Source organism: Aquila chrysaetos, chromosome 21, assembly GCF_900496995.4.
Source record: "Aquila chrysaetos chrysaetos chromosome 21, bAquChr1.4, whole genome shotgun sequence".
NCBI lineage: Eukaryota > Metazoa > Chordata > Aves > Accipitriformes > Accipitridae > Aquila > Aquila chrysaetos.
Window position 1 is genome coordinate 9188618 of NC_044024.1, and position 284230 is coordinate 9472847.

Here is a 284230-nt window from a genome sequence, read left to right on the forward strand (position 1 = left end):
ATCAGTGAAGAGAAAAAAAATCCATTGACTTTAATAAGCTTTGTATCAGGGAATTGCCTGGTGATTTATGCAAAACATAATAATTAAATTTTCTTCTAATAAAATAAGTTAATAAAAATGTGTACAGGTAAAATATGTAGTTACCACACTTTTGTTTGTGTATAAATGCTACTCCGAGATTTGCAGGGCAGAGTTAAATTGCTGTGCTAGCAGAGCAGGATTAGACAATGAAAACGGTCAGATACTACTTGTAAGCAAAAGTGAAATCAACTGATTCTTCTCATTGCTTCTTAGAGACATTCAAAAAAAGTAAGCAAAAAAGCAAAAACATATTTGGAGAAAAAAACTGCAGTTCAAAAGGCTGTAGCTTTAACAGTCTACATTTAAGGAAAGTGGAGAAGTATTTTCTTTTTAATATTATTTTAAATTGTGTAATTTAACAATTAAACTGATTGTGAGAATTTATTTGTGGGGAACGATGCTAAGAGTACTGATACATTTTGTGCTGTAACTCTTGGTCATCTCTGCAGAAATATGTAAAATAATCACTTTGGAAAAAGACAAACTGTCCTGAAAGCAATACTTTTTAAGTTGCTAATGCATGTGATCTTTTTAACGATTATTTTTGGTTGTAGATTTTATAGTGAGAATACGTGATACGATACTTCTAAAACTGATTATGCAAAAGCTGGAAGAAGCAGCACAACAAAAGCCCGCAGCCTAACAGGCATGCTAAAAAATTCGTCAAAAGCCCAAACCTACAAGTGACCTCTTGAGCCCTGAGGCACCTCATGCAGCCTACAACGGTTTGAAGACAAACTGTACTTACTCCTGGTCATGTTTTCAAACAGTTTGTGAAGTGATTTAATGTATTTCCTACAAAACAGAGAATAAATTTATGTGGAATTCTGTGTAATCTTGTAACAAAAAGTAAGAAAAGTGAAAGAATTGAAACACTGTTAAAGGTTGATGTATTTTTTCACATTTAATCAAAACTTGATGTTAACAGAGGTCAAAAGGAGATTGCAAACGCAGACAAATCTCAAGGGAAAACTTGATGTTAGAATTCATATTATTCTCACTGAATCTTCAGTCTTCAAAAAGTTTTGTGCTTTCTGGTTAGTACAGAGAGGAACTATTTACCTTCTAGGCAGGCAAAGCACCATCACAAAATGCAGTGATGCCACAAGCTATAGCAGTCATTGACATTTTTTAAAGCAGCACTCATCAGGAGGAACATAAGAGATTAGGATCTATCTAAATGAGTAATTTAGAAAGGAAAGGAAAAGTCAAGCTAAATCAAAATAAACAAAATAGAAATGCATATTGTTTTAATGCTTTACATTACAATACGTGTAAGGTACGATATCTCTGATACGTTAAATTATACAGAGGTTCATGTGGAAAATCCTGCTTCAGAATCTGAATTTCAGTTTTACATGGGAATGTGTGGTAAATTAAAATATATATATACTGAGCGTACTCTTGTAATTTGCCTTTAAACCTTTTATCTTCCAAATTTCACAGTTTTTTTAAGCAGAACAGCCAAAATTTAATGCAGAGGTACATGGCAGAAAATATACTTTAAATCACTGAACAGAGATCTTTTTGCTGCCTTTTTATACGAAATTCTGGGTCCATTATAACAAAAGGATGCACTTTGCACGACCTTGAGAGCCTGTGACCATTGGGAAATCAAAAGGGTAGTGACACTAAGGAAAACTATTGTCCAGAAAAATAAGCCTCTCCAAGGGGCACCAAGAATCCACAATAAAATCCCTGTTTCCAAGAAAATTCAGGCATTTCCATCAAAAAAGACTGGTAAGATAAATAGAATGTCCTCATAAGCCACAGATTCTTAATAATACAAAATGTCTAAGTCCATGGTAAACAAAGCCCCAACGAAAACTAACATCTACTAACTCAGGCTTCTCAAGACCTAGGTCATGACCCAGCGCCTTGTCACAAGGTACCTCAAAAGCATTTCTGAGCTGGAATTGCACGGAGTTTGTTTTGCATAACTTATATTTCAGTTAGAGTTGCACTCCTGTGCAGAGTTCATAAAACTGCTACAACTGCCTTCTTGCTGACAGATATGATTTCAGTGTTAATAATTATTGCTGCTGTTATCTTTTTAGCATTTCAGTTTATATGAGAACACAGGCTGATCTGAAAGAAACCCCAGCATGCTAGTTGCTTTCTTGCTGTCTGCCCTTAAATTTTGTGCATTTTTGGGTTTTTTCCCAAGTTTTTCAACTAATCTATTTTGAAATTTTAGAAATTAAAAGTAGATGCATTTTGCTATACATTTTGCATTTTGCTTTGTAATTCTGTATTAAGACTCTTAAGTTTTCAATTACTTCTTTTGGACTTGATTGTCTTCAGTTTCTTCTAATGATTGCATGGGATAAAAATTATCTGCAATAGATTCAAATATCAGAATGCAGTATTTTGTGAAAAATAAGTGTGGCTATGACAACGAAGTAATTTGCAGAATGTCTGTTTTTAGATTGAGTCCTGCCTGTAGTACTGAACTCACCTTTTTCTATCTCAGTCCTGTAGGAGGCAGAAGTCAACAAATCTTTCACCATTTTACGTGGCACGAAGGCATTTTTGTTATCGAATGCCATGGTTTTGCTAGTCAGTGCTGGCAAGAATTAATTGAACAGAGGAAGTTACACATATCAATATTTTTAGTTGATACCTGCTTTCTAAAGTCTCATCCTGCAAATATTTACATGCACAAGTAACTTTACTCACATAAATAAAGCTACTTGCATGTTTAGGTATTTGCAGAACTGGCCTATAATTTCCATGAAAATCTAAAGAAAATAATGTATGATTTTTCTCGAAGGGTTAACTAAAGGCATATGTATTAGGCAAACTTGGGAACTAGATGACTTATTTATTAACTCAGTTTAGTATAAATTCTTAAGAGTTACTGCCTCCAAGAATTTCTGCACATTGGCTGTAATTTTAACTTTTATCCTTGCAAAAAAAAGGTGGGGAACATTATTAAACTTACAATGTTATGAGTTTGTTTCAAGAGCTGAATCACAATAATCTGAATGTTTTCACTCATTTTTGCAAAGCTGACAACTCTGCAATGTAAACTGCAAATTTGCCTCAGCTGGTTGCATATGGCTCATGTTTAACCAGAAAATAATTTAATGTAATGAGCTGCACAGTAAACCATTCTTAAACATGAACGGAACTTGGTGTCTTGAGGTACACGATTTGCATGAAAAACTACCTTTCATCCACATCAATTCCACGCTCTATTTGGATTAATGAAATTACACCGCAGAAGCATTGCTTTTAAAATAGACTTAGTAGCTTCATTTATACAGTAGGAGTAAATTTACGCAAACGTGGGGAAGGGGGTGTCTTTCCAAAGCCGACAACTTTAAGTTCTAGAAAAGGGCTATGCCAGGAGGGATGATTTTTGGCAAACGGAGCTGCTCCCTAGAAGGCAAAGGCGAGCTAGCACGGGCAGGACAGAGGGCACTGCATCTGCCTGCGTACCGCCCTGGCTGGAAGCCAATCTTATTAGCTATGCAGAGGAGCTTTTGCTGCGGTGCCAGATCCTGGACTGCCATCGGATCCTGGACTGACTGGCTGCCATCGGATCCTGGACCGAGTGGCTGCCATCGGATCCCGGACTGCCATCGCCGCCGCCGAGATGCTGCTGCACAGCTCCGGCCGCTTCCCCGGCGCCGGGGCTCCAGGCTGGGGGGGTCGTTTCAGCCTCTGGCTTCACCCCGAATGCCCCTCTCTCTCCCTCTGTTATGAAAGCAGGTGGATATTATTCAGGGTTTGGGGATGCTTTGCTTTTCTTTCTTAGCGCTGTACTTCAACCTGTTTGCAGCTTGGGGGCAGAGCCACACTGGCTGGTGCTGGCAGCAGGGAAAAGCCGCTTTGTGGAGGTTTTCGCAGCTGGGACAGGTTCTGGAGGGACAATTCCACTCCCTTTCCTCGGTTAGACATTTAGTTACCGCGCTCTGACGCAGAAAGGAGCTTCCCTCCTAGAAAGGAAAGTATTTTTGCCCCCCCCCCCCCCCCATCTTTGCATCTTTGTATGCAAAGTCTAGTCTGTATCCATCCTCAGCCTTACTTCCAGGCTGGGCTGGATCTGTGGACTTTGTTATTCAAAGAAAGCACATTTTCCACTATGCTGAGATAAATTACATGTTCTTCCTTGTGCTAAGGTTTGTTTACCTCCTGTCATGTTTTTCTTTTCCAGCAGAACATTTTGAGCTTCGAATAACAGGATCATCCTTTAAGTATGCATCTCCAAAAATGTGTTAAACTACTGTTAATGTATTTTATCTTCTTAGCAGGGACCTGGAGCATGCACAACACATGCACTGGAAAAAAGCGTTGCCTCGGGATGAGAGGTGAGATTCTGTGTTATGCCTCTAGCCATAGCTCTGGGAACATATAGCAGGTTTAAGCTGTTTTTATGCCCTTCTAATCCTGAGCTGCTCTGCAGGCTGGAGTAGACATCCCAGTGTTTAGTCAGCCTGAGGTCTCAATGCGTTTTAACAGTGAACTCAGCTCTTCCCTGAATTTCCAAAATGCTACTGCGAGAGGCAACAGCCTCTCTGAGAAATACCTTCTGGTGCTGCCCAGCTCCTGCACAAGTGTTTGGAAGGGAAATCACTGAAGGGAAACTTTGACAAGCTGCATAACAAAATGCCTCCCCCAAATGGATGTAAAAACTACTTCACACTGCCCTGCTCTGAGGAGCTCATCCTAATTGACAGGATCTTGAATTTAATGGCTACACACGCTGATTTCTGTCTAGGACATCTGCTCCCATGCAGTCGATGCTCTTGAAGATGTGCTGATCATCATCAGTGCTCTTGAAGAACAATCTGAAGTTGCACAGAAGAGGGCCTCAGGGATGCTCCAGGTGCTGGTGGGACCTCACGAAGTAGGAGCGTCCTGCCAATTGCAGGTGGTTTATAAAGCCTGCCCTGCATCTACACAAGTCTTGTACGTTTAACGGGCAACCCGAGAGCTTCTGTCTGCAACGTGCTCATGTTTCTTCTGCAAAAAAGAGAAGAATCCTAGCGTTTCCTATGCATGCAACTGTAGGAATTCAACGTCGGAAAAAAAGTACCAGCTGTTTTTTTGGCTGTGCCTGATGATACAGTGCGTGTGTACACCGCCAGTTTTCTTAGATGACAAATACCCATACCTCTGCCTCCTTTTAGAGGCTACCTCTCAGAAACAATTCTCAAAATTTAGTATCTGCTTGACCCCCCTAGAGTGTATACAAGCTGATCAACAGGGGAAAGGTAAATGTGTTCCTTTACCCAAGAAGGAACATTTGGACAGAGAGCAACATACAGACCAAGTGACACAATGGAAACATGAGGACAAGCTCTGGATCTCTGGGTCTTCTCATCAGGTCCTTACATCAAACATTGATAGTACCTGCAGATTGCAGAGAAAAATGTAGGCAATACTCTACTGCATCCTACAGTAACAGAGTTCAACAAAATATGAATTTTATGTGTAACCTGTAGTCAAACAGTAATTTATTGACTCATTTCTAAAATGTCACATGGTGTAAAGGAAGTATATTTTGGAAGGAGATGTCTCATCTAGAAATGACTTGAGCAGATTCTTAAGTTTACGCACAGTGAAGACGTTTAAACAAGTCCTGTTTTGTTCCACTGACTTGAAGGAGAAGTTAGGTGTGCACACAAAGGTCTGTGCAGGACTGGGACCGAAGGCTTCCCTGCCCTTGCACGTATGGGCTGGGCTGAATAACCAGCGGGACCGCTCGTGTGCCAGTTACCCAGCATGTGTATGAAACGTTTGTAGGATCAGATTCACGGTGTAGCCTGCCTTTGCAACTTGTTTTGATGGAAAGATTACTGCTCCTCAAGCCAGAGCTTTCATGGTTTGCAAACTTAAACACCCCTCATTTAAGCTATTTACGCAGATTTAAGGGCCTAAGCACATATTTAGATATGTGGCTCATCAAAAAATCAAGATTTACACAAAATCTAGACAGCTCACAACGTATTCTGATTGCCAGCTGTGGAGAAATAAAATTTATTAAGCAATTTTACAAAAGGGGAAGTTGTGTACTGTTACAAAATAGAAAACTGTACTTCATGTTTAATATGAAGGGATGTATGCACGCATTAAAATGTCACGTTATATACACAAATAAGAAAACTCACTGAAATACCAGTAATATTTGGTAAAATTGGAAACGTCTCTGTGGGAAGGATATGCACATTTCGACTGAAATGAAGCAGAGAAATTGTAATGCAACAAAAACCTTCTGATGAGACAGGCAAATCTCAAACCACAGAGACTTTAATGAAGTCATTTGGGCAGGTATAAGCCATGATCTTATCAAAATGGCAGAAGGATGCATATTGTGTCTGAAGATGTGTTTAACAAGACTAAACCTACCTAGAGAATCTGAAAAATATATGGCCAGCTTGGCTACACTTTCAAAACTCTGTCTTCAAAGAATTTATTTTGACATGGGAAAAATGCAAACCCTGTTACTGACCAAGTTAATATGGGAAGCGTTTCTAATAGAGCAGTTCAGCATTATATAGGGCCCTATCCTGTGAACACAAGATGGGTCATTTAGTCATGCAAGTAACCGCCTTTTCAATTAGACAACTTATACCCAGATTTCAGGATTTAACCCACCTGAAACCAGAAGGAAATAGATGAAGAACTCAGTACTGTGAAGGGATGAGTTCATCTGGCTTCCCATGATGTTAATGAAAGTGGAAGCAACTCACAGAATCAAAACCTATAGAAATTGCATCAATGAGCTGCACAGAAATTGAATTTCAGCCTGCTAGAAAATAATATAAATACAAAACAAATGAAAAGTATTAGAAAGCTAAACGCAGAATTTAGCATATTTACATAGCTGCCAAACTACGAAAATAAATACAAGGCAGAGCTTTCATTCTTTACATTTACATTTTGTTTTAACAACATGTTTATAATAAATTGTCAAAGAGCTCTTAAAAAGACAGGTTTGAGACATTAGTATGCGGCAGTCCTTTACAGCCTATCAGAGATACAGCAAATGTTACATTATTTATCACAGCAATCAATATTATAATAAAAAAAAAGAAAAATTAGACACGAAGTCCATGCCAATGGTATGCATTTGTTTCTCATTTTACATGTAGAATGGTCTTATTTAGGAGAGGGTTTAGTGTTTTTATAAGTATATTTCACATAACAAAAATGCAGAGTAACATATCTTATCTGTATCTTATTTTTCTGTATGAAATAGTTTTACAAATAAATAGAATTGAAAAGGTGAATGCCAGTTTTAAGTCTGTTTTACTAATACAATGACAAAAGTGTGAAATCTTTTGTAATAAAACCTCTATTATCAGTCATTTTTCACAGAGAAGTGCAAATATGTAAAGACTATTCAGAAAACTAATCCTGAGTTAAATTTTTCATTGACATTGATGAAAAATTTGAATTGTAATCTCAAAGTACTTATTTTATTCTGTCCTCACAAGAGGAAAATAATTTTCATTCTACATCTTTTTCAGCTGAATGCTTTAAAACAAAGACAGTTTAACAAGTAATCCACAGTTATATGAAAAATCCAAAGTGTGCAGAAGACAAATAAAGACAGATCTTTAAGGAACTCCACTCCTGCAAAGATTTACCACAGTTGTGACTGTGCGAGCATTCACAGAAAAAGTTAGCAGCCTCTGTAGGATCAGGAGAGTAACTCTGTAGCTAACGATTAAAGTATTTTCTCTTAAATATTCCTTTGCATTTTTTTTGTTTCTTTTTAAGATGACCTGATATCTCTAAAACTTTTCTTCCAAAAGTATAAAATATGATGTCTGAAAAACTCCAGACCTGCCTATAAAATGGGGTTTGGACGCTGATTTCATGCTGCTGTTCTGCAAGTTTAGTAGAAGACCTTCTTAAGACTTTCAACTATTCCCAGAATTTTGAGAAGTAAGTTAGATTTTATTAATCTGACAGAAATCTCTCCATAGTGCAACCGATATGCATATTTGGATAGTTTTTTGAAAAATAATTTCTGTTTCACAAGGATACATGCCTCTTACTTGTTTCTGATTTTCATTTCTTTTATGCATCTGGATAGTTCAGCACAATTCACTGTGCTTTCTTCAGCATGAAAAAGGTCAGACAATAGTTCTGATTCTTGAAGGAAACAGAAGTGGAGGAGACAGTCCAAGGCAATCCTTGAACATAGTTGTTAGAGTATGAATGAATCAGTAACCAAGAAGAGATAGAACAGAATTATTTGCAGCACTGAGAAGAAAAGTGCAAGGAAGGAAACAGAAATACCTTCCCAGCATGTATGCACGCAGACAATTCCGTTACAGAAGAAAAATACCCACATTTCTGTGTATCTGGTATAAGAAAAGAGTGAGCTATATAAGTGCACAATAAATTCTGAAAGTGATTTTCAGGAAAATACATATTTTTTTTGTATCTCTGTGTAGGGATCGCACCTCACTTAGTCTTCCTATGGTCCTCCTAACCTGGAACAAAACTTTACCACAGTTAGTAAGTAATGTGTTTTACAAGCACCACCTTACGATCTATAAATCACGTGCGTTTGAAAAGGCCGTCATCACAGCGCAAAACTCTCTGCCTAGCTAACATGGCAGATGAATGCTTTAGCTAGACAACACCCTTTAAAATATTAAGAAATGTTCTGGCGCTTTTTTCTTTGACCATTACTTTTTTTAGCAACTGATGTATTTGCAGACCCCAAGACTCCCTTCCAAGATACACAAAAATACAAGTCAAAGGTCAGCAGGAGGATGTAAAAATACCATTTAATCTTATCTGTGCAACACTTCATGTAGACATTTCACCATCTTCAGGCTCTCTTTGTTGAAAGACTAATTTATTTCTGAACCGACAGAAAAGAGATAATCAATTTGCAGCACGGATTGAGTAAAAGCTGCTACACTTAGACATAACTTTATTCATACGTAAGATTTGAATAACACTTATGATACAACTTTTCATATTAAATAATAAAAAAATCAAGGCAAAGCACCTGACTCTTTTCTTATACAAAGAAGAACGTTTTCTAGACCGTGTCACATTTACTGCTTCTGTGCTACCAGTTTTAAAAAGTTTTGTTTTGCAGAGTTAGACATGAAGTATCTTTAACTACCCTGTTGTGCATTTATGAGCTACTGGGACACTTTTGTATTTTTCATTACTGCGTCAATTCACTATTCCATTTCTGCAGGGGCATTGATAATAAATTTACACACCCATGTTAAATTATTGACTTTAATGTTGAGCATTTTGCTCTCTTTTCACCTTCACGGCTCAGGACCTCAGAAAGCTACTTTGCCTAATCAGGAGAAGATTTAAATTTTGAATTTTACTGCGTCCTCCATTACAGAAAGTCTCCCCGCAGCTCCAAATCAGGAGTCAGTAAATTCGATACCTATCCCAGACGCTACAACATAAAAGTTTGCAAAGAGCAACCCGGCCGAGCATTCCCATTGATAATGAAGAAACAAATTGCAGTTTCTGGAACAAATAATAAGACGGCCTCCGAAATAGGTCTGCCTGCGGAGAGCCCTCCCGTCTTGCTCCGGGAGCGCTTTGATATGGTCCCTTTGTTTTAGGCCTCACACACGCACGCACACGCACGCACGCGGGGAGGAAAGTAGGGAAGCTCGGCAAAACTCACCCTTCAAACCCGAAAGAAATTGGCCGCAGAATTTTAAAAAAGAAATTAAACAGTAGTAAATACAGGCGGGACAAAAGCCCTTTTCTCGTTGTGTAACGAACGTAATACTGATAGATTACTCCCTGGTTTCCATGGGGACCTTTTTGTTCTAACTTCAGATACCGATGATTAGGGTTAAATGAGGCACCTCATATTTTTTCGCTGAACGGAACGGAGTGGCCGGGGTTGGGGGGAAGAAGGGCAAAAGCGTTCATTATCGATAGATTTTATTTATTTATTTTTTTACAGCGAAAAAGATGATTACTTCTAATCCTTGAGGAACGGTGGCTGCTGGCAGGGCACAATTAGCACATTTTTAGCATTCCTGTGAGGGCCGACCGCCAAGGCAGGCCGACCGTGCTCCCCCGGCCCGGGCTGGGGTGCGTGTCAGGGCCGGGGGTCCCCAACGCCGCTCAGTCTCTGGCGAGACCCCTCGGGGTGCACCTCGGGGGGGGGTTCAGGGGTAGCGGGACCCTTTGGGGTGCACCTCGGGGGGGAGTTCAGGGCTAGCGAGACCCCTCGGGGTGCACCTCAGATGGAGTTCAGGGGTAGCGGGACCCCTTGGGGTGCACCTCGGGGGGGATCAGGGGTAGCGGGACCCCTCGGGGTGCACCTCGGGGGGGTTCAGGGGTAGGAAGGAGATGGAGGGCGGGAGGGGGGAGCCGCCTGCGGCGGGGTGGCACCGCGGGCCGGGCCTGCTGCCGCGTAGGCCAAGCTAGGCCGGGCCAGGCCCAGCGCCGCACGACTTGGGGGCTTTTCGCCCCAAAATGGCCGCAAGTTTCCACCCGCCGCCGCACCGGGGGTCCCGAGCGACTGTGGCCACGCGTGGCCGCGGCGGGGGCTGCGCGGTGGCCGCGGTGGTTTGCGTTTCCACGAGGGGAAGGGAGCGGAGTGCCCGCACGGCCCCCCGCCGTCCCAGGGCCCCCTCGGGGTGCCTGGCGGCCCGACCCCGGCCGGCAGCACCCGCCCGCCGTGCCAGGCATGGGGCGGCCGCGACGCCCCCCGCAAGCCCCCCGCTCTCCTCGTCCCCAAAAACCTCGGCGGGCGGGCAGCCGGCCCGCTCCCCCCCCCCCCCCGCCCCGGTCTCCCAGCCTTTCCCCGAGGTCTCCGGCCTTCGCCATCCTCCCCGGGCGGGAGGAAGAGGAGGCCGGGGCGGCGGTGGCTGCCATTGGCCGGGGAGCTGCGGCTGCAGCTGCAGGACACAATTAATTATGCTAATGGCGTGGGGAGCGGATGTACTTTTTTCCCCCCTTTATTCCTCTCTCTTTTTTTGGCTGGTCGGTGCGGGAAGGAGACGCCCTGGGCTGGGATCACATGATATTGTCTTCGCGCCACTTTCGTAAAACCCTTTTTATTCCAGGGCTTTGCTCGGGCTCAAAGGTAACGTGTTTATCTTTCCATTTTCTTGCCCTTTCCTTCGCGCTTCTTTTTTTTTGTTTCCCTCCCCAAAAGCCGGCGCGAGCCCGAGGGTGCTCCCCGCGTCTGCACGCTTTTTTATTATTTTATTTATTTTAGTTTTTTTTTTTTAAGTTTTTTTTTTTTTTTTAATCGCTTCCCCCCTCCTCCCCGCGCGCGGCTCCCGCGACCCGCCGGCTTGCGCCGCAATCTCTGCCGGGCGGTACCGGGATTGCCCGGGGGGGCTGGGCTGGGGGACGGCGGAACCGGGCGGGCAACCCCCGACCCCCGTTCCCGGTGGCGGCAGCGCTTTACCGGGGCGCGGGCGGCCGCCACCCACCTGTAGGAGTGCGCGGGGGCTCGACCTGCCTCCCGCGTGGGCCCGCGGCTCCCACGCTACGGCCCGACAACCCCCCCCCCCCCCCCCAGCGCACCGGCCCGGCCCCCCGCGCCCCGAGGCCGGTGCCCCCCCCCGTCCCTCCCTCCCCTCTCCGCGCCCGTGGCCGGCGGCTCCCGCGGCACCAACAATGGACGGGGCCGCGGCGGGAGGCCGAAACTTGGGGCTCCCCGGCCGGCCGCTGTGGTGCGGGGTGTCGAAGTAGGGGGGGAGGGGGGAGCAGTACGCAGGGTACCCCCCCCCCCTTCCCCCCGTTACGGTTCTCCCGCGCCCGGCGTGGGGGGGTGGGGTCGCGCGCGCCGCCCCCGCGTGGCCGGTGCGTGGGGGGAGGGGGGCGCGGGCGGGCGGCGAGCACATGGCGGCGGCGGCGGCGGCGGGGCGCATGCGCGGGGCGCGGGGCGCGCTGGGGTTTGTAGTGCGGGGCCGGCCGGGAGGCGGCGCGCGGGTGCGCGCGCGCTCCCTCGCTCGCTCGCTGGCGCGCGGAGGGGGCGGGCGGGAGCCGGACCACGCGCTCGGGAGAAGCCGCCGTCGGGGCGCCGCGCTCCGCGCTCGCCGGGCCGCCCCCGCCGGCCCCTCAGGCAAGACCGGGGGTGGCGGCGCGGGCGGGGGTCGGGGAGGGAGGGAGGCGGGGGGGAAGGAGAGGGGGAGGGGGGCTGCGAAGGCCGGGGCGGGGGGGGGGGGGGGGAGACGGGGAACGGCGGCGGGAGGCAGCGGGGCTGCCCCCGTCGGGCCGGGACAAAGGGGCCGCCCGCGGCCGTTGCGGAGCCGCCCTCGGCGCGACTTATCGCCGGGCTCGCTGCTCGCCCTCCCCGGGGGTGAGGCGGGCGGCGGGGGTGGGGGTGGGGGGGTGGTCGGGCCTCTGCTGGTGGCGGGGCGGGGGGGGGGGGGGGCGGGCGGGCGGCTTGGCGCGTTTTTGGGGCTTTGAATGGAGGACTGCATTTCCCACCGTGCTTTGTTCCTGCGCTTTAATCGCCGCCGCGGCGGCAGCGCGCGCCCCCCCGGACGGGGCGGGCAGCACGTGGCGGGGCACCCCCGCACCCCCTCCGGGACCGGGGCTGGGGGGGGGGGGGGGGTGGGGGGCGCGGGGGGGGGGGGGGGGGCGAGCCCGGCCGGTGCCAGCCCGCACCGAACTCTCCGGTGCTCAGCGCCGGCCGGTGCCTGCGGGGATGCTCCGGTTGCAGCCCCGGGGGTGGCGGCGGGGGCGCGGTGCACGTGGCGAGCGCGGCCGAGTAATCCCCCTGCCCGCTCCCCCGAGCAGATGGTCAGTGCGGGGGAGATAACGGCGGGCTGCGCCGCCCCGGGGGGAGATAATGCCCCGGCGGGAGTGGGGGCCCTCCCCTAGCAGAGCCCCCCCCCCCCCGCCATAAACTCCCGGAGCGGCTCAACTTCTGCAAGAGCTGCTTGGGGTGTGCGGGAAGGGGGGGGGGGGGGACCGCCACCCCGGGCATCCCCAGCAAAAGCCTCCCCACCCTCCGCAGGTTTGTAACGCCCGGTCTTGACAGCGTGGCTCCGGAGGGAAATTTAAATTCGTTAATATATGTATATATATCTTTTTTTTTTTTTTTTTTTCCCCTCCTGCAAGGAGGGTCCGTCGCTTTTGTGCTGCTGTGCAGTTAACGGCATCATCTGGAGTACAGATACTCCATTATCTGGTGTGGAGGGTGCGGGATCATGTGTCAGAACTTTTCTTACGCTACTGGGGGGGGGGGAATGTTTGGTGGTTGGGTGATGCAAGATACTCAGTAAAGCTCCAGGAGAAAGGTCAAGTAAAATGTCTCGCATGCTGTAGTAACGCACCAAACCCATGAGAGCAGGAAACCGGGATGTTTTGATACCTGTTAGAGTGCTTTTTAACTGCCACTAAAAACTGGAGGAAACCATTTTCACCTTAATTTAAGTGAAAATTAGCTGCAAACTCTTCCTTGTTTGGTGTGCTCTCGGTTAAACTGCCTTCTCAAAACTCCGAACCCATTTCTGCCTCTGTACTTTAATAAGAAAGCCTCTGCTAGATTGAGTAGCAAATCCATATCTGTGTTATGCAACATTAATGTTAGTCTTCTCTCTTGGCAGGTACTGTTGGCTCCTGTGCTTCAGTCAAGACGCTTCTGTGATGCTTTAGCTGTGCTGAAACAAGAAGACCATTTAAGTAGAAGAGTTTCTATCTGGTGATGGGCCTTGAGTTGTGCAAAAGTGCTTACAGTGCAGGTAGAGTTTAGGATCTACTGCAGTATAAGCACTTCTGGCATTACTGTGGCGATTCAGTGACGGTAGCAGGGCACGGATGTAACCAGGATTGTTGTTTTGCTGCGTTAGAGCTACGTTACAAATGGTTCTTGTGTTAAGGTGCATCTAGTGCAGTTAGTGAAGTAGCGTAGAATCTACTGCCCTAAATGCTCCTTCTGGCACAAGCTGCTGCCTGCGCGTCCAAAAAACCCGCATCCATCTGGCTTTAGCTCAGCACTTACAATTTTAGTTAAAGCGTTTTTTCACTGAAGGCAATTGCTCGGGAAGTAGTTTTGTCCTAGCAGTATCAAAGTGCTCATAGTGCAGGTAGCTTTGAATTGGACCTACTGTAATGTGGGCACTTACAGTACTGCTAGATAAAGTGCATCCTAGCTAGTGGCAGTTTCTGGAGAAGATGGTGCTGATTACAGTCAGTTTTGCAGGTTTGCATCCCAGCTTACTAAAATTGCTGTGCAAATCCATGCAAAACTGACTGTGGTGGTGGTGAATCTGTGGTGAATAATGGGTTTTGAAGCTTTCCCCCCCCGCTTCTTCCATGGAAGATCTGAAGATGCCTTGCGCTGGTTTCTCCATGGGTGGGGATTTGTTGCATTACTTGTAGCTATATGTAGAGTATTGCACTTGTCCCGGCCTGTGGAGGAAAGGAGGACTTGTCTTCAGGCTGCACTGCTCCAAATTTGCCAGTATGGTAAGCTTTGTTTTGCTGTTGTCGGGTGGATCACGATGCAATTTTGATTAGTTTAGTAGGAGAAAAATTGCACGGTATCCATCTGTAAACCGCAAGACCTTCATCGCTGACAACATAGCTTTTGTCAGTAATCAATTCTCACAGCAGAGTCTGTAGTAATGTGTATAATGGCTTGCTGGTGACTCCGCAGCTTGAAGGGATGGGAAGAAAGAAAACTTCTCCAGACGCTAAGGTTTGTCTACCATTTAAAAAGACAAAAAGTGAAAAACAAGACCAAAAAAACCCAACCTGGAACATTTGCAGTGGCCTGGGGAAGGATGGTTTGGGAGTTTGTTTCTGTAATAACATGTAAATGGCTGTGGTGGACTTACCAATAAAAAGATTTTAAAATAAACCTTGTGTTTAATAATGTATCTCGCTAAAGTGTGGTTGCAGTAGACAAGTAGGAAAAATACAGGAGACCCTTTCTTGCTGGGTTGTGGGTTGCAGCCTTGTCCTGCCTCCTCCAGCAACCCTCCTCCCCCTCGATTTTGAAGAAGGTGGATCTGCTGCAAACCTCTTGCTGCTGCTACTTCAAGGAGGCTCTGTGCTGGGAAGGGGAATGATTCTCCCCCAGGCCAGGAGAAGGACGTCCTCAAGTGATAGTGCTTGACGCTTGCCCTTAAGCAATAGTCGCGCTCCCTTTTTTTTTTTTGCTCTTTGACTCCCTGAGCCTTGAAGTTGGGAGTGGAGCTGCAGCTTGTCTTGAACTGCTGCCCCTGGGAGTGGGGAGACCTTGGTTTGTCCCAGCTTCAGAGGCTGGTGAAGTGGTGTGACCCGCTCTGCTGTGGGAGCAGGGGCTGGAGCTGAGGCTCCGCTGCACAAGCTGAACGTAGCAGCTTGAAATTTTGTGCTCTGCTGCTGGGAGAGTCTCTGTGCTGGTAGAGCGAGCGATGGGGTCTGGATGCTGTTGGGCAAAAGAGGGACCTGAACCCAAGCTGCGTGTTGGGGGTGTGCAAGCGATGACGTACTTGGGGAGAGCTGTGTTGCTGAGACTGCTACTGCATTGCTGTAGTGTGTAAAATGTTTGGGGGTATTTTTGGGGTGGCCTACCTGCTCAGGGGAACCTCTGAGTGTCTTGGGGAGAGGGTTGCTTGGATGCTCAGGCTTCAGCTGGGTTTTTTTTTCTAGTCTGCCCTCTTAAAACTGTATGGTTACGTGCACTTTATGTGGCAGAGCCGTTTAGAGACTTGCTCCAGAACTGCAGCTCGTGGTTGCTGCAGTTGCCTCAGTACAAATAGATGTGGTCCGGTTAAGCAGGCAGCACCAGCGAGTTTACAAGACCATCTTTCCCCCAGCTAAAATATTTTGAGATCTAAAAGGATCATTTTGCTGGTCTGGCTTACAGTGGCCAATGCAGCTGGGCTGATACCGTGGTGGGTTTCTGATGCAATCCTGTCCCTGGGGTCCTGTGCCCAGACCTGGTCCAGGGAGTGGTTGTGCACAGCAGGGAAGAAACTGCCAAGCAGAGCACTCCTTGCTTAGCCCCAGCGCAACTGCAGAGCTCCTGCGAGGGCTTCCCTGCACTTGGTGGCTCTGGATGATTTTCTACCCCAGAATCTAATCTGAGGCTGAGTTGTAATCTTTCTTGGGTTTTAGAGAGCTGTAATCTGGACTTCAAATCCCTGCGCAAACAAAAGGCAAAGATGTTTCCTAAGTGTAGAGCCCTTCTGGCTGTGCCACTTGTTGACAGTGAGGAAAAATGGGTTGGAGTGTGTGCTAATTGTGATTTACTGTAGTGCATCGTACCCCAACCAAGTGGAAGGCATCACGCTCTGTTCACGCTGGGAATGAAACCCAAGTTTGCTACCGTGCTAATGTGCTCTTGGGAGACGCTCCAAGCCTGGCTTTGTATTGCTAATACCGGAGCTGTACCCAGCTCTTGCACGGGGTCTTGCTGGTGTTTTTTGGGTGAACCAGGCTTGTGTTGATGGGGTGGGTGCTGGAGGGGATTCGGTGCCACCGGCGGGTGCGCTCAGCACAGCCAGTGTTTGGTGTGAGGTGCTGGTGTGGTCAGCCAGGATGTCTCGCTAGCGAGGGCTTCTGAGCACTGTGGTAGGGCCAGAGCTTGAGACGGGCACCCCAAAACCATCCCACCCAGGCTGAGCTGTTAGCAGGTGACCAGTAGCTTCTGTGGTAAGAGGGGCGTGTGTTCGAGTTACCTGGGTGAGGGGGATTGTTGTTGTTGTCTGATCCTGCGAGTGAAAGCTATCTATTAACAGCGTAGGTGTTTGCTGTTCTGGTGAGTATCTACACAATCTGTTCCGAGTGACAAGCCTGCGGTTTGCAATTCAGGTGGTTTGCATGGAATTTACTGACTTCGCTCAAAGCGCTGAAATTTGGAAGCGAGCTGAACATTCCTGCAGTTGTAAACCAGCTAAGGCATCGGGAGGAAGCAGGATCCTCTGCTCTCTTGGGAGCAGCTTCTGCAAACCCGTGCCCTGTGTGTGCTTCCTACATGGATAGTAAGTTGGTTTTATTGTCAGGCTCCCATATTCAAGTGCAGTGGGGCCGGTGGTGCATCTCCAGGACTTGCGTGCCGTTTTTCTCCAGGGTGCTGGTGACATGGCGAGGAGGGGCTACCTCTCAGGGTATCAGCATTGCAGGATTTGGAAGTCAAACCTGCTCCTGTTACCGCCTTAGCGTGTCTCTAAGGCTGATGAGGAGGAGTATGGTGTAATTAGAGGCTGCAGAGGCTTCATGCAAAGGCAGAGCGTGCTGGTTCTGAACTCTCATTCACTGTGCACCTCCCACCGAGGTGTCCATCTCGTCTGTGAGCTCTGCTGTCCTTTCCTCTCTTACACCTGAGGTTGAGCTACTGGCTCGCCTGGATTGCAGAAACCCCTTTCTGGGCAGGTCACCCCTGGCTCACCCAGCCTGGCTTGCAGCTGTGTCAAACCTACAAACCTGTTTTACACTGCTCGGATCCCTGTGTCATGACTTATGTTTTCAAAGGTTTAAAAATGCTGAACCTGACTTTTGAAGTAACAAATGACCCATCTTTATACTAGCAGCACTGTGCAGAATTGCCTTGTCTTAAGCCCAGAACATCACTTTGGGAGATTTTTGCAGGAGATCCCCTTGCTTTCTGAGGTTTTGGATGCCCCGTATAATCAGGTGGAGCCCCAGGAAGACAAAAAAAGCTCAGAAAAACCCCACAAACAAACCCAACCCCAAAGCAAACCAGCCCGAGAATGGTGGTTTTGGGTATCTATCTTGGATATCTGAACTCTGTGAAGCTGGATGCAGAGATGGGGCATGCAGAGCTCTGCTGTGGGGTGTCCGCCTGCGGAGTAGGGCTGTGTTTCGGGAGCTGTGGAGCTTGTCTCCAGCTCCCTGCGAGGGAGGAATCCGCAGGATCTTGGGCTTTTCTGAGGTACCTTTTGACTTGCCCTCACCTTGCCTTTGGAGGAGCTGAAGCCGGGCAGGTTCCCCCATCTGTCTCGGGATCCTCTCCGCAGCCCCTTCTCCCATGGGAAGCACCAGGAGCGCAGGGGTGGGTGTTCAGGCGCGGCATTAACACTTCGCTACAGCAAAGAAGGAAAGGGGTGAAGTCTCCCCGGCCACACGTGTGCTGCTGCTATCGCTGTGCCGGTGCAGGGCTTGCTGTGCTGCTTTTTAAACAAGGAGAGGGGGTTTTTTATCCATGAGAAGTGTTGCAGCCGTGTGGCTGTTGGACATCGGTGCCGAGGGGCTGAGGCTGTTCCAGGAGCTGTCGCAGCAGCTATTTCTGGGAGTGGGACGTCAGAAAGGAGTCGGCACCAGTAATTTTTTACTGGAAGTATATAAATAGGTACGAGCACACGGAGACGTAAGGGCTTCTCGTGGAAAGAGACAACTCTTGTTCTGGAAACTTCAGAGGTCTTCTAACATCGGAGTGCCTAGGCTATTTTTACAGAGTGGGAATATTTCATATTATTTCAGTCTCCTTCCTGCTGCACAACACTTTCTGTTATTTAATATGCGTGCAGTTATCCCCAGCTGTAATCAGTGTTTATCTCGCAGAGCATCCAGTGGGTACTTTCCTTTTCTCTTGAAAGAAACTTGTTAAAATAATTCTTAATACTTCTGAACTATCATTTCTTTTTAAAGTGTCTTCTGCTCTTGGTGGTCTTCAGGGTGTTTTTTTATAGCACGTTCATGTCTAAATCAGTGCACTAAGCCCAGGTAAGCATTTCTAACTGGGGTGTCTTTCACAGCACACAGCCTCAGTGCTCGCTGCCCTTCATCTCCGGTTGCTCCCAGGTTACTTTGTCCAAAGTAATTACAGTGTGTGTCCATAAAATCTGGGTTTCATTTCCATATGCTATTAGGTTTAAACCATAGCTGGCAGGAAGGTGTAAGTATTTCTAATTTGCTTATCTTGGTCACTGTACCAAGTGTTGTCCAGATCCAAACCAGCTCTCAACCTGGACCCGCTGGCTGAGAAAGCGATTACGTATTGCATCTGTCCTCTGTCTCCTCCCCGGCTGCACTTCTCTCCCATATTAAATCTCCTGCGATGATACACCAGAATAACATGCCTCATTCTCTTTGACTTTTTACATCTACCTATTGATTTAAGTTACTGTACTTCTGCAGTCACTATGCCGGCTGCTGCAGCCAGATCAGAAATCACCAGTGATTTGGCTAATTACCTTTCCCATTGGAAATGTTGCTTGTAAAGGTTATGTTTCATTTGCCAAAGGATTTTATAAAATGTAGGGAATTGCAGCACTGAACCAAAGGAGAAATCACCAATTTCTCCAATATTTTTACATATGCCAATTTCACCAATATTTTTACATATTTCATATATTTTTATATATATGTATATTAAAAATCATATAGAAGAGGAAATTACCGTTTTGTTACTCTGGTGATACAGAACTGGAGTAGAGTGATTTTTTTAATTTTTTTTTATTTGAAATGGGCTTATTGGTGCAAAGTACCATTCTTGTACTGTTCTCTGCTGGTGGAGGCACCACACCTGGTTTCCCGGTAGGTACCCTGCAGCAATAGCAAATGGCTGGCAGGACAGATTGAAAGCTTGAAAGAAGTAAGAAATCTCTTGGGACTTCAAAGGCCACACTTTGTCTGCCAGCCTGCCCGCTCACAGCTTCACTGCAGCAATGAAAAGAAAATTAAGATCTTCCTGCCCTAAAAACACAGCCCCCCCTTCCCTCCTCCAAAGCTGGACCACTCCTCCGTGTTCGTTAACAGCAAAGCCGAAAGCGCTCGTTCCTTCCCGTACCCAGCAGCAGTGCAGATGCTTGTTAGTGCTTTAACAAGCACAATTTTTCAAAGTAGCACCGAGTCCGCAATGTCCACTTGTATCAATTTTTAGTGGTCCGAGATGGGCACTTAAATCCCTGAAAGTGGCTTGAAAATCCCAGCCCGTATCCCTGAGCTGAGGTGAGCTATTGGTAGTGGTGATGGGCCTTCAGCTGCAAACTGATACTGCTTGTAGCTGTGTTTTCAGCTTTCCGGCTGGGACGTGGGAGGAATTGGGGACTGATGGGGAAGCGCTGTCCCAGGAGACGGGAGGTTCGTCCTGCCGGTGCTCCCTGGACATTGCGATTCTCTCAGGGAGGTTGCAGGACTGGCCGACTGGCTTCTCTCTTTCTTTTTAGTTTTCCTCTTCTTTTTTGTTATTAAAAAGGGTCTTTTGCATGGACAGAAGTTTTCTGGTTTGACTGATGAAAAATCTGGGTTTGCATTGATATGGAGTAAAAAGGTTACAGAAAGATGGGAAAAGAATTCAGTCTTTGCTCTCTCTCTTGGCTTATGCAAAACCCCAAATCCTTGTTTTGCTCAAAGAAGGAGCAATTTCTACTAAAACAAAATGTTTATGATGATGAAGAAAACCTTATAAATCAGCCCTATAGCTGAAGAATGCCACATCTGAGCCTTATCCTTCGGTCCAAGAGCAGCATATGACAGAGCTTAATTGATTGATTAAAAATGTTTTAGTTCTGTTTATCATGATACAGCATAGAGAGGAGTGCGAGATGGCTACTCACCTTCTGTTTCGGGAAGACTTCATGGTAAGTGCTTTATCTGCAGTAAAAGCCATGGTTAGTTTTGAAGAAAATAAATTTAAAACTAACAGAGCTAGGACTGTATCCGCAGAGTGTGGTTCTTCCACCAACGAGCCTGTGTGCGAACAGCAGGGATGGGAAGGAGTGTTGCTTGCCATTGCCACCTACCTGTGCAATTTTATTAGTACAGTAAATGTAGCAAAATACAGTTGCATTAACTCCAATGGTTGCATTGCCACAGCTCTGCTGATGGGCCGTTCCCGAGGCAGCAGTGTGGTAAACAGACCTGCTCAGAATTATTTTTATATACCCAAAATCTCTTTTACCCAGTTACGCCTCACTCTCCAACTAAAACATGGGCCTGGCTTGTTTTAGGAGGTGATGACAAGCAGATAAAATGGAATTAGAGCCTCTGCTCGAGTGCGGGCAGGGCTGCAGTGCTGGCTTTATTAGTTTCTCACTTGGGCAGTTTGTGTTGCAATGCTGATGCTCCAGCTGCTGGAAGGGTGTCGGCGGGAGATGGGCATTAGCAGGTCTCTGAACTCCTCAGATGCGGACTTAGACCTGTGCGAGCATCCTGCTCTGTGGACTTAAACCCACTCGTGCAGCCGCTCTGCCCGAGGTGCCCACAGAAAGCGTTGCCCGTTGGTGGAAAGCGTTGCCCATCGGACCTGCTGCTGCGAAAAACCGGGGTAGAAAGTGGGTGTTAGGGTGAAACTCTGCTGCTGCTGCTTTTTCAGGCTGTAAAAAATACATGAGCGCCATCTAGACTAATGCCATTTATTGCATTTCCCCCCTCATTTTCTAATGGGCTGTCACAAGTCAGCGTCCCGGCGGAGGCTTCGAAGCTGCACGAGTGAGACGGGGACGAGTTGGTGCTCGGCTGTGCCGACTGCAATCAAGGAGCTTTGCAAAGAGGAGGGTTAAACGAAGGGGTTTGGAAAAAGCGAGAAGATGCCTCCCCTGCGGCTCTGCGTCAGCCCGCGGTGCTCGGCCGGGCACCAGCCTGTCCCCTAGCATGGCTCGGAGGGACGGCGCGAGCCTCGGGGACCCTCCTGTCTTCACGGAAACTGGTCCTGGGGTTAGAAACTTGGGACCTGTGTTGGGCAGGATTGGCCTCGCTTCAGCTTCCTGCTGTGGGATCCTATTCTGCTTTTTCCGTGCTGTTAGGAAGATATTGGCGGTCAGAACGAGATCCACTTTGTTTGTGTCCCATCAGAAGCCGGGGATGCCGGCATCACGGATGCACAGGCTGTCACTGCGACGTGCAGGTATGTTATCTCGCTGGGTTTTGGGCTCCTACAAGCGCCAAGCAGGAACCACTGTGATGTGTCCTGTTTGCACGTCGAGGAATCAGGTTTGAGCCGTGAGCTGCAGCCACATATGGGTGCTCGTGTCAGGGCTGGCTACGGGCCCTCTTGTTCCTGGCCCTGCAGCATCGCCTGCTGCCTGTTGAGTTACTGGCCCGGCTGTCAAAATGCAGCCGGCATGCCCTGCTCCTCGATGCAGCTTGGTCTTGCATCACGGCTGGTTTTTCAGTGCTGATTTGGAAGGTTCATGCACATCACTGATTTAAAAAAAAAAAGAGTTGGTTGGGTGGGGAAGATACAGCTTTCTTGGATCTGTTACTCAGCCTGGTTTTACTTATTCTGGATCGTGTTGATTCTGGGTAAAGGTTTTATTGCCCGTCACGATAAGCTGAGGCTTCTCCCAGAGGCTGCCCAGAAACCCCTGTACGCGGTGTGAGTGTGATTGCCTTTCTGAGCCTAGTCTGCACCCTCACGGGAGGTGTTATCGGAGCTATTCAAGAAAAACTACTTACTGTTCTGCCCATAAACTGAATGCAGATGGGACTTTTCCTCATTTCAGATGCTGGAGCTGCAGCACTCTGACTCTGCTGAGGGCTTGCCTTGACCTTGTGCAGCCTTCCCCCATGCTGTGGGGACCAGCTCAGCGGTGGGAGCAGGTGCTGCAGCCCCGCTATATCGTATATATCATATACATATTGTATACATATCATATGTATTGTATATGCTACAGCAGGCACCCATGGGCTCTGTCGGGGCACTTGCCTGTGGCTATCTGGGAATTACCAGGCCAGCAAGAGGAGTGGGTGCTGCACAGGTGGGAAGGGAAATAGGCACAAAAATGACTGAGGAAAAGCTGTGTGCGACAGGTGAGGGACTGAGCTGTGAGAGATTTTCTCCGAAGGGCTCCTGGTCCCCTCCCCGGCACAGTTGCTGGACAGTTTTAGTCCAAAATCTTCAGCCTCCTGGTTTTCCATTCGCCACATGAGGGCAGGCTGTTTCTTAATAAAATACAGGGAGAAATCTCCAGCTCACACAGCTGATAAAATCTCCAGCCCAAGCCTCCCTCTTACTCGGGGAGGGCTGGGCACTGCAGCCCTGTCCAGGTTTCAGCCCCCCCAGTCCAAGGGGGCTGTGGCGGATGAGGACGAACGTGTCCGTAGCCTGTGTGTGCAAAGCCCACCCGACCATTATAATCACCCAGGCCCAAGGGAACCGCTCCAGCATTTGCTTTAACTATCTCACTGCTTCGTTATTCCTCTGGGCAAACTTCGTTTACTCTAATGGCATTAGCTCTGCATAATAAAATGTCTTTTCTCATCATGCTGCTGCTTGCTGGCCGCAGGTTAGCGGCGTTTGCTCTCCCTGGCACCTGCATCCCCCCGAGTGCAGGGATGCTCTTGGCAGCATCACGGTGCTGTCACGCAGCCCCACGGGGATTTATCACCGCGGTCTCACCCGACTTCATGGCTTCTGCCTGCTGGCCTCTCTGTAAGTTAATACAGCTTGCAGTGATTTGCAAGAGGACAGAGTTAACTGGAGTTTGTCTGATAGTTGTTAATGCTGCTTCTGACTCTCATTTATTCCTCTCCTTAACTCTCTTTTTTTTGGATGGAAATGTAGCAGCAAATGCCCAGTGGGAATATATGGCTTTAAGAAAAAAAGCAATATGGATTTGTCAGTGTAGCAGATAATACTTGTGGTTTTATGACTCATGGACTTAAAACCAAAGCAAGGACACTTGGGGTGTCCAAGGGGGATACTGAAGGCTTTGTGGTGGGTGCCCTGGGCAGGAGTGAGAGTGGGGCAGAGGCAGCCCCACGAGTGGCTCCAAAGAAAGTCCTCTGAGATGTTCCTCTCCAAAACCCTCTTCAGGTGCACTAACAAAATGCTTTGCTTTCACAGACAGCGTGAGCGGGCAGGCTGCAATTTATGTGTCCAAGGAAATCCTCCTGCTCGCAATCCAGTGTTAGAGTAGCAAATGTCCGTTAACACGTTATTAGAAGTGACAGAACAGCAAGAAATGAGGATAAAGCCCAAGCCCATGGTGGAGCGATGTGATTGCTGGTGGGGAAAAGCCTACCAGATATTATTAATCTTAAAATGTCAGAAATGTCATAGTGACTGCAATAAAACACAAGTGTCTATCAGTTATCTTGGGAACAATTCAGTCAGGAGATGTGATGATGAGGAAACCCCCTCAGTGTGGGTATGTCCTGCTCACCAAGGGCTCCAATAAATCTGTTGCCTTTTGCAGGTTTTTCAAAACTTCACTTGAAAAAAAAAAAAAAAAATTACCCCCCCAAGGTGGCTGCTGGGGGAAGTGTCTAAGAAGATGTTGGTGTTTGGAGCCCTGGCCGTCCTTCGCTATGAGTGAGTTCGTGCCATCCTGCTCCTGCTGCTCGAAACTCCCTTTCTGCCCAAGCCCTGCCTGCCCTCAGGGCTGCACCTGCAGAGCTGCAGGCACTATTGGTTTTAAATCAACGTAGATTGTCCCAGTCAATTCCTCCTAGATATGCTTCTTATTCGCTTACTCTCTCAAATCATTTTTCATGTCCTCCTATGTGTGAAGCATTTGGGAGGACACCTTGGCTCCATTTAAAGGTTTTATTAGTGTCTTCAATCTGGTCGAGCTATTGCAGCTCTGTGGGAGAAATGTGTCCCCCGGCCACAGCTGTATCGTGGGCGGAGGATGGGGCAAGCAAACACAACCTGCACTCCTAACATCCCCTCGCTCTTCCTCATCCTCACTTAACCTGACCTTCTCCAGCCTGGGTCTCTCCGTGGTTATGCCAGCGTGACCGCTGACATGAGCCAAGTAAATCCTGGGATTGAGGCCGCCGGAGCCAGAGGGGATGCTGGTACCGATGGGGAGAGAGCGGCACTGGTGCTGTGCCCTGACCACTGACAACCTTCTTCTCTCCTTCTGCATTTTTTAAAAAAGGCTTATTTTTCTTCTTCCATCCAGAGTGACATAAATAATTGCTGCTGAACTGTTGGGCTTTTACCAGGATAGAAAGAGGTGATTTCTTCGGTCGCTTTGTTCTCACTGTTGTGCGTGATGAGTTGAAGTGCAGAATAGCAGCCGGGGAGAGAGACGGCCAGGCAGGCGATTTCATGACCCCTGCCAGGCCTGGATGCGGCCACTCAGCCCCGGTGGGGACAGAAAAGTTATTTATCTTTGAAAGTGATTGTTCTCCTCTGCTATTGCTCTCCCGCAAATTTACAGGATTTGGAAAAAAACAACCCGTCCATGAGTGTCGTTATCCTGCTAATAATGAGGGGGAAAGAAAAGGTGATGTTCTGCGGGGTGTAATTAGCTGTTGAGATAAAGCCTTGAATCCATTTTGGGTCACCTCCCAGCGTGTCCCTCGGTGGTCCTGGCGCCCAAACTGGGACCTACCAAGGGGTGTGTTAACCTGCAGCTGGTTTGCCACCAGTGACTGCTGGCAGGACTGGAGCTGGCCAAGGAAATTCCTCACCCTTTTTGGCAGGTAATGATAGTAATGGGTTAAAACAGCTCTTCAAACGAAGGCTCCCTCTGTCCCCAAATCCTGGCCACCCCATCACCTAGAAAACATGGAGCACTAATTTGAAAAACTATTTTCAGAGTGAATAAACTCCTTTGCTAAATATGTAATCATGTATCAGCAGGCACAGAAATGAGCTAGTTGGATGAAAAAACCCAGAACTAGTGGGTGTTAGTACCTGGCTTGCAGTCGGTATTGTACTGGTCCCAGAGTTTATGGTATAATAGCAACATTTTCACTGTTTCTTGGGGCTGCTTTCCTGCCGTTCTTTGATGCCACTGCATCAGGGTCTCTGACCTGATGCCAAGCTGAAATCCAAGGAAATCCGGAGCAAATCCCTTTGCAGAGTTGTTTGAGGTTGGTAGAAGTGGAAGAAAGATTTCCAGCAGCTCTGCAGGGAAATCTGGCCCTCTGGCAAAATGCAGGAGCTGAATAGCAACGAGAAAATTCCCACTGACTTCAGCTGGGCCAGGATTTGGGTTGGGGGGAACGGGGTTAAAGGCTCAAAGTGCTGATGCCGAGCCCAGCTCCACCACCCCATTTTCAGCACTGGAGCCTTGAGGACTAACCTCTATTTTAGCAGGGTTTAGCCACGTTGAATCGAACTATTTTGTTGCGTGTCAGGTCTGCTGCCGTGGTTGATGCAGGAGCTGAAGTGCCGTCAGATGCTGCATAGGGCGTTTGAGCCGCTCTCTGGCACAGGTTGTCCTCACTCACAGCCGCTTCCCCCTTCCCGCGGGTTGTAGGCTAACAGGTAACATGCTGCGTTTTCTCCCTCAGCTCCCAGCACAATCAAGAACTTGGGTATGGAAACAGACCTGCCTTTCCTTTTGCTAGTTTGGGAACATTGGTGACCTCTTTGGGTCCCTTTCTGTGGCTCCTGGCGTGTGGTACCAGCCTGACTGTGGGCTGAGCTTAGGATGCTCAGCCTGCTGCCGAGCTTAGGATCTGCTGTGCTGCATGCAATGCTCTGCTGCAGTTCAGTTCACCTTTAAAATACCCGCAATTAAATTTTAAGACTCAGCACTTTTCTGGATCTGACCCCATGATCACAAAAGGCTCCTCCAGAATGGCATAAAATGTCCAAGGAGACAGACCAGCTGACCTAGGCATTTTTCGTTTTTTAATCTGTAGATGCATGACCACAGGGAGGGGAAAACCAGGGCAATTTCTGTATTTATTGCTTTCCAAACAGGCCAGTATTGCTAACATGCTGCCCCTTTGGTGACTGCCTTTAGTGACCATTTTTTAACATTGTCCCATAATGGTTAAATACAGTAACTTCCCTTCAGATCAAAAAATCTATGGCACCGATGTCCTTGAGTACTTCGGGATTTGGCTTGCGTTCAGACCAATTCATAAAACGCAGCGCAAGAACTCACTCAGTGCCAAGTCCGTGGTGCTTCAGCTTGTTTTAGCCAAGACGGGTAGAAGTGATTTCACAAATTCTGTCGATGTCGTGTTGCTCGGGTGAGCTGCTGCCCGAGTTGGTGCCTCTCCGGGTTGTGCAGGGCACGGGGGAGCCCCGGGCACCTCTCGGACAGTCCTGCAAACAGGGTGAGCTGCCCACCCCTGCTCCTGGCTTGGACCGAGTGGTGCGGAAGGGTTTGGGTGTCTTGCCCAAAATGCACCGTTATTTGCTTTTTTTCCAGGCTGTTTTTGGCTGCTGCATTTGCTGTCTGCCTGTGGCTGTTGGCTGCTTGTTGGTGGCATAGAGAAGCCGTGAATGGCAAAGCTCCTGCCGGGATGCCCCTCTGCGTGCTGAGCCTTGGGAAACTCTCGCTTTCCAGCTGCTCTATCAGCTTCTGTGGGTCTCACCTTGTCTCCACCATCATACCCTCGGGACATGGGGAGATGTGTCACTTAGAAGACATCAGACCAAGATCACAACAGGTTTTAGGCTAGGACATCCAGCCTGCTTTGTAATCAGAGGAAGCAAAAGGTGAAATCCTTGAATAAACCTTTGTAAAAGACTTCAGACCTATAATTAAATACCGAGCTAGCCTTGGTTTGTTCTGCTATATCACAGTGAAGCTCGTGCAAGTCATAAGGGGTGGTCTGAGGTCCCCACGGTAGTTACAGACTCCTCCTCTGTAAAGGCTGTGAGGGGTGCATTGATAGACTGTAGCAATGCAGTTGATATAGATAGGGCAATCCCTGAGCTGGCAGGCTGCAGCTATGGGCTCTCCATCCTTGAAATACAGCTGCCCAGAGCAGGGCCTGATCCTGTTGCGCTCCAGCCCAGACAGCTGCTCTCTTCAACTCAAACCATGAAGCTCGGTACGGTTTTGTCCAAGCGCATCATGGTGTGGTGTTACGCTACCACATACTTAAAAGCTGCAAGAGGTGCTAATTTAGTCATTATTCTGTGTTTCCACAACAGATGTTGACATTTCACAATTGTCCCAGAATTAAATGTCAAGTTATTCCTGTTCAAAACTACCATTGAAAAGTTCAGGAATTCCATCTGCAGCTGTATTTATAGCTGACTGCCTGCCTGCAAAGCCAGCATTTCTAAGGTTTGTAGATGGGCTGCAGTGAGTTCATGTGTGTACTAGAGAGCTGCCTAGGTTAACTAATTCCCTTTCCAAACATTTTAACCTATACAAGCAGGGCAGCTGGAGGGGTAGGTTTTCTCTGAAATCAGTAATTATGCACATTGCGGGACCAACTTTTGGATTTGTGCTGTTGTTGCAACTTGGCAAACAGAAGCAGCATTCAAGAGCGAGCTGATGGGGGATGCAAACGATCCGAACAGGACAGATACATGACTAACCTGCAGCAAATCGTAATGCAAAATCCAGCACACAAACACCAGCACAGCTTTTAATTTTGCACTTCTTCTCACTGCTCGTGTTGTTTTAATCTCTAGCTATGCCACTGAAACCACTTTCTGTGCTCTCAGCAGCTATTGAAGCGCTTTGCTTTCAGTTGAGGGGTCAGGTAAATATCCCCATGCATCACCGAGCCAATATGTGTGCCACGTGCTCAGCATGCGCCCTCCGATACCGAGTGCCACAAACCATCTCATCAGATGCAAGCTCTTCTTTGCTCAGGTGCGGAATATTTTTTTCAGAGAGTCTTGCCCTGCTGCCTGGCCGAGGGGTAAATGCTAGTGAGTGATTTGGGGCAGAGATAGAAGGGAGGCGGGATAGAGGGGGTTTCTTCTCATATACAGCCCCCGACCTGCTCTGACCGCTCAGCCCCTGGCCTCACCGTGCTGGTGACGGAGGAGCTACGCTGGGTGGCTTCAGGTGGCCCCAGCGATGGCAAAGCTGCCACGCTCCAGCATTTAGGGGGACCAAAGATCCAGGTGATGTTAATGCTGTGCTCGATGGTTTTAGCTGCTGTGGGGTGTGCATAGCCCATGGTTTGGCAGCCTAAAAGCCAATGTTTTCTGCCAGGGTGATCTGTTTTTTGCATCCTGTGCCTTTCTGGAGAGAACCCCCGGGGGCAGAGGGGCAGGAGAAGCGCGGCCGGAGCCACCGGTTTGCAGGACACGTGCATTGGAGGAAGGAGGGCTGTGTTTTGGAGCATGGGAAACTAAAGGAAGGAATCAGGCAGGCAAAGCCCGTATTCACCATCTTGTAATATCTTCAGATCGAATCCAGATGCCTCCAGACCAATACAGACGGGCAAGGGGCAGAGGCGACGGGAGGCAATTTGGAGCTGTGCTGCACAGGAGAGCAATTGTCCACCCAATGCTTCTGATCTTGGAGATTATGAATTAACGTCTCCCCAGAAAAAGGCCTCAGGTGATTAAAAATACTTCCAGAAAAGAGGCAAACCTCCTCGGCTGGTCTCAGCCCAACAGTGCCATGAAATCAGTTGCAGCTTGGCCAGTTCACGCCCACCATGAACTGGGCTCAGGGGCTGCTTTCTAAATGATAAAGCAGAAAATATCCCTTTTTTTGTGTGTGTGTCAGCTTGCAAAGAGTGTGCTACTTTCAGCTGTACGAGGAATTGTTGAGCTTATCAGTCAGAAGCATAGAGAGTCCCTATTTCTGGAGAGTCTGAAAATGAACAAAGGTGGGTAATAAGAAATAATTTGAGGAGGTTTTATTATTATTACATTTAGTGATAGGGTTGTCTCTTTAATGCTTTATATGTTTTTTCCACACTAGATAGGTGAGCTTATATTACACAGTAAAAAGCTATTAGTTTTCTCAAAAGATTGTCGATTTTCTTTCCAAATTGCTAAATTACATTTTCAATTTTATGGGAATGCTCTTTCATTTGTGCAAAATCCTGTGCTCAGATGGTTAGTCCAACCTCATCATGCAAGACTATTAGGTGAACTAATTGGATCCGTCTTACTCGTACATTTCTATCAGGAAGATCTAATAAATGTGGAAATCCATTTGGAAATGAAGACGGCATCTTCATGTTCTCAGGACCTCGGAGATTTCTGGTGTTGCAGCTGCAGCCTGAGCGCAGCCAGTGGGAATTAGCTGCTTCCCCTTTGGCAGCTTTGTCAAAGCCTTTTTCCAAGGTATGAACCTGACCATCTTCACAATTGTCAGAAGTTGCTAAATGGTGCAGTTTCTCCATGGTATTTAATCGATGCTAATCCCGGGAAGATGTAGGGACATCTCTTGCACGGTCCATTTGGGCTGTCATCGAGGTAGGTGTGAGGGTGACCTCGGCACTGTAATTGCTGATCCTCTTCAGCGTACTTATGAATTTATCTCCTTGCTATCCCAGCAAAGCAGATAAAAACCATTATCCCCATGTTGCAGCTGGAGAGGTGTGGGAGCAAGGCAATGAAGGATCTCCCAAGGTCGGCCGGTCTGAAGGCATTTGAGATGGAGCTACCACACTCTAAATCCCAACGCTTAAATGTTCACCTCTGCTTGCACGTCTCCCCTCTGGTAACACTGCATGGCCAGCGCTTAACATACTTATGCAAGACTATCAGCGACTCCTCTTGTACTGAAGTTTTTCACTTCTAAGGCTCCTGCCTGGATTCAGCCAGGGGTTTGCACACAGGCCTGCTTTTAATGGGATTGCTTTGTAGTTTGGAGTTAAGTCATTTTGTTGAATGGGTTCCAGAAGGTCAGATGCTGCTGGCCAATTTGCAGTGCATTAGTGCTGTGCTCGCGACGGGGCCCAGGACCTCTCTGTGGCAGAATTTCTGTTTAGCACCATGTCCTGCAAGTGAGAATTGGTCTGCGTTCCCTTGGCACTTGGTAATGCCTCGTCTGGCAGAAAGTCTGCAGAACAAAGTGAACCTTTTATGCATTTGCAAGATGCTTGCACTGGCAGAGTATGTTTGTATTGGTTCAATGCTTTGTATCATGCAATGATGAGGTATTTTGCTCTTAAACTGAATGCTCTTTCTTGTTGAATCAGGGTCTTGCTTTCCAGGGGAAGCTAAACAAAAGCCACCCATGCTCACCCTGCGAGTACTAAATACTGGTCACTGACAGCACTGGGATAGTTCAATATAACGCTCGGCAATTCTCATTTGTGAGAGCAGTTTCTAGTGGAGCCAGACCTCTTTCTCCCTAAGATCTTCCTTCTTACTCTTGCCCAGGTCACAAATGAGGACAAATCCCTGAAAGGCCATGCGTAAGACCTGAGCGTTGCTTGCTCCACTCTGCCGAAATCAGCAGGACATTTACTGCTGGCCTCAGAGAAGTTGCAACGAGAGAAAGGGGGGCGCAGGGAGGAAAAATCACTTGGCTTTGAGCATGTATTTTTTGAATTATTCAGTTTCTCCTAAAACAGCCCACTGAATAATACATCACGGTCACTTTTATTTCTAAATGCTTGCACTTAAACTGAGGTTAAAATGAAGTCCTAAAATGCCACTTGCACTCTGGTTCCCCTGGAGATGCCCACCGAGCAGTGCCTTGGTCCCAGCAGCTCTTCTCTCCCGCGGTTTTAGGCTCTGGGTCCTGTGTTTGGGCAGTGCCAGCTGCAAGCGCTGTCCAGTCAGGTCCCCCGTACCTCCTGTACCATGAGACTGATTTTAACAACCCCAAAGCACTAAGAATAGCACGCTCGGGCTTGTTTCTATTTGCTTTCTCCATTGTTGGCCAAGCCCTCCGGAATAAGTTGTCAACAGCTTTATTCTGTCTTCATTAAAGTGGGGTTTTGACCTAATTGCACTAATCCCTGAGTTTATGGAAAACCTTTGGAATGCCCTACACCAGAGTCACAAAATGGAGTGGTATTGGAGCACAGCAACTTCTTCTCCCTTTCTTTCCTCTCCTGTCCCCAAAACGTGCACACATGGAGCGATTTCTGCATTTGAGGAGAACTTCTACTTGAGACACCCATAGCTCAGGTGTGGGTTTTTCAGTCTTACTTAAAGGGCAGGGGGAGTCAGGAGAAACTAGCTCTGCTTCCCACTTACCTGCTTCTCAATTTCTGCTTCATGTTTAATAGTAATAATATAAACAAACCCCCAAAGACCTGTTTGAGAGGCCTGACATTTATGCATTGTGTGCAGGAATGATTTAGCATTTAAAAACAAAATAAATCTCTCTATGTAAGGTGGTTCATTATTCTAACTGATTGGAAATGAGACAAACGTGGATGTCTATTGAGGCTCCTTTTAAAAGAAAACTTCCCTTCTGTCGATATGCTGTCCTCCTCCGCAGAGAGGTGAAGCCTGGCTGAGTGTCCAGCAGGATAATTAGTTGTTGTTTGGGAAATGCCTTGAAATGCACAAGTGTTAAATCTTACTGTTTTTTTATTAGATTGTTTGGCTTGTGCAAGAAGGATGCAATCTTAATAGCAGATGCAAGCGAGGATGCTAATAATGAGAAGCCCAATGCGTGCTGAGCTCCGAGTCCAGCCAGCCAGGAGGAGCGCTCAGATGGCTTCTTGTGTAGCTGCTGCTGGCATCACTTTTGGAACGGTCAGGCCATGAATGCGGCTGAAAAAAACTAACCAGTGCAAGGTCATGGTCTCCCAATGTGGTGGGCTGGAGCAGGGACAACGGACGAGGGAGCTGTGATGGCAAGGGACAGCTTTGCGCAGCTTGTGGGACCCTCGCCTCCTAGGCAGAGAAGGGCTCTGGGACACAGCCAGCCACGCTCGGCACAGACATGATGTCTGCGCTGGGAGACCTGAAGCAGTAAAAGCCCAAACAGGCCAAGAGACCCTCTGGGGAACGGCAGGCGCCTGCAGCAGAGAGGCAGATCGGTGCTGTGCCCCGTTGCGAGCTGAACGTGGAGCTGGTGAATGTCATGCCGCTTCCCCGGCTGCAGAATGAGGCTCACAACAACTCCATGGGTCTGGTGGGAACTTGCAGAAAGCATCTGTAAAAACAGAAGCTCCTTTGGTTTGCAATTTTTTTTTCTCCTTGCCATTGTGTGCAGTGACCTTTCCTTAATGAGAAAGAAGAGAGTGAGAAGCCCGAAAGGGAGGCAGGGGGAGGAAGAAGGCACTGGGGGGGCAGACAGCAAGTAACAGAGATATTGTCCATCCTGCTGCACACTGGCTGAACACTGCGGTAGCCCCGTCGCTGGCCCCAGAGCCACCCTGGGGATGGAGGCTCTTCATGCTGCTTCACACTGCTTTATTCCAAGGTCCCCTCCCTTGCCGGGGCTCGGAGCTCGCTGAGGCTGCTCCAAATCCACTGGCTCCAGCAATGACTCCTGATCAGTGTCAGTGAGGGAGAGGAACGCTGCGTCCCCACAATGTCTTGAATTATTGGGTATAAAAGTTGCCACTAAGTCACCCATCTGCTCTTCTACCCGCAAAGTGGTGTTTGAGGAGCAGTCTAATGCTTCTGATACCTTTGGAAGCGCCTCATTACCATGCGCTTGGAGACAGCTTCTGCAAGAGCCTAGCAGAAATACTCCTCTATTATATCTCTTCACAGAGTTTTTGCATATAATATTAAGCATTAAAATAATTTAATGAGGCATAAATCGAGTTTTACTGGAGTGCCACTGCACAGGAAAAAAGCACTCCTGGAAAGGCACCTGAATACCTGGCCTCCTTTGGAGTGGGAGCAATTTATATATTCAATATAACTTCTGTTGGTTCTGCTGGAAATCCCATCTCAAAGCTTGTGTGCTCTCTGCATCATACAACGGGACTTCATCAGCGTGTGCAGCCACACGACTCTAACTTGGGCTGCTTGGTCTGCAAAGATCCAGTCTTGCTTTGCACTTTGACCGTGCACTGTGCACCACATCGCCTGTTGCTTCAGCTGCTTGCAGAGCTCGCTCTGTGCTGTTGAGCCTGTGCTAGTGCAGGGAATCGGGAGTGCAGCATCTCTCCAGAGTTAAATCCAGAGTGCCTCCTGTGCCTGCACTGAAGCTGTCAGTCTGCTTGCTCTTTGCAGGGCTAGTTCCCAGCAGTGCCCTGTAATTTTACATCCCAGCTCCCCCTGCAAGCGGGATGCCCACGGCCTGAGAGCCCTGGCTTGGTAATTGTCGGCAGCACTTTATTTTCATAGGTGAACACTCTGGGTTGATGCCTTCTGGGCTGTCTCCTGGCATCGTCTCTTCAGTTGATTAATCATTGGGAGATGATAAATGAAAATATCAGCTTGAGAAATGTCTGCCTTGTGCTCCCAGCAGAGGCAGCAGTGCACGGTGAATAGTTTCCTCCCATCTCTTCTGCTTTGAACCCCTCTGTAGAGCTGTGTCTCAGGCAATTCTCCGGCACTCAGGAGCTCTGCTGGTGTTCACTCACTGAGAGCTGGAGAAGAGACGGGCACTGCAGCTCGGGCTGTGGTGAGGAGTGCTACGAGCATCCTTCCTCCCTGACGGCTGTGTCCCGTGACCAGCATGCCCCAAACTCTGGCACACTGTGTGTTTCATCCTTTCACGCTGTGCTTTGGGTCCTCCAGAGATCGGGGGTGCGTGGAGGAGCTTTTGAGCCACACTTGCCATGTCTGTGCATTTTTAGTTTTACAAAGGATGCAAAACTCTCCGGATAACCGGATGGTTAGCTGTATACCTAGCTGCCCCCCTGCAAAACCTGTGTCTTATCCACAGTTAAGAGCTGGTTTGGAAAGGTTTGGGTCTGGCTGAGGTTTTATCCCATGAAATACTCTGCAATTTCAGTAAGTTTTCTCTCCTATAGTGAGAGAGAAGACTTTTCAAACTCTTTGTAAAAAAGGGGGAGATGCCTAGGACTGGAGTGCAGAGATCTTCCAAGGCTCTAGGAGGCATTTCTGATGTGAGTGTGACTGAAACTGGTACATACTTGCAAAAAAGTTCCAGTTCTGAAGTATCTAATTTTTGGACAGGCAAAGTGATTTGTCCATGTGTTCTTGATGTACAGCTCTATTGGCATCTGCAGTGTCTTTAAGCGATGCATCTCTCTGAAGGCTTCACTGCTTCTGCTGCGTGATCTGCTCCCAACAAACTCCAGAGAACTAGTGATTTATCAGCCACTGCTTTTTGGGGTGAGGAAAAGGCTAATGCTTTATGGATCTATCAGCATCCCTATATAGCACACGGAATACAATATCCTGCCGAAGAGGGGAGGGATGGTTGCTACCTGGCAATCCATCATTTCCGCCAGTGCCCCATGGCAAATGCACTTTTCTTTTTTCCATCAGCCAACGCACGAGTACTGTTATACAGCGAAGAGCTTCTCCCTTCTCCTCCTCCACAAATGGTTATGAAACCCTGAAAATGCAGCTTCTGCAGGATGAAGAATAAGATGGAAAGGGTCATTTTGACATGCAGAAGCGGTCATTGCCTGCAGCTCTTGGTTTCAGCAGGACACGTGAGATCTCAAGCGATGCAGCTGGGCCATGGTCAGCACAACGGGATCACAGCAGGGATGAGAAAGCCGGGCCAAACTTGCCCATGTAGGCTGCCAGGCATGTGCTGAAAACATGCAGATGTGTCAACAGATGCTCCAGGCTTTTTATTTTCTCCCCTGCCCCACAGCTATTTCCTCCACTACAGGCATGGCTCAGCTGACCTTGTCCCCGTGGAGCTCATCCGTCCCTTCGATAGTGGAAGAGTAAGTGAAACGTGTTGATAACCTGGTGAGTGTCTACTGGGGAGTACGAATCCCTCTCCTACGTCTCTCCTTGGCATTTTAATTGATTCAGGGTTTTCCCAGTGGAGAGCTTCATAAGAGCATTTGATAAAATCAGCTACACATGATCCTGCCTCTCATTACTTACAGGCTTGAGGCAGGTAGATGATTAAGTGAAATTTTTACGGTGTGAGCAGTTGTAACAAGGGAAATTATCATCCTGGATATGAGACAACGACTTGGCTCTTACTACATCTGCTGGCAGACAACTAACCCAGTGACTTTGCCTCTGATCTTGGAGCAAGTCGTCTGCTTTCTCCTCCAGGACAAACCTATGCTTGCGACCCTCGCACATTAAAAGGACAAGTCACGTGGACACACAGTGCTCAGGAGAATTGCTTCAGACTTTCTTTGGGCTGTTGCAGTCCTGACGGAGGCAAGAGCATCAGCAATTGTCAGCCAGGGAATGCCTCTGCAGGCACGGGGTGGAGAGCGTCCTTTGGGCTCAGGGCCTTACTTCTGACATAACTCCTTGTTGATAAATAAGCTTTATTTTTGCAGGGAGTTATTGTCAAGATAATGACAGATCCCACTGTGAAGACAGATACAGTAAAGAGCAGTAATGTTGTTTTTTAATTTGGTTTGAAATCCTAAAGCACTCCCTTGTCTTTGCAGAGATACCTAAATGCCGCCTATTTGGCGCTGTATGTAATTTGTTGCTATAATGGCGTGCTTGACAGTATCTGTGTACTTACCTGGAACAGTAAAAGCCTCCTGTACTTAAACGAAATACACACAGCACGTTTGAAGATGAACAGAGGAGATGCTTGAATGCCTTTTAGACAACGGTAATTCAGACCATAAACATAATACAGATTGCAATAGTGTATATAAAGGAGTGCTTCAAATACCAACCTTTGTATTCTGCAATTCAGTCCAATTGATTCCTAACCTAAAGCAATACTGTACCCAAAACCCAAACTGTTGCATAAACATAACAAATCCATCACTGAATCAATGAAGGAGACGCAGAAAAGATAAGTTAACCATCCAGTGTGACGCAGCTCACATGAGCTGAAGCACGTGTGACAGTATTTCATGTAAGGAACCAGGAGAAGTGAAAACGCGTAAGTGATGAATCCTCATCCGTATCACTGAGCGCACGCCTGCTCTTCGCTCTGCTGAAATCAGGCACAATTTGCACCGTGGAACACCTGCACCTCTGAGCAAAAAGGAATTTCTGGATTTCTCTGAATTCCTGCAAAGTGGGACTTTTTGCTGCCTGGTAAATGGGAGTTTTGTCAGCCGTGCTTACTAGACACAACAAACAGATAATAAATAGCGCAGCCTGTGGACAGCAACAGGCTCCGACAATCCATTAACCAGCAAGACACGTTGCACATTCCAGCTTATTAGTCTCATATCCATAATATATTTTAACAATCTCTCCCTGGCAGGCATTTTCTTAGAACAAACACACAGGTCGGACTTTCATTTTTCATCCCGCTTCAAAATTTCAGAGTGAAAAAGAGCTGGTAGTGAGGCATTAGCGATAATTTGATCCTGTATTTGCACTGGAAATTTTAAATAGATTTTTTTCCTGCTCTTCTGCTCCCTCATTGTTTTTCTCCGCAGAAGCAGCATCGTGCAGGCTGGGGACGAGCAGCGAGGAGACAGGCTGGGCAAACGCAGTTTTGGCAATTTTTCATACGTGGCCCTTGCTTTTTTAAGTAAAGCCTTCCCTCACCCCGCCCTGCTCGCTTCCCACTTCATACAGCTGCTTGCTGAGCAATGAGCAGTGTGGGCCCCTTCCAGCTGAGCATGCATTGCTGGTATTTAGGGTTTTTTTGCTGGTAGGACGGAGCTGGGCTGTCCTGGTCCCAGCTGGCACCGCAGCGAGGGTCCCCGTGACGCAGGGCCCCGCCAGGCCCGTGGGCTTCAACTCAGCGAGTGAGGGGTTCCCAACAGCTCCGGCTGGAAAACGGTGGAAAAACGGCCTCGGCGGAGCAATACAACCTGCCCACGCGTGGCTGCCGGTTTCCAGCGTCGCTCTTCTGGGGATTTGTCCGGTGCTCGCCCAACGGCACCCCAGACCCACGGGCACCCCTGGGCCCCCTCCGGGACGGGGTTAGCCACGTCTCCGGTGCCGCGCCGGGGACCCCGCGCTCAGCACCGCTCTGCTCTCACCGCCGAGCTCCCAGGTGAGCCCCGCTCCGCCGGCTGGGCGAAGGGCAGCGGGGCTGGGTGTAACTCGGCTCTCCCTCCAACTGGGGACGGCGAAGGCTCGAGAGCCGCGCTGTTTGTTCACGCCGCAGCGCAACGAACTCACGCTACGCGCGTCCGTGCAAACGAGAGACCCACGCACCCTTCAAATCCCGCCTCGGATGCACACGTGGCGCCGCGCGAAACGCCGGGCCGCCTTACGCGGGTGCTACATTGCAGGGACGGCCAACGCGGAAGCGCCGGAGCAACACCCGGCCTGCCCTAAACCCGCAGCCCGGACCCCGCAGACGCGGAGCGGCCCCCGCGAACAACCGCGCACGGGCGCCGGGCTGCAGCCGGGCGCGGGACGCTTGGCGGGGCAGGTGTGGCGCGCGGCGGGGCGGGGCGGGGCAGGGGCGGCGGGGCCAATGAACGCCGGGGCGGTGGCGCGCGCGGGGCAAGTTTGCCGGCGGGGGGGGGGCGGGAGCCAATCAGCTCGCGGGGCCGGCTGGGTGGGGGCCAATGGGAGCGCGGCGTGGGCGGGGCGGGGCGGTGCGCGCGGAGCCGGTCCCGGCGCTCCGGGAGCGCCGCGCGAGGCGCGGGGCCGAGCTCCGCTCCGCTGCGCAGCAGCAGCAGCGCGGTCCCGGTCCCGGTCCCGGTCCCGGTCCCGGCGGGGATGCCTGCCGGCGGGGCGTAGAGGAGCGCCCCGGTGCCCCGGGAGGATGTCGGGGAGCGGCGGAACGCTGCTGCTGCTGCTGCTGCTGGCTGCGCTGCTCGGTGCTCCGGGGGCCGCGCAGCCGGCGGGGGAAGCCGCCTGCCGCCCGGTCCGCGCCGCTTTCCAGGTGCTGCAGCCCGGAGCCAAGTGGGTGCCCGAGAGCCCCGTGCCAGGTGAGACCGCCCGACCCCGTGGCGTCCGGCCTGCCCCCCCCCCCCCCCACCCCCCTTTCCCGGGGCTCGCCGGTGCCCGGTGGCCGCTCGGGTACGGGGCGAAGCGGCTGCTGCGCCCCGAGAGGGGGGCACGGGGGGGACACGGAGGGTGGTTGTGCGGCTGCGGGACGCTGCGGAGCCGGGTGCGGGCAGCCCGCCCTCCCGCCGCCGGCGGGGAGCTGCTCTTCCCGGGGTGCGGGGCTGCCGGTGCTCGGTGACGGTGACCGCCGGGCTCGGCGCTTCGGATGCGGCGGGTGTGCCCCGCTGCATCCAGCCGGGCTAAAACGGAGCCTGCCGCTACGTCCCTGGAATAGAAATCTGGATGAGCGGGTCTTTTATTGCTCTCCTTTTCTTTTGGGGGGTGGGGGGGGGGGTGTCTTTTACCTCGAGGTGGCTCATCTGCAAACTTCTGCTGTCGGGCAGAGCGGGTGTGCTGCCGGCAGAACCAGCCGTCCTCACGCACCTCTCTTGGGTGGGGGGGGGTCTTCTCGTGTCCGGCGTGGGGTGCCCGGCAGCGTCCGTGCCCGCGAGCGGAGGCACCACGCACCCGCCGTGTCTCTGCGGGTCCTGCGTCGACCGGAGCGGTTTTCCCCCACGCACCGTGTGCCAGGCGGCGAGCGGTGCGATGAGCAAAGCCGTCCTGGGAGGGAAATCCCGCTCTGTAAAGAAAACCACTCCGAGAGCGTCCAGACCCTCATCCCCAGCCTGAGCTAAAAGGGCTGCCACAGCTCCAGAAAACGGGGCTGGAAACGGGCAGCGCAGCGTTTTCCGAGCCGCGTGTGCGTGCACCGTGCGGGGTGCGAGGGCCCGGGCGGGAGACTGTTCCGGATCTGGGCGAGGTGTTACTCTGCTGTGCAATTAGCATTACAGGTGGCTGCCTGCGTGGTACCGCACCAAACCTCGCCACCTACGCCCTATGAGGCTCCTTTCAATATATCTGCCTCGTTCCTATTTTAAACCGTAAGTGAAATACTTGCATTCTCTGCCTTTTAAAGGTCCTTTTGCAGCTTTTTGGTAATTAGGGGGTGTCGGCTCCTCCAGGTGGGCGGCTGTGTGCTTGGAGTGTGTGTACACAAATGGATAGGTTTTGATAGCTGCGTTACAGAGCTGCCTGGAGAACTCGGGTGCTGTTGTGTTAGGTTGAATACGCAGCAGCGAACGCCTGCCCTGAAAAGCTTATGATCAAAGTATGAAAAGAAAGAGATAACAGGCAAACGTGACAGGCAGGGGAGGTGCAATGAGATCATCGCCAGCAGTAGCTGCTTTTAATAATGATGTGTTGAGTTACATTTCTCGCATTCAGTGTTGCACAGGCCAGAAATACAAGAGTTGCTTCGGCAATGATCTGCTGCAGCGCAGGAGAGGAAGGGGAGAAGCAGGGTGCCTAGGGCTGGGACTGCAAGGTGTCGTGTCTGCTCGTGCAAATCCCAAATCCTTTGGTCTGTAGGACTGTAGCTTATCAACAGCTGTTACCTGTAGCAGGAGAGTTTAGATGTACACCTTGGTGAGAGAGTACCTCCTTTATCCCTTCCTATCCTTACATCCCCTTCCCATATAATTTTTGACTATTTTCTTAATGCTTCCTTCAGAGTAGCTGCAGGAGCAGCATCTCTTCTCTCTCTATCCCGCAGGGCCTCTATCTCCTGGTCAGTACGGAGGTAGCGCTGGAAATACTTTGCGATGAAATGTTTGCATCGAGAGTTGCAGGGAGGGGAAAGAGCTGCTCTTATCACCACTAGAATGACAAATTCTGTTGTCTGTAATCAAAGAAATGTCGTCTTCCCCTTCTTCTGTGAAAGTTGGTGCAATGTTTGCTTTGATCCCTAGGTAACTTTCTCGGAGTGCCTTCTTACAGCGAGAGGTGCCGGAGGGGTGGGCAGCCGCGGTGCTCCCGGCGGGTCCCTGCGGGCTGTGCTGTGAGTGTTGAGGGGCTGCGGGGGCCTCCATGCCGCAGCGTGGTTGGTCCTTTCCCCAGAAACCGGTGGCATCCTCCATCCCAGCTGCAGGCCACGGTGTGGTGCTGGCTGGGCTGTGATTGCAGCGGCTGCCTTTGCCCAGGCATCTTCCTTTCCCAGCAGGATTCGGGTTGCTGGAGTTGCTCAGTTGTGCTCTTGCCCCCCTGGGAGCCCCAGCTGCATCCCTGATGTTCAGGAGGAGTAAGGAGCCCTTTGCCTCTTCTGCAGAGCCTGTGGGTAGCTGGATCAATATCTCATAACAGGACTGGTGTTTCAAATGAATGCTTCCAGCTTGTTATGATGATAAAGTTCCCACATATCAAATTGAAAGTGGATTTTACATTTGCCTAAGTACATAAACTTGATCATAATTAAGGCAATGACTGCTTGCTTATACCTTGGATCTGGCCCATCTTGCACAACTCTGTGTAGTAATTACACTTCAGAGCTCTCACTTCTCCTAGTAGCAGCTGCATAAATCTCTGTAATAGGGGAACATCACTCAAGGACTATTTTCCAGGCTTCTGTTTATTGCTTTTCTTCCTTTCATACATCTGTCAATTAAAAAAAGTTTTGGAGTTCTCAGCCACAAATCACCACTGAATCAATTCTGAGAACCTTTGCCTATAGATCATATCACCCTGGAGAAACCGATGGTTTAAACAACTTATTTAAAAAGTGGTTTTTTTCTGACACAAACAGAAAACAATGACTTCTGGAAGCCACATTTTGCATTATGAGCAGTTGTGGCTGAAGGCCTAAGCAGAGGAAACGCTGCCGAGTTGCAACACACGCGGGAGAAATGTCCCACGGCTCTGTTTTACTGGATCAGTGGCGCGTGGGCTGGAAGGACATCGCACAGCACTCACCGTAGAGGAGCCCAGCCACACCAGACTGATACTTTTAATTTAAAAAAAAAAAAAAAAAAAAAAAAAAAAAAGGCAATTCTGATAGATGTGAGGGATGTGTCGTGCTGTTTCATGAGTGGTATTAATGTTCTGGGAGTAATTCTAGCTGAAGGCGTGCATCAGGCAGCGAGCAGAAACTTGGTCTCCTCCAGTCCTGCAGCATGGGGACCAGGTTTTTGTAGCTCTGGAACATGTTTTGGCAGGCTTGGAGGTGGGGAGCAGCACGACCTAACTACTGTCAGCTGTGGCTGACTGTTCGGAGAGGTGGGAGGATGTAATTCATGGCAACAGCTCGACTTGAGTGAGATGAGAGGCCTTGTGCTGGAGAGGAGCGAAGGCAGGGTGATGGGAGAGTGCTTTTCATAGGTTTTTCTGAAGTTGAGACTTAATGCCAGCTCGTGAGCCAGCCTGTGGTTCTGTGCTGGGGTAACTTCACGTTCATTAATAACTAAATTCTCTTTTTCTTGTGCTGCCTGTCTTGGTTTTCTTCTTCCTTTTGTCTTTTCCCTGCATAATTTCTCATCTATAAACAGTAACTTGAATTTCCATTTTTCCCGGTCTCTCTTTCTCTCCTCTTTGCCATTTGGATTTCTTTGTGTTCGTGGTGACACTCCAGATAATTGGGCTGGTGCACGTGGGTAGAGGGGATGGCGCGAGTTGTCGCCTTGCCAAGATAGGGAGAGGGGATGGATGTCTCTGTCCCTGGTCGCGTGGAAGCTAAGGAGTATTTTTCTTGGCAGAAATATCTGCTGTTGGGTCTGTTTTCCTCCTGCCATGGTGGAGTGCGGTTTCTAGCTTTTTGTTCATTCTCTTTGATGGCAGGAAATATGGATTCACCCTAAGAAAATTGAGGAGATTAATCTTTTGCTTTTGGAGTCGAGGTGTGAAGCTTTACAACTGAGTGGCTGAGCATGTCAAGCTTTCTTCTCTCTTTTCTTTTCTTCTTTTTGGCAGCTGGTGTGTGCCAACGTGCAGTATAAAAACTGAAAAACCCAACTCTTCCCGCTGGACTTGATGCACCTTTGCTCGTGAGCTGGTTCTCTTTGTACTCCTGCTCTTTTATTCTGTTTTTCCTGAGTGGGACTAATGATACTCCTCCCCGTGCAGCCTTTCCGTTTAGCTTAGCATGGTGGTTTAAGATCTTAGTTTACTAGATAATTGAGTTTTCTGTTCTTAATTATTTCAGGCCTGCAAGTTGCTCTCTTGATAGTTAAGAGAGCAGGAGCAGAACCCTAAAACTTAGTAACCTCCCCAGGCAGTGGTTTTATAGTGAGATCATTAATTTTATTTTTTTTCCCAGGGGTTAATTTTAACAACATCCTGAAGAGCGTTCTTCCCAGTCTTTGGAATGGCTGTAGGATGTGTGCGAGTGAGTGTAACAAACGTGTGTGGTGAGTGGGTGCCCACAAATTAACTCCATATTTTTGATGACGATATTGTTGATACATTTGTTAGGAGGAAACTCTTACTCTGTAAAACCTCTCTATTTTCTCCATAACTACTTCTTTTAAAGGAAGATGCGGTGTTATAGAGCATTATATTTGTGTGGCAATCATCTGGCCAACATTGCAAGACTTGGGGAGGAATCCAGAGTCAGATGGCCTTGTGAAACACAAGATGAAATAGAAAATAAAGGATAATTAAGCAGTAATGAATATCCCATGTAGTACCCATACTGTTCCAAATTTAATCACCTATTGAACGAGGTTGGTTTATAATTTATATCTCTTTAATTAGGTTTTAAAAAGATCAGCACTTAACCTGAGTTCTAAACAGTTGCATTTCCTTTTCCCCCCAAAGGCTGGGCATTAAAAGCCAGTGACAGATGCATGACCCCCTAGTCACATAACATAAAAGAAGGTTTTTAATGAAAAAAAAAAAAAAAAGGTATTGAAATAGCTGGGGAAAATCCACTGTATTTAAAGGTTGAATCACTGCTTTTATCTGTTTAAAGCATGATGTTGACTGCAAAACGATTAGAGAAAGAAAATTAACACTAAGCAGCAGCTTTCTTATGGGCAGTATTAACAAATTGGTGAGCTAAGAGGGTGGGCCGAAGCCCTCTGACATTTCCAGACTGCAGAAGGCGACGGGTGCTGCTGCACGGATTAGCAGAGCCCTCCCGTCGCGTGGGGAGGAGGCTGCAGTAATGTAACATTAAGCAGGGACAGGTTCTTATTTTGGCAATGCCTGGGGTAAATTTGGGGGGAATGTTAATCTGATTTAAGCTGCTGTTGGATCTGGGTGGGCAGGCTTGCGTGCCCCAGTGGAAGGCACGACTCGTCTGCCTGTATCTGATGACAGGGTTGGAGCTATCCTGGGGTGCTTAAAATCAAAATACAAATCTTTGGCCTCGTGAAGGAGTTCACAACTGCCTGCAGATGATCTCAAGGGTTTTTTTGACATTTAATCCACTGAAATTATTTTTACTTCTGCTGTACTAACCACCTATCTGCGGGAATAATTGTACATCAAAGTCAAATTTAGTGCTTTAAATTCACTGCTACCTGGTCTTCAGTAAAAATACCCTGTGTCAGAAGGAGGAAGAGGCAGCGTGCTGCTGAAATTACTGCAGCTGTAGAGATTAGTTCTGTCAGCTAGGAGCGTATGCAAAATTACTGGAGCATTTACACTGCTGTTCCCCAAGATGGCATAAATGGCACAGCACTCTGATGGTGCCTGGCATCCGCGTGTCTATGGAAGGGGCCGCATCCAGCTCCTTCTCACCCATGGGAGTTGGGTGTCGGAGGGTCAGGCTCCCATGCTTAGCATCGCATCAGTGTCACTAATCTTGCAAAGATTGGTGTGTGAGCAACCAAATGCCATTTCATAAAACCGTTGGAGTAATTTGTGGGACACTTTCTTTCCAAAAATGAATTTGTAATGATTTATAGCGAAAGAAGGGGGTTGTTTGCAAGGGCCGAGACTGGCATTACGAGGTGTAATGGTGTGAAACCTTAAGAAAAAGGGGGGTGGGTGGGTTGGGAGATAAAAACAGCCTTAACAGCAAGGGCCATTAGGCAGCGGAATGGGCTTTGCGAGTTGGAGCTATCACTGGAGGTGTTTGTGTTAGATAAAAAGCTTAGAGGGGGTGGATGGGGAGGCAGGGGGTAGGATTTGATGACTCACAGGACCTTTTCCATTGCATTTATGGAACCAGAAACATGTGCAAGTTTAATTCGTGCTAGTGTCTAGTCCGTGGGCTTGCGGTGTGTTTCCAGGCATTCGTGTCTCTGCATCCACCGCGCTTCTGGAGCGTGCATGGTTTGCACAGCTCCGAGCACTTGGGGTGCAGGATCTGGGTCTCTTGGGCGGTGCTGCAGCACGAGCGCAGAAGAGGGTCCTCCAAGCAACGGCATGAATAAACCCCAAACGTATTGGCAGGTCAAAAAGCGCTGTCCCTGTTTTATTGGTGTCTGCTGGGGCGGGGGTCAGCGGGGTGCGTTAGTGGCTCCTGGGGGACGGGGGTCCTGGGCATCAAAACCTCCTTTCCTTACTATTGGGACTTACAGATGGGACTGTTTGGGTCTGCTCGCCATCTGGGAAAGCCATATACAGAAAATAGCTGGCAGATGGGAGTCAGGCCCCCGTTCCCTGGCCCTCTGTGGCAACGCTCTGCGCCAAGAGGGACCTTGTCCCTGGTAGCTGATAAGAGCCTGTCCTGCCTGTATTGACCTGTTGCATTTACCATGATGTTTCTGGTCACCAGTGTTAGTTGAAAACGTTTTAAGCTGTCAGAGTTAATTCCCAGGCTTTTTCCTCCTCCTCCATGATTGCTCTGCTACAGCATCTGTCTCTACTTCACAAAAATAAAAATCCATTGAAGGGGAGAAATTGGCTTAATTGCTAAAAAGAAGGATGGGATGTGAGTAGATGACCTTGCTGCTCCCTATCCCTGGCTTTAACTTGCACAGATCTCTTAATTGCCAACTCTCAGATTTTCTATATTGGTATTTCCATTAATCATGGAAGGCTTTTTTTTTTTTTTAATTTGAAATGTGTCCTAATATGATAAATGTAGGAGGAAATAAGCTTTGTATTAACAAGAAATTTATGGCTGTATTGTAGTGTTAAAGAGACCATGCAAAGCCTTTTTGCGGTGTAAATTGACTTGGATTTGACTTTAAAAAACCTCTTTAACTTGCTGTTACATAACCGCTTCTCTCATTAACACAGTGTCTTGCTGTTACGCAGTTTTATGGTCCCTGTTATTTTTTGGATGTGTGAAATACCTGTCGCTGTGCTCCAGTGGAGTGGGTTAGTTCATGAACTGCTGAGACTCGATCTTCAGATGTCAGTGGTGTTGGTTTTTTGTCAGAGGGCTTGATGAAGGAATTGGTGCTGCGCATCCTGCTTTGCAGAAGGGGAAACTGAGGCAGGGGGTAGAGATGGAGCCGGGATGGTGGTGGGGGTCCAGCCTTGGGCTGGACCTCTTTCTCCACCTTTTCCATGCATTGTTTTGCAGTGACGGCAGGGCTTGCATCGGTTAAAGCTCCTTTCCGCATGTGAAAGGCACGTTGCAGGTGAAGTGTTTCATGTTGTTTTTGCCAGGCTGTGCCAGGGGAAGGGATGGGGCTGGAGGGAGGAAGGTTTCTGCTGTCGCTGCTCCCGAGCCCTGACAGCTGGTTTTCCCTTGGCGGTGTGCATGACTCTTCTTCAGGAGGTACATGATTGAAATGACATTAATATTAATCCTGTTCTTCTAGAGTACACTTACAAAAGTGACTTTTGACACTTTCTAGTAATTAGAGAGAGAGTGGATGAAGTAAAAGACTCTTAAGGAGAGGAGAGGGGAACCTGGAAGGATGCGTAATCCTTACAGAGCAAAGATGTAACTTACCAAAATTGCTTTTAGTGAGGAAAAAAACCTCTACAGCAAACGGGAAGGCAGAGCGAGGGCTGAGGGGTATGTGGAGCCTTCACCTTGTCTGGGCTGTTGGTCGCTGACTTGGGAACTGCTTCCTAATCCTGGTTCTGGGCAGCGCTGAGCCTAACAGGGAGCTGCTCCTGCTCTGGGCATGATGCAGTTTGGGTGGCAGAGACTGAAATGAGAAGTTCTCACTGCTGTCTGGCCCTGGATAGCTGTTTTTAATGGAGTTGTTGCTTACCGTTTGAGTTTCTAACAACAGTATCAGATGAGATGTGTTTTCCACGATGAGGGCTATTTGCTTTGATACGAGCTTGTTGCTCTGCTTGTGTTTGTGGGACCACAGTTTGCTATTAAAAGTTGACTGAGAATGAGACTTTTTGTTGCTGCTACTTCCAGCTCTTCTGTTTCATCTTCTCCGGTTATCTAAACTCAAAAGATGAATTTTTTTTTTTTCCTGGATTTTATTTATCACTTTTTAGCTAACAACGCTTTTCCTAAAATTGTCTACTCCTCCAGGAGTACGAGGTTTGAGAATGTCAAAACCCAAAGTTTAGCATCACTGACCAGTGCTTTGAGTTACAGCTCGAGATGCCAGAGCAAGCGATGTTCCTCTTGTCTTTGTCCCCTGGCTTTTGTACCATTCTGGTGAATGGGTGGAGGTGCTGCCCATGCAGTGGCACGTCTGCTACTGAAAAGGCACTTGCCTTTTGCGGTGCTCAGTGCCTCAGGACCTGTCCCTTTGCAGTGGGACTCACACAAGTGAAGCAATAGACCTTGGGCTTTGCCTGTTGCAATGGAGGAAGCATGGGATGGTGAAAGTGGTAGGAAGACTCAGGAGATAGGTACATTTTAGAAGTCTGCACTAAAAAAAAAAAAAAAAAAAAGTAAATCATTATTGTGCTCTCCTGTTGTTACTGTTATAGCTGTAGATGCAAAAGGATGGAGATCGCAGGCAAATAACACAGTTGTTATTTGTTTTAAGCTATTTTTAAGTCTTTATGCAAATTAAAAGCATATCCTGCGTGCTGAATGATGTGCATTGCTCTATTCATTGTAAATCCACAGCTTCAAATCCTGGCTCCTTTTTCCGCCTCCCACTCCATCTCTTCTGCTGCCTGCAGCTCCTTACCAACGTGCTGGTAGGCATGCAGGAGACAGCAGGGCGATGGTCTGTATCGCTCTGCTCGGCACCAGCACATCAGTGGATGGAGTGTGTGGGAGCTAAAGCAAGCAGCGTGCTGGCAGGCATACATAGCAAGCTCTCGGGGGCTATTGCTCAGCAATCCTGGCTCTGCCTTATCAGTCTTCTCCTTCGGCCAAGCTGCTTCCTCAGGACAAATTCCAGAAATGTCATCAATTTGCCCAAATGGTAATTGCAGCAATACCAATGTATGGAGTTGGTTTCCTCTCCACTCCCAGCAATTCCACATCCTAATGCAAATTTTCTGCCCTTCTTGTGTCTCTCTCCAGGGTCCGATCTGCAAGTATGTGTCCCGAAGGGCTCCACGTGCTGCTCAAGGAAGATGGAGGAGAAGTACCAGGCAGCAGCCCGCCTGAACATGGAGCAGGTCCTGCAGTCTGCCAGCATGGAGCTGAAGTTCCTCGTCATCCAGAACGCCGCCGTCTTCCAAGGTGAGTGCTGGGGGTGGTCCAGGCACACGGCAGGAGGAGGTGCTTCTGCTCCTCTTCCTCAGCACCTGGCAATCAGAAGTGCAGGTGGTTGGAAGCTTTCTGTTCATTTGTTTTCATATGTTTGTGTATGTTATATATGCTTATTTATGATAAATAATACACCTGGTTTGGTATATGGCTGCTCTGCAGGGCTTGTCCTAAATATTCCTATAGCTGAAACAGCAAATGTAAATTTAAAGACTAAACCTCTTCAAGCGCAAATTTAAAAATAAATGAAAAACCCACTTCTCCAAGAATTAAAATATCTGCGCAAGTATCAGTGTCTTGTCTGATTCTGCCAGTCCCCAAAACCAGGTTGCAGCAACATGATCTGGTTGTCACCGCAGTGTAATGCTAGGTAAGCATCTGACTAAAACGTTTGTATTGATTATGGTTATCTACCGCAAAACAAAGTTGGGTATTCCATGTGGAAGTGGGTAGAGGCTGCCTTGTTCACAAGTGTGGTCCCTGGTGCTCGCCGTGGGATATTTGAGTGCTTGGGTAACCTGATGCCCCACTATACGGTGGCAGCTCTCTTCTTTTTCTGATGATAATGTGATATATTGTCTTTTTAGCAAAACTGGTCTTTGACAAATATTTTCTGCTGTGGATACACACTTGCTTGTGTCACTTAAATCCGCAATCTTTTTTTTTAGGGCCTTTACACAAGCAAAACTTACTCCATCCATGGTTACTGTGTGGTGAAATGATTGCTTGTCTGTTGAATGCTCTCCTGTTGAGGTTCCATCACTCTGTATTAATGGCATTTTTGCCTATATTTAAAAAAGAAGGCATGAGCAATCAAGCGTTTTTTCCTTCATGCTGATATTTTTTGCAGAATAATTGATTTACTTTTGTTCATGCCTCACTAACAGCAAGATCTAAAGCCTGCTGAAGCCTGTGAGATCACGGCAAAGCTCTGTTCTGGTCCACAACTGACTGATGAAGTCTAAAGTGTTGTTTTTCTCAATGTGAGATCAAATAAATTGCTGAGGAGGTAACAGCGTATTTTTTTCCCCAATACTTCTTAATGCAGTGACCATTAAGTTCCAATTCTGCTAAACTGAATGGAGTAAAACTAATGAGAGATTGGTTTCCTAGGCATTGGAAATGTGGACTAGCTTCAGAAATAGGGAATAACCTGGCTGGAATACAAAGTGTCTGCCTCCTCCCTCACCATTTGACAAAAACGTTGCAACATCAGAGTTTTTGTGTGTAGGAATGATGCCCTATGTTACTATAGGTTGTGCATAGCATAGCAGAGTCGGGTGCTCTACCTCTGAATTTTCTGCCTCTTCTGGAGAGAGTTGAATCCCTTGCTCTGATCCCGCCCCCCCCCCCCCCTTTTTTTTTAATCATGATTTCCATGCTGGCCATGAGAGAGCCCTTTCCCTGTGCCAGGGTTTTGGAGCGGATATTACTCTGAAAAGCCTTGGTATGCAGAATGCCATTCTTGGTGGTGGGGAAGAAAAGCATTTAATTGAAGAATTCCTTACCGCTTCTGCTTATAAAAAAGCTCATGACTAATTTTAAAGATCTGTTGCAATCCCATTGTGGAAGAGGAATTCCTAGCTGGAACCATTGAGGAGCTCACTTTAATTACCTCGTATAAAGTGTTTTGGACTTGGAAGAGCATTTTATTAGACTTTGAAAATAGTCTACTTCTGTTATCTTTAAATTTAGTCTCAAAGTCTGTAGAACACTTTTTTTAATAGGTGGATCTTTTGATTGCTGCTTGTTTAAGAGTATTTTAATGGCTGCAGTGCCAGAGGCTGTTCCAGCTATAGAAACTGAGCTTGGATCCAACATATGGCAGTCTGATTTCTTGTTTCTTGGCACTGCCGGTGGTAGGGGACAGACTTCTATCTCGGGACATCACTAAGGGAGCTGGCTCTGGGGTGTAGCATCTCAAATCGAACCCCACCAGCGTGCCGTTTGCTTCCTCCCACGCTGCCGAGGTATGAGCTATGAGAGTCGGTTGCAGGTCACAAAACTCGCTGCTGCCCTGGCGCAGCTGGAGGGTGCAGGATGCCCATCGCCGGCGCTGTGCGGGCTGCGTTCAGCCGTAGCGGGGTGCTGGGGCGGTCAGGGAAGAGGCATTCGCGACCGCTGTTGGAGCCCCCGTGGTCCCTGAGCATGTCCTGCGGGTCCTGCTCCCGCGTGCTGTCTCTGCTCGAAGCTGGGCGCGGGTGTCCTGTGGCTTCAAGGATTGGGACCTCGGGAGCGGGATGGCTCAAAGCAGTGCCGGCTCTCGCAGGCGTGCTCTGGCAGGGCAGAAAGCTCTCCGTGCGTGTCTTGCATTGGGCCGGACCCCAGCATCTGCTGGCGATCCTGCACGGAGGATGGGTAATTGCACTGCTCTCTAAAGCAGAGTAATATGTTGGTATGGAAACATATCCTCACCACTCATATTAAAAACACAAACGTCAAATCCTTCAGAGTTAATTTTAATATTTTTAGCCTGGCATCTAAAGGGATTGCTAGTCTGACAAACAAAATCTCACCCAGATGTTATTATTTTGCACCAAATTTAATTTCTTCCTGCTGAAGCTAGAGCAGCATCTCTGCTGATAAAGATCAAGGGAAATTGTCTGGCATTTACAGAAAATCTCATCCAGGCCTATCTGTTACAATGTTCACTTAGCAAAGTTTATTAGATTATTAGTTTTAGACCCTTGGGCTTTTTCTTTAAGAAGGAAAAATCCCAACCAAAAAAATCCTCCCTTCACTAGATTTAAATAGTACAATTAGTTCCTGGTCTTATCTTACAGGCATTTTTTAAAATTATGAAGATGATTTAAGTAGTGATTTAATCCTTTGGAAACTTGCTGCATTTGACAATGTTAAAATGGATTGTAGCTGCCTTGACTGCAGTTAAATCCTACTCTAGGATTTGTTTGAGGGCAGGTTTTTTTGCTTTCATGCGGTGTACCCGTGCTGGTATCTGCCCATGTGTGCACCTCCAGGTTCAGGTTTTCAGCTGACGGCAGCTCCGTTGTGAACCATGCAGCTAGGCTGAACCACATCGCTTCAAAACTTGCTCGTGTGTCTTTTGACATTTAGTATTGCTCTGGGGTTCTCATCCAAACTAACCAGTCAGTTAGTGCAACTAACCCGCTGTGGCAAATGGTGAGAGCCCTGCCTATAGTTTGCTTTCTCCCCTCTCTTTCTCCTGACCTTAGATGTTGTTTTTTTTGGTGGGGGGTTTCTGGCCCTGCCATCACCTAATCTTTTTCTATTAAAACAACCAAAAAAAGCCCTCAACAAATTCTACTGATTTCCTGAATATTAAATCTGAATATGAATAGCTCAGCTTTGTGAAAGGTAAACTTGAACAGGAAAATACTAGGGTTGTTGTTGGTTTTTTTTCCTCCTTCCTCCCACTAAAGAACTCTGTTCCCTGGGGTTGGGTTGTGTGCATGTTCGTCAGTCTGGTGCCTCCTGCTTCCTAAGTTTGGGAATTTGCTTTTGAGTGATCACTTAGTTTCTTGTCCTCCACATTGATGGTGTTGCACTGCGGATAACAGAAAACTAAAGGTTTAGCAGCTGCTCAGATGCAGCTTTCATGGTACACTCCTCCTAGTTCTTTGTCCAAGGGAAAAGGTACTTTTTAAAAAGTAGAGAGACTGCAACACAATTAAGCACAGAAGGGCCCTCCAAGGGAAGAGGAGCATCTGCACCCATTGCTTTGTGTAGGACTTGCCGGTAAGCTTCCCCCTCCGGCAAGGGTGAAGCACAGGAATAGAAGAGCTGACTACTAGGGTCTGCTTCTGCAGGAGTCATGCAGCGTGATCCTGGAGAAAGTTGCTTTCATTATTTTAAGGGATTGCTCAAATAAGCTATCAGCAGGATCTCACATTGCCCTTCTGCAGCCTCTTCTGTTGATGCTAGTCAAATCGTGGCCCCTCTTGGCGTGGTGCAAACGCCAGGGTGCCGGAGCGTGTCGGTGGCTGCTCTGCGATCTCCTGGCAGTGATGGTGAGGTCGCTGGAGCCAGCAGGGTAGCAGTGGTGTAAATCTTGAGATACACCATATGCCTGTTTCTGACCCCGAATCTAGCCGCCCTGCCGCTTGCGTGGGCACGGGGCTTGCTTCCACCCGCTTCCCAAATAGCTCCTGTGGGGCTGCAGGGCTGCTGGGACTTGGTTGGGAATGTGGGGGACGGTGGGAAGGCAGGAGTGCAATTACCCGAACTGGAAAATTGGCTGGGATGCTGCAGTTGAATCCCCCTTGGTAAAAGCCTGTAGGCTTAAATTAAGACCTGATCTGTTCCCTCTCAAAGGCAATGGTATTTAACCTTCTGCAAATGGCAGCTGGAAGACAAAAAGAGCTCTGTTGGGTACCTACGGGGAGTTTGCAGGGGCTATGGAGATGTGAGGGGCTTTTGGGATGTTTCACAGTAGTTTCTGGGAAGACCGTGATAAATTGATACAGATAAACCTGTCTGTACATGTATGTATTCTCTTATTTGTGGGAGAATCCTGTTTCTTCTCTCCGGAGCTGAGCCCTCGGTGGTTCTGGCAGAGCAGGCGGTGTGGGGAGGACGTCGATTCATCTCCCCTTGCGTGCTGCAGTAGGATAAAGGCAGAGCTGTAACTCTTAGTCCTACCAGGCGGCTCTGAAGGCTGTAAATCCTCCATTAGGCATAAATGCAGCCATTTTGGTTATTTATAGTTATTTACACTATCCATTCATATCTGTCAGGAGTGAAGGCGGTTTTGACATTGCAAGCTTCTATCATGTTATCTTTAATCCGTTTAGAGGCACCTAAGCCACAAATATATCAAATAGCCCATCCTAATGTTGGAGTCCTCTAAAGTATGACTGAATTATTTATTTTGTTATGATGAAAATGTCTGGGCTTTATTGGGTTTTCTTTGAAGAACTTGATTCTGCTTGAAGTCTGGAAGATAAAAGATCAGCGATTGTCTCTCCAAGTTTCTTATTCCGAATCCTTCAAGGCTTTTCATTTTTCACGAGCTGCTGTTACTACTTTAGAGTCAAGGTGAGGGAGTTAAGATTTCTTTTTTTCTATTAAAGAGGTTTAAGTATATAAAACCTTTTATTTTTACTAATTATGCCTCGCACGGGTAAATCCAAGATGCATGCAGCATCAATTAGGTGAGAAGAAATGGGCTGCATGGTGGGAGCTATTGCATGTTAATTGCTGAGAAGGGTCCACTGATACCAGCACTGCCCAGCAGAGCTCGTGTCTTACCGTTTGGAATAGTTTAATGCTCCAGCGTCTTTAAGCCAATTAAGTCTGACAATGCAGGAGTGTCTTTCAGGTGTTGGCAGTAGGAGGAGCCTTGGGTGGGCTTCAGCACCGTACCGTTCTGCAGACCGCTGTCACTTAGTGTGGGGAGGAAGGAAGGAAAGTGGGAGGCAATATGGGGCACGTGGGAGAAGTTTCTGCTTGAGAAGTTGGTAACTGTTTCTGAATGTGTAAAGCAGTGGAGGTGAGAGGTGCTGAGAGTCGGGAGGTCCTGGAGTTGAACCAGCCCTGCAGAGGGGAGGTGTGCCCTGAGCACCAGCGGGCCACGGTTGTGGTGTGTGCGTGGGTTCGGGTCTCTAACCAGTGTCCAGGTTTGGATCATCAGCCAGGCTTCTTGCACAGCTTTTCTATGCAGGAGAAAAGTGATTATGGTTAACTGAATAAATGTAAAAAAAAAAGATTCTTAGCGGTAGTCAAATGTGATATGAGTGGGGTGGTCAGCTTAATAGCTGCAGGTGTGTTGTGAAAAGTGCATGTGAAAATGTGAACTCTTGCTTGTGCGCTTGTAAAATATTAAGCTGACATTTTAGAGTGGACTCAAAGAATGAGTTCATTTTTGGAAGAGAATATTAAAACTCTAATTAAACTTTATAAGTAAATAAGCACCACAAATAGATCTCTGTTATCATCTTATAATTCCTGTTCCTAATTAGTCCTCTGCTAACTGAAGTCCTGCTGCATCCTTCTGTGGTGGACCTATCTCCACAGCAGCAGTTCTTCTCTCCAAAAGTTTCTTGTTTTGTTGTTGTTGTTGTTTTAAATTTTTTTATTAATGTGTATTTAAAATAGGAATTGTCTCGCTGGGTCAATTCAGGCTGGTATTCTGCCTTTGGCAGTGGTTCCTGCCAGATGCTTTGGATGCGCAAAGTTTGTAGTGGAAAACTATGGCGATACGTTTCCCAGGTTGATAACGATGTTCTAAACCAATGATTACAGGTAGGTGGGAAGAGCTGTCTGCATAATGAGAGATCTCCGGTTGTCAGAATTGGTCTAGGGAGGTAATGTTTCCTTTCAAATAACCAGAACTTATTGTTCATAAATCACAGTTAATCTGTTTATTACACTAGCATACGAAGCTGGAAGTCTGGAGTGTGCTATAATGCTTAGCTTTAGGAGCAGAGCTGTAATAGTAGCAGCAGTTTCAAATGATTTGAAATTGGGGGATCAGCAAAATGCAGGAGTTTGTAGAGGCTCTGGGCATTAAAAATGACTGCTGAGGATTGATGAGTTTCTTTAACAAATTGTAAAATCCATCATGCAGGAGTTAGGGCATGAAACTGCCCTCCTGAGCCGCATAAACCATGGTTTTGGAAGTATTGCATGACAGTGCACGCTACCGGGAAGGGAGATTTTGAAAGATGTTTGGTTTTGCTTTTGTTTCTTCCTCTTGCTGCCTGGTGTTTCGATGCCAGCACGGCGTCGGCATGCAGCTTGCCAAGCTCTGGGTGTGCTGGATGGGGACTGCTCCCCGGAGGAGCCTCTCAGTGCTCCTTGTGATGCTGAGCCTGAGATATGGGGCTCCCCTCTTGCCTGGGCTCCCTCTCCCCTGCCTCAGTCAATACCAGAGCGGTCACATTTCCCTTGATCTTCCAAAATCCCGGTGCATCTCGGGCAGCTTTGCACAGCCCTTGCTCACAGCTGATGGAGAGCTTGGCACGTGTCTTTGGGGTACCTCCTTGCAGGAGAGAGCTTGTTGGTTTTTGCTGCTGTTTCCCGGCATCCCCATTTGAACTCTGCAGTACACACCCACACCGACGGCCTCGTGCCCCCATCTGCGTTTCCACGCAGAGAGGGTCCCTGTGGGGTCCCCATGTTGGGTATCCATAGGTTGACTGCTGTAGGAAGAACCTGCACTGTGCCCTTTGCAGAGGGCTAGCAGCAACTCCCTGGCACATCTGTGGAGGAGTAAAGTGCGTGGTAGGAGATGTCCCTGGCCCCCCAGCCCCTGCTTTTGGGGTCTTTGTGACTTGAAGGGTGCAGCCGTGGGGAATTGCATGTGTTTGAGATCCCTTCCCCGTGTCCTGACTCTCTTTGTTTTTCCCCTGCAATTAAATACTGCTGACGCCCTTCCACTCATCGGTGAAATGAGGCTTGGAGGTTAATAGGGGGCTTTTTGTAACTGCCTGCATGCTGCTTCAGCAGTTTTTAAACACTGCGCTTGGTGTCTGGGCTTAGGGGTCCCCAGTTCAAAGTGTGCGGAGGAATTCCGGGATACTCGTGGACCTGCCTTCTGCTGCCGGGGTACTGCACCCTGCCAGCTCTGCCACTGCTTTTCTGCTGTGAAAGGGGATGGTGCTCCCCTGCTTCTGAGGGGCGTAGGGGGGCATTGGCCACGGGCCCCCCGGGGCTGCTCCCCGCGCAGGGCTGTGGCAGATGCTGCGCCCACGTCCTCTAGTGTCCGTGGTGCTCTGCCTCCGTAGGAGATGTGGACCTTTCGGACGGTGAGGTGTCTGGGCTGGGTCTCTGCAGGAGCATCGTGGCCTTGCTGAGATGCCTGCGGTGTCTCCGGCAGCTCATCCACGTCCCTGCACTGTGCAGTGTGGTGGTGCTGCCTCTGTCCCATCCGCTCGGAACCCGTGATGGCAGAACACGATCCTCTGCGTTCCCTGTCGGAGCGTGAGTTGTGAGATAACCAGGGAGCGAGGGCTCCTGTGTTCCTTCGAGTCTTCCACTTCAAGTGGGCTGTTTTCTGTAATTACCTTTTGAGCTGCAAGTTATCATCTTTTGATAGTTCAAGTACTAACATTCTTAAAATGCCTCCTAATGCTATAAAGCAGTCAAATTACATCTTTCTAGCTTGCGGTAGGATGATATAAATGTCATGTTACCCTTGAATGTGGTATTTATAGAACTGCTTGGTGCTGTTGAATTTTTTTTTTTGTTTTTCCTTTGTAATTCCGGTACAGAAGTGGGCATGGCGGCATCTTCCATCTCTTGGCCTGAAAGGATAAATAGAGGCGTTCTCATCGTGTAAAGCGTTTAAGATGCAAACGAGCTGGTTTGCGTTTGCTGGGGAGGAAAGGGGGGAAGAAGCCAGTGCCTAGCAATAAAGTCAGGGACTGTCTCTGTAAAGAAAACATTTTGCTAGATTGTCATCTACTTTACTTTTAAAGCAGCAATAAGATATAGCGATAAAATGGCCAATGGCGCCTTTCATCTGAGGGAAATGAACTCTTGCTGAGCCAATTAAACTGTCAATATGCTGTGGTTTCACGTTCCCTTGAGCAGACTGGGTCACCTCAGGTGTGTTACTCACTCTGACTTCACGACTGATGTGAAATCAATTTTAGCAATTTATAATCTTTCATTTTACTGTGAAAGTATATTAATCTGTGAAAAACGCCACTCAAATAGTGAGGGCAGATGAGAGCTTTCTACATGAGTGTGTATAGCTGGCAGTCCCTCTTGGGTTATCTGGTACGTAGAAGCCTGTGTAACTTTTGGACACACCGGAGGCACCGACAATCCAGTCTTCAAGCTTTGGGCTTTATCCTTAAAATGTTCTAAAATCATAGGAGTGTCTTGGTCTAATTTTTCACTACTCAGCTGCAGTAGTTTGAAATTGGCTTTATTCCTTCAGCCCAGAAGAGGCATGCCTTTCCGCATTTTTTCCGATCTCAAGAGCAGCAAAGAAGCGAACATGGCAGACTCATAGTGCGTACTGCTCATTAGCAAATAAAGCAGATGCGTCTAGCACGGATGGTGGAGAGATGCTGAGGGATGTGGGATCTTCCCTGTGTTTTGATTCTGTGGCAACGGTATCTAAATATTTGGGTTTAGGTTTTCCTCCTGCTGCTGTGAAGGGGATGCAGGCTGGACTGCGTCCAGTTCAGACTGATGTGCCTGGGGGAGATGTTACCTGGAAAACCCCTTTCATCCAGTTACACTGGGATGCTGTGCCTGGTGCTGGGTCTACCTGCAGCCCTCAGAACAGAGGTGTCTGTACTGCAAGATGCAGCACCGCTGCTCTGGGGTGACCTCGTTGCTTGCCGTGTTGGACGTTGCTTTAGGGTGGCCTCGTTGCTTGCGGCATGGACGCTGTTCCTTTGAGGTAGGTTTTGTTTTGGCACCTTCTTGGATCTTCTGTTGCTTTATGGGTTGTCGGTGGATGCTTGGCGTACCTCAGAGGGGTCGTGTCCCTGTGGTGGTCCTTTGTCTGCTCTACCAAGCAGAGTGTGCCGAGAGGTCTGCTTTTCTCTGAAGGGCCTTTATGGGTTCAGGCAGCAAGGGTGAGTGCTGACATAGTGTTTATTTTACAAGAGTAGTGAACTGAGCTGTGTTTAAAACATCGCATCTTCCTCTTAAAATGAAATCTCGGCTTCGGGAGCTCTGTCGGCGTTGGAAGATGGTCATGTTGTTGCATAGTAGCCATCGCTCAGCACAGCAAGAGAGGACCCATGTCCCGTTCCCTGCAAATATGCTGAGTTTTGGAGTTGCTGGAAGAGTCTCCAGCCCTGTTTTTGCCATGTAGCCGGTTTGATGGGCCTGTGATGCAGTTTCTCCACCCAAGTCAGCTGTGGCCCTGAGGGGTGATGGAAAGCCTCCTTGCATCAACGGGTAACTTGCCTGACATCAACAGCACTGGAAAAGCTCTGACAGGGAGAAAGCCCTGAGGGTGTGCATGTGTGGGAGAAGACTTGCCTAATGGAGAAGAAATGCCTCAGTTTTAGGTTGCTGAAGGCGCACTGCAGGTCCTCTTTCTGTAAACTTGATTACACAAGCTGCTGGGAACCCAGGGGGTTTTGGCACGGCTGAGTTTCTGGGGTTCGTGGGGGCTCGGCTGCAGTCTGTGGGTGGCCTGGTGCTTCCCAAGGGTTGACCAAAGCTCTTGCTGTGGCTTCCAGGACACCCTTAAACCTCCTGCTTTCCCCCGCAGCAGGGTTGGGTCCCACAGCGAAGCGAAGGGGCGAGTGTGGCGTTGCACGGTGGCAGGAGCAGGCTGGTGACCAGTGGCTAGGGCACGCTGGTTGCTGGTTAAGGTCTTGCAACAGAGCCGAAGCGATAGGATAGCTCTGCCATCTCCCTTGCATGTACCTGGGTTGGGCTACGCAGAGTTTGAAAGCTACAATCTACCACGTGAGAGGCTTGGCTAAAACAACGTGACACCCTGGCTGTACCCTCCAGCCGTCCCTCCGTGGTATTGCCAGCTGGAGCACTTTTTGGGATGAAACATCAGTGTGGGGCCACAAGGTCCTGGGTATGGGAGTCACGTGGGTGTATGAGAAGCTTTGCATTTGGAATTAAAGCTCTTGCACATTGGCTGCAGAGGAATGTGACCCAAGAGCATCTCGGAGACAGATCCCACCGGGTGATGGGAAAGAGCCCCAACTCTTATTGATGTTTGAGAAGGGGTGGCATTTTTGTCACCAGTGCCCAGGGCTGCCAATGCTCTTCCCAGCTGAAAATAGCAATGCAATAGTTACTCTGGTTCTATTGCCTTCTTCGTGGTGGGCCTTTTTTTTTTTTTGTTAAAATCCAATAAGAATATTAAACCCTTCTGGCTTTCTGATAAACATCGGCCTAACAGGTTTTTCTTCTCACAAAGGGAAAACATTTTTGCTCTTAATCTTGATCCAAAAGCTTCAATGATGCTGCAGCTGATCGCTGCTCCCGTGCAACCTGTGTGCTTCTGCGGGTCTTGCGTGGGTAGAGGGCTGGAGTAAAAATCAATTCTTGTTGGCCCACGGTGAATTAAGGAGTTGGTTGCAGCATGCCCGAGAATGTTTTCACCTCTGCTTTACATGGTAGATTAGTTCAAAACTGCTGCAAAATAGAAATTGATGACCAAAGTGATGAAATGACTTGTTTTTTCCACCCTCCTCTCTGCTACTGCTATAGTGCCTGGAAGTGACATTGGTGGGATGGTGATACCTTGACATGCTCAGCTCTTATGCTGAAAAGGCATGGGAAAATACTTCAGGGTGTATTTATGCAATGAGCTAAATGCACAATTCAATGCTGGATTTAGCAGTGGTTAGATTGGTAATTGGTTGATAGATTGGTTGAATCTGTAATTGCTGCGGTGTGTACACCAGCTGGCTTTCTTTGCATGGTTTTGATGTGATGCTGGATTGGGCCCATTTGTCCCATGTAATGCTGGTGGGTCAGTCTCAGGCAACTGGGTTTGCATGTGGCAGTTAGTGCTGCACAGGAGATGAGTGAAAACTCTCATGTGTGGAAGTAAATGCATTTCCATGAAGCAATGCATCTAGGAATCAATGCATCTTCTATGACAGACGAAATATAGGAAGCACTGCATAGTTAATCTGCTAATATTTAAAAAAAAAAAAAAATCTTAACTGGGGAAAAAAAAAAAGCCTGAATGTGTGCTTGGGGGAAAAAAAAAAATCACATAAACCTGTTGGTTAGAAAGTGGAGATTAAAAAAAAGCAACCTTCTGAGACAAGGCAAAACAAACAGCAGTGTAGATCAATTGTAAACAAATTCTGTTGCTGATTAGCTCTTCCCAAATTTGTCATCTTCAAGTCAGAAAACCTATGATTGAGTGGCATGAAGAAGCAATTTTAAAAGCAGTATAGAACAGTGAGGCTGCCTCTAGGATTACAGCTCACAGCTTTGGAATTCACTCTTTTTGAAGGAAATTGGTGAGTAACAGATTGCAGTAATGCAGCATATTTGTATTGGTCAAATTCTTACTATGATTGCAGTGAAAAATGATGTTCCTTTTTTTAGGAAAAGGAAATTAAATTGGCCTGGTAATCCATGTAAGGAGATTGGCTTACAGTAAAAGAGGAGGAAAGAATGTGAAGGCTAATCAGATCAATGCATTCTTTTGGATCATCTCATTAAAAAAATAAAATCAAATTGCTACTGAATTTCCGAGGAATTATATTGAAATGACACACATGCTTTTACTGCCTTTTAATTACAAAATTATTTCAATCTGCTTGAGTCTCCCATGTAAGTGGGCTATCAGCTGTTCTTAAATATTGGCTCATAAATTCCAAATAGTTCTTTAAATGGAAGAAAAGAGTATCCCCGGTCCTTCAGCTGAGTATGCCAGCCCAGATCACGGCAGGGTGAGAGCTACCATTTGTACTCGAGAAATCTTCACTGGCTAATTTAGGTGCACAGCTTCCCTCTGGATGAGGCTTTTAAGATTGTTATTTATGCCGTCGTTTGTCAGGGGAGTGCTTGGTCTCTGATGTCCAGCTGCACAGCCGTGATCAACCTTCTTATGAAACCTTTGGGAATTATTATGTACTTACTGAGAGCTGGATGGAGGTCTTTGAGATGGCCCGAGAAGGATTTTCACATGTGGTATAATGCATTGCCCCCCTCGGCTGGGTAGAAGTTGGGCTAGGATGCACAGCTGGTGAATGGTTCTGCAGCTAAGCCCCCTCTTGTGTAGAAAAGACATTAAAAAAAAATAAATTAAAGTCTTGTCTAAAGAGAAAAATGACCAGGAGAATGCTGAATCTCTTGCACAGCATTACTTATGACTGAAATGTTTGCTGTAAGGAGTTGGCTCCTGCTGTTAGTGCATCAGTAAGAAATGTTGAAAACACATACTAGTTTTTTTTTTTTCTTTTGGCTGAGGGAATAGCAAGAGCCCGGCACTGGATGGTGGTCTTCTGCTCAACGTCTTGTGGAGGGTGATAAATGGTGGTCCTCCCTCTCTTTGCAGAAGAGCTGTATGCGCTGGTTGGAGGAGGAGTAGGTTTGCCCGTCAGGCTGCGTGCAGTGTGCTTCTTGCATGCGGGGCCCCGTGGCCGGCTCTGCAGAAGCACTGCCACGGACGCACGTGAGCAAGATGTGTGTGAGGCTGACCCGCGGCTGCCCCAGGATTAGGCAGCGAGCTGGTTTTTGGTGAGATTAGGGGAAGGGATGGTTACTCTCGCCTGTGGTCCTGCAGGAGGATGGCGTGGCTGCTTGGTGAGCTGTGCGTTGGTCTTCACCCTCTGTAGAGACCAGGGGGACGACAGGAGGAGGATGACTGGCCGCTGGGCTGGTAGGGTGTTGCTGTGGGATGTGCTGGGGGCTGAACACTGGGAGGCTTTGCAGGTGTTTGGTGCATATATGAACAGCCCAGCACCGCTTCTGGGTTCACATCTGCCCAGCTGTGCTGGGTTCCTATGGCAGCTCCCCACCCAGGATGGGACCTATGGTGGGGCTGAGGTGTATCCATCGTCTGTCGGCTGGCGCGGAGGGGAAGGCGGTCATTGCAGTGACCAGGAGGTCACACGCTTACCGCAAGTTGTGTGATGCAGCATTGTAATAAATGAAGAAAGTGCCTGCATTTAAGTGGGTAGTCTTGAAAAGGGGGGCAAGGTCTGCCTTGAAGACCGCTTACGCTGATGTAGCCTTTGTTGTCCTTGGGAATGAGCTTTGTGATTTCTGAAGAAAGATTAAAGGTATGTTTCCATACAGAGTAGCTCTTCTCATCAGTGTTTGCTGAGAGATGGCACTTGCGTGTTGGAATTCGCAGCAGCTTTAAAGCCGGAGGTGATAAGCTGCTTTTTCCCCTCTTGCTTTGTTCATAGGCTGTTTGTTTAGATAACGGCCTGGAAATGATATTAGTAACCCCATACGTCACATTTTGCTGCCAGTGAAGAATAAACAGTGCATTTGACATTTGGGGAAATGGTTCATTTTCTCAGGGATGTGGTTCAGAATCTACTTCTTGAACTAATGGACAGTATAATGCTATTTTTTTTTTTACAGGTTGCATAGATTTTTACCTTGAAGATGCCCTGTAAAGTGCACTGCATTACTACTATTAAATAAAAGCAAATGCTTCACATCAAATGAGAAGGCAGTCTTTGAACTGGTGAGAAGTTGAAAACCATTTATTGCTCTAGCTTGTGATGCTTCACTGTGACATAAGCATGAAAAATAATTAGACTCACTAGTAAGTAAATATTGGATCCTGAAATGCATCTTGAAGATACAGCGCTTAGGAGAAAGTAACCTCTTTAGATGCACATTGATTCTCCTGGATTTGTCTCACACCAACGGCTAGATCACAAAATTGCATTCAGAAAACTATGTCATAAGAACATTGAGGGTGAAAAGTTTATGAAGGTTATGCACAAACCAGGCAATCTCTGCAACCTTAGTTTGGTTTATTGTGTCCTGCGCATTAGAATACAGCCTTTAATTATTGCATCCTGTATTTTTCCACAAGCTTCTTCCCTTGTGTAATGGCACTGAATGGATGTCCCTTAATGAGCCATTTTCTTTCTCCTTGTTGTTTGATGCCTGGTTCTTAATGCTTTCAAATGACACTTAAGGACAGAATTCTTAAAATTTTCAATTGCATGCGAATACTTTATTTTCATGCTGTTTCATGATGTTCAACGCTGAGTAGTGGCATGTTTCTTCCACAGATAGAAAAACTGAAGTTCCGAAGTAGCCTAATTAAGACCTTTTTTGATTGTGTTCACTGCAGCATAGCAATATATATTGAAGATGTAGGCCTTGGGTTTGGGTACAGCCTCTTTGGTTAATGCTGGCTTCGTATACTCTATACCTTTCGACTTTTGGAGCTGGCAAGGCAAGGAGCTGGAGGAGCAGTGTCCAACTTCCAAGTACTTCAACTTTGCCTTTAAGTTAATAAAAAGGAGCAATAATGCACCAAAACTTGGGTTCTCTTTTAAAAAGCAGGAGGTTTCAAGGTTAAAAACAAAAAAAATTTCAACTCCTATTCTCTCCCCCTCCCCTGAAAGCATAAGTGAGTTGGATCTGGGTACATTCTTGCAGATACAGCAAAAAAACCCAAACTCAACTGTACCCCTGGACAGTGACAAAAAAGTTCATGTTTATACAGACTTTCACAAAATCCTGTCAAAAGTCTAGTTCTGTTTCAAAGTCTGGGAAATGCTTCAGCTAATTAAAGAAAAGGTCAGCAGGATTTTTTTACTGTAGGGGGAAAAAAAAAAAAAGATAAATCTTTCTCTTCTGCCTTGTTCTCAGAAGCAGTTGAACCATTTTGGCTGAAATTAAAATTTGCCTGAGGCAGACAAAAGGCATGCGAAGTTGCAGTCCAGATGGTTAGAGCTTGGCAAAATTATAGGTAAGTAGGAATAGGGTCTAAAGATCAGAAGCATTAGGCAACTGTAATATGCAGGGCTACCAGCTCTGCCTATAATCAGTTATAATATTTAATCTAAATGTCTGTTGCAGAAAGCTATTGTGCTGTTCTGAAGTGTGATCATTCATTCAGAGATTTGGAAGGAACTCAAAAGCTGTAGTTAAAGTGAGTTTGCTTGCAGAATGTGAGAGGGTTTCTTATCCTCTGTGTGTGATGTTAGGAATGTGTCGTCTCCTAACAGCTAGAGCTGTGTGAGTAATAGCTGCTGTGGTCATGCAAACCTTCTCAGGTGTACATGTTGCTGTTCTACTCTTCCTGTAATCAGTCTGTGTAATATATGAACAAAACAAATCTTGTCCATAAACAAATCTTTCATAAGTTTGAGTTTATTACTGATTCACTGATGCATTCATAATGAAAATTTTTGTTCTGATCCTGTAAATAGCTACGCCTTTTTTATTCATGTTTGCAAATGCTGCAGGAGTCAGTGTAAGCAAATTAAAGTGTGTGTGGATATTCTTGCATGGAAGGCATTTCAATACCATTTTTTAAACTCTTTGGGGACTAATCCAGCAAGAGAGCTTAGTTTATGGGCTGACAGATGATCACCTGTACAAGGACTTGACTCTAAACATTATGAATGTGCCAGAAAATGTTCAGAGTTCCTTACTGTGCTCAGAGGAGAGGAGGAGAAATGGAATGAGAAGAAACAAAAGATGCAATTTTATCTGTAACAAGAGTTGAGCCTGTTTTGGGTGGCAGGAGCTACAGAGAAGATGCTGCAGTAGCCCCAGTGGAGCTTGATGTCACCCTTTTGTGGATGAAGTGCTGCTCAATTCTGAGTGACTTTGCTGATCATGGTTCATGGGGCAACAAAAAGTGGAAAGGCCACCAGCAAACTGGAGCAAAGCTTCATTTTTAAGTTGTACCAAAACTATGTTTTTTAATTACTCTGGGTTGGAGCTAATCTGCCCTGTTAATACCAGGTTTTGGTACTAAACCCAGCTGTTAGCTACACAAAATGATGAAGTGGGGTGGTGACCTGAGCCCTTAGATCTTTAGGGCTGTAAAACTCTTGTGGAAGTGGGGCTGATACCTTCCATGGCCAATGCCTGTTGTGTCTGAGCCTTTCTGCCAAGGCTGTCCTGAGGAAGCGGAGATATATCTCCTCTTGTGTTTTTGTAGAGGTCTGAAAGTGCACATAACTCACTGTGATATATTGGAAGGCTCCAGGAGGAGTGTTTGTGCATGTACTGGTGCTGAGGTCACAGTAAAACAGTGGCGGCTAAGCTTAAGGGTGAAAGGGGACAGAAGACAGGACTCCTACGGGTTATTTCCGAAGATGACCCCCTGCCTTGTCTTGGGTGACGCACTGAAGGGAAGCTTGAGGGGTCCCTCTGAGAGACAAGTGGAGTCAATATAGCACTTTTCTTCCATCCTCTCTATAGACAATTATAATTTTGGGTTACCACCTCTGCGTGCAGAAGTGTTGGAGAAGGAATTTAAGACTGAGTGGGGACTGAGGATCAAGTCTTGCCTCCCTGCTCTCCTCTGGGCTTTGCATGCCACTTCTCCAGAAGAGCATCCAGCTTTTCCACCCGCTCCCAAGGCAGAGGTACTTGGTTCCATGCTCCCTGTATTTTAAATTTGTTTGCTTTTCTAACCTGCCAGTGGCTTAATATTTAGCTCTCTGGCTCTCCTCCCCTCCTCGGCCATGGTCGCTGTCTCCTCTGCTCCCCGTAGAGCACCCCGTCTCCCTCTCCCAGAGCGAGATGGTTGAGGAGGTCATGCAGTATTAATAGGGAAGCAGATCTCTGATTTTGTTTCTGCTTATGGACTCTGACATTTCTGATGTTTTCTGAAGTGTAAAATGTTTCAGAGAAAACAACAACTTGGCTTTTACTGAAAAATTAATTACGTTGGCACTTTCCCCTTTGCGGTGGGCTTTTGTCAGAGGACAAAGCCACTAGCGTTAGGGGGAAAGGGTGAGATGGTGAAAGGACAGCAGTAACATTAGAGAGAGAAAATCTGCATTAAGGTAAAAAGATCTAATTAAGTGTTGATTATCAGGGAACAATGTAAACTCTTCAGAAGGTGTTACCTTCTGTGCACTTACTGTATAGAGCTAATTTACCCATCCAAGTTTATCTGCTTCATAAATTAGTTTTTCCTCTAATTACAGTTAACAGACAATAACTTTCTCTGTTCTTCAGTGGTGTTCTCTGTTCCTCCACTCCTCTTGATGCAGAGATACACTTTGTACGGCAAAGCACATACTGCTCCTTGCATGCTGCTCTGGGGAGTGTGTGGAGGTACAGGTGGGGAAAACCAGCCAGGTTTTGTGCATGTGTGCACTTCTTAAAGAGTTAGAGATCTAGTAAAAAGTACAAGGGGAGGCAAAATACCAAAGGGCTGTCCTGTTGATCCTTTCTGACCTTTTCAATGTTGATTTTCTTTTTGTCCTTTGAAAGGAAGGGATCATCAGGGAGTCTCAGTTTAGGAATAAGGAAATGATGATGTAGGTTCTTCCTGAAATCTAGGATTTAGGGGCAACTTGTCCACCTGAATGACAATGATGTAGCATTGGCTTATAAATACACACAACAACTGTTTGTACCCAGCCCCTATAAGGGGCAGTGGTGCCCTTGTGTCTGATCGTGCTTCTCTCTGGGGCTTGCAATCCAGGTGTAAAACAGGTGACAGCAGTTGAGTGTGGACAAAAAGGGGATGCAAAGAAAGGGGTGTAATGATGAGCACGTGAAGAGCTGTGGTCTCAGCATCACAACAAAAAAAGGTGGGAAGGAAGAACCTGAAGGCATAGAAATAAGTAGCTTTGCCCATGTTTCTGGTAGCCCTTCAGGTGCAGTGGAGCATGGGACAAAATTAAGTAGTGAGCCAGTATATTCAAAGTTCTATTTTATTTCTTCAAATGGTCTTAAAGAAGAAATGGAGCTAGAATATGGGCTGATAACATGAACGGAAAAAAGGAATAGTTATTGTATTCAGAGTTTGCTTGGCCATTAGTATTCTATTAATTTTTCCCCTGCTTCTAATGATATGAGGAACACTGGATACACTTAAAAGGATGCATGTCATTAAAATGATATCTGACAACGGTTCCTTCACTGCTTATGATGCTTTTGATTGTTAATATAGATAAAATGTAAATGATCAGAATATAAAAAATCCCTTTTGTCTTTCTAATGTTTTCAGCTGCCTATTAAACAAATTATATGGGAAAGTGAGTAGTCTGTTACTTAGTGCAGTGGTGTCACCCAGATACTTTGAAATGCTTAATGGCATAAAATGAAGTGTCCCTGGTTTGTTTATTTTCCTACCAGTAACGACATTTTAGGCTAAGTCATAGTTGCTCCTTCAAAATACAGTTGCCTTGTCTTTACTACATAATCATATTTTTTTTATGCATTATGGTACTGTCTTGCAGAGTATTATGTCAGGTTTTTTATAAGCTTTTAAACCCCTGTAGCTTAGGGGTGGCTGTTCTGTTGGGCTGAATTCTCCTTTACTGTAATGCAACACTGCATAGAAGTGTCCATCTGTTTCTTTATTTCGTTGTGTATGTTTTTCTGTAGTCTAAAAGCATGCAGAGGATGCCATGCGGGAATGGTTTCCTACCCAGGACCTTACAGCATATGCATTTGTGAGGTGTCTGTTGTCCGGCTGTAAGAGGTAAAGGGCAGTAGTTGGTGACTAAATCTGTTTCCAGCCACCTGACTTCTTTTTTCAGTGCTTGCTGCTGCATGAGTCAGTCTGTAGGTTTTGCTTTCTCTGCCTCCTGTAATACCATGGTCTCTCTTAAGTTGCTTAGAGGAGGAGATGACAGCTGTTCATTGACTATAGTAGGGTATAGTAATACGGACTGTAATAGTTGCTGGCCAACCAACACCATGCATATTAATAGCACATATAGGTGCAACTGAACGTTTCTAGCAGCTTTGCCGATGACAGCTGTTCTGCTGAAAAGTCCTCTGAATGAAGGAGGTTTGGACTAGCTTGATTGAGATGTGGTTAGTCACTACAGCTGCAAAAAATGGAAGTGTACATTTATTTGTGCGGCACTGGTCTTGCTCCTAACCAGGTTGCTTTCGTAGGCAGCTTTCATCTTGTTATGCGGAACGTGCTTTGCTCTTGCTTGGGCGTCTTCATAGCAAAAGGTCTGTTCCTTCAGCCACAGAGCTGAAGTGTTTGCTGCCTGGCAGATGTATGCTGTTGTGTACAGTGCTGTCGTGTCACTGGTTGTGTACGGCATGCCCTGACTTCTCCAGCTGAGGATGTGGTCCACAGCTTTATGCAGCACGCAGCTGGTGGCTCGCACAGCCCTGCAAGCAGTGAGGAGACTCGTCCTGGCTTCTGACCTCTGCTAGAGGTACGGTCCGAGTGCCCTTTGGCAGTGGGCTGGGAGCATCTTTCTGCAGTCGCATTGACTGCTCTTCTGCCAGCTGTGTAGTCCTTCTGCGTAACTTCAATAGCAAGGCATCTTGTACCAACCCGTCCTTTCTTCTGTCATCGTATGCAGCTACGGGGCAGCGCTGCGTCCTCCTTCATGCTATTTAACAAACTTCACAAACTCAAACATAATGTTATTACTGTTGCAGAGGCCTGCTAATTAGTTAAAACCAAAGGTTAATGAACTATTACGATAAGGGTTGTGTAATATGATTGCAATAGCTAAATAATTAAAATTTAAAAAAGCAGTTTAACGCATCTTTGATGTGGTGCCTGGGGAGTAGGCAAGAGTCTTGTTTTAATCACTTAATAGCAATTTAACAAGCAAGGCGGTGTAGCAGATTGAGGGGTGTTAGGAAGTGCAGCGTCGATGGAGAATTCAATGAGATTAAAGGACCAGCTCAGTAAACAGGAGCTGGTTAGCACTAGCGGGGGGCTGGAAATCCAGGGAGGTCAGTGCACTTAAACTGCCCAGTGTTGCTTGTACATGGGGCTGCCAAACTGGCTATGTGTAATGGAGAGGGGCTGGCCAAAGACGTGAAAAGTGTGGATTTTCCAGCTGCCTCATGCAGCCCGGCAATAGAGAGCATCCAGCTGCGTGAGGGCTGGTCCAAGACTCTTTCAAGAGAGGGTTTCACTTGAGAGCAGCACATGGCCAACTGCACTTTTGGGGGGAGAAGAACAAGCGGTGGAGGCATAGGGCTGAGTTGAGGGCTTGCCAAAAACCTCTGCCTAGCAGCAGTCCAGAAAGAAAGCACAAAACGCTGCAGCGGTGACTGGGGTCTCCAAAATGGGCTGCTGGGGAGCCTCAGCACCGGGCTGGTGCTTGGTCAGAGACGAGGACAGGGTTGGTCTGTTGTGTCCCCTTGGGCCAGCTGGAGGGGAAGACCCTGTGCAGGTACCTCCGGTGAACGTGGTAGGGGAACGAGCTGTAGCTGAAACTGGGAGCTGTTTGTTTTCCCAGAGCAGTGTGGTAGACCTCAGTCATCCATCTGCTGCTGCTGGTGTTTCACTGCGTCAGGACATTTTATGTGTATTTGTGGCTGCCCTGGGGCACTACCCAGGCTTGTGCTGAGATGGTTGCGTTGCAGGCTACTGGAACGAGTGGTGAAGAGCATGGTGTAGCGAGTAGTAAGGAGGCAGTTTTGAGGTTTTCTTGTACAGAAAAGTGGCAGATTCTTCAAACTTGAAAATGCTGACTTGAAAGGCAGTTCCCTGTCTCTCACAAGGCTAGATTTGCCCTTCTTGATACAGTATTTTCGCATGCAGTTCCCTAAAGCGTGGATGTTTTCTTTAAGGAAAGAGAAATACCATCTGCTGTTGCATCATAAGCAGAGTCTCAGGCAGATATAATTGGTAGCTGTAAGGTCAGACGCTGATGCTGTCTTCTGCTTTCATTTTGGTTCCTTCTTTCAGGAAAACTGCAGAGGTGTCCCTGGGTGCATGGGACAGCTTTTTGCTATTCTCTTTCCATTTTAGTAAGGTTTACATCCAAATGGAGCGAAGCATTTGCCATCCACCCTCCGCAGGCAATAACATTTCACACTTCCAAGCCGGAGTCTTCCTTTGAGAGTTGTAACTGTGCTGGCCTAGATAAACATTAACTGCAAGGATTATCTTTCCTTTAACGTTTAGGGTGCATGGAGCCTGTGGGATCCTGCTTTGTGTTGACACAAGTAAGTGCACAGTTGCAGATGCTCGGAGGAAAGGCTGGTTGTCAGCTGTAGGGGCACGCTGGTTGCTGCTTTGCAGTGGTGGAAACTTTGGGGTGGTCTCTGGCTATTTGCTTAGCAGCTCCCAGCCCTTGGGTGCTTATCTGAAAGCTAAACAGGCATCTCTCCTTGACAGGTCAGTGATGAACACACACTTCTGATTGCCATGTTGAAAAAAGCAATTTTGCATAGTATTCTGTACTGCAAGTCTTTTTTTTTTTTTTTTTTCCTTTCCTGTAAAATGAGGTAAGCAATTGTTCTGTATTGACAGCTGGCTTGTAAATTAGCCACTCACTTGCCAGACAAGGAGAACATGGAAATGCCTTATAAGCACTTTCATGTTTTGTGATTGTTTTAATTGCAGAATATTTAGAACCTCTTTGCATTGGTGCAAAGTAAAATAAAACATGGTCTCTGACAGGTGCCAAGACAGGCGCAGAAGGAACCGCTTCTCTGAGGGTCTGAGGTGTTTGCAGAGAAACTGCTGCAGCCCCCAGGGAAGGCGGAACACTGGCTTTTGGCTGTTAATTTCATTCAAGGTCAGATTATGTTGATCTAAATTGTGCAACTAATTCCATCAACAAGCAAGATTATTTACATAGCAGATGGAATTTAATTTGGGTGCTGCTTCTCCGGCATCTCTCCCTGGTTTTGTATTTAGGTTGCACCTGAAAAAATAAACTGGTGTCCGTGGTCGGAGTGAGTTTATTATGCTTACCTTTCTGGAGAGGTGTTGAGCTGGGTATTTCCCTTATGGCAACTTACTTTTTATTGGTGTTTTTATGGCCCTTGCTGTAGTTGCCATTCATCTTACTTGACTTCAGAGCTGGTCCTCCAGTTGCTCTGTTTCTTTGATGGCAGTGAAAGGAGACAGCTGCTTTTCCATATGTAGAATTGCTTTCTTTCGGTCTCCCTCCCCTGCTCACCAAAGTCCTACCCAGAGTTAATTTTGGTGCCTTTGTAAATATTTTCAATGTATACACAGCAACAGTGGCACTGTGTAGAGAATCCAGGAAAAAATAAATTTGAGAGCTGGACAGAAAAATGCCTCTTGGCTAAAAACATCTGTTTCAGCAAAAAACCAAATGTCACAGCTTCCATTTTTCATAAGCCCAAGCTGTCGTCTTCCAGCTAACGTGACTGAAGACGTCTGTAGGGCTGTCCTTGCCTGGGTGCCTGGTTCATGAACAGAGCTGGGGTTTTCCACGGGCTTTCCTGTGCAATGGAGGGTTTCCGTGGGAAGGGCTGAGCTTTGTGCACGCTTCTCACTTTCCCTTCTTCTTGCTTTATTGCATGATACCCTCTGGAAGCGGGTGTGAATGATAGGATACCTCCGCAGTCAGAGGGTTGCACAGAAATGTCATCCCTCTGACTGTCGTTTCCTCTGAGAGCCAAAGCAGGTGCCAGGACATTGGCTCGAGTTTTAAGGGGAGCATGTGGCTTCGTACAAGAACAGCAGCATGTTAGAGGTGTGCACGTGGCAAAAGTCTGGCTGTCAAAGAGGGGACCTGAAGAGGCATGGGACAGGACTGCATTTGGTGGGGCAGGTGCTGCAGCAGGGGGTCTGCTGGCATGCACGGCCGCCAGGAAAGCTGCTGCTTCCCTGATGTGAGAAAACCGATAGGTTCGCTCTAAAGTCTTAAGCATAATGAGCAAATTGTGCTTTGAGAGTATTTTTTCTCCCCTCTGTGAATATCTCCATCCAGAACTCAGCACCGATCCTGAAAGGGGGTCACTTTTCCCTTCTCTTTTATATTGCTCTGAAATTCAGACTTATTGTGTGGCTTGCGCCCTTGCACTATCGCTCTGCCTGTACATGGCACAAGCATCCCTCTCTGCTGCAACTGGTGTCTGTCTCTTCCTGACAAGATTGGGTCCCTTCTACAACCCGGTGAAATATTAAGTGAAGAATCCTGTAAGTTTTAAAGTTTGTCAGAAACACAGTGCTGTGGTAGGACTAGGGTCTGTGACCAGCTCTTCCATAGTCCTCAGATAAGCTTTCATTAGGAAATGAATGGAGATAACCAGTGTCCTGATAGGATCTGATCTTTCAGTAAAGTAATGACTACAGTGCAGTAGACTTTTTTCCGTTAATAGAAATCTCCTTCATCTTCCTCTTTTTGTGTTTGAGTTAGAACAGCTTGTTTTCTTGGTGCCCCCTCCCCTCCTTCCCCCTCCTTCCCCCAAAAAGGAGAAGAAAGAAATACCCGACAAAATTTTGAGAAGTAATTCAGATTTGTTTCTCAGATCAAGGCATTCCCATCCTTTTGGGTCTGCATTTCAAGACTGCCAAAGTAAAGCGTCACCCTTGGACCAGAGACATGAGGCGGGAGAACTGGCTCCAGGCAATCGGTTTCCCCATGACAAACTGGTCACCTGCCCAAGATTGCATTGCTGGAGCCGCATGGGGTCGGAGAATCGCTGCTCTGTTCCTCGGAGGGCGATGACATTTTCTTGCCTGTTTGGGTTTCCAGGTAGATAAGATGTCAAATGGAACTAAACCAGCATTCTGCTCCTGAGAGTGGGACTGAGATTTTTATCTCACTTGAGACTGTTGCTCTGGTATTGTCTTTCTGCTGGAGCCCTACTAAGTGTTTAATAGGTGCGCTGGCTTCTGAGATTACAAGCACTTTGCCGGAAACTCCATTTTGTATACTGATATCCCCTAAGGGAAAGCAATGCTCAAGTGTTAAGAGACTGGATTCTGTTTCACCCACCTCATATTATTATTATTACAAATCATATTATCTTAATGAAACAGGGATCCATGTATTGGAGAATCTGTTGTGTTGGCAAAAATTAAAGATGCATAGGAATTGTGATCATGTTACAATAATTGCCTCAGTGGTAACATTAATGCTTTTTCACTTCAGTTGCTCCTTGTTGATTGAACAACCCTTTTCTGTAGGCTATAAATCTCAATGGCTCTACTAATAAAGAACTAAATAGTCTAATAATGTTTCCAAACGTAGCATTGCTTCACTGTTTTAGGAGGTGGCAATCTTTTATCCAAACACCAGTCCAATCTAGGAAGTGTGACTGTATCATAGCTATATAGTGACTTACAACAGTGTCTTTGTTACTTAGCTACTTCTATGGGAGACAGGTTCAAAATTTAAAAAGTGGTGTAGTTCCCACTAACAGAGAACTTGTAGTCATTTAAAGAGGGAGGTGAAGAACCCCAGTGAAACATACGTGGTGATGGTGCCCTTCTTGCCATGCGTCCAGTGCAAATAATGAAATGCTGCAGTATAGACATGGCAGGTGTTTGAAACCTGCATTTTTACATTATGACTGAAGTACTGTTTTGTGTCCCCACCAGATCAGGGCTCATCACTCTGTTAGCACAAATGATGCTGCAGGCAGAGGTGCCTGGTTTGGATGCTGGAAAACCAGGGTTTGGGGCAGGGGAGCTCTGGTCATGCAGAGAAGAGAGCTTTTCTCAGTCCTGTGCCTCTCTTCAAAGTACAGAAAACAAAAGCTATCTCCTGAGCAGGCATGCCATCTGCCTGAGCACTCGCTGGAGAGGCTGTAGAGATGTTTTTCTCCAGATTGGTTATTCAAATTGGTGAGAAGAAACATTTAAAAGGTTCTTTGCTTCAGAGCTGCAGTTAAAGATCTTATGAATGGTTTTTCTTGCAGCTATATCCAAAGTAAAGCCCCAAAGTGTTAGATGCTGCTTTTTAGCTGTCACTTGAAGGCATCAAAAAGTGTTTAGTCATTTGGAATTGCTGGGTTTGTCAGTTTGCTGAAGGACAGCTTCTTGGGTAATTGGAGAAATAAGACACGCATACACATAGCTGCTAGTACCATTTATTTTCAAATCCAATTGACATCATAGCCTAGCAGCTCTAAATGTAGCAATATCTATGGGTTTTTTTAGACGATGGTGTTTAAGTCTTGAGCTTAAATGTTTACCAGTCCAGCCACTTACTAGAAATGCAACAGGAGTTCAATCTCTCAGGAAATCAGCAGCAGCTTGCAGTGCTGCTGTTAGAGCTTGGCGTTCGTATGGTGACGAGCACATTGATCCTACAGCACGTGCTCTTTTGCAGATTCAGCAAGACGTTTCTGGTCATGAAGTCACTTTGCTATCTGTGAGTTTAGACTACCATAAATTACTGTTGCTCAATCAAGAAGGCAGTGACCCTAAAGCACAAGCCTCCTGTAGAAAACACCCTGATTTTTTAGCCTGACAAAAAGTGTCTCTTCTGTAGGCAGCTGCTGTCTCTCCTGAAGCTTCATTCTGCAGCTTTTCTTGCACATCCACTGGTCCCCTGGGCTGGGGACTGCAGCTTGTGCAAATCCCCTTCTCCCAGAATCGGTGCTGTACCTGCTGTGGAGCAGAAATCCTGGGTGGGTATGCAAAAACCTGGCTTATGTGGGGACTTTGGTAAACTGAATTATTTTCATACTTTTTTTCATGTGGGATAAAGAGTCAGTCAGGAGCATGGTAGGGAGACTATTTTGAGACCTGCTGAAAGGTGGGCTAAAAGTGGCAGATGCAGAAGAACATTGCGATAATTGTGATATCTTGACAGCACGGTATGCTTTCCTTATGGCAAACAATACTGCAGCTAGTTAATGCTGCTCCTTTCTCTGTGGAGATGGGCCCCAGCTGCACTTTCTTGAACTCTGGTTAATCTGTTAGGTTCCCAGCTCGTTAATGGACTGTGAAGCCCAGCTCCTCAAATTCTTCAAAAGTCTGGGTATGACCTTTTGTGGCTTTTTCTTTGTGCCTCTAGGATGTAGCAGCTTTCCATGCTGTGGCAGACAAGAAGAGAGCCGATGTTTTTCCAGGAAGCTTATCTGCCAGTTTGTAGGCTGCAGAGCACAGGCAGTGGTGAGATTCCCAACTGGACCGACATCTTCCGTGGGCTTAGTGGGATTTTACATGCTCTGAAACATGTTTGTATTGCAGAGACAAAACTCTGGCAATGGACTTAACCCCCCAAGCACGGAGAAGCAGGAGACAGACCAAGTGATGTAAAAGCCTCCCTTTGGAGTGTTTTATTTGCAACCTAATAAGTATTGTGGCAATACAGCGCTTAACTTTTAAGAGATAATGTTAAGCTTCCACAGCCGGGCATTGTGTTGTGAGCAGCTAAGCACAGTGAGCTGTCCTGCCTGCATAATAAGGTTTTCACTGTGATAAGTTTTACTGTATCTTCAGCACAGGCTGGCAGGAGCAGAGAGGTCCCAGGGGGGAGCAGGGCTTGATGAAATCTGTGCTAAGGGGGTGCAAGGCGGCTGGCTGCAAGCAGCAGAAGTCCTGCGGGGGACTCACAAAATTAGCATTTTGTGACCAATGCCTTTATTTTTTTTTTTTTTTTCATAGCTAAGTAAGCTTCTGCTGAAGTATCCTTGAAGGTATCTATATGCCTTTACCTGCTTACAGGTAAGGAGTGCATATATATATGTTAGAGATACCAAACACATCCCTTCGCACTCCTCCTCCCCAGACCGCCTGCAGAAAGTAAGTTAAAGCTTTGCAGATGTACCCAACATTTCCATTCCCTATCAGCAGTACCACTCTGAGCTCTGGAAGCTGAAAACCAGTACCTGGATTAAACGTAGTGGGAAGACAGGGAAGAAGCTTGGCCGGTCTGGCAAGGGCTGTTTACAAAGTGTTGTGACCAACTCCGTCATTCTGAGTGATGCAAAATGCTGACCCAGCTTTGTTAGCTAAAATGCTTTAGGTGGCTTTAATGTTTTCATTGCTTAAATGAGGCGGAGGATATATTTTTTGATGTGTTGGGTTTTTTTTGGGGGGGAGGTGGTGGTAGTTGATAAAGTGCATAGGGAAATAAATTTCTTGTATGTACTTGAAAATCCTTATTTTGTCTGCAACCCACTTATATCTTGGATTTCCTGTCAATTTATATGCCTTCTGATAAATGCCTTCTTTTGGTGTAAAACAACTTGAATATTTAAAACATGGCATTTTGATTAGCTGAACTATAGATTTGCTTTGACGTGTCATTTCTTTTGTTCTAAAATGCCCTGACAGTTCATATCTGTGGCAGCCAAACAAGCAAATTTATGTATGAAGCTATTGTTCATTCCAAAAGAGTCACTGCTAAATGAGGCAGAGTTTAAGCATTTGATTTCCCCCCCTCCTTGCATGATGGGAGGTCCATTTCTCAATAATGAAAACAGTTTTCTTGCAAAATTCAATTAAATGAAATATCAAACATAAATCAGAACTGAGCTCTCATTGAGTTCCCATATGTGCCTATTGCTGCAGTGATAACACTGGAAAAAGCATTCATTCTTCAAACTGTTCTTTTTGTCTCAATATTTTTTTTTGCTGGAGGAAAAGACCCCACATAAAACGACAATGGAAAACAGAGAGGTTTAGTGGGCTGCAAAGCCAGTCTTGATGGTGCTGTGTCTCCCTGGCTAACAGATGCAATATAGGAGGGTGGAGGGATCTGGAGGGGCTTTCTGGTCCCCCTTCTACCTAACAGCAAGCTTAAATTTGCCTCTGTCCTTTCTGCTGGGCGCTTGTCCACTTTGGCTTTCAAACTTGGAGGTGTGGCAGTCTCTCCCAGAGCACAGTGGGGCTCCTATAAGGAGGAAAGATTTTTGGAAAATGCTGTTTTCCTGTCCGCAGGGCTGACTTGGACCACAGTTGTTCTCCATGTGCTGGAGACTCTCATTACAATGTCATGTTCATGCCTTTCTAGGATCTCTAAAATAGCACGTTTTGTTTTGAGACATAATTTCAGGGAAGTGTTAATGCCTTTATTTGAGAGACTGATCCATTTGGATGACATGGGAAAACGTTGGGGCTGTAAAGCCCTCCCTCAAGTCCTGATTTCTGAAAATCTTTGCTGCCTGAGCCAATGTTTTCTTAAAAAGCCTTTTTTTTCTTTTTCTTTTTTTTTTTTTTTAAGTTTAAAAAGGTGCTGGTGAAGCTTTTAGTGTGAAAATACTTTTTTCCCATGTTAGAATAAGATAATATAAATGGCTAACAAGGAAAGGTAGGTTAAAATAATCCAGATATATCTTGGAAAATCTATTTCAATTATGTTCTGTGTGCTTTTAGTGGAGACTATAAATTCTAAAGAATTAAGAGAGCCATAAAGATAAGTGTTATAGGAGAGTACGTCTCACATTTCACCTTCAGAAATTAAAATATTTGCTGTGAAATCAGACGTTATAAGGGTCACTGCATTGCTTGTGGTCATTAACAGCAGGAGGTGACTATTGGAAGAACTAAGGGAAACTACTTCCCATAACATGGAAATTAAATGTGCAATTTACTGAAAAGTTCCCTTCCTGTGAAATGGCTTGCTAATGCCAGGCTGTGTGCTAAAGGGAACTTTGCTGTATATTTCTGATTTGCATACGGACAGACCATCTAAGCTTGTATCTGCCTTGCATGAAATATTGATTAAATTAGCATAACATGAGGTCATTTTTTTGTTTGTCCAGTGTAGCTGGGCAGTAAGGAAGACAAATGGGTTGTAACCAAGATGTTAATGTTTGTAAGTGAGAGTACATAGTAGCTCAGATAACAGGTACTGCTTTACCATACTGTGTACCTGTGTGTGTATTTCCAGGGGTGTATGTCTCTGGTAAATGCTAGCCTGTTGCTGTTTAGATAAAATTTGTATGACAAGTACCAATTACTTTAGACAACTACTGGCATTGCACTCAAAACCACCCCCAGACTTTCACGTAACAATATTTTTCCACCAGAAAGACAGTAAAACCAATGGAGCTGAGCATGCCTGGCCTCTTCCTTGTGGCTATGGGGTGGGGGATTGTTGCAATGTAATAAATTGCATAATATTTCTAAATGTGAGAGTTAACACTGTAGCTGTCTTTGGGCTTTTGGATGCTCCCTTTGGTACTCATCTCATTTGCTTACTAATGGATTTCTGTGGGTTCCCATCCTGTGAAACAGCAGCCAGTGCTCCTGTACTGTGGGTTTGATACTTTTTTAACTCTTCCTTGTATTGCTTTTGCATAAGGCTGGTGGTACCCCAGTTCACACCCCTGAATCTTTATTTGTTCCCAGTCCATGGACTGAAGTGGACCAGAGAGTTCCTGGAGGCAGGGAGCAGAGGGGGCACTTGGTCTGCGGTCTGTGTGCAAACCAGCCTGCACCATTTAGCACAAGGACCAGGACTGGTTCTTTGGTTCAGGTCATCCAGCAGTGTGGATGAGCCATTTGTTTTTGGAGAAGCTATATTGAATTTAGCTCCAAAATGTTTTTTTTTTTTTTTTTTTTCTGTCCTACGAGAAAAAAAAAAAGAATCCCGGAAAGCAACTTCCAGTGTATAAAGACAGCGCAAACATTGCATTGTCATGGCTCACATGACAGCTTTCTAATAACAACCTTTTATTTCTGAGACCCCAAGGTGTTGGCTGTATTGAGGCGGATTTTTACATCTTGACATTTCTGCCTGGTTTTGCAAGAGGAGTGATATCCAGGAACACAGCCAGGATGTTCCAGTGTCTTCCTTGCGCTCGATGACGTGATCCCCAGGGGCTGTCTGGCAACAGTTGGGCTGATAGATGAGCGTCTTAGTCCCAGGAGTCACACGCTACCGCAGACCGGTCAGCAAATACAACTGTTAAGTATCCTGCTGGCAGTTCCCGGGAGGTGGAAGTACACGTGCTCCAGCCTGCTCCTTGCTGTGCTTTTCCAGGGAGGAGAGGAAGGAAGAGATGCAGCAGGAATCAACTCTTTCACTTCAAGTGTCTTCTGCTTTTGCATCTTGTGTCTTGTGTTAACTTAAATACCAGAATTATTTCTTGTAGGTCTCTACTCATGGATGACTTGCTCACAGGCTGGTCTGTGAATAGATACTGAATTTTTTTTGGCTGGTTCAGTAGTCTGGTCTCAGCAGTGATACTTTGGAGTTGCTAGCCTCCGGATTCTCCATCCCTTACACCATGAGACCCATCATGTAGCTTTGGTTCAAGGAGTGAGACTTGAGAAGTGTTAATATCTTCTTCCCCCCCCCCCCAAATGGCTGTTAAAACCAAACCTGCTAGGGATGAGTTGTTTAGAGAAGGAAAAAACATGTGTTGCTGATCTGGGGCAAAGAGGCATCTGTTTAACCTTGTTTAAAACTGCATCTTGAGGGAAAGCTGTAGAAAGGATGGGGTGAATGCTGTCAATAGACTTCGAAACAGCTTTACTTTAGCCAAACTGGAGTCTAGTATGAACCCCACAGTTCATTTCCTAAACCAGCCCCTATTCCTGTAGCTTTCTTCTGGATTTCTGGTAGTTCTCTTGCATCTTCCTTAACATCTGGCACAACAGAGTGGATTTGGTATTCAGTTAATATTTCACCCTTTGATGATGCAGAGCAGAACAATTTTCTCCTGTCTTATATATGGCACTCAGCATCGCCACTTGTGCCTGCGTGTTCTTGCCCCGTGAGCAGCCTCGGGTGCTTTTTCTGCTGCGCTCCCGCCCATCCTGGTGTTTGCTGGTCCATGTGGCTCCTGCTGTCCTGGTGGAGGACAACCCTGGGCTCTTGGCTGCGCTAATTGAATCATCTCTTCGATTTGTCAAGATGGTCTTGAATTCTAGTCTTGTCTTCTAAAAATTTGAGACCTCCCCCCTGGCCAGCGAGGCAGTATTCAGGCCTGGGAGAATTCCCTCTTCCAGCAGAGGAGGGAGCGTTAAGTAGGACTGTCCCGGGACAGCCTGGGGTGCTGTGCTGCATGCCGGCTCCTCGGTGCGGGCGGTGGAGTGATAGCCTCCTCTAAGTAGCAATGTCTCTTACAACCACCCTCTCTGGGAGTTTTGTTGTCTGCTATTCATTAAGCAGTAAGACCAGGGAGAAGATAATTTGCAAAAATCAGCTAATCCTGTTTTATGCCGAGGCTGCTTTCTTTCCTTCTTTAAATGCTGTTAACCAAGGATGGCAGTTTTATTGTAGAGGATAATGGCCTGCAGGTTTTGTGCTGTCCTCGGACCCACAGAGTTTCCCTGCCGGGACTCTGGGATGCTGTGCACCATGCTGCCCGCAAGCTGCACGCCCTTTGCCAGCAGCATCCCCAGTGTGCTTGCACCCTGCTTTGGGGTCCCCTCCCATGGGAACCTGTGAACCTTGCTGCCTTTTTCTGAGGCTTCCTGGGTCCCTCAGTTCACATGGAAATAGCGGTCAGTGTGCAGAAATGTCCCTGGGTTCGTTCAGTCTAGAACTGTGGGTTTTAATCTGCAGACCCCTTGTTGGGTCCTGGGTTTGCTTCTGAAGGAGCTGTGAAACTAAGAACACCCGATTGTCACTTGGCATAAATTTGCTGTCCAGGCGTCTGTGTGTGTCGTCTTTTGGGGATTTTCAAAGTGCAGACAACTGAACAATGTGGGAAAGCAGTGGGATGCTGAGGAGAGTTGTGCCTGGTGCTGTGCTTGGTCTCAGGAGTGGCTGTGTCTTGGCAGACCTCTTTTCCATATTTGTGCATACAAATAAAAACTGTGATTCAAACTTGCCCAACCTGGACTGGGCTTTGTGATTCAGTGGTGGGAGAGACTGTAAAATATTCATATGGTGAATATACAATGTGAAATGTGGGAGACAGTGCAAGAAATTCAGTGTGCTGAATTGCTGGAGGAGTACGGAGTTACCACGTCCTCTGATCCAAACTGGCATTAAACAGAGGCATAAGAGGAAAAAAAATCTGCCCCTTAGGAGCCTCCTGTCTAGGTATGACCTCTGCAGTCTGTTCACTGAATAATTTAAGCTGGAAAGGATGTCTGGAGCTCATCTGGTCCAGCTGCCTTCTTGGGGCAGGGGTTGCAGTTTCCAAGTTACCTATGCTGCTCGGCGTACTGCCCCTAGCACACCTCCGTAAGCCCCGGGGCTGGCTGCTTCTGTTATATTGAGCTTTGCTTCATGCAACGTGTGCCTCCTGCAGCCGGCTCCCTCTCCCCTATCGTGGTCTCTCTCTTAGTGTTGCTGTTTTCAAAGATGTCTTCTCCCTCAATTCTGATCCATGCAGAGTTGCAGAGTTTGTATGAAGAGGTGATTTGCTATTGATTTAACTGGTGCTGTTCCTGCGCATGGATTTTTCTGTTCAACTTACTGAATTAACTTGGGTCAGTAAGTTTACAGGGGGCACCAGTTAAACCAATAGAACCAGCTTGAAATCATTACCAGATGCCATGTGCAAAATGCATAAGTTAACAAAAATGATTTAGGGCATATAGGGCTCACGGGGTATAGTAATGTCCAACGGCACATAACTGTGAAATATGAAGCTACATCCTGACATCATTAAATGTGATGAATCTCTGCCTCTGACACCGTCCTCCAGTGAGCAATGCCTTGGACTTGCATGACTCTAATGCAAAAGTGTTTGATATTTGGGGGGACGTATGAACATTTCAAATGTCTGCTTTGTGGAGTGCATTTCCTACCTTGGCGCTCCCCAGAGTTTCCTCAAAGGCAGCCTCCTCGTGCTTGCTCTCAGCATTGGGATGTTTGTGTTTTCAATTTCTCATTCTTCATTAATGATGTACACAAGTGTGAGTGGAGCCTTCCTCTTGTGTTTGTTATTTCTTGCAGTCACTGACACAGAGGCATGTGTGATAAAGACTCATCAAAGTCGTCATTACTCTGCACTTATCTGCACTGAACTGTCTAGTTTGTCTGTAAACCTCGTTTTGATCTAAGCCTGTTTCTGGCTACACCAGTCATTATTTACTTTCCTGTAGCACTCCCTTCTGAAGAGCACACTTCTCCTCTTCTGTTTAATTCATGATCAAAATATATTAGTGTTCATATTTGTCTCACTTTTTAGTGCAATATGCATAACGGTAACTTAAAACCCACCCAATGTCCCAATACTGCTACTTGTCTTGATCTTAGCCTCAAACGCCTCGCAGCTCATTTCTGCTCACCGCCCCAGGTCGGCCGTTGTGGAACGACTGTGGGTCTGTCTTGGCTCGTCACTGGAGAGGCTTTGATCACAGCCAGGAGAGAAACCTGGATTTGTGGTTGCCTCCTGGCAGAGCACAGGGTCCATGCAATGAATTTTATTTCATGCATAGTTGTGTTTTGCTGGGGAAAGCTGACAAGCCAACAGCAACTTGATTTGTCTCGTTCGGTTGTATTGCAAGGAATATGTTAAAATATATATGTATCCTGTGGGGGAAAGGAAGTGATATGGTGGAAATAAAGCATGTCCAGTCCATCTCCTTGTTCGGGCAGATGTCCCGTATCTGTCCTCAGGTGAGACCCTGGGTGGCCCATAGCAAGGACCCGCAAGCTGGCACACAGCCCTGTGTATGATCCTGGAGCATCGTGCCCAAGCAGCTCTCCCACCAGCCTCCGGTGGGCTTGAGGAGGTGACTCCCAAAATGTCTGCCCATAAATATCACTTAAACCTAATTATGTGAAACAATCGCTTGGTGCTGGATGGAAGGGAGTGGTGGCTGCCCAAAGGCGTGGCTCCGAGCTCCCAAAAATCTGTTGTGCTCGCTGTTGTTCAGTGCATCTCCTCGCCCTGCTATTGTGGCTGCGATCCGCGCTTTGGGGTTTCCATGTATTTTTGTACGGGGGAAGGAGGCAGCCGCAGAGAATTGCAGGGGGACATGAGAAGATGATGTTGATCGTCATCGCATAGAGACCCGGGCGCTATGTTTTCAGTGGCAATTTGTCACACCAGTGAGTTGGCTACACAAGATTGTGAGTTTTCATTATAATTTTCTGCAATGAAAAGAAAGGCTTTTAAGTTAAGGGATGTAGACAAATATATGAAAGAAATTCTATTAATAATGTAACACCTCTTTGGTGGTCTGAGGCTTTGGTTGCTGGTATTCCCATTCCCTCCTCTTTTATCCTGGTTTGCAGGTAGATGGAGGTGTGGTTGTTCTTCATCCATTTTGAAGGAATGAAAAAATAAAATGTTATGTTCTCTAACTACTGTAAGCTGCAAATAAACGTGGCAACTGCTTGGGTGCTGTTGAATGCTGTGATAATTGCAGAGTATTAAATGACATTGAGATAAAATCCCTTATGAACGTACAATGGCTGTCAAGGTCAGAGTTTAGCAAAGCTTGTCATTCCCATGGCTTAAAATGCAGTTTGCATACCAAGTCCCAGTTGGCCTCCTAACAGCGCTGAAGCTTTTTTCCAGCCTGCAGTGGCACAGAAGTTTGAGCATTTCTCCTGAAATTAGCGAACCGTTCATAAAGTCAGGTGCTGTTGTGAATTTAGCTGTTAAAAAGATCATTTAATTCCATTTGGACACTTGAGAGCTTATTGGTTAACGGCAGTGGTAGCTTTATTGAAACACTTGGTATGCTGTTAAAAGAAAGTCCTTGCTCCCGGTTTTATACAATTAATGAAGGAAAAGGTTTGGTTCCCCCCCCCCCCCCCCCTAAAAAAAGCTTAGCCTGGGTAACTGCAGGGAGAGGCTTGAAAACCCAACCCAGTCTTGACTTACAGTCTAAGATGTCGGGAGACAAATAAAATGAGTCTGCCTTGCTTTTATTAAATGGTCTTGATTTTTAGCCTAATGACTTTTCTTTTTTTTACTGCTTTGGGTGGGCACGCAGTGAGCTGCAGAACAATATGCCTGTCTCTCCCAAACCCAGCTCTCCTCTGAGCCGCTTTTCCCCCTCCCTCTCCATTTGCATTGATCTTGTCGCCTCTGAGCGAGGTTTCAACCTGCCTTGCTTGTACCTTTGCTGGCTTGAGGAGCATCCCCTGTGTGTGCTGCCGGCGAGGGGGCTCTGGCGTGCTGGTGGGGGGCTCTGCTCCGAGGAGGATCCCAGACTCTCCCCTGCCTCTCCATCATAGCTCGCTGAGCCCGTTGCCAAGTTCCCTTGTGCCGTGGGACGTGATGGCATTTGGAGAGTGGAGGGATGGCCAGATGTGTACCGCCGTGTGCCCCTTCGAGTGTTCTCGTCAGCTCCTGGGAGCATCGCAGCTCTCCCCTCCCAGCCGCGGGCTCCAGCCTCGCCGTGCAGGGAGCTCTCGCTCCGCGCTTGCATGTCAGAGCTGGCAGCGGCCGGGAGGCACGTGCTTTATAACTTGGTTTATCCAGACCGAAGGGGATTACGCTGCTTCTGCTGTCACTTTGACAGATGCTTGCGCTTCACATGCTGAAGGGACTTGCCGTGGTTACGTTTTAACTGAGGTATCACATAAAGAGAATTAAAATAATAAGAAAATCCCAATAGCGCAGCCTGCCAGGGACCGTGGGGCTGGTGGAGGTTGGGGAAGGAATCAGCAGTCCTGGGCAGCATTTTCTCTTTGGATAGCCATTACTAATTTTAACAGGGACTGCAGGCACTCGCTTTGGTGCTTCTGCTAGCAAAGTCATGCTTCCTGAGAAGGCTGCTTAATTACAGCAGTTTTGCTCAAGTCTGTCTGAAATTTTTTTGACTAGCGGGTATGAAATGGAATTGGATCTCTCTGGAGCATTGAGGTTGGTCAGGGTAGAAAGAGTAAGAGGAGAAAGTTACTTTAAAGGGAATAATTCTTGGGAAACTTGCATCAAACTTTGCCTGGCTTTATAGCCAAATACCACTTATGCTGACATTCATGTGGCTGGCATAAGAGAGCAGAATATAGCCTGTAATTTGGGCTGGAGCTATTCACAGAACAAGGCAGCTGTTGCACGCTGGACCGCTGGCCAGATGTCAGCTAAACCAGACAGCATCCTCCTCTTCCTCCCCTTACTTTTTGCATCACAGAATTGTCTGTATTGGGTTTGCTTGAATAATAACTATTGACAAGGGAGAATCTGCCCCACTAATCATGAGCTTAAAACAGAATATGTCTAAAAGTTGTTGCTTATGCTTTGTTTCACAGCTTCTGTCCTGTGCCCTGTGCTGCTCGGTGGTTATGGGTCTGTGCTGGTCCAAAATCACAGCTCCCCTTTTAATAAAATATTCATTTCAGTAACATAAGAGGAGGAAAGCTTTTCAAACCAGAGCACGTGTTGTCTGTCTTGGAATTGTTAGTAAAAATTGATGGTAGAGACCAAAATTAGAGGAAGTGATAAAATGCCCTTTTTTTTTTCCTTTTCTGAGTGAAATTAAAATATTCTCTTCCTGCAGATGGCTGGCTGTGCTGGAATGCCCCATATGTGGCATCGTGTGTGCGCAATTACACATTTCATCTTGATAAGTTTGACGCATTTATGTAGCCGGCTGTTTGTCAGTCATCAACTTCAGCCCCCCCTCCAAAGAGCCAGGGTTGTTCGTCCTTAATAACGTTTTAGATCAGCTTTCTTCTCAGCTGAATGACAGATATTAGCATATTCCTTTTGAGGGTGGCTTTGGGTGTTTGTACATGGCGAAGAGCAGTTGATGGGGTATCGGCAATCACAGCTAGTCTGTTCATCATTAGGCTCAGTAAGAAAAAATGTGTCTGAATCTGATAATGGAGAACATAGAGGCGATGCTGGCAGCCACACTTCTGCTTTAGTCCTAAATCCTTTGTTTCCTAATGAGAAAACAAATCTCAAGTGTAGAAATACCTTGGAGAGGATCTGTCAGTGGAAACTTGCAGGTACTGATGTAACTCAGCACATGTGGTTTGTTGGACTGAACGAGCTGTACTCCTGTTTTTTGTATTTTTTTTTTTTTTTTTTTTTTTTTAAGTGAAGAAGACATATGTTTTCTTTCTGAATAACTCTTCCCTGTGGATGTCTGGGACAGCTACTCTGTCTTGCATCGCTTGCCTGTTGGTATCAGAGGTGGATCCTGGGGCTCTGTTGAAAGAAGCCTTATAAAGGACAAGGTGGATTTTTGGGCTGGATTACAATTCCTGTTGCTTCTAATGTGGCAGATTTGGGTGACTAACTGTCCAGCAAACCCATCTGTTTGGGATTTAGAGGAGGTATAGGAAAAGCAGGAAGATGCCCGCTCTGTCAGTAGCGTAGCATTAGAGCACACAGTAGGAACAGTTCTAGTCCATCAGCTGCAAAAATGATCTCCATAAGTCAATACCACTTTTCTGCACGCAGTATCTGTTTCACTCTTCACGCATGTGCCTCAATTAAGAATTATGCCATTAAACTAACTGTGAGCAGAGGAGGGTGGTGTGTGCGGACAGGAGTAAAGGCTGTTTATGCCTTATTCAGCGAAGGATGCAAAGGAGGCAAGTCCCCTCTCCGCAGGCACAGCCGGGTGGACTCAGCAGAGCGTGTGCTCATTGTTTTGCTAGGCTTTTTGGGTTCAGTTGTCAGTTGGGACTACAAGCCAGAAATTAATAACCCTCGTATAAAAGTTCCTGGTACCGCTCCTGCTCGAAGCACAGGAGACAATTATCAGTTGCAATTACAGGTCACAGTTAACAGTGCTGTAAGTAGCACAGTGCAGCAGCAGAGATGACGGTGGCTGTGGCGATTATGTCTTTTTCTTGAAGAGGCAGAGGACGAACAAGAGGCACAGAGTTCCTGCTGCTGGTCTTTCTTCTTTCTCTCTTCTGCCCTGTACCCGGCCGTATGCATTGCTCTCTTCCTCTCCTTTTGTCCTCACCTCTTTGTTGAAGACATCTCGGCCCACCTAGGTTGTTCTTGTTCCTGGTTCTCTGCTAACCTGAAGGTGTCCCAGGGCTGGGGACAGAGTGTGGGTACCTCCAGAGCACATGTCTCTTCATGACCTTCAGACAAGAACTGCTACAGGAGCCTTAATTCAGGATTTTTAATTCAGTTTGTTCAGTATCTCCTTGGGTGTCTTCCAAGCAATAGAGTTCAGAAATTGTTTAAAAAAAAAAAAAAAAAAATTGCCCCAGTGAGAACAATAACTGGCTAACGATTGCTGGCTTGCTGCTTTTATCGCACTCTGCTCAGCCCCTTGCGTGCTCTCGAGCAGCCTGGGGGCTGTTCTGATGTTGGGTCCCGTTTCTGTTGTCCTCCTACCAGCTGCAGGACAGAGGGCTTTGGGGAGAGCCCCTGCCCTTCGAGCTGGGATGACTGCCACATCCCTATGGCAGTGCTGGATAGGGAGGTATTAGCTTGTCTGCTCGGAGGTCCCTTTTGCAGCCAGAAGGGTATTACAAACCTCTTTGTATGACACTGCTGGGCTGCCATTTGATCCATGAGCTCTTTGTGGAGAGATGAGGAAGAGATTCCCGCCCAGGCAAGCTTCCAGCATTTGTCTTAGCAGCGTATTAGCCTTGGGCTTTCTTTGGTGTGTAGGTGATAAAATCACCCTGGCATCCCTCCTGCAAGACTGCAAAACGTTTATTTTTAAGTGCAATAGATCTGCAGTTGCCATCCTGCAGTGTTAGGTTCACCATCCTGTTCAGAAAGTCCTGACAACAGTGCAGTCAAAGCAAACTGGGTGAGTGATGCCTTAGACCTGTGGCAACACAGGAGCCGGACTTTTTTTCCTCCTTTTTTTTTTCCAGAGCATAAAAGACATGTTGCCTTTTTATTCCCCATAGCAGAATCTTCTGCATCGCTTCTGAATTGAGCCCTTGGGAGAGGTGCAGAAACAGCAAGGGGCAGGGAAGGGCTCAAAGATGGGTTGATTTTGGGCATGGGTCAAGTGGACATTTCTCCTACCAGTGAGGGAGAAGAAGGGTGTGGAGGGGAGAAAGATGCAACTGGGAAGCATCAAGCAGATCTTCCTGCATGAGGCAGGAGTGCTCATTTCTGGCTTCTCCTGCACTGAAGTTGGCAGCCACAGATGCCCTACCATTGATGTGGTGGCTGCCTAGGTTAGGAATTGGGCTCTGAGTTTAATGGGCTGATCTCCTCCTGGAGAAGAGACTGAGGATGTATCTGAGACCTGGCTCTGCTCCAGGCGACTGTCCCGACATGCACTTTGTGGTGTTGTTTTGCAACCTTCCACACTAGGGGATTTTTTTTTTATTATTATCAGGCAGCCAGGATTCTTGCAAAATGCTGTTAGTTGTTTTAATGCTGTTTTATTAGTTAATAAATTGTTTTAGCTGTAATTTCTTTCTGTAATACTTTGGCATGGGGGTGCCTGGGGAGAAAAGGAAGAATCCAGAAATCATGTGAAAGCTTTTAATAAACCATTAACCCTTCCTGCAGTGCAGCCCCATGGGAATTAACTGCTCTGTACATGAGTGCGCGCTCCCTCAGCCTTCTGTGGGTGGCATTGCTTTGCCCTCAGCTGGCAGAGCGGATGCTTGACTGCTGTCTTGCACGTAGTAAATGTGGCTTAACTCCTTTTCTCTGCATTCGGGGCAGCGGTTCCAGAAGCTGGACAAATCCTTTAAAAATAATGGGCTCGAGCATGTCACTAAACCATTTCATAGCCCTGGGCTGGGGTAAGATCCTTACTTGTCCAGGCAGATGACGGCTGGAGCTGCTGAGCACTCTGGGCTGAGCTGCCTTGGGTTGCTGTGTTGCACGCTGGTGCATGCATGCTCAGTTCTTGTGCCTCTCAGCAGAGCTTTAACAGCCAGCTGCAGCGAGTTCGCAAGCAGGAGAGCCCCAGCCAGCGTGCTCTGCATGCAAGGTGCACCCCAAAACCTGGGAAAGAGCCATCTTCCCCAGCACGCGCCTCACGCCGCGCCGTTTGATGAATGGAGAGCCGGCGTGGCCGCGGCACTTGCTGTGTATCTCTGCTGCTGCGTCCACGGGATACGTTTTGCCATTTTCCAGGGAAAGCTTTTATTCGAGGTTGACTTTTTATTTTTTTTTTTTTTCTGAGGGAGGAGAAATTAATTACCACCCTCGTTTCTGTTGCTGCCCTGCAGATCAGAAATAGCCAGGAACTTCGTAATGTTCGAATGGCTTTCAAAAACAATATTTCTAAATGTCAAGTTAATGTGCTCTGGGAACAATGCGATTCAAGGACCCGGTATGAACATCAAATTGTATCTGCTGCCACAAGGACTTGTGGGATTCTCTGAGGCAAACGCAGTGGCGAGACTTAGAGTTTATTTCAGTTTTTTTTCAATCTTTCTTCTAAAAGCAAAGTTTTATTTTTCTCATGCCTGTCCTCGCCACAAACGCAGACCAAACCTGTCTGAGATGGCAGATTAAAAATGAAACCCTCATGAATGAGAAATGTAGCCTGCATTTTTTATGATGGAGGTAAAAGTAAACCCGTTTTAAAATGTGCATATTTTTAAAAAAGTAAATGACTAAGTAGGTGGGATGTAGGTATCAATAAATATTTATTCCAAAGAAGTAATCTCTCAACTGAATTGGAAATTGTCTCATCCTTTTAGGCAATTAAAAATCGGTGTTTGTTTTTCAGAGTGGAGGTAACATTTTCCAGTCGCTTTTGGAACGTGTCCACCCTCAAATGAAAAGTTTCACTGCTGCATGGCATTTTTTTTTTTTTTCAGAGTAATTGCACTAAAAGGACACTCTGATTTATAGGATGGACTGTAATGATCTTGAAATGCAGGGGAGGAAAAAACGCAGCGTTAGCCCAAATGCTACATATAGTGAAATTGTCCTCTGAAAAAGAAGTTGGAAATGAGGGTCTGTAATCTCCAGGTGGGCTGATGGTGAGCACCGAGGCTGGGTCACAGCTGCCCAAGGTAGAGAACTTAGGGACATGGCTGATCCCTGGGTTTCTGGGGTTTCTGGGGAAGGCTGTCGGTGCCTGCTGAAGCCAGTCCCCGTTTCCCATTTGTCTTTGGAAATCTTGCCGTTGGACACGGTGGCGCGTGGAACGGGACAAGGAGCAGAACGGCGGTGGCCGCGTTGAGCTGTGAAATGCCGGGGTTGCCCTGTCCTGGATGTGCTTGGGGGGGGGGATATCGTGTAGTGGGACCACCGGGTCCCTCGCGCCCGAGGGGCCCCCGCTGCATCGGCTGTGGGCCCGGTGAGCGGACCCCTGTCCCTCTCCGGGGATCCTTCCGTGTCACCCGGGTGCCCCGGGGCTGGTCACCTCCAGGCTCCGTGGCCAGAAGCTGGTCCTGTCTTCCTGCAGTGGTCAGCACTGTGTGCAAGCTCACGACACCCGAAAGACCGCACCAGTTAGGAGAGAGGGGCGTTTAATTTTCAGGGAATGATCAGAGAGAGTCATTTGATTTCCTTCCCACTCACCTTTTTAAAAATGTGTCGTCTTGTTAACTGTGTGCATGTGCACACACCTTGGTTAAATGGTGCTTTTACACCAGCTGCTCTAAATGCATTTTAAAGAGATGAAGAATGCATACACATCAAGGTCATATAAATTAATAATTATATAAGTGCTTTTGCCCTTTTCTGCCTCCAGAAAAGAAGTGAGGAGGGAGAAAACTTCAAACTGCCTTTTTTTTTTTTTTTTAATCTCCCAAACTAGATTTCAGGGATGATCTCAGGCACTGTTGTTTCAACTGCAGCTTTGGGCTGATTTGTATGTTGTCACCCATTTCACTGTCACGTTGCCTGTACTCGAGCTAGTGTGTGAATTTTAATGTCCAAATGTGTTTGGGTTTGTAATTCATATGGTGCAAATAGATTAATCACGAACCATGCAGAACTTGTAATTATCAAAACTTGGAGTACAGAGGAGGTATAAATCATGACAGCCCTGCTTTCCAGCTGCCAATTAAGAATGGGAATTTAAGCTGCCTAAGCGTGGAGGGCTTAGGCAGGGAAGTTTCTGTTCCTGTGTCTCGCGGAAGAGTTAATGAAGAAAGTGCTCACTCATAACTTCTCATTAAGCAACGACTGAATTTATGAAATGTTGGCACTACTGGAATAATTAGGAGTTTTCTATTATTGATGGGTTGGACCTTAAAAGAGAGACGGATTTTCTCGAAGAGCCCGAAGCCCACGCTGGCGCTTCATGCAGCGGCTGGAAGCGTGCCTGATTCGCCTGGTGCCTGCCCGGGCTGTTCAGTGTGCTGGGAAGAGGAGCACCTCGTATCAGATGGGCTTCTCTCGCTGCTGCGGGTAGGTGCATCGCTCACCGAGGAGTGGGGAGGTGGCACTGCGCACCTCGTCGCTGCCCCCGGGCCGTCAGAGGAGAAGGGCTAAACCCGAAGAGAAGAGCGAGGAGGAATACTCAAATGCTGTTTGCTGCTTTTTTTGCTCCGTCCTTTTGTTTGCATTGGTGATGCTTCAGCGGTACCCAGCGTACCAGGGACCCCGTGCCAGCACCCTGGTGCACTGGGCACCGCTGAAGCTGTGGCCACGGAGCAAATATCAGTAACCGCGACTGTTGCTGACTTTGTTAGTGCCAAACCAGAGTCCTTGCCTCGTGGCAGCGGAGTTGGTCTCGCACGCTCTCCGGGGAGCCTCAGCCTGCAGGCATCGAGGGCTGGCGAGGCAGCGCGGTGGCTGATGGAGCTGGGCAGCCCCGGGTTCTCCATCATGATTCCCAGGGACGGTGGGGACGTTAGGCAACCTTGTAAGCCTGTTGTAATTTTAAAGCGTTTTGATAATGTTCCCCTCAGCTTTAATGTTACATATCCCTGCGTATGTACCTCAGTAATTGAAAGGGATATCGGGCAAATTTGATCTGTCTGGCTTTGACTTATGCTGTCCTTATCTTGGCCTTCGTGTCATTAAGAAAAAAATTGGTATTGATCTGAGACTATACCACTACATTGTGCTGCAATTTTTCTTCCTTGCTAGTAGAATATAAATCGATAAAAGGCAGCTGTTTGCGACGCGGGCCAGATATGGCGCTGTCATTTATATATTGTAAATCCAATGATAGCTGATCAAATCAGTGCGTCTACTGTTCCAAACCTGACATGATTGAATTGTCAATAAAAAAGATTTTACAGTAAGGGAAGGACTGCTGGCGGTGTAAATGCCTGGAAGCCTCACTAAGTTTGATACAAAATGAAGCGATAAGCTAGGCTATTATTATATAATTCCAGCAACCAAAATATTTGGATACTTGTGTTCTCACATGGAACTGGAGCTGTATGGGGGGAAACCTTTCATTGCAACTTGTTTGAAAAATAATTATTCTGAGACTGAGGAATACGGATGGCTGCTTCTGAAATGAAGATAGCTTATATGTTGGTAAGGACTAATAGAAATAGTATAGGACTTCTCTGAACTAAAGATGTGCAGTTTCAGTGCATTAGAAGGAAGGTTATTAGCATTTCTGTTTGCTCGGAAACAAATGGTACAGGAAGGAGTGTGATTGATAGGTTGCCAAGAAAAGGCTGGCTCTGCTCTTGTGTAGAGTCTCTGTGAACATGAAACCAGAATATGGTGCGTGTTTTTTCCTGGACTGCAAAAAAGCCTGTTTTATGACAAACCTGTTCATGACCCTTTTCTTGGAAATCAGGCTGGAAGGTGCTGCAGCCAGCGCAAGGTGGTGCTGAGCTGTTTAAGTGCTGATGGAGTTTGCTGCTGTAGCTTCCCTGAGTTGAATCACTTTCTACTGCCCAAAGACCTCACTGGGCCATGTCTCTGCCCAGCTGGAGGAGAACTGCCGGAGGGCAGAGGCTGGTGTGTAATCCGCTCCCCTGCATCCCCTGGCAAAGTGCATCGAAGCAGAGCTGGAGGGGAAGAGGACTCTGGGAAGCACATGGAAATACACAGTGAAACCCAGAAAAAAATGTACCTTGCCAAGCTCCAGAAAGACCCTGCATGTTCAGAGCATATCAAACTCTCGGACTCGGCCCCATGTAGTGTTTTGTTGTGACACCATTTGGTGAAACGTAGTGAGGTCAGGTGAGGCTTTGAGATGATCTACAAGGTCTTGGCTGGATCTTGAAGGTATTTATGTAGATGGTCACTTGTGGGAATGGGTCTGCATCCAGCAATGTGCTATTTTAAATTTGTTTATTCTCTTCGAATACATTTTCCAAAAATAAACTACCAGTAGTAGAAGAATGTTGTGAGTTTTCTTTCCTGTACAGATAGGCTTGGATGAAATGCTTCATGGTGCCAAAGGTTTCCTATGTTAAAAATGGAGAGAGCGCTCCTTAGCTGTTGCAGAGAGACGCTGGTGGTGGGGGTACGTGTGTGGGAACCATGGCCTCTCCCCATCGTTCGCAAGGGATGCATCGGGTGGGCAGGGGGGTCAGGCGAGAGGGTGGGTGCCGGCTAGCAGGAGGGTGAAGGCAGCTCTGCATCCCTGCGATGCTAGCTGCCCCGTGCAGCTCCTTAGAGAATTTCCCCGGGCTCTGCTGGAGGAAACCCCAACCTCTGCCCTGCATTTCTGCTCCCCTTCTTCCCTGCTCGGTTGTTACTCTTGGACCTTGCTGATGGCTGGTAGCTTTTTAAGCCTACGCTAACTCAATTGCTTGTGATTGACCATGCTCTTAATCTGTTTATTGTGTTGCACCAATTTAGCTAAATCCTAAATCCATTAGGTGCTCTCAGATTGCTTTACAAGTGTCCAGAGGAGGTGTTTGCAATAAATCCAGCCTAATTCTCTCTGCAGACAGGGTTTTAAAATTTCAGGCCTAGGCTGGAAGAAGAGTGGAGTGTTGCGGGAGTGGGTTTGCACAGGAATGCACAGGGTGAGAAGCAGTTTAGCATGTGCTTGTTTGCTTTTTTTCCTACTGTCTAGTTGATGTTACTGTTCAGTCCACTTTCTCCATGGAGAGAAAACCTCTGAGAGCAGATGTATGTGCTAAGAAACCAGCTGTGGGGACTCCCAGTCCCCTTTCACAAAAACCAGCAAGGAGCAAAAGTAATGCTCTGTTTGTTTACGTGGTTTAAAAAAAGCACCAAAAATTAAATAAACTTGCAAATACTTTCAGTCTTTGCCATCCACCCTCTTTTGTCCAGCACAAGCACAAAAAAACCCCCTCAAATTAAGTCCTTTGGTGAAACAAGCCTTTCTCTGGCTGGAGGTGGCCATCAGAGGTCTCTGGCAGAGGATGGTGCTGCAGGAGCCGCCGCGGCAGAGCTTCCTCCCCTGGGCTGCGTGGGAGATGCAGGTGCTGGTGGGGATGCGCTCCCCATCCAGGCTGAGACTGCTTTACACGAGGCGCGGGGTGGGTGCTGCAGATCACCTCCGCACCCCGCCGGGACGTTCGCGTGGCTGGTTATTTAAGCCAGACCCTTTTTGCCTTGGATCGGCATTGGAGGAGGAGTGCGCGCTGTCAAATCCATGTCAAAGTGCCTGTAGAAATGACCACCTTCTACAGTGAGTGCTGCTGATCCCTCTCTTTATGAAATCAGTTATTTTGATTTTTGATGTACAAAAGTGAGTTGCTATCCTATATATTCCATACGAGGCCTGGGGTCGCTCTGCTTACAGCTGCAGCTACGCCTCCCTGCTCGGGGTGTGTGAATGGGGATGATGAAGTAGCGTCACAGCTCGGTGGTGTTGGAATAACTGTACGCGCGCATGAGGGATTTTCAGCTTTAACTTCAGATTTGACAGCAGAAAATGTGAAGTAGCAAAGCTCGGAGGAGCTTGTAACATTTCTTGTAATTCTCTCCCCCCCCCGCCTTTTTTTTTTCTGCTGCGTGCAGGCTAACATACTGGCATTGCTAAACACAAACTTGCCGCTTGCTAACTCTCCTTTTTTTCCTGTCCAGTTTGCGTTGCTTTCATGCTGCTTAGGTCAGCAGAATCACTTTGTTTAGGACAGGAACTGTAGCTAATAATTCATTCAGGAGCAAAGGAAACTCACTTTTTCTCTTTCATTTTCCTTTCCTAGCTCTGGAGGTGAACATTGAAATTTGGCTGTTTTAGGGAATGCCATCCGCATCCCGGTGTCGGGAAGGGTGGGCAGCCCCTGCCCTCGCAGGGGTTGTCGAGGCTGTGCCGTCCCGTCCTGGCTCCGGTGCCACTCAGCCTGTGGGGAAAACATGTCTGAATTTCCAGTGCCGCATCTGGGAGGAATCATTTGTGGTTTGGGGCTGTTTGAAATCGCATCTTGTGCTTATATGCTGCTTGTTAGGTCCGGGGGATAAATTGCGTGTCAGCCTGGGAAATGGGGACGAGTAAGACCCCCGTGTTTTAAAACTGGTTGCTTTTGTTAATTTGTGAAGATAAAGGGTGGGACTCTCCCAGATCAAGGTGGAGTTAACCTGATTTTCAGCAAAAAAAGGGAAAAAAGTGCGGAGGCTTTTGTGGCACTTCCCCGTATCTTAAGCTAGTAAGTCTCTGGGAGACTTTGGTAAATTTTTGTTGTAGTGGGAAGGTAAAGATTAGGATGAAACATTAAGTGTCTTCATAGGAAAGATGAATTTGCAAAATGTTTTGCTGTCTCATTTCAGTGGAAGCATGTGGTTTTCAGTTCCCATAACCTTGGGGCATTATGAAATCATGATTAAAGCTCCAAGAACAATGTGACTGGCATTAAAATTGGTAAGTTTGAAAAATGATACATTGTGAATTTTTCCTTAATTTGCTTTTCTTGTCTTCCAGCACTACAGGTCACATTTTCAAGCTTTTTCCCACAGCAGCGAGGGCTGGATTGTTTTGGTTTTTAATTGTAGACTGAGGTCTTTATGTAATCCGCTCTGTCCAAAGCTGGGGCTTCAGGAAAACAACACATTGTGCAAGACATGAGAGCAATTCCAGTGGTTGGGAATAGATTCAGCCTTTGTCAAAGGTGAAACTTTGCTATGAATATCACTTATTGGAGTGGGGAATATGCCAGTTTGAATCTAGACGGTATTTACATACCTAAGATGATGTGGTATGAAAACATTCACCATGCAAAGAGCAAGCTTTCTCATTAAAGATCTGTTTAATGGGTATCTCTATTTGAGCTTTCAGGGGAGAAAAATAGTCTATCGGCTGTATATACAAATTGGGCAATAATTTAGATAGTACTTGATGGGAAATCAGAAGCACAGCAGTTGCTCTGGGCAGCAGAGATGTAGATGACACTTTCAGCTTTTTGTATTGTTACCCGTTGGTGGCTATTTACCTGGATGGTTAATTCATTCATGTAGAATTAAAAAAACTCCAATGCAGACTTCATGGAGACTGCACATAAAACACAGAGGTTTAGTAGGGTATTAGAGATTCATTTGGGTGCCTGAAATACAGAGGATCTTTGATTTGGCTTGTGTCTAAGTGGTCTTTGTTTAACTGATAGCTGCTAACTTTGTTTAACCGATAACACATGTTGTGCTGTTACTGGTCTTGACCTTTTTCCAGTTAAACTGGCTTAAAATGAAAGTGTTTATGGGGAGATTCTGCAGCCCTGGCGTCCATGGGCTCTTTGTCTGGGGCCGAGGGGGGGGGTGTGCTGTCTGGGGGGAGTTAGCAGAGAGCTGCATGTTTGCAAATTTTAATGGCTCTTGCTCCAGATGGCTTTTAACATACTCCCTGCACAGCCACCCTGGGCAGGAACTGCTTTTTCCATCGCCAGTTTTGGTTTTCTCACTGTGGTTTTATTGCACTTTAGATTTCTTGGGCATGTAAAATGCCATCAAATTGGTAACAGAAAGAGGAGGGAGGTTTGCAGCGCAACCTCAGGCTTAGCAATAGCAGAGCAGGCTGCTGCGTGAAAGGGAAAAATGAAAGGAGTGCTTTGTGCCCGACTTTGTATGCTTTAGAGAAAAGCTGGGTTCATGTCTGCGTGGACCTGCTTTGAGCTGCTGCTTCTGGAAGTCAGGAGGAGCTTTTCCAAAGTCTGTCACCGTGAACGGGACCACATTTGGGGAGAAGTGTCAGCAAGAGAGCAAGACCATCCTGTCTGATCGCTGGCAGCATTTTCACTCTGCCTTTGACTCAACCTCCGTCAGCCTGCTGCACCGCCGTGCTGAGCAGCCCCTCTCTGTGCCGGTGATGCTGTTAGCTTTGCTCACTTGCTTTCCCTGTCTGCCCTGAAGATGAAGGGAGTCTATGAAGTGTTTTGTAATGGAAAAGCACACGGGGAGGGCAGCCACGGTGTTGCAATGTGGCCGTGGTCAAGTGTATTTTCCAGGAAGGCTTTCGTGGGTGCAGGGATGTCGTAGAGCATCTTTGCTCCTCTGCTGGCCCCAGCTCTTTCCCTGCCTGCAAAGGTCCCTCCGTTAGCAGACTCACAGAGGGTGCGGGTTTCGCCAAAGGGGCTCAGGGCATCCGTAGATGAAGGGGCGCAGACTGCCCATCAGCTATGGCAAAACTGCCCCGGTGCTTCGCCTTTTATGTCCTCGCTCAGGGGGAGGCTGTTCTGGGCACCTTCAGGAAGGTCCTCAGGTCTTGTATGAAAAGCTGAAAGCTTTGAAGAAGAGTGAGGACATGTGTAAAAGAATGCTATTCCTTCAAACAGGAAAATGCACTTTGGTATAAAAATAGGATACTGTCTGCAAAGAGGATGCTCGCCCCTCCTCATCCATGCTGGGAGACAAATTTGTTCCTGGTGCCAGACACAGGCATACAGGTCTCCCCTTTTCTCTTTCCAAGGCTTTTCTCCATGCCATGGCGCTGCATGCTGCTCGAGCTTGGCTACGTCTCGGGTGAGAGAGGTCTGAACCCAGAACCCTGTAGGTCAGATAAAACCAGCCAAGTCTTGTGGACTTCCAGAGACATGGTGGGGATGTGGGCATAACTCTGGGCTGTCGGCGTTTGATTTCTTCCCTTTTCCCCTCCATCTCTTTCATGTTGCTTGTGTGGGAGGCTGTGCAGCAGCTGAGCCATGGTGGATGCTGACAGTCTGAGTTCTCCTTCGCCGATGCCTTCAGAGGACAAACAGCAAATGATCAATTCAGATAGTGGAAAATGGGCTGGCTCTTCTTGCCGTCTCTGGAGGCTGTAAAAACTCCCATTACTCTGTTATCAAGAAGGATCCATCTCTGATGTGCCTGAGCCAGTCAGTTAAGTGCAGACCTCACAGGAAATGAATTTTTTGATTCTTGACAAGAAGTCAACAAAGAGTAGCTTTTCAAGGGAAAAATATTCTTCCTGGCAGGAACAGTGATGGGGTTGGGGTAGGGAAGGCAGTTGCCTTTGGACCAGAAATCTCTGTATTTGAACCTGAGCTCTTTCCACTCTGATTTTTCTTCATGGATATAAAAAAAATCAGGTGTTGATTCCCAAAGCAACTGAATAATTGCACATACGTTGTTGTAACCTCTCAAATATGCCAGTGCTTCCACTACAAGAGGAGTCTGTGGAAGAGAGGAGAAGCAACGTGAAGGTTTAGGAAAAGGTGATGCCTTTTCTTATTCAGCAGAGTGTCTCTGTAGAGGGAAGCATGCAAGCACTTACTCAGACTCACTAATGCATTAAATACCTGGATCGGGGCGTCTTTAGACAGGACATGGTACGGTACGTCTTTGAAATGACCCTTGTGGGCTCTGCCCTCCCTATCCAGCAATAAACTAATTCCCAGGACTAATGGTAAAATTCTGCAAGGCGTGAATTCCCAACATAAATAGATTTACAGTAAGTTAATGGATTTTCCAGCATATCTCTTGCAACCTGTTTGTGGTAGCATCATTTTAACATGCACAGTAATTGAAAAAATTGTCAGGTGATAGGATTTATAATCGTCTCTGACCTGTGTTTTTCATGCCTAGGAAAGGCTCCATAATAAACATAACATTTGCAGTAAGGGAATACCTTGTGTGGAAGTGTTCAGAAGGGAGGTGTCTCTGGATGGTAACTTTTCTTTGGAAAAAAGGATTCTGGAGGTAGGAGAAGCTAATACTTAGCAAATGCCACCAAGAGAGTCACATACTTATGTGCCAAGAGTTGCAGAATAGATGAGTCGGAACATTGGAATGATGAAGATGAATCTTCAACTTTGTTAGATAGTATATTCTGTGTTGGTTTCCATACGCAGCCTTTGAAATATGCGGTCTTTATTTTTGAAAGGATTACACTGAAAGTATCCTTTGGAGAAAGTGTTTATTTTTTTCCAAGCATATTTGTCCTTGCTCCTTTTGTTATCATTATTTATGTATCAAAAGTTATATTGATCTGGAGATTATGTGTTAAACCATGTCTGAGCAGTGGTTGCTCTACTACTGAGAAAACCAGCTGCCATAAAACTTTTGGTAAATTTATCGATCGATACTCTTTGTGTTTCTCTTTAGAAAAAGAACAGGCTGAATTTTAATTTACTGGGAACGTGGCTGAACACATGGCCCCCCTGTTCAGCAAGGGATTTAAGCCTGTGAGGAACTTTCGAGAGATGAATAGTGCCATTACTTTGCAGAGGATTATTCATATTCTTGAAGGAAAGCTTGTCTGGAGCGGGTGGTGGAGCTTCGGATCGATTTCTGGCAGCAGTGGTTGTGAGCCTTGCTCTTGGAAGCCAAATTATCATCTTGTGCTCCCATTACAACGGCTGCCTCGCTCTTGCAAGGGGGAGTAAGGAGACGATAAAACATCTTACTTTTAAAATGAGTGTTAATCAAAATGGGGCTTTGAGCCAGGGCAAGCGGGATGCAAGAGCCGTGTGGGATGCTGGGTATGGTCCAGCCACGGGCTCAACTGGTACCACCAGGATGTGATGTCTCACCTGCTGCTTCTTCCCTGGGCAGGGACCTGCCCGTGCATCAACTTAAAAATCAAAACTAAAACCAACCAACCAAAGAAAACCCACAAAACCCCCCAACAACCCAACAAAAAACCCAACCAACCAAAACGTCCCACCAAAGAAAAGCCCAGCAACTCCCCAAAAAAGCCAACCAACCAAACCCCTCCCACCAAACAAACAAAGAAAACCCACAAAAAACCACAAACAAAAAACCCCACCAAACTGCCCTCCCCTACAAATGAACAAACAAACAAAAACCCCAGTCCCCCCCCAAGCAAAACAGCCAGTGTTTTTGGGAGCTCTGCTCAAGATACCGCAGAGGAAGGAAGGAAAGGGGTGAGTCGGTTTTTTACAAAGTGCTAAGTCTTGGAACTGGGGCCTTGGGTAGGTCCTCCTTTTTTTATGGATGGAGACGGTGCCTGGGGTTTGTGTGTCTGGGATGTCCTGAGCCCTGTTGTGGTGGTGCTGGTGTGGGTATGGTGTCCTCTGTGTCCCCGTGGTGTCTCAGGCAGGACGGGGGTTTGGGTACCCTGCTCCGTGTCGAGCAAGATGCTGCTAAAATATTCTGCGTGTGCTCAGCGAGTCGGATGCTGCCAGGGAGTGTCGGACGGTCTGGTTGCATTTATGCTACTGAGATGATCCACGGTCTTATTTCCATGTTGGAAACCCCTGTCCTTCTCTGAGGTGTCTTGAGACAAAACAAGCTTAAAAAATCACTAAATTGCTTTTGAGAGTCTGGGCACTGTTCTGTGACTTGCAAACAGCCGCTTCTTAGGGGAGGAAAGTCACACCGATGTTGATTGCCGTATGTTACTGAGCAAATGCCTTTCCCAAGTTCTGCCAGCACAGGTAGGAAGCCGAAATCAGAAATAAAGGGGCTGGAGTGACTTAAAAACAGTCAACAGGTGCCCTTAAATAAGTGCAAGTCCTTCGTGTTACAATAGGGATCAAGAACTGATCTTCTGCCATTTGCTTTTCATCAGGCAGTTGAGATAACTTTAAAGAGAATTTGGCCAGGGAGATTATAAAGGAAGGAATTTGCTTCTTAAATAAATAGTCTGCTCTCCATTGTTGGAGACTTAACAGGCTGATAAAAGCCCGCTGGAATGAAAGGGAGCCTGGAAAACCTGTCTCAGATCTGCCTTGCTCTAAAGTTACTGAGACCAATGCACTTCCAAAGACTTTTTTCCGAATTTTTGAATATACGCTCAATTTGACCTAGTGGCTTGCTTTATCTTAATTTATTCTGATGAATAAAGGAATTTGCTAGGCATGCATTTTTTCAGAAATTGCTTATAACTTTTAGTTTAAAATAAATGGAGGAACTACACAAACTGGTGTCCTGGTCTTTAGAAATGCTTGGCTTGTAAATTTGGAAGGGAATGTATGTAATCGCTTGCCCTCTGCTTGAAATGTGGCTCATCATTTGTCTTTTAAGAGGCATGTTGCTTTTTCGGTATCTTTATAACCCCATTAGGTGGATGTTGGAGCCTCCAATTAGTAAAATATGGCTGAGGGGGGTGACCAACTGCTGGTTTCCTTGTGTCTCCTCTCTTTTTTTGAAAATGCACTTTGTGTTTAAAAATAAAAACAAAACACAGCAACCCCAGATGTGGCTTTGCAGTGGTAAAATGCCTGGGTCTGTGATATCTCTGCTCAGTTACCCAGGGCAGAGATGCCCTTTTCCTGGGGTTTTTGAAGCTATTCCTGCTGTGCTGGGCTGTGCTCCCTGGGTGAGCAGCTGGCTCAAAATAAGAGTTGTAGATGGAGGCTGTTGTCTCTGCAGCAAATTGGAGAGGGAAGAGAGACTAGAAGCAAAGAGTGTAAATATTTGAGATTAAAAAAAAATGGTGAAGGTGAAAGTTCCCCAGTGACGTGACATTAGTTCTGGGCATGTTATTGATATAATTAAAACATAACAAAAGCCTGGTGGTGCTGTTTTCAGTGATTTATTTTCTGTTCTGTGGGATTGGTTTAATTAACTTTTCCCCTTTAGAGGGAAAGAGGAAAATATGAAATATTTGGAGCGTATGTATTCCTGCGTGTGGCTGAAAGCAAACTCCTCATCAGCTGACCCTGAGCTCTGCCAGCTCAGCACTCCCCGCTGCCTTCCCACGAGGTTGGGTTCGGTGAGACCGCTCTGACCCCAGCGGTCTCTGCCCTGTGGAGCAGCAGTTTGTTTCCTGCTCTCTCTATTGCAAACTCCCAGCCGCCTCGGAGAGCACTGGAGGAGGAGAAAAACACCCTTTCCTTTGCAGTAAATCACTTCTGCAGGAGCAGCAGAAAGGTGGGTGCAGAGTTTGATGCTCTCCAAGCCAAAGGCTTCCCTCCATCCTCAGGCACTCCTGCGTCTGGGCTCTGCCATGCCTCTTCCCAGTGGTCCTGCTGCACGGTGCATCTCTAAACTGGTGCCCAGTGATGGAGAGGAGCCTGGACTTGAACCCCAACCCTTATGTGGGCTTTAGCACCAGGATGGGGGCATGCGGAGACGTTTATCTTTCTTTGGTCTGACAGGTTATAGCACAACAGAGCTACCTTTTTGCTGCAGAAGCCTCTTACATCCCTGTCTCTGCTTTTCCTACTTGTGCTCCCAGGGCTTGGTTTGAGCCTGCTTCTCCACGCCCTTATTCCTCCCATTCCCCTTGGTTTTGATAAAGAATCATGTTCATCCACCACTCGTGCTAGCCCTGACTGTTTGCATTTTTAACTTTGTCTTTATTAAATTTTCAAGAATCTCTTAAGCATTCACACATCTGTCATGGCACAAAGCGGAATATTTCTTGATGCTCGGGAAAACAAATTATACAATAGATGTGCAACCCATATTTAATCCAAAGCACTACAGCCACATGTTCAAGCACGAAGCCCCAGAAAAAGATTTTATTGCAGAGTCATTCTTGAGAGGTGTTTGCTGTGGGATTTTTGGGGGTTTCTTCCTGAAATTTCACTTAAAGTGTAGTTTTCCTATGTTGAAGTGGGTATTCCCGAGGGTCTCCAGGGATGTCTCAAGGCATCCTGGTGCCCCTCAAAAGAAAAGCTGCTTTCCTGTGGTCCCCTCCAACATCCCTAACCGTGGCTTTTGCTGTCATGAGATGGGGATGCCTGTGCGGAGTGCGGAGCACTGCACTGAACTCCCTCCAGGCAGGGTCTGGTCCGGTCCGGGCAAGGGGCTGGTTGGAGGTGGGAGCTGTGGGCACCAGCCTTTCTTGTCTACTTGCTTCTGGGCTTGTAGCAGCTTGCGGCGGTGGGCTTTGCTGGCTGCATTAACAAAGTTTTTGTGTACGGGATATAGATAATAAATGGGTGAACCACAGTGTGACTAATTGTCTAACGGTTGGACTATTACCTAGAATATAATAGGAGTGTATTTTCAGGGCGTTTTGAGTGGGTATAATGAGATGCTAGCATACAGTATTCTTATTAGAAACTTCAGGCATTTCAAAATGCCAGGCCACTAGATAAGCTGAACAATTACAAATAAATGGCTTTGGAGCCTGGCATTTTGGTAGGCACAGATGGTTAGGAGAAGATGCTTTTCTGACAAGAGCACAATGATTTGGCTTTAGCTGGTGAGCAGCAGTGGCTTTGGAAACTTTTAACTTGGTTCCCACGAGAGCGAGGGTGGTGGGCATGGAGCTGGAAGGAGCCCCCTCTCATTTAAAGATTGGACTGAGACCTTTCCTCTCTTGGTCCAGTGGTGGTGGAGCAAAGGTAGAAAGTGCAAACCTTGATGGCTTAAAATTAGGAAGACCGAATAACTGAATTGTTCTAATTTTTGTTACTAATGCTTTGAAGCTAATCTCATAAGCTTGGGAGCTTGAGTCCATAATTTTATGGTGACAATGTTGTAAAAGTAATCCAAAAGGCTGTGTCAGTTGAAAAAAAGCATTTCCTAAGCTCTAAACCCAAATGTGCTCCGAGAAACAAACCCTGTAAGAGCAAGCAGTAGCACTATCTGATGGGTTTTGTAATGTCACAGACAAAAGTAATTATGCTGCTTAGAAGAGCTTTTGTCTCCAGATAATGTTGTTAAAAACTTGCAGTGTAGTGTAAATCATAACGGAACAAATCTGGAGTCTGTTCTTATTGCTGCCAGGGGAAAATCTCTTGGATTTTGTTTCCTTTCTGCTCAATATATTGCAAACCTTTTTCAACTTTGTAAATAAATATTACCTGCTGTTTGAAAAATGACTTGTGGTTCATCTCACCAGTAGTGCCTGTGGCAGCCAGGCCGTTATTGCAAACAGTTGTTTCTCTCTTGGTGAGCTCTTTTGTGTGTCTTTCAGGAACACAGGCTGCTGCAATGAGTCTGAAGTTATCTGATTCATTGGCGATATTAAAGAAGTATTTCCTTCTTTAGAGCTCACTCACATGTGGATGCCTATGGCTCTTTTTTGCCGCTTCCTAGCAGTACTGCGGCAGTTGCCGTGTCAGAAGATATTTTGTTGAGCTTACAAAACCCAGTACTTTTAGCATTTCCTTGATGAACATTTGAATTCCCATCCGTGAACATTGGTGGCTTTTTTGAGGGGCTGAGCATTTCTGGTTTTTAGGTACATGGGACTTTTTAAAGGTTTGGAGACCCCAATCCTGAAGGGGACGCAGCAGTTGCGTTAGGACCAGATTAATTAACTGATGAATTTTCCCCTGCCCTGCCTGGAGACCCATGTTTTTGCCTCAGGATGGAAACAGTTCCCACGGACGGGAGGGATTCCAGTGCGTGGTTCTCTCCTGACATGACTTGTGTCCTGAGGAGTGAAGGGAGAGGGATTTGCATCAATAGGTCATTTCACAGGCAGTAAATGAGGTTTTACCATCGGCAGGGAAGTGCCAGAGAGCAGGAAGAGCCAGGGCAGCTCGGTAGGTGAAGTCTGGCTGGGCTGGGGGCTCTCCGGCTCCTGCGGTTATTGCTGTGCCTCGCACAGAGAGTTTGGTACCAGGTCCTGCGAGTAGGGACCCTCCGGGGAAGGGGTCTGGGGAGCAAACCCAGAGACACGAGGAGAGCCGTCAGAGTCTGAAAGAGGGACTTCAGCAAATCCACCGAGCTTCAGGTTCACTTGCTGCCCTGGACCAGTTGCATCCATAAATGAGATTTATTGGGGGAGAAGGGGCGCATTCACACCTAAAAGGCATTGAAGTGCATTTTGGTACGTAGAGCTGGTGAGATTTGAAAATGGTCCCACGTGCAGGACAGGGAAGCGCTGTGTGCAACGTTGCAGCCTGCAGCCCAGGGCACTTCCAAGCAGCATCATCCCAGGAAAGGTGCGGTGAATCACAAAACGCATCATCATCTGCAGAGAGAGAAATTCAGCTTGATGCCAGTGATCCGCGTTGATCTCGAGGGAGGTTTCTGCTGCACAGAAATCAGTTTCTTGTTTGTTTTACAATTTGGGATAGTTTGTGAGGATTCACCACTCTGCCGTGAAGTCCTGGAGGAAATGGCCCTGAAGGTTTTATAGGGTGGTAGCAACATGATGGTGACACTGTGACCTTGTCTACGATTATTTGCCTGGCTGTCTCCCAAAAAATAAAACTGAGCCTTGTCTTTACTAGCTCTTGGTAGTGGAATAAAACATGTTGTAGTTTCTCCACTGTGAAGGCATATCTTTATATGGTCAAGATAAGGTTTAAATGTGGGGAGACAATTGCCCAGTTTTTAAGAAAACAATCTTTTGCAAAGGTGCAAATGTTGGGAGCTCAGCTCCTGGTGGGCAGTTGGAGCAGCCGTGGTGGGAGCCTCCCTGCTCAGAGCGCGCTTTATGGTTGCATGGTTTGTGTGCCTGGATGTCAAGAAACAGTAAAATCAAGGTTGTAGGTGCCATTTTAACCCCTTGGTGTCCATGTGCTGAGGGACACGTGGGTCAGACACTCCTGCACCTCTACCTTGCTTTGTTCCCTTATCAGGTGCGCCATGGAAGGTGGCTGCTGATGCAGCAAGTTTTGCCATGCAGCTCCCTTGTCTTCGGTGTGCCTTTGCCAAAGAGGACTTGTGTGGCGTGCTGCCTGATGCACAGAGGAGGGCAGCCGTCCATGTTGGGAAGCTCGCGTTTGCAGCAAAACAAGAGCGGCACAGTAACGGAGGGGCAAGCCTGAAGCCCGTGGCGTGTCGTGATGCCTGACCGCCGTGGCGGATCCCACTTTCCCCCCGCTGCGTGCCAGCTCACACCTTCTCCCCGTGGCCGCGGTGGTGCGGGGAGGTGGCTGCAACGATGGCTGCTGTGGTGCTGGTTTTTGGAGAGCTGGCGTGGGGGGGAGCAGAGGGAGGACAGATCTCCCCGTTTCTGGCAGCGGCACGTTTCCAAACACCTTCGGTTGCTGGTGAAGCTGCGCTCGCTAATCTCAGACCTGGAGGTGCTGCTGTCTCTGTAGCTGCACCGGCTCTGCCGCCGCCGTTGGATTTCAGGTCTTGCTTCTCTGGGGGGATGCCGTGCGGGAATGGCTCGCTGGGGTTGCTCGCACCGGCTCCTTGCGGTTCGGGCGACTGCATCGCATAATCTCTTAAATAAACTCATCAAGTCCCAGACTGGGCTGGAGCCTCCTGCAGCCTGGGGGAGCCAGCAGGTTAATCCGGAGCTCCTCCGGCCCCAGCGTTGGCCCCTTTGAAGTAGCTGCAGCTCAGGAGCAAACGTGCCTTCTCAGGAAAGCTGGCGTTTTTACTAAGCAGCAGACTCTTATTATCTGAGCCGAGAACGCAGTGATTTCCTTCTCCTGCCAGTAATCCCCACTCAGGGCACTGTTATGCTCTTTTACAATTTATTTTCTTTTCTCTAATTGCCAGTTTGCAGTGGCCGTGCAGCAATCCCCGGGCTGCGTTCTGGGGAGCTTTTGCACTTTGAAAGCAGCTTAGCCCTTCCCTCCTGGCCGCTGGAACTGGGCAGCAATTCCTCTCCAGGTGCTTCAGCAAGAGTTCTGCTGGAAAAATGAGTAATAGCCCATGCTTTTCAACTGGTACCTGGTAACTGTGGTCTAGAGTAGAGACTCAGCCATGTCGCGCATCCTTTGGGAGCCCTGATAAACTGCCCTTGACAGAGGTAGTCAGCAGATGTACGGTACCAGCGCACCAGATATGATGCTTTGCTGGTGATGATGCTCTGGCTCTCATCCTGCATACGGTCCCTTTGTTTCACCTGGGCACGGTACGGTTCTTCCCATCCATCCTGGGGTACAGCACCGTGGTGCTATGGGGTGTTAAATTGCTCCCAGGTTTTGTCCCTGTGCTGATTGAAATGACTTTGGAGTACAATTTGTGTATGCGTTCAGCTCCTTTAGGTGGATGAAATGTGCTTAAGAGCTACTGAGGCAGGACTGACTTTCTGGCATGGTGGCCCGCAGCAGCTCAGGTGGTCATCTCCTCGAGCCAGACATGTGGATCAGGGCTTTTTAAATTTTAGTGCATGCAAAAGTGGTGTTTTGGTATTTTTGTTTTGTTTTGTTTTTCCTACTAATCATGTAAGAAAATATTTTAAAAGCAGGTAAATAACCCTGTGGCATGGTCGAGTTCTGCTGTGTGTGCATAGCTATGGTGGTGGAGACTGTAAAACCTGAGCTCTGCTCTGCCCTGTGGTACCTTTGCCTGCTGGAAGTTGGGTGCAAGTCTGATGCTATGCTTTACCGGTGCTGTTAAGGTATTTACTCTGCTTCAGCTAGACCTGCAAACTGGCTGCCTTAAATTGCGGCTTTTGAAAATGTCCTTGAATTAAAAAAAATAGAAGAAAGAAAAGATTCAATTGTTCTCCAGCAATAGGAGTTTCAATAATGCCATGTTATGAGCAGGGCAGATTTTGCCAGCAGTAAATCCAGGCTGTGGGATTTTATGGGGGATCAGAAGCCCGTGCCGCTTCTCTAATGCGGCGTCCCCTCTGTTTCCCCCTGAGGCTCACTCATGGGAGCACAGGGGACTGACCCGCAAAGTTTCCTCCTCTTTGAAGTGCTCGGAGTCTGGCCGTGGGTCACTTCTGCTGCTGGCAGCTGGGGCTTTAATATTCTTGCAGCCAGCCCTTTGCGAGGAATATTTCAGAATAAGGAACTACTAGGGGAGTTCAGTGCAAGAGATTCTGGATGTGTAAGACTCTTTTTTTTTTTTTTTTTTTTTTTTTTTTTACAAAGTTTTATTATTTCTTGCATCTATTAATAGGGCAGCAGGAGGCTCCATATGCTTTTATAGTCCCTGTTGCGCTTTCTAATGGATATATGCAAAAGCTCCAAGGCGCATAAAATAGACACTCTTAGCCAGTTATTATGATAAAAATTATGTGCATGTCATGACCTTTAAAGCAGTGGGACTGTGTGTGCATGCTTTTCTGATATGCCACTGTTCTTGATTCCTTTCTGAAGCATTTCTCGCCATAGGAGGTTTGCATAGGAGCTTGGAATATTTTTCTAATCAGCGAAGAGTCTCTTGGCTCTGATGATAACTTGCAAAGCACAGAGGAGCGAGAAAAGGGAAGAGGGATGACTTTTTCTAAGGGAACTAACAGAGAAGAGGTTAAAGGCGAATGGTGAGGCACAGCATGAAAATCCTGGCACTGTCTGCAGTGCTGTCAAAAAAACACTGGTCCAAAAAGTTCTTTGTGCTCTTTGAGGCAAAAGCTATTCTGGTGCTCTTGAGGATAAAGACGGAAAAAAGTTTTGTAATCCATGTGCCCTATTTAAAGAGACTTCTTTTGTTTTAAAACTTTTAATAACAGTGCAACCAGAATTTGCTCTGCTTGCATAGCCCACACATTTACCCCGCTCTGTGTCAGCCATGCCGTTGTGCCTGGAAAGCTTTGCAATACTCTGTACGGGTGTGAGGAGCGAGATGCCTGCCGTGGTGGCGAGGGAGGCATGGAGAGAGGGGCTCTGTGTCCCTGCATCCCTCAACGGGTGGTGTTAGGAAGGGTTGCTGTCGTCTGGGAGTGCCGATGGTTGCTCTGGGGCAGTCCTGGTGTGGGTTTCGGGAGCTGTGGACAAACTGCTTCAGCGGCGTGCCCGAGAGGTGCGCGGACACCAGATGGGATGGAGACGCTGTTTGTACATCAGTAATTTCTGCTTTGGTCGCTGCTTACACCATAGCTTTCTGCATGCTGGTGTGGAGGGCAGCAAACAGCATTGGGTCCCTGTCCCACCAGGCTTGCCTGCAAAGGGGGCACCCGGGAAGAAAGAGTTGGAAGTCCTGGAGATGTGATGGTCTCAAAAGCTCTTGAGTAATGCGAGAGGTTATGCAGGGCGAGCAGCAAGGCCTGACGTTGCTTGTGATAGCGTTGATAACAAACCCCCGTGGAGACACGTCAGGCCATGCTCAGCTGCATCCCAGCTTTAACAAATGGGAAAAATAACACTTATGGTTTTAAAAATTAAACATTCCCTTTAATTATTGAACATGAATAATTTTCATGCAAATTGAGCCTGGATGTGTGTTTCCAGAGTGACACAGTTGAAAGCGGTTACATCGCGGGGTATCAGTGACCTGTGAACTGAGAGGCTGTTCATTATTTTTAGCATTTTATGAATAGTACCCTGGAGGGTGGGACACAGGCTGGTAGAGAGATTTGGCCGAAGAAAAAGACTTTAGTTTGCACTGGTGGCCTCCCCTTGTAATGCTTTAACTTGCAAACTAGGGTGTGTGTAGATACGTTGTCTTTGCATACCTGAGTATGGATATTTTGGAAGCCTCCTGGTGAGGAGGGCTGTAATTAAGGGAATAACTGGGCAGTGACTGTGCTGCTGGAGGCTCTCCTGCTTGCCGAGTGGAGGAGGTGTGGGCAGAAAGTCCTCAAGTCTTTGAAGGTGGAGAGGGGAAAACGCAGCCTGGCTTTTCCTAGCAAATTGACGGTCTCCGTGTAAAACTTGAGCTTCACGGGGCAGTTTGGCACAACCTGATGTGTGTGAGAGCGGTCCTGGCTGGGCACCCGCGGATGGACACTGCGTCGCCGGCTCTCAGCATCGCTTTGGACCACGGAGCAGCTCATGCCCGGGGCAGATGAAACGTTGGATCTGGAGCTGAAGTGAGCCTGACGCATTCGGGAAAGCTATAGCACTGCAGAGGCTTTTCAAGTGGCTTTGAGGACGCTTAGCGCAGGGCGGGTGCTGGGGGTCGAGTCCGAATATCCTCTGTGATTAAGCTTCTATAAATATTTTCCTTTTCATAATGGAATGTCAGCATTTACTGTTTCCTGATTTTAAACACTGTACAGTTTGTCAAACGTTTATCTCTGTCTTAAATTAAGTCTCGAGATAGAATTCCTGTTAATTTCAAATCAATATGAAAGAGGGAGAGAAAGAAATTGCAGTCTAGCCCTTTTCTTGAATCAATATTTTCTTTAAAAGCTGAAATGTTAACTAGATCATAGTTTTTTGCCATTTTGAAATGTAGCTTGTGTTTTAAAGAATGTATGCATTTCCCCTGAAAATCGCTGATGCTGGTAAGTTTTGCAGCAGGCACAGCTGCCAGCAGGCGTTTGACCCGAAGCGGGCAGGATGGGACCAGCCTTTGCAGCAGTAATGCGGTATAACGTTATCCTCCCTGTTTCTGAGCTCGTCGTCTCTTAATAACATTTTTTTTCGTTCTGTTTTGCAGAAGCCTTTGAAATTGTAGTACGGCATGCAAGAAACTTCACCAACAGCATGTTTAGGACCCACTACCAGAGCATGGGGCCCAGAGCTCTTAAGTTTGTTGGAGAACTTTTTACTGATGTCTCGCTGTACATATTGGGCTCTGACATCAGCGTTAATGACATGATAAATGAATTTTTTGACAGTTTATTCCCTTTGGTTTACTCTCACTTGATTAATCCCGGCTTCCCCGATCCTTCCGTGGAAATGACTGAATGCCTGCGGGCAGCCAGGAGAGACCTCAAGGTCTTTGGCAACTACCCGAAGATGATGATGACGCAGGTGTCCAAGTCACTGCAGGCCACGCGAGTCTTTCTGCAGGCGCTCAACCTGGGGATCGAGGTGATAAACACTACTGACCACTTAAAATTCAGCAAGGACTGTGGACGAGCGCTGCTAAAGATGTGGTACTGCTCGCACTGCCAGGGGCTCCTCCTGGCCAAGCCCTGTGCCGGCTACTGCAGCGTGGTGATGCATGGATGCTTGGCAGGCGTCATAGAGATCGATAACCACTGGCGAGAGTACATCGGGTCTCTGGAGGGGCTGACCAAAGGCATGCACGGCATCTATGACATGGAGCACGTCCTCCTGAACCTCTTCTCCTTGGTGCGGGATGCGATCGTCTACGTGCAGAAGAACGAAGGAAAGCTCTCAACAACCGTGAGTAGTTTTCTGCAGTTCCCCAGCTCGCTGCCACGGCAGGGCTCAGTTGTGTACCACGAGCTCTACGTGTTGAAACCAACCTGCCCCTTTCCTCCAAAGCAAGAAACCCCAAATGCTTCAATTACCAGCTCCTATCTCCTTCCCCCCTCCCAACCCAATTCTCTGATTTTTAAAAAAACTTTTGGTAGCATTTGAAACTGGTGATTGTGGGGCCTGGGCTTCAGTTAAGGGCTTTGCTTCTTTTCAGGTTGGTCAGAGCAGAAGGGTCTGGAGTAATCCTGGCATCAGCCTTGTACCTGGGCTGTGAGATCAGGAGCTGAGATGTCCCAGCATCTTCAGTACTCCCTGGGCATCGCACTTGCCTTGGGTAGCTCTGAAAGGCTGGTGCTGCTCTCCAGGTGTCCCCCGTCTCCTTTAACAGCGCTAAAATGTACCTCCAGAGAGATGCCAAGTGGAGGCACGTACTATGGCATCCCCTGCTTCCTGATTTACTAAAGGAGATCTGGTTTTCCCTCTTTTGGTAACTCATTCCAGTTTGGGGCTGCATTTAATCCCAGGGACAAGGTTATTTCTCTTTTATTAGGAGTGACCTGACTCTTTAAAAACAAGTTGTGTGAATTTCTGAGCCTCCCGAGAAACTGAGGCTTTCTTGTTCAGCAAATCCTGCTGCTCTGAACGCCAAGGACAAATGGACTGTGGTAATACGATGCTTGTTTTGCAGAGGAGGTTTTTCTTGAGATGCAATTGAGCTGCTCCGTGCAGGTAGGGTAGAGTTGGGGATGGGGGCAAAGGTGCAGGAATGCTGTTGTAGTTTGCTTAAAGCCAACGATGATTAAAATCTGCCACCGTTTCCCTGTTAGCTGCTTGTTCCTGTCGTTCTTGACTCCTGTTTACAAAAGAGCTGTGTTTATGTAGGTCACTGTAGTACTTGCACCGAAAGTAACTCTTATCTTTTTGGGGACCGTGGAAATGTATCGGCTTATGGATTTTGAGCTATGTGGCATTCAGCCAGCAGCACTCTTCTGTGCCGTTTTATGTGCCATCTTTCTTAGTGATTGCCTGAGACATGCCACCGCACATATGCAGGCTGTGAAATAACGTGGTGGCACTCGGGCAGTTTCACACTCTTTGGGTAGTTTGGCACACATGGTGCAAGCTCTTCTCATTGCTTAGAAGGGATTTAGGGACCAAACCTCCAGTAAATTGGATTACTCTTGTGTTGCAGTGACCAGGAGGAGGCTGTGGCTGAGGGCTGGGTTTTACTGTTGGTCACCCAGGCAGATGGGTGCAGGCAGGACTTGAGGGCAGCACGTTAGGCTCCAGGGTACAGTGCAGGACACTGGCTTTCAACCTGCATGCCTTAGCCCCTTTCTGCAGAAAATCCCTGTTTTCCAGCAGCCTGCCAAGCATTTCTTGTGTCCCCAGGACCACAGACAGGGAGATTCCAGCTGGCGGGGTCTGGGGGCAGCAGCTCTGCTGGGATCGACTTCTGCTGCTGTGGAGCCAGGGCAGGTTCCTCTCCCATCGATCAGGACCTGTCAACCCTCTCTGGAACAGCGAAGGAGCAGAGATGTAACTGTAGGTTTAGCTTGAGGTCAGGTGAGATGGAGAATTTATGTTACAGGTGATAATGATGTACACCAGAGAGAAAACCCAGCTCAACTCTAAGCCCACTTGGCATTTCCAAGGCAGCAAGAAACAAAACTTACTTCTACATGTAGTGTGAGCCTATTTGATCTTGAAAGATCAGCTGACATACTCAGCTGTGAGCAAAAGCATCCAACATGTTTTGCACCAGCAAACCTACCATGCTTGTAGGTGCTAAGGCAGAACAGAAACATTGCCCTTACAGGCTGTAGGCCAGATTTTGCAAGCACACACAACGTGCATTGCTGTACGATCCTGAAAGGATAAGTGTTTCTCCTCCCATATTCTTCTTTTATTGGCACAACAATAAAAATGCACTTTTTCTTGAAGATGTCCATGTATACAGTGAAGGAACATGACTGTCAGTTATATTATCGAATCTTGAGACCTTGATCTGTCTACAGAGAATGTGCTTGTGGGAAGATGAGTAGATGGAATGCCACTAAAGTCAACACAAGCCATGGCAGTAGAGCCATAATCTGCCCATCCTCTGCCAAACCAGAACATAAATTGACTTCCTTTAAAATAAAAAATCATTGAGCATTGCAAAACCATTCGGTGCTTTTGTATTTGATAGAGCTGTTTGAATTCATTAGTGGCATATATAGTTAGGTACTTATTTAAACATAATTCCTCTTGATTATTTAATACTTGAGTGATTCTTTTAGTTGCTCTAGAGACATTTTTCAGTTACAGGAGTGCAGAGGAAAAAAATCCAGGCCAAGCCAGCCAATTGTCTTGCAATTGCCACTATAAAGAGAATGGCCACTGGGTTTTTAAAGTTTATTTTTAAAACACCAATGTTGCTCAGCTAAGGCTCTTACGTCAAACCTGAGCCCAGAGCAACTTTTTTTACGAATGAAGGTATGAGCTGTTCAGTAGAGGAGTAAGGCAGTAATGGGAAGTGCTGACAGTCTTAACTGCAGCATTGCAGATGGCCTGACTCTGATAGCCAATCTGCATCTGGGGTAAATATTTCTGCCTGTAAGGGATAGAATACAATTTTTAAAATTTTTTTTTAGCTGTGCTGGAATGAAAGTTTCTCTGTTAAACTTATCAGCACATATTGGATTTCAAAGAATATACCCGGAAGCAAACAGTTGTATTTACTGTTATCCTGTAAATATGATTGGTTTTAGACACCATTGTCATATCAAAGTATAAAATGCCATGGGAGTTGTCTTTGAGAATGTGGGGCTTTGCTCTCGTGCTGGCTTCTCATATCGACCTCTTTTATTACTGACCTTGGCCACCACTGCTTCTGTAGGCAAAGTTCAATTCACCTGTATGTTATTAAGGATAATGACATGTTATTTAATTGTTATTAAAATCCCCTGGAATTATGGAAAACTTATCTTCCATGCCCGTAGTGATTATGGCCGGAATAACAGCACCACTGCCCTTGTCTGTCCTTTGGGCTTCTTTGGTTTTTCACGGCATCGGTGGCACTTCTGCGGCATTAGTTTTTCCTCCTGGTATTTCAGGTCCTCGGGTGCATTACCTGACCGAGCATCCTTCCTCCATGCGGCTGCTCCTCTGTCCCCCTCGCCACCCACCCCTAGGCTGGGTGCAGGCAATTGCATGGGGACCTGGACCGCTTTTATAGCTTACAGCGGACCTGGCTACAAGGGGCATGTGAACTTGAGCTCCAGAGGTGTTGCAGAGCCTCCAGGTAGGTTTCTGAGGAGCTCTGCAGTCCCCAAGATGAGGAGTCGTAGTACTGTTAATCTGCTTTTGGAAACTGTGTCCCTCCAGGCATGCATTTAAATGTAAGCCTATGTGCTGGTGTTGTTCCTGGTATGTAAACAGCAATGCAGAAGAGTGAATTCAGTAATATGGCAGTAGGCAGTTCCCATCCCAAGCCTTGCTTTAATAGCTAATTTGTCAGCGGTGGTGTGTTAGGGCTTTATTATTTCTACAATTTGTCTGTTTAAAAACTTGCCCCCCTAAAATATGCTATTAAAATACTTTATCAAGGAGGCTGAGTTTCTGGCAGATCGGGAAAAAAATTTTCTGTCTAGGGCTATATCTATATCGATTTTCCTATCTGCTACTTTTTCCCTGGTTGAAAATGTGCCTAGTACGTCCACCTCTTGTAGTTATTTTAATCATGAATGTAGGGAAGAGTGATTTTAGTCAGTCTGTTTGTGCTTTCTACCACAAACAAAGACAATCTGAGAGATGCAGTACGAATAAACTTCATAAAATATTCAACCCCAGCACCTCTTGAAGTTAATACTTTCTCTGCTGTTGTAAGTACAAGAGAGATGACGGGTCTGGGTGTCTTACATAGCTAATAGTTGATCTCCCGTGGGGTTCCCTACCTTAAGCTAGCACTGTAAATTTATTTTGAAAGGGTGCAGAGTTGAGGTGTGAAGGCTGTTGATTTGACACAGATATTAATTTATCTACGTAAATATTTTTTTCTTAATGCTTCTCCCCCTCGCTCCATAACTCATCAGGGTTTTGAACCCATCCCAACAGAGTTGGAAACAACAGGCAACTCATAGTATAGTGAGACGCAAACCAAAAAAGGTGGGTGGCTTGGGGTGAGGCTGTAGCCATGTCTTGAATGTGAGGAGGAGGATGCACTGCAGGTGTGAGTTGTCAGAGAAAGGGAGGTGGATTTTGGCTGCGTTAGCTGCTTTGTCCTGCACACCCAGCAGGGCACGTGTCCCCTCTCAGCCCTTCGGATGGGGTGGAAGGACTTCTCCTGCCCTTTAGCTGTTGTGGGGTGCCTCTCCGTCTGGATATGGAGCTGCAGTCGCCGTTCCCCGCCTCGCGCAACAGGACTTTCTGCTTGGCAGGACCCATACGTGTTAGTGTGATGACGGTCAGGCACAGAAGATACTCTGGAGCTGATGTGTCTGTAACACGACCAAATCTGGGAACGAGAACAGGTTGCAAAGGAATGCAAGATTAGTCTTACAAGTCTCATAGAAAAAGTACATTATGAAAACCACCAGCAACCCACCACCAAAAAAACATGTCAAGAAACTTGGCGGGCAGGTGTGCCCCAGCCCGGACATCTGCATCTCTAGGGAGAAATGCAAAGATGTGGGCTGATAGAGCTGCCCAGGCCCTGCTGCTCCCCTTGCAGTCGGTGGAACCGTGCAGCTCTACCTGCAGAGTATCGCCTAGAAAGGAAAGACCAGGGAGCTCAGTAAAGCGTTTTTCTTCACTCAGAACTGATGGTTGAGTTTCTAGAAAATCCTGTTAAGTTGCAAAATGAAGGTAGCCAGACCTTCGTTCAACCGATCGCACCCGTCTGTGCTGAGGAGGGCAGCAGGTTAGAGGAAGGGTACCAGCGCCGCACGGGAGCAGGGTGCAGTTCTCAGTGTGCTTGCACTGTGAGCAGATCCCGGCTGTTTTACTTCCCTGCAAACACCTTTAAAAGACTGCTCAGGTTTGGGTTAACTAGGTTATATAGCTGTGCTGCAGAGCTGCTGAGGAGGCGAAGCCACAGCGCGGGCTGGGTTTGGTTTTATCCCAAAGCCGGAGGGCTCATCCCAGCCAGCACAGGCAGAGTGCCGGGTGTGAAACCAGCTCTGATGCTGGCTGTGGGAAGCTGCCGGGGGAGCCCCAAGGAGGAGCAGAGTTGGGCAAACTGGAGCCTCGTTTGCCCTTGATTTTTGGGGGAATCCTGGTAGGGAGACCATGAGCCTGCTGAAAAGATAACCAGCTACTTTAATTGCTTGTAGCACCACAGAGAGAAACGTTGCTCTGTTGCAAATTGGTGTAGGAATTTGCAGCACCAGCAGATGCACAGGGATGAAAATCAAGAATATGTAAGTAAAGGGACTTTTGACACTCAGGGATGAAAATACCTGTCACCATAGACAGTGATTCAGTGCATTTGTCAGCACGGCAATGCCGGTGCAGTTTTCCCTGGATGCTGCCCGTAAGCTGCTTTTGGAGCCAGCTCACCTGGTGACTTGCTGGAAGCTGCTTTACTCGGTGGGTTGCAGCGGCAGGGAGCTCCGGTGAGTTTTCCTTTCTGCTAATGGATTTCTTTCTGTGCTAGAGCTGGCAAGAGACTTGTGAGGAAAGCTTTGAAATTACAGCAGTGTTCGAGAAGTCACTCCCTTTGAGACGCCGAGATCGGTTTCTTTGTACTTTTAATGTGGGTTGCTTTCTGCTGGCATTGCTCATGGGATAGTCGGCTGGATGTACAGCCTCTGTATTTTCAGTTTCTTTATCGGCAAAGTTTAATCCTCAGGCTGTTCTCTAATGCTTGCTGGTAACTAGCTCCATTTTTCACTTAAAGCTGGAAATATGGGTGAGGTTTTGGTTTTCAGTAAGCTCAGACCCACTCGTAGCTATCCCAAGGTGTGTTTATCATGTACTTTTGTTAACCATTTTGTGATAGGCAGTGTAACGTGCCTGATAAGGCATGTGAAGGCAAGCATCTGTTCCCGCTGCAGGATGAAAATAAACCTGATCACCAAGGACAGTATCAGCAACGTTCCTGTTCCTGTGGAAATACCTTGGGAGTATTACAATTCGTTGTCTGAAGAGGTTTCAGATATTAAAGATTTTCTGATAGTTAGGGAAGCATATGGCAAGGCGCTGAACTGTAAGGGGCTGATTTTGATCTAGAAATCCCCATGTTGTTGGTGGCTTGGCTGGTGCTGAAAGAATAAGGGCAAAAATTATTCATGCCTGCAGTTTTGCAGCTCAGTGTCAACAAATCCAGCGACTTTGGCATGCTGCTGTTGGTTTTAAATCTTTGGTTTAAAGTTCAAATATGCAGTAGCGAATTAAGGGTCTGCATCTCATTTTTGGAAGGGACTTTGGGATGAGTGCTCTTGACCGTCAGTTGCCTCTCTAAGGGAGTGAGGCTCAGAGGTTAGTCTCAGCCTAGTGAAAGTTTTACCTCTTGTCTGGCCTGGGGAGGGAGGCCATTGGTGTCACAATTAATTCACTGCTAACAAGAGTCCTTTGCGTCTAGAGGACACAGGCAGCATTCTTTCGTGGTCTTTGGTCAGCTTTGCCCTTTTTCTGCTGGGGTCCAGCATGGGCAAAGTGGCACGCTGGTCTCCCCTCCTGCTTGCCCCAATGGCACGGTGAGGCTTTGGGTCAATTTGTCAAAGAATTGGGTCTGGATGAAGTGGGGCGAGTGCATGGGGCTGCGCAGAGCTGCTAGGTGGAAGCAGTGGATGTGGCCAGCAATGCTCAAACCTGCCAGTGCAAAGCCAGAGGAGATGGCGTTAAACATCAACATGGGTTTAATTTAAAATAGCATTTGATTTTGCATCTATTTGTAAACTTTTATATTGTCATGTCCTTTTTTGCTCTCCCTCTGTCCTTTCAACTGGACATGTTCTAGCCTCTGGCATGTTGTACCATTTCAATGGAATTTGCAGTGATGCTTTTTTTTTCATTAAAAGTAGAAGGTAGCTGCTAATGGTGCTCCTGCCTCCCTGCATGCACACACGGCAGCATGGGGAGCATTTTTTGACAGCGCGTTTGATGCCCAACCCATCTTTGCAGTGCAGCTCACATGAATTTTTTCATTGACTTCAGTCAGCGGCAGATCACTCGGCTGGTGGCAACTTCATCCCCACTACTCTGTGGCTTAAAAAGAGCTTTTTCAGGCTGCTGCATTTTGGGGGCGGGAATATCATACGGCGCCCACTGAGCCTGTCTTGATTTCACTTCAAATCATATGCTGGCTGCAGCGCGAGCGAGATGCACGCAGGTTGCACGTGGCGGGATGTCTTGCATCTTTTCTGAGCTGAAGTCAGAACAAGCCTAAAGATCTCGTGCAGATTAATTACTGGTTCTGTGTACCTGTTTGCACTTGGCCTGTTCCTTGTTTTAGTGGAGGAGCTGATTTGTTGTGTTATGCAGCTGGCCCCCAAGCGTTTAAAAAGATACTTGGTTCTGAGATGCCCTGACATTAGTACAAAATGAGGGTACACAGCTTTGCAATATTACGCAGCTTGCTTCACTGCACAGAGCGTCGTCTTTTTGTCTCATCTTTCTTCTTTTTCCTGGCTTCCATCACAGCTGTATTTGGCAGCTGGATGTGGGATACTTTGGGATGTAGGAGAGGAGAGAGCTGGTGATCATGTCATCCAAAGCAGACTGTGCACATTGCAGGAGGGGATGTATGGGGGTGTCTGTTCCTCGGGCACCGCGCTTTAGGCTTTGAAATTTCAAACTGTCTCATTGTGTAGTAGATTGTAATGGTCAAGGACATAATCTGAGGTCTTGAAGTAGATTGGATTTAAGTGGAAAAAAACTGAATTTCAGGCTGAACCAAAGATCACAGTGTCAGAAAGTTCCCTCCGGGTGTCTTGAGGCTTCTGCTGCTTCAGGAGCCGTGGGACCTGGAGGTGCCGGCCGGGGAGGAGCTGCCCCTCCGAACGGGGAGGGCTGGGGCACAGCCCAGGCACTGGGAGTGTGTTTGCAGCTGAGCTTTACAGCTGAACCTCTTTCAGAATTAAACCAGCCTTATGCTCAGGGTCCTTGCTGAGATCCAGATTTAGTTTACCTGAAGGATGCTACAAGCTGGTGCATGGCAGAAACAGGAGGCTTTTACGTCTGGGCTGACTCGCCTGGCTTCTGAGGAGCCCGCAGAGAAGTTATGTCCATGGCATGAACTGCCTTTCCTCTTATTTAGCTCGGTCCAGACTGTCCCTCCAGACAAGCCATGGCCCTCTGTGCTTACTGGGGAATTGGGGACCTGCCTCTGGGATTCTCTCTCAAAACTGGCCGCACGTCTTTGTTTCATCAGAAAGATAAAACCCCCGAGTATCAGCCCCGCGGACGTGGCTCCCTCGCTTGCTGTCCAGACTGCTGCAGCGTCCGGCGACCTCTATTAACATAGCTGCCTTATTAGCAAAATATATTCTGGCCCATTTCCTTTCCTGAAGATTTTTATCCTTGCTAAGACCCACAGCTTTGCAACGCCAGACTCGTGCTCACCAATATCCATCTCTTTATGCTTTTTACGCTAAACCCTCTTTTGGCCTCATTATCCGTGACTGGAGTTTCCACTAAGACCTCCATCGGGGGTCATTCGCCGGGCATCCTTCATCTTAACTGTGCTGAGTTTACTTCCAGTGACAGTAACCCCTGTGAGTGTTGCTGCCTTAAAACTAGAACTAACTCTCCCATTAGCAATGCTGATGAATGAGCCAAGAACAAACCAGAAACTTAAAAGCGACCCTCTGCAAAGCAGAAATAGTGCCCAGAGCTGCCCAGGCAGAGCAGAGGCATTTTGTTTTGCGCTGGAGAGGATGAGGGGCTGGGTTGCAGTGAGTGTTTTGCTTTATTTTGGATTCTCTGCCTGTGTGTGGTGCTGTGAATTATATCATTTTTACATCTTACTATAAAGTGTCTTTGAGGTACCAGGCATGAAAGATGCCATCTACAAATACATTTAGCTGAAAAAAAAATTACAACAAACAATTGAGACAGATTTTTCAGCCGTCCACTGCAGCAATGCACCCCTCGTTGCTGGCAGAACTCTCGCGCAGTCCTCTTGGCCTCTCGGGTTACTGCAAAATGAACCGGCGGCCTTTTCCATCCCTACCTGTTGTGTTCCCCCACTAATAAACCCCCAAGGGCACGGAGCCTGCTCTCGGAGGGTGAGGTTTGCTGCTAACTGCATTATTCTTCCAAAGACTCATTTGAGTGAGAGCAGGCTGGCTGTAGAAAGCTGTGCCGATAGCCTACAGCTACTTTGGCGGAGTTATTTCTGTTTAAAAAGGAAGAAAAAAAAAGAGAAAGCAAGCCAGCAGTTGGGAAATTCAGCAATTCTTTATGCAGGTGTACCTTTCTAACCTAATCACTTTTCACACCTAATTCTCTTCCGTGCCATCAGCGGTGGTAGAGATGATGCCCTTAGCCACTGACCTGGAGAGGGCGAGTGAGCCTGGTGGTTAGTGAGGATAATTTGGGGGTGACTGATGTGCTCAGAGTTATGTCTTTCTAAAGCTTATTAACTCTTGGATTGCATGTATTGATCTGTATCACTGTACAAATAAACTTTATGCTGCTGCTCTCCAGAGCACCAGAGAGCAGCTATTTCCGTAGACACCTCAGCTGCCTGTGCTGGTATTTAAGTCATCCATCCTCTGTCTCCTCCCTGAGGCACAACCCAAAAAACAGAGCGGAGAGTGCTTGAGGACAGCGGGAACCGCGTGAGGTGATGCTGGGATGGCTCTGACCAGCAAAATGGCACCAGTAGCCCAGAGCAGATGGGCCCAAAAGGGTTTGCCCAGCAGATGCTGAAAAATGTCCAGGACATCTCTAAGCCTTGCTTCATGTTCCCATTGCTGGTTAGGAGCCAGAAAGCATTTCAGTAACACTTTCTACCTGCAGATTTTGGTGCAAGATTTTTATCTTTTCAGTGAGTTGTGGGAATGCCCAGCTTACAACTTGCAAGGTGAGTGGAAAGTAAAGAAGATGCACAAAAAAGCATTAAAAGTATTTAGTCTTTTTTTTTTTTTTTTTCAATCTAATGCTTCCCCTCCCTCATTTTGGAATTGTTGCATATCAGTTTATTGGAATCTGCTTCTCGTAATCAAATTCTAGTCCTCAGTTTGACGATATTAATAAAGGTGTTGTGATAAAGTCGAATTAATTTCATTTCTGTCTGCAAACAGCCTATTGTTGAATGAGTCATTTTAATATATTAATCAGACATGTACAGCATTGTAACGAGGTTAAAAGCGCACACCGATTTCCATTATAAAGATATTCTCAATCAAACAGAAGCTAATCTAATGCTGTAAGTCATTCTGTAATTCAATTGTACTAACCGCAGTACATGTAAAAACAAGATGTGTTACAACAAAGTCTCAGAAAAGCCCTGCAGATATTTATGTCTTTATAGAAAAGAATGATTTACATTGTCAATAAGCCTGATTTGTCTTTGGGAGAAATATAATTCCTTTATCATGAGCAAAAATCTAATGGGAGTCTTTTTGCCTTGTCTGCCATGTTTTGGGTAAATTATCTTGGTGCTGACCTTTATTTGGATTAGGCTAGGACTGTCAGGGAAAAAAAGTTACTATGGATCTGGTAGCTTCAAAACTAAGAAAAATCAACAGATGAAGAAAAAAAAACAATGAAAAAAGAACACAGGGCCTTCCTGAGCCCTTTGTTGGCCTTGAATGGATTAATTTTACCAGCAGCTAATCTCTGCTGTGCGGAGATATTTTCACCACTTTCCGTTAATAACAATTATTACGCTTCTATTTTAGCTTTGCTTGGGGAGATCCACGGCATTGCCACGGGGAGAGCCTTGTGCACCCCTCGCTAGAGGCTGATGTGCTGTGGGGTTGCTCCAGGCTTAGCTGGAAAACAAATGTTTGTAATTATTCTGCTGAAGATATTCAGCAGCTTAAAAACCGTTCGAATGGTTTGGTGAGCTTTGGTGCCTACAGCCTTGTTGTTTTAGCAGAAACTGGTCTTTGGAAAGAGAAAGGTGGATGGAGGGAGCAAAAGGTGGCTGCTGGGCAGGGGGGTTGTTCCTGTGGGGAGGTTAAAATAAGTAGGGTTATGGTCCTTTGTAAGGGATGGGTGAGTGGGGAGGAATGACGGGTACCAAACCCTTCGGGGTTGGAAAGGTTTTCCATTCAGCACAGGAAGGGAGGAGAGCATTTTACAGTGAAAAATACTATTAGTGGCATAAAAACCTTTGGGATGGTTTCAGTACAAACATTTATTGAAGTATAAATCTGAAAAGCTGCGTATACCTGTGAGCGCAGTCTGCACAGGTTGCAAAACAGCCATTGCTTTTTACCTGCTTGATTTGATATCACCAGTTAAAGCAGAGTTAGTGGTAAGCCTTGTGTGCTTTATTTTATATAAATATTACACTTGCTATTGGGTTGCTGATAGAGAGAGAGAACTAATTAAGGAGATGGGATATCATCAGTAAATTTTTCTTCCCTGAGATTTTATGAGCAGTAATTTGAAAAGAGCCGTATTAAAGTCATTGAGGAACGAGTTAATGCTGCATTTCTAAGAATATTGCCCTTCTACTCAAAGATTATATTCAAGAATAAACAGTGTACAGTAGCTAATTGCTAGCTGACACATTATAATGGCTTTATACTTCCAAAATTGAATCGGTCTGGTTTAAAAAAAAAAGAAAAGGCAAAAGTCATGCAGTAACTTTTTAATTATTTAACGATGTATTTCTCAAAGAATAATTGAATCTCTACTCATGGCTGCTGGGGGGAAGTTGGACGGGTAGGTATTGACCACATTTGCAACCCAGCTGACACGGCTGCTGTTAAATAACCTATTATAGGCACTGTCTCTGGCTTGCTGGCTTACGATCCAGACTGATGGCAGGTATCTGTTTTTCCTCTCTAAATTAAGCTGCTAGGAATTTATTTCTCTCGGATTGTTCCTTTCTGTAGCGCCGTAGGCACAAACACGGTGCGATATTAAAACCCACAGAAATCTGCGAAGGAAACCAATTAACCCGGGGAAGGAAAATAACAAGCGCACGGCGCTTGCCTGGAGCCGTCGTACACGAGGCTTTGCCCCGTGCTGTTTCTCATCGCCCCAGCCTCGGCGGTGGGGGGGACCTCGGTGGGCAGCAGGGCTGCCCCGGGCTCCGCTTCCCCCGGCTGCTGGCGGGACGGGCAGTCCCAGCCTTTTCCCTGCCAACTCCTCCAAGAGACCCGGACTTCGCAGCCTGCGCTGAACTTGGTGCTCTCAAAGGGGTTATTGTTCGGTTACTGGCGCTCTGCAACAGGTAGAGGGGCAGAAAGTAATTTTTTTTTTTTTTTTTTTTTTTTTTAAACCTCTTGGTAGAAACTGGTAATCCCTCAAGCCAATTCCTTGCTTTGCTTCTCAGTCTGTTGGGATGGAGCAGATTTAATTGCCCGCAACGGGAGGGTTTTTTAGGGGCCTGCAGTAGCAATTGTGCAAGCATTATAGTATGCGCAAAGCACAGTTGTGTGATTGCAATGTATTTAGCGTCCTTAGCAGAAATGGGCTTCGCTACCTTGAGTCCAAATTTTCTGGCAAGTTAGATGATTCAGTGCTAATGCTGAAATCAGCTGGTTGAGTTTGGAGCATCTTCAGCCTCCTCGGGGAATCAGAGTCCCGAAGGCACAGCAGCAGCTGGGGTCAGGAGCAGCCGTGCCCCCAGCCTCTGCCGTGCCCCACGTTAGCCACGCAGCATGTCGGGGGCTCGGGGCTTCACCAGGAGCCGGGCTCCAGGTGCTGTCGCGTTTTGCTCCTGAACCTAGCTTTGGTCAGTCTAGCACAGAGAAAATCCTGCTTTTCTCTGGATTTTGCTCCACATCTTCCCTTTTGCTCTGTTGTCACCTTTTAGGCAAGGCTGACTTTTCTTTCCAAGAATAAAGCCTTAGTTTGGTTGTCTAAGAAACATCATATTGCGGAGATCTAACTTAAAACCATAATGGGTGCATTAGTATGCTACGGGGCCCTGTTCCAGGAAATGTCTCTGCTTGGGAAAACTGTTTAAGCGTGTACTGAAAATTAAGCAAATGCTTTTTCCTTGACTCTCCTAGTCGCTTGGCTGGGTTGGGTCAGAGCCCTGTCTGGGGCACCAGCCGCCTGCCCTGCGGTTTGCTGCTGAGGTCCGACCATCAGAACTGAAAACCAAATTTTGTGTTAAATATGGAATTAACAAAACACTGGAGGGAAACACTGACTTGAAAAGTTGTGCTTTAATTATATGTCATGGATTATAAAGGCAGAAGGAACAACTGTGATCATTTAGTCTGACTTCCTCTCTACCTATAAATAACAATAAACAGCCTTTTGCTTAAACACAAAGCAGCTTTCTTCGGAGGATTAAACGCTGCATGCTGGGGACGCCAGAAAGAAGAAACATCTTGTTTGCATTATTTTATGTAGGTTTGAAAGGGCTCGACTCACGCCGAGGTCACGGCTCCTTTGAGGGAAGGGTATGCTGCGCTGGGAGAAGCCGGGTCAGCGCAGGGGTCGGGATGTGGTGGGACACAGCATGGAGGTGCCTTGGATGCTGCGGCACGGGTACGGGGCATCAGGTCCTCCTGGGGACAGGGTGGCATGCCCTAACGGGAGCAGCGATGGACACGCAGTGGTGGTCTCCGTCTGATTTAAGCTATTTGAACCCTGACGCAGCAGGGGGAACTGCAGATGGGGATCATCCAGCTACAGCAATTAGCACCAAGGGTTGAAACCCTTAAAAAGTCCCTTGCGCTCCTCACTGCTCTTCTGAGCTGCCGAACCCGCGCCCCTACGCAGGCTCTGGGGTAGAGCGACCACGTAACCACGCGATGCATCGGACCTGCCAGCTCTCCTGTCGCCTCTGTCACACCAGTGCACGTGGCTGTGTGGGGAACGCATCCTGCTCCTTGCCCTGAGGACCCAGCACCAGTTAGCCCCTGGGTCGCACTGGGGCATGGCGAGCGCCTTGGGCAGCAGCTGGGGTCTGCAAGGGTGGCCGTGCCGTTGGCTCCTCTTCCATCAATTCCTGAGCGCTCTCTTGTTTTTCTCTCGGTTGGTGGTCAGAGCTGTCTTTGAAGACAAGAAATGAGGCCAGGGAGGGGGCACCCATCGGTCCTCCCTGGGCTCCATGTTCCTGCTGTGACACCGAGCCTCTGCAAAGTGTCTTGTGATGCTCTACGCGAAGGATGGGATCTAAAAATGAAGTTATATTTCTTTATAAAAGTGCCTCGTTAATGCCTCCGTGGTCTGCGGGAGTGTGAAGACCTGGTATTCAAACCAGGTGGCGATGGCCTTCATCGTAACCTGGTCTGGTGGCTGCAGGGGTCCCTGAGCATTTGTAGTGCGTGTTTGCAGCATGTATTGGGCGTCACCACGGGCACTGATGTGACAGGCGCTCTGTTATTCTAAGCATTAGTGTTTGTGTGCGTTTTACACATTATAGCATTGCATTATTTAAAGGTAATGCATTATTAAATGCTCTTCTCCTCGGCACGGAGAGTAGGTCACTTCCCGCGATTCCTGCTGCTCTGCGTGAGTGAGTTAGGATGTTGCCTCTTATGTAATCCTTGCAAGGTGATGTCTGAATAATGGAAATTGTAATACTGTAGAGCTGATTAATAACATTTAGGACTCCATTAATGAGGAATTTTAGTGAAATGTGCGTAGAAGACATCTGTGTTATCATACTCGGTTTGTTCCTTCTGCTCGAGTGCCTGGAACCAGAAGAACAATCATTACTTAGTTAATAATGATGTGCTTCCTAAAATAAAGGCTTGTAAATTCATTTTTATGCCAATAATCATATATTCTGCTGTGAGAAGAGTGAGGGAGCGGGGAGTTGTCTCTTTCCCATCTTCGTGACAAAATGTATATAATGATTACAAGCATATAATAAGAGTGTTTGTCCTAGCTAAATGTTTCTTTGCTTCCGTTAATCAGCATTCGTTTGAGAGTGTGGTGTGCAGTTTGTGGAAGGCGATGCAATCGCTGGGGTAGTGTGGCAGATTTAAATCAGTAATAAAAGCCCTGGGGAAATTAACAAGACAAAACATTAACCACAGACTAAACATTAACATATATTAGCATTTTTATTACACCTGTAGAAATGGTAAATGTGCTTGGTTACTACTATTAAAAAGTTTATGTTCTATCCCACATCATCACAATGTATATTTTTGGTTTAAGCCCTTTAGAATTTAATTAAGCGGATTTCTATAGCAGCGCTTGAGTAATAGACTTCAGGTTCACTTTTATGGTGACTTTGAAGATAAACGGGGCACAAATGCGTTCTTTATAATGCTAATAATACGCGTGATGTGCAGCAGAGTAGGTTGTTAAAAAGAATTGGGAAAGAAGCACCAATGCAGGCAGCTGCGTTATGGAGGCTTTCAGCCTTACTGGTCAAACTGGGTTTCATCGCTGAATGATGCTCAGGGTTTAGTGGGCACCAGTTGGTTCCCCCGAAGGCAGCATGTTTTCTTGAGGTCTGTGGTCGTCTCTTCTGTGCATACCGTAGCAAATCACCCTTTCAGAGGCTGTGTTTGAATCAATTATAATAGTTAATCGCCTTTCAGTTTAATGTGCAGCTTCTCCCAAAGGAAACTCGGGAATAGGTATAAAATGACATACGTGAACTCGAGAGAGCAGAGAAGATTGCGGGAGGAAGTCTTCCAAAATGAGGCCATCCCCTTGAGGGAAAAAAAATACTGTGTCTTCCTGGAGAATGAATCTATAAGCAGAAGAGTTCACAGAGAAGACAAATGGAAACTCCATGTAAAGTTTAAGCAAAGGTCAAATGTAGCAAGCTCTCCTTTAGAGCAGAGCGGAGCTCACAGGCTGAATGAGAAGCGGCAGCAGCAGGTATTCAACAGTGTCTAATGCACTCACTTCTCTTCCAAGGGGAAGTTGATTAGCTTTTTCTAAAATCTTCTAGAAAATTACCTTAAACTGCTCTTACTCTTAAAAGTGATGATCAGATTGGCGCCGAGGATCACACGTGCGCTGCTTTCTAATCTTTCTCCCCCCGGATTTGCTTGCTGATGTGCAAGGCGAGGGGTTTTTGCTCCGCGTGGCCGCCCTGCCTCGTGCCTGGGCAGCGGAGCGGGTTCAATGGTGGCCCCGGGGCTGCGAGCGATGCCGTCCTGCCGTGGCTGGGCTGGGGGTGCCTGCGGGGGCTTTGCCCTCCATCAGCTGCATCGAGGCTGTGATGCTTTGCACAGAACCTGGTACTGTGGTCGCTGCTCTTTTTTTTTTTTTTTTTTTTTTTTTTTGACATAATTTAAACCTAGCCCAGTAGTCTCAGTTTCTGCTGGCTTGCGGGCACCTACGTTGACCAGCGTTGTGCTTTACAGCCTTGCAGTCGACCCGGCTGGAAGCAGCCGTGGTGGTGGATCTGGTCCCTGGCTGTTCACGGCGCATCGTTTCTATGCAGCTGCAAACAGGTTCCCTGCAGTCCTCCGGCACCTCTTACCTTAAATTAATGGCGAAGCATTAAAGCAGGCTGATAGCGCTACTCCATTAGCTTTGTCCCTGTGCTCCTCTCAAATCAATGTTCCCTCTAAAGCGGAGCCATTACACGGTGTGCGGCTCCCAGGGGCATTGGGAGCCAGCTGCTTCCCTGTCCGGCGCGGGGACCCTCGGCAGCCGGTGGGCCCTGGGGAGCCCTGAGGTCCCCGAGGAGCTGTGCCCGACCGGCGGGCACGGTCTCTCCCTGCGGCTGGAATAAAGAAACGGAGTGGTGGGTAGCGGTTGGCAGGAGGTAAAGTGTTCCCCTCGTGGCCTGGGTCACGCTCGCGTGGAGGAGGCTAATGAAATCGGGGAATTAGCGAGTTTGTTAATGAGCTGGGGCAGGGAAATTTATCTTCAGCTGTTAAAGTATCAGTGGCTTTAGGGGCTTGTAAAAGTTCAGGGCTTGGGGAAGATTTTGCTTGCCTTGTGTCCCCTCGGCGCAGTTTTTTGGTGGACTGGCAGATTTTCTTAAAAACAAACAAAAAACCCAACCCCCGTTGCCTAAAAACTACACTGCCATTTGATTTACTTATTTTTTCGTGGCCTGATGTTTCAAACTTCAGCCTGTTCTGGGACAGTGTGTGACATGAAATATGAGACTGCACGGCTCTTGCACGGATGAATATACTTTAGATAAGGACTCGTGTATATTTATGATCCCGCTGATAGCGTGCAGGGCCCGAGAAGAGCTGGCGGTTCCATTCTGTTGATTTGCTTTGAATTTCACGTTTATATTTGTGTGGCGGGAGGCAACCACGTATTACCGCTGTCGCTCAATACTAGTTTAGCACACGCGATTAGATATGCCGCCTTCCTTTCGCTCTCACTCTTGCAGGCATACCACCTTGCCAGGGATCTGACTGTCCTTGCTCCGCTGCTCCTGCCAAAGCAAGCGATGCCTGGAGAGCTGAAGCATCACACTTTTTCCCCCCGCCAAGGTCTGAGGCTTGTGTTGTCCCCTCTCTGACTGCCCTACAGTGGCATTTTTCTGGACTTCTTAAAATTTGGAGCTCACTTTAAAATAGCGGTGATTAGGAAGAGACTGGGAAACTGGGTTCACACGTTCCTGAGCTTGCAGTGGGGACTCAAAAAGGGGGAAAGATTGAAACAGGATTTCCGAGCTGTTGCCCTAGGACCGCTTGTGGCCCAGCAGACTTTGGCAGATGGTTTGTGAAATCCTTCCCTCCCCCCAAAAGCGCACGTGATGCCACCCCTGCAAATGAGCAGGCAATCTGTTACTTCTACGTTCTCTCACTTTATTTAAAGTTCAAATCTCAGCCGGGTTTTTGTTTGACTAAAACGTGACAATCATTTCACCGTGACTTTGCAAGATGGGCTGCAGGGTTGGTTTTTTTTCCTGGAAAGGTTAATTGGTCCTTGAATAACTAACTAACTAACTAACTGAAAATTTGGATGCACTGCTCAAACTTTCCCCCTTCTATCCATGAAGATTTCATCTGCTGTCCCACGCCAGGGCTAACAGTCCCGTTTGTGGTTTCATCACTCGCAGGAGCCCGTGGTACCCAGATGCCGTGCGGGGCTGCGAGGATGCGGCTGAGCTGCAGCTCCCGCGCAGGCGCTGGGAGCGGAGAGGCTGCGATACCTTCGGTGCCGGGTGGGAGATGAGGCAGCCCCGGTCTGCCCGGCTGCTCTGCTGTTTGAAGCATGCTCTTGAGTGGTGCCATTGTTCGCACTGTCGCTCCGGCCCTCCCCTCCCATTCAGAACGTCTCAACATCCTTGGGGAAAAAGCCTTGATCCTGGACTTGCTCTTCTCTCGGGGTTCAATAGGCTTCGCCAGCTGAAAGGCGGGCTTGGGAAAGGGATAGGGGGGCTTTTCACAGAGCTGAGGAGAATCAAAGGGAGTCATCACAAATGGCAGCTTAAAATATCCGACCTTTTTCCACTTCTCCGCTTTACGTGCCCGTACAGAGCATGGGTGCAGCGATGCTGCTTTGTGGCGTTGCTCGTTCTGTGGCCGCTGTCCTGTAGCTTTTGCGTATCTTGTGTGTCCTGTAGCTTTTGCGTACCTTGTGTTTCCCCAGGATGGTTTCATGGCAGGTCTCGCCTCTGACCTCTGTGCTGGCTTGGAGGGCACCTTTGTGGGGGGGAGGTCCGGAGACCCCCGTCATCCTCGCGCTCCCCTGCTGATCTGCCCATTGCAGGGACGGTGGCACCAGCCAGCACAGAGAGAGCACGGGACGTGCAGACCCTTTCTGCCGCGGTGGGGTCTCAGGTGTCCCAAATGCCCTTGTCCAGGTCTCTTGCTGCCCCATGATTTTCTCCTAGTCCTGGCTGCCTGCATCAGGGGACTACCTGCAAATCTTACGAGAGAGGGATGAGTGCTAAAGGAAAACCCAAAAGGCAAAGAAAACAGCCCAAAATATGGTGTTTGTTTTTCTTACTCCCTTTCTCCCTCCCTCTGTCTTTTAAGCCGGCCACGTGACGTAGGGAGGGCAGTAGGGCTGATACATTCTTCTGCAAGACTTGGTTTTGGCCAGGCAGAGAGGAAACACAGCCAAGGGAGTGCAGCGGAGAAGAATCCAGGTAAGATGCTGCAGAAACTGCTCCCCCAGCAAGCTGCAGGAGGAGCCGCTTCGGCAGAGGGAACCGCAGGTGCAGAAGGGTCCGGTGGCAGCATCTCTTCCCACCGTGCTGTGAACCAGAAATGGCAGTGCCCAGCTCCCAGGAGATTTCTCTTTTACTCTTCATTGTGTGGCAGCCAGAACAAACAAACTGTGCTGCTCTTGATAATGAAAGAGGTGACATTACTAATTTATTTGCCCACCCAAATGCAGGATGTAATAGAACAGAATTAATCTCTTCTCTTTACACATCAGAAGATTGTAGCTTTGGGCAGCGGGTGTGCTTTTAGCCTCCGGTGTGCGGCTAACTGGGAGTTTAGCTGGCTGCCTTGGTTCGGTGTGGCGTGAAGGTAAATGAGGTGCTGCAAGGAGCAGGAATTTTATGGGTACGTAGTTGGTCCCATGCCTGGATGCGGGTGGTGGGATGAGGCTCAAGGAAAGAGGGGTTGGTGATAGCTGCGGTACCTTCGTGGTCCCGGCAATCGGCTGAGCCCCTTTCACAACCCAGCATGGATGAGTCCTGCAGAATAGCGCAGTGTGTGGTTCAAAAGGCGAGTTTCCCAGTGGCAGCGGTGCCTCGGGGGGGCAGCTGTCCCTCGGTGGCCTCCCAGGGAAGGAAATGGCTGCAAATCCATCTGCAGCAGGGACTGCAGCGGCAGCCGCAGCGCTGCTGGCTGAGTCTCGGGACACTGGCCATGCAGGAGAGCTTTAATGAAGCGTTTTGGATTCCTTCCCTCACCGCTGCAGCTGGTTACCGAATCATCTGTATGCTAATGAGCTAATTTGTGTCATTAACAGAGCCCTGTTAATCAAGACCTCCCATGGTATGACTGGGCTGTAGCCATAGTGCTTGCTGTATTTTAGGCCCTGATTTTTTTAATTAGTAACGATGTGTATGATGCTCATCCCTGAGCACCTGCAGCGCAGCCCGTGTGGATGCTGAGCTGCCTTGAGATGCAGAACCAGGGTCTTAGGATTTACCTTCAGAGAGGAGGTGTTTCCTAAAAGTCTGGCTAAAGAGGTGGAGTGTAGAGTCTTGAGATGCCATGGCTTTCAGCAAGGAAGGAGCAGGGAACATCTCAAGCTCCCTCCTGCCAGCATGAGTTTAACCCGGCACAGGGAGATTTGCCGGTCACGCCTGCAGCTCAGGGGTTTTGATAGCCACAGGGGCACTTTGATGCCCCAAAATCTTGCCTGAAGTTTCCTGCCTTCCCTCCCACAGGGCAGGTATTTGTACAAGAGTGAGGTTGCAGCCTTAGGGCAGCAGTTTGCTTTCAGGTGCTGGCATGAGCTATGGGAGAGACAAGGATGATGGGATGACAGACCAGCTCATGTGCATGTGCCAGTCTGCATCTCAGCTATTTTCCTGCAGTGTTTCTGGTCCCAGCACTTCTTCATGCTGCTGCGTTTGTGTTTTCCAGATCAGCCGGTTATGTGGCCACGCTCAGCAGAGGCAGTATCGATCAGCTAATTACCCTGAAGACCTTTTCATTGACAAGAAAGTCCTGAAAGTGACTCAGATCGAGCAAGAAGAAACTTTGTCGAGCAGGAGGAGGTGAGAATACTCGGGCTGAGCGCAGTGCCCACAGGATGAGCTGCAGGAGTGGTCGCTGTATGGGATGGCCCTGTGGAAGCAGTTGGAAGAGCTCCTTATTTCCCTTACCCATAAACCTGCAGCTGATTTTGACTCTGAATGTGAGAGCTGCTCTGTGGCTGGCTCTGAAGTGCAGCGAGGTGTCTACATGTGTTTTCTTACCTAATGCTTTTTTTTTTTTTTTTTTTTTACCCTGTAAAACTGCCTCCTGCTTTCCATCTTTGTTTTGCTTTTTTGCAATACACCAAACGCCCAGCTTCATACACCAAATGCCTTGTCTGGGTTTCTTCATCACTGCTGTAGTGCCAGAAATACTCACAAGTGTAGTTATAGGTGGAAACGGTCACTCTAGCCTGAAACGTTGTGTGTAACACTTTGTGTGTAGGTAAGGGGGACTCATTTCACTTTTTTTTTGTGCAGTCTTTTACGGTAGTTCAGGGATTTTAACAGCCTTTTACTGAATATTATCAAAGTGAAGCAGGTGCCTCTGCTGCTGGCGCTGCACCCTGTGCTTCCTTCCCTCTGTAAATAGAAGCTGTAATTCAGTGGGCTCACGCTGGTGTGTTAGGGAGAAGCATCTCCCCTCTGGATCTGAAAGCGCACCCAGAGATGTGCAGTGCCTCTACTGCTCTCTTGAATACAAGAAAAAACCCTGTGGAAGAGAAACTGGCAAGCTTGGCAATTTTTGGAGTTGGGGATAGACTAAGTTGGATGGATTTCTCTTTAAAGAGTAACAGGGCCACATTCTTGGTACGGTTCCCGTGAGATATAGCACCAGGGCTTGCATTCCTCCGTTGTCTCAACACGTCGGAGGGTTACACAGCCCAGGCTCTGCCAGAGATGTCCTTTGAGGACTGTGAAGTCTAATGAAATCTGCTGTGATGAATTACGTGAGCTCATACCTGCAGTTATGGAGTTTCTCCCTTCCCTTCCCCCTCCTGCCCGGCGGGGAGCTCTGCTGCCCGGGAAAGTTTTCTTCCATCCATTTTCCCCAGCACTGCCGGGGTCTGCGGGACGGGGAGCAAGGCAGTGCCTAGGATGTAAGGAGCTGGGTGCGATGGGCTTGTCCTGCTCAGGGTTTGGCATTACTGAAGACCCAGGTCTTGCCTCATTTTGGCTTTCAAAATGGCGTTGGTTGGACCTCCTGCCCCACCGTAAGGCCAGTGCAGGAGATGGCCGTAGGAGGTGGTCGATGCAGGAGGTGAATGTCCGAAGCACCCCTCCAGTTTGTGCAGGGGGGTTGCGAGCCGAACTCCCACCCTTTGGAGGGGCTTCAGGCAAACCCTTATTTATTGGCATGGACAGTGATGGACGGGTTGGTGCCTCGTGGTGACCCAGGGCAGGACTTGGGTGGCCTTCTGCCTCCATCGGCCGCCGGCTCTGCCCACGCTGGGCTCCGTCAGCCCGGTCAGAGCAGACACAGGCTCCTCGTTAGCAAAAAGGCAGAGCAGAGCAGCGCAGCGCAGGCTGCCTTCCCTGGCGCCGGGGCCTCTTCTCCTTGTTTCGCCTGCCCCCAGCTGGCAGCTGGGGGCTTCGTCTGGAGAGGGAACCCCACGAAATCCCCAAGCAAAGGGGGACGGAGGGAGCCGGGCACCCCCTCTGCACCCCAGCCTGCCTCAGTTTGCTGGCGCTGACAGCCTGGCGCTGCTGGGCACCTGCCCACGGCTGGCAGGGCATGGAGGTCCCACCGCTGCGGGCACCGAGGGGGTGCCCCTGAGAGCGCTCCCCCCTCGAGGTGCTGATCCCTCGTCATCCCTCCCGGGGAGGAAGGAGGCCGAGAAGTAACCCCTCGCCAAAGCGGGGAAACGCGCTGAACGCGAGCCGGGAGGCTGTGAGGCCGCGCGTTACTTCCTCCGGTCCCTGCTATTCATATTATCATACTATTTGTGCCATTTACCTAATTAAATCTGCCAGTGTTTCCCGGTGACGGCTGCTGAGTGCCCCCGAGGGGACAGGCCTGGGCTGGGGGGATGGGCGCATCCCGCTCCCGCAGCCCCTGTCCCCTTTCTGGTGGCTGTCAGAGTCCCCGGGATCAGGCTGTGTCCTGGCACCTCCGGACTGCTGGGGACCTGCCGGGGACGGAGGTCCTTGGTGCTGGGAAGGGAGGGTGCAGGGCGGAGGTGCAGCCGGACTCACATCCCCTCTGTCTGGCACAAGCCCTGCTCCAGCGGCTCCTCCTGCCTTCCCGGGGCAGAGACGCTTTGCTGAATGTCACCTGTCCCTTTGAATACAGACTGTGACCCCATGGCCAGCCCAGCATACACCTTGAAATCCTGTATTTTCGACAGTGCAGCATGAAACCGGGCGTTACCCATCCGTACAGGTCTGTGCTGAGAGTGTCTGCTCCGGTCTGCCACCAAAAATGCCACCTGCCCTTGCAGGCGTGTCGGATGGCTGATGTCAGGCAGACAAAGTGACAAGGCTGTCCTTTCCTGGAGGGCCTCCATCGTCTTCTGCAAAGCAGAGGGGACTGCTGGCAGCCTGAGCACTTGCTGCTCAGTTGCACCCCACATATGCACGGCCTGAGCCAGCAGCACCTTTCCTTAGGTGCTGTGAGAGCGCAGAGAGTGTGTCTGGCTTTGGCGTGCTGCACAGTTGGGCTGAGGTTCTGCTGCCCCAGCATCCCTCCCGTCCCAGGCAGTTTTTCCCTGAGAAACACGGATTCAGCTCTTGACTGAATAACATCAGGGGACGATGCAAAATGCTACTTGAGGTCAGAAATAAGACTGATGCTTCATGGTTTGTTTGCACCCAGCTGCTTTCTTGTTGCGTTTGTGTGACTACTTTCACTGGTTAAAATGCACCAACCCCATCTTCTTTTCCTCTTCTAACTGAGCACCATTTTTCTCCCCTTTCTTCCAGGGAACTCATTACAAAGCTGAAGTCCCACAGCAGTTTTTACAGCAGCTTGCCAGAGTACATCTGCAACCACAGCTCTGCTGTTCAGAACGACACTCTTTGCTGGAACGGACAAGAAGTTGTGGAGAGGTGAATCACATCTCCCTTTCCCTCCCTCTCCCCAGCACTGTTTATCTTGTGTTAACCAGGCGCAGGAGTGGTCTGTGACCAGGACACTGCTCGTTCCCTTAAGAAACCTTTTGCAGAGCCGGTGCCCGCCTGCACTGCAGCTCAGATGGATGTGCAAAGTCTGCGAGGAGAAGTGGTTGCGTGCTGCCCTCCACTGAGTTTTCTGCACTCTGCTGTGAAATCCCTGCAGCCGTGAGTGCTTTTGGTCGGAGTGGTTTGGTAGCGGTGAGCCAGAGAGAGGAGAGCAGCAGCAGCTCAGCGCAGCCGTGCTCCCGTGGGAGGGTGCACCACAGCGCCTGGAGTAGCTCCTCCGGAGTAGCAGTGGGGGCATTGCCACCGTGCGCTGCGTTGGGCTGGGGATGCCTCCAGCCTGGCTCTGTGCAGCGGTAGCAGGACAGCATGGCTGGCGTCCCCTGCCCCATCCAGGGAGTGACAAGGAAGACCACCTTGCTGGGTTTCTCCTTGGCCACGGCTCTGTGCTGGAGGAGGTCAGGACCACTTTGCTCTGGTGGTGCCGCCGCTGCCGTCTGACTGTCTCCTTGCAGCCGAGCCCCGGCTGTCCTTTCTGGATGGAGCCATTCACACCAGGCTCCAGCTCATGCCCTGGCTGCTTTTCCCTGCCCCACTCGCCAGTTCTGAGGATGTCCTGGTGGTAACTGTGAGGTTACTGAAGACAGGCAAATACAGGATTCATAGCGTAAAGGGGAAGGAAGTGTTAATAGAAATGGAGGTTTTTCTTGCAAAAAACGCCCCTCGGGAATGTTAAAGAATGTGGAAATAGAACTTGGAAATGTTTTTTATAATTATACATAAATCTCTAATCACCCTACTTTGCAAAGCATCCTTTGCTATTAAGTAGTTTGCATAAGGGAAGAAATAGAAATAAAATCAGGAAGTGGTGAAATGTTGAGATATTAATTATGACTTCTTGATCAGTAACCTCGGGTGGTAATTAGCCTGTACTTGCAATACTGACCTGAAACACTGAAGGGACCAAAATAGCATCAAACTATATTTTGAAAAAAAATTGCTCAAGCATCTTAAGATCACACGCTTAATAAAATGTACGTACTTTGCCTAAGGAAAAAAGTGTCCTCTATCTGGACTTATTTCTGGAAAATCTTGAGTTTCCATGCCTAAGTGAGAAGTTCAGTTGGAAAAAAAAGATAATTTCAGTGTTGTCTCACTGATTGTTAATTAAAACTTCTTAAACAGTGCCATAAACACTGCAGCTTTGCAGGGGAGGGCCTAGGGTGAGGTATTTGCTTATGACAGTTCACTGGGGCCATAGCCAGCGGCCCTGGTCCTGGTCCTGCTGATGCCACGGCTGGGTGAAGTGGCAGCAATGGGAAGGTGCTGAGTCCAGATCCTTCCACAAATGTAAGTTCAGAGTTATTTGCAGATTAAACATGACTTTAGATGATAGCCTTCTTCAGCTTTCTGCTGAGAATACCAGTGGGCCGTCATAGGCAGAGATGTCACCCTAGCTCCCCTGCTGCAATGCCGCAGCGTTGGTGGCACAATACGGCAGGTCACGTAGGTGCCGCAGCATGCGGAGGGGGCAAGGTAGGGAGAGGTTAAAGTGTGTGTGCGTGAAGGGGGCACAAGATCTCAGCCCCTGGCTGCCTGGCTGTGAAGTTGAGGATTAAATCCTCTGCTGTGCTTGAAGAGAGCATGCCTCTCCACTCCTCCTTGCCCGCTCTGATCTATTGCACAGATGTCACCACCTCTGCCAGCTCCTATGAAATACTAGTAAGAGCTCCTTTGCAGACAGATATTGGAGTTTTTTGCTGCAAGCAGAGAAGGGTGCTGAGAGTTAAATCCCCCATCCCCTCGCAGGGACATCAGTGGTGTCCTGGAGGGGGAAACTCTTGCTGGCTGGGGAAGGAAAGCAGTGTGGATGGTGGCTCACATGGAGGAGGAGATTTGAAGACTGTGATTTGACACCATGAAGGCAGGGTGTTCAGGAAGGAGGGCAAATGGATGCACAAAATGGAAATAGCTATTGCCCCTTAAAAGCATTGACTGCCTTCCCACCTTGTATTTTTAGCATCTGCAGCTGTAACCCTTCCCAGGGTGACCCTCTCCTCTCCATAGGCTGAGAAAGGGTCTTATACCTGGTGGTGTTTCTGCTGATGAAACTACAGGGGGAACTCAGCTAAATAAAGCTGAACTAAGATAGTGGTCCAGGGTGCTCCTCTCCCAGGACCAATTTGCAGAATGTTTCAAATAGAAGCAAACATGTAGTTAAAATGGTCTCTAAAGCCAATTGCATTGCTTCACGTGGAGCTGAAACTGACTGCTTCATGTGCTTGGACTTCGCAGTGTGGCATCTCTTTCAGAGAGTCTGGGAGGATTCCTGAAAATCAGGAGCATTTAAGGTAATGGTTCTCGAGTACCCTAAACCACCAGTTTCTTTATTTCAGTGTTTTCCCCAAGAGGGAGCCAAGCAGCTGTTCACCACGTAGGAGCTCTTTCGCAAGCTGCTCTGAGAATGTGCATTATGTACTGGAGTGTTTCTGGCGTGACTACAGCAGTTCTTCTGCTGGACTGATGTGCACTTCTTGGTTGTCAAACTCCATCTTGCCACTTTTTGCAAAAAAACTGGTGTTTTTTGAATATCCAGTATTAATTTCAGGATGCTGACCTGGTAGTTGTCCCACACGTGTAACAGCTGCCAGAAAGAAGGGTCTGATTTTCCAGGTTTTGGGCATGTAAAATATACTTTATATCTTAATGTTTCCCTCTTGCTTTGTTGCATATTGGCTTTTGCAAATCAGATCTTCCTGACTGAAAGTTCGGCAGGCTGGACAGGAAGAGACGCTCATGCCTTGCACTTAACCTGCTGTGCGTGGTTGCTGTAGCTGGATATGTTTCACCTCAGGGCAGGATTGAGTTGCCTGAGCGTGGGCACCACGTGCAACCTGAGACCCCTTCGAGATTCTGGGACATCCATAGGAAAGTCTAAGACTACCCATATCCCTGTGGAGTGGCAGCCGGGGCTCGAGGGAGACACCTTGCGATTCCTATAGCAATATGAGGTGCCCATCCTAGGGATAGATTAGGAAACACCTGCTGAAGCTGCTGAAAACTTTGCAGCACCAGGTGAAGACCAGGAGAGAGCGATGGTTGGGTGGATGCCATGTTCCCATGTGTTTCTATGTCTGGTGCTGCGCAGACGATGGATAAAACTGCTCAGGCATCGCTGTGTCAGTGAGCTCGGTGTGAGCATCCATATGGGCATGTCTGGGCTTTGGTGGTGTTCTGTAGGGTTTGTGGCTATTTACCTCTCACATCTTTAATGCAGCACTCCGGTGTTAATTAAGTTAGAGAGGAGCCCTACTGCTTTATCCATTTCCTGAACTCTCTGTCACGACAAAATTTGCTAGTTACTCTAAGCCCTTTTCCTATAACATGTTAAATCAAGCCTGGAATAGTAACTTCCCAGCCCCTTGCCAATGCACTCAAGTACTAGATAATACTGACAACGTGTATCCTACGATTTGACACAAACAGTCCCTTCTGCACCCTACGCTTCTCTTGTGGTTCTTCTGAATCAGTATTTACTCTGTCCTGTTTATCCCAGTGCTTTGTTATCAGCAGAGAGTGAGCATGTCCCTCCTCCCTGCGGACTGGACATGCACAATGCCTTTCCACTGGTCTCATTTCCCAGTTTGAACCTTGAACCATCCTCTGTTTCCTCCTTGCCCTTAACTCCCTCTGCCCTGATTGAATGTGGCGCATTTGTCTGGGACTCCGATGCAATGCAGCTGGCTGGAGTATTTTATTGTGCTTTTCTCCTGACACAATGAACCATTTCAGTGCAGTCCTGTGCGGACTCTACTTTGCTTGTCATGGTGATCGGGGTCCGACTCTGAGCTGTGTTCTTGTTTCATCCCTGGCTCTGAGATTTCCCACCAATGCAGCAGGGTTATGCATGCAGCGGGTGCGCTCCTTGCCTGGTGCAGCCCCTTGCAAACCCCCTGAAATTAAGAGCTCTGAGGACCTGCTTGACTGAGGGCTTTCTACGCCTTGGCTTGTGGTGGGGATGACATGCAATGTGCTCTGCTGATGGGTCAGCATCACTCATCCTGCTTTGTGTATTCTAGCATTTTTAATATGATTCATCCCTCATTTTCTTTTACTGAGCCTTACTTTGTGGTCCTTTGTCCATCTCATTTACTTCTCCAGGTTGGATCATCTAATGGTAAGAATTCATCCTCCTTCCTGAGGTTTGATCTGTGGGTTAACAGTTTGATCATCATCCCTTGTGTGGATTTAGGACATGGTGCCTTGAAATAACAGCTTGCAAACAGTGGCAACCATACAAGGAAGGTTGATTTTTCTGGTCATGCAGAGCAGTGCCTGTGTCTTTTGCTTTGCTGTTGCTGCGTGGTTGAAGAACATAAGCCAAAGGGGGAAGAAAAAATAAAAGGCAACACATTACTGCTTTTCACACTTTTCAAAGTGTGCAAAAACATATCATGCTTTTATGGGATGCCACAAAGGTTTGCAGCAAAAGCCACAAGTGGCACATTCCACCACTTGCGAAGAGCTTGTTTGAGGGGTCATGGTGCTCGGGTGTTCGTGGTAGCTGGGGACCAGACCTGCTGGATCTTCCTCTGTCTCTGTGCATCCCTGTGCACCTCTTTGCAGCTTTCCTGGGCTCAACTAATTGACAAGCACTTCCCTGAGATAGCAGAGGGCTGGACATGTAGACAGGGTGGGTGTGCAACAGCTTAAACCTGCCTAAGTGAGGGTTGCCATCATGCCCTTCCTTGCCTCTGTTTGTCTTCATGCCCCATCCTCCCACCTGCCCTCACGCTGGTGGTGGGTGGTGGGTGGTGAGAAGATGTTGACCAGCCTCTCTTATCCTTATCTCCATCCAGAGAAAAACCAGAGGGTGATTCTTATCACTGAAGTCCTGACTGAATAATTAGCTCATTTAAAGACTTCAGCTTAAGTCAAGTGGGTGTTGAGATATCAAACTCTTCTCAGTTTCTATGGGAGTTAGGCGTCTGAATCTCAAAGGTGATTTGAGCCTTATATATAGTATCAGGGCTTTGCAGCATTTAATACTAAAAGCCTATTAAAATCTAGATTCTCAGAGTTTAATAATCTGCTTACATGACTGTACTCCTTTCAAGCTGTTCTGAATAGAATGACAGCAACATTTGCCCACTGCAAAACTTGTAAGCACATTAAGTATTACTGTTAGATACTGCAGTTTCCAAATTTCTCAAGACAAACTTGTACGTTAATCTAAATCACCCGCATAACTCTTGTTCTCTTTACACCAATTCCAAATTAAAATATTTTTAGCACCTTGCCAGATTCTCTTCTTCAAGCTAGAAGTCTCAGATTTCCCTGCTGTTGCCAATGGACTGTGGTTTGTTTTAATCATACAAATCATAAACAATGAAAGCACAATTGGAAGCAAGAGAGAAAAATGAGATTCTGTAATTGGAACAAAGGAGATTCCATGCCAGCAATAACCCTTTAGTTCATGAAGGGTTTGGTTATTTCTGGCAGTGCTGCAAAATATCTGATACAATGGAGTCCCCGAAGAGGGAAGCTGTATAACTTTTCAAGCACATAAAACACAGTTTTGTAGCAAATGTAAGCTATAATGAAAGGATAGTAGGCAAATTCAGTGGGTTATTGAGTGGCCATAATTGTTTCCAGAGTATTTCAGAAATGAAGATCATGAATCTTCCTCTATTAAGCCTGCTGCTTGGTCTCAGGTTTAGCCAATTTTTCCATTTGTCTTGAACTTTACCCAGCTGAAGTAAGAATGGAGAGGGACTTCAGGCTGCCCTTTTATGCTACAAACTCCTATTGTTTTGCCATGAATATTACAGTTTTTGCTGTTCCTTCTTAAAGTCCCATCTCCCAGAACCAGATGATTACCTGAGACTTCAGGTTTATAACCAAACTAACATCTGCAGCACGCTTACCGGCTGTAGTGCATTGCGTAGGGTGGTTGGGAAGAGGCAGGGAACTGATACAGCAGGATCTCAGAGGACTCTTACGGTAGTGAGACCAGGCTGCAAGGTGTTGATATTTGGAAATTCAGCAGAAAATGGCTCCTTTTTATTTAGGTGAGAATGCTCCCCGCTGAGAGCGTTGGATCCTCCCGGTTCTTTTTGAAGAAGCTTGCTCAGAGCTGCTGGTGGTGTAAATTGACTGCGGCATTGCGAGCTCTGCAATGACTGCAAGCACTCGCTGCAAGCGAGCAGCGGAGTGCACGTTGCAAGCCAGGAAGGCACAGTTACCACCTCTTCTTGGAGCCTTTCGGACTCATCCAGGAGTTACTCCCTGTCTGCAGGGCGGGATGAGTGGGTTGGAAGCAGCTCTTCCAGCCTTTTGGCTCCTGCCACTCGCACCGCTGATGTGACACTGAAGTTGTCCCGCAAACCTGACAGGCAGCAGGGCCAGGGAGAGTAAAATGTTGGCATCGCCACTGCACCCACCTTTACTGACCCATGAAAACCAGCTGGAGATAAGACTTGGGTTCCTGCCAGGAGTGCGTGAGAGAAACTTTTTTTTCCTGTCTCCCCTTTTTTGTATCTTTTTGCCTCCTGTGTGGTGAGGGCTCAGTGTCACCAGCCCACATGGCCTGTAGTAAGTCATGTCTTGAAATGCAGAGCAGCTTCAGGGGATTGCGGGTGCTGGAAATGCTGCTCTCTCAAGCTCGGTTATTAAGTCCTGTGCAATGAAACCTCTTCTCTTGTATTGTAGTCCTGCCTTGTAGCAGTCTGTGTTGTATTTGTCCCCGATCCGCTCCCTCAAACAAGTCTGATTCAGTGAACAGAGATAGTAGAGGAAGAGCCTGCAAGGGGTAAACGCTGTTTAAAATGTGGAGCTGCATTTGAATAAATACTTTGCAACTGGAAGGCAGGCATAAATTAATTGTTATTTGTATGACAAACTTACTTTCCTTTTTCTAAAAGGTGTAATTCTTTATGTTTGCCTTACAGGATTACTTTCTCTAAATCGCACGTCGGGCATTGCAGTAACTCATCTCTAAGCCTAGCATGGCCAAGTAGGATGAACACACATTTTACATTCATTGCCATATATTTAAATTACATTTGTCATCTTGTCTTCCTTGCTCTGAAATGAAAGCCTGGAAAGAGCTGCATTTGGACTGGAATGATCAAATGTTCACAGGGGAGACATTTGTGGATGGTGGGAAGGAAAGGAGGGGAAAATCTCTTAATTTGACTGCATGCTTTAGCATTTACGGCTGGTGGATGAGAAGGAGCAGGAAGGGTCTGTAGTTGTGCTATCCTCACAGAAGACCTCAGATCATGAGTGTTTTCATCAGGTGTTGTCTTTAAAGTCGTTTTTAGCGAGGGCTGCTTATCAGCACATTTTACAATGTGACATTTGTCTTTGGAAAATACCATGTCCCCAGCAAGAGCCCATACCCAGGGAGCCCAGGCAAGGAGATGCTGCTGACTGACGTCAAGACACATCAAAGAGGAAAGTATTTTGGGCTTTGCTTATGAAGTGGAAGCCAGATAATGCTCATGTTGCAACACTGATACCTCTTCAGCGCAGGGACCCCTGGGTGCCTTTACCCACTGTGCTTATTTGCTGTTCAAGGCCGATACCACCGTGGTAGAGGTATGTGATGGGTTTCGTGGAGTGGCACAAGTGTCCTGCAGAAGGGGGTGTTTTATTGGCATATGTTGAAAGCAGCTGGAGATGGCTCTGAGATTTCTCCTTTTCTGCACTGTGGCTGGAGAACACGGGAGGAAGGTGACGCTTTGGCTTTGCTTTGCAATGGGACCTGCAAGCCCACCAGCCCTGCAGCAGCTTGGTGGGACGCAGGGGAGCCTGCATGGGGACTGCCCTGGGAGCCCCCTGCCCTCCAGCCTGGCGGGGGCTGCAAAGACATCTCTCTGCCATATTAAGGCCTGGCTGTTTGGCCCAGGCTGCAGGGAGGGGTGCCAGCTGCCTTTTCCAGCTTTTCTGGCATTTCAGGAATGCCCATCCCTCACTGAAGCTACATTTCAAAGTCTTTAACCCTTTGGTTGGCTGCATCCCGCATGCCTGAATGCGTGCCACCCCGGTCCTGGTGCTGGGGCAGAGGGGCACAGCCGAGGAGGAGCTGGCGTACCCCTGGAGCTGGTGTACCCCTCGTACCAGAGCACACCGGGAGGTCTCGGCTTAGCAGCGCAGGGGCAGTGTGTCCTGAAGCGCCCAAGCCATGCAGGAGCACGTCTCTGGCTGTTGGGATGCAGCGTGTCCCCATGCATCTGCTTCTTTGCGATTCATGCTCAAAGATGTGCAGCTTGCTGCTTCAAATGACTGGTGTAATGATGCAAATGGTTCATTTTGGGCCTAGTGCGTACCCTTGTACCTGGCCAGGGGGGAAGCACCAGGCGGTGGCTCTCTGCTTCTCCAGCATCACTGTTTTAGGGAGAGATCCCTCTGCAAGTGCTTTCAGGTTTGCTTCCTTCTCTGGTAGACTTGTCCCCCTGGGGAGGGTGATCTGAGGTCCTCATCACCCCAGCAGAGCCTTCTGGAGAACAATTTCAGTCTTTGGACACGTAGTTCCAGTGTACTACTGCCATAGTACTGTGTTCTTCCCTCCTGTATGACATTGCGTAGGCTACAGAAATCCTCTCTGGCAGTCGTTGCGTGGATTTCAGAAGAAACGCCCACTCAAACCCAAGCTGTTGAGTTTCTTTGTATAAAACTGTTTAGGAGAGAGATTGTATTAATTTAGGTATGCACCAAATGGGCTTGGTTCTGCTCTTGCTAAAACCTGTGGGAGATTTATCCTGCTAGTTAAATCTCTTAAGCCCCAGGAGACTTTTTAGCAATGTACTTTAAAGTTCCATCAGTGTTTTAAATTAAATTTACAGTGACATCAAAAATGGTAATTTCATTGGCATCCAAAAAGTCATGTGTCTTGTGGATATTTATGTTCAGTCGTCAGATGTGTTTGTTAGGTTGGCACGGTGGCATTAAGTGACTATGTGACAAATAAGCAGCAGGTTTAATGGTTCGCTGCTCCCAATGCCTTATCCCCCTGCAAAAAGTGAAACCCAAGTATTTGCAGAGCCGGGCAGGTCTGTGCTTGCGGCAGCAGCCTCTTCCCACGAGATGGTGCTCGGAGCCTGTGGTCCCACCAGCAGTCTGTGCCAGGGAACCAGACCTCCTGGGCATGGGCTGCTGCAGGCTGGGATCCAGCCTGGCGCTCTCTGGCCCCACTTCTCCCAGTCACTTAGCTTTCAGCCTACAACAAGCCTCTAATTGCATGTGTAGGTGCTTTTCTGAACTGGGAGCTATTGCGTCTCAGGTATAGCTGCGTTTTGTACTTCCCAGGATAATGCCACTATTAAAAAAAAAAAAAAAAAAAAAAAGTGCACTTTGCAAAAGGTTGAGTCCTAACGGGAGGCCCCAGCATGGGGAAAGGTGTCTGGGTAGAGAACAGAGCTGCTGGAGCGGGTACGGTACACCTGAGCAGCACCGTGCTGCAGCTGAAGCGCTGCGTGGTGGTTTGACTGTGCAGGCAACTGCCCCAGTGTTGAGGAGCTGGTGGGGCCTGGGAGACCCCAGCCGATGTCTCTGCTTTGCAGTGACGCTTCTCCTGTACCTGGACAAGTTTTTTATGCCTGGAAACAGGAGTATACACAGGCGTGTGCTCCTCTGTTAGAGGCACAAACACCTCCTTTCTCCCATCCTTCTTCGTCTGTCATTTCTTTCAGTGAAGCATCTTGTGGCGTCGTCAGCCCTGAGCTGAGCTGTGTACGGGGAGTGCCCAGCACTGGGGACCTGTACGTATAACTCCTGCTCTGAAAAAGCCTTGGAGTGGAAATCAGCCTCAATCCTGTACTTTAAATGATGAGAACATTTTGGATCAGGAGCAGATTCCTGCTGCACCAGTATAAACCTGGGGTTGCTTTTGCCTCCCCACATATCTGAGTTGGTCTCATTCCTAATTTAGAGTTGAAGTGGGGCCAACCCCCTGTGTATCCCCAAAACCCTCAGTGTGCCCTGACAGCTGTTCTGGCTGAATGTCCCCATGCCTCTTGCTTTCTCCCCCAGTAAAGCATCCTCCCCGAGCTGGCCCCACGATCCTTCCCGTCTCCCTCCCCTCCTTTAAATCCCTGCTGAAGTCCCACTTCCTCCGCAAAGCCTCTGTGAAATGGGCCGACTGTCATCGCCTGAGCTCGCCCGGCAGCGTGGGGATGAAGGATTAGTGGGCAGCAGAGCGGGGAACTGGCAGACAGGGAGACAGTCAATGGGGCTGGTGCTGGGAGTTGGGTAAGGACATGATGTGTAGGAGATGAATCGCAGAAAGGAATATTCGTCGTGTTTACCCACGGCACCGGAAAAACAGACGTACAGCAGAGCAGACTGATGCTTGGCGTTATCTCAGCGATCTCGCTTTTGTAGGCTGTGCCGGGGTTTGGCAGCGTGCGCTCAGGCTGTCAGCTCTTGGAGATGAGGACTTGTTTTGTGCTTGTAGAGTACCGCGGCCTGTCATTGGGGCTGCAATGAACACCAACAACCCACAGCTCAAGAAGGCACCAGTGTGCTCTGTGCCACTGCTGTGGCTGCCAGCACTCAGCGGTGGCAGCCGCTTGCTCTGGTCCCGAAGCCAAGTTTGAGGTTGGTGTGGACGCGCTTGTCTCACGTCCTGAGCGTCATGAGCTGTTACCCAGGTACCGAGTGTAGAAACACGTTCCTCCAAAGGCAAGCATGCAGCGATCCCTCTGTCCCTCTTCTCCTCGCTTTTATCGCTCTGATAAACTTTGCCATTCCATACATTTGCAGCAGTGAATTTATATTTCTTTCCTAATCGCCGATGAGAAAGCTGAGCGCAGGCTTCACCGCCCTCCTCTGCAGAGCTGCCCTGGCAGCTCAGGGAGGGTCCCTGTGGAGAGCTGCATCTGGAGATCTTTCCGCCAGCTCTTAATCTGCTTTACGGGTGCTTTACTGACTTGCGTGGTACCTGTGTAAATTGAGATATCGTGTGGTGCAGAGCCCAGCACCGTACCAAAGTCAAGGTATGTTCTGTCTAAGCAGTTACTTTGATCCCCAAGGCTGGATCTCATCAAAGACCGAAATCAAGATTGTTTGACAACACCTATTTTCCATTAGCAATGTTGACAGCATTAATTATATTCTGATGCTTTAATTCTTTATTATTGAAATCACACATCAGTGATAGTCATTATTTTGCAAGGGGGTTGATGTTATGCTAATCAGCTTGCAGTTAACTGGGTCATCCCACTCATTTTTTTTGGCTGTGGGTACAACACTACCGCTCTTGTACTGGAGTCTCTGTGGTCTGCCAAGATTTATTTTAAACAAACACGAGCAAGCCAGAATTTCTGAGCCAGCTTTTTTAGGACTCTTGGGTGCAAGTTATGTGAAAATATTTATCCCTGTTGTATACTGTTTAATGTCTTCCTTGGTTACTAATGGACTGGAAAGGACTTCATTGTCCTCAAGTGATACAAGTACATCGTCTTGCTGCTTTGCAAAGAGAGAGCAGAAATGTTTATGGGAATCTTCTGCCTTTTCTTTGTCATTATTAACTGTCTTGCACTCTCTGTTTTGGAAGGGGCTGGTGCTTATCTTGGGATTTCTTTTGTTTGTACTGAACTTTAAAGATCTCCTGTATATTAGCCCATCACATCGTGGTCTCCTCTGTTCTCACTCCCACAGGTACAGTCCCCAGATCACAAGGAACGGAGCAAAAGCTCAGCCTGGCAACCATGAGGTGAAGATGAAAGGTCCCGAGCCAGTGATCAGCCAGATTATTGACAAGCTGAAACACATCAACCAGGTTTGTTGCAGGCGTGCCAGCAGGGATGGCTCCAGAGTGGGCGGTTTCCAAATCAGTTTGGCCTCCCCCACGCTTTCTTTGGGCTCAGCCAGACAACCCGGGGCATCTCCATCTTCAGCAGCTGTGTGTAGAGCCAGTGCCACCTCGGCCCCGCACGGTACCGTGCTCACGGGGCGCGTGGCAGGTCCCGATTCACGCGCGCCGGCGTGGCGCTCTGTGGGTGCAGCGGGAGCTGCAGGGCACGTGCGTTGCAGCCCGCCGGGGCTCAGCCTGCGCCCGGGCGATGCGCGGATGCATCCCTGCCGCGCGCTTCTGCTGGGCATCCGTCCCCTGCACAGTGGAGGACCGGGAAAGACGGAGCTGCCGTGGTGACCCCGAGCACGAGGTGCTGACAGGGGTTTACGTGGCACGTGCCTGATGTCCCCGCTGGTCGGAGGAGTCCCCTTTGGCGTTGCTCGTGGCTGGCAGGGAGGGTCACTTGTTTCTTTGCTGTGTCTCCCTGGATGTTCACTCCCAGTCACTACCGGCGCAAGTTACAGTTGAGTGGGGAAATGGCAGAGCTGGATGAGACCCTTTCCACTGGGGAGGGAGCTTCCTTCCCACGGTCTCAGACCTGGCATCCTGGCTGGGACAAGCAGTATCTTGTCTCTACCCGTCATGCCAGGCCAGGTTAGGTCTGTGAACAAGCCCCGCTGCTGCCAAGGGATTAGGTGGCATCTCTGCGCAGCGTTCACCTTGCGATTGTTAACCTCCCAGAGCTCTTCTGCAGCGTTGCCTCGGGCCAGCTGGGTTGGATTCTGGCTCTGGACTCTGCTCTCCTCTCTGTGTCATTGAGTAACTCATAGAGGGGATGTTTTTCAGTAGACTGGTAGCTTGGACCTCTCTACTTTCCAGGGACACAGCACTGGGACCTCGCAGGGCAAATACTCGGGCAGGAATGCTGTCTGTTAATACAGCTGCGCTGCCCAGTCTCTCCCGAGAGAGCTCTTACTGGTAGGGACCTTGTTCAGGGTCACTCCGGCACGAGGCTTTGGGCGGAGGGTTCCCGGGGTTAAGCCCAGCTTTGCTTCCCGGCCGGGTGGGCTGCGAGGGCTGCTCTGTGTGGAGTTGCTGGCTTAGCGACTTTTCTGCTAACCTCTGCTTTCCTGCTCCCAGGACTGCCAGGGACTGTTTTCATAGCAGTTCCCGGTTTAACCCCCGCGCCCTCCGACACAGGCACGCCTCATTAGGTGCTGTCTGGGAGCGGGATGCAGCAAGGGATTCGGGGTCCCGGGAGCACCCCGCCACACGGGAGCCGACGTGGGCAGCGGCAGCGCAGCCCGCTCTGCCTTCCCGTGTGCCTCCCTGCGCCGAGCTGTGCCATCTGCCAACAGCCCATAATTATTAAAGGGGGGGGGGGGGAGAAAAATAGCATAATCAGCTCCCTATTAAACGGGGTAGAGGGCAGGCTTCAACCTGCAGGTGATAATGATATTTTGCCGTTCACAGTGAGAAAGTCGCACCGAACAAAACATGGTTATTAGTGTACTTGAAACTGCTGACATAAAGTGGTTGTGAAATGCTGGCTGCCAGATTGGGTCAAGTTAGGTCTTTGCTGAACAGTTCAGGCTGCTGAGGAGCGGAGATCTGTGGAATGAGAGACCCTGGGTAAACATCGCCGGGCTGAACTTGGCTGTTTGCAGCAGCAAAGTGTCTTTGTCAGCTGCTGCTTGGAGAAAAATAGCAGTAAGGGAATGAATATGGTCAGCTCAGTCATGATGTCTTAACAGTGCTTCCCCTCGTTGGCTTGCAGTGTTCGATTGGAACGTGTTATGGGGGGCAGGTGAGAAGTTTTGGTTTAAATGGCATAAATGTAAGAGTCTGAAAAATATCAAACCCTCCTGTAAGCTTGTGTTTGAGGAAGAGGGGTAACTGAGAATAAAGTCATGAGAAAATGGGAAGTGATTTGTGAAAATTAGTTATGAACCTAGCTATTCCTGTGGAGGGTCTGTAGTCTATGGTAAGTGGCTTATATACCGGAAAAGTAACTGCGGAGGTTACTTAAATTTGGGATTTGGGGTGTCAGAGCTCACCATCACACTTATTTTCTTGGCCTACCGGAGTTTTGTGCTCTCCTTCACATCTGGAATGCATCTTGAATGCTGAAGAATAGGAAATGCGGAAGGAGCAGCAGCTCTGGATGAATTACAGTTGTGTTTTTTAGGTGTTGGCTTCAGGTCTGGGAAGCAGTGGGGACTCATGGGCTGGGGAGGGGTGAAAATCTCCTTAGCCACCAACCTCAAGCCAACAGTAGCTTTTAAGGGGTTTTAAACATTCGGAGTCTTTTTGGAGAAAAGAGCATCTTTTCAAGTGTTTGTAGAGCTCGGAGCTGTAAACTGGATTCTCCATGTGACTACCAGTAAATTGTGAATCTAGTACCATACGATGACTTCCTCTCAGTGAGTTGTATTAGAGGTGCAGCTTGGATCTTGTGGATGTGGGTAGATTCAGGAACCATGCTAGTTGGTGCAGTTTTTGTAGAGTTCCACAGCTTTTACTTTTACTTGTAGATTTTTGCTAATGTCTGTAATTTGCTGATGACTTGGCTTCGATTTATTCCAGGCTGCTCACGCTCCTGAGAAATGTGTGTTCTTTCAGCAGTATGCCACATTTTCGAGCTTGCTTGAGTTTGGTGAATGTGTTGTGTGCGGAAATGGTGCTCGCTCATTAGTTCATGTCTTCTCAAGCTGAATCTGGATAAGTGCATGCATATATATATGTACATATATGAGAAATTCTCATCAAACTTCTGCAGTTTGAAATGAGAATGGTGTTTCTGCATTAGAACAAAATCCATGGGGACTGAAAGGAGTATAGAAAACCTAACCCAGAGAGAAGGGGAAGTAAAGGTTTGCCAGATAGTATTAATTTGGTTCAAGCACCTCTTTTAAAGATAAAATAAATAAATGAATAAAGCATGGCCGCCTGAGTAGTGTGCTGTCTCAAGTCAGTCCTTTCTGGATGAGTGCCTACTCATCACATAAAGACTCCAGACCATTTTTGTTTCACCCGAACGTGTGATTGTGTGTGGTGCTATTTTTCATGTGTTGTTGGGCGAGATGGTTTATTATTGTCATATTGGAAGTAAGGATTTTTTTTTTTTTTCCAGTTCTGTTAGATGTCTACCAAGTTTTGATTTGAGTTATTTTTGCTGTGTGCCCAGAGGCATGAACAGCCCATCCATAAATATTAGCATTGTTATCTCAGCTGGGAGGCCAAAGGTCACCTTCAGGAAAATGAGTTGGAATTGGTTCCTAACTTTTATTTCCCAGAGTGGATGGGGTCTGTTTCTAGCTAGAAGGGTTTTCACGCATCCCACACACGAAACTATATTGAAACTGAAAGGTTATTCAGTGTCAGCACAAGGTCTTGCTCAGGTTTTTTTGTGACTTGGTAGCATCCCTAGGCAAAAAAAACAGTGTGCGAGGTGAGCTATTTCCTCTGCTCACTCAATTTTTCTCCCACCACGCGGACGTTCGGATGGCTGAGAGATGGGGACAAGCTTCAAGTTCTAACAGGTATGCACGGAGGTGGGAGCTGTGGTGTCCCATGTCCCACGTCCTGGGCGTTCTGCCATGTTGGTGACCTCCTATTGATCCTCTTCCTCCAAGAAAGGCTCTGGAGAGCAGACCTGAGTGATGCTGGTGTGAGGATGCAGCAAAGATGGAGACTGCGGGTACCGAATCCACCGATGTGACACTCTTGGTCCTCCCTCCTGTCCCAAGCTGACTTGTGTGCTCTCTGCAGTGCTTACGGGGCTCTGACACTGTTGCAGCGGATGCTTTACCCCGTCCTTACTGCACTTACCTGTTGAAGCTTGTGCCCAGTTCCAGTCCTTTTTTATGCTTAGATAAATCCTGCTGTTTATCACAGGACCATCTCTAGGAGGAAGAGCACAATTTTGGAAGAAAAGGGGGGGAAAAACCCACCAAAAATGAATAATAAAATCCATAAAAGGAAACTTAACGGGGGGAGATGTGTCTTTACAAGATTGAAGGGCCTGGAAACATATTGTACATTTCCAGACACTCGAGTTAAGGGCTCATTTAGAATATTTCAGATATACTGGAGTTTGACAGCTCTTTGGTTTCCACATCAAACAATCTGTAATTTATTGCCCTGTATAGGGACTGTGTTTTTATCATACTGCATATTCTCTAGCCAGAAATCTAACTACTATATAAGCTCTTGAAAAAATAAACCCTTTGGGGATTGGAATCCAGGCAATATGCTTTCACAGACCCTGAGAAACCCGCTTTGATTTATTTCCTTGGAAATAAGGGGAACACACAATTTCTTGGAGTATTACAGCTGTTTGCCCAAGCAGGATCTCGCCGCCTTTCTTCACGTGCTCAGTGTAAAGACCCGGGTCCTGCGGTGAGCCCCATGTGAAAGAGCTTCGCGTTGCTCTTCGTGGGGTTTACAGGAGGATGAGAACAAAATTTAGAAGTTTTACAAGGCAGTAAAACACGGAGCTCTAGCTGGAAGGACAAAAAAAAAAAAGAAGGCCCAGAGGCGCGAATGACCGAAGACAAAATAGAGTTGAAGTTTGCAAAAAAGCATGCCCCAGCGTTTAAATAGCCCTGTTTGAAGCTGGTTTGATCAACCAATATGTCCTATATTTGTTTGTAGGTTTAATGGGCTGTTTCCCTGCAGCCTGGCTGCTGGGAGAGGGCATGGCGGAGGTCACCCAGAAGTTAATTTGGAAAGAGGCCAAAAGGCCACAACTTGATTGAATCAAATGTAAACAAAATAGGCCTGGGAACAGCGCGATGCCCTCGTGCCCGAGTCTCTCTCGACCCCTTTGCTCAAAATACAGAGTGTGGCGGAGCGTCGGGGACCGGCGAGGGGGCTTTAACCCCCGAGCGGGGGGACGATGCTCGGGGCGGCGAAGGGTCGGATCCGCACCCTGCTCGGGGCACGCGGGGAACCTGCGAAAGGGCTGCCCGAACGGTGCGGACGGTGCTCTCCGGGCACGGGGCGGCCGCGGGTGCTCCCGCGGGAGACGTGGGGTCCCGGGGAGCCGCCTCGCCAGACCCTGTCCCGGGCGGCTCAAAGCAGGGAAAACTATAAAGTTTGTTATGGGAGACCCTGGGGAGCTGGGGATTTTTCAGGAATATATTTCCCCTTCTCAGAAAAATCTGTGACGTTGACGGATTTGGTGGAACCGCATCTCTCTGTGGCCTGCTAGGCTTTGTGAGGTTTATTATTCCCACTGTATTTTAATTCCCCGGCCAGATGAAGCAGCATAATAATTAGAAAAATGCACAAACTGCCAGATTGTTAAATAACGTGATGCACAACGCTTATCACTTGAAAATACAATATTTAAATTGCACCAAAACAAGTCGCTTTTGGCTAATTTTCCACTTTTAATAAGTTAACACTACAATGTCTGAAGCGCTGTATATGTGTAATATAATTTATCAAGTCCTCAAAAGAAATGTTAATAAACACAATAATTACTTGGACACGCCTTTTGTTCAACATTATTAAACAGTTTGTAACAATTAAAATATTAAAACCACATGTTGTTGAAAGTAACCAGACATTGCAATTATTTCTTACTGAGGCTATTAAATAAAATGACAGAAGATTTTTATTTTAATGATAAATGCATTTTGGAATGGATCAGCTAATTCTTCTTTTACTACACAAAATAATCTATAGCTCCACCAAGTCTAGGCCTGGTATTTAAAGACTAACTCCATCCTCCTTTTGAGCCGTGCCTTGGCTCTCGTTAACACGCCGGGTAAATGCTCTCCGACTCTGTATGCAAGCAGCAATTACAGGATTTTGCCAGGCCAGTTAAATCAGGGGAAGTGTGACCCTCTGTAACAAGAACATAATTAAATTTGAATGTATCTGACTGTCGGGTTGCTTTTTAAACCCAAACCCCTCCTTCCCCTCTTCAGTAAGAGCCGACATTTGCCTACGCCAGCTATCGCCCATCCAGACCCTATCTGCAAACGTCCCGGCTTTATCGGGTTTGTTGTGGGAACACTGTATCTGCAGGTCACCCGAAATGGGTTTTCTTTAACAGCCAGAGATTAATTTGACCCGGTGTGTTTGCATGCGTGTTTTTAAACAGAGGTGTAATCTGGGCTGTGTTTGCTGAAGTTTCTTGCCTGTTTTACCTATGGTCTTGCATGACACAGAGGAGCGGAAGGGGTGCGCTGGTAAGCCCCACGCTTTTACTGCTTGTGCAGTTACATTTGCTGTGGAATGTGAGGTATTTCCCATTTTCAGTAAGGAAAGGGCAGTAAATAGGCATGTTTCTGGTACTGCTCAGTGACAGCGAAACTTGGAGTTGTGCTGAGGGCCTGAGCATCTCCTGCGGGTTGCATAAACCCGGCCAACCCTGTCTGTTACCGAGTGGTTGTTTTTATCAAAGGTAGTGCCAAAATGCCTGTCAACATCCAAAGTCCTCATATCAGCTGGTTTTTGGAGAAAATAATTCATTGTAGGATTTTCCTCAGAGCACCCAAGTCCTTTGGTCCATGGCCATGTGCCCCTTTTTTTGGTAAATAATGGGACTGCTGAGCTGTCATTTTTGGAGGCAAGATTCACTGTTTCCTTGTCCCTCCTACTTTCATTTGTGCTTCCCTGGCGACGAATTTCAGGAACACGTGGGAGAGGACTGGGAAAAGCACGTTCCTGTGTGAAGCCATATATCTCCTTTATTGGTATGAAAAAGGAATGTCTCACCTGTGCTTCCTTTTTGCTAATCCCACTTGCCTTTCCAGGGGTTGCTGTATTCATCCGTGGTGTTTCACCACTTACCTAGTATTGGAATAGATGTTTAGCTCAGTTGAGACTACAGGAGCAGCAAAGCTTTCCCAGCCAGTGAATCCGGCTCCTTGCTTTTCTCAGCAAGACCGGGAAGCTGCTGGGGCTGAGCTTGGATGCGTGGCAGTTTTGGCCGGTTTCCACACCAGTTTATTGTCTGGCGTTCGTAACCTTTGGGTAACATAAATAGCATTTTATCACTCTCCTTCCTTGAAATTCCCTGGCTGCTGTGGTCTTGTGCATGAGAAGGAATTCAACTTTGCCCCTGTGGCTTCAGCTCCGGGGGGGAGGCAGGTGCCTCAGGTGTGTCCTGCAGGGACCAGCCTCCAAACAATACTGTGGAAATCAGCTGGAGAAAAAAATACCTTTAAGGGGGATTCATTTGGTTTTGTGTCCAAAACATGCAGCTGATGCACAGCGGTGCTTTAAAACAAACACCAGATATCCTGTACCAGCGCTGGAGTTTATCCTGTTGTGGAGGAAATAAACCTGGAGGAATCCTTGTGCAACGAGCCAAACACGGTGTAAGTGGAGCTGTTGATACCAAATTAACAGTTAATTACAGTTATTCTGGGCCTCGTTAATTGTATCAAGTGTCGCCTTGCACTGTGACTCAGGCTGGTAATTTAATCAGTAGATGTCCAAGGTAGGTGTCCTCCCGGATGGTTCCAGTAACAAAGCGCACAGCTCTCTCTGGTGTTAGTGGGATGATTGGTAGGTTTCTCATTTATGTGTTTTTCTCCAAAATTTGACTTAAAGTCAAGGTTTTTAACGTGTGGTCCAGACTGAGAGGGGACTGGGATTCAGGGAGCTAATCTTCATCATCCAGAGCAGGCCTGGAAGGTAACCTATGGTCTTCTTGGCCGCAGAACAAATCCGATTGCTTTTGTTCCCGAGAATACGCCTCGTTAACAATAACGTTACTTTTGATTCCAGCCTGACCTTGTGTAATGGCTTAGAGATTATATTCTCGGGGGAAGGGAGGAAAAAGCCGCGCTGTCAGACCCGCTGCGGGCAGGGAAGGCCAGCTCCGGCGGGAGGTCCGCTCTGCACCCCCGGGCTTTGCCTGGGGAGCGTTGTGCCCAGCTGTGGCACGGTGTGCGGGCGGCGTTGCCCTGAGCCGGGGTGCCTGTGAGATTCCCGCTCCGTCCCTAGCTGCTCCATGTGCCGGAGAGGTCAGAGCTGGGGATTTCCCTGGTGCAGTTCTGCCACTTCACCAAACCGCTCTGTCTGCAGCGGGAATGAGGCGCGCTTACGGCATTTTTTTTCTCCCAGAGGCGTTAATGTGTATCTGGTCCATGACACCAGCCGGGGATGGGTAGCTGAGGACTCCTTCCAGATCCTGCCTGTTTAGCCTGCAATGGGTTTGTGTGCATCCTGTATTAAAGGAACAGAAAGCACTTACTGGTTTGGCATCCCTTTGGTGGAAAGGGCAGCGTAAGGTGTCTTACTGCTGTGTGCAGAAAGACGTTAGTCAGCTGAAGCAGTTCATCTTCTGGTCTCAACAGCTTTGTTCTTGCAACAAACGTCACCAGAGCTTTCCTCGTCTGAAGTAGAAGGGGTATCGGACCTACACCCCACCCAGCAATCCTGCTCTGGGAAAGGGTGGTCCCTTTTTTGAAAGCACTGGCTTGGCTTGGCAAGAAGCCGAGGCTGGTCCTGGGACCTCTCCTGATGCTCTATCCCACCTCCGTGGAGGCAGCGGCCGGCACAGACCACTGCGGCTTTCATCCGAGCTGTGCTGCTGTCAGAAAGTGCAAGAGGTTTTGTACGGTTTAGGTAATGAATAATTTGTAATCTTGCCGCTTTTGTTATACCTGCTGATGAAGCAGATGTCTGTAATTAGGCAGGTGTCTGTGCTGGCAAACCCTGTCTCCGGTCAGTGAGACTGCTTTGACCTGTCTGCGTTGTGGCAGGTGAAAATAACCCTCATGGCTCAGGACTCTCTCAGTTAATGCTGTTGCTCGTTAAAGTTCTTAGCTTGGTTTTGACACGTAACAGACTGCAAAGGCTGGGATGTACTTTAGTGCTCTTGCTGTAGGAGCACATGCTGCGAGAGATGGCCCTTGCAGCACATAAAACTCTGAGAGCAAACAGGGAAGTTTAGGTTGCAGCAGTATTTATTGCCTATGGCCTCGCTCAACTGTATTGCGAGGGAATGATATTTAAAAGAAGAAAATGTTCTTGGCTGGCCTGTCTGAGAAGACATGTAAGAAGATGCTGTCTTGTGAAGCATGGTCAGCAGGGGAGGTGGGAGGCAGCTGGCAGAGGATAGGTGTTCGAGCCATCAAGAAATACCGTGATGGGCAGGAAGTTACTTTTTATTTCTGGCAGGACCCCTCGGATGCCTCCTGCCTACGAGTGGGGAAGGAGTTTACTGACCTTTTCATGCAGCACATAGCTCCTAAATGCTGAGGGTGAGACTCGTGTAGGTGCGTTTCAGGGCTTCCTCTGCGGGTGTTGGGTCTCACTGGGGGAGGGTATAAAGTCACCAGCTTTGAACCTAATTTAAATGCCAAGTTGCTTCAGCTGCTGAGTTAGTGGCTGTGCATCAGTGTGGGAGAACCACCCCGGGCAGGGCTCCTCCTGCCTCTTGCCTGCAGCTCTGGAGGTCTGAGCCTTGCAGGTCTGTTTCTGTTTTGAGTACATTCGGTATCGGTGATGAGTTGCACCCCAGCACATCAGCAGTGCCCGTGCTGGAGCCTGGATGTTTCCTCATCCTGTTTGTAGACCCATCCTAGGAGGCAGGTGCCAATATTGACACTGGAGAAGCTGTGTCCGTGAAGTTAAATTTTCTCCTGTTCAGGTTTTAGCAAGCAGCAGCTACATTCTGAATGCAGAGGAGAGCTGTGACCTTGCCCAGGAGCCAGCCCAGCCATCAGCCGTTAATTAGGGATCACGGAGGCTGGAGAGACCCCGTTCCCGGGATTAATTCTGGTCTGGTTTGTCTCAGTTGAATGCCTGTTTAATGTGAAGTGCATAAATACTTGTGGCAGCGGGGCCTGGGGCTCGGGGCTCCCCGCTCCAGCTGGGTGCCTTCCCCAGCAGCACCAGCCCCATCCTGCCTGTGGACCCCAAGCTCTTCTCTCCGTGCAGGACAGAGCGGTGGCTGTCAGGTGGCAGAGGTGGCCGTGGGACGCTGGAGGCCACCAAGCCCCCCAGCTCCCAAGGAACACCTCCAGGGCTCAGCTCGGCACAACCTGCCCCGGTGCGGTGGCCAGTGGTTCCCCAGGGAGGGCAGACCGGCTGCTCGCTCCCCCCTAGCTAACAGGTTTGGGGGGTGTTTGCCGTGGAGACCTCCTCCTCCTCCTCCTGCCTGATTTAAGTCTCTGCTGAAATCAATGGCTCGGTAATTAGCCCTGCACTGGGGTTGTCTTGTCTGGTAGAAGGTAACTGGTTTATGAGGCAGTTGTTCGGTCCCCTGTGACAGGTCTGTGGAGCTGGGGACCTTCAGCAGAACTGCTTGCCGTTGCTTTTTGGGCTTTCAGTGCCTTGGGGTGAAGCGAATGCAAAAGTAAAGCTCGAAAGAGCAGCCCCCCTGGGAGGGCAGGTTGTCCGCAGGGTGACAGGGGCTGGTGTTCCAGCAGAAACCTCTGTACAAGACAATACTGTGTACAAAAATACATGATTTGAGAAGTCCCTCTCCCCTGGGAGCTTTTAGGGAAAGAGGGAAGAGGCTGGGACAGAGATTTGCCTCTCACTTGTGTTGCAGATGGAGAAGGGGGGAAAAAATTCCTTCCGGCGCAGTTCTCAGCTCGTTTCCTACCTGGTGCCAAGGACGAGATGTTTGTCTCACAGGCAGCCCCGGCAGACGTCGCTGACAGCCGGAGAGCGGCCACGTGTGCCAGAGCCTGAGCCAAGAGGAAATCTCCCAGCCGCTCCGACGCGGGCTGGGCTGAGCTGGGCGGTGAGGAGGCTGCGGGGACCCTGGTCCCCCTCTGCAGAAGCGTGGGGCTTTTTTTAGCCGGTAGCTCAAGGTGGTATGATCCCTACATGTCTTCCTACATGCTTTTGCATCTAGGGCACCTTCCTTCCAGGCCATCCCTGCTCAGATGCCTGAAGGATGTGATGGCGATGAGGTGGTTGATTGCTCCACCTCTACCCGTTGTCTTCTTGTTCCTTGTGCTCCTGCTTTGCTTGTTGTCTCATGTTTTATCTTCTGGTGACGTGCGCTTTGGACCTTCCTGAGTGGTGTTTGGATGGCAGAGCGGGGTTCTGCTCCAACATAACTAAACAAAATATGGAAAATATGGATAATAGAAGTGATGGGTCCTGGCCCATGTAGGCTCCCACACCCCTCCTTCACTCAGTTGCCAACCCCCTGAGGGGTGGCAGCTTGACAGGTGGAGAAATTGGTCCAGGTTCTCCTGTCTAGTGACGCAGAGCGGGTGGAAAGGAGAGGGGAAGGCAGCTGGGGCTGCTGGTAGGAGACTGAGAAACTTTTGGGGGAGGAGGAGCAGGGATACAATGCCAGTGAAGAAATGGTGTGGGAAGGGGTTGAGGCAGACAGCCCTTGCAGGTAGCAAGGAAGGGAGCATCTTTGCAGTGCCTTTTCCACCCTCAACGGGCATGGGTGGTTATGTGCCTGGTGGGGACAGCTCTCTTGGTGACTTTCTTTCCTTGTTTAATTCTTCTAGGCAGCCTGAAAGCCCAGATGTTCTTGAAATATCAGCTCTTTCCCTGATGCAGGTTTAAAAGTGCACCCACAGTATTAACGTGGCATTCTGCTTCCCTTTATCAAGGTAGAGGTTTCCTGGGTTGTGCACCAGATGTCCTCAAGAGATGCTCTAGCGTGAGTAGCACCAGATCTGGAGCAGTTATGGGCCCTGTGGCAGAGACTGGGACTGAGGAAACGATGCAGGTCAGCCCAGGCAAAGCAAAGAAGAGCTGGAATGGAGTGTTTGCAGTACATAGCTGCATTCCTACGGCACTTCTAGGGACGTGGTAGCTCGTAGGAGTCTGTCTGATCCTGGCAGGAAAAGGTCCAGGCATATTCCGGCAAGGTGCTGAAGGCATCACCTACTGCCTGGTCCAACCATGTGTTCAATGGTTGGTTTAATGATTGGGTTTTTGGAGTTTGAGGGATGTCTGTGTTTGATCGAGGTGGGTGGCGGTGTGTAGGAGGGGATGCTGAAGGACCAGTGATAGTTTGGTCTCAGAAATGCAAAGGAGGAGAAGGAGCTGTAGCAGCTCACAAAGAGAAAAGCAGCATTTCTCCAGCATTGGCATTGATGCGGGGCTCAGGGGACAAGCCAGAAGCAGACGGGGACTGCCCAGGTCCCCAGCAGGCTGGGCTGGACCTCGCAGCCCTGCTCAGCACCCACACCGTCCTGTTCCTTCCTACTGCCGCACAAAAACAAGCCATAAATAGCTGCGGGGTGGAAGGGGAAGGAACTGGATATAAGGTGAATAAGCTGATCGTAAAGCCTGAGTAATCTCTTTTTCGCATGTGCCCTGTGATGAATGAGCATTTGTTCGGGTGGGGGAAGTGACACCTCCCCTGCCTGCGGGAGAGCGGGCAGGAGCCGGCCCCTCTGCCTGCCGTGGTGCCAGCGAGGGCTTAACCTCCGCATCCGTGGGAGCATCTTCTCCGGGCATCAGCCTGCCATCACCAAACCAGAGCAATTCATAACGGCTTGGCAGCCCCTTTTGCTGCCGAAAGAGATTTACTGTCCAGTGCGGACTCATTTTAATTACTGCCAGCACTTAGGGGTCTTTATCTGTCTTCCTTTACCCATAGGGATGTTGTCAGTTTTGATCACTAATCTGGAATTAAGCTGATGATCCATAAAGTAGGGCCACACTTTGGCCAATAATTCACTGCTGTCACCAGGTTCTTTGTGCTATCAGGAGAGTGACTGGGAAAACTGATTTACTGGCAGCTGAGAGCATCTCCTCTGGAGCCTGTGAAGGCAGTAAAGGGGGTCCTGCTGCGCCAGTAGACACTGGGTGATGTACGGTAGGGATTTTTCCTGTTCCAGGAGATGGTATTTTGAGTGCTAGAAGTAAAGACTAAAACGTTTTTATGGCTGAAGAGCCACAATATAAACTCAGAGTGGTGGTTCACCCCTTTTGGCACCCGTTGCCACAGGCTGGTGTGGAGCCCCAAGAGCTGCGCGTGGGGACGGCATCCCAGGGCTGTCCCTTGCCCACCCTGCCCGGAGCAGGCAGGAGGTGCTGCCGGGGGCTTGGTCTGCCGAGTACGGCTTCACCAGTACAAAACCTGTGACATCTCGAAGCAGGCAGCACGGGGAAGTGCAGAAGTTGCTTTTAGAGCAGCTGATAAAACAGCTGACGTGCCCAACTTGTTTTTCCAAGCACTGAAAATGATTTTTCCAGTTCCAAAGCCTACTTCCACTTTATTAATGTTTGATTAGCGATCGCTCCTTGTTGTGCTGAGCTTGAAATAGGAGTACAATTAGGAACGGGTTTCTTCTCTGCCACATGCTGCCAAGGTGCATCCAACTGGAAGGGCCATAAGGGAACCACATTTTGGGTGTCCTCCTGCCAAAATGGGCTTTTCTGTCCGTGGGCTAATGTTGTGGTCAGAAGAGCAGCGATGCCTGCCTGGGTGCACATGCACATGTGTTCGCTCTTGCAAGACAGAAGTACAGATCCTAGTATTTACAGATATTTTAAAAGTTTTAAATATCCTTATTTTTATATGGTGTTTGGTGCTCAGTGCCAGGGAACATTGAGTTTTTCTGTAATATGTGTTGCATTTTGTTGCCACCCAAGATGGGGAAAGCTCTCTAGAGCTTGGAAAGAAGCAGTGAAAATGGTGCTGGTGATGTTGCATTGAGTTTCTGCTCGTGCACGCTCCTGTGCCACCAAGGCCCCTGTCCACAGAAAGGATAAACCGAATGGAGCTGGGAAATAGGGAAGTGGAGTGGAGGGCACCAGCGAATCTCACGATGAGGGTTGGTTAAATAATAAAGAAAGTATTTGCTAATAAAAGATAATTTCTTCCATGCTACTTCCAGGCCTAATAAGCAGAGGAAGTGGAGAGAATCGATTCTCCTGTTGCATGCTTGTGTATGATCAGGCCACAAAATTCAAAACACATGAGTTTTCAAAAAGTCCACAACTTCAGCCTTTTAAAATGGGTTCCTTTCCCCGCTTCTTGCTTGTGATCAGATAATGACCTTCGTAAGCAAAACAACCCCAGCTGTATTTCATAATGGGAATATACTTCTGTACATTGTAATGAGCTGTTAACAGGGAACAGTATCGTGTGAAAATCTGCACGTTTCCCATGATGCTGCCCTGATTTAAAAGCCACCCATAAATTATTCATTATTGCAGATTTCAAGGCCGGGATTGGCCATAAGATCTAGCTTTTCTCCCCCCAAAACAATGTTTTCAGCAGGCTGGAATTTAAAATAGAAAAACCTGACCTGTTGGGAATCTCGGGAGTTGTGTGGGAAGTACAGCGGCATCTGTGTCGGATACCCAAAAGTGTGTGGCTGGAGCGGGCGGCTTGCGTGATGCAAGGGGAAATAGCACCTTTGCTTCTCCAAAACTCTTTCTTACCGAGGTTCCTGAAGAAAGGCATCCCAAGTTTTGTAGACAGTCATGAGTTGGTGGGTTTGGTTGAGTTTTGAGAGGTTTCTAGCAGAGCCAGGGGCTGGTTTTCGCTGCTGGGTTGAGTTCCCAGGTCCCCTTCATGATGCCAAGCAGCACATGGACACATGGCTGGGGATCCAGAGGAGTTTCTGCACTAAGGCACTTTTTCTGCTGGATGTGAATACTTGATTATTAAGCGTATATTACAATTCTGAATATTATTTTAGCTGCAAGTTCAGTCTCCGTCCTCTCCAGCTTTTTAGGTTTGATCGTATTCCAGAGGCTTACTAAAAACATGCGAAGAATTTCAGCAAAACTCTATGGAACACTTTTATTAAATTCTTTCAGTCATGCAAGCTAAATTAAATGACAGCTCTGTCCACCAAAAGATTACAAATATCAATCAGACTTCTCCCCTAAACTCATGAAGGAATTAAATGTTTTTCTAAAAGTCTTCTATTCCCCTTAATAATCTGTTTGGCTGTTCTCTTTACTTTACATATTTTTGAAGTATGTTGAAAGGGATGATTTCTGCCCTAAAGGAGCACAGTGCTTGTAGCTCACTGCCGATATTTTATCTGAATTCGTGGGCACCATTTTGGGTATTGCTCAAATTGGTATTTGCAATACCATGGGCGTAGTTTCCAAAAGGAGAAAACAGCTATTAAACTACAGTCCAAGAAACACAATGCTGATTTCTTCTCGGAGACGAAAGATTAATGATAAAAAGTATGTTGCAGCTCTCACTGTTTATGTTAAAATTGGAAAAACAAGACCAGGTGGCTCAGTGGGCTGGTGGGATGGTGAGCTCTGAGTAAAGTGGTTGTAAAGAATGAGGAGTTATAAAGATTTCAACATACGGTGGCCCATCCAAATCCAGCTGAGTCATTACCCCACGTTGCTGCATCTGTTTTTGTCTGGTCACTGTACGGTTATGAATAATTGTGTAAAGCACGCTGGGATGCCCTGGGGAGCTTTCCTTGCAGAAAGGCTCGGTGCACCCTTCCCATCTGGCTTGTTTCTTAAGCTGTAGGGAGACCACAGGACAAGCCAAGCAACAAAGATGTGTATGGAGACCAGCTGGCGCTGGCCGGCGTCCCTCGCGCCGGTGCCCCGGCGGCTGATGCGGCAGCGGAGGTACCGCGGCACTGCCCGCCCTACCCGTCTGGAGGGTCGTGGTTTAAAAGGGATGAGGTTGGAAATAAAACTGATGCACGTCTGAGCCGATGGAGCTTGTAGTCAGGAGCAAAAGCTATGGCCCCCATGTGTTTCCTGGCATGGTGGTCCTTTCCAACCTAAATGATTCTGTGGTGGTTGTGCAGATGGGAGACGAATGCCCTGCAGACACCTCAGAGATGCGTGTGTGCGCATGGACTCCCGCAATTAGTGCTCTAGTTAACATCGGGTACATTATAGTGTATTTTTGCCATTATGGTTTAGCAAAGAAGAGTACATACGACTGTAAACTCTTACAGCTGGAGGGATTGTGATTAAGTTAAAGCTATCTCACTGTTACATGCTACTTTAGTGATCACCAGACTATATATTTTCCTGCCTCTTACCATAGGCTTTAAACCACAGGACATGAATAAACTGTAATGTTAGGGTACAGTCAGCTCCGCCTGCTATTTAAGGATGGGGAATCTATGTTCAGTCCACCAAATATAATTTCATGAAGCGTGCAGACCATTGGGGAGGTTGTGTAATGGTTGATGAGTGGGACTGTGGCTGCTGCTCTGGCTGAAGCCGAGGCATCCGACAGCGTTCCCGGGTCAGGATGCGCCAGTGGAGCGGGGTGGGATTTCTACCCCACACCAGGTCTCCTGCAACGGTGACAGTAGGCTTTGTGTCGCGGGCTTCATTTCTCCTAGAGCCAGCTGCGAAATTTGACGCATTGAACCTCCGTGTGGTTCTCGGCAGCCAGGGAGCGCGTGACTGAGGATGGAACTTTTGTCCTGGAAAAGGAAGGAGCAACGTGGCGCAGGGATGTCACGTTCACTCAATCCAAAGTCGGGGCCCGTGCGGCGTTTTCTCAGAAAGTTCCTGTTTTGTTGTGGCTACAAAGGCGGAGAAATTAAGCTGCTAATTTATGGCATGCCAAGAAAAAAGTAGTAATACAAGAAATGCTCAGTAATTTTAATGTTTGAAAACACACAATTGAAAAATCCTGATTTTCCTTTGCCCCCCGCTGAGCTTATTAAATCTGAAAATATCCCAAAGCTTAATTCGCTCTGCCAGAAAGTTCCTCTGCTGTTTGGGGTAAGTAATGAAAGTTGTGCCGCTGAGCTGCGCGGTGGGGTCCCGGCTGGCTTGCTCCATGCCTTGGATGCAGAGCAGTGAGCATCCTGCCGCTGGGCAGTTGCGGTCCCCTTCCACCATTATGGGCTTGGTTTTTTAGCAATGGTGCACTGGGGCAATGGGTCCAAACTGGTGCATGTTGTAATTAGCTGCTATGCGTGGGAGACACTCATTCCACCTCGAGCTGATATATGGTGTGCTGAGGACTGCTGTTAGCTGTGGGCTTCATTTTGAGGAGAGATATACAAGTGATAGTGTAAAGGCTTGAGCGGTCGGCGTGTTCGGTTCCTGTGTGAGGTCTTCCCTGTGCTACCCCCAGCGCTGCATTTTGCCTTTTTGTTTGTTTGTTTGTTGTTACACCATATTCTGGGAAAGGCGTGTATATGTCTAAATAAAATACGGTTCCTGAAAAGTGAACTTAAGCAGTCTGAGCCAAAGCCTGTTGAAGGCCATTGAAACGCATCCCCTGAGTTTTGGGGCGATGAGCTGCATTTTGCTTCCTACCATGGATGCAGGACCCAGCACGGCTGTCACGCTGGGCGGACTTTTCTGCGTTGTTTAATGCAGCCGGGGAACCCAAAGGGGTCTCACATCGAGCCATTTGTTTTTCATTACGTTATGTTCCTCTAATATAAACACTAAGGTATGTGGACATTGCCGTGGACAGAGCGAGCCAGATGCTGAAAGCATTCCTCCGAGGCTGTATAAACTTCAGCAGCTAAATATTTTAGAAACTGTTTTCTAAGGCTAGCTTAATAGTTTAAAAATATAACCTAGATTCCAGATATTAAAAAATGCCTTGAAAGGCATGCATATTGCTGCAATAGATGGAACTAACTAAACCCGTGAAGTATGCCGAAAGCTCCCATTTTGCAATATCTTCTCTGTTACTTATCCTTTTCATTATTTTTTTTTTTTAGGGCTGAGATTAAATTCAAGAAGGCTTTTAACAGAAGAGTGGTAGTGATAGAAATTTTCAGCATATATTAACCGGCTGACTCACACTTTTTCAAAGTGGATCTGGGTTTATGATGAAATAGCTGGCTGCTTTCAGCAACAGCAAAATCGGGAAAGTCAGCGGGAAGAGGAAACTGATAGCTTAAAATGTGTCTAATCCCTCCGTGTGCTGTGAAGGGGCAGCGTGGGGAGCTCCCACCCGTGTTTGGAAAGCAGTCCTGACCCCGTGCTCAGTGGAGGTATTCGAGTCCCCGTGTCGGGGATGTGCAACCCGTCACCATTACTTAGGACTCAGCTTTAAAACATCTTTTAAAAGATCCTTGCGTTTTGTTGCTTGGCTATCCCAAAACTTCAGCTAGCATCTTCTGCAATTCAAGAGTGAGGAATGAGATTTTTAGGTTATTTTTGTGGGGCGCCGTAAGGACCCGAGAGATCTGCCATTTCCTTTCACACGTGTTGCTTCTCAGATGGGAGGTAGTCCCTGAAAGCAGTGAGAATCCCCGAACAGAGTTTCCTCTTGCTGCTGTTTTTTGCCCCATCTGGCCTAACTCTGGACCTGTGTTTTGTAGCTGCCGCCCGAGCTTGGGTGGCACTGGGGTCTCGCAGGGCTGGTAGACGTGCTCCAGCTCGTGCGATGCTCGCCGGGCAGAAGCCGAAGGGCAGAGTTACTCAGTGTGGTTTTTCCTCCTCCTTTTGTTTCTTCCGTTGAGGTTTTGTGTGTGGCTTTGTCCATGAATGAACCTGAGCTCGTCAGTGCTTTAGCGTGAGGAGCGCGACGGGGTCCTGTCCCACTGTCCAGGCTCCTCTGAGCCCTGTCCCCCTCTTGTCACCAACCCCCCCGTCCCCCTGCGAGCGCGGGATGAAGCGGTAGGCAGGGCGGAGGGAAGCTGTTGAATGACTGTGGCACCTCATGCCTTTCAGCTGCTCAAAGGGATGGCTCTGCTCCACCGAAAAGCTCCAGGCAAAACCCCGGAGGAGGAGGAGGAGAGCGGAGACTGCGACGATGAAGATGACTGCGGCGGAGGCTCCGGCGATGGAGAGCTGCGAGTGAGGAACCAGCTCCGGTTCTTAGCAGGTGATGGGGACGGTGGTCCCGCAGCGGCCGCCCCTCTGGGGGTTGTAGGTCTTGGTGATGGTGCGGGGAGCTGCTCTCTGGGGTCTGCTCAGGTCCGCTCGCTGCAGGCACCGCCGGTGCTCGGAGGCTGTTCGTGCTCAGCATCGTGCTGGCTGGCCTCGGTGCCAGCAGGGACAGCAGCTGGAGAAGTAATGCCGCTGCTTTTCCAGGTCGGTTTTGCAGGGGTGTGTTGAGGGCAACCCGTGGGAGGGGGTTCGAGACAGGTTGCAAACCTGCTGTAAGTCCCAGAGTCACCCTCTTCTCTCCTTCCCACTGCTGCCCACGGTCACGAGCCTTTCTGCTTTCTAGAGGACATCAGAAAGTCGGTAAGGATTGTTTGACTGCAGCAAACGATGGTTATTTCTGACCTAGGGTTTACAGCCCCATGGTCATTTTTTACAGATAACTCGGGCTCATTTTTCAGAAGTGATTTAGGTACTCAGGAGCCTAAAATTGCATTGCCTGCCAGTACATGTCATGTCTTTGGTTACTTTGAAAACAGCTATGAGGCACTCCCAGTGCTTCGAGGCTACGTTATTAGTAAGGTAGTGCCTGGTCACTCATCGGGAGGAGAAAGCAAAGGACCGGTTGTGAGTTGGGCAGTCGCAAATGCCGTTGGCATGTGCCTTCTCCCCGACCCACTAACCACTGTCATCCTACTCCTGGCTCCGTGGAGCTCAGCAGCATCATCTGTTTTGCTCGCCTGAGCAAGACCAGGCTGTCAGAGGCTGTGTCTGTCGTGGATAGCAGTGTCTGTTGGACGTGGGTTTGCGGGCTGGAGGCTTGGCCCAATTAATGCTGGTCGCAGTGCTACGCGGTGCTGTTTGAGAGACCAGACAACTGAACCTGGATAAAATCAGCTTTACAGCTTTGAAGTTTAAGAGGCAAATTTGGACTCTTAAACGAAGCACAGATGTTTATAAATTCCCTTCCATTGGCCTGGGATAATTAAAATATCCTTAATGAAGTGAGAGCTGAAATATTAAATGCCAGCTTCATATCAAAGATTATTGACACATTATGTAAAATATATAAAATACATATATTCAAATATTGTGTAAGGGAAAGAAAAGACTTTTTAAGTCCTCCAATCCAAGTCTGAAAGAGAAATACAGAATTCGGAGAAGGATAAAATGTACTTTATTTCATCCAGGAACTAAATATCAAAGTGTACGTTAAAGAAGTACAGGTGATCCACATCGTCCTGAGTCGAGAGCAGAGATACGTGTTTCATTTTCTGTGATCTTTGTGTCACACCTTTGTGCTATTTTTAATGTGTTTCTAATTTCCTCTTTTAGCCTTCCCCATAATATCATCAGTGATCTCTGAAGTTGGGTATATAATCCTTTCTACCTTTCTCTGGCTCTAGTCTAGTTTAATCTCTGTATCGATCTCCCTGACAACCTGCCTGTCTAGCAATTTAGACCTCTCTTGTCACTGCAGTATGTGAACATGGAATAGGAAAAGAGGACTTGTCCTCCCGGTGCTACTCTGCTGGAGGATGTTTGCTGCTGCCTTTGCTACAGGATGGGTAAATATTAACTTTATAGCAGCAGCGGCTTTGCGGCATTGTGTTCCTGGCAGGTTAAGTCTTTCAAGTTGTTGAGAGTGTGAGGTTTGTCCAACGCAGCTTTTAGGCACTGACTGGCCTCGGAGGGCACGAGCTGTGCCATCAGGGTGGTCAGGGAGACTTTCTGGTTCTTGCTCACTCGCCCATGCCGTAATACTCTTTTTTCATGTTTTGCTTTAGAGCAGAAAGGCGAAGCTGATCTGACAGTGACAGAATCCTATTTGGTTGGTATTGGATAGAAACTGTGACTCTGTTCAAGTTTTATGTTGGAAACAAGCCCAGGCAAAGTTGCTGATGGTGTGGAAATACTCACTTTCAACATTTTTGAGAATGATATTTCTTTTTACTTTGAAAGGGTATTTTTCAATTAATTTTTTTTTCCATCATATCACATGTACATAGCACGAAATAAAAGGGACCAGAAACCATTCCACATTCCCCTCTCCCCTTTCCACAAATTCTAAATTTTAGGTTAGCATGCTGATTTGAAATGATGCCAGGCTTTGAAATCTGGAAATAGTTTACAAAATGAACTTTTACATTTAGTGTGGCTTTATCTCTCTCCTTCCCAAGGTGGTTACCCCATATTAGAGGCAGAAAGGACTGGGAGCGGCTGGGGTTGAGTTACTGACTCCCAGGTTTTATGCCGTGATGGATGCTCTGCAGTGTTAAGGCAGGAACACGGCTGGATGGCTGGGGGGGTCTGTGTCATAGCGCGGTGGTCAAACCCCAAAACCCGCTTTGAGCGTGTTTGAGTGCCTCTGCCGACCCTCGGAGGTTTGCAGTCAGGGAACGCAGTTTGGGTGCTTTACTTTCCTTTTCTCAGAGGCTTTGTTCAGCTCAGGAGGAAATTTCTTTGGCCCCGTGATAGCAGCGGAGATCTCCTCCCTTGCGAAGGGTTACCCAAGCCTTGCAGATGGACTTGGCGATGCCTTGGGGAAGAGAAGAGGTGGGTGCCTTGGGCTGGCACGAGTTTGGCCGTCGGTTGAGTGAAAATGTTGGCAGAGTTCGCCACCTCCGAGGTCTTTGCATCTCTTGGATGCAGTGGGAGTTTCTCCTGCTCCCCGGTGTGGGTGCCGCTGATCCTGCTGGCTAACTGCAAACAGCTGCTCGGTACTGGCCTCACCGAGATGTCCCCTCAGAAGGCCTTGAAAATGTAGAGATGAAAAAAGAGCAAAAGGAAAAAAAAAAAAAGTCAGTCTCGAATACAGACTAGTTTTGATTTATCACCTGTTGTATAAAATGTAACCTTTGTTTCCTATTTATAATGAGCCTGTAATAACTGGACAGTCAACTTAAACTTTAATGATTTAAACATACTTGTAAACTGTCAAGTCAAAAGTTTGTGAGTGACTATAAACATATGTTGGTGAGCCCTATATGCTAATAAATTCATTATTATGTTGCCCCAGTGGGAAACACAGAGATGGCAGGCTTTTTTTTATGATAGGTCTTTTATTGTTTGTCACATCTGCAACACATTAAGGATTTTGAAGGCAGATAATGTTTACAATAAGGGGGAGGACTGAAAACCTCCCAGCTCAGAGAAAAGCGCATCCTGTTTGTCAATGGAGTAACCGTGGAGCCGGCACCCTGGCCGTGCAGCTCTAAAAATAGAGCTGCGTACATACACACACATATATTTATGCCACACCAATGGCAAATCATGCCTGCGAATAAATTATAGTATTTTCCCCCAAATTACGAGTCAGTGCAAATGTCTTCCAGGCTCTACGACACAAACATGTGCTCACACCCCGCTGGGATCGGCCGTCCTGCATCAGGCACCCAAAGCAAACAGAGCCTGGGGTGGCTGGCGCTTCACTGCCGCTCCAGACAGCCACCCACTAATTAGCTCACCTCCGGCGTTCTCACTCGAGATGCCACTTATAACCGACAAGCTCGTTGCCAGGAAGCCTGAAAATAAAACGTGGGTGCTGGAGAGGCTCCCGCGCCGGACAGGCGGCTTTAGCAGGCACTGGGGGAGAGGAGGTGCAGGCTTTTTGGGGGGTTTGCAAAGGTGGTGTGGTCTAGCTCACCTGTGCAGGGATGCTGTGCCCCTGGGCATCTCACAAGCTTTGCTGGGAGGAAAAAATCCCTTTTAGGAGCTGGAGCATCACCCGGGGAATGTTCTGAGCAATCTAGTAACCGGGGAGGGGGGAGGACAAGGGGGGAAGATTTACCCTTCCAAAATATCTGTGTTAGGCAGTAACAAAAGTTGTCTTGGGAACAGATGGATTTGGCAGAATTAAGTAGAAATAGTTTGTCCTGGGAAGGGAAGTTGGCCTCATCCCATGAGATATGTAAGGATAGATGTGTGCAATAAAGATATATAAAGATGGCTCTGCAAGTTTGTGTGTGTAAAACAGCTCCCCTGCCTGGCTGTTCCTGCTGCATAACCTGCAGTTAGTTTTGCCTTTCTCTTCTCCCTTGGTTATTTCTAAAGGGGAGAGGGAGTTTGTAGTTCGAGCCCTTGGGGAAGCCGCGAGTTTTCCTGCGCCCTGCCCGTTTGCTGCTCCGGCTGCCGCCGCGTGCTGCCAGACCAGCCGGGTGGGCTGGTCCTCTGTGTGGGTTTCCAGCAATCCGCGCTGTACCCAGGCACTGGATGAAACTCAAGATCAGCACAGTGTGTCCCTTGATTTACCCAGATCTGTAACTCTTTAATAGCTTCTGGCTTGCTTTTCCACTGATTTATCCTCTCGGCAGGGTTCTTTCGAGTGCTCTCATCAAATTGCAGGCTTGAACATCGCCTCTGGACTGGCCAAGCGTGGTCTCTTCCTGGGTGGAAAAGCCATTTGTTGGTAACCCCTTCATACATGCCACAAAGGCGTTGTTGCTTCCAAACAGGAATATAGGCACGTCGCAGAGCAGGTGGTGTCTCCGGCAGCCACCTTCCCAGAGAGGAGGGGCTGCCGTGTTCGTGTGGCCATGCCCTGCGTGGGCACGGAGCAGGACCCCTGTGTCTTCTGCCTCTCACTGTGTTTTTGGAAGCTGCTCTGAACCCCTGTGAGTTGCAGCTTTCATCCTATTCTGCTTTTAAACATCTCCAAATGTCCCAGTAAACCATTCCACATTTTAGAGGTCTCAGTGCTGAGATGTCATTCCTGCAGCTCAGCCTTTGGTCACCTTCCTCTTGTCACCCCATTTTCTCCCAGGTTATTTCTGGAGGTGCCATCAATCTGAGCTCCTTCCACCCCCACCGCTGTGGTAGGGAACTGGAGATGCTGCTGCTACAATGACATTTGAATTGGTTTTTCATGGGGAGCAAACGGGTACCGGTGGGTTTCTCTGCTGAGGCAGTGGCTGTGCATGGCAGGCCAGGCAGGGTCGCTTTGGGTACAGCCCTCCTGGTTTCTGCAGGCCAATCCTGCAGGAAAGTTTCCTCAGAAGTGAGTATTCGTGCTGGAAAAGTGGACGCTCCCAACCTGGGAGGAGCGATCAGAGTCTGCCGGTGCTCACTCGGTGCATGTGCTGGGAGACAGACCAACAGTAGTTAAAATATTTACAAGATCGCGTCTTCCCATCCTTTATTATGGTGATCGCTTCTCTGCAAATGCCTTCAGGGTGCCCGTATCTGAGCAGCTCGTATCTCCTGGTACTGCTCTGCTCCATTTAGTGCTGGGTCTTGGGATGTTCATCTGTCTGCCGTTTTCAAATACCTGATTGACTTTTAAAATACTCCTTCTGCAGGTGGAAAATGTCCCTATCTGTGTGGATTTTGCTGACAGCGTGGGGCCACGTGGCTGTTGTGCCTTCCCGCTGTACAGCCTGCAGGCTTGAATTGTCCTACTGAAAAATATCATGGGTACAATATCAATATTTATTGTACGTGTCTCTGCTCAGCCTTCGACAGAGGTGCCCTGTCCTTGGCTCATGCAGCGGGGTGAGCCGTGTCAGTTTGACACAGCATCCTTCTGCTGTTTTTTTCTATTCTGCTAAAAGCTTTAGGACTTTTAACTATAATAATTTTTGTAGCAGCAACTTTTTTTTTTCTTTTTTTTTTTTTTTTCCAAAGAGGGTGCTGTTGAATGCTCGGCTGAAGCAAGGGTAGCAGAAGCATACTGTTTTACAAGACATCCATCCTGTCCCAGGGCGAGAAAATGACAAGGCCAAATGTCAGCTAGATTATCCTGATGGAAGAGCTGGAATCATACCAACTAAAACAGTGCAATAGCTTGATTATTGCTTTTCTATTTCAAGTGTTTGTGTTTGTTGAAATTTCTCCTTTTAACGAAGATTTGGTTGGAAGTCAAGAATTCTTTGTCACTGTCCAAACACAAGCTAGAAGATGGAGAGGGAGTCACATGTAGCGGTTGGCTGAAGTTCTAATTGAGTGGCAAGTTCATTAATTCACTTTTGACGTCAGCAAAAATGATTTTTTTTATTGACAGACTGGGAAAATTATTGGTGGCTTTCAGAGATGGGCTCATTTATAGCATCCTTCAGCTGGCTGCTTGTGCTGCTGTGACTCTTCCAGGCCTCACATAATGTATACATTTTGAAGGGTTCTTGTAACTTTTGTGTTGTGATTTCCTTCAAAGAAACAGTAAGTCCACAACTGAAGAACTAGAAATTAATCTCTCAGAATAAGTTTGCACTTTGAGAAAAGCTACATATATGCCAAAACATCTATGAAATCAGCAAGTAAATCAGCTGGATATATTAATCCCATGCTTCTATTTTTCTGGTTTCAATTTTTCTTCAATTTTTAATTTTTTTTTTACTTTTACAGGTTGCAGATCCAAGTCCATCTGAGCAATTTATATCTGGTATTTTTAGGACCTGACTTCCACTGCCTCGGTCCATTCTGACCCAAAGCAAAGAATGATGTAGCAGTTTTTTTAAAGCCAGATCAGTAGAGGACATGTAAATCCCTGATATCCTCGTATCCATAAATCACATGCATCACATTCCCAATGTGAGCAGACATTGGCCTAAATCCTTCTTTTGGAAGCCCACATCAGCGCAGATGAGGCTGGTTCTTGGGCTCAGTGAAAGGTGACTGGGTGAGGTTGAAGGGTTGGAGACACACTGAAGGTCAGATGAGGTGATGTTTCTACTCTTATATGTACAAATGCACAAAAGTCTTTGAAAATCTATAATTTCTTGTCCGTCCCAGATGTTTATAATGCCAGTCTGCTGGCAAGAGGTTTACCTTCCAGTCGGGTTGCAAGTTTGAATAAGTTTGTGTTATGCCAGAGCATCTAAGGAGATGCTTTTCAACAGTGTAATTTGGGAGCTAATGTATCTTTAAATTGTTACCAAGTGCAGCATTTTACATGACTGAACACATCAAAACAATTTCAAGTATGCAAAAATCTGCCCAGTTGCAATAGTGATAGTCATACTTATCTTTAAAGGATGATGAATCTGTTTTTCTGTGGCTGAAAACACATGAATTCTTCCGAAGCTGGGAAACACAATTCCTGACTCGGATACAAACTTGCTTTTCTTTTTGTGCTGTTTTTCGTTGTGGAGAGGCAAAATAGTTTAACTGGATTTCTTTTTAAGGGACGACAATAAAGAAATATTTCAGACAGAAGCAGACCAGGTGCTACTTGCTAATGGACCGACAAGATAACCTTACGCTGATAGTCAGGGCTTCGTATCTGCGCAGTTTGTCATACAAAGAGAGGTTTGTCTGCCAGCCTGATAACAATATAACGTGTTGATTGACTTTTCACGTAGGATAGGGTGCCCCTTTCATGAGTGGCTTGGCTTTTACTAATGCCTTACTGCAGGTAAGCTGATAAGAGCGATTACGGGGATGTAATGAACGAGGCTGTAGGGCGCAGCCCTGCTCGGTGTTGTGGGAAAGGACGCCGGCCCTGGAGCATGTCCCAGCCGTGCTGGCCGATGCGTGTGCCCAGCACTTGTGTCGGTGTGCCAGCACTCAGCTGTAAAACATCATGGGGGGGGTCCCGTGGGCACGGGGCTGGACCATTCCTCTCTTGCCCCATGGCTGCTGTGGCTGCTGGTCTCAGAAAATGGGGGATGCGCACTGCGTGAGGAAGGGCTGCCTTCTCTCCTGGTAGCATTTCCACTCCTCTGTGGTCCAGGACAGGCTGGTCCAGTTGAGATCCCTTCTTTGTGGGCTGCTGGATCGGCGTACCTCACTGCGTTGTCTTTAGCCCTGATGCAGAGCATAGACAGGTGGGTGCTGAGTGCCCGTATTAGCTCATGGTCCTTGGGATCGGGCTGCAATTTGTCATATCTGCTTATACTTCAGGTGTCTTTGACCACCTGGGCACTACTGAAGGGTAGCAGACACGGGACAGCACTATAGCTGAGCTACTGCTCGGTGGTACTGCTCAGAAACCACAGCCACCAGCTGAACACAAGGCTGGGCTCAGCAAGACTGGGATTCTTTGGTGCACACCGCCATGGTGCTGGGGATTCGGCTGGGGGCAACGGCAAGGATTGAACAGGAGGAACATCACACAGTGGGGACACCCAAAGGTTCCATGCAGTCAAAGACACGAGAAGACGAATTCACGGAATTAAGGTCCGTCAAGGACTATTAAACACGGCTTGGCTCGGGATGAGCTTGACATGTGTCTGCCCAGAAAGCGTCTTGGGGAAACACAACTGTGTGAATAACTGGAGACACAATTAACATCGGGCCAGGTGGCCCTGTCTCATTGAAAATGTCTAGGAGAGGGTCCTGGGCTCTCAGCTCTGGCTGCTGCATTGCCGGCCATCATCTTGCCCTGAGGGAGGTGTCCAAGAGAACAGATGATGTTTCAGGGGGACCGTGGAAGCCACTACTTACTGGAAAACTTTTGAATACAGCTTTCAGAGCACTCTTCAGCCCTAAAGGGAAGAAGATGGGAAATGCTGAAATTCTCCAGACTGCCTTAAAAATCCTGACCTCTCGGTTCCCCTCTTCAAATTTGAACAAATGTGTTTGTTTTTACATAGGATATTGTGGCAATGACCTAGCAGTGCAAGTTGCAGCATCGCATTATGGCAGCAACCGAAGGCTCTGGGGACGTGGTGTTTACTTAGATGTGGTTGAGCGAGAGCCTACACAGCGGCAATCTCCTTACCTGGGATCTGACAGGTTCCTACTTGCTGCGGACGGGAGCATCACATTCTTGAAAATTAGTTTTTACATCTTTCCATAAATGTAAGTGTATGTATCTATGAACTAATCAAGCCTGACTAAATGAAGCTGTGAGTTAAATATCTGGAAGACGTCTGGATCTTTCCAAACAGCAGTGCTCCCTGGAAAGTCATGGGTTGTAGCCCAGGTGGAGGAAAAGGCATTGCCCAAGATGAGGCTCTCAAAATGAAATCAATGGAGACACAGTGCTGGACCCGTGGACGGGCCTGATCCTGGAGCCCTGGCACTGGTGGTTGATGGTCTCCAGCAGATGGAAACACAGACCTGCCCAGGAAGCAGCCTGTCTTTTTAGTCCTTGCCAAAAAGATATTAGAAAGAGGGAGAAGGATGCTCCTCCAGAGAAATCTCTCAGGACTCAGCATTTTTAATCCACATTTCTTTTTCTCTTCTCCCCACCCCTTGCTTTGCGAATGAAAATAGAGTGCGTTTGGGTCTGGCCTGCAAATCACTCATCGGTCGGTGTATTACCAGGACATGATCGCTTACTGAGTCAACGCCGCTCTGGGCGCTGCAGGAGCGGGGGATTCATCATCCGTCAGGCAGAAGCTCTCTTCGACTGCTGTGCATTAGTCCCGACCTGTGCGCGCGCATCTGCCGGGGCTGACACCAGGAGTAACGTGAACTGAACCAGGTGTGTCCATCCGAGCGCTGGCTCCCCCGATTCCCAGCAGATCCCCGACCCCTCGCACGGCTGGGATGGATGAGCTGTGAACTGGAGGAGAGATGTCCTCCTACCCGCGCGGTGGCTGCGCTCTGCCTTTGCCATCCATCCCCGGCCCCGGGGGTTTTGCGGCTCTAAGGAGAGCCCAGATGGCTTTCTTCCATATCAACAAATTTCAGGCAGCCCGAGTGCTTCTGAAGTCCTCCGGCCTTGCCAGCTTTTCTGGGTCTATGGTGCATCTCACCTGGGGCAAAAGTGGCTTGACCCCAAAATTTAACTTCTCCCCATGTTGCTTTCAGGGCAGGTTGGAAACTTTCTGATGGGAAAACTTTGTGCTGGAAGATGCCTCTCTCCTGGAACTGGGATGCAATGAAGCATGCTGGGGTTTTGGATGGGATTTTTTTGTTTTGGAAATAAATTGAAACATTTTCCTCTGCTCCTGCAGCGGGGAAATGCAGCAACAGCCTGCTTGCCCATACTGCAAGGTAATGCCGTCAGCTTTCACTCCAGAGCAGCTTCTTGTCTAAAAGTCTGCTTGAGATTACGTTTTTAATTATACCACAGAAAAAAATGAAATCCAAATGAATTGATTGGACTTCATTGGAGTGGTATGTCAACTTGTCTTTTTTTTTTTTTTTTTTTTTTAAACAACAGAAAATTTGGACGCGTTTTGCCTTTGTTCTGCTTTGGAGCCGTAGCACATTTCCCCTTTTCTATGGGAATGGGAATCTGGCATTTTGACCAGCTTCTGTAGTTTCAGAAAATGTCTTCAATGCTATTTGGGGCTCTTGACAACATCTTGCTGCCTGTTCCTGCTTTTTGTTCACTCCTTGCTTCCCACGGGACCTGGGATGATGCTCTGCCCTTCCCTCCCACGGGAGGCTGTGTCTGCGCCCAGCACAGATTTTGGATGCAAACCCAGCAACACCTTTCCTTTCCTATACCTTCCTTCCTTCCTTTCTGCGTATCCCATCTCCGAGCAGCCGGGAGCTGGTGCCCGAAGCACTGCCTCGGGGCTGACTCTTTGCTGGATGCTGAAGGACCCTGCGCACTGCTGTGTGCCAGGATGCTGCTGCGTCCCTTGGCTGGCTGCTCCCTTGGTGGTTGTATGCCGTGATGTGTGAGGACGTATGTATCGTGGTGGCAGGTACTGCTGGCTGCTGTGGGACCTCGCTGGCTGCGTCGGGTTTGGCAGCTGGACAGACTGCCAGGGCATCTGTCACCTCCAGTGCAGGAGTCCCAGCAGGATTTCTAAAATGTAAATTACAACTGCAATGTGATACACATCCTTTTTCTTCCTTTTTCCCCCCCGTTCCTTCCTGTTTTAATTCAGTGTCTTGAGTCTCTGTAAAATTGTTGGACTCGAAGCTGTTTTGGAGTTGCTTGTGTCCCATGGATACTGGAGACGGTCTTCCTGCATGGGGAGGCAGACATCTGCTGCAGCCTGTTTTCAGACTTTTTTGTGTTAGGCAGACTGCAGTTGGCAGGTGGGAGCCGGTGGTTATTATCAGAGTCTGAGTAATATCCTCTGCCTCCCTGATAACTCTCTGCTGGCTGCTTTGCAGCTTCAGTACATTTGCTCATCGTCTTCTGGTTCTGTATAGATCATTCCAGTAAAAACTAAATAAAAAAAAAGTTGTGTGCTCCCCAAAGTCATCGCAGAACACAGCCTGCAGTATCTCTTCCTCTTCTCTTGTCCACATAAATCATCTGCTAAGGCAAGCACAGAGAATGTGAAAGAATGCATTTATACCCGAAACGCTTTCCTCTCCCCCTCCCTCAAAGGGCAAACTTCCCCGCTTGTGTTCCAGTGTCTGTTGACGGGGACCATCTGATGTGCTGTCGCCTTCCATTTCCCTTCCTGGCACTTGTAGCTTTATTTCTGCCGTTGCAAAGACTAAAAGAGGCTCAGGATCCAGAGGAGGGCCATGAAGGTGATCGGGGGCTGGAGCACCTCCGGTATGAGGACAGGCTGAGAGAGTTGGGGTTGTTCAGCCTGGAGAAGAGAAGGCTCCAGGGAGACCTTGGAGCAGCCTGCCAGTACCTAAAAGAGGCTTATAAGAAAGATGGGGAGGGACACTTTAACACGGAGTGTAGTGATAGGACGAGGGGTAACAGTTTTAAACTGAAAGAGGGTAGATTTAGATTAGGTGTTAGGAAGAAATTCTTTACTGTGAGGGTGGTGAGAGACTAGAAGAGGTTGCCCAGAGATGCCCCATCCCCGACAGTGTTCAAGGCCAGGCTGGATGGGGCTTTGAGCAACCTGGTCTGGTGGAAGGTGTCCCTGCCCATGGCAGGGGGGTTGGGACTAAGTGATCTTTAAGGTTCCTTCCAACCCAAACCATTCTATGATTCTATAAGGTGCACCCAGCACCATGCAGCCAACACGTGGCTGCGCACGGCCATCTCCCTGCGGCTGCTGCATCTGTCCATGGGTGCTTTTGCCAGTGGACCGATTTTTCCAAATGTGGGGCCAGTGGCAGATATCAGGTTGGGGGTGCGGGGGGAATATCACAGAGGTAGCCTGGCGTTTTTGGGGGAGGCGTTCGTCCCGGATGGGTGGGCTGTGCCGGGGGAGCCACTATGGCCGGGTGCAGGGAGCAAAGGCTTTGCACGCACCGCATTCCCCTCCTGGGCTCTGGTGGGACGTTCCTGCCCGGCCGTGGGCTTTGGTGGCAGTCAGAAAGCTTTGCCCTGGTGGGGTCGGGTGCGCGTGTCCAGGGCAGTTTGGGTCTTGCAGCTCTTCTGGGGGTGGAGGTCCCGAATCTGCCCTCTCCAGGCATCTCCTTGCTGGGTTTGATTCCCCTTTCCCACTGCCCACGTGCTTTATTTACCCCAGAAGCATCGAGGGATGATCTCCAGCCACTCCAGAAAACAAAACTAAATGGTTTCTCCTGGACCTCAGACCACTGTCCCAGGTCTGCTGACCCTGGTATTTCCAGGGAATGAATACCAGCTGGTGGGTCAGGTTTTGATCTTGGAGGTTCAGCTGCTGTCTTTCCCTCTAGTTTGCTTCTCTAAATGTTTTTAATGGCAGCACTGAGCGGCTGAAGGCAGCAGGGGTGGTACGGCACCGTGGGCAGAGGTAGCTCTGGTGCAGCCTGGAGTTCCCAGTGTCCCCCATGCACAAATAATTCCACTCAACTTGGTCCTCGCGTGCCCATGGACTTGGGCACCAGCTGAAGTATCTTGCTGATACTTAAGTGTCTGCTGGGCCAGCCACTTAATGCTATTAGCAGATGCTAAATAGGTCTTTCTTATTTAGTGGCCTTAACTTATTAAATCAGGCAGCAATACTCTCGAAAGAGTAGTGCTGGAAAAGGGAGCAGAGCGAGCTGTAAGTTTCCAATTTCTGCTGGATCAGGCCCCTGGAGATCCGTGTGATCTGGTGCATTGGAGGCAGTGCTATTGCAGTGACTCATAAACAGATGTGCCCAATTTACATTGCAGCTTAATACCTTTGTTTAAAAAAAAAAATGTTTTTTCAAGACAAATGTGTTAAAGCAGATGTTTCCAGTAAAACAAATACTTGTGTGATTTACAAACAACTTCCTACCGCCAGAACTCGTTAGAGAATGTGAAAAAAAGAAAAATGGTTCTGTGTACCAACAAAAAGATAAAATCCAAACATAAGGACATAGCATGGAGGTATTTCTACGCATTGAATGAAAAGAACTGCTGTACTTGGATTGGAAAGCAAGAGGTTTGAGAGTGATTTCGATTGCTAATAGCAGTGAAACTAACCCTGCCCAGTTGCATACAGTAAGGAGCAGAAACCTGTCTGTAAAAATACTTAACCAGCTCCTGTTATGTAGGATACGGGGTAACCGGGACCACTGTGTGGGATTGCCTGGAGGTTCCTAAATCACTTCCATCCCATTGAAACCTACACTGGGGGACTGGATGGCTGCAGGATTTCAACTAACCGGTTCTAAAGCAAAGCGAACAGTTGCAGCTCCTATAGCAAGCCCTGCTCCAAGGGATCCCTCCCTGGGCATCTCCCCCTGTGTCCCACAGCAGGATGGGATGCACACAGGGATACTTTCTTTGCCTCTGCCTTGACCTGCAGCTCAGGCTTTCTGGGGCCGTGCAAACCCACGGTGTCTCTGCATTTCCTCGCTGGGGGGCTGTGCAGGGCTGTGCCCGTTCGCCTGCTCCTCCCAGTTTTGGGGAGGCAAAGGCAGGCATGTGCTGAGAAACTTTTGTCGTCTCCGGTCTCTGCGGCCCTGCTTTCCGCCCAGCTCCATTGCGGGGCTGCTGTCACACAGTGCCTGCAAGCCCGGCACTCATGTTACATACAATTTGACACCCCATGTGGTCTTAATGGATTTCCCAGGCTGCAGCTGCAGCACAGCCACCACTTTTTGTTAGCTGCAGGGGCTGGCAATCCCCCTTTGCCTTCCAGCTCTCCGCTGCACAGGTATCATATTTTTTTTAATGCACTTGTCACCTATTTCATCCAGGCATTTGTTGCTAATTTGGCGGTTGGACTCGATGATCTTAAAGGTCTTTTCCAACGTAAACGATTCTATGATTCTATGATTCTAAAGAAAGAGTGACAGTGGATTTTTGTCGGTCAGCAGGCTTCTTGTCTAAATCCATCGTTGCTTCCCATGGTGCCTTCCCGTGGCTCTGCTGGCAGACCTGCTGGGGGATGCCTCTCACGACTGGAGGGGTTGGGATGATGGGCAGAAAAAGGCAGCCTGGTCGTCTTCTGCAGCCTGTCCCACCCGGCAAGGGGTGACGCAGCAGCCTGGCAGCCAGCGGCACATGAAGAAGCAACAAGGATGATTTGAGGAGCTTCTGTTTCTTCTTGGCGCATGGATGCGGGATGTCTCATCAGGGCTGTCAAGTTCATCATTAGGAAAAACAACTGCTAATGTCAGAGCCCTCTCGAGGTGTCCTTAGAAATAGGGGCTGAGCGGATGCACTGAAGGATGGCTGTGGGACGGGACTGCTCCTCGCCCTTCCTGCTCCCTGGTGTGTCTGGTCTCTGTGCCTTGCCATAAAGAGTGTTTTCAGAGCAAAACCTCGAACGGCTGCCTTCACAGGGGCACTTGCTGGGACGTGTCTGCAGGAATTAAAAGCATCCCAGGAGGAGGAGGCCAGCGCTGCAGAGTGACTCGGGGCACTCAGAGGTGCTTTTCCCAGCTCACCCATCAGTGCTCGTGAAGCCTCATTGCAACCTTGGCTTGGTTTTAGCCATTAGTGAATGGAGGCTTGTGCTCGGCTCCTGGGGACTGTGAGGCTTCAGTGCTTAATTAATCTCTGCAAAGCAGAGGGTGTAATTAATGCCTGCAGTGTGCTTTGAGACCCTTGGGTGAAAGGCAGCGTGCAATCGCTGTGCTTTGCCTTTCAAGAGCAAAACCGCACGGTTGGGTCGGGTCTGTGAAAATCATCACTGGCCGGTACCACGTGCCATTCATGGCCATCCCAGGACGGCTGCTCGTTGTATTGCAGTGTTTTGGGGTCTTTCGGTCTCAGGGAGGGCCGTGGGCAGATGTAGCCCAACACATCTTCTATCCCCTCCGAGCTACGACACTCCCCAACCGGTGCAAATTGTCCTGGGGACATGGAGCCGAGCGGAGAAAAAAACCTCCCCTCTCTCCTTAAAGAGGGGACATCTCTATCTGCTTTCCTGGTGTTTCTACACAGGCTTTTGTAATTTGTTCCTGAAATACCTTTGTTTTTCAGCCAGTTCTTCAAAGAGGGAAAATCGCCACTAGTTGCTTACTGCCTGTTTTAGATTAAACCATCCTGCAAAGACTAAGCAAACTGGGTAAAAAAAAAAATTGATACATTTTGGTAGCTTAAGGACAGCCAGGCAAATTTTTTTCCTGATATCTATAAAGCTTTTTTTCTCACTGTCACAATGTTTTTGTGGGTGTTAAACATAAAGGACAGGAGAACAGATTGCAGGTACGTTGAGTTTCAGCATAATCAACTGTCATTATTTAAAGAAGATGCTTTTAACCAAGTCTTTAAAATTATGTCCTCATTTATCAATTGTGAGGTGTAAAACTGCATGTCGTACAGAATTGTTCCCTGTCACACGCCGTCCTGATGCCATCGCACCCGCTCACGCTCTGGGTGATCTGCAGACATTTTACACCACTTGCCACTGAGCATTAACAGAAATAAATTAACGCTTTAAAAGCGTAAATGTTGTATTTCATAGGAGTCAGGCAGGATATTTGGAAGGGAAAGAAATGTAAATAGAATTAAATTCTGCAGCAAGATTATTGATATGACAGGACTAAAGAGCTTGGGATTCTGTGAAAAGTGCCTCTTTTCATCCCTCTAATAAGTCCATTACTTGCACTCGGGAATATTTTAAGGTCCTTTTCATGCTGAATCTGGAGTTGAGCATGCTTTGCATTTCAAGCTTTGTCTATGAATCAGTAGAAGCCAAAGTTATTCCTGCTTTAAAATAACAGGAGCAGGGAACAGCTAATCTCTTTTCATTCTGAGTCCTTACATTATTTTACTGGACAGAGTTTGTGTTGGCTACAAAACAGGGCATTCACAAAATCTATGAGAAGGAATTTAGTCTAAGAATGAAGCCTAGATTGCAGTATGCATAAAGACTCCTTCTCCTAAGGCCATTAAGAAATTCCAAATCTGAGCTATTTTGAACAGTGACATTAAATTAGCCTTGCTAATTCCAGTAATTCAAGCCGATAGCTGAGTTTACAAATCTACTAGATGAGGCCTTCCCATAATTACAATCTCAATGTGCTTTTCAGCTAAGGTGAGTTGGCACAAAAAAAGATAAATAAATAAAAGGGGGGAAAATGCTCTTTCTGTTCTGGCTTTTGAGATGAATATCTCTAAAGAACAGTTAACCGGCTGTATTGCGCCAATAAGACGTCCCCTGTCCTGGACTGGTAAGTTCATTTTGCCTCTAATGTGCAAGTGAAATGCAGAAAAGAGACTGGATTTTTCCCTGCTTTGTATTTTCTGTTGTCTCTTTTCAAAGGAGCATTGAAGCTGCTGGTGCTTGTAGTTCTGTTTTTAGTTGTTTATTTACAGGTAGTAATTCCTACTGGGAAAAGAAAGAGTCTGACTGTGTTACCCTCTTTTGTGGGGGAAAAAAACCCCAACCTTTGGTGGATAAATTCAGGCTAGAGCAGGTGGAGCAACGATACAAACCAGCACACACCCCCGCCCTTATTCCTCTGGATAAGTTGATTTCCAGATCCAACACAAATAGATGTTCCTAGAGTGATGGAAAGGTTCTGAAGATATGTTTTCAAAGCCATAAGGCACAAAACCATGAAAAAAAAAAAAAATTGAATGCATTATTTAAAAGGGTGTTAATTTTATTAGAACTGAGCTGAGCTAATGTAAGGGCGAACGTAAATATTCACATCAGCACTTAACTCGGGCTGCAATGTTCATAAAATGTCCTTTTGATCAAGCTGTAAGTGTTTTGATCCTTATTCTATGAGCATCATTCAAAGTGACCTAACTGTAGCTCCAAACAGGCATCTGCAGCTGCAGAAGTCCTTGAGCAATAACAGGTCAGGAACTCGAATGTGTGCTCTGCCAGGAATGCTAATATTGCAATCCTTTTTTTTTTGTTGTTGTTCCAAATAAGAAAGAAAGCACAAAAACTCCCACAAAATAAAAATTTCCAACAGAAAATTGTCCTGCCACCATTCATTGTGGATACTTGAGTCAAAATATTAAACGAAATGCTGATTTTAATCTATCATAATAATAATGGCATGGCTGCTAAACGTTTTGATATCATCGGCACATGAGTGTTTGACCTTTCTCCCGTTGATAACATTGTCACCATTGGCACAGCCAAGTGAAACATTTTGATTTTCAGAAGACCACCCTGATTTAAGAGGATGTTTTTGTGCTGGGCGCCCACAGGGTTGGGTGCAGCTCCTGCAGCTCGTAAAGCCACAGCAGCACATTGCATGGTCCCGCAGAGCCCGTTCGGAAAAGGAATGGACCAAAAAGCTTGCAGGAGGCTGGCAGGCATCTCCTCCTCTCCCTGATGCAGGCAGATTTCCTACCACTGGTGCATGTTGCCCTTAGGCTCAGGTACATGCAGCAGATAATGCCCCAAAATAGTGCTTAGGACAAAATCAGGTAGAAACAGCTGTGCCGTTTTCAGGGGCTGGAGGGAGCTGCCGTTGCTCCCCGAGGCCGGGGTGATGGCCGGGGAGGAGTGTGGTGAGGCGGTGCAGGGCATGAGCCCGTCTCTTTTTTCTGGGAGGGTGGGAGAGGAGGGAGGCTGAAATGCAATTCTTGATTTCCAGGAAACTCTTATCTCTAATCTCCGTAATCCGTTTTAGAGAGGATTTTGTATTTTTCAAGGGATTTACAAACTGGATTACATAGCCTTTTTATTTTGATTTTCCACCATGATTGTGACATTCCTGAGAGTGAGCCGTGAGTGCTACAGATAGGATGGAGGGGGACGCATTCGTGGACTTGGACCTCGGAGCCCTCTTGCGTTGTCGCCTCCTCGTTTCACTGCTCGCTGTGCCGATGGAGTGTCCCCAGAGCAATTTGGATGCTCCCACGTGAGCTGTGCGTCCCCGTTCCCAGTATCTCCCGTGGCTGCATGTACAAGCTGACCTGGGGAGGTGCCGGGCAGGAGCCCAGGGCTGATCACCTCCCTCCCTTGCTTCCTCCTCCTGGGGTAGGCACAGCCAAGGTGGTCTCCTTGAGCTCTACCATGGTCCCAGCCGCAAGCACTGGTTTGACAAGGTCCCAGCTGCGGCTCCCCAAGCCTTTGGCCCCTAGGAAAGAGCAAGTGGGATGAGATGGATCCAGCACAGCCCAAGGACTGCAGCCGTGGTGTCCTGGCACTCAACTGGGATGATGCCAAGTTTCCCGTCGGAGCTGCCACCACCATCCAGCTCTAGCTTTCAGCAGTTCCACCGGTGCTTTGGGACCAGGGTTTGCTGTCCGTCTGGGAGGGAGGCAGGGAGCAGGAATCAGCCCTGGTTTTGTGTCAGATGTTACATGCAGCCGGTAAGCAGCTGGGTTTAATATGGGTCTCTCTCTGCAGCGATGCAGAAGGCACTGCAAAGCCAGGTCCTGGTTTTGGACTACAGCGGCTGTTCCCGGGGCTCCTTCCAGTGCAGGGAACATGACCTGAAGCTGTTAAAGAGTTCCAGCCTATGAACTCAACCCTTCTTTTTCTATATAAAGTGGGAAAGCCAGGTATGGTGATGTTTCCCAGGGCCTCCTGCATTACCCCATTTTTATAGGCTGAAGTGACTTTAATGTTGTTTCAATGCAGGGCCAGGGTTTTATGTATGTATGTATGTATGTATTTATTTATTTATTTATTTATTTTAGCAGCTTAACACAATTAAAGAAGCCAGGTGGTGCAGTAGCCTCTCGGCTCCCTTCCTTTGGCTGCTCTCTCACCTCAACCCGTGCTCTGTGCAAACGTTCCCCTGGCACGGGCAGGGGGAGCTTGCTCTCCATCCGCGCCAGTGGTCCCAGGCAGTGTAAGGGCACAAAACCTCAGGGAGTTTCTCCAGGAGCGGAGGCAGGCTGAGCAGATGTCTGTGTACCACCGTGCCTGAGCCTACCTGCCGGCTCTACCTGTGGGGGGCTGAGCAGTTATGTCCGTGCCCAACGCAAATTCTTGGGTTATGACCCAAAATCTCGCTCCAGATATTTTCCTTGACATGAGGAGTTGTAGCCTGGTGGAGTCTCTGTCAGTTTGATCCCCAGGCTGGGAGCGCTGCTGAGGCACTTTCTTTACGTGTGTGCTCAAGGAGCAAAACACCCACTGCCTTTGATTTTTCTTCTCCTTACAAGCCTAAGGCAATGATGGATGTCCAGGGATTGTTGACTGAGCATAGACATTGCACAAAGTCCTGGTCCCCTCTGATTGAAGAGGCACGTTCCTGGTTGCCTAGTTGGAGCATGAATGCCACAAACCCCGGTCTCCATGGCCTGGGCCCTGTTCAAGTCTGGTTTCCGCACGCAGTGAGTCACAAAGGAAGATGTCAGATGTTCCTGGGTGCCGTAACACCACCATGACTTTTCTAATCAAGCATTGAGAAATATCCTTCTGCCTTGAGGGCTGCTTTTAGCAGCTGGCATCTGGAAGGCAGGGACCATTGCCATTCCCCATAGGACTGCATCTTGGTGGGTCTTGCTAGTACATGAACGCCACTAAATGTCCTGAGCTTGGGCAGTTGAAGGCCAGGAGGTAGCAAGCAAGAGCTGCCTGCCCCAGTCGTGTCCAAAGAGTTTTTGGGGGAGCAAAGATGAAGGAGAAAATTTCAGTTTGATGTGATGATGTTGGTTTCGGTCATTAGAGGAAATAGGAAGCATTTCATTTTGCTCTGCTATCACTGGGAACGTTACCTCCCAAAATCGAGACTGTCCTGAGATGTCTCAGATGACAACAGAGTGATCAGAAGGGATTGCTTTGTGGGTTTAGATCTTGAAGGTCCCCAAAGAAGGAGAGGGTGACTCCACATCTGGGTGGGCTGAGGTACATGGGGGATCTGCAAGAACACTGCTTGACCCAGTCCTGTATTGCTGCCTCATAAATCACTTCACTTCCATTCATACTCTTCTGTTTCCAGCTTTTCCTCTTTTTCTTTTTTGTCTCCTGCCTTTGGAGATGCTTTTCACTGTCCATGTTAGCCCCCTATGTTTTAGTTCTTCTCTCCTAAGTTCCTTTAGGTAGCAGCTCTTTTTCTGGACAGTACAGCTGGATATCAGACTGAGGCATGCTGCTTCATCATCGGAGTACAAGGACTCTGGCACTTCCAGTTAATAATGCTAATGAGATTTGTTAATTTTTAATAGATTACATGAGTGCGTTTTGCTAAACACGTTTTTGTGGCTCCGCTCTGCAAGTACAGTTCAGAAATTCTTTCACTTGCTGCCAAAGGGAAAATGATTAATGCAATTGCAGACGCCACATTCTCTTCAGGGTAAATCTAGAGCACACCAAGGAGCAAAGAGGAATTTAATAAGTACATTTTCAAAGTAAACATAGGCCCAGGTCATAAATGATAGCCCTTCCTTGCCACCAGCCTCTGGCCAAGGTGGAGTGGAGTAGTCACTTGAATTGGGGTCATGGTGCAGCCCCTCTGCCCGTACCATGTAATGTGTTGGGTTTTGGGGGCTGTTTTATCCCTTTGCCCCATCGAAAGCTTGAAGACGTCCATGGATGAGACTTTTCGGGTAGTGCTGGAGGTTGGGGAGCCAGGGTGTGTGTACCAGCTGCCTCGCAGAGCTCATGGCTGATTGCCTTGTGTAGCCCGAGCAGCAGCTGGTTGCACCCCTCGCATGGGGCTGAGCTGGAGCTTCCTCACCTCTCTGTGCTGGATGACTTGGTCCCCACAAATCAACCTGGTTGTTGCCATCCAGATTGCTTCAATCCTGGGAGAACTTACCCCAAATCGGTGCTGGTTTTGTGGTTGTGCCTGCGGTCTTCAGGTTGCTCGCAAACACACGCTGCAGGCTGCGGGCCGTCAGTGGCACACCGGCAGCAGGGATGTGTCGAAGAGGCGAGCGGGGGAAAAGTCTTGGTTTGCAAATCAGCAATCCCAAACCCAATTCCCTTGGGTTTCTGCCCAGGAAGTCAGTTTTACCACTCGTTGCTGAGCCGTGCCAGTCTCCCCCAGCCACGTTGCCGACGGCAGCAAGATGGTGTCGAGTTGGATTTTGTCTTATTTTTTTTCCAAATCCGTATTGCCAAGAGCCGCGCCTCCTAAATTGCTGCGGAGGAGGTGGAAAAGCAGAGGCACAAGACCATGCACATGCTGCACATCCATCTCGGTGATCTTGCAACCGTGCCAACACAAGCACCACAGCCAGCCCCGGCTCAGCGCTTTAATTACACGCCGGCGCGGCCGCACCTATGGCTGGGCTGTTGCAGCTCGTTGTGCAAGAAGACAACTGGCAAACCTGTTGGTGCTCCAGGATTTTAGTGGTAATAAGCCAGAAGGCAAAACCTCCCTGGTGAGATGAAACCGTGCTTGGCTAGGTGTTTGGAAGTGTTTAAGGTGTTTTGGAGAAGCAGAGGGTTGGGGATCCCGGCTGTATCCGTGCAGTCGTGGCCATGCGTGCCGTGTAACTCCATGGATGGGTTCAGGTGTTGTCTTTGTGGAGACAGAGGTGTGTTTGTAGTATGAGCTGTTTGCATGAGAAAGGCAGGTAACTAGAGGCTGAGATGAGTAGAGCTTTTGGTATTCCAACAGGAAGAGTTTGGGATGAAATTGGACTGTTCTTCTAGATTTCAGGTGCAAACACCTGTGAGAGTGAAGTGGTTGGCGCTGTAAAGATGAGAGAGTTGGGAGCCAGGGTCAGGCAGTCTGGTCTGCGGAATCGCAGGCTCTTATGCTTCGCCTCGTAGTGAGTCAACAGCTTGGGCTTGACTCAAATGTCTCTGCCTTTAAGAAATCCGGTCTTGCTTTAGAGATAGACAGAGTCTACTGCATCTAGTGACAACTTGTTCCCCACACTGATAAGGCTTGCTGCTTAAAAAAGTTAAATAAAGCAATGCACCCTGGAGACTGTAATTCTTGTTGGCAATGGTAGCATGTGCTTTCCTAGAGCAGTCCTGAAGGACATATGCAGTTCACAACTGACCACAAGAGCTGCAAGACCTTGCCAAGCTGCCCTACTTGTCTCTGACATTTCTACTTGATGTGTTTTGCATTTATTGGAAACACATGGTCACGATCCATTCCCTAATCCCTTCACACCACAGAGTTTCCATCATCTGCAAACAAGGGCCATCACCGTGTCCCTGCAAGCGCTTTGGCCCACTTGGCAGCCTCGTTTGGTGAACACGCTGCGTTAGGCACGATGGTTTCGCCTGTGGCGGGGGGGGGGATCCCCTTCGCACCCGTTGCCGCTGCACAGGGCACCAGCAGACCTATCAAGTGACATGGCGAAGCAGTTTTCATGCATGGCCATCCATTACGACTCTGTTACTATATTAGGTCCATCGCCGGGGCCATCTGCCGGGGCAGGCTTGGCAGGCGGGCAGCCCAGATGCCTGCCTCTGAGATGACATTCCTTGGCTCCGGGCTCTGGGCAGCAGCCGAGCCAGCCCGCGGGAGCCGGGCACCGTCCTCGTGGAGGTCATTTGCCAGAGTGGCATTTGCTAGGAGTTCTTTGCTTAAGACCGTGTTGTCCTTTTAGGGGTGAAAAGGGGTGTTTCAGTAGGCAGCGGTGACTTTGGCACAAAAATGCCTGCCGTAAGGCTGCCTGCGTGCCAGTACTCATCCGCCTGGCTTCTTCTGCGCCAGCTGCCGTGGGACTTATTATACCAACTCAAAACCAATCTCCTCCCACTTCGGCCGTCTTTTGTAGCCGTCTCCAACGCTAGTGTGGTTCAGCAAGAAGAGCTTTTTAGTGATTCCTGCCCAATAAGCTTGTGCAGAGTCAGTACGCCTAATTCTAGTCCTAATCCACGGAAAAATGCCGCCGCTTTATTTTGCGGATGCGGAAAGTGCGTGTTGTAGAGCTGGCGGCAGGTTTTGTCATCCACGCTGCGAGACCATTGAAGCTTTTGCCGTCCTGGGAGCAAAGCGCAGCAGCTTTGTGTTAGAGGGGCTTTTGTTACAAGAGATGCTTCCGGAGGGACCAGCTTGTGTTCGGCTGGAGACCTTTCACCAGCTGCGTAAGGACTCCGGGAAACGGCACGGCACGCTCAGCTTGCATGCGGGGAAAAAAAAAAAAACCCAGAGCTAATGATTGACTATTATTTTAAGGGGATTATCTAATCCGCAGCCCAGAGGACAAGAGGGGCCAAAATGAGTGAAGATTGAATACGTAATTAGTGCAGATTGTTGGTAATACCCTCTGGACTCCAACTGACTATAAACAGAAACAGATTTTTCTAGTTTCCCCTCCCAAAAAAAAGCCTTTGCAGGCCAAAGGGCCACTTTGTAGTTGAAACTACTGCAAATTAAGTGGATGATCAGAGCTGGGGTAGTGGAGATATTTAATGCAGAAGATGGCTGGGGAGCGGGGAGGCAGAGGAGCAGATTCTCTCGGGTTGTTTTGCAGAGTAAAGGCAGAGTTTTGGGTGGAAGAGACTGAAATGGCGTATGTGGGAGGTTAGTTTCTGTTACTACACCAGCCGTCCTGCAGCTCCATCCCTGGTGCTGGGCCTCCTTCTCTCCCGGCGGCTGTGGGAGCAGGAGGTACAGGGATGTGGCAGTGACCTGGACTAACCAGGGATCGTAACGAAGGCTGGAAACCATAATGGAGCCCTCTCAAGAAGTACCTCATTAGGAACATTTGCTAATTTGGATACCTGGATTTGAATTATTATTATTATTAATGTTATTGTTATTGTTACTGTTATTGTTATTGTGTATTTTTAACATTGTTACTGCCTGGACCTGGTTATCAGCTGCCTCAGGTCTGGTAGAGGCTAATACATTTAATTTTCCTTTCCTCTGATGTACCAAAGGTTATTAGAAGTTAAGGAAGAGGGATTTGCAAGAGTTATGAATCCATCATTAATACAAAATAAAAGATGTATGGTTAAATCCATCAAGCCTAAAAATACAATTGGGCACAAATAAGCCCAGAGAAGGAAACAATGGAAGGAACAGCAAAAACAAACAGCACACCCAAGCACTAAACTTCTGAAGCAGTTAAACAAGGCTAGGAAAATAGCTCTCAAACCTCTGATGACAAGAGGGTTTCTGTTCCCTTCTCTTTAATTTGGTCAAAGAGGATGAATGAGAGAATTGCCATTCCCATTGGGGTGAAATGACATGATTTAAAAAATTACCCTTACTCAAGTTCAGGTGAAATATCAGAATTTAAAAATTTCCCATGTAAAGGATGTTTGAAACAATCATTTTGGTATGCTTTGGCTGAACGTTTCCAACACGATTCAGCTGCTGCATTGCAAACCGTGCAGGAACTCGCATCTCATAAATTACAGCATCGCAGAATGAGACTTTAAATGGGAACGTCAAAACCCTTTGTGCTGTTAAGGACCTTGCTGAAACACTCTTTTGTTTCAAATTTCTTTTCTAAACTGAAGGCAAGAGTAGTTACTCAGTTCCTGTGGATTTTTTTAGTTTTGCTAAGATGTCCAATAAGAGAATATTCTGCCCCAAAAGCTCTGCTGGTTGGCTGCAGATCACTGGCCTGGAAGCATGCGGGTGCCTGATGGTACTGTGACCCCATGGGGCATCTTTTAGGTTTTAGGAGTCTTTGGAGTGTGTGGAAACACCTTCCAAAACACACCAGGGCAGGCCGTCATTGCCCTGATCGGATGTTGTACCAGCTGAGGACTCTCCTGTAAAACAACCAACTGCGAAATAATCTGCTGTGATTTAATTTTAACTCAAAATCCCTTCACTTATTCTGCAGAAATGAGCTTGGGAAAATAGGATGGTGCAGCCAGGCTGCTCCCAAACTGCCCCAAAGCCTGAGCATCCCTCGTGCCAGAGGGACTTTTTCTTTCTGTGCTTGGAAAGCAGCACAGGATGGGCAGAGGTGGCCTCCCGGTGCATCCCTTTCAGGGTGGCACCTTTTCCTGCTCTGCCTGCGGGTGTCCAGCGCCGGAGGACAGAAGCATATCTGTACTCTTAAGAAGAAAAGCAGGAAAATTGTGCAGAAGAGCAATCGCAATATCTGTGGGAATCTCCCGGAGAAGTCAGCGTTTACCAAGCGGGTTTTGCTTGCACCTGGCCCTTTGTGTGTGTGGATATCTGCTCCCTTTCAGCCGTTTCTGACCCTCTCTGATGGCCTGGGCTGACTCACTTGTCACGCTAACATTGTTATGCTTTTGTTTTGCAGTGTTTGGGTATTTTTGATTAAGAAATACTGCCTGTTTGCCTTGGCAGTGGTGCTTATTGGATTGATGCGGCGCTTTTTAGCTAGAGTGTTTATTCAGCCTCTTGGATTTTTTTCTCAGGGGTGGGTGGGGTGGGATGATCCAAACCCGTCAGTATGCTGGTGATCCACAAGGGCTTGTGAAAGGCTTGAGCCAGGGTCTCTTCTGATGGAAACCACCAGCTTCCTCCACTTCCAACGGTGAGGCTTTGGGGATGAGGCAAAAAGGCTTGACCGATTCCCATCCGGGCAAGAAACCTGGACCCCAGAAGGAGACGGCAGCAGCACGAGAAGGGGAGTGAGGGACCCATTGCCTTGAGTCAAGCATGGGTGCACCCTCTCGGTCCAGATGCTTGACAAGTACAAACTCCTCAGGTGGATCTGGCTAATGACATTTTAAAACACCATTTCCTTTTTGTTCTTGGTCCTGAGAACTGCTGGTTTCTTGCCTTTCCACATTGTCTATTTTGACTTTTTTATTCCTCCATGTCCCAGGGAGACAAGGGTGACTGTGACTTACTGCTAAGCAAGTTCTTTGCAGCCAGTGATGGGTTGCTACAAGCTTTTCCCCCGTTAATGTCATGCTCCTCTGCCAGGACTATCAAAACATTTATCCTGGGCATTTTCTTGCGTTGGAGCTCCCATGTGCATCATCTCAAAGTCCCCATGTTGCAACACCAGCATGCCCGGGGTGGATGATCCATTCACATTCCTCGCTTTCCAGCACTTTGATGAGGTGGACAGGGGATGGGATGGATGTGTTGTAAGCGCTGTAAGGAGCATATTTGGCACACACTTACGTAAGACTCCAGAAATGCAGAGCTCCTCAGGTCCTCCAGCCGGGAGGTATTTGGTGAGCAAGGCCTTGTGCTGGCTCTGGGTTCAGGGGAACTATTTGTGCTTACCTGGATTTCCTCCTCCGTGCATCCTTGCGGTGTCTGGGGAACAGGCATGATTTGCATTGCTAAACACCCACTCCAAAGCTCAGCTGATTTTCTTTGGGAGTAGCTCTCCAGTAAGCCAGATCCCCTTATCTCCTCTGTTTTCTTACTGGGGCACCTTATAGTTGTGATTTTTTGGTCTTTCCAAGCATAGGGTTTGGTGTAGGGTACGGGGAGGCTCTCTGGGACCAGGGCTGGGTGCGGGACTAAGATGTTTGCTAAGCTCTTCCAGCCCATCCACCCCTGCCATGATTCCTTCGACCTCACTCGGACCCCGGTGCTGGCGGGGGCTGGATGTGCCGTGCGTCAGGATGCCGGCACGCACTGCCTGTCACTAACCACCTCCCTCTTTCTGCTTTCAGAACTGGCGTATGACCTGGATATGGACGACACCTCTGCAAACAAGCAGCTTCTGAACCAGCAAAGCAAAGAAGGTGCTGCGGTCCCCAGCAGCGACCCCGGGAGCGCAGCCCCCCGCCCCAGCCCTGCTGCTGCCGTCACCCTGGTCCTGCTGCTGCTGCTGCTGGGCCACCGGCCGTGAGCGGTGCCGGGGGCATCGCTTGGTGTCCCTCCACACCTTTTTTTAATGAGGAAGACATTCAGAACCTCTTCTGAAATATATGCACATTTCCAAAGACAGGGCAAATGACTTGAGTCAGTTTTATAAAAGAATATGGTAACTTCACACAAAAAAAACCCTAAAAAAGCGTTTGTTCATGGTAAACTAGTAAATATGTAACAGTGCTTTTTAAAGATAATCCTGTTTAATATAAGAAGGTTCGTATTAAATTGTGTTCCTCGCAGTTTTTGAAGACTGAGGTCTTCCTTGCTGTTAAGTTGAAGACCATATTTCATCTTGAGTTGTTTGAACATGCATGGGATACAGAACACCTACGATTTATGAAATACTCTCAGCAAATATCAGACCCCTGATCCTAGTTGACTTAATACAGATTTTGTCCGTCGTTCAAGCAGTTTTTGTACTTACTCCAAATTCAAGGCTCACCCCTAGGAATCTGGCCAGGCACATAATATGGAGGGTGTGTGAAGACAGGGGAGAGAGAAGGTCAGACATACGGCAGGAGGAAAGATGCTGCGGAAGAGGAGTTGTTGTGCACCGGGATTGTTGTGGAGACGTGCTCCTGTGGGCACGAAGCACACTTGCATCATGGCAAGTTGCAGGAGATTTTGCTGCTCGCCTCCCAGCCAGGTCCTGCGAAGCCCTTCAGTGCAGGTGGCTGGTCCCCACCAGCGTCCCCGTGGCCCATGCCAATGCCCTGATTTTTTTCTTCAGAAGTGAAGCACCTCCTTTCCCACGGGAAACCTGCAAACACAGCTCCAGCCAAAGGACAGACGGCGTGGATGTACACGCTGTGCTTTACGGGGATGAATAACGGGCATCCATCGCATTGTGCTACAAGGGAGGAAAAGAAAAGGATTTGCAGGAGCCCGAGGCAGATGAAACTCTTACTCATGTGTTTCTTTGCATGTTACTTTACTTAAGCTATCTCTAAAATAAAGGTCGGTTGCTCTATAAACGGTGTGCTGGAAGTAGCCTCCCATGTGTGCGAGGCAATGCTCTGCCTTGTTCCTGGAGTGGCCAGTCTGGAAAGGCCAACAGTGCCCAGCTCAGGGGCACCATGAAAAGGCTTGGCTTAGTCTGATTAAATGGATGGGCTGGGGCCAGGGAGGGTTTGGTTTGGTTTGGTTCCTGGCCAAAATGGTTACGTATTTCTGTTTAAGATGCTGCCTTTACTAGAATGATTATACCCGCAGTATCTTAAGCTGCAGCCTGTGCATGTACATGTGCACGCACACATTCACACGCATGTGCATGCTTTAAATAGTTGTGTGCCTCAGACCTTTCTAAAAGCAACTTTATGTTTGGGAGAAAGTAGATAAATCTGAACCATGCCATCAGACGGTTTGAAGAACAGAAACTTTGCCCAGTCTAAGTGGTGGGGCTGATCTGGCCGACCCTGATTTGAAGCATTGGGACTGTGTGAAGTGCTTCAGGGGTGGCAGAGGGAGAGCTGGCTGCTCACCCCGCTCCTCTGCCTGGGGACGTTAACTCCCAGTTCACCACTCCTGATGGAGAGGAGCAGATCTGGGCTAAGCCCTGGCGTGACCTGCTGGTTAACAGTCGGAGAGCTATCCTCTGGGTTTCAGGCCCCTCATCTCCCGTCCACATTGGGGTGAGCGCTGGGGATGTTTGGGCAGCGCTGGTGCCATAGAGTATTCCTGTAAGTGCTGATTTTTTACATCCATGCCAGTGTTATGGGTATGTGTATATGTGTATTTGTATTTTACATGTTCAAACCAAACTGCGATCCTCTCCGTCTCTCAGGATCGCCGCTTGCTGGGGAGCCCCTGGGTTGAAGGGGTCCCGGTGCACGGGAGTGACACGGGGGAGAGCCATCGGCGTTGCTGGCAGAGGCGTTTCTTCATCCTCCTGCTGCTTCACTCTTGCGTTGGCCCAGCTCTCCCCATCATCCCTGCTCTCCGTGCTGTGGCTGGCTGTGCCCATGAGCCTCTGCTCCACCAAAGGGAATATTTTATTAGAGCCACTTGAATTCCCATCGCTGCTTCCCTTCTGATCATTTCCTTTCATCCCCTTGGAGCGCTGGGGGTGGGAGTGGGCTGCTGGGTTTGTTCAGAGATGATGTGCTGCCTCTGCCTCGCCAGGTATCTCTGGTACCAGCGCAGGGACATTCTTGCCTTTAATATCACATCAGAAATATTCTGTGCTGCTCCTTCCTTAGAGAAGCAGCAGGATGGGATGGTGGCACTGGCTCTTCTGCAGTGCGAGTCCAGCGTGCTTTCTCTCTCTCTCAGGGAGACGGCGTGGGCTGTCCTTTGCTGTGTGTCACACAAAGCCTGCCGGGTTTTCCCACTCTGCATCACCGCAGTGCGATGCTGATGCTTCTCAGCAGAAGACTCCTCCGAAGCACGCTGAGCCCGGTTTCCCATTGCACACACATGCTGTTTAGCAAAGCTGTGCTTGTTGGAGACTTTGTTATCATAAGTGATCACAAAAACCAGCCTTTCAGCCTGCTACCTGCCAAGTTTATAAAATAACGTATTGTAACTCGAAAAAAAGCTGTTGAATTTTACTCTGTGGTGGGTTTGTGTACATGTTTTAACAGGGGTTTTGCAAGGGATGCCCTGGCCACCAAGGTGGAGTGAAGCTGGCGTTCAGTTTTGGGCAGTGTTTCGTTCCCATGTCGTGAGAAATAAGGAATAATTGTTCCCTATTTGCTTCTCCACACCACCTCTGCTTACTGTGACCCGTGTTGCCATAGGATGGGATGTCTCCATCAGGAGATGGGCACCGTCACCTCCCCTGTGCGTGTGTACCTGGAGCTCCACGCCTTGTCCCAGGGCTTGCAGGTTTAACCGCTAACAAACAGTTGAGATTATTTCAAATTTTCTTTATTATTATTATTAGTGTTAGTAGTAGTATATATTAGTATATATTAGTAATGAGTATATGTATCATATATACAATAATATATTTCTATGAGTTGAGGAGGTGCAGGGCTTGAGCTGACGGTAGGTGCTGGGGCAGCGTCTCAGCTGCGCTCACAGCGCTGCGATAACGTGGCGATGTGGCTCCAGCACCGGCGGTGGCCGCGTCCAGCCAGCGAGGTGTGTGGCCAGAATAAATATGTGGCTGGTTTTCTGCCAGCGGGAAAAGCAGCTGAACAGAGGGGTTTATGTCACGGAGGTGCTTCTGGAAAAAAAAAAAAAAATTGGAAAAAACCCTTTTCTAGATAATTTCTAGCCCTGCAGTGAAATCCAGAGCTGGTCCCGAGCTGTTGCTGACTCTGATCCCCGAGTCTCCCCGTGCAGAGCCATGGGCTTGTCGGTGCAGCACGGCTGCCCTCCGTCTGCCAGCACCGTGTCCCGACGGTGCCTCACGGGCTTGTCGCCTTGTGCCGGTGCTGGCTAAAGGTCCAGCGACCTTGGGGAAGGTTTCCAGTCTAAGGTAGTTGAGCCCTTACCCCGTGCCAGTTAAGGCTTCCTGGCCGGTTTTGCAGCTCTCATTAAACTGCGGCGGCAGCAGCGGGGAGGCCGGGAGCCTGCCGCCACCATGCACATCCCGTGTGCGGGCAGGAGCGAGCAGCATCGCGCTGCATGCAAAGCCATTGCATCTCTGGGTGGGTTTGCAGGCAGCCTTGAAAAGGTGGCAAAGCCGGCACCTTTCCCCGTGCCTGAGGGTGGGGATGAGATGCAAACATGTGCTTAGCATGTGTAATGTATTTCTGTACTAACCATCCATCAAATTATAATTTAAAACCAAAATATTTTTGTTGGATGGGAAGTCCCAGTTCATTAATCAATTGACTAATAGTTTAGTGCGGGAATGATATAATCTAACGCACTTCACAGCTGCTAGAAACAGCTGGTGCTTATGGCTCGTGCTGTTTCGGGAAGTGAAATCTAGAGTGTCTCGGTTTTGTTTTTCAGGGAGTTTTTCAGAATTGCTTGTTCATCTCCATGAGCAAAGCCCTCAAGCGCTCTGAAGCGGGGACCCAGCAGGGATGTGGGACTGGATTCACTGGGCCTTCCAACCAAAACAAAATCCCCCTTGCCCGGAGGATGCAGAGAGCACCAGCCGTGTCTGCAAACGTGGCAGCCGGACACGAGGGTGTTCCTGTGGGTTTGCATAAGGGGGACATGCGTAATCCCGTGCTGTCGGGTGTTTTGATTTGCTTTTGAGTCAAAACCGGTGCGTGCTGAGCTATGGGTACGGCAAGGGAGGTGCCACCAACCGAGAGGGCAGTTCCCAGCTGCTCCCCAGCCTCGCAGAGCGCTCGGTTGGGGCACAGGGCAGGGTCCTGGCGGGGTGGCACGCTGGGGACTTGTGCCGGGAGGGGAGGAGGTGGCTGCCTTGCATTGCCTCCTGCCCTGCTTTCTCGGCAGCTGCTGGTCCAGGGCGAGACCTTCGCAGCCGTGTGGAAGGCGGGGGGGCAGTCCCGAGGCAGAAGAGGCACGGGAGGCAGAAGGACAAGCAGACTGGTGGCGGGGACCAGACGTGGTTTGTTGCGTAAGTCTCTCAAGTAAACTACAGGAAACCACACAAAGGCCTCAAAATGCTCGAAACAGAGCCACGTGCGCCGCTGAGACGCCTCCTTCCAACCTCGGAGCACGTAGCTCGGTGGTGGGGCCAGCCACGGCCGAGTCCACTGGACGAGTCCTGCTCTGCAGGCTCTGTAGCTCACCTACGCCAAAGCATCTCAGAAACGTCATTTGGTTCTCAAACACTTGGGTGCCTTGGTGGGAATTTCCCTGACCCTTCCAGCAGCACTGCAGCTTAATGATTGACAAATGCTGCAAAAGCTTTACCAGAACACGAGCCACATGCCCCAGAAGCAGATGTCCGTTCCCAGAAACCCAGGGATTTTTCAGTGTGAGTTCCACAGCTGGGGGTAACTCAGCTGGGCACCAGCAAAATCACAAATCCTCCTTGTGCATCATTTGTTGCCTTAGCAAGGAGCCAGGTATGGAGGTGTCGGGGGTTGAAATCCACAGCCGGAGGGGAATGAGATGAAACCATCATGTTGGAGGATGCTCGCTGGTCCTCAGCATGGAAATTTAGGCTTTCTGTTAGGCACATGGTGAAACTCTCTGTGTGAAGACAAGCAGTGGGTTTTGTTGGGCTCCAGCCTGCGGCTTGCTCATGGGAGACCTCACTAAGAAGTAAAAGTGGGGAAAAAACCCCAACCCAAATCCACAAACAAACCCCTAAATAAGCTTGTCAAAATGTTACTGAAGGACATTCCCCTGAGATGAGGTAACTAAAATTTTTGATATACGCAGATGAAGCAGCCCTGGCATGTTTATAAAGTCAGCGAATTTACTGCCTTAAAAAAAAAAAAAACCACAGAAAAGCAGTTAGTATTAATCAAATATAGTTTATTTTGTCAAGCATTGTATCCTTTTGAAAATAAACATCCTGGTGTTGTTTTGCTGAGAGCGTGCTCGGGTCTGAAGCACACATCCACAATCTCTGGGATGCAAAGCGCTGTATCCCACAGCCATTCCCAACGGCTAATGCCATTCCTGTGAAAGCCGTCATGCCCGGCTCCCGGTGATGGTTCCCGCAAAACGTGTGCCAGCCCTGCAGCCCAAAAGGTTTGGAGAGGAAAAAAAAAAAAAAATGCTTGCTGCTGTGGGTTTTTTCCTCCTGGGTGCTGTGCAGTGGGGTGGGAGCTGGCACTGGTACCCGAGAGCACTTTGTGGGAAAGGAAGGGCCCCCTTAGGGACTCTTCAGGGTTATTTCAGATGCTCCTCGGTGGCCACAGGGACACAGAAGACTTCTCCGAAATGCTCCAGCACATTACCAGGGTTGAAAACCAGACTTTTTCACAGCAGAAGTACAGACCTAGCCTCAACCTCCCAGTTTAGTGGCTGTCTTCTCCCTTGTAGGAGCCCACCAGAGACCAACAACTGCTTGCAATGAATCAATACATTTGGGGATCTCTGCCAGCAGTTTTTGTTTGCTTTCGCTGTCCTCTTTGCTGTTATTATTTCAGCACACAAAGATGCTGTGCATTGAGAAAGGAAATCACTGCTAGATCCGAGCAGCACAACCAACCTTCGCATCCAACTCTCTGCAGGCAAATCACTAAAAAGAAGTCAAAAGCCCGCCCGTAGCAGCCTGTATCCCTTCAGTGTCATATTATATTACCATCCACCATGTTAGCAAATGGGAAAATAAACACGGGCTGGATAGCAAAGCAAGAGGCTGTTCAATTACAGATGTTAAGAAGAATGACATTTGTGTACATTCCACCCAGAAGTGGATTAAAGTGGTGACCTTTCCTGTGGTGTGAAACGGGTTTGTTGTGGAGCGCAGGCATCTCGTGTCACTTCAGGATCTGCCAGACATTTTGTTGCCCCTGTTGTTTATGGTTAACATTGGATGATGTCTCTTGAAGCTGAATCTCAGCAGCTGACAGCGTTTTCTGAGAACTTGTCATCTGGACTCTATCTAGCAAAATTCCTGGTATTGGGTGTATTTGTTCCCATTTGAAGGAAAAACAATGTTTTCTGGAAGAAAAAAGGGGAGGATGGTGGCATAAGTGACTCATAATGTTGAGCTGAAACCTGCAGAAGGATCCAGGATTTGGCCCAGGGTGCCAGACCCGTGGCGTGAGTCACCACTATTGCCTGTCAATGTGTGTGTGATAAACATCTCCCAAGCGTGGTAGCCAGTGCAGACACCTTGCCGTGGTGGTGCCACAGAGGTGTCGGGGCCAGCTTTGCCATGCATGACCTCCTGTGACCACGTCAGAGGAGAGGGATGCTATTTCCAGCCCACCAAGGTACCAAGGTTCAATGTTGTCTTGCTTTCTTGCAATCCTTCTAGCAGGGCCTTTTCTCCAGGTCAGTTTTTACTGTGCTGAACATGCAATCAGCCAGTTCTTTGCTGTTCTGCTCCTGGCAAGGATGATAAAGCAGGAGGGCAAGGGAAGAGGAGCTTTCACACTGGTATCACCAGCCTCGCTGGTGTGAAATCCCCTGCAAAAGACTTGTTCATCCCCTTGCTGCACATCAGAGCAAGCCCAGGCTGAGCACTGCAGCCAAAGTTGCCCATGGAAGAAGCCCTTGCCAGCACTTCCAGCAGATGCTGGTAGCTCAGGGAGCCAGGCCAGCAGCGCGGAGCAGGGAGATGCAATCTGGCCGAGGAGCAAAGGCGCTAACTGGCCTGGGTAATTGCAGAGAGGGGCAGACCAAGTCTGCGGGTGGACACTGATTTGGTAATGAATGACCGAAGGCAGCAAGGGCACCGCTCTGTGCCAGTGGCCGGGTGCTCTTTCCTTAATTGCTGCCTGTTGACAACTTACAGCACCGAAAGGATCACAGAGTGATGCTGCCCTGCGCTCACCGCCAGCCAGCCTTCCTTGTTTTGGGGAGCCAGTGGCCCGGAGGCGTGGGTGCATTGCTCTGAGCCTGATGCATTTAGGTGCTAAGGGCTGGGGTACACGGGCGAGCCCTGTCTCACTTCGCCGTGGTACCAGGGTGAGAGGCAACGTCTGCTGCGTGGGCTCAGGGTGCAAAGTCCCGGTCCCTGAGGTTATTGCTGGGGACACTATTTCACTCTGGGGAGGTGTGGGACAGGGTGCTGCAGCCACCCGCTCTCAGCACCCACAAAGGTGCAGGGAGCCTGGCAGCGGGGCGGGGGGCATGGGTGCTTTATGGAGGGTGTATGGGGGGGCTGTGCTGCAGTTATGCAAGCTGGAGCTTGGGAAAATAGAAAGCTTTCCTAAACCTGGAAATACAGAAACCTTCCCTTTTCAATCCCTCTTCTTGCATATTTTCCTATCACAAAACACACAGCCACATGCCTTCTGGATACGTGACAAGTGCCTTTGCTCGTATCTCCATCGCAGCAGTGGGAGGATTCCGGTGCCATCCCAGAGGTTCTGCTCCCCTGCCTGTGGCTGCCGGCCACCCTGCCCGCCTGCCCAGCTCCCTGGGGCTCGGGCTAAAGGCGCTGCTCCAGCCCTGTGCAATGGAAACCCTCTGCCAGGAGGCTGATTCACACCTTGCAGCTTATGGTAAGAGCCACACTGGAGCCTTTTTGGTTAGAGATGTGAGAAAAACCCTTGCAGGGAGGAGTAAGTGTCTTCGTCATGGTCCCGCTCTCCCACCTGCAGCATCAGCTAACTCCCACTTGCCTGTTTGGAAGAGGTGGCTGGGCTGGCCCGCACCATTGCTGGCTGCACCTTCCCTTTTCCTCCAGGAGCTCAAGCCCAGCAGTTGCCTTTCAGTAGCTGGCAGCTCCGTAAATTGTCCCCTACCCGCAGCTGCTGCTGCTTTCTGGCCCGGGTGGAGTTGGCGTGAAAATGTGTGGAGGGTCATTCACGTGGGGAGGAACCACCGGCTCCCACACACACTGGGGGTACTGGGAGGTGTACGGGACTGTCCTTGCCCTCTCACCACCTCGAGATGCTCCTGCAGAGAGCAAGGGAGACCAAAGCCAGGCTAGGAAATGGTGACACCCCCCCTTTTCAAGCCACGGCAGAGGTAACACCTCTTTGAAAGGCACGGGGGAGAGGAAAACCACGGCTCCAGCCTCCGCTCTGGCCCACGGTGATGCAGCTGGGCGGCTGGACCAGTCCAGGGGTCCTTGATGAAAGGCTGCTTCAGGAAGGAAAATCTTCATCGGCATAACAGGGATTGCCTTCAGACCCGTGGTGCTCAGGCAGAAAGACCGGCTGGGGAATTGAGCTGAGCTGCACCGGCTAGCTGCGTCCCACAGCTTGGAGACAAATGTTTAGCAGCCGTGTATATGCTGGTGAAAGAATAAATAGAGACGTGGGTCTTGCACCTTTTAAACACTACATGTCTGCGGACTGCGAATGTGGGGATGGGATTCGCATGCTGCTTTATTTACTATTATATAAGCTGTGCTGCATTTTGCGGAAACCACCCTGCAGACACCAAATGTGCAACCGCAAAAAAAAAAATAGTTTAAAAAATAGTAAAAAAGGGGAGGGAAAAAAAAAAAAAGGAAAAAAAGCAGAGAAGTGGAGGCAACCTCTTGTCACCAGCGCCCCAGCTCCAGCTCTGTGGTGATGCTTGAGGGGAAACTATTGCCGGACCTCCCGCATCCCCTCATGTTGTTGCTGCATCTTGAGGCTGAAGGATTTCACCACTAATAATTTATGTCTTTCCCAGGGACAAATGGAGAAGCCCACTGAGTCGGGGATTAACTCATGTCCCTGTGGGATAATAACCATAATAATAACAACAACAACAACAACAATAATAATAACAATAATAATAATAATAATCTGCTCTGTAGCTTATCCTGCATGCTCACTCAAACCTCTGTATGGTTCCTGTGCTGCTTGCCTGAAACTTTTTTTTACAGCCTTTAAAGAATGATCATTTTAGGCAAGATATGGATCATTTAATTATTTTTAAGGAGACTGATTGATCCCACTGCCTGATGGGCTGCCAGACTCCACCTCTGGCAACTGTCTGGCAGAAGCCCCTGGTCATTGTGGCTTTGACCTGCTAATGCAATCTCTAAAGGAGTAACTCAAGGTCCTCACGTTCCTCTGTCCGCTGACTGAGGGATAAGTGGATTTCCTGGCCGCTGTTGAGACGGTTTTTACCACCTCTTTTACACAGCCTCACGTGGCATTTTGCTTAAGGCTTGCTGTTTGCTCTTGATCTTATTCCTGATAGCGAGGGATGGGCATGTGGATGGTTTGCAGGGCTGCCCGTGAGGGACTTGTTCCCGAGCCCCCTCCTTGTTCCTGTTATCGCTGGGACACCCAAGGGAGAGCCAGCTGCATAAGCAGGGCCAGCCGAGGCTCAGGCAATAAAATCGCTGCTCCCTGGGGTGCAAAGAAAGGTCAGAGCGAGCCATTGCCAGCGTGGTTTTCGCCTGGTGCACACAGGAGGGATGAGGGGACGCTTCCTCCGCACGTCAGTCGGGCCAAAGCTGCTCTGCCTGTTTCAGGGGGTCTCTACCGCAAGTGCTGCTCGTCCTTGGGGAGAGTTTGGCCAAGGGATTTGTGCAGTTCGTGGTGCTTCATCCCAAGGTAGTCACGGTTAGCCAAAGTGTTAAATAAAAATGAATTTGCTCGGTGTTCCCGAGTGTGATGAGCACCGAGGTGCTCACCTGCTGTGGACGGTGCTAATGCTTCACCCGCTGTCATTTTTCAGCGCTCGCTTTCCCACCAGCCTCCTCCCTTCCATGGGGCCCTGGGCAGGTACGCGCCAACATTGATTTCCAGGCTAATTAAAACCTTAATTTTTATATTTTTTCCACTTGAAAGCGTCCCTCTGAGTGAGGCCAGATGCTCTTGCTTTTGAAGCACACTTCTGCTGGGGGCTGAGAACAAACCGCAGCCCCAGCGTTGCTATCACAGAGGGCATCTTTCGTGGGGAAACAACTCATTGCTCCAAACAACGGGAGGGTGCTGAGGCAGGAGGGGCGGCCGGCGAAGCAGCCCTGCTTCACCTCACCTTTGGTGAGCCTGTTTTGGGAGCAGGCTGCCTCCGGCCACCCTTTGCCTGGCCAGCTTGGGCGTGCTGCGGAGAGGAGGGCAAGCTAGCAGGGCCAGGGATGGAGAAGAAGGGACACAACCAGAGGGAGAGGTGGGACACAGCAGGGGCTGGCAGCTCACCTCCAGGGTCCGAGCCGAGCCTCCTGTCTGCACAGCCCATCTCTGGCAAGAGACAAGCAGTGGCTGCACCGGGTCCCAGCGATGGATGAGTCCATCCTGCGCCGGGTCCTGCGGTCGAGATGTGGCTTAAGTGACTCGGGAGCATGTCTGTGTCTCTGGGACACGTGTGTCAGCTTATGGGTTCTGGAAAAAACCACCCATAGGAGCCAGTGTCATTGTAAATGTCAAAGTATCGTCATCCCAGCAGCATATGAGCTGGTGAATGAGGCTCCAAGGCAGCCAGGCCTGCCTTAGAAACCAAATTAAATTTAAAAGAATTTTTAAATTAAGAAATAATTAATTTGGAGTTCCATTCCTGCCATCTGGTTTTGCATGGTTTGGGTGTGAGTTTTCGGTTTTCCCACTGCAGCCGTGGGACTTGAAAAAAACAAAACCTCTTTAAAGAGCTGAGACAACAATTTCAAGTGCTGGGCACTTACATTAAGTATTGTGAAATCTAAATTGCAAGAGCTCAGCACCGCTGACGGTTACTTTCAGACCTGTGTCGCAGAAAAGGAGCGAGCAAACAGCTACCTGATGCTTCGCTTTCTCAACCGAAACAAAAATGTTGTGAGTCAGAATGAAATTTTCCATGGGGAACTTTTGCTTGCCCATTAATACCAAAAACTGCTGAATGGGGTTTTTTTTTTCCCCTTGTGGGGAGCATCCGTACCATGGGTTCTGTGGGGGCTGGTTGTTTTTGGGGGGACAGGATGGTGAGCGTGCTGCAAGCAGGAGAGGCGGCGGTTTTGCACACAGGCAGCTTCAGAAGCGAGGCATGAGCGCAGCACAGAGGTGACATCCCCGGACCTGCTGTTTTGGACCGAGGTGGAGCCAAGGAGGTGTAAATCATGGATGTAACAGCTAGTGGGATGCCTTGTCCGCCAGTGAAGGGCTGTGTGGCTGCTGTTTTGCATCACCCCCCCCCAAGTTACTCCCCAGGGGAAGGGGACATGGGGCTGTGCCCAGCCCCATGCTGGTCATCCTGGGGGGGTTCCCAGCCTCCTCACTGGGGATGCTGAGCACTGCTCCCACGTGGGGTCTGGATAGTGGAAGGACGTGGCAAGAAAAGTCCTTTCTTCTCCTCCTTCCTTTTTTTTTTTTTCCTCTCCCCCCTCCTTTTTTTTTCTCCATCCTGTCCTGGTTGTGGCTGGAGGCCGTGGGCTCTCCCAACCCACGGGCTGAATTTCCAGGGGACGGGAGCGCAGGGGCTGGCCGGCCTCGCCACGCAGCCCTCTGCACCTCCACGGCGGCGATGGCCGGGCCAGCACATCAAAGGGGCAGTGGCTGCTCCCGCCGTCCCCACCTCGTGTGGGGCACGCTCCCAGCCCCGTGGCGTGGGACCACCCGTGCCGCCCCGCACATCAATCAGCCCCGGCTGAATCTCGCCACTGCCCACCTCCCTGACCCGGCTATCTCCCTCCTTTTCCCCTGGGATTCAAGTGCAAATGCGTCGGGGCCGTGGGCTGTACAGCCCCTCGCACCGGCCGGCCCCGGTCCTCGAGGTTTGCCCGGGCTGATGCGGGATCTCCCTCCAGCTGCGAGACTGCCGCATCCCGGCTGATTTACAGCAGGAAACATCGACCTGCAGGGTAATGAATGGTTGATTATTTTTTTTCTTTTTTTTTTTTTCTTTTCTTCCCTCCTGATCAGCTATTGCAATAAAATGGCTTTCATTTCCCCCCCCCCCCCTTTCTCCCCAATCTATGCCCAAACCGCAATATCGGTTAAAAATATCATCTGTGAAAAGAAAAGGCAAATAAATGAGCACATCAAAGCCAGCTGTCTGGGGCCGTTCAGTTGGGAGCAGAAATAGGGCTAGGCCCTGGGCCCATTATCTTGCTGATATCTAATGCCACCACTTCAGAGTGTGAGAATGGAGCCTTTTTTTTCCGCAGCCGAGCGTACCGGCCCCGCTGGTGTTTGGGAGCACAAAGGCCGTCATCCACCCCAGCTCTCGAGACAGATTGTTGACATGTTGCTCTCAGATTTCATTCCTGAAAATCTGGAACTTTATGCCGAACAAATAACATGATCTTTTTCCTTCATCTGGAAAGGATAAAAACAATTGCTGGCACTTGGAGCAGATCGCTCTTTCTTTTCCTCCCTCCTCCCTCCCGGCTTTCCTCGCAAGCCCCGACTCGCTACCCGCAAGTCACAACTCGCATATTTTCATTTGAAAACTTTAAACCACGGGGGGTGAGGGGCGAGAGCAGAGGGGAATGAAAGAAGAAGATTAAAATAAAGGATTGCAAGCAGCACCGACATAACCATGAACGTCTGGCAGTCCATGTGCCGCCCCGGCCCCGCCGGGTGGGGAGGATGGAGCGAAATGCAAAGTGCTTGCCGTTTGGGGGGACACGGGCAAGGGCTGCCCGTGTCCCTCACGGAGGAGCGGTTCCCAGCCCCGCAGCACATCCCTGCTCTGGGATGGATGGTGCCCTGCTTCATCCATTCAGGGGCTGGGACGGTGGGGAGGGTTGCACCCTCCGGGACTCACATTGCGCCCACTGATGGGCATCGCACCTGGGATGGGGACGCAAGCTGTGACCATTTCGGTCCAAGGCAAAGTCTGGTGAGTCCTCCTCAAGCGGCGGGACTTCAGTTGGCACTCACCCTGCGCCCCATTCTCCTGGGCTGCTCCTTCATGGGTTTTGTTTTCGGCATGGCACTGTCAGGGAGAGGAGCTGCATCAGCCTGTCCAGTCAACCCGGTGAGCCGGCGGGTGAGCGGTGTGTGCGCTGCCAATACCTTCTGCCCTCAGCTGTGGTCATTTTAAGCAGGTTTTGTTTCCTTTCAGCTGTGTAAGTACACACATTTTCCACTCTGTGTTTGCAAATTCTTTTGAAATAGCCTTTAAACAGAATGAGGAGAGTGCCTGGGGGTAAAAACCCCATTATTTTATCATTATTTATTTTTATTTATCACTTGTTGATACTGAAGCCCTATACAGAACAGGACAGGGACAAGTCCTGCTCGGAGCTGGTGCTCTCCCTGCTCTCTCTTGACCCATTTTGCCTCTTGCATCCCAGGTGACATTAAAGGGGCTAGCCACTTCTGCTCTCCTCCGCTAACAAAATCCTCAAAGGTGCTGACACGCATCCCTGCTGTAACGAGGCAGATGTCTACAAATGAAGCGCTTGCTGGACCGGTTCCCAGGTAGAAGCGCTTCGAGGGGAAAGAAAGGCCCTCCATGAAGTGCTGGGTGCAGTAATGAGGATCTCCCACTGGCAAGCTCACGCTGATCTTCCCAAGCTCCGAGAAACCAACTTCGACCTCTCTGTTGACCATCACTGGTGGAAACCAGCCTCCTGCCCAGAGGGAGCGACTGCCATCAGTGGTGATGCCCGGCGTCAGAGGGGACTGGGATGGTCCTGCTGACAACTGCAGAGCAATGGGCTCCCTCTTCCCCTGGCTCTGCTCTCTGGATTTTTAGCTGGCACAAGGGAGTTCAGGTAATAAGTAGATATTACTCATTTTTAAGCAGTGCCAACTGGCTGGGTTATCTGCTGCTCTGAACATGCCTCTCCCCTTCTCTCTCCTTTCCATGGTAGGAGATTGGTTCCTGCTGCTCCAGACAGTGCTTGGGCTTGTTCCCCTCTGCCCCAGGTCCGCAGGGACTGAGGCCACACAGCCCACGGGGCCATCGACAGCAGTGCTGTGCCGGCCACACGTGCCGAGAGCTCTGGGCTCTGCCGAGAGCAGGGTATGTTTTCTCCATGTACAGGAGATAGGAGGAAAAAAAATACCCGGCTTGAATCGTGGCCAGGGAAGTTTAGGTTAGCCATCAAGAAATGCTTTTGTGCAATAAGATCCCGAGTCAGTAGCTGGGACAGGCTGTGCAGTCTTGATCGAGGAGGGATTTTGAGAACAGAGAGGGAGAGGACAGCTCGAGGTCGGTCCTGCTGGGCCAGAGAGGGAGGCATCAGGTATCTGAAGCTTTTTCCAGTCCTAATCTCTGCAGCTCCAGGGTTTTGTGAACCCCCAGCTGGGTGGCGTGCTTACTTGTGGACCAGGAGGCTGCACATTTAACGGGTGAGACTAACCCGAGCGGGCAGGCTGGAGCGTGTGGGCTGGCCGTGCCACTGCTCACGGCACCCACGAATCTCACTTTGCCCCTGCCCTGCCAGCACCCACCCTGTGCCAGGCTGGCACCGGCACCAAACCAGCTCTTAAAAGGGGAAAAAAAGGAAAAAAAAGCAGCCCAGGCGATGATGCCTGCAGTAAATATAGCCCAGAGCGCCCGGGGAAGGGCTGAGCAAGGGATTGCCACTTGGAAAGGATGGAAATGCAAGAATGACTTGTGGGTTTGTTTCCTCTGTCATTCCCAAATTATGCCATTTGTCTTCTCCCCTGCCCTCCAGCTGGGGCTCCTCCACCCACCCTGCCCTGTGGACTCCCACCCCCCTTCACGTCTATAGGAAGATTATGTGAGTGTGGATGGATAATTAACATCACGGCTGTAATTCTCACCGAGAAAGGCCTGGGGGAGGCAGATGCAGGGTCTCATCCTGCCACCCAGCCTCCTCAGTGGCAGCCAGCCGTATGGCCACCCGGGACCGGGAGGATGGGGACACATTCCCTGGGATGCTGGGCTGTGGGAAGGGGTGCGGGTGAGCTGGCATGGATCCAGGATGCCAGCCCAGCTGCCAGCATTGGTCCAGTGAGCCATGGAGTGGCCATCAGGGAGACGCAGCCCAGGGACCCTCTTTGCACCGCTGCGATAGGGGAGCGGGGAGAAGGGGAAGCCGTGGCCAGCTCTGGAGCAACGGTGACTGACGTTCGCTTGCCGGGAATCTGTTGGGGAATATTTTTATCCGCTGGGTGTGAGTGTGCTACGCGTCAGAGCCATCTGCCACACAGTCATTTTTGGGAGAGCTAGGAAGTGCAGGCATGAAAATCTGTGAAAGTGAGTGCATTCCTGTGCCCTTCAAAACTGTGTGTCCCCAAGTCTCCTCCCTGTGGTGTCCAGGGACAGAGCTGGGACAACTTCTTGTCCTGCTGGGGGAGAGACAAGTTCTTGCATTCCCTAAAATGGAGATGGTCTTGAGCCCCGCACAGCAAGCCCCGTACGCTGTTCGGATTCGGTCACGGGAAGCCAAGTGACACCCTTGCAGCAGCCTCGTTGCATGCCCAGCCTGTTCCCCCCCTGTCCTCAGCATCTTTCCATCTTGCTTCGGTGTGCACAGCACCTCACACCCTGCTGCGGCAGAGCCCGGCCGGCATCTGCCCCCCTGCAGAAGGCAACGAGGAGCTAATCCACCCCTTACCCCAGAGCCAAGCAGTTACTGCGAGAGTTTTCTGTTCGCTGGACGGGGTGAAGGAGCCTTAGGATAAAAATAAGTGATAAAAATAAATGGAGACATCAGCCCATGCCAAAACATCGGATCTGCTTGCCCTAAAATATCAGGCCGTTGACATTCGAAACCAAGATTCAGAGCGTCACTTTGCAACTAGCAGAATCCCCCCATCCTCGTGACAGATGCCCTGGATTAAACACCCCCTGAATTTGTGGTATCTGGGGTTTTATCAAAGGAGACTGTTTCCACTCGAGCCTCCCTTGTTCCAGCCCGACCACTCTGCCGCAGGAGAGTGAACGCGCCTGGCTGGGGTTTACAATGAGCCGTCTCCTGCTGATGAGCTGGGAAGACACGCCTGTCCAGTTCCCTTTCAACACTTTCTAACCTCCTTGTGGCCCAGGCTTTCCTGCCAGTGTGTAGGATTTAATCACCCTTAATGATAGCCAGCCCAAGGACTGCATTCAGCCAGGTTTTCCTAAAGGGCTACATCTGAAATCTTTATCCGAGTACAACCTCACAGTAAATTCTGTGACAGACGACTGGGAACACCGCAGGGCTGTGGCAGACCTCTGGCCAGGACCAGAATTAAATCAAACTGAAAGCTTAAGCCCTCGTAGGACCCCAGTGGGATTTTTCGGATGTAATCAGTGCCGCTGCTGGGCTGGGGGTTCCTCTCTGCTGCCAAGATGTGTCAGTGCTAGAGGACTGCCCCGCTCCCACCATCCTGAAGTTAAAACCAATCCAGCAAATCCCACGCAGGTGGGAATTACTTGTATTGATTTTTGGTGTAAGCCAGTACATCGCCGATGTGGACTCGGTTGATACCAGTAAGATTTATACTGATTTAACCACGCCCCCATGAAGGGTTGTGCCAATTCCTCTAGAGCGGATTCAAAGTGGTTTTAATTAAACTGACATAACTTTGTTGTGTGGACGAAGGCTCAGGCAGGAGCAGGGCGGATGGAAGTCTGTGTTGGAGAGAGAGGTGGCATGCCGGAGGAAGGTGAAGAGAAACTGCAGAGGAGCCGGGTCTCCTCTGGTTTCTCCTTCCCTACCCTTCCTTCTCTCCGAAAAGCTGGCAGGCCTGCAATTTTTCCACTGAATGAGATGACGGAAATTTGAAATGCCAAGTTGTGCAAGGCCCATGGCATATGCTGGAAGAGGCTCCGTGCAGACGCAATGCGGGTGATGTCACCTTGTCTCCGTCTCCTGCGCCGGGGCCAGCGACGGCTGCGCCAGCGGATCCGTGCCGCGGCCGGCTCTGCCCAGCCCAGGGGTGCCTGTGCTGGTGGCGGGGACATCTTGGGGGTCCCCCCAAATAGCAGAGGAGACTCGCAGCCAACTTTGTGAGCAGGCAGAGCCAAAACGGCTCTGAAAGCACTGCGGGCAGCACGGGCTCGGCTCTCTGCCAGGTAGGGGAGATGGGGACACGAGCCCCAGAATCGGGGAGCATCCTGTGCCACCGTGGCAGGCCTCGAGGTATCTTCTAGGGCTGGAAGAGAAACACTGAGTCTGAGGGCAGAAATACTAATGGGGAGAGAGGACAGTTTTGGGGGAGGTGGGAGGTCAGAAGTTTTCACCCTGAAAAAAACCCTCAGCATCTTTTTAAAGCTAAACCGTGAGTTTCCCCCTCTGTTTTTCTCTGTCTTTTTCTTCTGGGAAAGGAAGAGAAGTGGGGAAGGGGAATCGCTTGAGCTGTTTGGGGTGAGGGGCCTGGGGAGGTTCTGCCAGATGTGAGAAAATGCTGGAAAAGGTGAAAGACTCAGAGAAAAATTTCTTTTTTGAGAGAGGCTACTTTTCCGCTCCTTAAAAAAAAAAGAAAAAGAGTTTTTCATGAAAAATTTCAGGCAGTCCCATTGTTTTGCTGCAGCCTTTGATTTAACTACTTGATCAAGTATTTGACAAAACCCTCCGTGTTTTTCAGGAGGTTTCTTAAATCCCGCCGAGGTATGGGATTATGAGAAACAACAAATGGCAAGCTGTCTCTAACCCCACAGACTTTCTCACTCTCGTTTTCTCTCTCACTTTGGAATAAAAAATGCAGTGCTCCCTGCTGAGTTCTCTTTAAAATTCACATTGTCTCTTCAAATAAAGGCTGGGAGGGTGAGGTAGTGCTTTGAAAACCAGAACTCAGTCATACATTGCAGGGCCAGATCCTAGAGGATTATTCGCTCTCAGGACACTTTATAACTTCATGAGAACTTCTGGCCTGGCTTGTCTCACCAGCTCAGCATGAGTGGCCCCAGTGGATGGCAGGGTGACTGAGAACCCTACACCCCTTTCCATCAGGATGGCCAGATTTGTCTTTGGAGACTTTTTAAACCATGATAAAGCAAGCTCCAGCTTTGCCCCTGGGGATGGCATGGCCCATTTCCCATGCAGGCAGGGGATGCTCCCTGCATCCCCGCCGGAGGGGAAGGCCTGCCGCAGCAGGATCCTCTCCATCGCGGCTGGCCCAGGCTGGGCTGCGGTAACGTGGCTTTCCCTTGCTTTTTGGTGTAATTCCTCGACCGCAGCAGCATCTGCTGCCCCAAGGCTGTGGTGAGCTGCCGGCATCGCCGCTGGAAAGCTCAGAGCTGAACCAGCATCTTGATCCCACGAGAAGTGCCTGGAGGGGTAGCGTGGCCATGCTTTGCTGTTGGCGTGCTCTTGCCAGGGAAATGAATTGGAGGGTCTTGTCCTCCTGACCCGCCTGGCATTTCGCTGACAAAATCTTGAGAGCAAGGGGGTGAAGCCGGCAACTTCCTTTGCTGTTCAGCTTTCAGTCTGTCCTTCCCCAGTGTGGCAATGAGAGAAATGCATATAATGAGGGAACGTATGGAAATGTAAACTGCTGCAGGTTTTTTTTTTTTTTTTAAACGATGCTATCACCAGGCCATTACACTGTCATGGGGCAAATGGCGCTGTGGCGAGAGACAGCACCGGGCGCAGACGCACGGACGCTGCAGCGGGACAGAGCTGCCTGCGCAGCATTCGCGCCCAGGAGAGACGGACACTGGGACCTCACCACGCCAGCCAGGGAGCAAGCTCTCCCTAAACAGACCCTTTAAGTGACATTACAGCCCCGTGAAATCATGACAGCGCCTGTCATTCTTGTAGCACTATTTCTGTGATTTTCAGTAAAGAGAAGCAAGCAGCAATTGTTGTACTTAAAACCCTGGTTGAAGGTTTAGCGGGGCTTGTTTACACCTATGCATGTATCTGTGCGCAGGGCCAGGGTACGAAGGAGGAAGAGTGGCTGGAGCATCTTGGTGTCTGTGTTCCTGAGGGCTCTCTCCTGCCAAACTCTTGGAAACAGAAGATCGGTGGAAAAAAACGGTCTGTTTTGACGAGTCTTTCATGCACGTAGCTCAAACCTGCCACAGCGATGTCAAAAGTCATCAGCTTAGTTGAACCTATTAAACCTGGAGCAGAGCTGAACCATCCGCAGCTCCAGTCAAGGCAGAACAGCCAGCCCAGCCCTCCCCAACCCCTACCCGGGAGCTTCTCTTTCCCTCGCGGGGCACTCGGGAGCTAGGGATGGATGGGAGCGTGGATGCCGGCTGGGAACTCCCCACGGCCGGGGGATGCTCAGACCCGGCTCCGGGACGCGGCCAGCCCTGCCGGGAGGCGAGGAGCTGCGACCCGCCGGGCTGGCGGGGACTCGGCTGCGGGCAGAGCCGGGGGCGGCGGGCGCGGGCCGGGCTCTCCGCGGGAGGCGCCCCGGGGACGGGGGGGGGGGCGCCCGCCCGGGGCCAGCCCGGCGGCGGAGAGGGCGGGCGGGGGGGCAGCCCCGGGCTCCGCTCCGCCTCGCTGGGCGGGCGGATCCCAGCTCCTGATTTTCCCGGGGGCTGCAGAGGCTTGTCCCGGCCCTGCGCGATCCTGCTTGGCTGCCGCCCTCCCCGCCTCCCTCCTCCTCCTCCTCCTCCTCCTCCTCCTCCTCCACCTCCACCACCACCCCATGTGCTTCCTGCCGGGCCAAGTTTGCAGAGCGCCGCCGCACGCCGGGCCAGCGGAGCGGAGCCGCGGCGGAGCGGGGTGCACGGCAGCGGGCGCGGCTCCTGCGCGGCGCGGCGGGGCAGGCTCGGCGGAGGGCCGGCTCCGGCCTCGGGGCGCTCTCGCCCGGCCCCGGCGGCCCCTGCCCGCCCGCACCATGCCCCGGCGGCGCGGCTGCCTGCCGCCCCTTCTCTGCACTTTAGCCGCCCTCAGCCTGCCGCTGCTGCTGGCCGCCGAGCCCCGCGCCAAAAGTTGCTCCGAAGTGCGGAGGCTCTACGCCGCCAAGGGCTTCAGCCAGAGCGAAGCGCCCAGCCACGAGATCAGCGGTGAGTCGCGATCGTCGCCGCCGCCTTTGTGCGCGCTCGGCCCGGCCCCGCGGAGCGCGGGGTGCCCGCCCGGCTCTCTCCCCCCCCCGGCCCCGGCCCGGCTCTCCCCCCCCGCCCCGCAGCGCGGGGCAGCTGGCCCGGCTGGCCTCCCCGGAGCTCGGCTCGGAGCGCCCTGCTCGGCTGGGTTCGCCTCCCCGGAGCTCGGCGCTTATCCCGCCTCGCCTGGCCGGGGTGCGCGGGAGGACCCGGCGCGCTCGGCCCGGGCCGCCCGCCCCTTCCCGGTGCCGGGGCGGCGGGCGGGACCGCGCCTGTTGCCGGCTCCGCTCCCCGCCGCTCGGCCGGCCGTCTGCGCGGCGGCGGCGGAGCGGGCGCTGCCCGCCCTTGGGCTGCCTTTCTCCCCGGCGGGCGAGCGCGGCGGCCGGCGGCCCCGTCCCGCCCCGCCCCAGGTGCCGCTCGCCCGGCGGCTTGCTGGCGAAGGGACGGAGAAACGGTTTCTTCCCTCCCTCCCTTTTTTTTTTCTTTCTTTCTTTCTTCCCTCCACCTTCGTCCCGAGGCACTTGTGCATCCAGGGGACAGGAGTGCTCGCAGCCGGCAGCAGTAGGAAATGGTAGCTAATGTGCTCACACCCAAAACATTTTATTCTTTTTGTTTCATCCTTCATCTCCCTCCCAGGGCCGCTGCTTTTATTTCCCCTTCTGAATGACCTACTGGACCGCATTCTCTGCGGAACAAAGGAAGTGCCTTTTTAGCTGGAATCCTCGGAGACCACCAAGGACTCCAGCTCATGCGCTGCAATTTCGCACTACTTTCAACAATAACAAAAATGCATGACTGAATGGCTCAAAAATGTGGAGTGTTAGAGGCATTCATTTCGGTCTAGGACACTGTCACAACACAGACAGACCCCAAGTAAATACCTTTAGAGGGCTAAGATAGAAGCTGGGGGTAATCTTTGCCATTGCTGTGCCCTCCAGATATGCATACATTATCCTTTTCACTGACGAAACTAAAATGATTTCAGTCGGTTGCGCTTTTATATTGTCAGACTAATGATATGCGTTTAGCCTACATCTGTTTGAATAAAATTGCAGGCCCGTTTACTTCTCCAAGAAATATTTTAATGAGAAACGTCTGACTGGTTGCAGTTAAAATACTCTCTCCCCTTCACCCTCCCTGCTTCGTAAAATGGTCTCTAATAAATAGGCTTGGATTTGATTTGAGTCCAGCCCTCATCGGTGTAGGATCAGGACGTGAGCAGGCTTCCTCATGGGTCCGCTATTGGAAGGTTTGACCTAGTCCTTATTTTATATATTGTTGTTTAAGATGACTTGGTGAGTGTTGGAGGATGTGGGGAGTAGATCGTGCTGACGGGGCTTCCTTTTGGGGTTCTAAAGCTGTTGTTGGTTTGACCCTGTGCTTTTGAAAGCAGGGGTCAGAGAAATGTGATGAGCAAGGTAAGATTACTTGACAAAAGAAGGGCATTCTGCAATGACACGCTGAAAATATCGGCTGGGTTATGTCGCTGTTCCAGGGGCGCGGGGAGTCTGCGTCTGGCCTCGTGTGGAAAGCAACAGGTCTTGCAGAGTTACGTTTTAAATGTCATTCTGCTCTTTGGAGTGTTTCAGAGAGGATGGTGCAAGTCTTTAAAGGAGGTGTGCTGTGTACGGCTTTAAAGCGCGGTGTACCTCAAGCGCGACTGCACTTAAAATTAAACGTTGAGTGGGGTGCTACACCTGCTGCAGTTTCGCATTCCCCCTGTGAATTCATGTGGTTTTGGCGTGTGTCGTGCTTAGAGGCTCCGGATCTCCCCTCTTGCCGCTCAGCTGGTGTATGCAGATGGTAACCACTTGTCCCACTGCAGGTTTTTAACCTTCTGTGCCTGTGGTGCTTCACCTGCCGCTGCCTTTGCGGGGTCAGCACAGGGAATCGCTTTGCCGTGGGCTGGGTGGGAAATGTCACGCGTGATAACGCCGGAGGCTGAGGTCTGACACCAGGGCTAAAAGGTCCGCGGTGCGTATTGCGTCTCGAAAAATGAGTCACTTGCCAAACCTTTGATTTCAGTTGGTGTTTCAGGTGTGTTTTCCTTCAGGTGGGTAGGTGGATTGGAAAGGCAGTTACCTGGGAGCCTGGCTAATTGGTGAGAACGAGATAAACGTGTGTGGGAAAGAGCTGTGTGTTTGGACGAGTATTCCATTGGGGTGATGGTGGAAACTGGTGATTTCTGCTTGGTAGCACCTCTCTGCTCACTAAACTGTGGTGGAGAACAGGTTGGAGAGGGTTCAATAGGCTGTAATGCTGATGGGATAATGTGTGGAAACATGGTTGTTACTGGTCTGAAGTCCATCAAGTTCTTTAGATTTTTGTACCGGTTTGGTGGATTGTGCTTTATTCTCCCATTCTCTTACAGAATTGCTTTAGATCACAGTGCACAGACAGAAACTTTCTAGCACTTTTACAAAAAGGTGTACTAAATGCTGTGGCAAATTAGTTTCTCTAAGTGTAGTGACTTCTTTCCTGTCAGCGATTACTGATCCTACAAAACATTGGCCTTGAATTGTCAAAGTGAAGCAGCTGGGTGGCATGGGCAGATGTGCCCCTGCGCTGGGCTGCGTGACAGCAAGTGAAATGGATCCTCACCCGATGGGCACGGGAGTCATTTGGGCTTTAGCAGCATCACATGTGGACTTTTTTGCCATATTTACATTCTGGAGCAGTAGGTGTGTACAACTTTTTTTTTTCTTTCAAGCAAATGCCCATTCCAGCAATCTTTTTATCTGTATCATTGCTATTTCAGTCACATTAAAAGGCTATTCCTTGTCCATAATTACCCAGCAGTTCAATTTAATATTTGTTTAGACCAGGTTTAGGACGTAATTAGAACATGTGTAAATGGCAGGTTATATCTTGCTGAAGTACCTAAGCATTTCTGAAAGACGTGTGCAGCTGGCCAACTCATTGCTTGCTCGATAAGAGGTGTAAAATGTGTTATTTGTAGTGTGGAACATATAGAAATAGTTTCCTTTTATGTTAACTTGCTGTTAGAGAGAGGTTTAAAGACAAACTACTGCTATAAATCTGCATGGAAGCATTTCATAAGTCATGGCCCTTTGGTGCTGCCTTGTATCTGAGTGACCTTTAGTAGCTTCTGCACCTATAGATCTATGATGTATATGTTGCAAAGCTCAGGGCAGTGGTGGGGTGCAGTCTTGGTGCTGTTGCTGGAGAGATCAGTGCTTGCGTAGAGCTGATATAGATGGTTGGTTTGTGAAACTTCACTCTTGATAACGTCTAGATAGTAGGTGGTGTGGGGAGAGGACCAGCCTGTAACTACTTTTAGGATGACTTTAAAAGTTTCCCGAGGAAAGGGCACATCTCGGGATGGGCTCAGTCCTACAGCCTGTAGCTGCTCACTGTGTTCAAACGCTACCCAGAAAGTATCGTTCCTTATTGAACCCACGTGTCTCTGGGCTGTGGTGGTGATGGAGCAAAACTCCCTGCGAGTGACCATCTGTGGGCACTGCTTACCCCGGTTGGGCTGGTGTGGCTGCAGAATGAAATGCAAAGTGAGCTGGTGTCAGTGGCATCCGGAGACCCACAGTAGGTGGCTGTGATTTAAAAACAAAAAACCCCAAGATTTCTTTCAGGAGGCTCCTTCTTGCCCTCAGGTGTTAAACGGATGGAAATTCCTTCCCTTTTCCTGCTAATTGGAAGAAATAGATGTTTCTTTTCCTGGATTGAAAAGGGGGGGGGGGGGGAATCTTGCCTGTTGGTGGAAAGCATTGTCAGTTAACCTGCAAATTTCCTGCAGAAGTGTAATGCCTTCCCTCGCTGCACTGCTGTGCTGATTTTGTGGTGGTATGGAGGCAGGCTGGAGTGGAAGATGCTCTGCTGGGGAGCACAGAGCGAGCCTGGAGCCTGCCTTTGCAGGGAGCTGGGTACAAGCAGTACTCTGTGGTCAGTCTTAGTGGAGATGCTCGATGTGATCTTTGTCTCTATTTAAACTGAATAAATGGAATAGCTGCATTTATTTGTCGGGAGCTGTGGAGAACAGTTCTTTCACTGTGACAGGGGAAATCACTTGGCTCTTGATTTTTGGACTCATGGGATTTTGCCCAAAGTAACTTTGGCAGGGGTGCCCCGATGTCCTGCTGCTCGCTCGTCCCCGGCGTGTTTATGGTTGTCAGCCGGGTGCCGATGTCAGCCGACCCAGGTGTGCCGCCTTGGTTGATCAGGAAGGCTGCTTTGTTGGCATTGCTGTTTTATGTCTAAAGTTCAGCAGACGCTTTTTTAGTTTTTCACGTGCTTCTCCTCCATGCGGCCTCTTCCAACTGAGAAACGGTTTCTGGATCTTGTCCAGGACTGTGTTACTCGTGCTGTCTGGCACTGCTGAGCCTGTTGCAGTCAGTTTGCACAAGACAGCTCCTGGGCTCGCTGGGGTATGAGAAGTACCAGATAACGCCTGGTCCTCCTCGCCATCCGTTTGAAGGTGTGGAGCTACCTGGCCGCCAGCTGTAGCTGTTCGCACTGACTCTTGTCTGGCAAAGGCAGTGGTCCTTGGTGGGCAGGGTGGTTTTTCCTGCCCGGCGTGCGTTAACGGAGCGATTGCCTGACCCCCCGTAGGTGGGGAAGTGACCGTCGGAGAACGTCCTCGCGGCGAACGCAAGTGCTGGCATGGAAAAGTAAATGAGAGAATCGCCTGAAGTATTTTTAGCTGCTTCTAATGTCATTTAGCAACTGGAAACAGCGGGAGGGGGGAGCTGGCAGCATGCAAGTTGCCCACAGGCCACCGGCGAGCACCCCGGCGTTGGCGGCTGCGTGGCTCAGCGAGCGTTGGCAAGAGCCGGCGGCGGCCCCCGGCTGAGTCACGGCTCCGGCCGCCGCTCGCCTGGGACTCTGCTTTCTCTCTGGAAATCTGCAGCGCGGGGTTTTGTTCGACTGCAGCAGCGCGCCGTGTCCTAGCAGCCGGCAGCGTGAAGCATGTGGTTAGCAGCAACTGCTTGCAGTGGTCCGGGCTGAGTGGGAGTATCGTTTTCCTTGGCAGACACTTCATAGAAAGTTCTGTTTTTTCTGCCAGAATAAGCAGTCATTACATTCCATACAATTCATAGTCAAATTATTATCTATTGTTAAAATTGCTTTAATTATCAGATGTTTCCTTAGACATGTAGCTGTTTTTTAAGAGGCTGAATAGACGTGTGTACATTGTGCAGGAGGCCTGAGCTGCACAATGTTTTCAGTACTGTTTTGTAGTTTCAGGGAGATTTTCTGTGGCTTTCGTATGTCAACAGACTTTTTATTCTCGTTGAAACAGCAGCAGAGCAAGGCCGACACGGCAGCGTGGCACTGGGTTTGCCGTGAGTCTCTGCCTCTCCCCTCCGCCATGGTATTTATCCTTGATACCTGCGGAGCCGAGGAAGTTCAGGCTGAAGCATCGCTGCTGCATGCGAGCAATAGGTGTGAGATGGCTCTGACGGGAGAGTGTCCCAGACAAGCATCTTCTGTCTTGGAGGTGCAGGTAGCGTCTGCCCAGCAGGGCTGGGACCTCTGTCAGGAGGCTGGAAGGGTCCCAGTTTATTTGAGGTGGTGATGTCCATGGTCTTAGCCTGCTCTGTGGTGTTGGCTGGTGGCTCGGGCAGACCCCACCATCCTGGTTATGTGCAATAGGTTGCCGACCCTGGGAGCGTTCTGGAGCCTGTGTGGATGGAGAAGGGCTGCCAGCGCTTCTCGAGAGCTGTCGGATGCATGTTTCTCGCCTCCCATCCCCTCCACCCATAGCCGTTCCCCTGATAAGCAAAGGGGTGCTCACCACAGGACTTCTGTGGATGTGCATGTGTGTGTCGAGTTGCAAGGGCTCAATCCTTCATATCTCCCTCCTGGTCTCCTCCCCAAACCACAGGATGGAGCATCAGGATTATCCCATCTGCTCCAAATCCTTTGCCTCCTCCCAGAAGAGGAGCGACCCTCTTGGACTGATTCCTTGCTTTTGTTCTGCCTTTTCTTTTGGGGGGGGGGGGGGGGGGATGGGGGGACAAGGAAATTCTTGTTAGCCGAAGAGGTCAGGGTGTGCGTCTCCTCCCCGGCGGCCGGGGGCTGAGAGTGGGCTGCCAGCTCCGGTCTCCGGGGCAATAACCTCCTCGCATTCCTCACATTCCTCCTGCTTTCTCTTTCTTTTGAGATTATGAAGATAACTTCCTTCTCCCATTGCAAAGCAATGCCAGGGCCTGGCAAAACTCTTAAATTTCCCTCTTGCTCCCTAAATTACCTTGTGTGCTCCAAGATGCCCCATAGCAAACCCCTGCGGTGGCCTGGAAGGGGCAGTTTGTGCTGTTCGCTGGGATTTGTGCATCTTGGGAAGAAAGCTGCTTGCTGCTTGTATTATTTTTTTTTTTTAATTGCCAAGCATTTTAATTAAAAGCGAGCGACTTTGTTGTAGCCCGTCTTACCTGCTTCCTGGTTTGTTAAAGGTTTTCCTTAGTGTTTTATGAAACTATTTTGCCTTTCTAGCAGAGATTTTGGACTGTCTGTGTTTTTTGTTTTTTTTTTGTTTTTCCCACGCAGCGTGCGTGCGGCCCCACGGAGGCTGTGGCTGAAGCGCCGTGATTGTTCTGGGGGATTTTCTTCTTGTTTTACATCTTTCTGGTCCGGGAAAGGCACTCGGATAAAAGCAGCATGTTGGGAAGAGGGGAGCTGATGAGGACACGTTGGAGGCTTTGCATGCGTGGGGCTGGAGGCAGCCACGTGGGCTGTCAGCAGGCTTTGCCCCTGCGAGGATGCAGCTGTGATGGTTTTCTTAGGACGGTGTTTTCTGTTTGCTAATGGCCATGGCCGGTGCAGATGTCTTCCCCACCGGTTCGTGCCTTGCGGTCCGGCATGTCTCGTGTCCCCGTGGGTCCTGGGAGAGGGGCGAGATGGGATGGGGAAGGGGTGGTAAAGTGCTGGCAAAGTGCGGTGCTTGAAAGGATGGAGATGGTGCTTAAAAAGTGTGTGTGTGGGTACCTCCCGGGTGGGATCGGCCTTTCTTAAGGGCTGCCCAGTGTTGATTTTAATGTGAAATTAGGATTGTAGTGCCTCTTTCCCAATGTAAAACATTGCCTGATTGCTCCCCCCCTCCCCCCCCCCCAAAAAAACCACTCTTAGAAATGCTTCTCTTTTTTTTTGTTCATCTTTTAAGGAAAAAAAACCACCCATCTGTTCATTTCCAGTCTTTCTACTCGGATTTTCTGTGATTTACGCATTTGGTGGCTGACGGACTTGGACATGTGTGAGTTCGCAGTGAGGGACTCCTCACTCGGCTATTTTGGTGTAGAAAAGGTATATGGTCAGCAGAGAGGAGCTGCCCTGAATGAAGGATTTTGAAGGAGTATTTCTCTTAACGTTTCCAATTTAAAAGTTGAGAATTGTCTGGATTTTAAGCAAATTCAGATGGGAGCAAACAATGATGAAATGTTTAAAATATGTTTCAACATTTTTGTGGGAATAGGAACTGTTCTTATACAGGCAAGGCTGCAGCTTTCGGGAGGTGAAAATATGTGGCCCTTACACATTGTCAGCATTGTTGCTGCTTTTTTTTTTTTCCTCCTTCTTTTTTTTAAAAATGCTCATAGGAAATTGGCTTTGGTAATTGAGTTTCTACAGAACCACAACATCCAATAGCTGTTCCTTTCCAGGGGTCACACTTAGGTTAGTTTAAGTAATGTGCAGTCGGTTTAACCTCTTGTGGTTTGTAGTGCTATTCTAGAAATTACTGGTGATTTGGGGTGTGTTAGAGTAACAAGTTCACAGGAAAACCCCAAATGTCAGGGTGTCTGGTTTTCAGAGAGCTCTGACCGCTCGCCCTGTGAAAACCGGGCACCTCGTGGTACGTCCCTCAAAGGGATGTGCTCACATCGGAAAATGTAGTTAAAGCCTTTATGGCCCGTTGACTTTCCTTTTGAAAGAAGCCGAAATAACCCTTGGTGAATCGTTCGCCTACGTTGACTTACAACATCCTCCTGCTTCGAAGCAGGGTGCAGAGCCCGTGCTGGATGCTCGGTGTTGGGTCGCATCGCCCCGTGTGGCTGGTCCCCTGGCAGTGGCTCTGATGGAGGAGCAGTGCCCCGGACCCCCAAATCCCCCAGGGTTTAGGGGATTTGCTGGCAGCGGAGGGCCAGCTTTAAGAAATTATGAGCTGGGGCTTTAGCTTGGTAGCATTGACAGTTTGGTATAAAAAGCTCTGTGTTGCAGGCTGTGATGACAGGGGGTGATAAATCACTCTTGGCTGGTGCTACAGGTTCTAATAATGGTGTTTTAAAAAGATTACATGGGTTTTAATACAAACTTTTTGCTTCTTTGTACTCTCCTCTTTTTAAAGAGTGGAGCCTGTTTTGATTCAGCATTCTTGGAACATAGAGACGGAGCCAGGATTTTTCCTGGGCTGAAATGCAGTTTTTTGCTTCTCCTACAAACACAAGGATCTTGTTGGAGTGTCTTTATAGCCAACTGTCCTCTTTACAAGGGATCTTGCTTGCTTGTTTGTTTTAAAGGTAACTTTGTCCCCTGGAAGATTAAAGAGCAGGGAGCTTTGCCCAGCTCTGGTGGGTGCTATTAGAAAAAAATTTGTGATAGGGAGAGATTTTGCATGATAGCAATAAAGGGGAAAAATAACCTCCTGCAGCATCCCTGGCTTTCTTTGACCCGTTCCCATGAGAGGACAGGGCATTTATGTGACCAAAGAAACCAGCACAATTATGAGCCTGATGGAAAATAATTCCCTTGCCAGGTACGCATGGGCACCCAGGCAGGCTTTACCTTTCCTCCGAGTAGTGCCGGGTGGATTTTTTTTTTTTTGCCCACCTGCCAACCTTTGGGTTTCTAAAGCGTGGTAGCCGGCAGTTTTGGGGCAGCACAGGGTGCCCGGTGGGACAAGGCGGTGAGGCATCAGTGGCAATGCCCCCCTGCCAGGGCAGAGGCACTGGGAGCAGGCAGCTGTCAGAAACCCGGTGTGAAGATCAGAGGTCAGAGCTGTGCCAGTGGCTTGGTTTGGACTGGACAAAAACAAACAGGCTTCCTCCTGAGTTTTGGCTCAGTTGAGAGACGGAGCTGAGGGTGCCATAGGACCGTACGCTTTTCTTCTTGGTGGGAGGAAAAATGGCTTTGATAGCGACTGCTAATGATTCAGTGCTGTTTACATAATAATTGTGGTTCGCTTCCATTAGCTCTCATAATGAGATTGCTTTCTTCTAGTGCAATCGCTTGCTGGTTCGGTTTTACGCGCTCCTGCCTCCCTGCTCCCCGAGCGCGGCAGCGGGCTCGCACTGGGGCGAGGAGGCGGCGCGAGGGCTTTAAGTCTGGCCTGGCCTCCCTTCCCCGGCTCCAGGCGTGGAAGAAAGCTCACAACTTGTCATTGCAAAGGAGAGGAGGCGAAGGGAGCTCGTATCGCTGGGACGACTTCTGAAAGACCCAGGTGGCAGTTTGGAGCATCGTAGCATCTTAGCGGAATTGGGTTTAAATCCATTTTGGGTGATATCTCAGTACAGTGCTCATCTTTGTACTAAAAACTCTTGGGTTTAGTTACCTGCAAGGAAGGGAATCCACTGACCTGCTTCCACAGGGAGAAAGAAGCCAGGTCCTTTCACCTCTGAGATCCACCGTATCAGAAGCAGTCATCTGTGACGGTCACTGTGCATCATGGATATTGTTTGTGTATACGAAACTACTGGATTAACTGCTGCAGCCTAACCTTGATACAGTACTTGTTTGCTTCCCGTGTCTGAGTAATTGTGAACGGTGGCGTTGCTGTACGACAGGCTGCCAGCGCCTGCCTCCCGCAGCATCCCGCCGTCTGAGCAGCGGTGCTGAGAAACTGCCGGGTAGCGCCGGGGGATAACACCCACCACTGATCTCTTATTAAATAAATAATGCCACTGGAAGGAGAATACAATAGCCTGAGTGCTACCTTTTGAAAAGGTAAGGTTCGGTGTTGTTTTGTGGTTGTGTTTTTTTTTGGGTTTTTTTTTGTTTTTTTGTTTTTTCCCTTTTAGCTTACTAGCAGGTGCGTTATGGTTTCAGAGCAGCTCTGATGGCAAAGCTGAGTGCCCGCAGGCAGTGCACGGCTGGCATATCCGACCCTGCGGGCACAGCGCTGCTCTGGAGCAGGATGAGTCCCCACGGGGCTGTGGGTGCTTGCCTGGTGGGTACCGTTGGGAGGGTGGGGGGCTGCGTGTGTGGCTTTGCAGTTGCCTTTTGCCTGTCTCGGGGGATACACACCCTCTCCCCTTTGGCTGCAAGTGACCATTTCTTTAGAAATATGCCCCAAATGAGTTGGTGCCAGTGGTAGATTAAGGGCTTGGCTGCTGGAGGGGGGGCCTGAGCGGAGGATGAGTTGACTTTCTTCTCCTTTGTAAAGAAAACAAAAGTCTTTTGGGGGGTTGGGGAAGGTGGCAGTGCTTTCAGCCACGTGGCTTCTGCTAATTAATGTGAGTTAATTGGGGGTGGTTGGAGAGCCGAGGCTTGGTGGTTAGAGGAGGCTCGAAGGGACGGGGCTCAGGGCTGTTTCTGCCCCGTTGAATCCAGCCCACCAAAGGGATGCGGACATCCCCGTGGCAGGCGCCTAGCTAGCAAAACTCCGCATAACTCAGCCCTCTGCTTTATTAAAGGCTCCTTTATACCACTTTTTTTTGCCGTAACCCCCATGAGAACAGCCAGCCTTTTCAGCAGCCTGAAACCTCCCTTACCGGGAAGGCTTCCGTGCGGGGAACAGCCTGGCTGGCACGGTGCTGCTCCAGACCGGCCCCGAAGCTGCTTTGGAAACACGGTCTGCGAACAGGCGAGGGTGCCAGGCGAACCTTGCCGCACCTTCGGCCAGCCTTGCCGAAACCAGGGATGGGTCCGCTCACCAGCCAGCCAGCTCAATAGGATGCTGAAAAATAGTTGTGGCGAGTAGGGGTTAATTTCTAGGTATCAAAATATGCACAGAAGGTTAAACGAGACTTCCTCCTTGTCAATGAGTTACGGCTTTAAAATATTTGCATTCTTTCCTGAAAGATTTAGGAATAATTATATAGCACTCAAGGGCAAGGCATTGCCAGATAAACTTAACAACTCTATAATTTGTACTCGAGGCAGGGTTTCCTGTAAATGATAGCTTTGTTTAATTTTACAATGCTGCTTCCAAATGTTTGCCGGGTGCGAATTGCCAGCTAAACTGGACTTGTGAATCTGGAAGAGTATTTATTTGTTTGTTATTGCAGACGATAAAAGCTGCTGTATTAGGCTAAAACTTGGCACCTCCTTTACAACTTCTAGGCATCCTTCCCCAGGCAGGTTTGGTGGGGTGGGCAGCCGATGTAGGGTGCAAGCAGCTTTCCAACTTCTCCGTACAAAATCCCTGAGCTGCTCTAGGATCTTCTCCTGCTCTGCCTTTCTTTTTCTGGGGTTGGGAAAGGAACGCTGCAGTCACAACGCACATACTTTATTTCCATTACTCAAAGCCGGAGTCATGCATAGTTACAGCCAAAGACACTTCAGCAGCTCTGGGGATAACAAGATAGCTGACAGACTGGAATGCGGATTTATCAGGGGTAAAAACTGGCAAAATTCCTTATTTCTGATTCTTCTTTTTAAATAGGCCCTTCATGCTCCTGCTACATGAGCCCACCATGAGTTTTAACCCCTTGTGTTCTCCCAGCTGGATCCGGGGATGTACGCCGGGGCCGCCTGTGTGTCTTCTGGGATTGAATTGCTCAGTCCTACTTAGTTCCTAGGTGCTGTTTTTAAACTGCGAAGCTCTTCCAGAAATGTTTTCAATGGCTTTTTATTTTAAAGTGCCGGCCTTTGCACCAGATGTATGTTGGAGTGACCACAGAATGTAAATTTTACTGTATGTTGTCTTTGGACTGGCAGTTTGGGAGACTACTGGGCAGTTAACATAGGAGGATTGTGCCATGAAATCCGCTTTCTTGGGATTTGATTCATATTAATTTCTTTCAGAGCAAATCTCTTTATTGGCTTCTGTTACATTTTGATGTAGAGCTACTTTTCCTGTGCCTTTGTTAGGACCTGGAAATATTTATATTGCTATGCGAAATAGGTCATCTTCAGCTCTATGGCTTGTCAGTAATATATCTATTTTAATATTCTGAGACATTAAGCAATTTTTTTGGGGGGAAACAAGTTATGGCAGAAGCAGCACACTTGGAAGTTAAATAGATTAAGTGAAATCCCTCAGTTACAGGAGCTAGCTTCAGAAGACAAGTCAAGCTGTTTAGTAAGAGTTTCAAGTTAAAATTTAACCTTTTCCAAATCTTCTGTGAGCAGCTTGTGGTGCAGCAAGACCTGCCTGGTGCCAGCCCAGTGCGGGAGCCTGGGGAGAGGGCTCTGACGTGGCTGTCTGCGGGGTGGGTGGATTTGGAGCTGGTGGTTGTGCCTGTGGTTGTGCGTCTCGACCGGCGGAGAATGAAGAGAATTTCACTTTTATTATTGGAAAAGGAAAGGATTGCTCAAGGATTGCAAAACACTTTGTTTTGGAAAAAATGTCATTGTTTGAAAATAGCATGAGAGCAGGAGGGGCACTGTCCCTAAGCCTGCGGCAGTCTCGAACATGTTCTTCTTACCTGGGGGCTCAGGTGAAGCTTCAAGGCTTCAGTATTAGCTTGGACTTTTGTGTCCAGGCTGGAAGGCTATACTTCTCCCATCCCTGCCTTTCCCTTTGGTGATGAAGGATAGGAAACTTTTCTTTTTTCCGGTTTTTTTTTTTTTTTTCCTTTTTTTTCCTTTCTAAGAGGGAGTAGAGTTTAAAAAAAAAAAAAAGTCTTGACTGGTGGGTGGAAACACATGGCTGGCTGCACTGAAAGCACTTGAAACCTGGTCGTGGTCAGCACTTGGGCTCTCATGGGAGAGTTGCTGACTCCTGGTTTTCTGCCCTCTGTATGCTTTCTGCCCTGTCCCTGCATTTATCTCCTTGGCTGAGCCCCAGGCACGCCGATTTGAACCAGCATGGCCCCTCAACGCTTTGCTTGTCTGGATGCTTCTTGGCCTCTTTTATCCCGGTGCATCTACAGGACAGGTTCATCCCCACAGTGGGAAGCTGCTCTGGTCGCAGCCCAGTCACGCACTGGAGACCCCCAGCCCAGGTGGGAATGCCACCGACGGCAGCCCTCGCGCTGAAGCCTCGTCCCAGCCCTGCTAGCATCGCTTCGTGTCGCCTGCGGGTTGCTAAACGCCTCCTGGCTGCAGGGACTGCCCATCTCTCCTCTGGGCTTTTTTTAGCTGCAAACTTTATATAGAGTGTTTTTGCTGACAGAGGGTGCCAGGACAGCACAGCAGCGGCTGTGGGGAGGGCGAGAGCCCCTCTCCCTGCTTGGGAAGGACTAACACAACTGGTAAATGCATCCCATCCTTCTCATCGCCCATCCCTTCCCTGGGGCTCGCAGCCTGCTGGGGGCTCTTAACCTTCCTGCCGGTGGATTTCGGATGGTACCGCCTGGGAGGTGGATGGCAAAGGTCCTGTTTGCACTCGCTCCTCCCCCCAGGTTGCTCAGGGCCGTGCTTGAAAAGACAAAATAAACCTCTTTGATGCCTGCCAGCAGAAGCCTCCATGCAATTGTCCCCTGGTACGATAACGTGCTTTCAACCGGGCGTGTTGTTTTTCCACCCCACCGAAGCTGTTTGCACAAGCCCAGCTGCTGTGCACAAGAGGGGATCAAAATTTGGGTCTGCAGGTGGAGTGTCTCAGTGATACCCGGGGCTGAGGTCTCTCAAACTTGCTTTTTCAAAAATACCTAGAGAAGCTGTGACCGTGTGTTGGCTCGGGGGGAGGAGACCTTTCTGGGGGGGTGTAGGTCTGTTGCTGGCTGCAGGGCAGATCCCAGCTTCGGGTCCCTTCACAGGCTGGGGAAGGGTTTCTGCAAAAGTAGAGGCAGGACCTAAGCGGCTCGGCTTGCGTGAGCGGCATGAGCCGTCCAACGTGTGGGATGGGCAAAGCCACCTCAGATGTGGGGAGGGAGAGGTGCCGTGTTCCTGTGCAGAGCAGGACTGAGAAGGCATGTGCCTGCACGGTGAAACGTGTTTGGAAGGTGGGTAGGGAAACCAAAAAGGTGGTCTCGTTTTAAAAGGCTGAAATGGCCTCCTGTGCCCTCCTGCCCTCCTTGCAGGCGGTTGTCCTCTGTGGCTTTGTCCTTCATCTGGGACGCTCCCGTCCCTCCCGGGACGATTCTGCTCAAACAGACTTGGCGGCGCAGAAGCTGGCTTGCAAATTGTTGAAAAGATGTTGAGATTTATCTGTGCTAATGTGAGGAGGAGGAGGAGGAGTGCCCGTGTGAACCTGCTGGCAGATAAGGCTGGTGTTCACAGCTGTGCCGAGGAGAGCGGGGTAGATAGGGCATCCTGGAGAGGGGGAGAAGGAGGAATTTTTAATTTTGTGATATCCTTATCTTAATCCTTTCTCCCCTCTCTCCCACCCCCCTCCTCGCCTCTTCCAGGGTAGGCTAAACTACTCAGCCTCGCCTTTTCCACAAATACTGGCAGGCTGCTGGTTCCAGGCCTGGGGAATACATTGGGAGTCTGTTCCAGCAGCGGGATGGGTTTTCGGACGTAGGTCGCGTTTTGCTGGCTGAGCACAGTGCGCTGCTTGTGTGAGCTGGGTGGCTTCTGCAACAGATGCCCGGGCTGTTAAAAAAGTAAAGCTTGGTGGGAGTAGCCAGCAAGGGCTTAAAAGCATGTTTTTTTCAGGTAAAAATCTTATTTACAAACTCAGCTGTGGTCTTAGCTCTGAGGTGGGTTGTCTAAGGGGAGATAAAACTGAGACGTGGGAGGTGTAGGGGACGGTTCCGACCGTTGCTGGTGCTCCCATCCCAGCACTGCTGCTCCCAGTAAATGCCCCCAGGTGAGGACGCAGCGATCCCGGCGTTGGGCTCTGCCACGGTGGCATCTCCCGGCGGATGCCCTGCCTGCCGTGCCTGGGGTAAGGCAGAGCTGGGCTTGGTGCCTCCCGACTCTCTGGGGCCTGGAAGGGGTCTGCTCCCCTTTTTTTTCAGGGGGGGCTAAACCCGGGGCTGTGCCGCTTGCTGGAGGGAGGATTTCCACTGGCAGTTTCTCCCTTTCCTCCCTGGCTCTTAGCTGCGCGTGGCGGCCCAATTTTGGGGGTGTTTCAAAGGTCTTGGAAAAGTAGCACCTTGGGTTTTTTGGCGCTGGACTTCCCCTGTCTCCTGTTGTACCGCTTATTTGCCTTTCTCCATGCAATGCTTCAGGCCCAGCTGTGTGCTTTTTTGGAGGTTTGTCTTATTTACATGAACAGTTCTCAGAAAGTTCAGCTGAAAAGCAGCTTTTCTTCCTGGGAACAGCCAGGAACCGCTAGTGTGTGATCTTTGTGTATAAAGTTGCCTTTCTCTGCTTATAAACAGTGGCCCTAGGATGGATGTGCGGTGGACCTGTTTAGATTTAAATCTGACCCACCTCCTTGTTTTCGGTGCTGGCATCCCCGTTGAGCAACATGTTCTTTCCTGCCTTTTGCAATAACACGTGGTGTGAGTTTTTTAACCTTTAAAATTGGAAAGTCATGTCAAATTGTGGTGTCCTGCTGCAGAAAGCAGCGTATGACTTTTTTTTTTTTTTTTTAATCTTCTCCCCCGCCCCCAATATCATATACACAGAGTGCTCATTAATTTCCCGTGCAGCCTTTCTTCTGATGGCCTGGCAAGCCAGGACTTGATAGCCGCAGGGAGCCCGTCGCGATAGCGGCTGGTAGCTCTGGCTGTGGGAGGGGGTGAGCTGGGAAGCACACGTGCGTGCCTTGGTCCTCCAGCTGCGGTGGAAGAGTTGCTGCGAGATCAAGCTCTGCTGGCCGTCCCTCCCAGAGCCCTTCATCTGGGCTTGTTTCCCCAACCTCATCTGGGCTTGTTTCCCCAACCCTGGTTTGCATCAGATTGACGCAGCTAATTATATCTGAAACCCCTTTAATTGGTGCCTCTTTCTGGTCCAGCTGAAATTGGGAAATGTTTCTAGAGTCATGAGCAGAGGGAGGACGAGGGGCAGAGCAGCGTCACGTTCCTGGGAAGGCAGGCTGGGGCGAGGGGTTGGCAGCATCGCTGGGGTCACTGGTGAAGCAGGAAAAGCCTTTGTGTGCTTTTGTGGGCAAGGCTGAAAAACGCAGCGTGCCACAAACTTGCTGCTTTACTGGGTATTCGTAGTGTGCGGCTTCATAGTGAGATGTCGGGTGGGTTCCTGCAGGTAGACTCATAATTGGGTTGTGGCTGTGATGTTCTGGCGAAACATCTTTGGGTTGATGGCAGTGATTCCTCCAGCCTCCTATTCTGTAAAGCTGCTCTGCGATGGGAAGTTCCCAGCTGAAGTACTGGGCCCAAAACTGGCTTGCTGTGGAAAGGCCTTTGCCTGTGTCCAGGCTGAGAAGGTCGTCCTGCGCTGAGCTAAACTGGGGGGACAACCAGGGAGCCGCCAGCGTGGAGCGGCGCGAGTGCTCTGCCTTCCCTTTGGTGCCAGAACGGTCTCTGTGTTGCTATGAAAATGTCTCGTGGAAAACTTCCCGCTTATAACCGAAATCTCATTTACGTCCGCCCAGGACCTGCTCTTAGACCGAATTTTATTTTCTAAGCAAATGAGACTTTTTGGTCCTTGGGTGGGGGGGAAATAACTGTGCCACCAACTTGCAGCCCTCCCGCCCTCAGGGAGCTGGTAGCTGGGAGCCAGTGGAAGTTTCTGGCGGAGGAGATGGTTTGTTCAGCAGGAGCGGCGCAGGGCTGCACGGGGCATTAGATAGCATAGCTCTCTCAAACTGTCTTAGTTTGTGAGGCCTCTAAAAATTAATTTTTTGGGGGGGCCACAGTCGCCTATATTGCAAGCTTCAGACTACTGCCTATGTGTGCGCTTCCACAGACCCCTCCAGTCGCCCCCGGACCGCAGACCACAAACTGAATATGAAATGCTTAATAAGAGCCAAACTGTCTTGAAAAAATGTGTGGATGCAAAATGCATTTGAAAATCTGGCCTTTTGTGTATCTTTTTCTGGAGTCTCTTAACCTGCTCTAAATTCTTAAGTTATCTGCACTGTTACTCTGCTTGGCAAGCTCTGCAGGCAGGGGAAGGGCTTATTAATGTGGGTTTTTACATAGATAAATGTGGTTGTGAAGTACTATTGACACATGGAAATATTGGTGGATGCTTAAAGAAGAATCAGCTGCTTTGTGATAGCTCTGCGCCAGTTCCTTCGTTTGAATATCTTTACAAAACCCAGTTGTAGCAAAGCACGTTGTAAGAAAAGGATGCATATTTCTGTGGCTTAAAAAGAAGAAAAATCAAACCCCAAACCACACACCCCTCCTTAGTAGAAGTTTTGCGCACATCGGAAACAAAGACATCAGCATTTGCTTGTCAGAGCTAATAAAGTTTGCTTGGATCTTAATTTTTCTGCTTGATTTCACAAAGTAATTGAAACTTCCTTTTTGCTGCAAGCTTTTTTTTTTTTTTCTGTCTTTTTTTTTTTAAATATTCTTAAAAGAACATCTTTTGGTCAGTGACTTGATGGAATTTTGCTCAGAAGGCAGGCGTGGTTCGAGCGCACTGAGCGACTGGTCAGTCAAAGCTTGTAGGACAAATTACTTGTGTCTGCAAGTCATTCCTCCAAGTTGAAAACCACCTAGACCAAATAAACCTTGAACTAGAGGTTTTATAGGAGCTTTTGAGTATGTAAGTGAAGCTTTTGTAATCGCAGTGATCTGATAAAACCTTAAAAACCAGGGTTGCCATAAAGAAAATACTAGTTCCACTTGAGGTGATAAAACCCACATCAGGAGGCAGCAAGCAAAGCTTACCAGATGACCTGTGAAACAGCAAATAGTCCCAGCTCCAGAGGAGAGGATGCCAAACTGCCAGTGCCATACCCTTGCCGTGGGGGGGACACGCCAAAAAAAGTTCATTTGAGAGCAAAACCAGCGGCTTTTGAAGAAGGAGCATCCTCCAGCTCACATTTGCAATTGCATGACTATGGTGTCTTGCTGCCTGCCTCCTGGCCAGCACGATGCAGGAAGTTTTAGAGGTTAGGATAAGGAGGGGCCAGGGTAATTGAAAGCAAACAAACAGCGAAGACAAAAAAAGAAACATAAAACAGCAAACCCAAAGCCACAAATACAAAACAGACTTTCCAGATTGATTAGTTCAAATTTGTTTATTTGAAGTCCCAAAAGTTCGCATCATCGCTCTTTCGGGGTGTCTCTCAAATTTGGCAATATGTTAACCATGTGTTTTCAGATCAGCTTTTCACGAGAAAGACCCTGTTTTTTGGTGCGTTGGTGTTGCCTAAACTTTAAATTGAAAGGAGGGTGGCAGGCTCCAAAGACTTAATTTGTAGTCGACGTGCAGGTGCTGCTCTTGAGAGAATTGCACTCTGTAAAACTTTTGTTTCGTGGAGGATTTTCCTTGGGCTTGTTAAAGAGTACTGAGCGGTAAGACACGTTACTGATCGCTTTTTTCCATGTCCCTGCCGGAAACAGGTTTAGGAATACTGATGTGCTTACTGCCTTTGGGAATCAGTGGAGACCTGATAAAGTCTGGTTTTACTTTTGGTTTTCAGGGTGTTTCGGACTGGAAGGTGTTTCCTACCTTCAGTAACAGATTAATAGTGCAGCTGTAATATATATATATTTTTTTTTTACAGATTTCGCTTAAACACCCCCAAGCCCCCAGACAGAGGAATTACAGCTTCAGCCTATTAACTGTTGGCCATTAATGAGTCAGGTCTAAATGCCTTGATTGTACCTGAGATTTCTAAGCTGAATCCTTTGCATAATATTAGTATGGCAAGAATGCCTCCCAAGGACAAGCAGTAGCTTCCCAGCGCTTTTGCCGTTCCTCTCCAGGAAGGAGTAAGTACATTTTGGGTTGCGCTGATACCATCTCGTGCCTTGGCGCTATCAAAGCGAGTGGAAGCTCCCCGCCGCTCCGGCAGCCTGGCTCTGATGTTCTCTCACATCCAGGCGCGTTGTTTATCTTTAACCAAGGCTTGGATGAACTTCCAAAATAAATTAATGTAGTAGCCCAACTCGGTCTGCTTTGGCAGAGGTTTTCTGGAGTGACTCAAACATTATAAATATGAAAGTAGCTAGACTTCAAACGCTGCTTTTGGACCAAGTTTTAATAGTTGTCTCCTAAAGCAGCAAAGGCCAACCTTTCCTTGAAGAAGATCTTTATTTTTTTCTATTTAACTCCCCTCCCCCTTTCTCTTTTCATCTGCACCCTTCGTTCACGTCTGCCTTCCTGATTAAGAACTAATCAGTGAAGATAGATTAGTCCGGGAGCGTTGCAGCCCCTGGGACCAGTGCAGCTCTGGCAGGTCAGGAGCTGGGAGGCACCGTGGGGTCACCGTCACCGCCGCCGCGGCGGAGGAGGCTGGCTGAGCCGCGCTCGAGTGCACGGAGGAATGCGGTAACAGGATTTAAAGGAAACGTACAAAACTAACGAGGATTAAGGCTAATTGTCCTACGAGGGGTGGCAGGATGTGGCCATGCGGGGAGCGACTCTGTTCTGCAAGGGGAAAGTCTGGCAGTTAGGGTCTGGTCGTGGAGGACTTGGGTAGGTTTGGGTTGGTTTAGTCACTGCATGGAGAAATGGAAAATAGTGGATTGGGGGGAAAAAAAAAAAAAAAAAAAAAGAGTTGAGTTCTTCCTTAAAGACTTCAAGGCTGTTGGAGCAAATATTTCTGCAGTTGGTGGGAAACATCCTACAAATGAATGATTCTCGCCATGCCTGGGCTCTGTTTTTGCTGGCATTGCACAACTGTCGCTTTGTGCAGGGAGCTGACGTCCCCCAACTGCTGAACGCTCATCCTGGGGCTGAGCTGAGGCGGGTAGGAGGCCTCTTACTGGACAACTTTGCGTGCCAGGGAGCTTGTTTTGAGCGATGGCATGGTGCTGTCGGAGGTGTTTTGGGGACCTTGCCTCCTCTCGTAGGTCATGCTGGTTACTCAGGTCTTGCAGAAAGGCCGCGGGTATCCCTTGGCTTGAATAATGGGGGGTTTGGGGAGTGAAGGCCCTCAGGGCTGGTCCTCAGCGAGCCAAAGTGGCGTGAAATGCTGGCTGGAGCCGACCGTCCGTCAGGTGGGACCCGAGAGACCTGGGCGGCCAGACCAAAAGAGTTAATCCCATTGTATTTCTGTGCTCTGGGGAAGATTTGTCCCTGCCTGGAAGAAAGCGAAGTTTGCGTGTGGCCCAGCCGGAGGATGGAGGGACGATGCCCTTTGATGCCGCGGGTGCCAGCAGGACCCTCCGGGCTGGCAGCACACCGGCAAGGGCAGACGGGGCACGGGCATGGCTCCGGGTGGTCACCGGTGTACTGCTGGGTGAAAACTGATCTCTTCCAAATCAGGCCCGAAAAGAACATTGCACCCGGTTGCTGTCGTCTAAACGCTGGTGTCAGACCCTTAACAGCCTGGCAAACCCCTCGTTATTTGCCTCGGTGGCAAGGGAGGGGAGTCGGTGGTGGCTGTGGGGTCTGCTGGGCGGGGTCGTGGGGCGGCACTTGCCCGTGGCTCTTGGCAGGTGTGGGTGGGCAACCTGCCCGAGTGAACTGGTTCTTCCTTGGCTCTCGGGTTTTAGCCGTTCCTGATAGAAGCAGTCCAAAGCTCACGGTTTTCTGTCTTGTGAGGTGCCTCTGGGGATGACGGGGATGTGCAGCGGCAGGGCAGGGTGCCCTGTTTCCTGGGATGAGCCGACTGTGAGATTATAGCTGGACTTTGCTACACCCGAGCCCTTGAAGCTTTTCATCTGTTTATACTTTCAGTTACCAGAAGTCGTAACTCCTGCCCCAAAAAAACCCCAAGCAAGTGATAGTCTTGCAAATTGAGAAGACGGAGTGTTTCTCTTCGGTGCAGAGCTTTGGCTCGCTTTTGCTCGCCCCACCGATCGGGGTTCCTGGGGATCGGCGGCACCGGGTGCTGCGGTATGGTATGGGTGGCTGGCGGCACACGGGGCGGCCGGAGGAAGGCGATGAGGAGTCGGTGCTCTGGTCCGAAGTCCAGGCTGCCTTTGCAGGGTGGGAACTGAGCCGTGCTGTTGGCAGCTGCGTGGAGCAAGGGACTTGCGTGGGTTTTGCTGTCAAAGCAAGGCGGAGCAAGAGTAGACCTCCTGTCCCTGTAAACTAGGACTTTGGGTGGCCCTGGCTGGTCCTGGCTCTCTGCCGAGTCCCTGCGTGCTGCTCGCTGCCCTCCCTGCCCGAAACCACCCAAGGCAGGGTGAAGGAGTGTGTCCTTAGGGATGAAAAACATCACCCTGCTACTTTCCAGATATTTGCGTGTTTATTTGTACACTGCCCTTCAATATAGTTGTTTGCAGCTTGGTGTTGTGTTTTGGGGTTTTGTGTTTTGTGCCCCCCCCCCCCCCCCCCTTTCCTTCCCTTCTGTGTAAAGTTGGTGTCAGAATTGCAGCAGGTTCTGCAGTGCCTATTTTGGATCCCGGAATAGAGAATTAATCTCTCTGGAAGTTAATTAACATCACTCTTGCGTTCCAATTTATAGATTAGATTATTGTTTGTATAAAGCCCGGGATATTTTTTTAATTTTATTTTAAGTTGAAAACAGGAAATTGTGGCTGAATTTCATGAGCTTTGCTTCTTATTTAAGGAATTAAAAACATCTTTAGGTTTTGGGACTTTTTTAAATTTTTGCTTGGGTCATAGTTGCCAGTTCACATGCCCTTTAGTACTTTTATTCCTGCTGGTTGCATTTAACACATGGAAATGGTAGCTCCACTTTGTGCGATAGTGCATGCTTGTTTTTGCTTTTGCAAGCAGGAAAACTTCACTTCTGTCGAGCCCCTGCGTAGTTGGCGACATCGGAAGGGTGGGATGTTCGGAGGGGCTGACTGCATGGCCACGGCACCAGTGCCTTGGGACAGTGGTCCTTGCCTTGAAATGTGCCGGTGCCACCATTTGGGAGAGCTGTGGCTTTCTCTGGTTGTTCAGCTCTCAGCTGGGGAGATGAGATCTCTATCAGACAGAGTGCCTCCACAAAACCATGAACAACTTCTTTTGAGGTTTTTTTGGTCATTTGTTTGGGTTTTTTCCAAATAAAGCATGATCCCAAGAATCACTAGGGCTGTATGACCTCAAAACGTTGCTGAAGCTTTCAAGGGTCATCTACTGCCAAATCTGGGACTCGCCAGCAGATGACCAGTCTTCTGGCACAAATAGGTGAGTCTGGGTGCATCTCACAAGAAACTACTGTGTGGCTCTGAAACATGTTTTTGTGCATTGACACTGGAATCGGCTAATGTTTGAAAAGGAATAGGAAAAAAAAAAAATTACTGGAAAAGTGGTTGCCAGCGGTGTACTCCTGCTTCTGCTGCCTGTCCGTGTGTGGTGCCTTCCTGCACCGGCGAGCATCCCGGGAGGTGCCCGGTGGAGGGTCTGGGGAGCACAGGGGAGAGGGGCCAAAAGCGGAGGGAGAAAACATTGTTAAGAGGGAAAAAATATTCCAGTTGGAATGACGGTGTTTGTGGCAGAATCCGTTTTGGTTAAAAGTTGCTTTTTTGGCAAATAGCCCAAAGCTTTATGGGAAAAAACCAAACAGGGAGTTTTTTTGGCTTTGTTTTGCCTTCTTAAGGGGGAATTTGAGGAAAAAATGAGAAGTCTTACAAAGAAAGTAACTGTCTCCCAGCCAGATCTCTTCTATTTACTGTTCCTTGTGCCTGAGGCTTCAGTAATTCTGTGTATTTGCTGTTCCCTGTAAAATCTGCTGGACAATTTTTGTTGAATTCTGAAGTCTGATCACTGGCTGTATGCAGGGTTGGTTTTTTTTATCATGACTTTTACCGTTACGTATACCCAGAATTACTGACTGCAAGTGTTGGGCTTTCTAGCTGTTCTTTGGTGGCTGATGGAGTGACAGGGGCACTACCTGTCTCAGCCATCCCAGAGATGGGTCTCTTGTGCACCTTGTATATATGTCCTCCTCACCGGAGAAGTGAAAAAAACCAAAGATAATTTTCAGTGTAACTTGTCTGTTGTGTAACGCCTCTCACTTAGGGCACGTAGGCAGAGACATGTTGTGAAAACTATTTCATGCCTAAAGAATTTGGTGATAATAAGGAGAATTTGCATTTCCCAAGTTCTCACTCAGCCATGTCAAGTGGGGTTTTTTGGTTTTGTTTTTTTAATTAAGAAACAACTCTTGGTTTTCATTGAAGGTTTCTGTCTTAGCTAGAGCCAGGGGGAATCCTCTAGTTAACCAGAGCTATTTTACTCTCCAGGTTTGCTTAAATAATAAGTTTAATTATGTAGTATTTTTTTTTCCTTGTATATTCAGGTCTTTGTGTGGTTTCTCTCTCTTTTGATGTTTGCAGAAATGCGTTATCTTCATCTGTCTGGTTTGTGTTTGGTGTGCCACTAATTGACTCAATATCCTGTTTGTTGGACTGAAAGCGCGCTCTATCAAGGCATATTTTTCCAGGGTGTAAAACCTCACAGTATTTGGGCCACCTGTTGAGAAGGAAATTGTTGGTTGTGCTGTGGAAATGAGTGGCGGTGGTACTTTTCCTCAGGTGAGCAGGGTTTAACTTTAAATGAACTCTTAAAACCCCGCTGAAGGTGAGATCCTGCATCCTCCTCGCTTGGACATCACCTGCAAAGGGCGCAGTCCTGGGTTCAGACGTGCTGTAGGGAGTTTTGGGGTTTGGTCCTTGGGGACATCACCTGAACCCCTCCATTGCCCCAACCCCGACGGGAGAGCCGGGCAGGAGGGGACCTCAGCTGGCTGGTGATGCTTCTCTGGGGTGCCGCAGAGAGCAGAGACAGGTCTTTGTCTCCGGGGCTGAAGACCTGTGTTAGGAGCGTGGGAAGGGCTCTCCTGGTCTGCCTCCGCCCCGGAGGGATGTCCCAAAATTGCTCCGGTCGGCCTCAACGGGCAGCGTTTGCCTGGACTCGGTCCTTCAGGGACCTGGCTCTGTCATCAGCTCGAAGATGAGTTTTGCGGTAATTTGGACTTGGACGGGTGGAAGGAAAGAGCCCTTTTTGTGTCCTAAGTTGCTCTTTCCAGTAGAAAATTAAGGTTCCTAATGTGCGCTTGGCTTAATGTACACACATGGATATAAATCTCGCTTGTTCTCTTCAGTCCCTGACCCTCTTGGCAGTAAATTTGGGAACCCGAAGCTGTCAACAAAGCAAAATGGAAAAATAGAAGCCAGACAGACCTCGGTTGTGTATGATATTTTAAGTAACTGTAGGTACACGCTATGGAAATAATTAGGATTATTTGTTGTGTTGAAGGGAGGTATGTCACTGAGGTATTGTGTGCGCTGGCGTTCCCCACGCCTGCAAGATGGATTAGCAGCTGAGTTAACAGATGCAGTAAAGCTCGACTGAAAATAGTTCACTGTTGTTAAGCGTAGGTGAAAGGGCTTTGGTTTGGGTATCAAAGAGTGTATTTTGACTGCTTGACAAGTTTGCAAAAAAAAAAAAAAAATTTCAATATTATAAGCTTTCTCTGTGAGCCTGGGGAATTTTTCTGTGCCATTAGAGTAATCAGCAAAAAACTGAAACGCACATTGATTAATAACCTAAGTGGAAGCACAGGGGAAACAAGTGGCTTTAACATTAATAAGGCAAATAAACCATTTATATAAAACGGTTGCTAATTGAGTGGGATGTTAAATATGCTGCACGCTGGCACGTGCTGCTAAATTGCGGTACTTCCATAACCCTACCAGTCAGCTTTGGGAGCGGACTGCATGTGAAGATGTCTGCTGGTTTAAAAAATCCTGGGTGGTTGATAAAAAAGGGCTGCAAGGGGGGATGAGCATCCATGATGGTCAAATCCAGGACCAGGGCTTCTGTGGCTGTGGAAGGGCTGGAGCTCCCGTGCCCAGCTGGAGGGTGATGCTAGCTGCTGACCTCCACGGCGAGGACCTAGGTTTGGGTATGTGGGGTGCTCTCTCTCTTCTGGTGCTTTCTGGGTTTGAGATCCCAATGGGAATTGCAAATGTTTTGAGGAGGGAAGAAAGGAGAGCTGACTTTGGTTGTGTGATGGTGGCCTTTAGGCTGGGAAGTGATTTGTGTTGGAAATGGGGTATGATGTTTTGTGTCTGATGGTGATAGATGTAGGGAGGATGCTGCACTAAGCACTTCTGGAAGCGTGCAGTTGAAACAGGGGTTCGGGCTGAAAATAGCACCGTGTGCTCAGGAACATCACAGGAGGTACAGCTCCGAATGTGCCAACCCGGTCTGACCCGCTCCGACCAGAGGGTCCCAGCAGTGCTGTACTGTTTGCAGGATGTGAGCTTAAAAACTTGTAATTCTGAATTCTGCTGCCTTTCGTGGATGCGTTGCTTCTGTTAGCAGGACCTCGATGCTGTTTTACATCTCTTCCTTCCTGGCACGCGACCGTCTCCGCAGGAGTATTCTCCCCAGTAAAATAAACACAAGTCCCACAGCAGCACCGCTTTAAAGCAAGCGCAGGAGACTGACCACCTGGTGAAAAAGGAGTACTCCGATAAGAGCCATCAACTAACAATTCAAGTTTGCTGCTTACACCAGGCAAAAAGCACTCCTTCAAGCAGCGTGCGTCTGTGACAGCCGGGGAGGAGGCAGTAGGGTCGCTTTTTTCTGCCTTTGGTGTTTGCAACAGTCATTTCACCTGGAAATATTTATATGCCAAGACACTATCTGCATTTTTTTAGTGCTTTTCATTAGCAGATATCTAAAAGCAGCGTAAGCAGTGATAAGGGTGACCCAGCCTTGCCTTGGGGGGCAGGGGCTGTTGCGGCGGTGGGTTGTGCGGTTGTGCCGACAGAAGACAGCCGTAGGGATTACGGCAGCACCATCGCAGACGGGCAAGAGCTCGCCGTCCATTCCTGAGGGTGCTGAGCATTCCTGGCTCGTTTTGTAGCCAGGAAAACTGGGCAGTTTTTGGTATTTTGGGTACAATTAAAGGTGATTGGATTGGTTGGGTGGTTCGGTAGCCTTTTCTGTCTCAATGACTCCGCCGGAGTCGATCGCAAGCTCGTACTTTTCTTTCTTCTTCGTCTCGTCCCTTGTTAACGTGGGGCCGGAGCAGCGGAGCTGTGCTCAGGGCTGATGCTAGTGTTTCTTGTCATCTTTGTTGGGGGTTTTGTAAAGCCTTGGTAGCATGTCAATTATATATGATGGGTGGAAGCCTAATATTCTGTGATAATTAGAAGGCAAGTCTAGTGTGAAATCGGATTAGAGCCTGGCATTACAGTCCAGGATTCCTTTGGTAGTTGCTTCAGAGGAAGTCATAAAACTCTTTTAAAGATGACACAAGCCGATGTGTGCTAGGGGGAAGAGGCAGAGCACGAGGCTGAAATGGTGTCCCCGCTCACCGGTCCCCCAGCAGTGTTTGCCTCCCACTCCTCCACCAGCCCACCTTATCCCAGCCCATTTTCTCACAGGGAAGCAAAGTCCAACAGTAACATCTCGGACCATAAACTGCTTTTGGCTTGTTTACTGAGCTGCAGTGAAGGGCGTGTTTTAAAGAATTAACCCCCCCTGCCTCCCAGCAAACCACTCCTGAAAGTTTAGCTAGTTTTGCAGCTAGGTATACTTAAAGTATGAACTTGGTCAAGGCAAGGAGAAGCAGGCTGGGAAGGCACGTTAGACATGCAGAAGCAACATTTTGAAAGGGTCTTGGAAAATTGTTTGGTGAAGGGAACTGCTTTTCAAGATCATGGAGCCCCCGAGTTTGCGCTGCACACTTACTCATTCGATGAAAACTTGTTTTCCGACACATTGCAAAATAGTTACTTGATTTGGAAGAAACTCTGTGTGCCTGGAGTCTGCTAAATGTGGTGTTTCTGTAATGGCTTAAATCATAAGTTTGCAAGATTACCTTTCTGAGCACATTTCCTTGGATGTACAGATGGTAACATCGTGTACCATTGCATTTCTATCTTTAAACCACCACCTCCGTTCCCCAGAGGTGTGCTGTTAGCTAGCCAAGGAGCAAGCTTCTTTTGTAATTTCGGTACCTCATTTCTCCTCTGTATTCATATGTAATATAAAATAGAGAAAAAGTCTTGCTGTGACAGGCCATGGGAAAGATCTGCTGCAAATCCATGACAAGCTGCAGCAATGGTGTGCATATGCGGTAGATATTTGGAGTCGTTCTCTGCTACTTAAGCTCTTTTTGCCATGCAGCCCCTGACGTGATGATTGCACACCCTGCCAAACAATTCAATAAAAAGCCTAACTTGAAAGGAAGCTGTGGCAGAGTTATATTTTTGCTGTGCTCACATGGTGATAAATTACAGAAGCTGCCGAGTCTTTAACACTCAACAGTAGATGAAGAGTTGCCTTGTATGGGCATTGTTTGATGAGTTTTAACTTGGGAAATAATTATTGCCGAATGTGTCCTTGACAGTGAGCGCACACCATGAGTGTTCTTTACATAATATACATAAACATTAGATCTCTGTTTAAGTGGGCCTAAATACTCATATTTTTCACTCCTTTTCTTTAGAGGGGTTCACTGCCAGTTGGAGAAACGAAGAATGTTGTCTTTGGTCTTGGCTCTAGGTCAGGGTTTTCTGTGTGCATAACTGGTCCACGCTCACGTGAACCGCTGGCAGCAGCCGCTTTCCAGGCTTTATCGTTTTCATTCCCCTGTGTGCCCTGGTTGTAGCACTGTTGTGTTTTGAAGCTGTTCTCTGATGGTGCCGTGCTTCGGAGCCTGTCTGTGGAGGCATAAGCAGTTCCCAACACCACAGCCTTTCACCAAAGGGGCATGTGTTGGATCCATCACCCGAACAGGCGATGGGACGCTGGGATGTTGCATTGCTCTCCCTGCAAACTCAGGCATGGAATGAGTCCTGTGGATGGATACTGAACGGATCAGCTCTGCTAGCTGATTTAAAACAAAAGGCTTGACGTGAGATTTCTCACAAACCGTGTCGGTGCCTGTCGCTTTGCTCAAGCGAGGATATGTTCTCATGGATGCGGACGTGCTAAGGACAACTCTCCTCGTGGGAAAATGGGAGCCCCAGTGTCTTCTGGTGACTTTCCACTGTGGCACAAGAAAACTTCAAGAAAAGCAGCGCACAGCCCTAAACTTTCTGGTTTTTAACACTGGGTAACACAGTGCATCCTCCTCCGATTAGCAGAGTAGCTGGAGCTCCTCAGCTCTAGACAGAGCTAATTCTTGATCACAAGCCAAGACCACATAGTGCTGACATGACTGAGAAATATCTTCCATAATTAGATTGCTTGGTCATTCATTTTTGAATGTCTGAGTTGCATTTTGGAGCATAATTTCTTAATGATCAACCAGATGGGATCTGTGCAAGCTTGATTTACTATCAGTAGTGTTCTCCTTGCTTGGCTTTGCATCTGTGTCCTGGGGAGGCACTGTGCAGATCTGTGACAAGGGGGATCAAAGAAAAATGATTTTGCGTTGTAACGTTAGGTGGGATGGTAACTTTAGTTTAAGAGTATAAATAGATATAAAACTGTTACTTGTATTTGTGAAATACATTGGACTTTTATTTTTTTTAATCATAAATAAATCTGAAAAGTTGTTAAAACCACTGTTTTAGGGATCCCAGGGCATCTGTGGACAACTTCAAAAGTGTCTGCAAAGTGTAACTAGGAAAAGAAATCCCACTGTATCAGTAGGTTTGAATTTGCCAAGTAGGGTAGAGGCTTACCCTTCCAACACAAAAGAATGGGAAGTATGTAAGTTGTAACCACCAAAGGCAGGCAGGCATCATGGAAATTGTACTAAAATCATGAAGTGCATTTCAGGTAAAACGTTTCCAACATACTCCCCCCCATAAGAAATTCAGGAAAAAACCTCAAAAAAAGTGTTACAAGAGTTTTGAAATGAAATTATTTTGACACCTAGCTGTTGCTCTAGCTGTAATTATTGCTTTGCTGCTATTTATGTTTCCCATTGTGTCAAAGAGCCTTAGTCCTGTATTGGAACTGGAGCAAAGAGATTCAAAGTGAAATAAAGTGGTGGTGCTTGGGCACTTTCTTTTTTTAACACTTGCTAGTAAGGCAGGCTCACAGAGGAGTGCCCAGGTGTGCTCTGGGATGCATTTGGTGGGCCAGATCTGCAAATCCTGGGTGCGCCTCTTCCTCTCTTTTGAATCACTTATCAAGCTAAATGGAGCTGCATCCCTCGGTGCTGTGCCCCTTAATGCTGTGTATTTGCTGCTGGAGGTGCTCCTCTAAGATGGAAAGAAATAGAGTCCATGAAAGAAAAATATATCTGTAAGGAGACAGTGAGATTTTTCTGTGTTTTCTGAAGGCTGTGCCTAAGCAGTGTTGCTTCCTGTAACAGACTTTGAGCTTTCCGTAATTCAAGAGCAGTGGACAGTCTTGTGCAATAAATTAGCTATGTCAGAATTATCTGTCGGTCAAGGTCCCTCTGTAATGCCAGGGAAAGCAAACAAACCCTGTAGCGCAACAGAAAATAGATTTAGGAGGAGAGGTTCTTAGGAATTATATATAGATAGATAGATATATAAAGACAGATACAAAAATATTACTGTCTTATTTTAACATGGTCCTTAAGTGTCTGAAAGGAGAGATACTAACATTTCTGGGCTAGAAAGTCATGCGAAGTGATGCAAAGGTTCAATAGCTGGGCAAATGACGTTGTTACGAGATCTTGCACAAGGCAGGCAGAGAAGCAACTGCTTGTGTTAGTCACGGGCAGGCTTTTTGTTTTGCACCGTGCAAAAACTGCTTTTGTTTCTCTAAACCAGCTTCTAATGCTCTAGCAGGTAGGATGGCTCTTCAGTAAGCGCACGGTTCACAGCCTGTTGTGAACAGGTTGTTTTCCGTGCAGGGGGCTGACAAGTCCTTTGCAGCCCTGGCAGTGAGTCTCTGAACCTCGGTGGTGGATGGAGGTTGTTGGTGGCTTCCAGGGTGTGAGCAGGTAGGGAAGAGCCTTCGCTTCTCCATCTGCTTCCTCAGGATGAAGGATAAGGTTTGGCAGCGGGGTGTGAAATGGGAGAGAAGGCAGCAGCTTACATGTAGGCTGTGTCTTTTAAAATACCATCTGACTTGGAAGGATGAGTTTCTCATCCTAACTGCTTGTTTTGATCATATCTTCAGTGTTGACAAAGATTTGCACAATTTGCCCAAGTTTGAACCACTTTAGCATCGGCCCACCTGCCTGTGATAGTGCTGCGTTGTGGGACCTGTCAGAGAAGCTGGAGCCGGGGATTGCTACGCGAAGAGTTTATTTATCTTGGCCCACAAAACTTGACAGCAGCATTTTCTTGGTGGTGCTGGAAGAGGAGAGCTTCATCCTGCACTGCAGTGAGATGCTCTAAAAGCAAATTAGATGGGGCCAGATCCTGTGCCCAGATTGTCTGTGAAATTTTGAAATGGAGCTATGGTAGATACTGAAGCACTTTGATTCCTCTGACCAAGCCAGCTTGAGCCAGATAACTCTTAGGAGAGAATTATCTTTCAGGGTGAAGGAAGAAAAATCTGTTCGAATTCTCCAAAAACAAACGCACAATTTCGCCCAGGATGATGACAGGAAACTGTAAAAGTAGGAGCTGGGAACTACAAAGCTTTTTCAGGACTGTTGCATAGAACAAGCATATTTTAATATCAGTGATAACTGTGCTTCTGAGAGAGATTACTTCTTCTGTCATGATTGGGGGGGAGTAAAGAAAAAAGGATTTATTTGTACAAAAAGGACCATTGCCACTGATATTGTGCTGTGTATTAACTGAATGAGTTGGAAGTAATTAAAATACTCAACAAAAACTTCATGGAAGATACCATAGTATAAACAGGTCAATTTGCTGGTTCTTCAAATTATACTGTGCAAGATGAGTATCTGTTTATTCTGTTTATTAACTGAATAAATAAGAGGACACTTTTTAATGTTCTTGCAGAAAGACAAGGCGTAGTGTTTACATGTGTTGCTATAAAGTTCCTCTACAGAATCAGGCTTTGATATGCCTGGTCCAGCGCTCACAGTGAGGGGGGATCTTCTTGAGAGGAGATGGTACTGGGGGTCCTTGCAGCACTGCCTCGCAAGCCGACCTCTTTGCCCTTGCATAGAGAATCCTCTTAACTCAGGATCTTTTCTTCTCTGCTTTTCAGGTGACCACTTGAAAGTCTGCTCGCAAGGCTACACATGCTGCTCTCAAGAAATGGAGGAGAAGTACAGTCAGCAGAGTAAACACGACTTCAGAAATGCCGTTGTAGAGCTTAGCAATCACCTACAAACCATGTTTAGTTCCCGATACAAGAAGTTTGATGGTAAGTGCAGAGACCTTGAACTTGCTTTCCTTGGGATAAAATGCAAAAAATCCCCATCCTGCTGTTCTCTGTGCGGTTGTTCTGCTCTGCCTCCCTCTCTGCTGGGGAAGTTCATGAGTCATGGCTCGGAGGGCAGAGCATGCCTTGTTTTGCAATCCTGTGAGAGAGAAATATTTGCTGGTTATGGCTGCTTGTTTCCCAAAGAGAGAGATCTTTCCTTCTGATTAATCTTTTGAAAAACCATTTTGCTCTTAATGTAAGATTGCAGTTAGTTTTGTTGGTACATCCCCGCAGCGCATGTAATTGTAACGTGCACGTTTTGCAGCCCTGATCCACAAAAATGCTGATCTTTCCCAGCGTGTTGTGAGCCAACAGGATTTGTATCCATCTCACTTAGCCTTTGGGGCTAAGCAGAGCAGCAGATAAATACAGAGCTGGTTTTGTGCAGAGGCTGAGGGTTCGAGTGTGATGCAGGGTCAGAAGCAAAATGAACAAAGTCTCGGCTGAGTTCCCATCGCTCGAGTGACGCTAACTGCTGGCTGATAAGCAAATGACTGGTTTCGGCATTGCCCTCGGATCTGCAGCAGTGTCCCGTCAGACTGGGTCTCCGCAGGGCATGCCTGCCTCATGGGAGCTGCAGGAAGAAACTCTCTCCGGAGGTAGCTGGCACACACCCTCCCAGCGTTGCCCACCTTGCAGCCAGGTGCCTTCCTTTCAAGAATGCCTCTTGCAAACACCTGAAGTCAATTCCCACACGTCGGGCACAGCACCCATCTGAGGTCCGAGCAGCATCTCTCGGTTTTGCTGCTGAGCTCTTGGTTGTGGCAGTTCCCACTGGGCTCTGCAGGCTCCTCGGTGCTCCCGCTCGCTGCGGCCCCTCTGCCTGGGCATCCCCAGGAGGGAGGAGCGGAGCATCAGGCTTCTGCCTGGGTTGTCCTTGTTGCCTGGGGGAATGAGGTGACACCCAGTTGCACATGGAAATGTCTGAGGAGTCAGGTGGGCTGCGTTGGTAAGACTGTTGTTCTGCTCACACATCGTCACCGCTGTCTGGTAGTAGAGGGCGATTCCACCGCACAGCTCCTCGGGACCTTTTTCTCCCTTGTTCGGTTATAGGTTCAACGTGGATTTTCTACTAATATCCCAAATCTGTGCCTTGAACCTCCCAGGGACCTCCTCTCCACTACTGCAGCAGGTAGCAGCCATTTTCTTTCAAAAGGGATTGGCACTCGGGTGAGCGAGAAAGTCCCTGGGTATGAAATTGCAGTGAGTCAAAGTGGAATTACGCAATCATCTTGATAGCATCTAAATATGCTAGCTAAATATTTCACTCTTAACCTCTGTTGTCTCTACCTGCTGGTACACCAAAGGGGTGATAGAGAGAGAACCAAAGTGTCTAGACTTGCAAGCTTATTAAATGCAGAACAAGACACTTAATGAAATCCAGCCCATAGATAAGCCCTTTCAAAGAGACCAGAGGAACAGCATCTGCTTCACCTTAAATGAACGATGAGGCTTTTTGAAATGCTGCATTGAAAACAAAGAGCATGCACGGTTCGCTGTATTAGCATCCCTGACGTGGTGCAGAGGTATCGCTAGGTGTGTCTGCCTGTTTGTAGGGTGAGATGGCTGCAGGGCTGCATGACGGCAGGGGGATATTAAGCTAAGCTGAGCTGGATACCTGTCAAAGCACAAAGCTTCAAAACGGGTAAGCTTTGATAGGGAGCCCTGTACGAGCTGTTTTGTTTGTGCTGTGTGGTTCTTCTGTCAGCCCCTCACAGCATGCCCTGTGCCAGTCTCGCCCTGATCTTAGTCCTGGGAGTCCTTGACAGGCAAATCTGGAAGGGGATGGTGTGATTCTGTTCCTGGAAGCTGGATTTACTGTGCCCAGCCTGTCCCTGAGGGGTGTTTCTCTGCCCTGTACGAAACTAATGAAGGAGAATTAGCAACCCCCTCAGCTTGTCCCAAAGCCTAATGGCCCCATCTTTGAGTGTTTGCTAATACCAGATCTAGATCTTCATTTGCTGTAGTCAAAGCTGATTTAGGGATTTTTTAATCTTACCTGGGGTGGAAGCAGAGATTAACTGATTACCGTCCTCCATCGTTTGCCTCTTGGAAGACTTTTAATCATGACTGCCACTCTCCCTCCAGCCCAGTCACCCAGAGGCTGAAAGCACTCTTGCTGGTGGCTGGGGCAGGTTGAGGAGTCTCCCCTCTGAAGTCCTTAGCCTCTTCTGCAAAAATTTTGGAGTGCCATGCCCTAGGCTGCTGTGGTAGTTGTGTTTGTTTAAGAGCCTGCTGTTGAGTGACCGGCTGCTTGTGGCGTGGTGTGTCCTTCCTTCGGTCCTGGTGCTCGGTCATCAGGTCAACTGTGCTCAGTTCTGCCTTGCACGTTTGAGTTGTCCTTGTCCAATTCTTCCCACACTTCTTGATGTAATGTGCTCAAACTACAGGAAGGACAGACAGTCAAGACCCATATATTTGGCCTGACCTCTAGGGATGAGATTGGAAAAGTACGTGATCCTTTCCAGAGCTCTTCCCTTTGCATGGGCCCATGCCCTGATTTTAGTATTCGCAGCTCTTTAGGGCTGCCTCATTATTAGTAGCTAAATGAATTCAAGTGGAAATAAAGCTGACACGAAAGAGCTGTGCACCTTCCTCTGCTTAACAAGAAATCCTCTGCGCTACAGCTGTGTAGAGGGACTGAGCAGGCAAGATGAGTTATTGCAGAGACTGAATTCACTTCACTTAACTGGTCTCCCAGCAAGTGGGACGAACGCTGCTCTTGCAGGGTGACACATCCCTGTGCTGCGAAAGGCCACTCCAGGATGCAGCACAAGCAGCAAACCGTGTCCTCCAGCTCTTTGGAAATCTTTGTTGCGGGTTCTCTGGCTGCTAATCTCTCAGCCTTGACATTCAGGTCCGAGAGGAGAGGCAAACCCGTGCTGCCTCCGTTATGTGCTTGACCTTTGCAGCAGTTGCCGCTGCAAAAGGACAGTTGAAGTGGCGGCACGTCCTTTGGATGGAGGCTGTGATGCCCTGTGGCTTTTGGAGCGTTTGCATCAGCTGTTGCCGGAGCGCTGTGTGCCGTTGGAACCGTTGCCAGAATTGCTCTGATCTGACACCAAAGCCGTACAGAAATGGATTATCTCCTCTTAATCGGGAGCATGGAACAAGCTGCTGATTATCCGTCCCCAAAGGGCTGACCAGAAATCATTTCGGCTCCTAATGCGTAATGTGGCAGCGTCAGATCCTCCTGCGCGTGTTTGGTTTGCAGACACTGGGAGAAGACTGGAGCTTTGGAGTACCATATCTTATATATCCTGTCTAAATATTTGCTTACAGTACAGCTATGTATGCTCCTGGGGGTCTCTCCTGTTGTAATTTAAACCACTAGCCTGATCCCAGTGTAGCAGTAAGGTATATATTTCCAGCAGTAAGGGGAATGCTTTTTTGATAAAATAAAAAATACTTTGAGAGTTGTTGGATTCCCTGTTGCTAGATGTTTTTAGAGGTGAAGATTTGCTGGTTTTTCTGGCATACATGATCTCAGATAAGTTTATGGGCTTCATTGGGAAATTAGAATATCGTGGGTGAGATTCTCTGGCCATGTAAGCGTCTCCCTCTGTGACAATGACAGCCATGGGAAAGCCACAAAGCTGTGTGACTGTGATGACATCTCATAACACAGAAGCAGCTATAGTAGGGCTTTAAACGCCCCCCCCCCCCCTTTTTTTTAATTTTTATAAATCTCCTTTGCCTTGTCTCTTCTTCACCGGTCAGTGCCCTCCCCTTCCCTCTCCCAGGGATTAATAACGTTAATATGATTAATGGTGACATTAAGACTGTATAAAAGCTCGGTCCCATTTATTAAACTCGAACTTTCACCTCTTTTGCCCTTTCAGGCTGAAGTTTTCCACGCCGGGGTCTGTGCTAGCCAAGCATTGCTTTGGGGAAATTGCTCAGCTGTTTTGAGGAATTGGAGCAGGGACAGGACATAGCCCATAACTCTTCTTCAGCGTTTCCGCTGCTATGTTGCTTCCTAGATAAGATGTTCTTAGTTTTTTCGTATTAAAGATACCTCCTGAATCTCTCGGAAGATGTAACTTGTGCCAGGCCTTTTCTGGGGGGAGAAATGACTTTTTTTTTTTTTTTGTAGGCTGGTTGCAGAGCGATTGGGGAGGGCAGAGTCCCAAGCCCCAGTGAGCAGAGGGGCTGCTGAGCCTCTGCCCTGCGGGGCTGAGTCCGGCAAGTGGCTGCTTGTTCTCCTGCCCCTGCATTTCACAAGCACTTTTGCTGTTCTGCTTAAACCAAGTCTTGTCCCCTTCTTCTGTGCGCTCTGGATTTGGGGAAGGCAAGCAAGCTTCTGTAACCCTTGTTGTACGGGAATATGTACAGAAGACGAATGTGAGATGGTCTGTCCCTGGGCTGGGCTGGCAGTAGGTTTAGCCTTCCCAATACCCAAGCGACAGAAGGATTTGTACTAAACAGTACAGCCCAAGCCAGCATCTGGGAAGCTATTAAATGCCGAGAGTCCCATTTCTGATCTGCTCCCCCTGACTTTTCCATTAACATTTAAGATAAAACAAATACAGAAATGTAAAACGAAACCCCCTGGGGACAATGAGTGGAAAGAAACCAAATGCAAGCAGCGGGAGCTGTTCAGGGGTCCCCGAGACTGTGGTGCACCCACCCCTCTGCTGTGTGGGGTGCCGGGCAGAGGGGCTGGAGAGGGGCCCCTCTTCATGGGCTCTGTGTTTATGTTGGGCAGAGTAGCCACAGGTATAAAACACAATCGTGCTGTGCATCTTTGAAGCATCCCAGGGTGCCCCTGATCTTCTAGTGTGAGCCCTGTGTTCCTCCTGGGTGCGTGAATTACTTACAATAACTGGCTTGTGGCTGCGTCCAAGTGACTGATGGGGCGGGGTGGGGGCATTGGCCAAATACCTTCCAAACTCTGATGAAACTGGGGGGAAAAAAAACCCCTGGAATCTCATTTCTGAATTTAGTTTTTGTTCAGATAACCCTTGGCTTCCAGCCTCTGTCTCCAGGTAGGATTTAGCAGGGAGGTGTGCTGGGACAGTGGGATGCATGGCTGGCAAGTATTAATAACCGGGAATGAGACGGAAGGGACGAGGGAAATCTTGCGGTGGTCTCTCTGCTGCTCCAGGCAGTGCGGAGGCAAACGGTGAAAGACGAGCCCTGCAGGTGCCCAGCCTACCGCTCCTATAGTTAGAATTTGGCAGACCATCGGGGCGCTCCGCCTTACCGAAATAACTGCCCTTTGGGGACCTTCATCTCACATTAACTCTTTTATTGGAAACTGCCTGCAAGAGCAGAGACCCGGGGCCTCATCCTGCTCGTGTGCCAGCCCCGCTCCGTGTCCTCGGCACCCAGGACTCTGGGGTTAGCCCTGGCTGCTGGCACATTTCTCTCTGCAGCAGGCAGCTGTGGGTGTTGTGGCACAGCAGGAGCGCTGAGACTAGAGACCTGGTGGACCTTTGATGCTTTCTGTGCCACAGCTGCGTGGTGTTTGTGCTTCTGAACAAATCTGCGTGGTGGAGAGAGCTCTACCATTACAACCCATCCTCTGGCAAGTGCGCCGATGATGACTACATCGTTAACAAACAAATAATAGAGCCATTTTGTCTATCTGCTGCTACTCATGTCGAGATGAAAGCACAGCCTCGTTCTTCCCTCTCCAGAAAGGGATGGCACCAAACCTCATACCAACCAGGGGAGAAAACGGTGGGAAGATCCCTCAAATCTTGCAGAAGAAGCAGTTGCTGAGAGTCAGTCCTTCAGACTTGGTTTCGGACCTGTGCATACCCAGTGTAGGGATGGAGTGATTTAGGAGAAGCAGGAGGGAGCAACCACCAACACACTTCCTTTAGAAAATCCCACTTGTGGGCTTTTGTTTGTGCTTTCCCACTCACTGCAACAATAATGAAACAAATTGTCTGCTGTCTGTGCTGTGGAAGTTTGTTTATTTGTTGTTTTCATTTAACTGGCTCCTCTCCATCTGGAGATTTTTAAGGAGGTACATAAACCACTGTGATTTTTAGTCTTGTTCGTTGAGAAGGGTGATGCTTGTCTGACAGTGGCGGGGACCAGACCTCTGTTTTGGGAGGCTCAGAAAGATCCTGAGGTCAAGTTATCTCAGAGGGAGATCTCAAAGCGGGAGAGGCTGCTGCCCTGTAAGTTGGGGCAGGGGAAGAAAAAAAGAAAAAAGAGGAGACTGGATTTTGTAACTGAGCAAAGACTTCAGCAATGGGCAAAACCACTTTGCGTATAGGCTTGGAGGGATCAAACAGTCTTCTGGCATCTCAGGTCCAAGCAGTTCTGCTGTTAAGATCACAGTTAAACTGCTCTTACCCCTTTGCTTTTTTTTCCAAAAGCAAAGACTCGGGCAGCACATACTTGGCTACAGGAAACGTGCCTGGTGCTCTCTGGTTACTAATTGCTGTCAACCAGTCAATGAGCTATTGTTTGTCTGTTTAAAATTAACTCTCTCTTCCTCCTTCCTGCACAAAGGAGCCGCCTCACCTCTGTGCGGGCTCCGATTGCTCGCGTAGTCCTGGGAGCTGCTCCCGTGGATGCCTGTTGTGTTGGTGGTGTTTTGGGGTCTGTGGTGGGCTTGGGGGTGTGATATTCCACCGGTGCGGAGCTGGAGCTATTTCATGAGTGTTAAATGTACTGTCATGTCTTAGCGTCCAGCCGTTTGCATGCTGGATGAATAAATATGAGAGGTGGCCCTAGCTGGAAGAGCTCTCCTTGCAAATATAATGAGATGAGGGGAACTGAGGTAACGGGAACGAGAAAGCCATCCCTACTGTTCAGCAGCACGGGTCCTCCTCAAGCTCTTCAACAGCAGTAGGAAGGGAGACTTGGAAAAATACGTATGTGTGAAATACCTTAGCGAGTGTCCCAGAAAGCTCCTCTGAATTGGGGGCATGCGGGAGGCAAGCTGAAGGATCACTTTCAGATGTTGCAGGTGGTGTTTGCTGTTTGGGGTGGGAAGTTGGTGTGTTGGTACCGAATGGACGTGGGTCAGCAGGCTAAAGCAGCTGAGAAGTAACAGATGTGTTTGAAAAGTCAGTTGAGATTGAGGAATGGGTGCAGTGAAAAGTAGACATGGGGGGGGAGTTGAGGGAAGAGCAAGCAGATGGAGGGAAAAGAAGCAGCAGCAAGGGAGCTGCGTTGGGGAAGACTGCCGTTGAGTTGTGGTCACGAGGAGGAGGGTGGAAGAGCTGGAAGTGAAGAACCTCCTGCTTGGGGAAGAGGCAGTGTGGGAGCAGCGGGAGAAACCTGCTATAGCCGACCCAGAATGTATGGCATGAGCAGTGACGGTCCCTGGAAGTAGGGACAAGGAGGCTGCGAAGTCTGGGCTTGTCCTGCGATGTGGGGTCTGGCAGAGCGGGACGGACCAAGAGGGAGGGGACCAAGGGCATTTCTGCTGTCGCTGCTTTCCTAATTCACGGGATGACTGCTATGTGCAGTAGGATGCTATGCGCTGCTATCTGCTTCTTGAACACAGGCGGCAACCTCCACACTGTTTTTTTTTTCCTCCTCCTTCGTTGCTTCTTACTCTTTTAACGAGCTCGATCTCAGTGTGATGGTGGTGATCTCGTGCTGTGTATTATCTTCTGCCCTGCCCTTCTGGGCTTCTGCCAGCCCCATGGTGCAGGTGAAGATCATGCTCTTGGGCCCTCCAGAAACAAGAAGTTCTAGAAATCCTGTTTTTTGGTGGTTGTTTGTTCCCCCCCCCCCCCTATGAGGCTGCAGCCCAGTTGTTGTTATTGTCTTGAAACCTTTGACCAATCAAGCAAAGGTTGGGGAGATGTTGTCCCTCCCAGCTCTCCAAGGTTCACATGTCGGGGCTGTTGCTGTGACACTGGCATGATTTAAGCCTGTACTTCTTCAAACTCCACGGAAGAGTTCTTCCCATGTCAGTAAGTGCTAACACATGTTTGAAAACAGGACAGAGAAACAGCTTGTGGATTTGCCCTGCCCTTCCTGAGTTCATATTCAATAAATGTGTTAACACTATGTATTCATCGGTTTCTCAACACTTCTGGAAAAAGGTTGTTAAGCTATGGTTTGTTTTTCCCTGGTGGAAATTACAAATATGGTATATGCAATAAAGGAAGTGAAGGCATATTAAAAATAATGAGGCACATTTAGGAAAAAAAAACCACCTCTTTTTCCTTTGGAGTAGGTGGCACGGCTACGGATGGCTTCACCTTCGAGGTGAAAAGAGCTGTGAAACATTTGTCTCTTTTCCTCCAAACTGCTTTTATCTGTCTGGATTGAATTTCGCTTCACATGGTGGGAGCAGCTGCAGGGTGGAGTTTGCATCCACAGATGCACCTCTGCGAAGGCGCTGGGACGGTGCCGGCGCCGGCCCCTCTGCGGCACAGCCTTCGGGGCCACGGCTCGGGCAAGAGCGTTCGCCTGGGAATCCATCTTGCTGTTGTGGACATTTTATGAGTAAACCATTTTATGAGAAGATGTAATTAATCTCTTTGTGGCAACGTTCTCCTGTACACACTAGAAAGCATAATTGTCTATACAGACAAGCAAATTAAAGGTTTTGGTAAGACAGACGGACCTTAATTAATCATAATCTGGACAACATATTAAGAGTATACCCGAAAAGCTGGGTGGCAAATTATCTGAAACTAATTAATTGTGCCCATAAAATTTCAGCATGTTCTTCTGTGTGCTTAAGCCTGGTTTTATTTGTTTTTTAAGGTGTGTTGAGTAATTGCATGTCTACCTGGTATCTATTTGCATGGTTAATTTGGAAACCCCTAACAGAATAAGGCCAGTTGAAAACACAGCTCTAAACTAAGCAAACCTGGTGCATGGGAAATGTGGCATGTCCGGCAGCATTTGGGAACAGAAAGGTGGTAGCCTGGTCTCCTTTTGGAAGGACGCCAGCGCACCCAAACACGGCCAACAGATGGGCGTCTGTAGCGAGAACGTTGGCTCAACAGCCTTGCTGAGGTCTTGGGTAAGACTCTCAGCCTTTTTTGCACCACAGTTAAGGTTTCCTCTGCTCTATAAAATGTGCGGGTTTTTTGGTGTTGAGCCCTGGGTCGCTTATGGTTTGACTCTGGCTGCTGGAAGAGGAGCAAGTGGGGTGTCGTGGAGCGCTGTGCTTCTCTGTGTGAAATTATTCTCTGAAATAAATGTGTTTCATGCCTGAGGATCAGGAAATTCAAGGCAAAACTTTGGACTCCTACAGTAGTCGGTTGTGGGTTCGGCCCTGAGGACTCCCTGCCTGGGGCATGGCTGGAGGGGCAGAGGACCACCGGTGCTTCGGTCCTGCCGAGGGGCAGCCGGTGTGGCAGGAGGCAGCTCGGGCCAGGCAGTTTTGCTGCTTCTTCCTTTGTCACCAGCGTTCGTAGGGAAATGCCAAACCTGCCTGTGGGTGGAGGGAACGTGCCCCTTTGATGTGTTCGCCTGATTTCCAGGAGCTGCCTTTGATTTAGGTAGGACTGTGCCCTACAGCAGCGGGCTCTCCTCATCAAAAGCCCTCCTGTATGAAAACCCCATTCTTAATATATCTGGAAATGTTAGCATGAGAAATAGGAAAATGTTGCATCTCTTCTTACCTAAAAAAAAGGGTATTTTCAGATGAGACCTATGAATCCAAGATCAAAACCAATACTGGGTACAAAAATCCAAGGAAGTGGGTGTGTTGTCTGGAGGTGGGATTTGCCCTTTGCCTCGCAGTGGGTGGAGTGATTGTGTTTCTTCAAGTAGCTCATGTATCCCGCCATTTGGAAGAAAGATTGTTTCGAATTATTCTGGCAGTGCAAACTGATGTCATGTGGAAGTACCTTGGGGAGGTGCAGTGCTCTCCTGCGCTGGGTTACTGGCAGGGCTGCTTTGCCCTCAAGCTGCAAACAGGTGATACATCTTATTACCTGAAAAAAGGAAATTGCCAAGTAACTATGGTTATGTTTCCCACTGTGCTCTTTTATGGAAGGGTTTGTTGAAAAGCAAAGATTTTTTTTTTTTTTTTTCCTCCCCTTCCCAGGACTTTTATTGCAGAAATACCAGATATGTCACATCCACTCTTTCTTACCGTTTCATGACATCTCTAGGCTTTCCCCGAGTGTTGGGCATTGAAATTCTACCCTGAAATTGAAACGTGTTAAAAGAATAAACAGAGCCCAGAGTGGTAGATTGCCTGACTGCAGATTACTGCCTTTTCTATCTCTAAAAGTTAATTGCATTGGAAATGTCATCTTCCTTTGAGCATCAAAGTCCGTAGCGTCCACAGGATTTATTTTGCAATACAGACAAATTTTAAACTTTCTTCTTGGCGTTAGGAAAGGTTTTGTGGCTCTGGTTCCACCGGGCAGCTGGGCTGCGCTCTGCGGCTGGCAGTGCCCGTACCCTCGCCCCTGCGCTCGTCCTCCTGAGCATCACCCCGGGTGACAAGGTGACTTTGCATCAGCAGGGCTTGGCTGAGATGGGTTGAAGCAGTAAAACGTGGACTTGCTCCCGTATCAGGTTGGACCAGAGCTGGCTGAGCCACGTTAGCCCAGCGCCTTGTCTGTGGTCCGTCCTCTCCGTGTAACCCGGACATCTCTCCGCGTTCTGCTCTTAGCCGGGAGAACCGGGGAGACCTTCAAGCCATGTGCTGCTCCTGCTAGTCGGTTTGTGAAGCCCTTCCCGGTGGTGTGTGTTTGTCGACAGAGGGGCCAGCCCTTGTTCTGGGAGTTTAAACAAGATAACTGGAGGGAAAAAGAGAGCCTGCCATCCCTCCAGATAGCAGCGTCTCGGAGAGCACCGGCAAAGTATGATTTGTCGTCTGTGAAAAATGTTTGCGTTTGACAGCTTTTCACAGGAAGCCTGTCAGAGTGATAATTTAATGAGTACAGATTACTTGCAACACAGCTGTAAAACGTGCTTTTACAGTGCTGTAAAATAAGCAACTGAGGCCTTTGTGTGTTTGCTTTGTTTGAGAACAAGTCAACTTCTAATACAAATGAAAGGTGGTCATTTATTTTACCCAGCAAACAGTCAAGACGTAAGAGAGGAACCTGCCATTTTTCTTCTTGTGGTGGCAAGGTTAATGCTGGGTTACGTTGGTGTTTGCTAATCAGCTTGTTTCTGTGAAGGGGAGAATTAATATCTAATTAGATGTAGGGAGTTACTAGTCAGATTAGCATTTAATTCATAAAAAGGACTTTTGGCTTTCTTCTCTTTGTTGCAGTCATCTATTCCCGTGCTTTGCACAGAGAAAAGCTTGATGTTCTTTCCTGTGCCCAAGCTGATTTCTTGACGGGGAGGCAGAAACCGGGCGTGCAGGCTTAATAGTATGCCAACAGCTACAGTAAAACGTACCTATGTGTATCATTTAATCCCTGCTGCTGACCCAGTTGAGTGCTGCGCGTTGCATGGAGGAAGAAGTTGCGGTGCATGTCCCGCTGCTGGGTCCATCCCTGCTTGCTGGCGTGGGGTGGTCCTTTGCCCCTGCTGCCGTGCTTGGCATCCCTCCTCCCCGCCTTCCCAGCCTCACTCCCCACCCCAGGAGCCTCAGGGTGCCAGCGAAGCCCCCCCACGGGCCAAGCCGTGACGCCGGTCACCGGGGCATCCCGTCCGGTGCGGTTCGGGGATGCAGGCGCGTGGTGGCGGGGAAGCTTCGCGGGGCGGGAGGGTGGGCGCTGACCCTGTGCTGCAGTCGCACAGCCGTCTCTGTCCTCCTCCCCTTCTTATTTGGAAAGTGGCACTTGAGAACGGGTGTTTTCTGCCTGTGAAAATGCCGGCTGGTGCTCGAGCCAGAGACGATGGCTTTGCGTGTGCGTGGCGCTTCCTTCAGCGGCGTTGCGTTGTGGTTTCAGAAGTGGCTGGTTTTGGTGGGAAGTTTTAATTTCCTTTATTTACCTTCCTTTTGGGCAAGGAAAAGCTGCTGGCTGGAAGACTGCAGGTGCACAGGTATTTGCTACTAATTAGGTTTGCGGGGTTTTTTTTTTCAGGATAATTAATGAACATACCTGGTCCTAGCCCACATGAAAAATTGCTAAGAGATGAAGTGCTCTAAAGCCTGGATACAGTTTACTCAACAACTTCCACTTTGGAGTGTAACCAATAAAATGAGTTTGGGCAGGAGAATAAATTGGTTATGGTAATATGGATGTATTACTTGAGATAACTTTCTTGGCTTAAAACATTGCTTTGGGTTCCTTTAGACTGGTGGTTGGGACTATTCAGTAGATCTCCCATCAATATAATTTCAAAATGTAATTCTTTTTGAAGAGTTTGCTGATGCATCTGTCAGCTCTTGTGCCTGGCACAAAAGTATTTAAATAAACAACTTATTTGGTGATACTAAAAGGTCTGAGCAAAGGAAGGAAGTGAGCCTTCAAAATGATTAAGTGAATTAGAAATTAATATACACCAAGCTAATCTCTATAGTATAAACTCAACAGAAAAAAATCTTCCTGGAGAGGAAATGCCAGTCATGGGAACGAAAGTGGAGGTTCCTGCTGATACTGGACAGAGGACGTGTTGGGTGTTTGAAATCAATCTCTTCTTCCCTGGATCATTTCTCTTGTGCTCCTAAGAGGCTGCATTATATACAGCCATGTCAGGCACTGAGCCCCATGACTTTGTTCGTCAGGAACGCGAAGAATGTTTCAGTTTTTCCAGAAAATGTTTTCTGTGTTAGGCTTTGTTTGTACTGGAGCACTTTGAAGACGAAAATCTGAACTTCAGCATACTTTTAATATGCTTTAACAAGGTTTAAATTCACACTGGGCCAAAATATTCCCCCCCCCCCTCCTTCTAACAACTTCTGGCTCTAAACATTACTCCTTTGAGGATTAAAAAAACCACAGAGGCATGTTTTATTAAAAAATATTTATTGAATATGAGTCACAGAAAAGCAGAGGTCAGAATCCTCAATCGCTGGTGGCATGCATAAAATAATACGCTTCCTCGCCTGGGCCGTGCGTGGCGGTGGAGAGGCTGCACCCATGCCCCGGGGTGCCGGCGTCCCCCGCGGCGTCGGAGCACCACCGGCACGTGATGGTTTGTCCTGGCGGCGCCTACCCTTCCTCTCCTCAGCTCCTTCCCAAGGCCACGTAGCATAGAATTTTGTTCCAAAGTGGCCCAAATGCCTTTGGCTTAATGGACCCCTCCCCTATTTATTTATTTTAACTCGCCTACGCCAAATCTCCAAGGCAAAGGCTTCGTGGTAGGGTAGTCTTTGCTTAGACCCACGTGCCAAGGCTTTGGTGGCACTGTCTTGGTAGGGGATGTTCTTTAAACTGACTTGGCAGATGCATCTGACGTGCCAGCCATCATCAGGTCAGCTCGTTACAGGCTTCGGAGATGTATGTGGCACCGCCAAGGCGCAGTGACGGCGCTCGGCAGCGGCTGCTCTCTGGCACCAGGCTGTCTGGTGCTCTCGAGGGTGAACCGAAGTGGGGATTTGCTTTTAGAAAGTGATGAAACCCAAGGTCCCCCATCCATCCCTTGTCACCTGAAAAATCTCTTGTCATTCTTGTGCCAAGTGTTTAGCCCTTGGATTTTGAGCAAATTCTGGCTTAGTTGTGTTTTCTTTTTTTGTACTGCCGCAAACATCTGAAGCCTTGCCTGCAATCAGGACCAATTAGGTAATTAGAGACAGGCCCTGCCCTGAGAGCTGACAAACTTGCAAGACAGGAGAAAGAACTCGCGGGTAGATTTGGGTGTTTGTTTTTAAAATGTATTAAAATTTGTTCATTTTTGAGGCTGGTTTATGATCATTTCAGAAAATGAATTGACAAGAACTGAGAAGAAAGACCCATTTGTGCAAAACGTCTGTTTAACAAAAAACGCACCCTTTTTTCTTTTTGCTTTCCAATAGTCTTGTGCTTTGAAATGACTTCTTTTAAGATAGCTGAATGGTAACATAAGAAACTGGCTTGTTGGTTTGGTTTGGGTTTGTTTTTTTTTTTTTCCATTTTGCTGAGTTTTGTCATGGTATTCAGACTTGCATCAAAAGACGTTTCCCTCATGCAAGTCTTCTGACCTGGAGAGAGGTTGTGGGGGTTGGCTTATGAAGAGTAATCAAAAATTTTGAGATACAGAAATTGTTTGAAAATTTTCAGGGAGTCCTTTAACCTTCCGTTTCCTTTGGGTGATGGTCTCATTGTGCTGAATTTTCCAGTTAAACAATGGCATTGGTTGCAGAAGTGTGTGAACACACAACCCAGTGCCCATGTTTGTCATATCTTCTCTTCCTCTTTTCTAGAGTTCTTCAAAGAACTTCTCGAAAACGCTGAGAAGTCACTGAACGACATGTTTGTGCGGACATATGGCCGTTTGTACATGCAGAACTCGGAGCTGTTCAAGGACCTCTTCGTGGAGCTGAAGCGGTACTACGTGGGCGGCAACGTCAACCTGGAGGAGATGCTCAATGAGTTCTGGGCGCGCTTGCTGGAGCGCATGTTCCGGCTGGTCAACCCCCAGTACCACTTCACGGACGAATACCTCGAGTGCGTCAGCAAGTACACTGAGCAGCTAAAGCCCTTTGGGGATGTGCCGCGGAAGCTCAAGCTACAAGTGACACGAGCGTTCGTGGCCGCCCGCACCTTCGCTCAGGGCCTCGCCATCGCGAGGGACGTCGTGAGCAAAGTGTCCGCGGTGAGCTCCGTCTCGTGATTATTCCCATGTCCCATGGACCCGTGATGGGTAGCATCTTTCCCTGTTGTCCTGACTCGGTACCTGAAGGCATTGGTGGTAGTTGAGTGCAGGTGGGACCAAACTCCATCTATGTAGGCTGTGCCGTTGCGTGGTAGAGTCACGTTCTGGTGACACCACTATCCGGTGCTGCAGCCTGGCAGCAGGGATGTTCCCCAGGTTGATGCTGTCCTCCTGTCTAGGCAACAGCAATGAGCAGGAAATTAAATACCTTCTGCAGTGGAAATAACCATGTTTGCTTGTGTAATGGCCATATCTTCTTCTTAATATTGCCTTCAAATTACAGCGAGTCATGGATGCTGTGGCCATCTATTATGGAGCAGCTGATGATTTGCTTCTTGCTGCCAGGTGTGGGGAGAGGCTGTTAGCATGAGCAAACAGTACTTTTATGATAACAGTAAGCCGGAGCCACATGCACAGGGCAGGAGGCAGTTGTACTTGGTGCCACACACGCAGCATGAGTTAGACCTCAGACTTTTATGGTAAAGTCACTTTTTTTTGCGGATCACGCAGATATGATGTGTTGGTCACTTAGATGTTTACCTTCCTCTTCTTATAAACCACTTTGGAGAGTTTTAAGTGGGGTGACTTTTTTTTTTGACATGAGATTTGTCTTTAATTTTAGTCTGAGTTGTATGGTAGAGGGAACAGGTGTAGTCAATAATCCCCATAAAGTGATTGTGTAAGATAACAAATATTAGTGATTTCCTTTTAACAAACTCAACTCATTTCCCATGGGCTATAGAAGGTGTAATATAATAATTTAATCAGGTAGAGAGAGGTTTACTTTCTCTCTACCTGGTTACAGAGTAATAAAATGCCAGGCTGAAAGGGCAGGCAGTAGTTTGATTCACCCTAAGTGTTAGGAAAGAAAAAAAACCAAAAAACAAAAAGACCCCAAAATACCCCAACAGTAAAACAGAAAAGAATAGCTGTTCAGGTAGTCTTAGAAGCAGAATGCAATTTTGGAGGCAGCACAGGCAGCATCGTTAAGTGAGATAATCATTCAAATTGCTTTGACTTACAGGGATAATATTAAAATACTGTCTCTCTGGAAAGAAAAAAAAATTCTGCTTCCACATTAATTTTTCTTGAAGAGAAATGAGAAAAACAGCCTGTGATAAGCCTGCATGTGTGCGATAGGGCAGAGAATATTAGCAAGGGAAGAGTTGCCATACTAATATATCTAGGCTCCAGGAGCAAGTTGTAAGTTAGCGGTGGCAGATTTAGGTCCTTGGACACCTTGACTCCTCATTTAATAGTGATGACTCTCACGTTAGATGTGTCTGCGTGCCGCTGGTTGAGGATGGGTGTCATGGAGCTCCATGGGTGATGTGTGGGGTCCCTCTTAGGAGACCACAAAATCCTTCGGCCTCAGGGACGCCGTCCGGTGGTGGGAAGGAGATGTGGGAGGGAGGGTCGGTGCTGGATGACGCCAAGCGTCATGTCTCCGTGCCGGGTCACTGGCCAAGCCTGCTGACCTCTTGGTTGGAGTTTCAGATTTGGTGGCTCTTGTTTCTGGCTGTGTGGCAGATCCTGTGGTCAGGGGATGGGGTTTTCGCTGCTGGAGAGTGCGGATGAAGTATTCAGGTGGGAGGTCCGTCCGTTAAGCCCCAGTACGGTTTTCGGGAATGTGCAATCACTTGATAGGCAGTAAACGTGCATGGGTGAGGGATCGTGTTTATGCTCCATCTGCTCAGAATTCATCAAAACGTCTCCAGACTTGACACGGGACCACGAGGGCTACAGTCCCCGCATCTGTTACGAATCAGAGTCGTGAACCCGAGGTGGCGTTGTGATTTCTCTTTCCCTTTTGAAGATCCTTGAGTGTAGAGTTGCCTTCAACCCTAGAATGAATTGCTCGATTATGGAAGGTTACCCAGAGACCAGCTCAGCTGCAAAAATAGCTCATGCGCCTTGTACAATCACAGTGACTGCACTTTCCACTTCGCTTTCACAAGTTGCACTGGAAATCCTGCAACAGATTGACTTTTCCAAGCAGTAGCAAAAGTCCCTGCTGCTGAATGCCTGAGCTTTATTGCAGCAGTAGAAGGAATAATAATCTTTTCTATAGTGTTTTAATCTCATTCGGTGGAAATCTAACATCACATTTCTGCAGGACACAATGGGAAATTCTATACGTGAGTTTAAAAGCTAATGTTTTTATGCCTGCTGCTTTGCGGTTGTGTTTTGGGGCTTCCCACATTACATATAGATTAGCCTGGCTTTGCTGAGCTCTATGTAATGACTCTATTGACTTTGCTTCCGTATTATTTTTACTCAGGAGTTGTAGTGGGATGACTGCTTATACCAGGGATTAACTTGAGGGATAAATCTTCTATTCTTCTTTATGAAAAAATGTCCAAAGTAATGCAAATTAGTTTTACTTTTAATGTTTTTTTTAACAAGCAAGTTAAAAATGCTTAATTGAAAATCCTCAGGAGGAGAAATACAAACTACTGCAAGACCCAGCTGTTTTTTACTTTCCCGGGGTGCTATCAGGAGAGCAAAGAGCTCTTTACAGTAGAATGGCCTTGATGGCTTTTTAATGATCCTATATGTTTTTACATCTTCACTAGGGAGATGCATTTAGAAAAGTATTGTTCTTGCATGAGTTTGGAGGTAAGGGGGGGAAAAGAAGAGAGAATATTGAAAAGCTGCAAGTATGCTTGATTTCTGAGCCAGAATGCTAGAAAATAACTTTTAATTTGGCATTGGGTGGATCAGAAGCCATGTGCTGCTGCCCAAACACACAACAGAGAGAAAGCTGTATGGTTTTGAGAGAAAGCACAGACTTTTTTCAAACTGTGTCTAAAACCCACAATTTTGATGCTCAAGTCTTCACCTCTCAAATTCCCTCCTTCGGACCCCAAAAGTACAAAATTCTCCAGATCTGTCCGGAACAGCAGATCTGAGAAGAAAACCCGGGATGCTGTTTTTTGCCTGCTAGAGATGTATCCTGCATCTGAGGTGGGCTGCGCAGGGCTGGGGGCCTCCAGCGCTTCCCTCTGTCGTCTGCTGACGCCTGGTGCTTTCTCTCTGACCTTCCTGCCCTCGCCTTCGGGAGACGGAAATCTGCCCATCCCCTAATCGCTCGCTTGCTACTTAGCCCTTGACAAGCACTAAAATCAGCCGGGTTAAATTGCTGCCAGCAGTGACATTTCCTGCCCCAGCCAGGAGTGGAAAAAAGGAGCAAATACAAGCCAGAGCCCAGAGTGACCAAAATGAGCGAGAACCTACAACTGGGCAGTTCTCAAGCTGCAGAGATGTTCCTTTAATTAGTTACGTGCAATTAAACCTGCAGCCCGGTTTGAGGGTCACGACACCTTTGAGGGCAAGGTGCTATGGGGCTTGTTGAGTGCAGGTCAGCGACAGGTATGGGATGGAGGTCCCCGCTGTGGGGGGAGAAGGTGAAGTCAAGGACCGAGCCCCCCGATAGCATTTCGTAGGGTCGGGAGGAGCCTGCTTGACCCAGGGGCTGGGAGGGGAGGTCTGGCTGGACGTCAGCACTGGAGCGGCATGAAGGACAAAGCATGCAGCCACGCAACATCGAATCCCTGCGTTGGTGTCACTGTCTCTCCGCAGAGCTGCAGATGGGGACGTATGGATGGGACCTCCTGCAGTTGCAGTGGTGGTGAGAGTTTTCTGCAGCCCCCAAGGAGACTTATGCTGATGAACTGTTGTTTTGGGGTTCTTTTACCGCTTCTTCCTCTTGCCCTTGTGTTCGATTGTTTGAGGAACTGCTGAGAGCTCTGGAGGCTCCCAGATCACCTTCCCGACAAGCATTTGCGTGCTGAAAGCCACATGAGGTGCGGTTGCCACCAAAGCAGCTGGGCTGCTGGAAAGGGGCTTCCAGCCTGTCCTTGGGAACCCTGTCTGCTTTTTGTCCAGCACAGGCAGCAGCTTCAGTTGTATGCAAGAAATGGTGTTTAAGTTGGAAGCACAGATACGAGCCGTATGAAACAATGCACAGCTTTGTATGTATTCCTAATACACATACCTTATCACCTGCCATCCTCAAGAGACGTGAAAAGCTGAGTGAAATCTGCTGGACATGTTCGCGGTGGGTGGAGGAGGCTCAGCTTCCTTGGTATCGGCATTTCTTCCCTAATGAAGTGTGATGATAGCAGCCAAGGAGGGAATTTTCTTCAAACTCTTTATGGAAGAGAATTGCAGAGGGGGCAGGTGATTGCTTTCCCACAGCTGCTCCAAAGCTGGAGCAAGAGCCTGGTGGCTTTTTAAGCCCCTTTGTTCTGAGCTGCCTCATCTCTAATGAGGAATCCTTTGAGCACAAGGTGATATGCTGAACCTGCATAAACCAACCTGCTGGCGGCCTGGGTGAGCTCCCTTACCTCCAGCTGCATCTCTTGAACCGTGGCTCCTGCCCTTTCCAGCATGGACGCTGAATGTGGACCAGACATTAGCTTAGGAGAATCGGTGATTAAAATAATAAAACACTGAATGAATAAGAATTAAGGCCTGTATCATCAAAAATACTAGGGCACCGAGCTCCTATTTCAGTAAATGTTGTGTCCCTCGTAATTACCATTTGAGGATCTAAAAGTTTAGTCAGAGAACAAAGGTCCAATCTCCCTTTGTGTGGTCTTTGCCCTTGGTTTGACTTAAGGGGAAGGTGACCTGAATCCTTCTTCAGAAAGAAGTTCATGTTCCTATATCCAGCGAAGCTGGGCAGCCTTCGGGCAAGAGCAAACCCTCCCAGGGAAGTGACAGAAATGAAATGTGTTGCTTGCACGCATTGAGAGGAGACGGGGGGCAGGTGCTGCTGCTTCATGGGCAACCCACAACCAGCCAGAAGAGCCAAGGAGCCCTTTTAGTGTTGCAGAGGGACCTTTCAAGAAGCAGTGCTGTCCAGACAGCAAGTTGCAAGCCTTGGGGCTAGACCGAGGGGCCGCCGTGCACAAGGACGTTGCCCTCCGTGTGCCAAGGGCAAACATCAATGTAGAAAACAATACCAAGCACTTCTCCACATCAAAGATGACCCTGAGAAGACCTGCCAAGAATGTGGCTGCATCTGCCTCAGCTCCAGCCATCTGAGGGTCTGCACTAGGCATAGCCTTCAAAGCATGCTCGAGCAGCAATCATCGCGGATTTAACGGGCTGAGAGCGCGCGTGGATGTGGCTGTGGGTTTGGAGCTGATGGCATCATGCAGGAGCGTTTCAGTCCACTGGGGTTTTTTTTCTTTCTTTCTTTGCCTCCTCCTACACTGTGGTTCTGCTGCTAATTTTGAAAACAATGTGAGGGGTAACTAAAGGAAGTTTTTGGGTGTAGCTGCCAAGATAAATGTTCTCACTGTTTTGCTCATTAAAGCAAACAGAACGTTCCTAATTATCTGCTGTGTCTCTGGGTCAGGGAGAGGCAGGTGCTTTGGAAAACAAGCTTCGTTTGAAAGGTGCGCTGGTCCTGAGGACACCGAGAGCAGGAGATGCTGACCCTGGCATTGCTCTATAAGCATTTGGTGGAAGAGGTGTCCGCTTGGCAGCCTGAGGTCCCGTCCGCCCCGTGTGGGCTGGGGGTGCCGGTGGGGAAGACAAGCACACAATAAAGCACGAGGTAAAGCTGCAGCAGACATCGCCATGGGTAGCGAATACTGGCGAGGCACAGAGCTGTGCGGTTCCTAAATATCACTCCTAAATGTGCTCCCTTGTGCAAGACCTCAGAGGCCCAAATCTGTGGTTGAACCAAATGCTTTCTAAATTATTCATGTGCTAACACCGGGCCAGCAAAATTGGCTAAATGCGTAGTTAATTCCAAAACAGTTTCTTCGGAATATTTGGGGTGGGGAAGCAAACCAAGAGCCACCCAAGTGATCTTCTGCTTCACAGTGAGCTGAATGTCTGGACTGGCATGTGCCAAGATGATGGTCTTGCACAACACTGAGGGAAGGAAAAAATGATGCAAGTAAGGTTGTGTTGGTCCCAAAAATCTATGACAGTTGTCTAAATTGGCTGCTCACCTGGAGCATCCCACAGTCCTTCAGTCAGCTTTGGAGTTAGTTTTTGAAGTCATGAAATCATCTTTCCATGTCACTGGGAAGTTACTCCTTCAGTCTTCCTTATCCAGTATTGCCCTGATTCAGGTTTGGTTTTTTTGTTTTTGTTTTTGTTTTTTGCAAAGAAAACACAGTATAAATCAAAAGTAATTTCACCGCATTTATTTTCAAATTGTTGTATTTTTATGTTTTCTCTTGGCTGTGCTGCTGGCATGGCAACGCTGTTTTGTGCAAGCTTGGAAAATAAGAAAGCCTGAGTTATCAGTGTTATTATAAATAGTTATTAAAGCTGACAGGGTTTTAAGTGTTGTTATTAACATTCTTAATGTTAACTTGAGGGTAGAATGAGGGAATAAAATGTGGCTCTGGCTGTCTGGCAGCTGGTGGGAGCTCCCCACAGGACCATCCATGGTTGGAGCTCTGTCGTCCTTCCTCAGCTATTCCTTGCCTTGGAAGGGAAGGGGAAAAAGGAACCAGTTGCTTCTCTGAACTTTATCTGCTTGCACAGATTGGTTTATCCTGAATTTTAGCAGCTTTGTGGTAGGCTGTTAACAAGGCATTTCACTTGATAGGTGTAGACTTTAATGGTGAAGTTCCTACTAGATGCATGCATCCAGATGCAATTGCCAAGGAGTTGGAAAAGGCTAAGGACATAAGGCAAACCGTTTCCCTTATGTGAGACTCTGAAATGGGATGCGTGTGACAAGGTACCAACAAACCCCAGATTTTATTATACTAAGAGCATGCAATTTTTACAAGAACATGATTGTACCTTCACTGGTCAATGTAAGTTGGGGGGGGGGTATCTCAAATATGATACGAAACATTTGAATTAAGCCCAGAATTGTTTGTTTTTCACTTAATTTTTGTGGCTTGTGTGCAAATCTGTATTCTTAAGGAGGAAGTTCGATATGAATGTGAAGTTTGGTGCCAAAACACATCTGTTAGCAGCGTTTAATCTTCACGTTTGACAAAGCGTATAGATATGGACAAATTGTAATTTACATGATGAAACCACAGGGTGATGGATTGCTGCAGTGGCATGGAATGCCACAGAAAGGAAATAAATTTCACAAGATAAAAGGGAGGGGTTGGAGTGCATTTACTTCTATTAGAAGCTTTTACAGCATATGTGCACTACAGCTTACTACTACCTGGGCTCACATCTACCAGAGTAAATCCTCTTCAGCAAATAAAGCTTTCTTTGGGACTCTGCTTTATTAGAAAGGAGATTATTTGGTTTTGAGGGTCATTCTAGAGTAGAGTTTGAATGAACTTGAGTTGCTTTCCAAGATAAACACAATCCCAGAACAAAGCATATCTGGGTTTACTGTTACATACAATGGTGTTTTAAGAGCTTGCACCTGGCATGGCAGAGCGAACATTAAAAGCTTGTGAAGAATTGCCAGTGCAACATATGGCACATCCCACTGACAGATCCAGAGCTGGTCTGGACTGGGTACGGGCCCCTTGCCAGGGGTTAAGGCTCTCGTTGCAGCGATACGCAGCAGTTAAGCATTTATCACTGTTGTAACGAGGTGTAATTGCTCATAATCTCCCATGAAACTCTCTTAGAGGCGATCTCTGCTTGTGCCTTCCTGTTGCTTTCTGACACCATAAAATGGCAGATTTGGACTGATGAATTTCCCCTTTGTCTTCCTCTTCACCTGCAACTGTATTGCAAGCTAACAGCTTCCCCGTGGGTTACGTCCATCAGTAGTTAGGGCTTGGTTTGGCAGTCCCTGCGGGCTGGGGTTTGTCTTTTCATCGCCCCTTTTGCCATCACCCTCCGCTCAGCTCTGTGTAGGGCTCAGAGCTGCAAACCTATGTGGAGAAGGAAGCAAAACGCTGTTTGCTTTTAAAATCATCCTGTGTCTTTGTTCAAAGGACCTAATCCGAGTGACCATCCCATGTCGTCTGCTGTGGAACGCGGGAAAGCGGCTTCAGTTTCCCCTGCATCTGCTGGGATTCATAAAGATCAACCCCTATGAAATATCAAAGCGGGGGGATGCTGCGCGATTGCAGCCGCTCCTGGGGCAAGCCGGGAACCTAAGATGGGAAGGTGCCTCCTGGGTCACTGCTGTGCGGGTGATTTTTTTGCAACACAGTCATGCAATCCCTTTCATAAACGTGCAGTTTTCCATGATAGGGTTGGGGAAGTCTCCTGCTCCTCATCCCGCTTCAGCTCTAGCACCTGGCTGGTGCTATCAACGTTTTCCTAGTTTTCTTCCCAAGGAGGATGCAGAACACTTCATTGAGGGCCAGCAGTGCTAGGACAGCCAGGATCTGCTGATAAGCCTCAGGACTAGGCATGGAGTTCCTGGCACCTACCACCGAGCGGCAAAGGAAGGGATTTTTATCAGAGAAACGACTAAACTACTAAACTGGGGCATCCTTCAGAGCTCCGTCTCTGGGTGCGAGATGTTATTTAGTTCCTTCTTCCCCCCCTGCAACTTTTTTGTTACGCAAGGACTACACCATCTGGATGGCAGATGATACCTTTACATTTGTCTGTTTTCCGTTTTCCAACTATAAATCATCTGATTTAGCTGGTTTCTGTTGCTTGAGCTCTTCCCAGTGTTTGAACTAGCTCTGCTTTAAAGCCATGCTGCCCCAATAGGGAGCTTTCTGCTGGGGCTGCTGCTCCTGCTGTGCCTTCCAAATATATATATATATATATATACACACACACACACACACACACACACACATATATATATATATATATGTGTGTGTGTGTATATGTATATATATGTATGTATATATGCTCTGAAGCATCTGAATCAGATTCCCTCACCACCGCAAACAGCTTTCTACATTGAGTCTCCTTTTGCTCAGCCAAACAGGCTCTTCACGGACAAAAGAGGGGTAAAGACGACAAAAGAGGGCTAAAGTGATGTCTGAATGAACATTGCTGGCCAGCCAAAATCCAGCACTGAGCTCCATCAACTGCAGAAAATTGTCCTGTCTTTCTAACAGGTTTCCTTGCCTACTGAACAGAAACCGTGGTCTTTCTGGAGTTGTAGAAACACAATGAATTTTCATCTGTCATATCTTTTCATAAGAAAAGAGCGTGTAAAAATCTGCTGATGTTATTAGCAAAGCCAGCCTCATTATGTAGTGGGATTTTTTATTTCTGGTGTGTTTTTACTGAAGTCTGTTGCCTCCTAGTTTCATGTGCTGCCAACTAGTTTTTGCACCAGAAGATGATGTTCAGTTTCTCCACAGCCCTCGTGCTGAGATGCGCTTCGCAATAGTAAGGTCCTCAGGGTACGTGTGGTACCAGGTCTTCCTTGTGTACATTCATCTCCATTCAGTCCTGTCATCTTCTCTGCTGTGAAATCGGTTTCCAGACCTCCAGCAGATGAGACATGGAGGCCATCCACAGCTCCAGTCCTTTGTACTGAATGACTTCTCTCTTCCTCGGGGCTGTGTGTGTGTCTCCTGTTTCAGCACGGTCTTGGATCATAACTTATTTAGAGCGCTCTCCATAAACGCCTTACAAGAAGTCTCAAGCGTATTGCTTAAAACACCAGAGACCGCTTCTATTTTGTCAGTGTATCTCTGATCGCATCTTGGATTTTCCATTTTCATGTGTGGCTAATTAACACTTAAACTTGCTCTTGAGGGAGCGTCTCTGTTCAGTGCTTTAGACGGACCCACTGCGTAGTCGGCACTAGTAGATGGTGCTGGAGCTCATGCTCCCCAGACCGGCTGGGTGGAAATGGTTTCAATGAATGTTTTGAAGCTGGGCCAGAGAGTGAATCAAACATGAATGACCATGAGTCACTTTGGAAAATAGGCCTGTTGAGGGCTCAAGGGGTGACGTGCCTGCTGTAGATAGCTCCACTTGCACGCCCAGCAGTTGCACGTTGGATTCGAGGGTCCTCGTGGCTTGTCCTCAGCTGCGAGGCTGTAGCCGCCACCTCCTTCGGGTGGGGGGAACGGCGTTATTTAGCGTGATGAGTGCTGAGTATAAATGAACCCGGGTATCTGTCATGTAAATGCTGTTTTGCAGGAGTTGAATGTAAGATAAAGGAGCCGGTCTCTCTGCCAGAGAGCCCTGCTGGGCGATTGTCCGGGAAGAGGCGTGCTGTGGAGGAGGAGGGCACGCTCCTGGCAGATTTGGTGTGGTAGCGGCAGGCATCCCATCTCAGCTGCTTTTTCCCGAGAAATCCTGGCATCGTCGTCGTCAGTGTGTGTTTGCAGCGGAGCTCGGGTAGTGCAACCTTGCGTTATACCTTTTGGCTTGGTTGCCTTCCCTGAGTTCGAGTGCTGCGTGTCCCCTCGGGGTGCCTATCCTTGCAGCCCGGGGAGGGGTTCCACAGTGCACAAGGTGTGTGGCAGAGCAGCTAATGTTTCGTGGAGAAGGGGACCGTCCGTGCCCCCTGGAGTGGCAGGTACACCCAAGGAGGTGAGCCAGACCCCTTCATCTGCTCCCTAGATCCCCGGACCACGTAAGCGGGGAGCTCTGACCGGACGACGGTGGCTGACCCCATTGCATCTCCTCTGCGCAGCTCTGTTCCCACCTACCCTGGGGTAAACGTGTGGGGTTTTTTTAGTGACCGAGGGCTAATTTCCTTCTCCTTTCCCCTTTCTCTCTTTTAAAGGTGAACCCCACGCCTCAGGGTACGCGAGCGCTGCTGAAAATGATGTACTGCCCATACTGCCGAGGTCTGGTATCAGTGAAGCCCTGTTACAACTACTGCTTTAACGTCATGAGAGGCTGCTTGGCCAACCAAGGGGACTTGGATGCTGAGTGGAATATCTTTATGGGTAAGGCAATATGGGTTAAAACAGCATGTGAGTATATACTGATACTGTGTCCCTCACCTGAATGGCTTTTGTGAGCAGCTATGCTGAGCTATAGCAGGTTTTTTAAGGTGTCTGTGGTGGGTATCTTTTCCTTCCACACCTCTGTATACAGCACACTTTTTGCTGTTCACATTAATTTCTAAATAAATGAGACTTCTGTTGTGCCAGTGACTTCCATTGCAGCATGCTTTAGGAGGATGGAGCTGCCATGTGCTTGTAGGCTTGTAGTGTCTCTTCTTGCTGGACCAAGCACGTGCGCAAGCTGTTTTTTCCATACTACTCCTTATAGATTGTTGTCATCATACAGCTGTCCTTCCTGAAGCTAGTTCTCTTGCTCAGCAGCCTGGGAGTCTCCCTGCCAGCCGCAGTGAGCTTTGGGAAAAGCTGTAGGCTTTACATTAAAAAATTGAATGGGACATGTGTCTGAATCTGTTTTTAAACAGCTCATTTGGCTCTTGGCCGCCATCCTTTTGAAATGTTGATAGGCCTTACATGACACTGTGCGAGTGCCTCTGCCATCCTCTTCCTCCTGTTTATTATTTCTCTTCCATGCTTATAAAACAGTATTATTCCATACATGAAACTTAGACTGAAATGTTAAATTCTACCTTGGGTTAAGGCTCAGCAGAATTGGCGATGCATCATGTTTTGGGGGCACAGGCAATAGATAATGTTAAATGTTTTCATTTGTGCTCCTTTTCCAGGAGGCTTGATTTATCTGTGAACGAGCATCCTTTGGGAGCAGTCGCTTCACTCCAGTTAATGTGTGATGAAGTGCACATGTAAAGTATCTGCCGCTACTGACAAGGCTGCTGTACTCTTCCCATCCCACTCGTGGAAAAAAAAGACTGTTAGACAGAAAAGATTTCCCTTTCATTAAGGTGTGAGATAAAAAAGGGGAAATTGCTGATAATTGGCATTTCAGGCTAGATTTAAATCTTAGAACTTGTTTTCCTGTGTTTTGTGCACTGGCTTTTCACTTCGCTGCCCGTGCCAACTGGATGTGTGCAGCGTATTATTTTCAGAAGGCGTTTTTTTGCCTGTGTATTCCATATAGGGAGTTAAATGTGATACTAAATTGGGTTTCCAAGTCATTCTCTGGGAGGCTGACACCACCCCCCCCCCCCCCCATTCCTCCCAGCCGTCTTTCTCATGAGAATATTAAGTATTTCAGCTACAATTGTTGCTGAAATAGCTCAAAGCCAGGAGACTTGCAAACATCTAGTCCAAGTAGAAAAGAGGAATCCCATGAAAGGGAAGGGCATAATGCCAGAAAACAGACAAAAGCACAAGCAGCTAATTGCTGTAGGTGGTATGCAGCTAAAGACGAACCTCGGGGGAAGCCAGCGAGCCCCGTCACACGAGACTGATCAGGGACTGCATACAATAATTAAGATTATTAAACAAGACAAAATAAATAAATGTGATTCCAGGTTGGAAGCAAAGCTTTCTGCTTGCAGTGCTTCATCCCCAAGGGGCTTCTTGCCCACTCATTACTTAAGTATGGTATTAAGCTTCATTACATTTATTGGCAGTATTTGCTTGGTTCTTGCACTCTGGGTTGATTGTTGCAGTGGAGTACGGATACTGAAAACTTAAGCTGTGCTTTCTTTAGACAGTTTAATAACTGAACAGGTGCTGGTTATGTTCCAGATTTTGGTTTGTATCTCAATTTGCCACTTGAGGCAAATTAAATGAAATAGATCTGATATTTGGGGCAGGGCGTATGTCACAAATGTCCCATGTGTTTAAAGGTTTAAATAAATAAATAAATAAGCAAAAAAACCCCAAATCCCCCCCCAAACCACCCCACAACAAAAACAACCAACCCACCTGCATGGGCTTGATGCTATTTTGCATCGCACATTTAAGTACATGGTTATGGCAGTGATTTATTACTTGTCAAAACCAGATTTTGAACCTAGCGAAATAATTTAAAGATAGTTAAATGGGAGAACTTCCAACAAATGCTGCAAGTATATATGAATTTGGGTCCATGTGCGTATAAAATATGCATGCGCATGTGTTAGTGGGTCTATATGTAAGTCACTTATTTAAAGCTTTTCCAAACTGGGAGGTAAAGTTTGTAGGTTTTTTTGAGACGAGAAGACTTTAGACTTTACTTCTTCAAAGTACCATTTAAAGTTGCAGCATATGAAATAATGACCGAATTGTACTCTTTTCTCCCATTTAACTATCTTTAAACTATTTCGCCCTCTATTCCTGATGCAATTGTACACCAATTAGACAGGGGTATACTTTGTTTCAAACAAGCTATTGGGGGAGCTGGAGCTTTCCTGAATGAACAGTGTTAATCTCCAGTGCCTTTTCATGATCTTGCCCCCCCCCCCCCCCCCCCCCCCCCCAAGGTTTACTCTGCTCAAAGATGTCAAATTCAGGCTCCGTATACATATCTGGAGGACTACTTTGTGTGCAAAGAATTTTTTTTCCCCTTAAAAAAAAAAAAAAAAAAAAGGTTGTTAATGAATGGTCAAGGTCTTCCCCCTCCTTCCCTCCCCTTTTAAATCAGATCTTGGGGTTAAGACTGAAAACTGCCTTTTGTTCTTCAAGTCAGACAGTGAGGCTGAAGATGTGGGTTTCTGATTATTGGTGGCACAATGCGAAAGAATTGCTTTCCTTCATGAGAGCGAGGTGCTTTGTCGCCAAGGATTGTCTCAATGCCAGTAGCAAGGACAAATGTATGCAGGAGGAAAAGGGTCTTTAAGGGATGGTGCTATATGGTGTGGGTTGGTTGGTTCCCCCCCCCCCCCCCCAAATCCACTTCTATCTCCACATCACAGGGAGGAGAGACAGTCTTTGTCATGCTGTGTGTTTGTAATAAATGTCCGGGGTACATTTTTCACTCTGCCAGACTTTTTTTTGTGAAGCAGATCCAAGGCACCTCACCGTAGCTTATAAATACCAATTATTTTGCACCGCAGCTGGGGCAAAAGAATTGATATTTATAATCAACTCCTCTCTCCCAATAATGGAAAATCTTTTTGGGAGATGAGTTGCACCAAAGCTTCATTTCTGGTGTTGATGCGGCGTGCCTCCCCCCTCGACGTGCAGTGGTGCTAGCGTTATCTTGAACCCCAGCCAACTTTATTAATGTCAAACGTGGCTGCCGGAGGGAATCGCTGCTCGCCACGACTGCTGGTGGGGACACCAGCCAGCTCCTGGTGGGAGGTAAAGGTTTGCAGGATACCCCCAAAATCAAAACTGTGGATGAGGTGGAGGCTCCCCCCCCCCCCCCCCCCCGCCCCCCCTTTTCAATGAAAGTTTATTTCATTTAGCGCTCCTTGCTAGTATCAATCCCAGCTCCTGAGGAGCTCCAGTTGAATATATTCTCCAAGGGCAATTATTACTTTCCTTATCTTTTCTCGCCAGCTTTGGCAGCTCTGCTGGAGGCCGAATGCATTTTCTCTATCGGCAGTCAAAGCGGAGGCTGCATTCCTGGGCTGTGATACATGTAACGCCATGGCACCCCCGCTAACAAAGGACCCAATTCGCTCTACATTCCCATGGTCTTGTGGATGGCCTGCCCGGCTCAAAGTTTACAAAGACGCCAAACAGCCAGAAGAATTGGGGTTTATGTTTCCTTTCAGTCTTTCACAAACACTTTATTGATCTGCGGCCTTTCCTGGCCACTCAGAGAATTAAGTAGTTACAAAATGGAATGATTTTTCTTTTCCTTTAAAAAAAAAAAACCCTATGCATTTTGTGTGGTTTATTATCTGTCTATTCATAATATTTTTATTTGAAATAAGCGGCTTCCTGCAAACTGCGCCGGGATGTTCTTTATGCGCGTGAAAAACCCCAAAAGCTTTGACAATGATGAACACATTTAAGTTGTGCTCCACTTGTTTACAAAAGTCTCCATTTGGTAGCACATCAAAAGCATTTTTCTCCCCTCTGGCACAATGGTATATTCATGCTAGCAGTCATTACTCAGAGATTTGAAGCATCACTTTATTGGAGCCCACCACAATACAGTCTAAGACTCTTTGTTTCATTTGTTATTACCTTTTTTTTTTTTCCCCCCCCCCCCCAAATGTGTTTAGTTCAGACCTGTTTGTAGTCCCTGACGGCTAAATTCCAGCCATGCCCTGCAACAGCTCTGTCGCTGGTGTTGGTGGTGTGTGCCTGCGGGGCGAGGGGTTTTCCTGGGGGCTCCAGCTCCTCCCGGGGTTCACTCCTTAAACACCGGCACCTTGGCGGAGCTGCATCAGTCCTGGCTGATGTGGTTTTTGGGATGGGTTGATCAACTGATAGAACTTTAACTAACCCAGCAAATCTTAGGAATATTGAGTTGTCTTTAAAAAGTGGATTTGCAGGCTAGGAAGGCATCTGCAGTTCATGGAGGGGGTTTGCTGTTGGGTTTATTATTATTAATTTAAATACACAAGTAGCTTAATTGTATATTTGTCATCAGTTTGTGGGGGTTTTTTTAGTGTAGTTTAACATGACTTGGGCGCTAAGGCAGAGTTATTACTAAACTGTTCAGTATGTGGAATATCTTTATAGGGCTTTAACAGGTAGCCAGAGCCCACAGAATTTTTCTGCTTGTTGAAGGTACCTTCTGTGCTTAGGAAAGGAGGATGAATGTCGCGAGAAACACTTTTCAAGAGAAATTAATAGACTGACTGTGAAACGCCCATTTCTCCTTAATGGAAGGGAACAGGCGTATCCTTGGGAGCGGGGAGGAGCTCCTGGGGAGAGGGTTTCCTTGGGGCTGGAGGGGCCGCTGTGCCCTGGCCTCCCACGTCATGAGGCTAGGAAAAATTGAAGCATTAAATGCAACTGGAAAATGATGAGTTTGTGGCAGAGCATCATGAAGTGACGCAGGAGGGGAGACCAGCAACCGGGGTGCTTTGGGATTGAGGGACTGCAGTGAAAACTTAACATTAAATAAAGGTTGCGATGGGCGAGAGGAGACGAGTGCTTAGCACCAGGCGTGTACCTGGAGGCACCTTCTAGGGGACAACCAGAGAGAGGGCTTAAATGCAATGCAGGGTGAAAGCCTTAATGCCAATAATAATTTCTCAGAGGAAGTAGTGGATGTTCAGTAGCTGCTATGTTTAATGATGTAGTTGATGAGGACTTGCATGTCGGCACAGGAGGAATGACCCGGTGTTGGCTGAGGGACTTTTCCATCTCCCATTGTGTAGAGATGTGCCAAAGATATCATTAGTGCGCAGCGTTTACTCTGGTCTCATGCAGTCTCCCTCGTCCAAATTATCCATGTAATGCCAGAAGGTGCAATCCCTTGGCTTCTCCAGGCACGGCAAAGCCCATAGCTTTCCGTGAGGGAGAGATGGTAGCGATGATCATTTTGGGCCCTTTTGCATCGATGTCTTACATTCAGGACCAGCACGAGGAAGCCAGTGGCTTTGAAAGCAGTCTTGAAAAACAAATGACACAAGGCAGCCTTTAATAAATGAGCATGGAGAGGAGGGTGTTAGTAATGCTTGTTCTAATGGGAGGAGGTGATTACAGGCTGCTGGTTGGCAGGCTGCGATGGCTCTCCCTCGTTTAATGTGGCTTTTGATGTATATGAGCCTGTGGTTTGGTGCTGGCAGCCTATAAGTGCCTGGTGAAGTTGTAGACTCTGGGAACGGAGCAAAATGTTTCCTGGAGATGTGTGCTGGTCAGATGCGACGTTGCAGTGGTTAATGTCTGCATGCTCAAGCTGTTACCCTTGTTATCTGTTATTCTTGAAGCTCCTCCATTAAAAGCCTTTGTTTCTCTCTTTGTGTTAGATTCGATGCTGCTGGTGGCAGAGAGGCTGGAGGGTCCCTTCAACATCGAGTCAGTCATGGACCCCATTGATGTGAAAATTTCAGATGCGATCATGAACATGCAGGAGAACAGCATGCAGGTGTCTCAGAAGGTAAGTGGGCCAGGAGGACACTTGGGCTTTATTTATCTAATGTGTTTTATTTCCCTGTTCTCATCAGTATGTTTTTCCTTTGATGCCCTTTCAAGTATATATAAAGCTGATGTATTACTGTGGGCAGGGGCTGGGTTGGAGCCTGGAGAAGGGAGGCTCTTGTGACCTCCCATGTCATAAAACCCTTTCCTTCTCTTGCGTAGGTTTTCCAGGGATGCGGCCAGCCAAAAACACTTGCCCAGGGCCGGACCGCTCGCTCCGTCTCCGAAAGCGGTTTCAGCACTCGTTTCAGACCCTACAACCCGGAGGAGCGGCCGACTACAGCTGCCGGCACGAGCTTGGACCGACTGGTGAGTGCCTGGTCCCGCCGGTGCCGCGCAGGCGCTTCGCACCCGTGTACCGCAGAGTATAATTTTCCATTTGTAATTTATAGGGTTTCTTAATATTCCTTGGCTGTCTTAAACTCTCTGAGGGGTGTAATCTGCCCATGGCTCTAGACATGAATTACCTCAATGCTTCTATGTCAGAAAAGTGCCTGTTTTAAAGGCTTGGCTTATGAGTAATATGTGTTTGAGGAGCGGTGTTTAATTTTGTATTAAAAAAGTAAATCAACCATCAAAACACTCAGCCTGAAGATCTGGTCTATACACGTCTGTTGTGATAAAAAATACCTTTCCAGCTTCACTTTTAATGAGCGTTTGGTATTCTGGATTATGTCCTGTGTTTCTTTTTTTCTTTTATTTAATAGGTTACTGATGTGAAAGAAAAGCTGAAGCAAGCCAAAAAATTTTGGTCATCTCTCCCTGGCAACATTTGCAACGATGAAAAGATGTCTGTAGGCACTGTCAATGAGAACGAGTGCTGGAACGGGAGCGCCAAGAGCAGGTTTGGCGATGCTGCCGCCCACTGTTAACTCTCTCCCTCTCGCCCCAGCCTTTCCCGGCGTGCCAGCCCTCTTCTCCTACAGGAGTGACCCCGGCTCCCCCGAGCCAGGCTGCTGCCGTTACCCCTGTTTTTTTGTAGATGGGAGAGCTTGAACGCAAAGCCAAAGGGTTGTCCAAGCTCTACATGGTGGTTTGTTTTAAAGGAGGGAACCAAGCCTAGATACCGAGATATGGTGTCTCTCCTTGGACTTAAACCTCTTACTGGTTGCTCATGGGTTCGGGGAGCTGATTTGTACAAAATCCTGTATCGTGGCCACAGAGCAGGGACGCTTATGTTGTCTGACAGCGCTGTTGCCCCAGTGCCCCCAGCTGGTGTTTCTACCAGGAGCTATTGCTGCGTTTCTTGTTGAGCAAGGGCAGGGGAAATGGAGGTTGGTGAAGGGTCCACTTCTCTGCTGCTGAGGTCAGTGGCACGAGGGGACGGGTGGTTTTCATGCACGCTTTTTATGGGAAAATAGTTTCAAAACTTTTTTTTTCTTTTTTTTCTTGTAAGGAAGAAATTACCAACACATGAATAAGCCAAAGGTTTTCTGTCATATGGTTTCTGTAACTGTTTAGCTTTTATTTTGGAAATAGAAGTTTCCTTTTTTTCTGTTTGCTTACTGAGGAAATAAGCAAAATCCAAGATGTTCCATTAAAAAAAAAAAATAGTTGTCCAGGGTTGTCCAGCAGTTTTTCTAAGTAATAGCAGTTTTTGCCCTTGATATTTTTGGGGCACAGGACTGAGCCATGTCACATAAATGTTGCACTGTTTTGCGTGTGCCTGAAACTCTGCCTTGCTTGGCCAGGGCAATGGTTTGGGTCTCTGCGACAAGAAGTGGCTCTACCCTTCTGAGGTGTTGTTTATCAGCAGCTTGTACAGGACTTTTCACAGCAGATTTCCCCAGTGCGCACAAGGGCCAGCACCAGTAAGGGGGCGAGATGGAGACTTGGCAGCCCTGGGCAAGGAGGCAGGGGGGAGGCTGGACATCCTGTGTGGGCTGTGCAAGATATTTTGTTTTGCTGTTACTATTTTCTCTGTGGCTCCAATAAGCTAAAAGTTCAGTAGTCTTCTACACTTTGGTCTCTCTCTGACTTCTTTGAAACATATAATATTGGTCACAAATAATGACAAAACCAACAGCAATAATAATGATAAACCTTCCCATATACAGGACGGGGTTTGAGCATGCCCCTCAGATGTATGCTTATATCCCACTGCCTGGTCTTCAGGATCAGTAGATTGTGCTAAAGGCTTTTTTCTCTCTCGTGATACTGATGTTGGTATCATATCTAAGAAAAGTAATGTTTTCTTCTGTTAAACAGCAATTTTTCTTGCAAGTCAGGTAATTGGAGGAGGGGAAAAAGTATCATATCCCTGCTCTGTAAGATGATACTCCAAATACCTGTTTCAGGAGATGTATTCTTGTGGGTTTTGTTGCTCAGTCTCTCTTTTAAACCAAGAGGCCGTACGTGTGTTCAGACCTGAGCGCGCACACCACCTCAGGCTGAGCAGCTCGGCTCTTCTCTGCTTCAATGCATGGGGTTACGTTATCTCATCTTCAACATCACAGATGTTTCTCCTGCTGGGGTTATTAGGGAAATTGCATCTCATGTCTGCATGGTGAGAAGTACACATTTAATACCCCAGCTTGATGGTTAAGGTGCATTATGCAAAGCCAGAATGACACTCTTGCCTCCAACAGTTAGTATAGGTTTCTGTGGGATAACTATGGCCCCAAAGGTTGTTTTCCCAAAAGTGTCGTCTAACTGGGCATCAAGGCACCTCAGCAGCTTGTTTTGCTCTGTTGCCTGCAGCGAGCTGATTTATGCTGTTGTAAGCCATTATTACTATAAACCCCAGATCTTCCCTCTCTTTTCAAGTTGGGGATAAAATTGTCTTTCCCCTGCCTTTGTGGCACAGGGTATATGAAAACAGTGTTTAATTCCACAGGCTGCTCAGGCTGCAGGGAGGGGAGATGGGGTGAGAAGCCAGAGAAGGGCTCCATGGGGGTTAGCATGTGGGAAGATCACGTTGGGCTCAGAATATCACCCAGGCTGGAAATGGGTGGCATCGCCGAGTTCCCAAGTTGTCACCCTTTGGTGTGGGACCCTGCCGAGCTGCAGCTCTGGTACCAGCAGGAACGGTTTCTTTTCAGGTATGACTTTGCGGTGACTGGAAACGGCTTAGCAAGTCAAGTGAATAACCCGGAGGTAGAAGTTGATATTACCAAGCCAGACATGGTGATCCGCCGGCAAATCATGGCTCTGCGGGTGATGACCAACAAGCTGAAGAATGCGTACAGTGGGAATGATGTCGACTTCATTGATATAAGTACGTTTGCTGCTATTTGCCTTTTGCTCTTTCTTTTTCCCTTTTTAATTGGATTTCATGCTAACACAGGGGTAGCTGGTCAAGCTTCAGCTGTGGGTAAGCGTGTTAGTAAAGTGGGTGGGAACCGGCATCTCTGACAGGCTGTGCGAGGAGGGTTGTTCTCATAGAACGGTTTGGGTTGGAAGGGACCTTTACGGGTTGTCTAGTCCAACCTCCCTGCAATGAGCAGGGACATGTTCAGCTAGATCAGGTTGCTCAGAGCCCTGTCCAACCTGGCGTTGAATGTTTCCAGGGATGGGGCATCTACAACCTCCCTAGGCAGCCTGTTCCAGTGTTTCTCCACCCTCATTGTAAAAAATTTCTTCTTTATATCTAGTCTGAACCTACCCTCTTTTAGTTTAAAACCATTACCCCTTGTCCTATCGCTACTAGCCGTACAAAAATGTCCATCCCCATCTTTTTTATAAAAGCCCCCTTTAAGTATTGAAAGGCTGCAGTAAGGTCTGCCTGGAGCCTTCTCTTCTCCAGACTTAACAACCCCAACTCTCTCAGCCTTTCCTCATAGGAGAGGTGTTCCATCCCTCTGACAATTTTTGTGGCCCTCCTCTGGACCTGCTCCAACAGGTCCATGTCTCCCGTGCTGAGGACTCCAGAGCTGAAGGCAGTGCTCCAGGCGGGATCTCATGAGAGCAGAGTAGAGGGGGGGAATCACCTCCCTCGACCTGCTGGCCACTCTTCTTTTTAGGCAGCCCAGGATCCAGTTGGCTTTCTGGGCTGCAAGCGCACGTTGCCGGCTCGTGTCCAGCTTTCATCCACCAGCACAGATGGGTGTGACGAACGGCACGCAGAAGTCGCATTAACCAGAGGACCAACACTTAGCGTCTCATAAATGTCAAAACCTCCACACGCTTGCTTTTTTTCTCCGCCCCCCGCTGCCTTCTGCAAGCGAAGCCTCGCGCTGCAGGCGGCAGAGGAGGACAGCACGTGTGTTTGTCTCCCGCAGGCGAGGAGAGCAGCGGGGAGGAGAGCGGCAGCGGCTGTGAGCTCCAGCAGTGCTCCCCGGAGTTCGAGTTCAATGCCACCGAAGTCACGGGGAACTCCAACAAGAGCGATAAGAACGTGAACACTTCTGCTGCTACCAGGAGCGGTTTATCACAAGCAGCCTTGCTCCTTAGCATTTTGTTCTTGGCCATGCAAAGACAATGGAGATAATTGTGCAGCGTAGGGGGGGGAAAAAAAGACTTTGATAATAAAAGTTAGAAGGCACCTGCTTTCACTTTTATACCATCTAGGGACTTTGCTTTTTAAGTTAATGGACAACAGTGTACAGTTTTTACTATGTTGCCACTGGTTTTAAGATACTGATTATTTTTTCTTCCCTTGCTATTCTGGGAATAACAGGAACGGGGACTACCAGTCTGTCCCGTTCACCAAGAGTCCATGTTAGAGGTGGATAACAAAAATGTATATACAAGCCTGTAGTTAGCTCTGCATTTGTGTCTTTATCACTTTTTTTTCTTTTTTTTTTTTTTTTTTTTTTTATTTTACCATATTTCTTACGAAAACAAAAAAACCCTAGGGTATTCTCTTGGCCTGTAACAAGTATGTGTTTCTGAAATGAGAAATATCTGTACAGAAGCAGGTTTTATTTATCATGTTATCTTATGGGGAAAAAAATAATTGCCCAACAAGGAGAAAACATGTTTCATGTAGTTAACTTCCCATTTATCCACATTATGTTAGTTGCCTTATCTGGAAAGAAGTGGAAGTAATTTGTCTTTATTACGTGGTAAAACAGAATGTGAAGGCAGAGCTGGTCAGTGTGCCAAGTGCCCCATTTGCATAGGGTGTTAATGCCAGGAGCAGGTTGTACTTTCTTTACGGGAGGTTTGGTTAAATTGGAAGAGACTACAGAGAATTCCAGTTCTGCAGACGCTAAGAAGAGTTGTCGTTTGTTCCCCAGGATCCTTGCAATTAGCTGTAACTCCTGTAGGTCAGTTCCCGACATGCACCCCCCGTGGGAATAAGGCATTAAACTTGTTCGGTTGGAAGCAACTTGTCGTCTTGCAGATCCAAATGCCAACATGTGTCTTGTCTGCAAATTTGTTAGATGAACGCTGGATTAATTTTTAAATTGTTTTTGTTTTGTTTTTAAGGAATACTTTGTGGGAGGGGAGGCAGGGGGGTGTCGGGTTTGTTTTTGCAAGAGTTCTGTTTCCTCTCTGGTGGGCAGCAAAAGGGAAGGAGCAGGCGGGCAGCACCCCGCGGCACTGTGGCAGGCAGATCGGAGTAGGAGCAGGCAGGAGCTGGCAGGGCTGAAGCCATGAGCCTCCTTTTCGGTGTATTTGGTCTCCAGGGAGCCGATGCCCAGTGACTGTAGCTTTTCGGCGTTACCCGAGACACCCTCGTCTCTCTCTACCTGTGCTTTTGCAGCTGGAACAGTGTTGTGGTGAACGGCAACTCTTTAATAAAAGAAATGTATATTTTTAAGAAAAGAGATGAAATAATTTTTAAAAGAGTTTAGGGAAAACAAAGTCTTTGGAAAGACTCAAAATTATTCTGCACGTCTCCTCTCGCTTTAGGTAGCCTTTAGGTCTGGCTGGACACCAGGAACCAGCCAGGAGAGCAATCCAGAGAGAGGGTTTGCTCTATTCCACCCTTGTGTTGCAAGGATAATTTTCTATTTTTATATTGAAGCATTAATTACTTGTTAGCTCAGGGTCAGCGTTATATTCAACTTTATTTTCACACCAAATTTCTGCAAAGCTATAAAGACGGAGTATTCTTGGCTGGTATAAACAATCTGGAGGCTTAATTTTACTAGAAGTAGCCAGTTATTTATTAAAACATGATGTTAGTAGAGTTACGGATATTCTGGCTAGATTATTTTTCTTTAGAAAATAAATCATGGAACCATAAAATTGAAAAAGTTATAAATTTATGTGTGGGAAAAAATGGATTGTAAATAGCTAAGTTGCCTTGCGAGGAATTGGAAAATGTGCTGATACTTAGAAACTACCTCAGTTCTGAGGAATTTCCTTTCTAGCTTTGAGTGCTATTACATTTACTTGGTAGAAGTGAATCTGGTCTCCAATATGTAGCTGAAAGAGTTATCCCTATAGACCTTGTTAGATTGTTTTTAATTTAGAGGGTTGAACTACATCCAGCTGTTTTCTTTCAGCTAAGTTCCCTAACAAAGAGAATTTCTGAATTAAATATTGCTGATGGCTTCCATGACTTTTCCTGATTTGTTTGGTTTCATGGCATTTTCTGATTGCCCTTTAATTATTTAAATGGTTCTAGCCATTTGAATTTTAATCCCGAAATAAACAAACCTTAGATGCACTACCATTGTAAATATATCGCAGTAAGTTCTGACTGGATAACCCTTCTGGCTTATACCCAGCTGGCAGGCCGGCAAAGTTAAATGAAGAAAAAAAAAAAAATTAAACTTCTTCAGAGCTCAGAGAATGGTGGAACAAAAGCCCTTGTGTTCAGAGGGGCTGACTTCTCCAACATCTCCCTTCTTGGCGTAAGTGTTCATATGTAAGAAAGTTGCTTGTAAATTCTCCTGCTTTCGAGCATTTCTGCTCAGAAGAAACGTTTCTGAATTTGTATTTATCGTTTTACAACTAACTGCTTACTAATTATTATTCCTTAGTTTGGTACAAGCCACCAATGCAAAGACCTGCCGTGAGTTTTAAGCGTGTCCAGTTGACTTTGTTAATAGCACAACGATCCTCCGCTATATAAAGGACAGATTTGTCACCTGGGGCTACAGGAAACAAGAGTAAACATCAATGTAGGATGATCAAAAGTTGTGTTCCTGCTTTTATTTTGTGTTTGTGTGTGAAATCGGCTCTCTGACATGAGATTGTAAACTAAACCAGACGGGTAGGGACGAGGCATGCTGCTGACTTCGAGGAAGGCATGTGCTCCCTTCCTTCAAGTATTTCTTTTTCTTCACATAACCACGGCCATTATAAGCATGATTTAAAGAAAAATTTCCATACATAGAATTAATAATTAAAAATAATGGAAATGGTAATGAGCTTCAAATGCAAAATGAACCAGAAAGGTGGTGGTGTTCGCAGCGTGTGAGGTGCCGTCTCCCAAAGAGTTGGAATAAAAAAATACAGCCCTTGAAACGACCTGCTTTAACAGCTCTGTGCCTCTCCTGAAACACGTACAGCTCCATGCTGCGACAGCCCCGCACGCGACATGCGCGTACAGGCTGCTCTGGGTTCCTCCAGCGGACCAGCCTCCGCATTTACCCTTCTGGTAGCAACGACGGGGGAAAAGGGGAGCACGAAACGGGACTCTTGTAATCAGAGTCTCTCGTTTTGTGCTATGATGGCTGGTGTGGCCCGAAGTTGGGACGAATGACCAGGGCAGCAAGAGGAGTCCTCCCGCAGCCCCTGGGGCAGGGTCCTGCTCCTGCCCTCCGCCTGAGCCAACCTGGCTACTGTCCTCACGGGCAAGTTGGTGTATTAATTCTGGAGGGTGCGACCTCTCAGTACGTTGGTCATTTCTTAGACCTGATGGTGCTGAAGTTTCCGTCACCATCCTCTCATTGCTTTAGCTGGATGTAAGACTTGCTGGACCGGGCAAGACCTCTGGCGTGGTCCTGGCTCCTTTCTCACGGTAGCATCTGGCGTTGGACGTTTCAGAGCAAGGCACATAAAAATCCCTTCCGTCTGTTTGGATGCTTTTCATTATCATGTGTCCCACAGTAATTGCTGGCCCTGTTTGTCACCCTCCCCCAAAGCCACCTTCTTCCCTCCTACCTTCGTGCAGCCCCCGTGTGGATGTGGCGGTGTCCCCCGTGGTGAAAGCAGCAACCAGACCAGTGACAGCTGGTGCTGGGAGCTGCTGCCCTGCTCTCACCCTTTGCTTGCCAGCACAAAACCGTGGCGTTTCTTCTTGTCCCTGGGAAAGCCCCATACCGCTGTCACACCTCCACCGCTCCTCCAGGAGCGGCAGACACCCAGGTCCTGCCGGCGCAGGCAGTCCTGGAGCATCTTGGGGACCCCAAGGACCAAGTACTGTGTGTGTAGAAGCTGGTGGGCATGGCTGCTGCAGGAAACCCGAGCCTCGATAAATCTGTTGGAAGAAAATAACTTGCACCTTTTTCTTTCTCTTTAATGCTGGTGGCTTTATTTTTCCACGTGAGCTAGGCTGAGTATCTAGGATAACTGCAGAGTGTCGTTGCCTCAAGTCTCTGTGTGATGTGATGGCCAGTGGCCACCTGCCTGCAGTGGTCCATAAGCCGACACTGCAGTGCCTGCAAGGCTGGCGGGAGGGTGTCCTGTCCTCCGCTGCTTCTCTTCCTTCGGATGCTATCTAGGACTAGTAGTAATTTAAAAATAAATGAAAAAAACGCATAGAGGGCTGAAAATTGATGCAGGAACATCGCAGTCACCCTCCTGGCTGGTGGGATTTGTGTTGACCTGAGCTGCTACGACGGGGAACTCGCAGCCGGGAGCCACCCTGGGGAGGGCAAGCAGCCACCAGCTCAGCACCGTCCCTCCTGCCTTGTGTCCCCAGGGCTGGGGGTTGCGGTCCCCATCCCAAATGGTTATGTAGTGCTGTGCTTCATGGCATCTTCTTTCAAGCGGCTGTGATTTAATGGTTTAAGGCATCTGCAAAACACACGTTGGTTAGAGCTTGTGCAATAGTGGCATTTTCAGGACCACCTGAATGTGAACTAACCCTAGTAATGGTTTTCATTTCTTGATAATGCTATTTCAGGCATCATGTTTTCTGGGTTTGGTTTGCTTTTTTGTTGTTTTTATTGTTGTTTTTTAATCCTCTGCTGTGGTTTGTTTGAGGGCTTGTAACAGTGTAAATTGCCTGGGAAGATGCAGCTCTTTATGGGCTTGCTGTAATTCTGGGTCAAGTGTGCTTAAATTGCTGTAATTTGTATCTAATGGATTACATGGATCGAGAGCCCTTTTATAACTACTGGAGCAAGGAGGGGCTGCCCGCCCTGGGAGGAGGGGAAGGCATCCTGGGCATGGCCCGTCCCTTTGTCACTGTCCTCTGGAAGGGAGGACCATCCTTTTCAGTGGTCCCTTGGGCTAGGCAGCCTGGCGAGAGCTGGGGACCCTGCCAGATGCAGAAGGGGCAGGTGGCCACGAGGAAGACGTTTTTGCTAAACCTGGCAGGTTTTGGAGGATGCTGATGGCGTGTCCTAACGTGTCGCCTTCCTCTGTTTACTATCTGTGCGCTGTAGGCTGGGTGCTGGTGGGTAGCTGGTGGAGACGCTTTTTCTCCCTGCCCTGCCTTGTTGGCCTTTGCCCTTTTGGGCTCCTTCCAGCCTGCTCACTGCGACTTTGCCCCGTGTTTCCTTGCTGCCCTGGCTGCTTTTTCCCAAATCTTTGCTCTTTGTGGTGTATCCTCTTGTGTGCGCCCCATGTCCCAGCAGGAGCAGAGCAGGAATGCATCTCACCCATGGACCTTGGTGGTCTCCCCTGGAAGCCATCTCCATTTAACCCCCAATCAGATATTGCTGCAACCATTAAAACAAGAGTTTTCATTAAAAAAGCAGCTCTTAAAATTTACATCAGCAAATCTGCCTCAGGTTGTTAGCCATTTCAACAGCTAGGTAATGTCCTATCTCCCCGATGGCCGCGTAGGAGCTGAGTAGAAGCAGCTTCATCCCCATCGCGTTATCTGGGCTGCCTGTGCCCCTCTTTCATGCATTGCGGCAACACAATTCCCCTACGTAGCAGTTCATCTTCCCAGCATGTCCTGCCACATTGTCTCCCGCTACTTGTGTCATTAATTCATGTAAACTGATGCAAATCAATATGCTAAACCCCTCATTAATTGGGTTACTGATTTATACTAATGAGACTTAAAATCTTGGAGAAGGTTGAAGGTATTTGTTTCTCCTCCGAAGGGCTCAACAAGCTATTGTCAGCCCCACAATGGCTGGCCCTTGGCTGGGCTGGTAATTGCCTCGTGACTGTATTTGCATCGACATAATGGTGAGGATGTTAGCAGGAGTTAAGACATCTCATCTTTTCCTCTGAACGGGAAAATTCAGGATTAGCAAGGTGGAATGCATTTGCCAGTGGTTGCTGGCAGCCCTACTGTGTAGGGTGGCTGCTCTTCACCTATAACTCGGCTGTGTTGGTGTTTCCATTATAAACCTGCTTTT

The 284230-nt window shown here is 48.3% G+C and overlaps 2 protein-coding genes across 3 annotated transcripts; both read left to right on the forward strand.

The window, feature by feature from the left end:
- Window positions 1–38128: 38128 nt before the first annotated feature.
- On the forward strand, window positions 38129–191912 carry GPC3 (glypican 3). Of its 2 annotated transcripts, XM_029997349.1 has the most exons (8): window positions 38132–38427; window positions 47670–47831; window positions 109194–109888; window positions 130486–130619; window positions 133521–133646; window positions 145380–145500; window positions 164071–164224; window positions 190737–191912. In XM_029997349.1, the coding sequence occupies exons 1-8, from the start codon at window positions 38262–38264 to the stop codon at window positions 190913–190915; spliced, it is 1737 nt and encodes a 578-aa protein (XP_029853209.1). In that variant the 5' UTR covers window positions 38132–38261; the 3' UTR covers window positions 190916–191912. The 2 variants fall into 2 exon arrangements, with proteins under 2 accessions (XP_029853210.1, XP_029853209.1); XM_029997350.1 differs by lacking the exon at window positions 164071–164224 and having other exon boundaries at window positions 38129–38427.
- Window positions 191913–210789: 18877 nt separating this feature from the next.
- On the forward strand, window positions 210790–280882 carry GPC4 (glypican 4). The gene is made up of 9 exons (XM_029997029.2): window positions 210790–211167; window positions 242227–242385; window positions 256640–257031; window positions 267710–267875; window positions 273677–273807; window positions 274011–274157; window positions 274556–274692; window positions 276890–277065; window positions 278069–280882. Exons 1-9 carry the CDS (start codon window positions 210807–210809, stop codon window positions 278275–278277), a joined length of 1878 nt encoding a protein of 625 aa, XP_029852889.1. The 5' UTR covers window positions 210790–210806; the 3' UTR covers window positions 278278–280882.
- Window positions 280883–284230: the final 3348 nt, after the last annotated feature.

Coding starts and splice junctions, on each gene's coding strand:
- GPC4 (XM_029997029.2), top strand. CDS start 210,807: ATGTGCTTCCTGCCGGGCCAAGTTTGCAGAGCGCCGCCGCACGCCGGG. Junction 267,876..273,676: donor TGAGTGGAATATCTTTATGG/GTAAGGCAATAT, acceptor TCTTTGTGTTAG/ATTCGATGCTGCTGGTGGCA. Junction 274,158..274,555: donor GCACGAGCTTGGACCGACTG/GTGAGTGCCTGG, acceptor TTTATTTAATAG/GTTACTGATGTGAAAGAAAA.
- GPC3 (XM_029997349.1), top strand. CDS start 38,262: ATGTCGGGGAGCGGCGGAACGCTGCTGCTGCTGCTGCTGCTGGCTGCG. Junction 109,889..130,485: donor AAGGAAAGCTCTCAACAACC/GTGAGTAGTTTT, acceptor TGTGTTTTCCAG/ATCAGCCGGTTATGTGGCCA. Junction 133,647..145,379: donor GGACAAGAAGTTGTGGAGAG/GTGAATCACATC, acceptor TCACTCCCACAG/GTACAGTCCCCAGATCACAA.